This window comes from Coturnix japonica, chromosome 13 (genome assembly GCF_054131305.1).
Source record: "Coturnix japonica strain WE chromosome 13, WE-NBRP24, whole genome shotgun sequence".
In the NCBI taxonomy this organism is placed as follows: domain Eukaryota; kingdom Metazoa; phylum Chordata; class Aves; order Galliformes; family Phasianidae; genus Coturnix; species Coturnix japonica.
The window spans coordinates 14692034-14915348 of record NC_140675.1 but is presented as its reverse complement, the minus strand read 5'-3'; the positions used below and the strand labels follow the sequence as shown (position 1 = coordinate 14915348).

Here is a 223315-nt window from a genome sequence, read left to right as displayed (position 1 = left end):
TTTAGGGAAGTGAGTCAGCTTAATCAGGAGACAAACTGTGGCCTTCGTGCACGTTCCTTTCGCAAAGCCTCTTCACCTTTGTGCCCTGCAGCCTTCCCACTTCAGCACTGCCTGCCACCACAGAGAGCATTTCCGAGGATTCAATCTACACAGAAGTACAATTTATCCTCATATTTTCAATTAGAAAAAAATATTACCATATTCATCAGCACTTCAGTTGGCTGCACCACATGTGTTCATCACCATGTACAAATACGGACACTTCACTCTGAGCCTCCTTTCTGGGCTTAGATACCACTGTTCACTGCTGTCAGATTGATGAGTAAACACCCCTGCTGCTGAGCCAGCCTGGAATCTGAAGAGTAGCTGGACACAAATCTTACAAAACATGGTACAAATCAAGGAATGATCCATGAACTTACACAGACTGACCACAAACCAGTACACTTTTAAATAAAACAATTTAGAAATGTCTGATTCCATTTACAACAATGTAGGTATAATATATCTGCTTACTTCTAGAGTAATAAACAGAGCATCAATAATGTAATTTCATCAGACCAAATGACGATAATCTTTATTTCAGGTCTTGACTGAGCAAATATAGAAACATTCCACATTCTGGTGCCACATACACAGGAAATCCCCAGTAAATAAATATTTGAAGGTGTGATGCAATCAGTGCAAATCAGTCACTTCCTCTTAAAGGCCCCTCTGAATCTAAACCATTCTATGACTCCATCTCACCTCCAGGTGCATCAGCACCACCTGTATCACCTCTTGTGCTTCCCAAGCAACATACAGAACCAGAGCAACAAGCACAGGAGCTGTGCTGGACAAGAACTCCAACTTGATGCATCTCCTGCTCACTTTCAGAGAACAATCACAAGCAGAGAAACTTTAGCACTGGCTTTGCCTCCCTGAGAGTGCAGTAGCTCCATTTGTTAGCTGCTAACCCCTTCTGTATCTAGGGGTCTGCCTCATATACCAGCTGCCAGTCCAGCAGCAGACATGAGCATTACAACCCAGTGAATCCACGTCTGAATTGTAGTAGCTGTCACTGTAGGCAAGACTGGAATAACAAAGCATTACATCAATTTGCCTTATGGTTTATTTCCAAAGGATGTTTTGGTTGCCCTGGCAAACATGGCTAGGCAACCTTCATGTAACAGCTGTCCTCCTGGGCATGAGCCTGTAGAAGTTCAACTTTTTTCTCATTCTTCCTGTTGTTTACCCTTAATAGTTCTGACGGTCTTTTTTTAACTGCAGGTGCCAGTCCAGAACTCTCACTGTGAGTGGTGTGAAAATCAGAAAGATGAGGGTTATCCACACAAAGAGCAGCCGACAATTTGTCTGAGACCAAAAGTTCCAGGGGCTCTTCTGCAGTTTTTAATGTTAGCCCAATGCCATCCAGTGATTCCTCAAGTAAGTTAGCTGCTGAGCTACACCTTCTGTTTGCCACCTCTTTATCTTCCTCTGTATTTCCAAACATCCTCAGATCGCCACTAGTGCATGTGACTTTCTCACTAGAGCCTACACCTGGGGCAACGCCAGAATCAAAGTCCCGTACAGTCAAACACTCATCAACCTTCTGGTCAGGCTCATGGGTTACGTTACCTGAAACTGTTTCTTCCAGGCTGTTGTACAAAAGATGAACTAAGGGTTCATACAGTGACTTTGAGATAACCTCACTGCTACTGTCAAAGTGTGCAGCACTACATTTAACTGCAGCATCAAAAGGTTTATAACCAGATGGCTGAGGTCCAGTAGGGCAAGAAAGCACTCTGTCTTCCTTTTGAAGATTTTGATACACTGCTTGTTTATGAATTTCCTCCTCTGGTAGGAAAGCTGAAACTCCATCATCTGCATGTGCCTCTGAAGACTGGGTAAAAGATGGTAACAAGCACATATTTTCAAAGTGCATATTCAAGCTACTGTTAGTCACAGACTGAGACATTAAGGCATCAAAGCTCTTGTACCCAGAGCCACAGGGCTCCACAGATGGAGACGTAAGGGTGTCCACGCTCTTGTATGCAGAGCCACAGGGCTCCACAGATGGAGACATTAAGGCATCAAAGCTCTTGTACCCAGAGCCACAGGGCTCCACAGATGGAGACGTAAGGGTGTCCACGCTCTTGTAGGCAGAGCCACAGGGCTCCACAGATGGAGACATTACAGCATGAAAGCTCTTGTATGCAGAACCACAGGGCTCCACAGAAGGAGATATGAGGGTATCAAAGTTCTTGTATGCAGGGCTGCTTATTCTGTCAAAGGCAGGTTTATTTAGAGATTCCCAAATAAGCACAGATGAGTCATGCTGACTTTCAGAACTGCATGGCAAAAGGCTTTGTTGAAGCTTACAGGGACTATCTCTTGCATCCAGAGAAGCAGAATTTGTGCTGGAGCTCCGATAGCCAGATTCAAAGGATTCTTCTGATTGCACTGACCTCCTGCTGGTTGTACTGCCATTGTACTCATCCTGAAAGGCTTCAGTAAAAGGAGAGACTCCATGAGAAATACCAGGTGACTTCTGACTCTGGACTGCACTTTCTTCTGGATTTTTTTGAGAAGGATTTTCTGGCTCAAGTTTCTGAAAGGTTTCACTTGTAACGATGTCTGGGTCTTTATCACCTTGAATGCTTTTTTCATCTGCCAAGAGCTCCATGAACATGTCAGCTAGTGCATCATTGTGTTCAGTGTGCTCCCTCAGTGTGCTGAGGCTGCACTCACCAGGCTCAAATGCAGTGATCTGGTCGCTGGTTTTTTCCTGGTCCTCAGCATCAATGTCTGTTAAAGGTTCACAGATTTCTACAGACTCTTCAACAAGAACAGTCTCAGGGGTTAAAACTGCATTAATGCCTTTTGGAAACCACTCTCCAGGCTTGCTGCAGCAACTGCAAGATTTCTCAGTGTTTTTGATGTTATCTTTTTCCTTGAAGTTTAGGCTTGACAGACTTTGAGCCAAACAGTTTTTGCAGCTTCTGTTTTTGGAAATAAGACGGACAGAATGTTTAAGCAATAGAAAAATATTTCATGCTGTGAAGCAGAGGTTCTCCCATCACCCCATTTATCTTACTTACATTTGCTTTCCCATCTGACTCTGCTTTGAATCGTAGAAAGGGAACTTCATGTCATCAATATAGCTCAAGACTGAAAACTAATAAAACAGAGAAGGAGAAGTTTTAGGACACACAAAATGTTGGCAGTGTTTCCCACACTTGCCAGACAAGAGCACTTATTCCATATTCTGTTTCTGGTGATCAGGAAAAGGTATATTTTGCAAAGCCCTTACATTACCTTGACATTTTTTACAACCAAATGGCTCTTTGCTGGGTTTGGGATTTGATCCCACCATTCTTTCTTCACTCTGTAAGACAAGAATGAAAACTGTTTGCTTTAACTGGATTTTGGCTTGATCAGTATATACTTCCTGCTGCTGCAGCACAGATTGCTAAGAAGGAGAGAAGAGCAGAAGGAAGTGCTTGTTCTGCACATCTCCAAAAGCTGCTTTTCATAAACATATCTGCACCAACTTGATGTTTCGTATGACTGCTCTAAGCAACCACAGTCACGAGTTCTTCCAGTCGCCCTTAGAGTGACATGTGAAACAGATAAGATTCCACTTTCTTTTTACAATTTTAGTGGCAATATGAAATACACATACTTAGCCTTCATTACTGGAACTCCAGCAAAGAATGGATTCAAAACTAATGGACCCATAACTGCAGCCTATTTTAATGCTGTAATAAGTCCATTCTAGTGAGATTAGTAAAAAACCTCAATTATCTCTTCAGAAGATGACAAAGTGCAGCAGATTGATGTTTAAAAATGTTTGCTCATAGAGTTTGAGATAAAGTTGCAAAGAAAAAATCCTGTCCTACTAAATGTTCAGCTAAGTAACAGCAGTACTGGTATATGTGCAGAGTGCTAGTCTCTAAAACCCAGGAACAGAGTAATACCTACTTGGTAAAACAGAAATAACAAATGACAGCTACTGCCATGATCAGGATGCAAGAAACAGGAACAGCCATGTGCAGAATGTCCTCAAGTGTCACTTGATAATCTGTTAAATAAACAGACATATTTATATACATATGTGCATATATACATAGTGAAGACACCAAATCCAACACCAAAATAACGCTACTTTAGAGGATATAAAATAAAACCTCTGCAGATAAACAGCAGAACATGCACAGCTACCAGTGGCAATGGCATGTGTCGCATCTAAAGGCCAATGCAGACCCTTTCGTTACCTACCATCAGTGATGTAGGAACTGGGATAGCCACATGTATTGTGAAGCTATTTTTTGGCCCTCAGAAACAAACCCATCACATAGTCCCAGGAATAGAACTGTAGTGCAGCTGTGCTTCTTGCCCTCTCTGCTGCTCTTAAATATTTTTAGAGCCTCACCCCTCTCATGGTGGAAGTACTGCTTAATTTTCCACTTAACTAACTCGTGCTCATTTATATCCATTTGCTTAAGTTTAAATGTCTCTCCTTCTACCAGGCCATGATTAGTTATCATACTTACCATAGTGAAATTCAACTCCATCACTCCAGTCACTCCAGTAGGCTGGGTAGTCTGTATAGTTACACCGTATACTCACAATGTAATCATAGCCTCTCTGCAAGGAGCTTGCAGTGATTTCAAAGCTTTTTGCCTGGTAGTTAATTGATGTCACAGTAACCTGAAGGTAAGACAGTAAAAGCTCACTGATTTTGCTATGGGGATTAGGGCTTGTGACACTTATTAGACACCAATTGTGTTGTACATTTCTGTGACTTTTCTTAAATGAGCAAGTGAATGACTGTACACATTATCTGCTACGTGCTGTTGTGCTGAGTTGCCATGGAGGGGTCATATTTGTGACATGCCATCACACACATTATTCCCAGGGCAGAATAAACCCCACTGCAGAGATCAGGAGGGTGCCTGAAACACCTCAAGAGCTCCACAGTGTCACAAACAGCCTCCAGCTTCCAGATGTCAGGTAACAGAAACACTGTATTTTTCAGTCTCTGTCCTGCCTACTGTGAACAGCCGGCCCCTTTGGGGGAGTAGTCAGGAAAGTTTCAGCCCTTTAAGGCCTTGTTTGATCCAACTTGGGAAGAGACCAACAGAAACTGGATGCTCAGGAACACCACGGGACTTGCCCTTGCTGGCCCTTACACCATGATTCATGAAAAAGTTTTAAAGTCCTTCAAGACATTTAGACCTTGAAGCTCCAGAGATAGAAAATGAGACCAGCTATCTCTTACCTCTTCTGGGTGCTGCTTGCTCCAGTATTTTACTTCATAGATGACTGGCTGTCCAAAAAGCATGGATGAAGCAGCATAGTTCTCTTCCCAGCTCAGATTGAAATTACCATTTTCAGCTTTCTCAACGATGAGATTTTTGGGAGCCCTTGGTTTAACTGTATATATATATATATTAAAAAAAAAGTACAATTAAGGAGAACATGACAATGTAAAAGTGCTAAAGTAAAGAAGCAGAGACAAAAAACATTCACCAGAGGCCCAAATGTCAGATTGTCTATGCATTTCAGCCCTTTTCACTAAGCTCTGCAAGGATACAGAGCACAGCTGTGAGATATTCATCAACAAGGACTGAAAATCCATGCTGGCTGAACAAGCTTTGTCCTGTGAAAGAGCAGGGTCATTAACTTTTTATCATCAAATGATAACAGAGACAGGAATGGAAGAATTTCAGTAGGGAGCGCTTAGTGTTCTAGAAACTGGAAGTAGCATCTCCTTCTTCATCCTTGAATTCTACAGCAACAAGTGAAATTCTCCTAAAACGCATACATAAGCCCCCAAACTGTGGATGGCTGGCAGCTGAGATGGTAAAGCTAGCAGAAGAACCATTCTGTTTGCCCCATTTCTTTTACTCTTCCCTTAAGAATCTACTCCAAGGAACCAATTAGGTTTCTAAGCTAAACAGGCTTCTCATTTAAACCAGCATTACAAATTTAACATTCTCACATCTGCTAAGAAAAAGCTCTTCTGGTAGCATTAATGAGGAGTTAGCTAGGATTGCAAAGCCTGAAACTAAATGTTCTGGTGTCAAAATAAACAGTTCCTTACCAACTTGGGCTGGTGTAACACTGGAATTCCACATACTGGTGCCATTGAACTGTAGAGCTAACTTATAGGTGAGACCTGATACAAAATAATCAGGATATATTGTACACGTGCACATGAAACGCTCTTCTCCATTCTCAGGGACACACACTTGTCTGAAAAACAGGCAGAAAGTTATATGAATGTTCACACAGCATGGCAAGTTGCTTCTTGAAGGTGTGGAATCAAGCTAATCAGTGTGTCTAGCCAGTCAAATCTGATGCAGGAAGCTCTGTCTGTGTAGAAATGTTTAGTCCAAACCAACCCAAAAAGAAGCCAGGTCCCTCACAACTCCCAAACCTCCATCCTCCCCACCCACCCCTTGGTGTTGCACTAATGAAAAGCAAAGAACTGATCCAAAGAAGAAAAGTTAACCCTAAAAGCAGCCTTCATCACACCCCACTTCTGAAGGAGTGGACTGATGTCCTACAGTTTTATTGCAGTGTACAAAGCAAGGTTATTCAGAAGTCTGGAGAAATCACATGGAAAGGAACAGGAAAGCTCAGACTGCTCTTCCTCTATAGGAGATGGCAAGAACACCACCTCTGCTGCAGAGGGCAGCAAACAGTCCTTGAACAATGAGTTGCGCTGTACATTACAGCCTGGTGAGTCATGCATGTTTCTCATGAAATGAAGGTTCAGTGCATTGATGAGATCACTACTGTTCCCACAAGCACTACTTGACAAATACCCTGTACCAAGAAAGCAGAGAGGTTTGTAAAGGAGTAGTCCACTGAGCAGAGCATCCTGTTCATTGCACAACACATCTTCCCCCTGGAAGTGAGGTCAGCCCTGACTATATCTTGTCCCAGGCACCCACAGCAAAGGGATGGAATCAAAGCTGGTAATGGCTATAGAATATATAAAGTTCCAATGACAACAAAGAAAAATCTTATTAAACACTCACTCGGGAGGAAAATATTCCTTCCTGTAGTAGAGCAGGAATTCTTTGGAGCAGTTCAGCTGTGTAGGCACCTTCCAGTGGCAGACCAGCTTTTTGGTATAGTCAGTAAAGCAGGCAAATTCCTGCATGTGTTCTGCAGCCATAACTAGGGAGAAGCAGCACATAATGAGATGCAGGAAAATCAGAAGAATAAATTGAATTAAATAGAAACATAAAAAAAAAAATTAAACTCAAAAGGCAAAATGCAGACAAGTAATAGTCAGACCGAGTTCACTGCCTGCACACCTGAACTTGTGCCTTATCTACAATTGTTTTAAGCTTCCTACGCTCATACTGTCTGCCTCCCTTGAGCAGCTCCCCATTGCAGATCAAACTCTTCCCTCCCTCAATTCTCCTATTAAAATTTGGAGTAGCTTTGGTTGGTTTTTAGAATCCTCTTAGTTGGGATTTTTCTTGGAATTTCCTTACTTATGCTGCCAGAAGCTTTCTGTTGGCAATTATACAAGGGTCTTATAAATACCTGGTTTGGTTTCTCTGTAGTAGGTAAACTTGGCCTAGCACATCACTAACTCTCCATTCTCATCTTTTACATTGCAATTTAAGACTAGTTGTCAACAGTTAACATTCTGTGAGGCCCTTCAGCTACCTCAGGGCTTATCTCAGTGGTGCGGTGCCCATTTCAGATTATTCCACCAAAGCAAAAGCTTTTCTTCTCATAAGTACCTAATTTGATTCTATTCCTCCCATAATTCTCCTTTTCTGTGGTTCCTTTATGTCATGTTTTCTGATGCAACTTATCCACACTTTGATACAATACAGTGCCTGCAAATGCAATACATATGACAGTCAGTTCCCCTTTGGGGTGCACCAATACACCTCATACAATAGGATTTACCACTGCACCCCTTTGGTACTTCAGTAAAAACCCAACTCAAAGAAACAATCATTTACCACAGCCAGCGTGTGGTCTCCCACACTCATTTCAAACATGCATTACTTTCATTTGCCTTTCTACACGGCCTCCCATAAAGTTTCACTAACACGGAGTCCTGGATCACTTGAATGAACTCAGGAATGAATTTATCTCAGAAATGTTATATGAAGCTCATTTAGGCAAATGAGAATGTACAACACTGCCAAAGAATCTTTCATATTGTTATTGAAATTCACAGCTGCCTGATATATCAACTGGTATGAGCCTAGAGCTGCTGGCTGCAGCTTGTGGTTTCAGTGTTGTTCAGTGTTTAGAAAGTGTTTTTCAGAAGATAAATATCTTGCCCTTGTAACTAATCTATGAGAGCTATCACTCATATCCTCTCTGCATGGCAGCATCACATTTGCTCCCTCTTGTTCTGAATGGTTCACTGTTCTTCAAAGACAAACAAAACCAAAGGAAAACAAACAAAAAACACCAAAGTGAGACAAAAGCAAAACTAATTCCAACTGCAGAAAGTTGAAGACTCAGCATCTGTGCTAGTACAACAGTAACACTGCTCATTTATTTCAAACAAGAACCACTATTTACCTTGTTGCTGTTTACATTTGGTTGCTCTATGCACTTCTACTGTTTGTGTCTTTCTTCCACTTTAAGACAGATTTCCAAAAGAAATACTAGAATTAATCTTTAAAGGGATTAGAATGTTATCATTAACATATGGAAACATTACATTTATGCTTTCAAAAACACCTGAATTTAAATGAAGCTCTTCCTGCTGCATTAAGCTGATGAGCAGCTTTATTTTGCCTTTCTGGGTCCTCAAGGATTCCCAGCACTCTGGATTAATTCCTGTACTCTCTTCCTGTGACCTCTTCCCTTTCCTCATCTCTGGTACAAAGTTTCTTTTCATATATTTACCCAGGTTGGAAAAGTCCTTGAAGATCATCAAGTCCAACCACAGCCTAACCATAGCACCCGAACTCTAACAACCCTCTGCTAAATCATATCCCTGAACACCACATCCAAATGACTCTTAAACACATCCAGGGGTGGCGATTCAACCAGCTTTTTTCTTATTTATTTATTTTTTAAAAAAAAGAAATTCATCTCTGAGAATTTCCTTTTGCAACCACATTCCGTAAAGAGTTTGTTTTCAGTTCACGCAGATAGAAAAGGGAACCGAAACACCAGATTTCTGTTTTAATACTCAACTGGAATAACGTGATGAAATAACTTAAAACATCCATTAACTGGGGAGGAGGAGATATGTGAATTAAACCTTGATAATGTACAGCAAATCTACCTAGATGAGGTGACATAAAAGATGTACTCTCACAAACCTTCAACCTGCTCAATAATCCAAACTGAAAGATCTTTCCCAGTACTAGGATCATGTCTGAATTCATTGTGTCCTCCAAATCTGTTCAAATTCAGCCAACTCAGCCTTCCATCTCTGCACACTTTGGAGAACACAGACCGACAGATGTCTGCTGATGGCAGATCTGTATGCTCCTGCTTCTTACCCCATAGGTCTCTGCAGGACTGCTGCTGGTGAGCGCACATGGCAAGCAGTGGCAGCTATGAAAACAAACAGGAGACTCCTACGAGATTTCTACAGAGATGTTGCTGGGTCACTGCCACGCATCCTGTTTGCAACACAGCGCTCAGAAAAGATCAGACAATGAGGAAGCAGAGAGCTGATTTCCCAAACCTCAGTTTCTCCTTGCTGCAAATCCCTATTTTTTCTTGCCTATATGGAAAAGGTCAATAAAACAAAAAGATTCAAGCCTTTATTCCAGTACATGGATATTTCTAGCACTTGAGGTTGCAGATTTTATACTATCTTACATTAATAGTGTTAGTGTTGCCTGCTAATTATTCCTAGTCATGAGAAAACTCTGTTAGAAAAATTGAAGCATAATAATTTAAGGACACTGACAGGTGGTACCTTCCACTGTTGCATATGAAAAGAGAAGGATCCACAGGGTATGCAGTGCAGGGAATCTTGGCATCATTTTCACTGAGCTCAGAAGGGCGAGCTGTGCTGAGATTCTGTAACAAGATGACAATATGATAAGCTTACATCAGTCCCAATTAAAGTAAGGGCACAGTATTTCCCTGCTACTTTGCTAAATGTTAGGACTCACAACCCTGCAATGCCCAATCCCCCCAGAAATCTGCTCTGTGAGAAGTGTGGGGGAATAAAGCTAATACAAACGAGCTAAAGGTGCAGAAAGCACAAGGAAAGCCCACTGTGGCATAACCTTTTAAAGTAATTAGCCGAGACAGTATTTAATGACCTTTTGAATGCATGTGGATGCCATATACGTCTAAGAACGCGGAGCCCAAAGCATGTTACCAAAGCTGTACTCCCTCACATAATTCATCTCAAAAACTGGGAGGATTCTGAAGTGCAGCTGCTTTCTGCTTGCTGTCAGCCAGAATAAAACACAGGGAAACGATACCCACAGAATGTTGATGTCTTCAAAATATTTAAGAGTACGAGTATTTGTACAATGAATCACTGCTTTGGTATGCCAGTCAGTGCTGGGATAACCAGCTCATAACCCAACTTGCAGTGCTGTTCAGAAGAGGGACTGTACTTCTATTCCCACACATGTAATTGACTGCTCTTTAATACAAGCTTCTGAAGCTTTCATTCTTACAGGTCCAGAGATAAGAACACTGAGTGAAAACAGAACAACAGAATGGAAACTGTTCTGAGATCTTATCAGCAGCAATTACTGCTCATCCAGTAAAACACGACAAGCTTCAGTAGTATGTTTCCCATAAATACTCAGGAAAGCTATTACTCAAGAACAGATCTTTTCACATTTGGGAACAGAAAATGTGACTGAGTACAGCAATAACATTTGGGAAAGGAACACAAATGGTTTTGCAGCTGCTTAGAAGAAACGAAGAACAGATGACTGCAGCACAAGACATAGTTCTCCTTTTCCTCTTCCTACTGTCCTTTTTGGGAGAGGACATGTTTGCTTTCACGTCCACTGTTAAGTAATAAGAAACCCTTATAACTCTGGCAAAGAATCCTGTATCACATAAGCATTTATGAATCCACAGATGGCAGCAACAAAAGTCCTTCCCTTGTAGGAAAAATGCTCTGGGTGTGTTGATAAAAATGGAACTAATCCACAGCTTTGATGAAACGCTAATGGGAGAGACTGTAAGGCCAACACAAAGGGGGAAAACTCAAAAGTGTTTTCCTGTTCCAGTGCTGTCACTCTAACAGCTTTTCCTTGTATACTCTTCCTTGTTAATATGCAAATTCTCGTGTTCCAGTTTGTGCCCATTGCCCTGTATTCTGCTGCTACACACCACTGAAAGGAGCCTACCCCCACTGACTTGATTCCTGTACTTCAGGCATTTATAAACAGTGATGAGAACCCCTTTCAGCCTTCTCTTCCCTGGGCTGAACAGCCCCAGGTCTCCTATCCCTCACTAGGTACTAGAGATGCTTCCAGGCTCTCATCACCCCCCAGGCCCTCTGCCAGCATCTCTCCAGGTGATCCCTGCCTTTCTTCAAGTGAGGAGCCCAGAACTGGGCACAACACCAGGACAACTTGGAGCAGAACACAGTGCTACCCTTGGAATTTATAAGCTCTAGGGAAGGAGCTGAGAGAGGCAGCAGCAATGAAAACATCACTTGGCCTCTGCGAGGGAAGAGGGAACCAACCTGCTGCTCCTCGTTGGCAAACCGGGAATCCACGCAGGCTGTCATGAGTGGGAGCTCAGCTCACACACGTGTTTTGTTCCTGGAGCCTTTTACACACGCGTCACTCCAACTTGCCCCATGAAACTGAGCATGGCGGAAACTCATCAGGGAACGCAGCCAGGGAAACTCCAGCAGGAAGGGGGGAGTCGGGGCTCAGCTCCCGGAACCGCTCGCCCTGCTCCACCGATTCTGCTATCTGCTTTCGAGCCTATCTCAAAGTGGCCTTAAGCTCTCTGAATACACACGGATTGGGACTAACTGTTAAAGAATGAAATCCGCCTTTCAGACAAACCTTCCTCATCCCTTCCGAGCAATTCTACTGCGGTAAATGCCCCGAAAGCGGCACACGCGGCCGGAGAACGGCGCTCAGTGACAGCGCTCAGCGCGGGGACCCCCGCAGCCCCGACGGGACCCTGGGCAGCCCCGGTCCGCTCAGCCCGGCCGGAGCAATGTCGGAACTGCCCACGGGACGGAGCTCCGGCAGCGGTTAATGAACAGCACTTACACACAACGCGGACCCACGGGGCTCCTCGGAGCGGCTCCAACTCCGCCGTCACGGGCAGCGCCGACAGCGGAACCGCCGCCCCAGGACGGGTATCGGCGGGTACCGGCACGCAGCGACGGGGACCGGACCGGACCTGCCGCCCTACACGGTCGGAGTCCACCGCGGAGAAATCCTGCCAAACCGAACCCGAAGCGAATCTCGACACCCCACCACCCCACCCTGCTTCCGCCGCCGGGCGGGGCCGGACCCCTCCCCGCCCCTCCGCTCAGCTCCCGCACCGCCCCCGCCCCGCACAGCCCGTCCCGGCCACAAGGGGGCGCCATCACCGCTGAGCGGAGGAGGCCGCGGAGATCGCTGAGCGGATCGATGGCAGGAGGGAGCGGCGAGAGCTGAGCTGATCGTCTTGGAAGGACGAGCAGACACAGGCCTTCCTGCTGCCATTCATCTCCACCTTCCTGCTGCCCTTCGTGTCCGACCTGGAGCCGCTGCACGGAGCACGGAGCAGGCTGTAAGAGCCAGAGGTTGAGGGGTGCGGGGGGGGGCAGCGGCCCAGTAATTAGGGAGTTGAATTGAAATGCTACTTGTGCTCAGAATGTACCTTGTTCATCTGCACGCTGTGTTAATTGCAGTTGATGTTTTGCAGCATCTGAAGCCTGGAGGAACATGGCAACGGCAGCTCAGATGTCTGATGCCCATCGAAGGTTCTTGCAGGTCCTGATGTCACACGGGATCATGGAGGGAGCGGAGGCGAGGAAATTACACAGGCACTGCTGTGAGATCAGCAAAGGTGGGTCATTATTCTGGAAAGAAACGTGGAGAGACGTGAGATTCTTTAGGTTATGTATGTTTAAAACATGGACATTAGTTACTCAGTGAAGCAGACCCCAGTACTCTGCTGCTTTTCCATAATAACATCAAGTTATGAGCTGCTGCTTAATGCCCAAAGTCGAGTTTTGGATGTAAACTTGGGAGAATGGTGCTGTTCCTGTGCCTGAATTGTGTCTTTGCTAAAACTTATACTATTTCATTTGCTTATGAAGTCGGACACACAATATTAAGTATGACTACAAAGCTAAGATGTTCTGTGGTAAGTTGGCTGGGTGTGCCAACTTACCACTAGTTTATGAATCAGAAAACAAAGAAACAAGGAATTTGTTGTTGATAAGAAATCAGTTACATTAATTGCACTTAATGGGCCTGTTTGAACTCTGTGTTTCTTTCTTATTTTCAGTCTACTATGCACAAGATAAACTGGATGATTTTGTCAGTACCATCAACAACCAGCTACAGCCTTTGTTCATGCAGATCCGGAAAGGAATGTCTGAAGTTGATGGGAAAACTCATTATGCCTTGGTAAGTATGTGAGGTGCTGCCATCTGGTGGTTTTAGCTTCTCATAACGAGTAACATGGATGGATACACTGCTGAGATTCTGCCATGTGTCTGATGTAACGTTAACCATTCAATAACGTGTTAATAAAAGCACAACAAAAGGTGGGTGAACTGGGCAAAAAACTGAACTGGAGCTAAGTGTTATCTTTGGATGTTAGTAAAATTGATTTATCTAGGATCTTTCCTTACAATGTAATACAACTCCTGCATTAGAACATAGAACAAAGGGCTACATCTGCCAGCATGAGATGTGCCCTTAGCACATCTTCATTTTTTGGGGGGCTGTTGCACTGTTATGCTGACAACAGCTGTGGAATCTACTTGTAGAGCAGGGAAGTGAGAAGATAAACTGCCAACAGTGTAAGTGTGTGGGAAGGGAACATGGCAGCAAAGCCCATACCAGCATCTGATTTATTTAGCAGGAATAGCCTCTTTCATGGCACTTAAAGAAATGATATTTCTGTTAATTTTAAGATGATGTATCCCTTATTTTGGAGGATCTTTCACTTTTTGTTTTTTTGCTAGGTGAATATGGCAGAAACTGAAATTACTAAAATGGCATCTGACTATGCAGAAAATGAACTCGAATTGTTCAGAAAAACAGTAAGTATGACTGATGTTAGTTAGTAAATAACATCATTTGTGAAGGCACTCTCTTAAAATGAATGGAAATCTGAGATGTGTTTCAAGAATTAGTTGCCTTCTTGCATATCGTAATTGAAATTTTATCCTAAGTGAAATGGGGCAGGGAGGGAAATGGGAATATATACAAGTAATGGTTCTCCTCTTAAAGAGAATTAGCTTTTTTAAATACTGTATTCTAATGTTTTATTTAATAAACTAGAAAGGGAGGTTATTGACTGTTCTGGGACAGCTGCTGCAGTGTCATCTAAACTGATACTATTCAGAATCCACACTGCCGTTATTGAGGTAGCATCTATACAGCCACGTCTGCGCTGCAGAGATGGTGTAATCATGGCACATATTACCACCAGCACATCAAGTCTGCTTTCTGCTCTGTGATAATGTGCAGCAGGAATGTTCCCAATGAGAGAAACTCTGAAAATTGGCAATTTATGCTTATGTTCAGATGCTGAAAAAGCTGTACATTACCATAAGGTGTGTCTATCTAATTGCACAGTCTTTTTAATAACTGAAAATGTCTCTTTCTATAGATGGATTTAATCATTTTATCAGAAAATGGTTTTGCCTCTTCTACGGATATTTTAAACTGTGCTGACCAACTGAAGACAAAGAAAATGAAGAAAAAGGAAGCGGAACAAGTGCTGAAAGTTTTTGTGGATGATAAGTGGCTCTCTGAGGTAACTGCTTTGTCTTTCTAAGTGCTTGTGCTTTAATAGGTTCAGATGTTATTTTCTCGTGGATGTTGTGGCAGAAGCAGAAAAAACCCCCTTGAATGTCAGGTGCTTGCTAAGAGGTGGTGAGAAAAGTCCAAAATGAAGAAAGGAACTAAGATATATTGCTAATCTCAGTTGTTGTTTCCACAGAGAAATGGGGAATATACTCTGCATACCCGCTGCATAATGGAGATGGAACAATACATTCTCAGCACCTACCCAGATATAGCAAAGAAGTGTAATATCTGTCACAGCCTTGCCATCCAGGTAATGCATCTGATTAACTCAGTATCTGCAAATGGGTTTCTTTCATAGTGGAAGCTTGTGACACTTTCCCTCAAGTATTAGGCAGGCAGTGAAAATTCCAACGTTGTAATCTGGTAATATTACGTTTATAATGTAGTATAATGTAAATAACTGTAATCTTCCATATGACACACATTCGACTTTGGTTGTGGGATTTCAGTTCAGGAATTGACCACCGTGGACTTGAGAATGAATGTGTATTTATACATAGTTTCCTAAAGCACTGTGTGATGATAGCTGGTAAGTTTCCAATTTAGTCTTGCATAAGAGATTAGAACCTGTTCTACAACGATTACATCCTCTTGCTCCTTGCCCTTGAATCTTCATCTTCCCAGCTTCCTTCCCTAACATTACTTTTTCCATCCTAATTGCTCTCATTTACTGCAGCCGAATAGCTCAGCATTTGTCTTTCAAGCTAAATTAAATCCACGTAGGAAAATGGCATTTCTTAGCTTCCTGAAGAATAATTCCCGTCGTGCTTTGCCAGCCTTGATTTCTGAGTGTCCTTCAACTGTAACTTGTGAACTGCTGATGGGTATAAACTCATTTATTTGTAGCCTTTTGTGATGGCAGGGCAGATTAGAAAGCTTTGCTAGTAACACTTCTGATTTCAGAGCCAAGCATGCGAAACCTGTGGGACTGGAATGCATTTACCTTGCATTGGAAAGTACTTCAAAACTCAGTCTAACCCACGATGTCCTCATTGTAACGATTTCTGGCCTTATGAGATTCCAGGTACCGATTAACATCTTTTTAGAAGGTGTAATATTTAAGAATGGGTCGTGATATTCAATGGCATCGCCTGAAATTACTGGTAATTGTAGCTGAATATCAGATATTTCTCACTTCAGTCATGTGTTTCTAAGTGAACCATACTCAGGCAACACTGAGCCCTGAAACTGAACAGGTTGTCTTGTGGTTATTAGCAGATCATGTTTATAACAGCATTAACATTTTGGGGGATAAGCAGGAACATTGAAATGTTTGGAAATACTGAGTTTCAAAGAAGAGTGTGAACTTGATTTAGAATTCCTCAATTTGGACGTTCTGAACAGGAACATATAAAGAATTGTAAAAATCTAGAAGTCATACCATATAACTTTTTTGTGTGTCATTAAGTTTGCTGTTTTCCTTTCTTTGTAGATAGGAGCCAGATAAATTCCCAGTCATCATCAAAAAGAGTGAGCAGAAAAGAGCATCAGTCTTCGTAGCTTTAGCTGAAGTTTGTAAAACTTGCTTTTAGTGATATTTATTTTCCCATTCTCTGGCAGAACAGCCAAACTGCACCGTATTCATTAGTAACAGTACTCTATAAATGTATTTATTTTTTCTAAAGTTTCAATAAATTTACAATAAAACCGTCATTGACCTTCCTGTTTTTCTACTCAGTTATGTCCAGACAACTTTCTAGGGGCTGGGTTTGTGTATGCAGTTCTCTGTATTTTGGGTTGGGAGTCTCAGTGCACATTTGTGGACAAAAAGACAAATGTTTTTTGCTCAGTCCTGGAAGCTGACCTATGTGAATGAATAGATACAGATACGTTCAAGAAAAGATGGAATTTTTCCACAGTCAAAACCAGCGACAATTTCAGCTTAATCATTAAGCATTAAAGAAAAAAAATCTAAAATCTCCACATAGGAGACTGGTTTTGTTTTTCTTTTCCAGATTATTGAGCCCTATGGTGACCCAAAAGATGCTCTTTACAAGGAGGTTATATTAGAAACATCCTCAAAAATAAAGTGGTAGCATTTACCCACATTCTTTTACCAAGCTGAAACAAGGAATTTTTATTTACATTTATAGGGAAAAAGCATTCTCATGTTTAAATAGAATTCACTTGTAAAGCATTCCAGATGCTACTTTTCTTGATCTTTAATTGCTGTTATAAAACTAATAAACATTATTCATACTTCAGCATTATGACCACCAGAAACTGACAGAGAAGCTAATATCAAGAGATCGTATATAGTGCCAATATTTAACTGGGATGAACAGAACCTGTCCAGGCATCAGAATACAGGACTGAAATGCAGCCTTTCTAAAGTTGGGAAATTTTGTTAAGTCAGGATCTTCTACATCAACCTATTTAAAAACAAAAACAAACAGTGTTTACTTAAATATGATTAGATGAACTAACATTACTGACACTAACATTTCAGATGATTATTTACCTGACTGGTGTTGTGAAGAAGTTGGCTTTCATGTGGGTACAGATTTTCTGAATCTTGTGGTGAATAAAGACGGATATATTTTCTTCCAAATACCTGTATATGTTACAGTAGATACTTTTAATCAGTTGTGATCCTATGTTATTGGAAAATGACAAGTTCAGTTAACTAGCAACAGTCTAATGTATGGTTAGCATTTTAGTAGTAAAATACACCTGCTTACTTACAGGTAGCTGCAGTACTGCAGGCGCATTAAAGGCTTGTGTAGACTAAGCAGAGTACTGACCTGAGCTAAAAAATTTTGCTGGGGATCTTGATGAAGAGGTGAGACAGTGCCTGCTGGCCCAAACCATGCGTTAATGGTGATGTCATCTTCTTCCCCTTCCCCCAGGCAGCAGTAGTCAGGAATACCGATATCTTCTTTCAATTCTGGGATCTACTCCATAAAGAAATGAACATTAGAAAGGGTACCCACTGACTTGGAAAAGTGCAGTTTGTAGGAAAGAGTAACAGGGCCTGACAAAAAAAACAACAAAACCAAATACCCTTTTTGTCCAGCAATGGAAGCTGAAAAGTAGCTGGGAATCTGCAGGAAATGTCCTCACACTTTCTATTCTAGCAGATTCTGTTGGAAGGAGTTGGGAGGAAGAAAGGAAAGGGGTTTCTCCTAGTTCAGAGACTTCTTTGCTTTAGAAGAAACCGGAGAAACTCGGGGAATGAAAGAACTTCTATACACTAAGCTTGCTTCTTTACCTAATTCTTTTTCCTATCTCATATCTCCCTCCAATCATAGAATCATTAAAGTTGTAAAAGACCTCTGAAATCTCCTCCTGTAACTGTCAACATCAGCACTAAGCCCACTAAAATATGTCCCTAAAACCTGATTCCCTCTGGTTACCTGAAACAACATTGCAGAACATGGTGAACATACCAACATTGAAGTTTGTTTCCTGTTCAAATCTCTCCCCTGACTTATGTATCATTTGGAGAAATGCTGCTTTCCAGGTGGTATCCCTGTAAGCAAATGCTACATTGTACCAAAACAGCCCTAAAATTGAGCATCTTCACCCCCTAAAGCTTTGTTTCCAACTCCTTTCAGCTAAGTGGGAAAACGAAACTTCCCTACACCCTTCCATCACGTAGAAATGACATTCTCAGAGATGATTTGCCATACAAAGGGAGCACTTGACTACAGAAATACTCATGCAGTTTTACCTGATCAAAAAGCTGGTGCTGGGCAAGGTATCCTGCACTGTTCTGAGATTAAAACATAGGGGAAAAAAGAAAAAGCATAGTGACATATAGGGTAAAACTTGGTCATTTATATACAGTGAAGTAGAATTTACTCATAGGTAAGATCCATTTACAGTCTACTATTTCAGTGCACTTGAACTGCTTCAATAGTTGACTAGCATAAGGAGTCCTCTGAAAAGTATTTATTTCCATACCAAAATTGTAAGAGTGTGGGTAGATCCCCACAATTAACTAATCATCTAACTTCAGATACTGCTAGAAATGTAGCAATAATGACACAGATTCACATCAGTTCTATGACAATACCCTGCAGAGCTGCAGTTAGGCCCTGCTGGTACACAGACTTGTTCACCTCTGCTCCCCACAGTCACCTTGATATTCCATTCCAGGCTATACCGCAGACTGATCTGTAATGGCACACGGTCCCTCCTGCTAGGAGGCTTAAACAGAAATAAAGCTCCAGATCCTCAGCTGTGGAACTAAACAGTCATTCGACAGACAGTCACCTTAATTATTAGCTAGTACACATGAAGTGGGGGCCTGCCAATAAATGACCTTGCAAAATGTCAAGCCTTTTAATTCAGTGCTGTGTGTGTAGCGTAACTTCACCCTTAAGATCACCTCCGAGCAGGTTTATGCTAACCAACAACCGGGCTAAAATTCTATACAAGCAGATGCTGCTGGTTTTGGAAATGGGAAAGAAAAAAGGAAGCAACAGACCTCATTCACAATATACTGGTTGATGAAGTCATTGATGGTCATGAGCCTCTGAGACCATTCCTCATCTGTGTACCGGGAACCCAGTTCTACGGGGACTGTGCGGCACCCAGCGACTTGACGGACATAGTCCACGCTGAAACAACAGGAGCTCCATCACATTTCTTGTTAACTGAATAAAAATCTTAGTAATTCTGAATATGAGTAGGACAATCAACCAAAACCAATCTCTGCGAGTAATAAAACTCTACTAACATCAGTTAGTAGAGCACCCATCTATGGATGTGTCTGTGGATGTGAATGCCGCAATACCTGACACAAAACCGATCCTTGCCCTCGTTAGGACGTGGAACAAGCACTTATTCTCACCTCCACTTCTTCATGCACGGCCAGTGATCGATAACCCCCTCCAAAACGACGGGTTTCTGTGGTATCAGATATCGGTCTCGGAATTGCTCCAGCGAGGGGCAGCGCTCGTGTGGCACCGTATCCTCGGGCCGGATCATCGGTGCCGGGGGGGGCTCGATCCGCGCCCTCTGTAACACAACGCCGCGATGGAAGCGCCGTCAGCCCGTCACGGCGGCCATGGAGGAGCCCCGCGGGGCCGGGCGGTACCTTGGCGCTCCGAGGGGCCGCGCTGCGCTGCTCGGTGCGGGGCAGCTGAGCCTGCAGGAGGCGGACCAGGCGGCCGAGGATGTTGTCCTGCACGGAGGCTCCCATCAGCAGCCCCATGTCGCACAGCCGGACGGCGGGAGCCAGCGGGCGGAGAGCGACGATTTCGGCCAGAGCGCCGAAGAGGCAGCCGTACGCGTAGACCTGCCGCCAGGCCTTACTGACATCCCGCCACGGCCCCGCGTTCAGCTTCTCCCACGCGTAATCGCGGATGATGTCGCCCAGCCGCCGCAGCGCCGCCTCACACGGCGGAGCCGCCCCGTAGAGCAGCGAGCGGCCGCGGAGCAGCAGCGGCGGAATACAGCCATCCACCTCCCCGCTCAGCTCCAGGCTCAGCTCCTCCTCGGAGTCGGGCAGCAGCGCCCGCACCTTCACCCACAGCCCGGCACCATCCGCCATGGCCGCACGGCTCCGAGGGGTTGCCGGGCATGCGCCGCACGGCTGGGCCGGGGCGGGGCGGCACAGAGCGGGTTTGGTGCTGGTGTGAGGTGATGGAGGTTCTAGTGATGTAGTCCCAGTCCGTCTTACAGGACAGTTAGTCTGGGGGGCTCACCCCCAATAGCCCCTCAAACAGTCCCAGACTAACAGGACATTAAAGCCACGATGGGCTTTGCCAGCTTTCCCGCAGTTGAAAAAGCAATTGAGTGGATTTCGCGTTTAATGGAGTGATTTTAGGAAGTATTTTCATGAAGATGACATTCCAAGGTAAAACTATGGAAGTTACGTTGAAACATATGGCGTTTTGTGATGCTTTTATGACTGTCTCAGTGTTATATAAATCCTGTATCTTGAGGGATATTAGTTCTGTATACATCTTGTTAAGGTTGCGGTCTAGCTTGCTATGAAGCTGGTATGAACCATTTCAGTGCTGGGACTCCAAGTCATCATCAGGCCATCAGCATCCAACCTGTGCCTGGGCTGTACAGAGTGGAGAGGATTTGTCACAGGCCTTGTATGCAGAGATCACACCAAAAGCAGTGCCTCCTATTTACCTCCATGGAAATGGCAACAAGCACAAAGCACAATGACTCTGTATATGAAAGAGCAGAGTCTCAGCTGCAAAGCACTGTTTTCCAACACAGTCACCACCATTAGCTGTGCATTTTTTTTGCCAGCCATGAGTAAGAGCTGCATGCCATGCTAGGGAGCCCATGGCAGCAGGGTTGCCCCACTGTTGCTGTTGAGGGTGCAAGGGTAGAATTAATCTTAAAAAAGTAGGGATGGAGGTCATATACTAAACATTATATTTGTGTTTTATATTCATGCCTCAGGCCTAGATTTTCTGTTACAAAAGCTAATAGATTTTCATCTGGAATTTAAAGTAGTTAGTCCATTAGTCCATCAGTTTGTGTGCTTTAAGGTAAGTAGATCGTTTCTCCTTCCAGGTCTGGTGGCTGGTGCCTCCCATGAGAATTACTTTCATTTGATGCCTTCTGCATGGCAACAAACAAATAAATAAAGAGAGAAAAGAAAATGAGAGTGTAATGTGCCCTGTGATCCTCTGTTGAGGGTGTAAGCTGATGATTGCCATGACAGTGTTATCGTGGCTGACTTTGATTTTCCATTAGGGACGATGAATGGTTGTCTGTCTGTCTGAAGAACAAAGGGATGAGCACATAAGTCTTTAAAGATTTTTGAAAGCCTTCCCAGCTGTCTCTGCCTGCTCCCGTGGATGGGAGATGATTAATATTGATTAATAATACATCCAGGATTAATCATTACAAGAGAATTGTTTTGTTCAGATAAGCAAAACTCTTCCTACTCGAGAGTGGCAGGCCCATGCGTTCTGATTGTATCTTCGAGTTGAGCATTGCTGTAAAGCAAAAGTGTAATGATGGATATGTCTTTATCAACCTGTTCCCCGCATTGTGTTTTTATCGCTGCCATCTGCTCTGCTGAGAGTGGCAGCTGCCAGGTCTCACAAATAGCATTGCCACGTACTTTCATGTAGAACAACATATTGTTGTAATTTCTCTGATACTGTGGGATGGAATAACTTTCCATGAGTTAAGGTGACATTTTGCTTGGTGCTTTGGAATGCATATCAGTGCGGTGTGTGTGGGACACACAGTGTTCTTTCTGGAGCAGGCTATAAAAGCACACCCAGTTCTACTTTCAGAAATCATTGGAAAATGCTTCTTTTCCCAAAAACGTTATGAAACACCCATCTGGGACATACATGCAAACGAGACATATTCACTCTTGGTATAGCTTACTGTATGTAGCCTTAGTTACCTTTGTTGGGTGGAACTTAGTCAGACTATTTAAGAAATGCAGTTATTTCCCTCTTTGCTTATATCGGTTCAAATCTCCTTTATATTTGCAAACAGGTTCGAACAGCTTCTTCAACATTAAAAGAAACAAAACACTTCGATGGCAGTAAGTTCCCCTGTTGTTACAGTGGGACCCGAGATGGGGATTTCATTTTATTTTAGCTGCTCCTCTGGGCTCTTGAGAGACTGGAAAGAGATGTCTTCAGCATGGGCTTTTTCACAGCCTGATAGATATATCATATCCTGAGATAGGATGGTTATGGTGGACGAGCAAGTGGAATAAATTATTTTCTGTGGATGTCTGTTTCTCTCCTCAGGCTATAGAAGGAAGCTGAATGACTAACTTAGATGACCTCCTTGCTTTTCAGGCAGATAAATGTAGGTGAGGTGAATCACATACTGAATATATGCCAAGGCATCCTCTTGTTCTGTGCATTCACTCGTGCATTAAGTGTCACAAAATATTTGGTGTAGTCCATCTGCACAGAGATGTGTCTGCTGTCTTTTCTTAAAGGTACAGGGATACATCCTCTTTTACATATTTAACTCATTTTTTTGGACCAAAACAACCAGAAAACCAGACCAGAGAAAAGCCTGTTGGCATCTAAGTGAGGCTGTGTACTCCAGAGATACTGGAAAGGTTGGATTTTGCTCCAGTAGAGCATTCCAAGAGCTGGTTATGGCTCTTGGCATCATCCTGATCTTGAGCTTATATCGGATAATCTTTTTATCCCAAGGGTAAGAAAGTCCTTTTTATAAACTACTTTATATATTATGCATGTATACCTTGAGAAGAAGAATATGTATGTAAACACTTTTTTCCTTCCTCCCAAGATTTACTACATCCATTGGAAACTTCTGTTTGATTTATCTCCCAGACTGGGGCTATAAATGCTGCATGAATTTGTTTCTGTACTCTGTTTTAAGTACATTTAGAAGTGTACACAGTTATTTGTGCTCATACACCACATTCTTATTAATGAGCACAGTATAATTATCGGTCGTATTGACTTTTGTTTCTCTGGATGTTTTAAAAAGATATTTAAAAGGCTTTGCTGGAGTTTGCATCTGCTTCAGAAATTAAATTTAGTCTGTGATTTTATTACCCCTTTTATTTAATTTATCTTAACTGTTGCTTTCAAGCTGTGAACCAGCTGTTGACTTTGAGAAAAAAAACCAAACATTGTTCAATCTGAAAGGAGCATTTTCAAGCTTAATGTAATGGCTGTAAGTAATCACTACAGCAATTATATTCTATGCTGTTGTGCGTCACTATAATAATACTGGAGGTTGTGAGAAAATGCAGGAGAGAAACACATCAAGCTCTGACTTTTCAGTGTTGCCTGCGATGCCTGCTGCCTCTCTGCTTTGTATATAGTTTGGTGCCACTTGGCTTTGAATCAGAGCAGAAAAACTGAAGCTCCACTCTATTGTGGTGCTGTGTGTGCCCAGCAGGAAACAGGAGGCTTATTCTTAGCTTTGTTCTCTGTCATTCTTTTCAAGACAAGCAGACTGTAGATGGATGCTTGCTGCAGTGGCAGGAATGCCTGCTGCTCTGCTGCCTCCTCCCGACTAGATCCAAGATGTTGTATGTGACACTGAGGGGAATTTGAGTTTTGGCTCTTCCTGAGCAACACTGTACCCACCTTGCATGGTGTGAGTGGTAGCAAAGCTCCTCGTGGAGCATCCAGAGGGTCTGGCCAGAGCTGGAGTACTTGGCACCTTGCAAAGTCCGGTCACACTGCTATTTGCTTGGAAAATGAGCAGCTACTTGCCAAGGTCAGGAGAAATAATAGAAAAAGTCACAGTTGTGTTTTCACCCATGTGATGGAAAGAGATGCCCTCCATTTGGGAGCCCTCTGGTTGAAGCCAGCTGGGCCTGTTGGGAAACTTTCTGGACCACTGTGCAGAAGATAACAGAAGCAGCATGTGGTCAATGCAGTCACTACCCCTTTGTGTTGTAACAAACCATGAAAGCTCTGTGCAGATTCTTCTGCCCTGGAAATTCTCCCCGTGGTGATTGAAAAGGAAATGTAATACGCATTATCATTGGAGTGGGCTGCATTTCTTAGTGAGTGACCTCACTTTGTTTTCCACACAGCTTGTGTTTGGAAACTGTGGACTGTGGTGATGCTCTTAAAAGGTGGTCTCTCAGATTGCACAATGGTGCAGTGCCTTGCCCTTCTTCTGCTTTTGGCACTGTGTTTTACATGCTAATTCAAATCACCTGCTGGGCTAAACCATCAGTTCCAGTTAACAGCTTTGTGAAGTAATTGGCCAGCAGGGGAAGACCCAGTAGGAAGGCTTTGGCTGAGCAATGTACTAAACCTTGCTGAGCTCACTTTGTAGCGAGATCCTTCTGCAGAAAGATCTTATGACAGCAAGATCTGAGTCAGTGCAGTAACAGTAACAAGCAGGGCAAGTGTGCAGGGGGCTGCAGCCTTGGAACCTAGGACAAAATGGGAGACCAGGCATGCTACTGAAGCAACATCACTGGTAATAACAGTGCTTGGTTGTTGAGGAAGGATGGATGACATATTCGGTAGTTGGTTTTGTGATGGTACTTGCAATGGATGGTAGTCATGGTGATACAATTGGGATGATCCTCCAAGTGCCAGTCCTGATTTGGTACTGGTAACACTGGCTAGAACAACCAGTGCAAGATTACCACATGAGCGTAAGCACACCCAAGTGTATCTGCATGTGTGTAGTACAGATCTGCATGACATCAGCAGCATAATGAACTTTAGAGTAGTTTCCCATTCCTCTGTCTATGTGTGGCACACAGGAAAATGAAAGCACTGAGAGATACTCAAGCATTCTTCAGAGATCGAGTATTTCCTTTCCCAGTAAGTGTGGTAGAAGCTGAGGTGATGACCACGAATTTGGCACAGATAGGGACAGAATTCTGATTGTTGCAACAAGGCCAATATGCCTCATAGATTACATCATATTATTTGATAGTAAAACATATTTCTATAATGCTTTAATGAATTGTAATTCATTGGTAATTACAATATATATAATATTATTACATATCATAAATGTATGAACTAAACATTCAATGAAGCTCATTGCTAGGAGCTTCACACAACGGCATGCCCTGGATAGTTAAAAGCATATCCAGCATCCCAAGGTATTTTTTAATGTAGCAGAATGAAATTCTTTGGGTGCAGCAAATGAAGCCCATAAAGTGTAATGCGCTGTGAAATCACAAAGCTCCACTTTCAACAGATGGAAAAAAAAACCAACTTTAATACAAAAGCAAAAATTGATAGACTCCGTCATAATCCAAATATCAGATCACACTTTAAAAGTGGCCGTTACTGTCTGCAGAGTGTATTTCAGTTGTTACATGCACTTGCTGCTTTGTCACTGCACAGAATTTAAGGTGATGAATACTATATTCTTCTGTCTTCTTCACTCTAAGGAGTCAGACAAAGTCGGTGACAAACGGCTCCCAGGTTACACGTGCTGCTTCTGACTACTGTCTGCTGCACCTGTTCAGCTATTCTGAGCATGGAACCAAACCCCTTTAGCTTTAAGGCTGCTTTTAGGAGTCCCTGTGCTGGGAGATGTTTTGAGCTGCGTGAGTGGACAGAGATGAGCTTCCCATTGCCAGTGGCAGAACTGCAGATTGGAATGCTACAGCCAGGAAGCTTCCCTGTGTGCCCTTAGAGAAAGGAGTATTACCATGAACACAATAAAGAGCTCACCTTCTCCTCACTGTGCTGCATCTGACTTTTCTGATATGCAGGGAGGAGCAGAGGTACCTATTCCAGCTGTCTCAGTGTGGCTTCAGGCAGCATTTCTTGAGAACAACTGGCTGTATACCAAGGATATATGAATGCTAGTATATGGGAAAGGTCCCTGTTAATTAATCATTGTAACCTCACTAGGGAAAACCTGGATACAGCATGGGTCTTGTTCATTTTGGAATGCATGTGATGCACCAAAAATGTAAGGCTTCTGCAGAGAAAGGTGACATGTCTCATAAATCTCTTGGAGGTTTCTGAAGGAGGCAGCAAACCTAGGACAGAAAAATGGATTTATATATCCTGCTTGGATTTCCAAAAAAGAACTCAAGAAGGACCCAGGTCAAAAACTTCTAAGTAAGCAGCTATGGATATAAGAGGACAGGTTCCCAGATGGACATGTAGCTCAAAAAGCATGGGAGTATATGGTCAGTTTTCACAGCAGGGGGAGGTCACCAGCTGAACCCTGTAGGGATCAGTGCTTCTGCTGTTTGACATATCCAGGCACAGTCTGGAGGAAAGGCTGCACAGTGGCTGCGTGTTTGCTGACAATACTCAGCTATTCAAGGCAGTAGAAATAAGAGTCGAGTGCAAAAAGCTGTGGGAATCCATCTGCATAGCGAGTGGCTGATCTGACGTGATTCAGTGTAGATAAACACAAAGTGATGAACAGAAGGAAAAGCAGTGCTAACTTTATGTGTACAGTAATGAGTACAGCAGAGATCGTTAAGTAATGAAGGTGACTTGGGGGTTCTATAATACACTTATTTGCAGCGCTGGCCTAGCACTTAGTAGTAATCCAAAATGTAAATGATGTGTCAGGTCTAAGAGAAGAAGAAGAGCAGGTAACATGGTTATGTCCTAGCATAAATTGCAGGTGTTGCACACCTTGAGTACTCTGCACTGTGCTGATCCTCCTTTTCAGAAAGCAAAGAGCAGAACTAGAAAATGTTAGATGAGTGACAAAGATGATCAAACATCTGCAAGGCTTTCTTTCGGTGAGAGCCTTGCTTGCAAAAGGGACATTTAAGAGAAATATGAATGTATAATATCACATGGGATAGGAAGAATGAGGAAGGAATGATTGTTCAGTGCCTCTGTTTATGAAGGAGCTTGGGTGAAAGGAAGGACACAATAACACGTCAAATTCAAAGCTGAAAGAAAAGGGCAGTATTTTTCCACATTGTACACAGTGCAGCTGTGGAACTCCTTGCTATGAGGTTGTTGTAAAAGCTAAAATAGTGGAGACAAATCCTTCTGTGAGCACTAAATAGCAATGACCCATCTCCCTCTGCCTCAGAAAGCTCCAAAGCTGTAAGTGGGAAGGACCTTACTGTCTTCCTAGCTCCACTCCTTGCTGTGTGCTGGCTGTCCCCCCCAAATCAGGCAGCTCAGGGCTCATCCATGGCCTTGGGCACCTCCAGGAATGGGGCACCCACTGCCCTGGTCTATACCCTTGCATGCTTTGTTTCTCTCTGAAGTGCAAGAATCACCAGGGTAAGTTCAGAGCTTCCTCTTGCTTCACAGCCCTGTTGCTGTCAGGATGGAGCCAGTTTTCCAGCTTTTCCTCAGCAGGAATCTTCCCATTTACATGCCTCAGAAATAATTCCTGTGAATTTAATTAATCACAGTTTACATAGTAATAACCATTGAAATATTTTTTATGGGTAAATAATGTATATCTCCTGCTGTGGAGGGATCTGCTGGTTCCAACACTCAATTATTGCATAATCTACTTCCCATTAAGTGATCACAGAATGAGACTAAAGGAAACCAACAGCAGAAGGAATAATTAGCAGCTACTTTGTGTCCGGGGCAGGACAGGTCTTAATGCTCCTTAGGAGCCCAGGCAGTTCAGGACAGTGTGGTTTTTTGATACTACAGAGGTAGTGTCCAGCTGGCAGCACACTGATGTGCACAGGGACCTGAGCTCACTCGGTACAGGAGGGCTTCAACACAGGCAGGGTCCACATGAGTGAGGCTGCTCAGCCTTTGCTACGTGACCGAGACATCCCTGTATGTCTGGCTGTAAGCTGTACTGTGAGGGGGCTGGAAATGCTAGACTGAAAGGTTTTGTACGTCAGCAACAAAACAGGGCTGGGCATGGACAGGACCTCATGTACCTGGTGCTGGGAGTTATCAGCCCCACGCTGATGCTGCAACAAGACAATTATTTTGCTGAAGTGGTCCAGGAGCCATCTGCTTAGGGCAGACCTGGTGTAAAGCCTTTGGGAAGGTGCAATGCCAGCCTGTTCAGTAGCCACAGACAGTGTCACAACATGCACAGGGAGAACTGCTCCAAAATGAGGTGACTGAGTCCTGGCCCCTCGCTTTGATTGTTCTGAACGCCAGTGTACTTTCCCCAATTTGTTTCCCTTTCCTCCCTTGTCTTTGCTGGTTTTACTTTTATTTAGTGTTGTATTCTATGTTGTAATTACTTCTTTAATCTATAATGTTGCTGCTTGCCTGACTCCCAGAGCTCCTGGCTGCCTTGAGGACCAGCACTGTAAACAAGTCATGGTGTCTCTCAATAGCAAGGCTCTGGCTGAAATAACTCCCTAAATAAATAAAAGGCAAATTAGATATTGGAAAAGAACTTTAAATAACATCTGAATTCCTAGGGAGCTACATCTTACATCTCTGTTAGGGACAAATGGGTTCAACATAAGTAATACTTCCCTGGAATGAAAAATAAAGAAATGCAGCTCACCAGCCTCTACAGGCTAGAACGAGAATAGACTTTGGTGATAAATAAAAGCAAAATGCAAAGATGTCCCTGGGTGGCAGATGGGAGCAAAAGATTTAAACATCATTGGACTATAAGCACTATCTCTGAAATGTGCCTTAGCTTGCCTCCAGATATCAGCTTTGGATATGACAGGTGTAGCTTTTTCTCTTGTGTAATGGGTAGAAGCTTAAAGCCCTTCACTGAGGCAGCATTACTGGGAGCTCTTTGCAGTACGTGGTAGACTGTGACCTTCCCAGATAGAGCTGTGCCTTTCAAACACATACTTGTGCTGAATTCTGAACTGCTTAATGAAATATAAATAGTTGGAATTCTCTAACTGGCTTACTTTCTGGTCTTTCCTCATACTGATGTAATGCTAAAATCTTCCCCTCGTTCCCACTTCACACGACCTATTTATGTTTGCCTTTTGATTGTTACTCTGTTGTGTGTGTTGTTCGATATTCACCCCTTCCCCATATCTACTCCAGGTGTTTATGACTGGACAAGGCCCAGACAAGTGTATTTGGTCCTGGTGTCCTTTCTCTCCTCTGCAGGAGTTGCCCATCCTTTTGGTTCTAACACAACATATTCCTGTCACCGGATGGACAAACTGGCTTGTTCTGTTACTTCCTGAGCAATAAAGTCCTCCATCAAAGTAGGACCCTTCAGTGCCAAGTCTGTGACTGTGGTCAAGCAGCTGAGCTCATAATGACGTGAGTGTGACAGCCTGTGTCATCAGGGAATGTGCGGATATGTGCTGCATGTGTTGCATCAGGGCTTGAAGCACAGACTAATGCTTTTGCTGTTCTCTCATTTGTTCTGCACTTCCCAGTTACTGACAAAGAGCACAGCTACTGCCATCACTGCCCCACTCTTCAACTTTGCTTTTCCTAGGCGTGTGTCCTTCCTGAAGAAAAGCTGATTCTGTTTTCTACAAGCCTGGGTCAAACATCAGAGCATTTGGTGCAGTAGGGAAAGCTCTTCCTCTAGAGGGGCACTGTCTTTACCTTGTGCTACTCAGACCAGTGAACTGAAAACCTCTGCAGGGCTCAGCATCACGAGTGGTTTTGCTCCTCCTCTGCTGAGAGCACTCCTCAGGCCCCATTTCAATGTGCTGTACTGTGCACACTGGAGCAACACAGGGGAAATGATTTCAGGAGCTTGCTAACGAGTAAGCTGGGTAGATGCTCTTAATGCTCTGTCTCGTGTATCTTCAGATAGAGATAACGTTTTTCTTCTTTCTTAAAATGAACTTCTTGATGGGCCTGTTTATGAAAATCAGCCTAAATTCTCTACCCAGCAGGGTTGTGCTGCACACTGGTAATGAATTAATAGCAGCTCCTGAAGAGGGCAGCATGGGTTAGCTGATGCTCCTGTGGAATTATACTTTGTATTCTAGCTGTGTCTAAGGCAGGGCTGGTGAAATGTAGAAGAGCATTGAAGGAATTGGTACTAAAACTCTTGGCTCTGTGAAAAGATGCTTGGACTGTGCAGACGGTGTTATCCCCATTCCTGCTACCATAGGAGAATATGCTGCTCACCAGTAGTTGTGCTTTCTTGCCATGGGCTGCCTGACATGAAAATGAGTGGTGCTGGTGTGACCTGCCTGCAGAACGGTCCCTCTCTGTTGTCCAGCAGAGTGCACAGGCACAGAAGAGAGCATGTAGGAAAGCCCAGCTCTTCACTTCTGCTTAAATCGACTTATGTATCAGGTTGATTTGATGGTTCTAGAGTTAATTGTTGAGCACTGATGTAGTAATCAGCTTCTGTGGGATGTGTACAAAATAACAAAATGAAAAGGCAGAGCACTCAAATCAAGGAGCTTGCACAATGATGAGGTACGAAGTGCTTCTCACTAAAAGGAAGACACTGGGACACCCAAGGAAAAGGATCAGCTTAGTTAACGAGTGATGGGACTTTGGTGCCCGTCTGTCTACAAGTAATGAATGAAAAGCTTTTTTTTCTTCAAGGCAGAAACCAGGATGGCGAAAGCATACACGAGGTCTGGAAGACCATGTGGAAGTGTTTGTGACATTTACATTAATATCAGATGAATAATGAGGATTAATGTTTGTGGGAGCAGTACGAGTGGATATCACAATGATTAGGCTATTATTATAATGAGTTTTCAGGGGACGATAATGACAAATGATTTATACACTATACAGTGATTTCTTTGGTGTATCCAGATGATAAACAACTCTGGCACTTTTCTGCAAGAATTTTTATTCTGGAAGTTGGCCGGTTAGTTAAGTCAAAGATAGAGGCAAGGAAGGGGGACAGCAGTGGGTATGGGACAAGGATGGTGTTTTTTCATTCCTTAACTGGTGGGAGAAAGCTGTTGTGAACCTGGCTGAGAAAAGTGAGGAGAGCTCTGTCTGGAGCTGTGATATAGGGACAGTTTTACAAGCACCAGAATTCTCTCAGGCAGTAAGGTGTGACTGCTGCTTCATCACCAAGCTTTGCTTTCCTGCTGTTCAGGCACCAGCAGCTGTTTTCTATTCTGGTTTTTGGAACAAAAACTTCCATTGGTAAGGACAGTTTCCCACACAGTATGTGTGTACAGTATTTGGCTGCAGGAGGCCACAATCATAGTGTGCAAGGAGCCACTGTTGTGTGTGATAAAGATTGTGCAGAAACAAAGGAGGAGACAGACAGGTAAGAAAAAGCAGCTGCCATTCCCACTCAGCGCATTTTACCCTTTGCCATTTTTTTCCCTGTCCTTCCAAGTACTGAGTGCAGTTGTTGCTATCTATGATGCTTGGTCACTTCTCCACAGATTTTCTCCCACGTCTGTAGGCTGATGAGTGCTGAGGAGTTCTGGTGTTCTTGTGTAAAGCTTATTCTGCCAGGTGACATCAGCTCTTCAGAACTGACGACAGAGAACAGGGAAACCCAGGAGATACTCAGTATCTCGCTGAGAGTGCAAAAATGATGCAGCATTCAAAGCTCTCATTTGTAGATAATGAAACTCTTTTATTGGCTTATTGATAGAGTGACCAGGCCAACAGCTATAGAAATTCTTTTTTTTTCTCCTTTCCTACTGAATGGTATTTGAAGGCTCTTCTTTTTTTGCTTTCCAATCTTCATAATCCTCAATCTCAGATGACAGTGTTGGTTTACTGAGCTCCAGAAAAGATGCTGCATTCAGATTGCAGTCTGGCATTGAGGTATTGTCCTCAGCCCGTGGTATCCCCAGGCGCACCTCCACCCAGGAACTGATGACAGATACAGAAGAACACAGCACAAGGCAATGGGACAGGAGTGACCATGTGCTGGCTGTGCTGGTTTCTGTGAATTCAGAGCAATCTAGAGAAAGAGCTGGTCTGGAAATATGAAACTGGAAACGTATATAACCCTGGGCAGAAATACCTAGGATTAATATCTTATCAGTCTTATACCGGAGAGCTTTATTACAGAATCACAGAATTATCAAGGTTGGAAAAGACCTAGAAAATCATCCAGTCCGACCATTACCAATACTTCCCATTGCCATACATGCCATTCAGATGCACAAATGTATTTTTGTGAGCAATGTCCCCCACTGGTGCTTCTGTTTTATTTTAAATAACCCGAATCATGAAGGGCAGCTGGTAATCCACATTAAAGCAAGACTCTACAGTGCAACATTCCACTTGAATGCTTAAATACCTCAGAGGTTTCTGTGTGGTTTTGTTCAGGTGACTGTCTGATCTTTACATGCAGATCTGAGGGTCTCTTGGCCTGGTCTGGAATGCAAGCCAGACTTGATTAATAATTATCTGTGTTCCAATCTGACTGTTTGATGCTCAAATTCTTCTCTTTTTAAAACGTTGATGACAGTTTTCAAATAGCTTCTTGGTAGTCAAGTGTTGGATTGGAAAAGAACTCCTGGAACAAGGAGAGCTTCTGTGTGAGATGCTTGTTTAGAGTGGGAGCACATCTGCTACGACCACCGAGTTTGTGGGCAGACAACAGTTGGTCTTCTCATGTTTGCAGTTTGATAATGTCCTGTTAGAGAGACTGTCTTGCTTCTTTCCTAGTGCTTCCTGATCTACATTGCTGTATTGCAGCATGAAATGCCTGATTCAGTTCTGGATTAACTTGGGCTTTCCTTCATACTGCAGTACAGATTAACCGTAGATCTCTGCTGGGGAAATCAAGTGGAGCACCCTGGTGGCGGATAACTGGGAACCTTTAGTGTCATCTTGCTGAAGCAAGTTGACACCAGCAGCAGGACAATAAGCTGTGTTCAGAACACACATTTTGTTCTGCGGACAGGTTAAGGAGGAGAGGCTCTGCAGTCATCACAGAGGTCAGGACCCCTTGGGCTGGGCAATAACATGCATCTCCTAAGAGACAGGAGTAGTAAAGGCCATGGTTCTGATTGTAATGGCTGAGTAAGACAGGGAGGGAAAGTGAGACTGTCCTGACAGTGAACAGTGAATGTCCTTGCTACGTGTAATTAGCTTGTAGCTCCGAAGAGCCTCTTCTGTTCCCTGCTCTCATCTGTCCTTGACTCCTGATCCTTGTGTCTGCCCTTGCTGGCCTTCTGCTTTTGTTCTGTTTCTCAGTTAATCATTCTTTGTCTTCTGTCTCTTGATCCTGCCATGTAAAACATTGGCTGTATATAATAAAATCAATGAAATTTCTACTTAGACATTACATGTCCAACCAAACAGTGGAGTCTGAGTAAGGCAAAGACAGCCCATAATTAACCTCTAACGGATGTGCGGAAGGGTTGTCTCACTGCACAAGGGCATGCTCTATCCAGACAAGCTGGCTCCCTGGCTCTTGCCTTGGCTTGCAGGAGCCACTGAATTTTGTTGATCGTCTCTTTGTAAGGAAGTGCACGGCAACAACTTTCGTTTGGTGTCAGCTGGCAGTTTTAAGCCACAATACAGTGCAAGTTTTTTTCCTGGTGTCCTCAAGAAGAGGCTGAGTTTAGCAGCTTAAGCCATGCACTTTTTAGAATCAAACTGATTTTCTCCTACATGCTCTATGCCTCCCAGTGGCGTCCCCACAGTGCCTACAGGCCCATGTGACTTCATAGGCTGAAGTTCTTAATCTGTTTTCTGTCATTATCTTCTAGCAAGTTTTTCTGTAGCTACAGCATTATAGTAAGATAATTGAAGCACTTATTGACTCTTGATACAAAAATGAATCTTTACATGCCAATTTTTTTCTGATACAGAAGCTTTAGGAATTTATTAACCATTAACATCGAATGCAGTCAAAGCGTAACACTTTTTCTACTGTTTAGATGTTCAAATGTATTAAATCTGACTTTCCAGAAGTGGTTGCCGATAGCATAATGAAACAGTTAACTAAATATACAAATGCAGCTTACTTCACTATAATTAGAGATCTATAAAGTACATTTTAGTAAATTGAAAATGTTAATTAAGGCCCGCATGCTTGTACATTTTAAGTTTTGTACCATTACCTGTGGCAATGGAGTGCTGATACAAGGGTTACACATCAGTGTGCTCTTGGAGCAGACAAAGCCATCACACCTGTTTTGCAGGCATTGGTGGGCCAATGTGTGTGTGTGTCGTTCTGTCCTTCCATCATGTGGCTAATGCAGTTCAGGAAAACAGAGGTAATGAAATGATGATATGGAAAAAAAGGAAGGAAACATGGAAACTTTTTTATTCCAGTCTCTAGGAATTAATTCTAACCAGTGAAAAACACAGTCTTTCTGGTTTTGGCTGTAGCACTTCTTTTACAGCACTACAGCCTTTTTGCCAGTTGAATCAGCCTTGTTTCTGTGCCAACCTTGGCGAGTAGGTTTTGAGGGGAAGCGCTCATCTCTAAGTCAAATGAGTGCACAGGGAGACTCAGAACAGAGAAGCTCAGGCAAGACAAATCCAGAGGAGACCAACAGGGAGATGTTTTTATAGTTGCAGTGGCTATCTCTGAGACAAGAGATGGAGGAATGTGATACAGCTCAGCAGTCAATGTCTGCACAGTAGGGCTGTTGTAGGATTCTGGCTTGGGGAGGCAGAATCTACTATTTCTTCTGTAGGCATAACAAAGCACTTCCTAAAATACAGATTTCATATAGTTCCCATGAAAAACACCCACTGCCATTACAGCATGTGTGGAAGACTAATCTATCCCCATCTGTGGTAGGTCAGCTGCACAGTGGGTATCCAGGCTGTCATTGTACCCTGCCTGTGCCCTTTGGAGTAGCAGTGCACATCTATCTGTATGCCACAATTCTGCACAGTGTAAACAAGTTACATGAGAAAGTGTTCACTGAAGCATCTACTTCTCATTGACTTCTACAATCAGAATCCGTCAGTCTACTCTTTGCCTGGATATGTTCATACCTGGAAACGCAGTGTTCTGCACTGTGTGGCACTGGCCTGGCAGACTGTTATGAACTCCTCTGCTCCAAGTGGGTCTCATTCATTTGGGACTCCAACTTTTTCTCTCTTCCTCTTCCACTGGAAAGAAAAAACTGTTTGCCATAAAAGAAATGGTAGTTTTTGTTTTTTTTCTCTTCGCTGATCCACAGTTCATCACAAGCTGCTGCTAATGACCATTTTGGTTTTCTTGTTTCAAAGATGTTCCCCCAAAAGCTGAGGATGCAGCCAATGAGTAAGGAGAATGTATGCACAAGTAGGAAACTTATCAAGGGACTTTCATTTGCTCCCAGTGGTCACGTTCCTGTGCAGTTCGGATAAGTGTGACTGTCTGAATGCAGCTATACCAAGAGAGACACTGACTCACCGTGTCTTGTGGCCCTCAAGAGAAACCTCATCACAATGCCCCAAGTAGCAACCTATCCAGACTTAAGTTTCACAATAGAGCAGTGGAGGATCTTGGGGAACTTCTATGTGTTTTGCTTAGCCAGATCTGAAAGCCAAGGCTTAAGTGAACAGCAGGCTCCTGAATGTCAGTGACACACCGCACAGGTAAAACTATTCAAAGTCCTGGATTCAGCAGTTAGGTGAAGCATGCTATATGGCAGAGTTCAGGGTTAAGCATCATGAGCAGACTGTCAGAATGCAGCAACTGGAGAGCCCAAGGCTCAGTTCCCTATGCACCAAGACCAAAGCAGACATTACATCACCCTCTGTTCTTTGAGCATTTGCAGTCATCATTGCTATTGCCTCACCGAAGGTTACAGAATGCCATCTTACACTGCTTCTGAGGTTTTCCCCTAATGAACAGGAAACCTCCAGCCTTGGGGTGAACTGGTTGCCTCAATTTTCTGTTAGTGGAAGGCTTATAAGGAAGAGATTCATATTTTAAATATGGTGCAATGACATCAATAGTAATAATTATTGCATGCATCAAAGCTTTGGAGATTAGCCACGGATCATGCATCTAAATAGCAAATGGTTATAATAGCTCTAGATGTGGAACATCAAAGTCTGAGGAAACGTTGCTCTGTTATAAAAAATACATCAGAATGATCATCCCACTCCAAGCAAAGTGCAGAACTGTAGATGTGCATGGAACAAATGCAACATATTTCATACTCATTTGGGTGTTTCAAGTAGGGGAAAAATTGATTCCACAGCTCCAATTACCAATCCACAGTAAGTAAAGACTGTATTGAAATTATATGATTTCATACATATTCGTACAGTATTAGGCTTACGTTGACTCCTCCTGGTGGAAATGTGATTGTAATTAGGGCCTAGAAAAGCAAGGAGTGGTATTTGGGGTTTTAATTTTTTATATGTGCCCTGGCAGAGAGAAAAGTGGCTGAGACTGCACAAAATTCTTAGAACTGTGGTGTTTCAAATATCCCTTTGCTGAAATGGGATGGTTTTCTTGTAGATTAAAGCAACTGCACTGCTGTTTTCTTTGTTAGGAGAAAAGTATTCCAAAGCAAGATGTTCACCACTGAGCCTCAAAACGGCTGCTGGAATAAGAAAATGCAAAACAGTCATTTGAACAACAGAACCTCTGAACTCGGCAACTGGAATTCCCAATTACAGACATACTGCTGTTTCTCCTCCCTCAACACAGATGTTTAGCTTGATCACTCCCCCCAAACCCAGTGAGACAAGAGCTGTGAAGGATGCAGAGCTATGCGTACTCCGACAGCTACATCAAAGGCCCAGCCCAGCCTGTGCCTCAGCCACCAGACTGGAGGAAATCAGAGACCCTCATTAAAGTTTCAGAAAAACCTAACTGGTATGAGGACGGCACTCAAAAATGTATTCAGGGGAAAACAAATATTGTTTTAACGCTATTAATAATTAATGGGTTGCCAGCAGAGATCCTCATAGCATTAAGGGAATTGAAAATTAAAGGCACAAAGACGCTACTTTAAGAAAACATCTCGGTAAATAATTAATACAGAACGGGCCTATTGGAATCTGAAGAGCGTAGCTTTTAGTTTATCTTGTCAAACCTATGCTTTCTAATACCGGAGTTCCTTCCAGAATCAGAGCGTGGTCATTTTCATTTCATATGCACAAAAGCTCTGATTGTTTCTGCTGCGCTGCTGAAATCATTTACAGGCTTCTGTATCAGTTGTGTGGAGCTCTTAGCGTCATCCTAAGCTAAGCACCCAAAGATTATGGCTTTGTGAGATCAAGAGGGGGGAAAAGATGGATAATTATTTAGAAAACATAAAAGAACATGTTCCTGTGTCTGTCTCAGGGAAACAACTGTTTGTCAGGGTTGGACTGGATCAGAGGAAGAAGCCCTGCCAACGTGTGCTTAGCAAAACGAGGTATAAATAGCTGTGAGAAGCATCTTGGGATGTGTAGCACTCAGGAGCTGTGGCTGCTTCAGCTTTTGTGTCTCTAGAGAGATGTGTTTGCAATGGTGAGGCCAGTTGTGGGGGCTGCACCAAATAAATAATTCAGTGGCTGGCACTTTCCCCAAGCATTCTTTCTGATAGAGATCTTGAGGACAAAAAATAGAGCAACCCAGCACTCCACAGAGCAGAAGCCCATCAGAATGACTAAAGAAAGGCTGCTCATAAAATGTATTAAAGGAAATAAATACTGAATTTCTGCATTTCCTTCCAAAGCAGCTCCCTACCACCACAGTGTGCAGAGCTGTGAGAGCACCGTTCAGAGACAACTGATGCACATTTCCTGGCATGGAGAGATAACGTAGATTCAAAACAGAACAGTGAGCACTGTGTTAGCTAGCAGAGCTTCTGCTGTCTCTGAAAACCTGTGTTGCTGAAGGGCCTATGAGCTCTTAAAGTCCCAATTTATTCCAGTCTATTTCTATCTTTTAGGCTGTTGTAACGAAGCAGATAGTAAGTCAGGCATAATTGCTGGCAGGCATTCTAATTTAGGGAACTGCACAAGAGCATCCACAGAACTATATTTATCATTTCATTTCTTTAAATAAAGCAAATGTGAATGTGGTTTCTTCATTACAAATGTCTGGGAGTGTCTTACATGCGAAAGGCCCGCTGAGATTGATGGAATTCATAAACGCCCTTTATTTACTACAACAAAGTTAATAATTAAGCAGAAGAGAGAACATCCACAAATGCTGTTATAAAACAATTCTTGCCCTGGTTCCAAGCAAAAATTTACATGTAAATTAGTGATTGACAACACGAAGATGATCCGCTGTAACTATAAAGAGAAGTTCATGTTCTCCATTCTGGATGAAGTAAATACAACCATCTGACATCGCCTCAACACACTCATCTCTCCTCCAACCCCACCTCCATCTTGCTCCTCTGCCTTCCTGCTTAGAGGCTGGCAGGGTCAGCTCCCCCTGCTTCCCACACTGCTCTCTTGTTACTTAAAGATGCTGACTCTGGGAGCTCCATCTCCATCAGGCAAAGCTGAGAGACGGTCTGAGCTGACTGAGCAGAGCAGTGAAACAAGCCAGTTATCTCGATCAGAAGCAAAATCAAGGAGTGATTGGTTGCCTGAACTTACATTCCAATTATCTGTGCTGAGTGGCTTCTGTACATCATTGCCCGTTTTTCTGAGTGTTTTTATTTAAGCTGATAATGGAAAATGAATAAAGCTTTAGTTCTGCTCTGATTTTAACTCTCATATCTGAAGATGAGCTTTTTTGTGTTCAAAACAGTTATGATTAATATTTAATTTGCTGGCATCCAGCAAAGGGATTAGTTTTCCACTAATAGTGCTCAAACTTGTAATTACAAGAACTGTCTTCCCCTGTTTTTATACCTGACGTCCCAACATCACCGTGACCGCAGTCTCATCAAGTTGAGGTTACCATCATCTGAAAGCTCTGTCTTGTGATTCCTGTGCTGTGAACATGGGCCAGTGCACGTTCAGTGTGCTCTGGTGATCCCTCCTGCTGGGGATCGTCTTCCTTGGTTGCAACTGTAGATGAGGCATCTGCCTGAGTTTTGTTGGGCACTGTTGAGAAGGGTGCAGGGAAATGGAAGCAAGTGGCCAATTCATACCCACTCTTTCTAGGACTAAGCTCCTAATACTTCCTTTAAAAATAGGGCTACAACCTGTGACTCAGTTGTCCAAGCGATTAAGCCTTCCTACTTGCAAAATTAGGTCTTCCTGCTTAGAGAGCAGCTACAGCTCAGAATCAAATTCTGCCTTTAGAATTAACCCATCTGTAATGTCCATTAAATCTGGATTCCTCTGACCAGTCATGCAAAGTAACAACTTGTCTTAGTGCCGTATTCATCTTACTCTGTCAGTTTAACCCAGCTCCTAAGCACTCAGTAATAGCAAGACTGTCAGGGGGTTAGTTATTCATTAGTTTTCATTCACTTGAAGAATATATTGTTGCCATAATATGGCACATTGCACTGGGAACAAACTCCCAGTGCAGACAGGGCTTAGGGTCATTTTTCAAACACTGCTGCTAACATGTACCTTGTTTGAAGGGAAAAGGTCTTGTTGGAACTTCATTTTAAACATTACTTTGACAGAGCTTAGTGGGCAGTTTTCATGTCCTCTGATAGCTGGGGAGAAATGGGTGCTGGTGACAGGGATACAAAGTGCTACCCCGTAGGGCTGTGGGGTCAGTGCTTGATTCCGAGCTCTCATTTGTGCACCTAATTCCAATCAGATCAGCCTCATCAAAATCCACTTGCTCAGCAGCTGACTACTATAGTTGTTGGCTACTTGGCCTCCATTCCGTGGCTATCACCAGAAAGCCCAGGCTGAAACAAAGTTAGCAGCGATGAGAACAGTATGAGCATCACCTGTGAACTGAGGATAAATAATAAGGCAAGACAAACACAAGCCACGCAGAGGGTAATTAAAACTACAGTACCAAGGGATGCTTCTAAATGAAAAACATAATCTTCATGGTGAAATTGCAGAATGATGCCTCTCAGCATGTTAATTCTGCCCGAATTAGAGCTGCTTGAAAAGAAGTGGTGCCATCCCCAGCCACGTGTCTGCTCTTCCAGCTGCAAGCTGATCGGTGGCTGCCATTTTGTTGGGCTATTCCTTCATGTTTTGAAGCAGAAGAGAATCAGAATCTTTGTGGAGTTCAGCACCTTTTGTTGGAAGCTTGGAGGGAAAGCACAGAAATCTTCCAGGAGATAGGATCTTTCTTAATGATGTAGGATTACAGTTCGTCTGTTTAATTCAACCCAAGTGACATAATATCTTTCATTTGGACTTATTACTGGCAGAGCAGTTAGTCAGTTGGAAGCAGACCCAGGGCAGGGCATTTTGTCATTATTTTAAATTTTCTCTATCTGACAAAACTGAAGGTCTTGAAAAGACTAGAGCCATTGTAAAGGATAGAGCATCAGAGAATAGGTCACATAGTGTATTAAAGAATGAAAATTGATTCATTCTTTCCTCTGTTGAATAAGCAGCTGTACTTTGGTCCCTGTGATCCATGAAATAAGCTGTCAGGGAAATAGGAAAAGTGTCACATTTGAACTTCACTCATTGATTCTATTCTGATCTGAGGTGCAGAATTAAAATACATTACAGTGGGTGCAGAAGCTGCAGCAGCGGCAGCGGCTGGGCCTGGCTTGCTCCACAGTTGTCTGCATTACTTGCCATTAAATTAATCCGTGCTTTACAATGCCAAGACTCATTTACTTAGGTCACCTGGTTGGAGTCGGCTAATAGAAGGAATTTCACAAAAGCGATGTTGGTTAGTTTTAAATAAACCCAGGGCTACAGAGGAGATGTGGGAGGAGCGGTTCTAACAACAACATCTTTTGGCCCTCCTATCTGGAGAGCCAATTTTCAGGCAATTCAGATATCCTGACAGTGATCAGTGTCTGAAGGTGTAGCAGAGAGTTCTGGAATGTGGGATTACTAGACAGAGCACGTCAGGCCAATTAGTGCCTGCAACTATAATATTCTGCTTAGCTGCAAAATTAAATGAAGGACGTTCACCCCACTGAATAAAAATCAAGCTGAGATTCATTTTTTTTCCTTTAATATAATGTAACACAACTTATTCCTTTATTTGGAAACATCTGTTCCCTCCCTCCCCCCAAACCTCCCCTTACTCCAAATGGCCTCTTTGGGCTGTCCCAGAGTTGTGTATGGAGGGCTGTTTGGCAACTGTTTTTTCTATGTGAAGTCTGCTTCATCCACACGAAGTATCTTTCGCTTCTTTTGTGAGTTCTTACAAGTTTTATTAAATAAAAGATCATTTTTGCTGCCTTTGCTTTATTTGCCTTGAAATTGTGATACATAAAGATGGATTTTTGTAATTAAGGTAGAAATGAGAAATGACCTGGTATATATAATTTAAAATGTTGAAATTATAGACACTATCTAACTTCTGCCTCAAATCACAGGAACAAACTGTTCCCCATTAGCAGCCCTAATTAAATCCATTTTTCTATGAGTCCTTGGCAAATTCCATTTTAGTAAAGCTGTATTAAGCCCTCTTTTATTTCCTCCTGCTTTGCAGAATTCTCTACTTGAGATGAATAATAGACTGAATATGGCATGTGACGGCTCTGTAGATGCTGGAGGTATAACACGAACAAGTACATTGTTCTGAAAAGCTGCCATAAGGGCCCTGTTGCAGATTTGGAAGCGTCCTGACTACGAGACAGGTAGGAGTGCTGCTGTTCTGTCTTGGGGAGCTTACATGTGGCACAACAATTGGAAATGATCATGTACCAACAGGCTGTGGAGAGGTGGAGGAGGTTTGCAGGAGGGGAGGAGAAGGGAAGTACTGAAGCAAGCAGTGTGCACATGCAGATATTGCCCTGCTGAGCTCCCTTCTGCTCTCTATGGCAGTGTTCTGGTGTTGTCTTCTATACTTGTGGAGGAGTGCAAAGGAAACCTTGTTTCTGCACGTAAATCAAAGCCTGCCCTGGGTCACTGGTCCTATGCAGAGACTGCTTTGTTAGGGTGGCTGTCATAGACAGTTGACTCAGGAAGCACTGTACAGAACAGAGGACTGACCTGAAATAGCCTCTCAGTTTGCAGTCCTTGTGTGTGAAGATTAACTGACTCCCCCTAACACGCTGCGGTCCCAGAGCAGCAGGCATGCTCCTATCCTCAAGCGGCTCCATCATTCATTTACTGTAACAATTGGTTTCAGCCTTCGATTTCCTCTGTGGAGCGTATTGGAAAGAGAGAGGCTGAGCTGTGAACATTAATAACAATGAATAATAACAGTACGAGTTCCACAAGCTTTAACAATCAAATGAATCAACAATCAGGAAAGCTTCATTAATAAATACTTGCTAGGGTTGGATGACAAGTGAGCTGGTGCCAGAGGTGTGTGCATCAGTTGAAAGCACTTCTGTGTGATCCAACTCTCTGCCCCCTTGCTTGCCTTATGGGTGACAGGTTCTGCTGCGTGGTCCACCATGGAGGAGCCAGCGGCCAGGAGGAGGAAAGGAGCAGGCAGCCTGGATTGTGTTGCTCTGTTGGTGTCACAGGGAGGTGTGCCAGGGAGGTGGCTGCTGCTTTCTTCCCTTCCTCTGCCTCACCTGCACAAGTCACTCTGAGGTGCAGCATCCCTGCATGGTACAGGAGAGGGCTTGTTATACTGAAAAGGTGATGGAGCAGTCTGTGGGGGCTTACACCTGAGAACACAGGCAGGATGTGGGTAAAAAAAATATATATATATAATATATATATATAATATAGTAATGTTCCACTGTTTTCCTTATGGATGGAGTAGTTCCTTTGCAACTCAGGGTGAAACATTCCCTTTCTGAAGCCACCAGAGTAAGAGCTGTGAAAGACCTCCGAGGTTACCCTGCATTTCCCTAAGTACACAGCATGTATACAGGAGATACAGGAGAGAGCTGTCTGTCTCTCTGCTGCTTTCTTGTTGGCTGGGCTGAAGCTGGGCTGGTTTATAACCCTTTGCAAAGAACAAATTCCTGCACGTAGGGAGCAGCCTTGACCATTAAGCTTTTACTATAGCAACAGTGAAGGGAAATGTAGGCTTTGTTCAGCATGGTTTGAAATCTAGCATAGAGCAATTGTATTTCAGCTAAGGAGGGTTTGAGGGCCAACTACTGGCGTGTTCATTCATTTCAGGAAGAGAGAATGACAACTTCTGTAATAATGATTAAAAGATCTATTCATGTCTTTTCCAGGTTTTCCTTTTACTATAAAACCAAGAAATATGATTTACTCTCTGAAATTTGCAGCAAATATATTGGATTTTTTTATTGTTTGTTTGTTTGTTTTGTGAATCCAAGATCTTGCAGATCCAAGAGTGACTTGAATGTGCAACGTCAGTTATAAGTGACCAATGCAGATAGGAATTATTAAATCCCTTAGCATAGTGTTGCCTTAATGAAGTGTCAAATTCTTCACAGAAGCAAATCCTATTAAAAAGACCCAAGATTGAAAGCAGAGTAGATTCTAAAATGATGGAAAAGGAAAGGAATGAGAGAACACAATATTGATCATTCACACCAGTAATGTCTGTTTCTGTTTAGAAATATGAAAAACAGATTAATGAATTAATAATTCAGTGTCAAAAAGAGGTCCAGAGGGATTAAGTCTATTAAAGTAATGTGGCTGTGACTATAAAAATTGCAGCACCTTCTGGAGGTGAGAAGACTGAGCAGTGGGAAGGGGATGAGAGGCAGTTACAAAACCCCAGCAGAGACAAGGCAGGGAAGGGATGAATCAGATTTTAATTCCATGACAGTGAATGGCCACTGAGGATCTGGGCTCTTGGGGCATTCAGCAGCCATCACTGTGGTAAGGGATAACCAACCAGCTGCATCCTCTGTTAGGTCCATTTTCCATACTGGAACTTTTCCTTCCTTCGGCACAAATCATCTCCCAGGAAATCAGAAAGTGCACTGCAGAAATGATATGATAGAAACTGGTAAAAGGTGTGGAAACAAGCTTCAAGAGCTTTGATGGAATGTGTACTCTGTCTGTCTAACCAGCACTCGTTTTGAATCCGTGTGAGCATCTGTGTGATTGTGCTTCTGAAATGGGGACCAGAAGTATGGAGACACCCATGCTTTTGTTTGAGCCTTTTCTCTTGTTGTCAATTGATTTCAGAAAGTGTCTCGCAGTCTGCAGCTCTTGGGAAAACTATTTCAGTTGTCTGTGAATTCACTTCTAAAGCTTCAGCAATGCTTTTTCCTTTAACGTTTTCAGTGTTCCAAAATGCAACCTGTGAGCTTTGTGAAGAGGGGCGATACTTTCCATCCCTACAGGTGCAGATATAATCTTGTTTGAGAGCATCTGAGCTTATTTATTATTAATCAAGGCACACGCACGTGTAATTCTGACAATGCAAGAGCAACATTCACTGGTGTTATTGCCTGGGGGGATACACCGGGAGGCAGGAAGCGCAGTTGTTGCTCCTTCACCTGGTGCTGATTTAATGCATGACCTTAGAAAAGTTACTTGACCTCCCAATGGGTCATTTTATCAAAAAACAAAATGGGCATAGGGGAAACTGTCCAATTACATGCTTGCTAAACATTTACATTCAAGTGGAAGTACGGTCAAGAGATTCTGAGGGGAAATCTCAAGAATCGTGGTGTTTAAGTCACTGCTATGTGTTTGGCATAAATCTGTTTGGAAAATTCCATTTGAATATATCATATGTGGCATAGAAGCTGAGCACTTGTTTGCTACAAGCATTAACATGCTGAAAGCACAGGAAGTCAATGTATTGTTGTTGTGTGGGGTTCTTGTGCATCTTCCCATGCCATCCATGCCATGAGCTGACAGAACCATCCAGAATGTTCTACTCATGTCTTTTTGTTCATGCACACACACTGTTCTCTAATTGCTGTGGAATATTCTACATAAAGCTCTTTGAAATGTTTCCAGTAAGATCAAATAATTTGTGAAAACACAATTTACTCAAGCAGGGCTTTTGTCTACACAGAACTGATCAAATGTTGCATCTCTTCAACCAGCAGCATTCGACTGGTGAAGGTTTGTATGCCTGGCCTCCTCCTGGCTGTGTGAGTTAATGGCGTTGCTCTTCACACCTTCCTGTGCACGTCCTGCAACATCTTTCTATACGTATGATTAAAAAGCAAAATTAAATTTTGGCTAAATTAATCATGTTAGCAAAATGTTTCTTTAGAACACTCTGGAGAACGTTCTGTCAGCTTGACAGATGAAGGGAATGCCACAAAATGAATTTTGTTGACAAAATAATTTCAGGGTGTTGATAAAATGCAATTTGTCTTTAGTGTGAAAAATACCCGACTGACAAATACTATTGTCCTTAGAAGTGTTTTTCCAGCTGTCAATCAATTATTCCCCTTTTAAGGCAGCCAATGATAGTTCTTCATCTCTGAAACAGCTTTCGTAAAAGATGGCGTAAAGCTCTGAAGGACAAAATAATTAAACTTGGATTTGTTGCTTTCAAATTTAAAACAGCTTTGTTACTTTGATGAACAATGATTGGTTGCCTGCAAACTGGAAACAGGTGGTGAGCGTTTTGATGCAGATTTGACATGCATTGTAGAGAAGAGAGGGTGGGTTTGGAGCTGGGTTTCTTGAAACAGCTGTTTATTGGGAAACTTATTGTTAGACTATTTGAGTGCAGTGCAGGCTCCTACAATACCTTTCCTGCAAATTTCACAAGCTGTTTGAATGCTCTTAAGAATCTAATTTTTTTCCTTTCTCCTACTTTGCATTGTTTGAGAAGGTTTAATGTGTGTTTGGTGTGTTTTCTGCCTGCTAACATGAGGTGCTGGGAAAGGGAGGGAGGTCCAGGCTGGATATAAGGAATAAGCTGTTTGTACTAAGGGTGGTGAGGCACTGGCACAGGGTGCCCAGAGAGGTGGTGCTGGTGCCCCATCTCTGCAAACAAATTTTAGAGGAAGCCTGAACTCAAGGAGATACAACCCTGGCAATGAAACATCCCTGTCTCAACATGAGACTATTTTTTTTTTCCTCTATCAATACTGGCATAACTAATTACATTAAAGCATAAATGACCTTGTTGCAACAGCTAATCTTAGTCAAATGAGTATGCTGCTCCCACAAGTCACTGCAATGACACTTAGCATAATAGCTCCTTAATATGTGGAACATCTGTTCTTCACTTTTGAAATAATCATAGAATCACGGAATGGCTTGTGTTGGAAGGGACCTTAAAGTCCATGCAGTTCCAGCCTCTGCACCTGACCAGACCAGGCTGGGATGTCTGATTACTATTTACTAATTGAATTCCAACAAGACATGCTCTCACCTTCCACCCTGCCTGGCTTTAGCAGGCAGACAGTGGTCTGGCATCCTCCTACTTGGGGTATGGAGAACAGGGAGAGCCAATGAATATCTATTAATCAGCTTTTGGTTCTCATCTGCCTTTTAGATTCTTGGTCTCATGGTATAATCACAACAATACTAAAATGGTATCTTTAAACCAGTCTTTTCTATGGGTACATACATACATAAAAGGTCTGACTGACTGCGCACATATACACCACCAGTGGCTATTACCCAATAAAGCTGTCAGATAGAGAAATACCACAGCAAGTCTTTGAACAACATCTCCTCAGCTTTAAACAGAAAGAGCTCCTCGTGATTCATTTCTCATAAAAAAGTGAAGATGATCAATACAAGCTGAATGAATGAATCAAGATTGTTTCCTATAGACATGGAGAGAAATAGGGTTTGCGACCACAGGCCCTGGTTCTGGGAGATCAGCCACCTGGCTGTGCAAATCACACCGGCAGAGTTGGCAAGAGCCCTCAACTGCTAGCAGCAGTGCTGACTGCATGCAGCAGTTCTTGGACATAAAAGGAGCTGTAAAATACCCAAGTGGCAAATACCGAAAGAGTCAGAGGGCAGTTCAGATGCAGTGGAGTAGGGCATCTTGCTGGAGATCCTTCTGTACCTGAGGCCTTCTGAAGATAAGCTGCTTCTTCCCTTTATTTCTGCCCATAGCTGTTGCATTTGAACAAATCCTCTCTTGTTGCAGCGTAAGACTTTGTTTCTCTTTAGTCACTGCTGTGCTTTCCATCACGACACCCACCAAGGAGAAATGCAGCTTTCCCATGAAGGCTGTAAGAAGTGAATTTCCACCCAAAGGAGGTTCTTAGTGTATGACAAATGCTGTGCAAAAATATGACTCTGGAAGCAGCCAACAAGATGTGCCTTGACCAGTGAAGGTGCCTGGTTCTCCCAGAAGGGTGTCCTGGCAGCAGTCCTCCTTCCTGGGTTGGGAATCCAAAACAACTAAAGTGCAACATGAGATACAGAAACACAGATACGTAAAACTCTTTACTTCCTTTCTTATTGTTTATTAAATATAAATATTTATATTTATATAAATATATTTCATATATATATATGTGGCTTCAGATTCAGCCACATCCATCCACTGTCCTTGAAGCCAGAAGGTGAGCATACCTGTATTGGGTCACCTCCTGCTTCTATGTTAATGGAACAGAGCACAGAGCTGCTGCTCTGAATGGGAAATCATTCTTCTCTGCTGCAGCAGAAATGGGTACATGGTTCTTTCTCCCAGTCTCTGCCAGACATACGCAGAGCTTTGTAAAGAGCAGATGTAGCCAGCCTCCTTGTTGATGCTGAGTGCCTTACACCTGCAGTACTATCTTATTCCAGTAGGATGCTGCTAATAAATGCAGGACCCGAAAGTGCCAGTCAGGACCGAAATAGTAATGAAACTGCATCATAAATGCAGCAAAGCTGCTGTCGTTCCCTGTTAACAGCTCAGTTGCACATTCAATCTCTTAGAGCTCTGAGGAGGCACCACAGATTTCCTCCCCCCACTCCATTCAGAAGAGTCCTGCCTGCTTTGAAAGCCTGCATTTCTCTAGAATATCAAGGGTTTCATTTCTGTGGATGTGTCTGCAAATCCAGGATGCTTTGTGTGTATTTCACAGGACTGTGTCCCTGCAAACAGGCTTCTCTGGTTTTCAAGCTAGACAGGCCCAGTTCATGCTCTGTTCTCTCTCCTTTTATATGTGTATCACTGTTCTATTACAGCAAGGTGCTGCAGAGAGAAGATGAAAAGAAGCTTGGAAGTCTGCTTCTGTGAAAGCATGAATTTATTTTCAAATCTCTTGAATTATTTACCTTGTGTGCCTTTTCTAATGGCAGGTGAATGTGTTTATGACTGGTTCTCTTTCCCAAGGTAGCACTTCGCATGAGGGGAATTAATTACAAGCCGAGCAAACGCAGCTGGCTTTAATTTTCAAGTCAAGCTTCAGCTTTGTTGAAATTTCAGAAAGGAATTAGTGTTTTATAAATTAAACTCTGCTTTGTGGGCTTTCTTTTTTTTATGATGTCTTGGCATTTGAACTGGCAGCAGGAACAGAAACCAAACACATCAGATGAGGGAAACATGTCCTTAAGGGTGTACTCCTCCAGCTATCTGCAGGCAGCTGTGAGAGAAGAGTGCGGCAGCCTATCAGCTGTATGCAGAGCACAACAGACTCCAGCAGCATGCCAACACCTTCGGTAGGAATTGGTTTCAGTGGCAAATTGCTGGTTTGTGGCATGAGCTGCTGCTTTGAAGTGACAGGGTGATTAAACTTGTTGCTCCTTTCCATAAGAGAATGCATGCACTGTGCGCTAGCCAGGAAACCTTGTTCTGTTTCAAAACAGTTCAGATACTGATAGCATCAGAGCTTAGCTGAAAAGGCTGTGCCTGCACTGTCTGTGCAGGTATGCTGCTAACAAAACAGGTGATTCTGTGGTTCTTGGAAAAATCAAATCATCAGCAGCAAACACTGACAAATCAGCCCCCTCTGTTGTGCCATTTGAAGCTATAGCTGGCATTTCTGATTCTCTCTCCAGAAGGCTTGGAATTACATTAACTTTTGTGGTTTGGGAAGCCCCAGAAGTACAGCTCTGGGGCTGGGTAGGTGCAGTGTTTGGAGCAGTCTGGCTGTTCAGAGCGCAGGAGATGCCACATTGCCATTCAGCAGTGTGCCTAAGTGAATGTATTGCTCTAGGCCTGGTTTTGAGGAGCAATGACCACTGAGTGCCCCGTTATTTTTTAGTTAAAGGGAGTGTGAAACAAACACTCACGTCATGTTTCCTGCAGCTCAAGGCCCCTATCTGATGGTGGAAAGCAAAATGAGTTTGTGATTTAAAAGCAGAGAAGGTTAACTCTAAGGAATAATAATGAAAAGTTCAAATGCAGAATAGTTATGTCGCTTTAGTTTGTATAGGTTCTATGTAATTCTAGCTACTTTTCTAGATGATTTAGTATAACTCAATGAGAAAATTGCGTTCAAATCCTTTGAGCTTCTCTGCTGTGACTGAACTGGGATTAGGGGAGATGTAAGAAGGGGTTTTATAGAAATAGCCAGGCTGGCTGCCTGCTGGGGGAAGCGTTTGGTGACTTGTCTGTGTAGCCCCTTTGATGGAACAGAGATGGGTCAATAGCAGACTTGTAAGAAAGGAATAAACAGCTGTATGCTCTTTGGGCCTTGATGCTGCACTGATGGTACTGCAGGGGAGATCGAAGTGCACAGTGGCCTTTGCTTGCTGCTCCATCTCTGGGGTGGGATGTTTGATGGGAGCTACTGGGAAGAAGCAGCTACTTAGATAGCTTCTTGCTTAAAGTAAGAAATAATGTATGTTGTTACTAACTCTATTCTCCCAGGGCTGTTTAGCATCCAATGCCATGGGTGTGAGATTTCCCACTAGGAAGGACTACCAGTGAGAGGTCCTCTCCAAACCCACAGCCATTGCTTCTGGCTCCCTACTTGGCCTTGAAGTGTTTGCTTAGTTCCATAGCTTCTTAGAGCAGTCCCATGGACTCATACACAACCAAGATATACCTCTGTCTGTCTCATACATGGTGCAGAGCATCATAACAGGATTCTGTATGCAGGCAAGGTGCTTTGCCTTGTCCTTCTGTGAGCCCTGCATGGCCAACAGCTAGAAGGCTTTGTGAAGGTGGGACAGTCTCAGCTCCTGATCTTATGGAAAAGAGATTAAAATCACAAAGTAGCTGTGGGTCGGTGCCCATGAAGGGCCTTTGGTGAGAGCTTTTGAGTAGAAAGGACCATTAGGATTCATCTGTCTTTGTGCAAGTGACACTATGTGTTATGCTGCAGCGTTAACTGCTCTGCCAAGTTTGCTTGATGCCCAGTAGCAGATGCAGATGTGGGTTTGGGCACCCAAAGGATGTAGGCTGTTATTCAGTGCTGACATTTCGGATGTGCCTAAGCTGTTTTGATGGAAGAGGCAGATTCTGACAGTTGTACTATTCAATTGTTTCCTTATAGATTTTGAATGCAAATAAATTGGCTTCTTTTAAAAGAACAAACTGCAGAAAAGCTTTATAAGCAGAAGCGAGTGGTCTCTGAAGCATGACAGACAGCTCTATATTCACAGCCAGATAACATGAACTTCAAGGACCAGTGCAGAAAGGGCTGGAATTGAGAAGCAAACTTCTCTTCCCAGAATTAGCTTTGCCTTGAGGCACTTGGGGAAAGAGACACATAGGAGGAAAGGCAGGAGGTTTGAGTGCCAGTGCTCCCTAGAAGGCTGGTTTAGCACCAGCACCATCACAGCAGCTTAGGAGGTTTATCTGCTGCTTTTATAAAGCATGGGCCTGTTGTTCCTCTGTGGGCAGCTTCTGCAGATTGTCAAGGCAGGTTGAAGAATTCCGGATTCTTTTGAGGACTTCCTTTGCAAAAGTCCTGGGATACAGGCAGAAATGGCTGTAAGGAAAATGTCTTTCATCATTCAAGATAAAGAACATTGCAAAGCCTTGGAGACATCACTTCAGTCAAGAATTAAATTGCAAGAGCCATCTGGTGTCAAATAAGTTTCATTTAATAGGTCACTCGCTTAAATAAAGTTTCTGGAGAAATCAATATCGTTTTCTCCTGCAATTGACAGCTCAAGACATTGGAAATGACATTTTTCACATAAGGTTTATTTAATTTTAGTAGGAAGAATCCCTCCCACACGTCTGCTTGGTCTATGCAGCTCTGTTACAAGGTTAACAGTCTGCTGAGGTGGAAACCTGCCTTGTTCTTTCCCAGGGGTATAATGGGAAGTCACTTTAGCGCAGGCTTGCCAATCTCACGTGCAGTGAAGATACCATTGTCACAGGGCTGTATCACGGGCATGTTCACATCTCACTGAAAGAAACATGATGACTCATTGCATTTTCTCTTACAACTGAATTTGGTAGGGCAAAACGCCTCATTTTATATCTTATCAGAACTGGACTTTCTGTAGAGGCAGGTATCTGTGTGCTACGAAGAGCAGAAACTGTGGGTTTCTGTGTCTGGGGCTGGTGCCTTCTAATTTCAGAACCTCTAAAGAAAATAGAATGCATTTTTCAGACTGATAGTATCCCATGGGAAAGTGAGCAGTCTCTGGCAGCTTTGTACACTGTTTCCCAGGAGAACTGTTTGTCAGAAAAGAGAGCTGTTACTGCACCTACTATAGTAAAATAATTGTTTCTGACTGCCTGCTGTTTCCTGCATTTGCTTTTCAGTCTTAAGCAATTTCTGATGTTGTCATATTTGTCTTGTTGTGTGGCATGACTGATGCAATTACAACTGACATTGTCACAGTATTTTGCACAAATGACTTCAGTTGTAGACTTGCAGATGACCCGTGAGATGAGCATCAGGAGACACTGATGCCCTTAACTTCCTCCAGAGGAAAGCGTTGCTGGCTCTCAAAATAACACGCGGCCAATGTCAAGTTTTTCAAGCAAAAGCTTCTCTGCTGTTGTGTGCAAGAAACAGCTTTATTACTCAACTTTCACAGCCTACCTGTGGACTCATCCTGCCAGCACTTTTTGCCACAAGATGCTGTTTGGCACAGATGAGGAGGGTTAGTGTATTGCCTGTGGACATTGGAATTTGCCAGGACTGGGGAATGTGTGAAGTAACAGGAATCCATATGCCTTGGTGCAAGTGCTAGGCAGCCGCTGTGGAAGGCAAAGCAGTGTCATGTTGGGGACTGGCCCAGCAACCAAACCCAGGCTCTGCAGAGGTACAAGTCCTTGCAGAAAAGTCAAGTGGCAGCAGTCCTTGGATATTTATTGCAGGAGGGTGACAGGTTTTTAGGGAGCTTGGAAATGCTCCTCTCTGAAGAGGGATGGTGGTATCCAAGGCAGAATGCTGTGCATGGAGAAGGAAGGCCTTGGATGGTACTTAAGAGTGGTTGTTAGGGACAAAGGAGCATTAAGGACATTGGTGCTCATAGAGTGCAGGGGATATTCACAGACCCGAAACCTGAAGGCTTAGGGATAGGAATTCCTTGCCCTCACTTTTAGTATCTATTTGGAGCAGCTGACCCAGAAGCTGATGTAACTAACCCAGAGCTGATGGCAGTTCCCCACTCCCTGCCAGACGGACAGAATTAGATACTATTTAAAACCACCCAAGCTTTTAATGACCTCTTTCAGACACAAGCTGGCCGACTAACTACACGATTCACTGAAATTCCATCTTACTCAAGGAAATAAAAATAATAGTTTAAACTACTTCAAATATAGCAGTAAATCCCTAACAACATTAACCTTTTCCAAAGCATTAAACTGATCTCTGGTGGATTTTCAATGTTGCTATTAGAAGAAGACACAAGATATACTCTCCTGAAATTCACATTGCCAAAATGCATAAGCCACACTGCTGGGGGGTTTCTTAGCTCCCCAATGGGTGCCTGACTATTTCCTAATCCTATTCTGAGTCATCAAACATCAGCACGTTTTCTGCTATGAAGGCAAAAAGTTGATGCACGAAGTCTCAGATACGAGGAGGGGGTCTATGCTGATAGTAGGCTCAGTGAGGGAGCAGCAGCTGCTACACAGAGTGTGGAAACAGGAGAGCTGCCTGGCTTTTCCTGCTGTGCATCTTTCTTTGAAGAAATCTGAGAGTGTGGTGTTTGATTATCAGAAGGACTTGTCCGGAGATGGCAAAAATGGGTAAGGTTTAGTCTTCCCAGTTCAGCTTGTTGGTTAAATAGGATCAGATCCAATATTTCATCATGGTGAAATGATTCAGGGAAGATGATGGAGACCACTTCACTTTCAGGGATGCTTCAAGTGCCATTAAAAGACATTTAGCTCTAAGAAAGGACAAGCTCGTATTCTACCTAGCATCATTAATGCTTGTGACTTCTGAGAGCAGTAATATTGATTCCTAAGTCTGTGCTAACTATATTACAAACAGACAGCAACTGGTAGGAAGAATTTCCCGACCTGCTGTATCAGGCTCCAAGATGCTAACTGATTTGTACGTTCCCAGGAGCTGTCACCTGGTAATAGTAAAGAATTGTTACCTGCTTTGTCTCAGAACCTTCCTGGCTGCAATTCCCCCTGCAGGAGCAGGGCAGAAAAGCAGTGTTGTACATTTGGGGCTCTCCTCCTGTACTGTAACACCCTCTCTGGTGCCCTCAGGCTTTTACTGTGTTCCCAGTCCCATAATGTGTGAGCAGCCTATGCTGTGGCACTCAGCATGGAAGCAGTGTCTGTGTGGGGCAGTGTCAGGATCTGTGCGTGTTCCTCAGATGAGCTGTGACCAGGAATGGGATAACGGGATGGCTTTTCCCATCAGGGAGAGGCAGTGGGAGGGGCTGGCATCACTCATACAGAAAGAAGGGAGCAAACTGGGCTTAGGTCCTGCCAGTGATCTGGTCCACCCTGCCTTAGTAACTTCAATAGCTCCCCACATTGCTTTTGGAGTAAAGAGCTGATGATTAACAAGCTTGATCCTACATTCATCCCAGTCTCTTCAATATGTTAAATATCTGATTACCTCTAAAGCTAACTGGCTTACAATAGATCCAGCACAACAAAAGCATTCTCAGCTCTGTGAAAGTGGCTATCAAAATTGGTACCATCTGGTTTTGATTGTTAAGGAGTATAATACTCCTTTGTGCTCAGTGAAGACATCACAATTGGAAAGCTATGATACATGGACTACATGCTTCTCATCTTTTCATTGCTACCGAGCTTTCAATAGTGCAAAGTCGATGTTTTATTTGAACGTATTTTTGAGGTTAACTTAAGCCATGGGCCTGGGCTGCAGTTTGCCCTACTGATAGACAGGGATAAGCACAACCAGCACCGGGTGAGAATGAAGATCTGGCTGTAAACAGAGCATTATTGGGAAGTGTTGTTTTCAGAAGTGCAGCTGCTTGTCTCTGACAGATTAAAAAGGGAAGCATCTGCAAAGCACAACGGGGAGAGAATGCTACAGGAGGCATTTCATCAAGAGCCAGAGGTAGTACTCCTGCAGAGACTGTCTGTTTTTGTTCTGCAAAGTGCTGTGATGCTGGGTGCTGGTGTTCAGTGCCCAAGTAGGTGTTTGTATGCACTGAGCTAGGAATGATGTTATTTAAACATGCTTCCCTCTAAGCACCTGTATTCCCTAATTCTCTTGTCACTTATTGAGTCTTAAAAGGGTGACTTCTGAAGTCAGAGGGGATTCATCTTTCTCTGCTTCTGGCAGGAGATGGTGTATATAGGTCATACCTCTGTGCCTTCTCTGCGCTGACCCTGGTCCCTCTCACTTCTTGTTTTTGTTTGTTTGTTTGTTTTCCTTGGGACATTTTAATAATGGGAGGAAGATGAGCAGAGAAAAGCTTCTACCAGGCAGTGTGATCTGTGTGTGCTTTTGCTTCCTGTAGTAAATTCCTCCTGTGTTAACTTCTCCCTTTCCTGAGCAGCCCTTGTGTCAGGCATGGGGTGTCACACTGAGACCTCCCTGCTGCTCAGCAGTGGCAGCAGCTTTGGAGCCCGCAGTGCTGCATCTGCACATGTGCATTTGCTTTGTGCTCTGGCTGTGCTTTGCTCTGCTAGACCACCAACAGAGGGGAGGAATTTACCTGCTACGTGTGATGTGTGAGTGAGTGCTGTTGGACAAATTGTCTGAAAGAAAGTGGAAACAGCACTTACAGTTGGCAGGGAGGACAGCCGCTTAATTTGACTTGATGCTTGTTATTTCCCACGTATTTCTTAAAGAGGCAACTTTTCCTGCTGTGTTGAAGTTAACTATTCCCCACTCAGACTCTGTGCCATGTCCTACCAAGGGCATTACTACAGGTCCACAAACCTGCTCAGGTGCTCCGGGTGTGGAGGTAATAATAGATGATAGTATATTTTCACTGTGATTACAATGGGGAGGGCTGGCAGGATTTGCTGCAGCAAATTCCTTCTACTCCCTAAGGCCAAGTCCAGAGCTCAGCATTTAAAATGCTGCTGCAGAATAAACACATCCTTTAAGCATCAAGAAAGTTGCGTATTTTGTTGTTGGTGGTGGTGGCGGCGGCTTTTCCCCTTCAAGAAATGACATTTTGCAGTAGGTTAAATCTACCACTTTTCCATATTTTCTCAGAGAGAGATTTCGTCTGGCTGGTGTACGTGCTTGCCATGAAAACTATTTATGAGCTCCTGAGTCCCTTGCCTACTCTTCATGATGTAACAATAGCAGATCTAGAGAAATAACTGCGGTTAGGTTTGTAGTCTCACTTCAGATGTACTGCTGAGTTACTGCTTTGTGCCTGAGCCAAAGGTCCATTTATCTCAGGGATAGCCTCCAGGTTATACCTATATGCCATATTACCAATTAAGGCACGCACCCGTAGTTTCAATCCCAGAAGAAATCAGTGTTTCATTTCAGAAATGCCAATTCTTTGCTCTCCCTCCCTTTGCCATTCTTGTAAAGACAAACTTTTTGGACGATGTGGGAAGAAAAGCAGAAGGGTTATGGAGAAGCCTTGTCTACTTCAGCAACCACATCCTGTTCAATTATGAACAATAAATCAGTTCACTGTAGGGCATGGTCATCTAGGTTTAAGTAATCAATATATATTAATGGGATAGGACATATTCTTTGTTGGAATCCCCTCCAAGGAACTGGCCTAGACTCCTGCAGTCCTAGTGGAAGGTGAAAGATGTGACCGTGTCACGGCTGTCTTTGCTGAGTGAATGCTAAACTGCAGCTCAGCTCCTTGCTCAGAGCCAGTTATCTATCCCAGCTCTCCTCTAATTATAATACGTGCTTTATTGCTTGTCAATGTTTTAACCTTTCTGACACGTTATCCCCTAGGGCAACTGAGAAACCTTAATAATATAGCTGATAATTATCCTCTGCATGAATTAAGTTATCGCTGGGGTCCTATATAAATCACATGGAAAAGATGACAGATTTCACTGACTGGTCATCATGGAAATGGGAAGAGGCACATATTGTGACAGCTTAATGGGGAAGGTAATAAAACCAACAATAAAGTCATTTATAATATAAGCAATGATTCTCAGGCCTTTCTATTTGTTTTCATGCTAATAGAAGACGGATGTCAGATTAGGAGCGAGCCTTGAAATGTCTATTAAAAATATTTGGAAAATGTCATTAAATATCAGAAATCCACAGTTCAAGAAGTGTCAGCGTTGGTCTTAATTACCTGCGGAAGTTTCTTGGAAGACAAGTGGGGATAATAGTATTTGCTTTCCTGTTTCCTGGGGGCTGCCAAGAGCATCATTTCTGCAGTGCTGAGAGTTCTGGGCCTTGTGCGGTGCTGGCGTGAGGGAGCTGGGTCAGAGCAGGGGTGGTACAGAGCTCCCTGCAGTGAGGCTGACCCAGCTTTGGCTGGGAAGAGCAGGAGCAACTCTTCCCAGAGCACAACAGGACCAGGCTTCGCTGGCTTTGGATGTTCTCTTCAGCACGGGGATTAATTTGAGAATGTTTCTGGGACGGGTGGTGGCCTGGGAAGGAAGGGATGGGGAAAGGAGAATGAGGGAAGTTTTTTGTGCCCGTGCTTAACATTCTTGGTGTGTTCCCTCACTTGCACTTCTCCCAAGCATGCACTCTGAGGTCTGAGCCCCGCTGCCTGTAATCCAGTGACGCCTCATTGATCAAACCTTGCCACTTGATCCCTTGAGCTGCATGATGTTGTACAAAAGGGGTAAATTGTTCCTTATACTTTAAAACAATCAGAATCTTTTTAGTGCATGTAGTCCCATATAATAAATGCTGAGGCACAGCAGGGATGAGAATAACAAAAGCAGAGGGATAATTAACAGCTGGAATACTGCAAACCCAAGCCCTGGAGGGATGCAGTGCATTTATCACGTTGCTCTCTGGGCTGATGCTACAGCTCAGGGGTGTGAGGTATTGAATTACAGTCTCTAGAAAATATTGTTTGGGGAATGTTGAGGAGAGCTGGTAAATAACGTGCTGGAAGGTGACAGATATGTTTGCAGCTTCATATAGTGCTTTCACAATAAAAAGAGCCATCTGGGGTTTTCCCATCACGGCCCTGCCTGTCAGAACCAGAAGGCAGCAGGCTGTCTGCCAGGCCTGGTGGGAAGGCCAGCCCAGCAGCCCACGACCTTGTTGGGTTCTGATATCTGTTTCCTTCAAATGATTATTTTATTACTGAGTGCAACACTAACAATGACGGATGAATCTCAAGCTTAATGAAGCATCATCTATGATTTAGCTGTTGAAGAAAACAACATATGGAGAGCTCGTTGCACTGCCTTTAGACACAGCCTAACCTGGACACCTCTTCTGGGCTCTCCTGTCTATGGGGAATGCCATGGAGGCTTCTAGCACAGAGCTGCTGTCTGTAGGATTTGGACACAGCAAGCGATCTCCCATGTGCTCCCACCAAGCAAAGCATCACAGCCACACAGAGATGGGAATGGTGCAGGCAGCCAGGATCTGCTTTCTAAGATGCTTTCCTTTCTATCTCCCTTCCCCACAGTGAATCATTCAAAAGAATCTGGTCTAGGAGGACACTTGACTCCTATAATCTGCCACCAAGTAATGGCAGCATCTCTGAGTTGAGTTCTTGGCTTGCTGTGGTGATACCTACATCTCCAACATCCTATGTAACCTCACCACCAGCCCATGACATGATGCACACCTGTGAGTCACACTGAGGTCAATAAGGGTGAATAGCAGATTCCCCCTGGAAGGCTACATTCTTCTGGCACCTTCATCAGAGTTCAAATACCTTTCAGGTAAATGCTTCATGGTTTAAATGAGTGTCTCCCACAGACCCTGTAATGAGTGGTGTCTGTGCACAGGAATGAACAGGAGTTCATGGACAGATTTTCTCTGTGTAATGATGGAAGAGCCAATTTTGATGTGGTCTGCTACTTTTTAAAAACAAAAAAAGCCAACAAACCCAAACAACCATAGGAAACTGAAGGAGAAAGAAATGTCACACACAAGCTCTTTATGTGTGAACATCTACCAACAGCAGGGTGTTTCTCCTACAGGAATTTTTCTGCACATGTCATGAACAGTCCCAGCAGTATTGGAGCAGATGATGCCTACCTGGATGCCTGGTGAGGATGCGTTGGATGATTTCTGCACAAGACAGAGATCCTGACTGTGTGGATGGTCCTGAACAGGGAGCTCTGGGTTGTTTGCTCCTTGCAGGAATCCCAAAGCTCACAACATGTATAAACATCTGAGAGGTCCAGGTTATGGATTTGAGGCCAGAAGAAGACACTGTGATTACTTCGTTGGATGTAGGCTTCATGATAGGTCTTCATGCAGTAAGGTGGAGAACTGTATAGCCAAATAGAAAGATAAGTCCAGTGTTGGAGTGGCCCCTGACTTCCTGGGGATGGACAGAGAGGTACCGTGATTACTGATTTACAGACGTCACAGAATCACTGTCAAAATCTAAAGTAAAGAATTCAGCTCATAAAAAATGCATCAGCCAAGCAAACAGAAGAGTTATAACTTTCCATTCCCCTTTCCTGGAGCCAGGGGGAGCATGTGCTGCTGCAGCACATGGCTGAGGAGCTGACAGTGGCCAAAGAGGAGCATTTAATCGCCCCTAGAGAGGTCCTTTCTGAGTTATTAGTCATAAGTTTCTATTTAATGTACTGATTAGGGCCAAGACTTGTAGACAGACACTGACTGTGCATGTGAATTGACTTAAACATTATTATGTATGACCATTGTCAGCTCCGCTCCCCAGGAAGATTGATACACAGAATAAATCTTCTCAAGCTGTTCCTGAAAAGATTCACGACACTGCAGTGAAAGCGGCTTCCAATGGGAACCTCCGCGTACTGATGTCAGCATATATTTTATTCCCCTTGACTACAAGCCTCCCACTGAAATGAGCTGCATACAATTGCCAGATAATTGGTTCTTTTCCTTGTAGGCTGGTCAAGTTATGTTTCACCCCTGACTCTCCCAAAAGCAGCAGTCACAGCACAGCACACCATGCGTCTCTCATCTAACTGTACTTGCTGGCTTTGCTTTCAACCTGACATGGGCAGATGGGAAGTCTCACGAACAGAGAGCACAGAGCAGATGCTGGGCATGGTTTTAAATCTAGGTTTGCTGCGTGAGTAAGAAGTTGGACTGCAGGACTGCACAAATTTCTAGGGTGCTGGTCTAGGAAAGCAGACTGAGCAACCTGTGCTTGGGGTGGAAGTGACACGTGTAAGGTCAGGCTTCAGGCAGAAGGGAGAGAATAGGTCTATTAAAAAAAATCCTGTTGAATGGAAAAGAATCAGTGCTAGTATTGTGTGCCAGGGTGAGCTTTCCCTTCTCTTCATTCTATCTCAGTCCCGTTGCAGGACAGTGTAGGCAGGACACCCCATGGCTCTTTTTCTTCCCTGCCCACTTCTTTCCATTTTGGCTACGCATTGACACCTGTGGTCATGGAGGGAAGTCCAGCAGCTTGAAGTCAGCGCTGCTGGGCTCAGCCTTGCGCAGGGGCTGGTGCTTCAGGATGGAATAGCATGTGCTGGGATCTCATGAAGGTGCTGATCAAGGGTCTGCCTGTAGGAAGCTGAGGGAGGGGGAGGTATGGGGATGCTCTGTGAGGTCTGACCACTGCATGTGTAGAGCTCTGCATTTCTTGCATATAAAACCTGCAGTAGATTTCTCTCACTGTTGCAGTGGGTTAAGTTCTTTTATTAGATTACAAGTAGCTGAGGATTTTCTTAGAGAGCAAAGGCAAGTAGGAGGCTGGATCTCTGAAATCCTTGTTCATCTTTTCATAATCTCATTAATACTTAGTGCATATTTCCTGCTCTGTTTGATAGAAAGTATAAAAAATGATCACAACTTGCTTTGCTGCAGAGCTTATCATTTATCCATCTAGGAACAGCAGAAAGCCTTACATTGTCCTCACAGTTTACCTTCCAAGTAGTGATACAGAGAGTGAATCACTTGACCTCTGCTGTTCTTTACCTTGACAATCATTTCAATGCAGTCACCTGTATTTTGGCGACTGGAGATATCTGTTGTCATGAACTCAGGGCCAGGCAAGTGGTCCCTACGGGGGATCACTGGAAAACAGACATTTGTGTGTGTGTGTGTCAATAATTGAGAAGCTCATTTTATTCCAGTAAGAATCTTTCAACCACAATCAATTTCACATGCCATCATAAATAATGGAGGTCAGCAGAGCACTGTGAGTGCTTCAGCAAGCTGTGTTGACGATGTTAAAATGCAATAAACAGCAGAGAGATGCAGCTCTGCATGAGTGAGTGTACATTAATACTTGTTTAGGGAGTGTTTGATTGGCAGATGTGGCTCTTCCAGGATTTTTCTGATGGAAAATGCTTCATATTTCTGTAGCTTTGGTAGTTAGAGTGGATTGTCTCATTTCCTGGGCACCTGGGACAACTGTCCTGGGTACCAGGACAACTCAGCTCCCAGGGTTGTGCAGAGGGATAGGCAATGCTGCCGTGCACACTGTGCAGTTGAGGTCTGCTCTCACTTCCCTAAGGTTAATACTTCATATCTGTGCATATCTTTTTTAAGCCTGTGTACTTTAACTAGATCAGTATTCATTCCTTAAGTGATCGAACCTGAAGCAACTCTAAAAGCCACAGCAGTTAGAGAAGCACACAGAATCACAGCTCCAAATTCCGTTCCGGTGCGCTTCATTATGGTCTTTTCTGCCCAGGCATTGCTCACATTCACTTTTAGAAAAGTGGATTTCCTTTCCAGTTTTCTTACGTTTCTCTTCCAGGTGTCAAATCTAATTTGATGTTATTTGAATAACTCATCTGTTATCCCTGTATGAGGGCTTCCGAGCTGTGACCAATTCACCTTTCAAATATTCTCTCTCTGCTGAGCAACTTCAGCCCCTCACTGTGCAGTGAGTTTTGTGGATGTGAAATCATTCTTGCAGCTGTTCTCTGAACTCCTTTCAGTTTTTAACTAACTGGTAGGAGTTTGTGCATCTGTTCCCCAAAGACTTTCTGTACCCTTGGCCCTTTTGGCAGCATGTCTGCCTGCTGTGGAGATGTCTCCCCAGAACATGGCAGGCACTGCAAATGCCATAGAGCTCAGAAGTACCACTGCTGAGGCCTCCTACTTATGCTGCTGGTTTGCAGTGCTTCAGAATATAAAGCACGGAAATAATTAAGTAGATTAATTAGCTAATGTTTGCACAAGACCTGGAAAATTTAAAGCGCTATATAATTGCTAAGTACAGCAGATTAATTAGTTAATGTTTACACAAAGCTTTGTAAATGTAAAAGTGTCGTAGCAGTGCTAAGTGTTATCATTAATTAATTTTTCACTATTTGTGAGATTCATTACAAGCAACAGCAGTGTCAAGTGTTCATGTTCCAGTCTTACTAAGTGCACCCATGCTCACATAGGGATGGCGTGTGGGTGCCACTGCAGTGCTGGGTGGCTTTTTCTGTTCCCCTGTCCTCCACATTAGCTGCTATACCCCTCGTTATCCAAGTTTCTTTTAAAGCCTGGCAGACTTGTGAGCTTGCCACTGCAAAAATGCCTCCAGCAAGAATATGGCAACCTCTGTGTTCTCCTGCTCAACAAAAGAGCAGGGAGATATGAAGCCAACAATATTTATAAGCAGATAGAATCATCTCTCTGTTGTATACATTTATTTGTGTAAATAATGAGAATGCAACTTCCCGTGCTTGTTCAACAAGACGATTCAGTTTGAGTTCTGTCTCCCAGACATATGCTCCTGCACTGTTTGTCGTGTTCTGGGTCAGCAGGCAGAAGGCACTCTTCTCCCTGGGCTTATGAACTTGCTGGAGGGACGTGGTGTTTGTCACTGTCTGCTGGATGCCTTCTCACAGGTACTGCAAACCAGATAATTCTCTGCAGAAGCAATTGGGAGAGCGTATGTTGATCACACAGAATTTGTAATGGAACGTTGTGACAGGCTGGCTAGGAGAAATGGTGAAGGTCAGCCTCAGAGCACAGAGCTGGTGGCTGGGCAGTGGAAGAACCTCAGAGGAGCAGCCCCAGAGCTATTCTATCAGCTGACTGCCATGTGAATGTGGGAACACAGAACCAAGAGGAATTTGTCCTTAAATGAACAAGAAATTTGGAGCCTCCGAGTCTCACCACCCACCCCACTCCATTCCCAGGACACATGTTGTGTGCCAGTCCTCTTATGTCGGACTACAGTTCTCTAATGAGCAGGAAGGACAGGGACCTTGAGTGACCTGCTCCAGGCCTGCAGATGGGACCCTGGACCCTGTCTCTCTGGAAGCTGCATGCTGCCATTCATCTGACTTACTTCCTTCCAGCACTGTGTGCCCAGGCATTGCTGTGCATGTGGCAATGTGCCAACAGCCATTCCTGGCTCTCAGTCAGTGATGTGCTGGGGTGATGAATGGCAGAGGGAACAGTGTTACTTTGCTGAGCTTGTGAAGAACATTTCACACCCAGGCAACACTGAGCAAATCTGTTCTGCTGGGACAGCATCTGACCCCACACATCTTTCCCTCGCAGTCTGTGCCAGTGCCAATGCATGCAGCCTTATGGGAGAAGGCACAAGGGATGCTCTGCATCCTTCAGAGATCTGTGTCCAATGGGGGCTGGCAGCTCTGGGAGCTAAGGCAGGCAGGCAAGCTGCTGAAAATGACATTGCCTGTGACAAATATATTACTGATTTCTTCATCTGTCATAGAGCAGTGCCTCGACCATCTGCTGTCACTTAGCACTTGGAGATGGTTTTCCCAGTGTCTTTCCCCCACTTCTGTTCATCCTTCTTTTTGCACTTTGGTCTTTGCGGAGAGTAGAAGTACATGAAGAGATGGAAGAAAGAAAAGGGGTAGGAAACATGGTCCTTCCCTGAATGGCAGCTAGAACCTCACAGCCAGCATCAGGGTGCTCCTCTCTGCAGCCTGTGCCCTACAGAGCTGTGTTGATGTGCTCAGGGGCTCATAACTGACAGACTGCAGGGGCAGGGAGCTGAGTGGATCTTACTGTGTGTACTAAAGAAAAAAGCTTTTTTTCAGCTGCTCCTTTCTATGCAAGGAGGGCTGCAGTTTGTGGCAGGTGTGGGCAGGAATCCTTGCCACATAATGCTCTGTGCATGTTTATTGACCCTATGATTGCATGGAGCATGACGTTTGCCATCCATTGACACCTTTGTGGAAAAGGCCTTTGAAAAACAGCCAGGAAGGAAAAGCACAGAATATGCCAATTTACCATATTCTTGGGTTATTCCAACAAGTTCTACTTTAGATCCTATGGCAAAAATGTACAAGAGGTATGAAGCAGCTTCACTTCAGCAGGGAAGGGAGAAGAGTGTTGGCGTGGGGAGGACAGGGCAGACAGGCAGTCCAGTTGCATTGAGGATGTTCTTTAATGCCTGATTGCCAGGCAAGTGGGAATGGCTTCAAGGAACATCTTTATTAGGGTACACTACTTAGCGTCAAAGAAATGTCAGGGCTGCTGTATTCTGAGTCCCTGCCCAAGGCACTGAACCTGCCTGTCATTCAGCAGTCCAAGTACCAACCAGAAAACCACTGGCAGAGACCTGGAAAGATTTATTTTTCCACATTTAATTGCCCTTTTTGCTTTGTAAACATAAAGGTTGAAGCTTAAACTCTGACAGCTCCAGTAGCCTTTTTCTTATCTCCTTAAAAAAAATGACATTCAGCTTGTTAGATTTTTCTTTTACTGCAGTCCAAAATCTCACAAAATCTGCACAACTTCTTTTTTTTTTCTGTTTTTTGTGGGGGTTTTTTTGTGTTTTTTTGGTTTTTTGTTTTTTTTTTTAAGATCATTGAAGCATTTCAGTGCTCACTTTGGGAAATACCCTTCAGCTCACAAAAGCTGAAGCCTGAAGAGCCAAGACCTTTCCCCGCAGCAATGCAGGATAAAAATGCTCAGCCAAAAGAGGCAGAACAAGCAATCAGCATTCCGCCTTTTCACCATGAGCAGATTAAAGTATGCTTATCTGCTCCTGTTATTGTTCTAGAAAGAAATGCAAAGGCCAAGGACACAAGAAAAACAAACATTAAAAATCAAAACTGGATGTGCCACAGCAGTCTGAAAACTTCATGAGCCAAGTTCCTTCTCTGCAATGCATCCCCGCACAGAAAGAAAGTCCTTGCAGGGGCCTGGCCCAGCACAGAGCCTTTTATCTGGCTCTTATCCACCATTTGCTGTGGGTTCCTGTGAGATGCTCCTGACCCTGGAGTTAGCTCATGCTGTTAATCTTGCTCTCCCATGTTAACCTGTTACTTCTGCTTTCTCGCAGGCTGTGCTGGGTTGTGCCTAAAAGTAGGTCTTGATTTCTGTGTTAGTGACTTCACGTCATCTTAAAATTCAAGACTGGTGCAGGAGATTCATGATTTTGCTGTCAGAATGTTGTAGGTGTGATCCAGCACTAACTGTTTTATCGTGTGTCTGTGCTGCTGCACTTTGCTGTTTGCTGAAGGTAAGGCCTGATCAGAAACAACTGGAACTTTTTACATACAGAGCAGAAGTGCAGAAAGGAGCCTTGAAGCAGAGACTGAGCAAATTCTGTGATTCTGATTGCAAGTTTGAAAGGACAAATGGGAGAGAGAAGCTCAGGGAGAATCTGTGTCTATCACATCTCCCCACAATCTCCCCACCATCAATAAGAAAACAGCAATGTTTGGAAAAGTCTAATTACCATTTACTCTGCAGAGCTGAGTACAAATAGGGCCAGGCTTTGTGGTGCTTGAAGAATAGGTGTCACAGCCATTACAGTGAATGTGTCTCTGTTAAGTTTTTCATCTTTATCTTCTAGTTCATACAAAATTCTGTGTTGTGTTATTCAGCTGAGGCTTTCAACAAGTTGTTGAGATAGGATGACTGTGCAGCAGAGCAGTTTATTATTCTTCTTTCTACAACATCCTCATCCATGGGCATTTTTGTCTCAAGGCCTCATAGTTTTCTAACTACACATCTTTTTTCTTCTTTCTTCATCTGTGTTGGTGGGCTGATTCCAGAAGTCTCATGTGGTTCTTCCTCTCATGTCTGATACTGATGACTTGCAGTGGTTTCAGGGAATGCAGGAGGATTGTTGCTGCTTCTGAAGATTTACTGTCTGCCTCTGAATATGCTCTGCCCGAGGAAGGGTCTGGTGTCCTTTATCTTTTTTCAAGCTACTGAGTTTTTGGTACATGCAGAATCTTTTGATATTTCTTCATGCAGAGAATTGTGGACTGCTGGTTTGAATTCACAGATAGTGATAGGGTACGTTCCCCCTTGTGACTGTGGATTGGTTGGGAATTCAGACTGGTTGGTGATGGGAACACTGTCTCTCACTGTTGACTAATTTTAAAAGCAGCAGCTCCTTGGGTTCAAATGCAACTGCTGTGTTTATTGCCATCCAGAGCCTTGTTATCCTGGGAGCATCTGCTCACCCACCAGTTGTTAGCAATGTAGACGCTCCAGTCAGACTGAGGAACTGACCCAAGATCAGGTTTCTCTGAGCAAAGATGTAACTTGGTAATGAATTTTTCACTTCTTATCAAGCTAAATGGCAAATAGAAGCACTGAAGCATGACACCAGTTATGGTGTCAGGCACTCCAGCAACTTAACTTCACTGACCATGAGCTGTCAATGTCCTTATTCACAGAACATCTGACACACTTTCCCCTAGTTTAAGCTTTTCTACCCAGTGCATGTTTTAATTGCTTTGTGGTTCAGTTCCCATCTCTGTTGTTGGCTTCTGTTTGGTTCATGCAGATGTATTTGGCTGCTTCCTGGTCTATGCATTTCCCATATCCTTCAACAATAGATATGAATTTAAGCAGAGGAGCACAGGAGCAATTAGAGGATCTTTGTGTAGATGCTCCCCAGTTTTCAGTGGACCACAACTCCCCTCAGTAATTAGCTTTGTTTTGGCTGCCTGCTCTTTTTGTATTTCTTCCTCACCCTGTCAGATACTTCATTTCTCCCTTGCAAGATGCTCAGCTGATAAGCATCTTCACTCTTTGCCAGACAGCATGTGTGCTTGTTAGCTGCCAGCCAGCTGATTATGATTAGGCTGTAGTTTTGATAGTTATTTCCTGTCTCTCAAGCCTGAACAGATGGCACACTCCTCTCAGTGCAAGCTTTGACTTTCATAATACTTCATGGCTTGACCAAATAGCAGTTGTATAGTGTACCTACATGAAGCTTCTCAAGGGGCTCCTTGCAAAGAGAGAGGAGCAACTGTACCCTTTGAGGATCCTCCCAAGTAACTATCTGCATCGGGAGTGCCTCCATTGTCTTGTTCCTTGGATGCTCCAAAATACAGTTTTGTTTCCCATATTGCAAGGCTGTTTTTGATAGATGCTTCCAGAATCCTATTTTGGCTCTGTGTGTTAGAGGACAGTTAGTGTTGTGTCTGATAAGAAACGATATTTTTATATTTTATTTTATAGGATCAAAACATGCGCTCTAAATGTTTGCAAGACAGATGAGCACAAGGCCTTTGTAAGAAACAGACAGGGAGGTCTTTGTTATGAAGGGAAGAATCATTTAATGTTTGATAGCCAAACATGGTGTCTGTCTGTATGGATTTAGCCGAAGGTTGTTTGTGAGCAGAAAGATGTACCTACCCCCGGGTTTAATGGTTTATCCCAAAGAAAAATAACAATAAAGATAATTCTTTTAAAACGGGTTATCTGAGAGTACAGATTGTCAAGCATTATGCTGCTGGATAAATCAAACTGAGTGCTGAGAGTTAATTTGTCTGACCATAAATCGCATTCAATAAGTGTAAGACAAAACTAATAGGCTCTCTTCCATATAAATTTAATCACACTGTAAAATGTGATCAATGCAAATAAAGAGTAGGTTAAGTGTAAAGAATATAGAAAGAAAAAAATGCTTATTTCCATTCTTAGAACACCTGAAAATGGAACAGGTTCCATCTCTGCCCTTCCGTCTCACAGTTCAGCCCTGGTTCAACCCTGGTCTGTTCAGCCCTGTTCGACCCTTAGCAAGCACTGGTGTCTGCAATTTGTCTCTGCTGCTATGTGTTAGAAATACCTTTTCCCTCAGTCTCTGTAGTTGTTTCTGTTGTCTCACAGGTCAAAGCTGTTAGTGGACTGGTAGAAGCCTCCTGTGGATGAAACACACCCAGCCAAATGCAGGCCATATGTCCTTACCTGTGCAGCTCCTCTTGTAGCAAAGGTAGCAGTTGCAGCTCCAAACATGGAGCCCTTCCCAGATCTGAGCCCAGGCCTGGGGTGTACACAGATCACCAGGGCTTCTCCTGTCTGGGTTCTGCTGTGCACCTCTTTGGCCTTCCCTTCCACCAGGGAGCCATGGCATCCTATGTCCTCACCTGTGCAAGCCTCCTCCTATGTGCTCTCCTAACATTCCTGCTCCCAGAACAGCCTCTGTTGCTTATTTCTCCAGAAGAGCTGGGTCTGTGCCCCATCCAGGCCTCCTTAGGGGGCTGAAGCACTGCTGAGCTCCCTGACTCCTTGATCTTCAGCTGAGGATGGGAAGGAGTGCTGTGCCATCTCCTGGGGCTCACCTGGTGTGCAGTCTTCGTGTTGAGCCTTTTCAATACTTGTGCAATTGCCAAGGCAGCCATCTGGTGAGGTGAGAGGAGGCTGCCTGGACAAGAGCTGCAGCTCTGCCACACATCACAACAGAGGTTCAAGGCAAACAGGATGTAAGCAGCCAAACTGAATCCTTTAAAATTAATCTGTTGAAAAACCTGCGGTGAGAGGCTGACAGGGGCAGTAGTTATGGTGATGGCTGAAGTGTGGCTGAGGGCACTGCAGTTGCTGCTCATGCAGAAAGCAGATAAATCCCTCAGATGTACAGGTTGCCAAGAACTGACATCTTTTGTAAACAGCATCTCTCATTTTCGCCCTAGGGATGTCCATTTTGGGCAAGACATGGAGTAAAGCAGAGAGAAGAGATGAGGAGAGAGCGAAAGGAAAGGAGCAGCATAAAAAGCCTGAGAAACTAAAGGAAGCAGCTTCTAGTATGGATGGGTTCCTACTGTGCAAATTGTCAGAGATGGAGTGGGAGAGAAAACCTCCAAAGCTACAGGTAAGGATAAAGAGATGTTGCATCACTTCTCCCAGCCCAGGCTTCTTTGCAGTTTCAGAGGACATGCTTGAGTGGGTAGGAATTGCTGCCAGTCTGCACACAGCCTGCTCTCCTCCTTGGCCTCTGAGCCAGGAGTGTTGGAGCAATCTGCTGGAAGATGGAAGTGATGAATGGCACAGTAAATTCCAGCTGTGCACAGAGGTGGAGGCAGATTTTGTTACTCAGGACCCTTTCTCCTGCCCTGGAGATAGTGTTTATATGGGCAGGATCCTTGGAAAAAGGTCTTGGCTTGCATTTAGCTTCCAGGTACTTGGTGTGGCGTGCTTATGGAGACCTCCAAGATCCCAGGAGAGGTGGGAAAAGTGGGGTGTGGGCATGGAGGTGTCAACAGCCAGGGACTGATTTTCCACAGAGGAATCCCTCTAGGGGTGCAGAGGTGCTCTGTGATGTCACATTCAGCACCCTTAGCTCAGGGCTGGCAGTGCCACTGTTTTTCAGTTGCTGTCCTGAACAGCAGCTGCTGCCCTTGATTTCAAGGAGGAAAACAGTGAGAGACCCTTGCTGCCCCAGGGAACCTGGTGGACCTGCTTCCCCTTATGTCTGTCCTCCCTCCTCCTAAAATTTTGGAATTAAGTTCTAGTATCTCATAAAATATCACGCTCATATCATAACTTCAGTGAGCAGAGAGCCCATGCAGGGGCTGGGATGCATACAAATTGCTGCTCTAAATCTCTGGCTACAATAAGGAAACGTCAGATGGTGGCAGTTTACTTGATAAATACCTAATATAGATTAAATAATTATTTAATGCAGACAAATGGAAATAGAGAGCATCTATGCGCTGTGTTGTAATAAACTACAGCTCGCGATTTGTCGAGCGGTGAGAGCAGCAGCTCCAGCAAAGGGCTCAGGCTGAGCACTGGCTTTGAGAGGGCCCTGCCAGGAGCTAAAAGGTGTTAAGTGGTGGACTGATGAGGGATGAGAACCCTCAGGGAGTACAATTATTGCAATTAACTGATGACCTAGGTGGAGTGATGGAATGTTTTGTCCTGCCACTTTCCCCACACTGACTGTAGGGCTGAGTGTTGGCACTGTGGGATGAGTGCGGCCCAAGCTGGGCATGTTTCTGGGCATGGGGCTGTGCTTCCAGCAGTGCCATCCCAGTGGGGTGAGGAGGGGCTGTGCTGTGCCATTCCTGTTGTTGGTTGGGCAGCTGCATTCCTGCACTGCTGTATCACACCACAGCATCTCTCCTGCACTGCACTAAAGTTTGGTGGCAACCACAGCCCAAAAGGAAGTGCCAAGGAACAGTGTGAGGCAAGTTCCTTTGTCAGCTTAGCAAGGTTCCAGGGCCCAGGGTGTTGCTCTGCCAGCAGGAATGCCTATTTCCTTCTGGAGCTGCTTTGCACCACACTGACAGGAGAATTTTGTGAGTTTTGTGAGTGCAGCTCATGGTCTTTGCCTCCTTTCAGCTCCATGGTTGATGACTGTTGATGGGCTTTTGCTTTGCTTTATATGCTCAGTGGTATTTCAGGAAGCATGCTGGTCTCCTCCATGAGCTCTCCGACAGATTACAAGGACTGCACTTGACTGAGCTCCTGTTGTTCTGCTGTGTCTGCCATACAGAAACAGAGCTGTGGCACGTGCCTTTGCGTGGCAGAGGATAAACACAGCAGCCGAGATGGAAGATAAGTGGCAATAAAACTTACAATGTGGAGCGCCTGCCCTTTAAAATATATTAGGTGGTTTACAAATAAAGCTGTGTATTTTTAGGATCTATGTAGAATTGTTTGGCCTGTAGACCTTGAGGAATCTGACCTTGAAGGGAAAAAGTAAAGCTGTGGCCAGCCTTCAAAATGGCCTGGAAGCAGATGAGGACAAGTATTCTTGCTTATTATTTCAGCAATAGTGGTGTGTAAAAATGCCAAGTGTTTGGTGAGGAATGCAAGCAAGGCTCCTTCCTTTCTTTCCCATCCATCCTGGTGGAGCAGTGAGGAGGGGGCCTGTGCTGCAGCTTACCCTCCTCCAAGTGCAGCTGGTGGAGATGGCTGTGAAGTGACTCTAGGAATCAGTGCTGTAATCTTCTCATTTCGAACCTGCTCTTAGAGAAAACACAGATGATTCTCTGCGTGGAGAATCCCCTGCACGTGCTGGGGCTGGGCTGCTGATTCAGGGAGCCAGAGCCTCCATGTGCTTTGGGCTCTGGCAGAGAAAATGTAAACAAATCTCTGGTTTTATGTCTGACCGAGGAGATGTAAATCAAGTGTGTGCTGAAGCCTTTTAAATGTTTTGACATTTTCCAATCCATCAAGGCCTTTAATTGTATTTTGAGTGAGTTGTTGTATATGTAAATACCCGTTAATGTTGAAATTGTTTATAGCCAAATTGTCTGTTTATGCAAATTGTGTTCTGAGATCATAGAGTTTCTATTGCAGAATAAAAGTCTCTTTTATTTAATGCTGGGAATGTTTCCTGTGGCTGCTCTGGCTTTCACACATGATGTAGCTCTGCTGTGCTGTCAGAGCAGGGCCCAGTGCTCAGCATAGGGATGTGAGGAGAGGAGCAGAACCAACCCCTGGAGCCCACCTCCTGTGGCTATGTCAGTGCTGTGCTTCTGCCTTCCAAAGGGCCTTGGGACACCCAATGGCTGACTCCAGTCCGTCCCAGGGATTTCTCTATCTGGCTTATGTGTTAATTTGAGATTCTGGTGCAGATGGCAACAGGCATTAAAAACTGCTGGGTGAAAAACGGAGAGAAATCAACATGCTGCTCCTGCTTATGCTGTGCCTAAGCGGTAATCGAGATCATCACCTGTAGATAAATCACTTCCTGCCATCCTCCAGAAGAGGAGCAGTTACTGTAGGCTCTGCCTCCAAGTTTTTAATCATGGGGGAGCACATGCAAATTAATGACTCGCTCATGATAAGAATCAATAGCACTGGAGTGTTTGCAGGCTGTGCTGCAGATACGAGATGTGTCTGATACGCAGTGTGGGGAGCAGAGTTCAGGTTGGATGCAGGCATCTGTTAGACTACGTGGATCCTCACGTTGGCTCTGGCTGCCCCCAAGGAGGGCTGTGTGCCCCAAGACCACACTTCTGTTCTGGCTTTTTCAGTCAAACAACACTGTTGATTGTGCTTTTATGTTTGCTTAATGTCAGCATTCCGTGGGGAATACCGTAGAGTAATAGCAAGTCGCACAGCCTGGAGTTCGGCTCCCGTATTATTTCTTCATTAATATTTGTTGTTCATAAATATATATTCACTCCTATTTATCAAAAGAACACCAATTACCAGCCATAAATTCTAACTGTGGGGAATATTTCAGTCCGGTTTTATTAAGGAGTGATTTTTAAGAATGTTGCTGAGGCTTTTAGCCAGTTATGTGCTACTAAATATTTAAATCTGTATCTCTTGCTGCACGCTGAATTACAGCAGGGGGATATTTAATGCTCCCATTTCCCCATCATAAATCTGCAAAAGATTGACTGGAAGAAAAGCGCAGTGCTGAGCAGCCTGTGGGGATGTGGAGTGTTTGCTGGTGTCCAGCCCAATGGGTGCAGTGCTATGGGGGCAGCTGGGGCTGCTGCATAGAGCCATCCATGTGCTGTGCAGAGCAGCTCACAGTGCTGCTGGGCTGCTGTCAGTGATGGGTGCTTGGGGGCCTGTTACACACCAGTGAGATGGTGGGTTTTATTGTTTGACCACGAGGCTGGTTTACGGCATGAAAAGCTTTCAGCACTTAAATAGTACTAATAGGAACCACTCCCTCATGGGCTCTAACGGCCTCCCCCCGTTAAAAGTGTGATTAAGAAATTAATTCATCTGGAAGGGACTGGCATGCAGTGGTAAACACTGAGATCACAATTGGTTTTTGGATTTATTAAGGCTGCGTGGTGAGAGGAAGTGTGGAGCCCAAGGTGCACACAGGCATCCCCTCTCTGCTGCTGGGACATAGGGCTTGGCTCACTGCAGGCCTCACATTGTGCTGGTCGGTCCTGAGTGGTCTGAGGAAACTGGAAATGCAGGAGGAGGAGGAATGTAAGGTCTGCTCTTGGTGGAGGGGAACACCCAGAAGTGTTCTCACGTCACTGCTGCTGGGCACTGCCAGCACAGCCCTGCAGCCCTTTATGCAGCCACTGTGGAGCGCAGCAAGCCCAGAGCAGAACTCAGAACTGCTCAGCACAATGCATGTTGCAATTAAATTCTGACAGACATAGTCACAGCTTTGATGTCTATCAACTTCTGCTGGCAGGTGATTCTAAAGAGCTGTTATTTGCTTCTAAGATTTCCCTTTATCAGACTGTTAGGGAGCGAGCAGAGTGGGCAGTGCCAGTGATCCTTAGCCCTCCCGGTTTCCCCTTCTTCTTCTCTCTCATTCTTTTGCTCTCCTGCTTTGAGCCCTGGTGGTTCAGGGTCTGTGATGGTCCTTGAGAGCCAACCTGCCTATAGCAGCATCCCGCATCCCTCTCTGCCACTTGCGTCTCCAGCCTCTGCAGCAGGTCCCATGCAGTGGGGTTGCAGACACTAATAACAATGAGTGCAGGACAATTCTGCATGCTGCTGTGGGAGTTGCATGCTGACAGCAAGTTTTTCAGGCAAGGGAAAGTGTCTTATGGTTTCATCTCCTTCAAAATCCCAGAAGCAGAACAAAAGGGAAACAGCTGTGTGAGTGTCTTCCTGGCTGCATACAGGCGGTGCCAGCTGGGCTGCAGTGGTGTCTGCAGTAGGGGCTGCCTGGGAGAAGGGGCTCTTTGCTCTCTGCAAGCTGCATAGTGTCTTCTGGGCCCCTTCTGACCACCCCCCATCCAGGCAGAACAATCTGGGGCAGGAGGGAGCAGCCTCCAAACTGGAGCTGCTGGAGACAACAGAGGGCAGGGTGGCTGCTCTGTGCTTTGAGGGATCGCTGTTCCGAGTGCAGGCAGGAGCACACGCTGTGCTTGCGTACAGGCACGGGGAATATTCATATTGTGATTTATCCCTTTCTTTTTCTCCATTGATTTTAATTAAGTTCACTCTCTCCTGCCAAGCCTGGGGAATACAAGCAAAAATTAAAAATACTGAAAGTTCGTTTGCTTTGCACTGGAGTTTTCCCATCCTTTCAGAGAAGGAAAGGGGGCCTGCACTACCACAATGCATTTTCCTGTGCTCTGCTGGTCCCCAAATAATAAACATAAAATTAAAATCCTGTTAGGAGAATCACAAAAGCTATTATAGCTCAGCAGCTGATATTGACTCTGATCAAATCTTTTGTGTGATTTCACGGCTTTCTGGGCTGCTCACCATGCACACTCTGATCATGTTAGCTCTGGCTTGGTGTGTTTTTTTCTCTCCCCTGCTGAAGCAAAGCAAAAAGAATGGCAAGAAATAACAATATCTAATTCTGTGATATAAGTTTGTGTCACACTTCTATTCTTGCAAAAGATACTTGGATAGGCAATACCAGAAATGAGATGACTGTACTCCAGATCTGCATCTCCTCCTGTGTACATAGTCAGACACTGCACAGCTATGAACAGAGGAAGCAAAAGCATGGGGTTTTCTTGCATGTATCTCTTAACCATGGTAGATGAGCAGAAGCAGACCCCCACAGCAACCTGGTTTCAATTAGAAACTGGCTAAAAGTCCCACATTCTGTGCGTATCCGTCATCATCCTATTTTTTAACAGACTCATTTCTCATATCAGATAGGGTGAGAAGCAAATAAAGATACCTCTTACTCAACTCTAATGTTAATTAATATGGTTATCAAATTGGCTATGAAAAATTAGGAAACCTCAGCACAAATTCTGGAGGGTTATAAAATGGGACAATTTAATGTTTGCCGATCTGTGCTTTCCTCCAGTCCCAGGCAGTCAGTCATGGTGACTTGGTTTCTGAGAGATGTCTGGAAATACTCTCTGCAATCTCTTTACAGAGTTTAATGACCTCGGGTCAGTTGGTGTTTGAAATATTTCAACTACTAGGGAATAAAAATGGAAAGTCTGTTACAGTTACCCTCCAGGAGGTCATATCCATCCACCTTTGGCCATAGGTCTGAAGTTCTGTACAGCCATCACTGGCTGCAGCACTGCCCCAAACAAGGCTCAGCTGCCTCTGTCACACAACAAGGTTCTGCCCTGGGAAGCAACTGCTGGGGGCCACTTTCATGGCCCAGTGACCAGGCTGGAAGCAGCCTTTCCTCTGCAGAGCCAAAGGGCTGGACTGGAGGGGTGTGCACAGGAGCTGCGCTGCTGCAGGGAAGGCAGGAGGGCTCAGAGTCTCTCAGATGAGTGTTTGCTAAATGCAAATGCATGTGTGAAATGCAGATAAGTGTGTATTAAAAGCACCTCAGCCCTCTCAGCAGTGTGAGTGCCTGGAGCCTGTTTGTTTAGCAGCTGTGGTTTCAGTCGCTAACTGTTGAGCTCTGTTAATCCCAGTGGTGGCTGTTGTGAATACAGTTTGCCCCCCTAACCAGAGGTGATGGAACGTAAAGCTGCCAGGAAAGGAAACATGCATGGAGGTTTGCTGATTTTGATCCTTCCTTTGGTGACGATCTGCTGGGGGAATTGGCTTTGTGGCCTTCACACTGTCTGCCTGCTGCATTTCATGTTTGGAGTTGGCTGTAAGACAGGACATCAAAACCAGGGCTGAGCACAGACAGCCCAGCTCCTGCTGGAGGGTGTTGCTCTCATCGGTTGTGGGGCTGTTGCTGGGATCACATCTTCAGGGAGCGGGGATGGAGCCAGTCTCATGGAGAGAAGCCTTTGGGCTGTGACATCCCACCAAACCCATGCACTGGCAGCTTCGCTGCCCGACCCTCCCTGGCTGCGGGGCCCAACAGTGGCACCCACAGCTCAGAAGTGGTGCAGTGAGCACAGCCTTCCGTGGGGCAGACTGTTATTTATGTTTTCAGATATTGCTAACTCACAGATAATTAATGTCAGAAAGCTGCCATGGTGCCTTTGCTAATAGCTCAGCAAAAGGAGACACATTGGTCAATTAGCAGCTATGTGATCTGACAGTACCAGGAAAGGGCAGATCAAGCTGCCAGCCCCCTTGGCTAATATCATTAAGTTTAGAGAGTTGTCAAAGCTACACGTAGTGTATTGGTTGGGAACTGTCAGAGGAAGGGAAGGACCCAGCAGACAAAGCCCAGCACTCACTTCTACATGTTTTCAGGCTGGGCACTGCCTGGTCCAGGTGTTGCGATGTACAGGAATGTGCAGGCTGCCATCCTGTTATCCTGATGTGGAGATGGGGTGCAGCTGCAGTGCCTGACTGCCCCTTCCTGGGAACTGAGCTGTGTTACCCCAGAGAAGCCCATGTTATAGCTTCTGCAATATTGGGAAAGTATTAAATTAGAAAGAGACCTCTGAGCAAAGGGGAAGTAATATCTGCATATGTGAAGGTCTCCAGCTGTCAGTGCAGCAATATTAGAGGATTTGTGCAGTTTAACTCCAGTCTTTCTTCCCAGGGCTGACACCATGAAAGGAGGTACCATGATTCACTTGGAAATAAATACGTGGAGGATATGAGCAGATCTGTTGTTTCCCATCCCTAGAGGGGCCTCCAGCTACCTGAACTGCTGCTTGCTGCAGTGGATTTTTCTCTAGTGCAGTACCTGGCAGCTCAGGGTGCAGCAGTGCTGTTTGCAGTGCTGCTGTCTCTCATGGGTGCTCAAGGCCTTCCCAGTACCCAAAAATGGGGTTAGAACAGCAGGGGAGATTGCCCCAAGTGCCAGAAGAAAGGAGGAGCACCAGCCTGCTATTTCCCTAAAGGCCATAGGAGAAGCTTGGGGTGCCTATGTGGGTGCAGAGAGCAGGTATATCAAATAGGGGATATATGTTACTTCATGTTTGCATATGGATACCAGCATGTGGACAGACTCAATCCAGAAGCAGTATATGTACCAGACTAGAGGGTCTGGCACGTCTGCAGACAAGGGGCTAATCCTTCTGCAAACATTAGCAGAGGTTTCCCTTGCCCATAAGGAACCTCAGAGCCACCTGAACACCTCATCTTTTGTGCTGGAGGATTGCTCCATGCTGCTGCAGGGAACTTTTTGTTCCCTGTTAGACTCTAGACTGAGAGTAGAGGATGCTACGGGGCTTGTTAGACAGCTTTTTGCCCCTGCAGACAGCTCTGTCCTTTGTCAGAGCTGTGTGCACTTTTGTGGCTGGGGCACTTTTTTCTACCATTGTCTGAGGGATGTTCCTGTCGGTGTCTGGGATTACTTTTGCTTTCCCATAGCAGAAGACTCTGATTACAGTTTGTCCTCTTTGGGAAATGGATGCTTTAATATGCAGTCTTGTCAGTCGAGGGCTAAATTTTATTCCTAGAATAACATTTAATTAAGCATGCTGGCTTGCTGTCTGTGATGCACTGGTGAGCTGCACAGATGCACTTACCTTCATCAGCTCTTTTAAAATCAGCTGGAACCGAGGTTAAAGTAAACTGTAAAATTTATGGGCTGTTCCCTCCCTTTTTAATTAGCGCCGTAAGTGTGTGACAAGAGGCCTCAGGCCAGGGGAAGAAGCCATTTACTTGTTTACTGGTACTTGTTTTGCTCTGCAGCCTTGTCCAGCAGTATCCCCCCTAGATGGAGCTCTGCAAAAACATTTGGAGGCAGGAAAGCAGAAGCCTCCTGTTGCCCTGCATTCATTCACCTGCCCCAGCCATCCCATAAACCTGGGGTTTACATTTTGCTGCCCAGTACCCAGTGAACATGAGTGGGGGAAACAGTCAGAACCCCCTTGCCCTCTCTGTGAGTACCCTCCAGCACACCTTTCTGGTATTAGAGTTTATGCTGCAGGGACAATAGCATCAGAAGAAAAACTGCTATTTGCTGTAGACTGGTGCTGCCTTTGTGCCTGAGCAGTCTTCGCCTCGCTGTGCATCTCTTGCCATCACAGCTCTGCTGGCTCCTGGCCTTCCCCTGTGGGCTCTGTACAGTCCCTGCAGCCAGTACTGCCAGCCAATGGATCATTGATCACTAAATAGATGGAAACTGAGCTACAGTGCAAAATCTGGCATTTTTCAGGTTGTAGACCAGAGGGGACAGCTCTGCTAATCCAAGCTGACCTGCCAGAGACCTGCCACAATAGGAGGGGCAAGAGAAATTGATTGTCCAGGAGGGTCTGAGGCAGAAAGAGCTGGAAGGGAAAATGCAACTGGCTCTTTAGGCACATTCTGGGAGTTTAAGAGCCCAGCAGTTGCAAGAAGATGTCAATTCTGATGGTTCTGTTATCCACCAGAAAGTTGTGGACTGTAAGTAGCAGAAATGTGTAAATGAGTGGGAAAAAAAATCTGTTTGTATCACTGTAGGGAATGGTGAGAAGAGAGATGGAGGCTGAGCTTCAGCACAGGTGATAGAGAGAGGAAGAATGCAGGAGAGAAGCTGTGTAAAACAGGTGTGGAGGGCCAGGGCTGAGGCACTGCATTTGTACACTGTAGAGGAAAGTACGTGCTGCATTAACATGGCCATCCCTGCTTGTGCAGGAGGTTGGTATTACAGAAGGCCTGGGCAATTTTCAAACAATTTGGCATTAATGTGTGCAAGGAAGCTGGAGTAGCTGAGAACACAGCTGGAAGAAAGGAGTGGTGCTGTGGGAAGGGTTGGTGAACCTTAGGTGCTTCCCAGGTCTCCCAGTCCCTGGCAAGGAGGAGCAGTGTGAGGACAGAGCATCAGGGGAAGTGCCTGGTGCTTATGCTTAGCTGGGAAGGAAAATAAATGAGTTTTTCCTCTCTCTTTTGCTACCTCTTGGGAGAATTTGGGTAACCATGCTTGAACCTACCAGCCTGAATCTTTGGCAGGCAGAGCTGCATGGAGCTTCATTGGTATTTGCACCACACGAGGGCTGGCACAAGCAACTTCTATGTTCATCAGTGCTGTGCTGCATCACGGCCACAGGAAGCTGGCATGTTGTTCCATCTCAGCCCTGGCTGCTGCCAGCACTATTACCCCTTTGGTTTTACAAGCACTAAATTTACTCGCAAGTATGAAAAACACACAGTCATACAATCAGCTAGCTGAGCATTCCCCAAAGAAAATCTGATGCTGCTGCTCCTCGGAAGAAGTGCCAGTGATGGAGGGTTTATCTCTTGAATATTTGACCAAGTCTCACACAGGGTGCAGATTCCTCCTCCCTCACTATGAGCTCCCAGCTTTTTGGGTGAGCCTGTGCTCCTTGCCTGCTGTGCCCTGCCCTAAAAGGGTGAGTGGCTTTGCTTGTCCCTGTGCTTTTTCCACTTTGAATGCACTTTGAATGCACTCTGGATGCAGGCATATCTGATCCCCAGCTCTGGGCTCCCTCTGCTGAAAAGGAAAACGTTTTTCTTCTGACCTCATAAAAAAGTCTCATTTCTTTGGCATGGCACAATACCAAACCCTTCCCCGTAACCACACTGCTCCTACATTTTTCTCAGCCTGCTTCCAAGCCCCTTGGACATGTCCCATTCCTATCTATCCCAGGAGCACAACAGGAACTGGCTCATCACTCCCTTTGCGCTCATCACCCAGGCAGCACCCCATGCACAAAATGGTGATGTCCTGACAGCTCTGGCCAAGGCACTGCTCCTGTCAGCAGCACAGGGAATGGAGCTCAGCCAGTAGGAAGACTGTGGTCCCGCCTCACTCAGCCATTGAAAGTTCAGCCCATAGTGAATCAGCCACCAAACAACAGCTCAGGGTGAGGTGGGTGCATCGTGGGAGCACTTGGATGGAAGCTGATGCTGCCTGAGCAAGCAGTGAGCACCGGCACAGCCAGGAGCCTGGGCTGGCTGTGAACAAGAGCCCAGAGCCCTGTAACAGCTTTCCCAGCACTCCCTGGTGGACAGTGCTGATTTTGATAGGCACATAACACAGTTTGAGGCTTATTATATTCCTAGATAGAGCAAAGCTTTGAAAGATCCCTTGAACCAAATCCAAACTTCAGACCAATCAGCTCCTGTCAGCCTTCCTGCTGCTCACCATCCATGGCAGGGATGGGGGAACAGGACTTGCAGGTTCAGCTCTTGGGCTTCTTGGATCACCTTGGTGGCTGCACCAGGAGCGTTCTGCAGAGGCAGTTCTCTTGGCAGACTTATGATCTTTTCTGCCTCCTCTGGGAAGACAGCAAGACTGAATAAATCTCCAGGCCAGCAAAAATCCAGGGTATTCTCCCAGTTACTGGGCTTTTATTAATTTACAAGTGCATTATTGAATTCCTTCCTTCTTGCAAACAGCTTTCACTTAGATGGGAACTCCTTTAATACGTTTAGTTGTATGTGGTAGGAAAACCCAGCAGAATTCAGCAGGGCAGTCACCTGCCAAGATCTTCCTTAACCCCATTCTCTCTCAGTTCTTTTTGTTCCTGGATATTGGAAAAGTTAATTTGGCATCTTTCCCTTTTCCACCTCAGCAGCATCACCAGCGTGCTTTAAACACATGCTGGCAGCTCCATTAAAAGGAACCAGTTGCCCCCAGAAACTGAGCAAACCCGTACATTGCTGCAACAGTTTCCACTGCTTCCGTTTTTCAGTCCATGCTTTGGTGACGGCTGACCTGTTCAGTAACAAGAACTAAATGGGACTAAATGCAGAAGAGCAGGGTGGCAGATGGTGTATGTGGGCTGTCAGGATTAGAGCTCTGCCCATATATGTGCACCTCTGCCTTGAGGATGGGTGGAACGCCACGAGATGAGCATTCCTCTTGGAGGTGGGCAGCACACACAGCAGTGTCTGCGGTGAGAGCTTTGTTTAATTCGGAGATGGCAGAAGCTTCACAGCCCACATTCCCAAACCCAGCTTTGGTGGGACCCCTCGTGGTGCACAGCAGTGCAGTGTGCTGTGTGCCCTACTGGAAAACCTGTGTACGATGAATAACAGAAGGGGCATAGCAATGACTAAAGAATTCCTCACTGTTGGTGAAACGTGCCTAGTTTTACAGGAAAAAAAAACCCACAAATATAGAGAACTGGAAATAAATGGCATTATTAGCAAAAAGGGAGTCCCTAATTAACCAGATATAGCCCATTACTGTAGCCTTCAATTCATTTAATTGCATAATTACGTAATAATACTGGTGATGTGCTATTCGGTATATCTGGTATTGTCTTCCTAATAATTAGCTCAATAATTGTCAGTTTGACAGGGTAATTAACAATGTTTAAAGATGTTGTGTCAGCCTTTTCTCCTTTGCTGAGCTCAGTCGGATGTCTCTGGAAGATGATTTTCTACCTGACTCGACCGCAGTTTCATTTTTGATTTATAATAATGTGTTATGGGAACGACCAGACTCATGGATTGCTTCCATGTTCCTGCTAGGCTGACTTCTAAAAGCAGGAGAAAAATGAATCCGTACTTTCATTTACTTTTAGGGCTTCTACTGTCCCATCCCCAAACTCATGATCTCTGTGATGCGATTTTCCTCTGAGCAGTTGTATGGAGGGAGCTTTGCGAAACCTGACATTTGTAGCCCTAAATCTTGCTTCTGTTTGCTGTGTAAAACCTTTCATCCCACATGCATCTTTTATGAATGGATTGAGAGAAGCAAGGAAGCAAACACGGAGCCGTGAGCATCGCCAGGCGCAGAGCAGTGCTGCTGGGCATGCAGTGGCAGCGCTCTCCCTTTGCATCGTGGTGCTTGCAGTGCCGTGTGATGGACAACACCTGGATGCAGTGCCACGAACCGCACGGTCCAAACTGATGGATTTCACTTTTCAGTGGGATAAAACCCAATATTCATTACTGAGAAGTGATAGATAAATCTCTCCTCGCACCCAGGAACTTTGCCAGCTGAGTTTTGGCTGGATGGGAGTCTATTTATGAACGCTTTCAAGGATTTTTGAAAACATTCTGCTTTGAATCATTAAACAAACAAAGTGATCTGGTCTCCTGGAATAAGCAGCAGTCACATGAACGTAAAGTCTGAACGTCCTTCTTGGCAAGACAATTTCCAGCACTTCTCCTCCTCTTTCTCTCTCTCTTATTTTTTTTACTCTTGTATCTATATTTGTTTTCTCTTGCTTTCATGTCTGTTCTCAGGCTCTGCTCCTTACTGCTCACTTTACCAGCTCCACCAGGCGCAGCGCTCACCGGTGTGCTTGCAGCTTGCACCTTACAGGCTCTCCTCCCTGCAGCCCTTCCCCTCTTAGGCAGAAGCGTCTCTGTGCCCAGATGGCCCCATTCCACCGCTCTCCAGCCATTAGTTTGCATTCAGTATTCATAATTGCTTCGCTAGTGGAGAAACTTTACAATCTGTTGCAGGCCATTATATGCAAAACCATGCCCAAATAATTGATCCCTTGCCATCCAAATTGCAGAAGTGCTCGAGCGTTTTGTAATCTTACAGAAAAGGTTTGTATTCAGAGTGTTTGGAATGTATATTAAAATAGAATTGACACGGAGATAACAAGGCTCTGTTTTGCAGCGCTCTGTCATTAGGTGCTCACACACCCAGACCTGTGCAGCAGGGCAGCATCCTGCTGGGAGTGTGATCTCTTCCTGATGCAATATCTGAAGCTGAAGTAATGCAATTTGGTCCTGAGATGTTCCACATTTGCCAGCCACTGTTGCAGCATACTCACCTATTCCTGGCGGGGCAGTGGAATTCCCAGTGCTTGTGCTGGAGAAGAACACCTTGATGGTGACGGAGGCTGAGGTGCTGCAAATCTACCTGCCCTCAGCTCATGCGGCAACAAACAGCGGTTTTGTGATCCTTTCCCATGGCCACAGCCACCACCAAACATTTGTTGCACCAAGAAGTGAAATTTCCTCTGCTTTTGTGCCACTCAGCGCTGCCCAAATCGCTCCCTCTGGAGCTGTGCAGAGAGCCATGGCACCTTGCAATGCTCAAAGCACAGCAGTGATGGGCACTGGGAGCAAAGCCAGTCAGTGAGGGCCAGCGTTGCACCCTGGCCCTGCAGTTCTGACACGCTGATGCCTGTTTTCAAAACACTTTGTTTAGAATGTGATTCATTTTGAACGAATGCTCAGACACAAAGGCAGGAAATGCGACATAAAGGTTTCCAAACAGAGAACCAGCGAGATCTCCTGTCAGATGATGGATCTCCCCTTAAGTCATAGGAGGAAAGGCTCCTACAAGGAGCGATAAATTCATACATTTCTCTAGTCACCAGAGCTATTTCCCACAAAAGAATTTATTACATGGCATACATTTCCCTGCTCACAATAATGAGATCTGGGCTCCAACATGTGACATTTATGACTGGCATTATGAACAAAAAAAGAGAAAAGACGCAGTCATTGAGAAATATATGTGGGGCAATTCTCCAGTTCATATATTTGGTGTATTCACACTCCTGCACAGCAAAGGCAGGGCTTGGTTTTAACCAAGCAGCCAGCAGTATTTCTGCTAATGCTTTTCAGGGCACTCTCTGGTTCTGTTGGAGGTGCTGCCACAAGCCCACAGCTTGACACGGTAGGAAAAGCCTGCTGAGCTCTGCGCTCCAGAGCTCCCCATGCATCTCCCTGACATCACATGGCAAGGACGTTTGGAGCTGCTCTGCTGCCTAATGGAGTAGTTTGGATGTTACAGCCTAAAATTAAAGAGCTCATTAATTACTATGCTGAAAGCCGGGCTCTCTTTGAGCCTGTTCTTTATCATGATTAATGAGGCAGCACAATCTCTTTCCCCCTTCATGTAATCTGTCCTGCCAAAGTGGGATCCACAGTCCTGTCTCCTGCTGGTCCTCTTCCCCCCACTTGGCAGTAAGAGCATGAGTAGAATTTGGAGCTGAGTGTTGCCCCACACTCCATGATTCTCACACCTCCAGACCTTGGAGTGTGCCTTGCTTCTGCCAATGCATTTGTCAAAAGGCATTTGCTTCCTGATGGGAAACAGCACCCACCCAGCAGGGCTTCAGAGCTCAGATACGCTCCAGCTCCTGTGCCTGGCTAGGCTGGAGCAGGTCTCAGTCTGCCAGTGCCAACCCATTTTCTTATCCCCGTCTCATTTGTAAATCATGTGTAGCTCATTTGCCTGTGGGAACTGGTGCTTACCACCCATGTACGTATCCAACCAGTGGTGCAGGAGAGTTGTACCCCCCTCACTTCTCCGGGTAACTCTCCTGTGCTCAGTGCTGGCACAGCTTGGGAGCATGGAGTATAGCTGCAGCCTGCCATAGATCTGAAATTCTCCACCTGCCGTCACGTTTCTGATCCTCAGCTTTCTGTTTTGCTGATAAAGAGGCGGCAGGAGGACAGGTATGCCCATCTACAGGATGGTCACTTACTGCCTGGGAGCTTCCAGTTAGATTTGCCTGCAGAAAGAAAGCAAGACATTACCACACGGCAGGGCTCGCTATGCAGCTTAAACACGGGTTAGTGTTTTTTCAATAAAATAGGTGAAAACAATATTGGTGGCAGCAGCATGCAAAGCACAGCGCAGCTGCAGGAGCCCAGGCTGGATTATGCAGATGTGTATTGGAGAAACCAACCTACCTTTGTGTTCCATAATAAAACTTTACACTTGCTCAGTGAGTTCTAATTAACTCTCTCTGCCCCTCCTGCCTGTGGGAGGCATTCAAACCCTCTGTGTGGTGCTGGCAGGCTCCTGGCTTTTCACAGCCCACAGCAATTGCATCAAATGCTTTCAGAGCTGCAGGTGAAAAACATCAGCCATGCAGCCAGTGTCTGCCATGCACCCCGTGCTGGGCAGTGCCTGCTCGCTGCTGGGCTGCCTCCACTGCAGGTGCTCCTGAGAGGAGCATGAGGACAGCATTCCCATTTGGGGAACTGTGCCGGGGAATTGCCTTTGTGAATGTGATGCCCATCACTGTGTGAGAAGGGTTATGTAGGGAAACCCCTGTTTGTAGGAGAAATTTGGCTCATTCAGGCTCCTGAAATAAGGGCATAACACAGCCTGTGACACCTGGTGGGCTGCTGCAGGGTGGGAGAGTTTGGGCTGGAGCCAGGCCCTTCCCTGGGGAAGGCAGATCAGGAGATGGGCACTGGGTGACCCTGAGCATGCAAAGCAGGGCTCTGTGCTCCACAGGGCATGGCACTTGGATTGTGCACTCTGCCTCCCTGTGCAGCTGAGTGCTGGTGATGGAGAACACCAAGACCCTCTTCTGCTCCTCTGGAGGATGTAGCTGCCCATGTTTGGGCTGAGAAGGGGCGATAAGAGGCTGTCTGAGCACAGGGTTACCCTGATGTTCCATGCCACATTGTTCATCCCCTCCACTCTGTGCAAAAGCTGTGACCCTTCTTAATGTCGTGCACACAGAGGGGCCCTCCCAGTTAGTCCCGTGGGCACAGTGAATGTCACCCGTACATGCAGTTGTCAAATGTGAGCTGCGTTAATCTGTTAAGTGCATTTATTTTGCTCATAGGTACCTCAGTGATGTCAGGGAAAAAATAAAAAGAGGAATTATATAGAAAAGTTGTTTGCAGGATAAAAACATCACACAGTACAAGATTTATAAAACACTGTGATGGAATCTGGTGCAATGAAGCCTCTCCAAGAGCACTTTGAATAGCAGAGGTAATACCTCCCAGGGGAGCACCACCTGCTCCTCTCGCATCTCAGAAGGGACACGTGCTTGTGTGCTAATCCTCTGATGACAGGGCTGTCCATAATTGATACTTCATGTGTAGCTTTCATACAGAGCTAGAAGTCTTCTTGGGAACCTTCACATTAGCAGAATGATTCAATAATTGATACTGCGTGTTTTCTAAGATTCTAAAAGATTCACAGTGTGTGTTGTCTGGGGAGGAGCCCAATTAAAGCTGCAATCCCACCAGCCCACCTCCTCTTTGTTTCTCCACCTCCCAAATCCAAAAGGCGGGCAGGTACGGAGGGAACACACGTCATTTGCATTGCAGAAAGAATGTACTTAATGGCAACACTTTATTTGCATTTTTACTGAGCAAAATGGAAGCGGAGATAGGAACAAGGTAAACGTCCCCTCTGAAGTCTAATGACACCTTTGTACTTTGATGTGTGTGCCAGGTAACCTAAGCTGCAGCACAAGCTGGTTTTCTGCATTGTGCCACTGGGCAGGCTGTGCCCTGAACCTGGGATGGGATCCCTGATGTCAGCGTTGCTTCTCTGTTTCAGAGAGAGGGCTGCTGGCACCTTACAGCACTGCACACACCTAAGGGAGCCCAGAGATCAGCTGGCAGCAAGCAAAGTGCTTGATATTGACGGTGCATTTGGCCATTCCTTGTTTGTGTGCTTCTAATTCCAGTATCAACTGCCCAGCAAGTGAGTTTACTGTGATTTACCCTTCATTTCTGCCTTGTGGTGGGCATGCTCTCCCCTTAGTGCAGGTGCCACTGCAGCAGAAGGAAGGATCCCATGTGTGGCCCCCATATCCCAACACCTCCCTGGGGTCATGGACTAAGATACATGGTTTTGCCATGATGTCAGGGACATGGCTGCACCAGGCAGGGAGAAGTGATGGCTCAATGGTGGCCCAGAGCCCATGGGGCAGCAGCGCCCACAGCCCAGGCAGGAGAGTGGGGCTGTGGTTGGCACTGTGGGGCTGGGGGCTGGCATAGTGGAGATGGCACTGTGGGGCTGGGGGCTGGCATTGTGAGGCTGGCACTGTGGGGCTGCTACAGCTGCAGGACTCCAAGAAGGGGGAAACCCTGAGCACTGTTACTATAGTTACTGCAGGGCCAAGGGTAACAGGCAGAGATGTTTAAAAATTGATTGTTCTAGCAACAGCTCATCCATGTTTGGCAACATCAGGTGCATGATGTCAGCTTGCTGAGTGGGGCTCTGCAGCCCCCAAAAATCCCACGTCCAGGCAGTTCCTGGTGTCCAGGATCTGGCTGCAGCCATCGTGCTTGAGAAGAAGTGCAGCTCAATGGCTGCAGGGAGAGGGGCTGTGTGCTGAGATGTCCCGGTGCTGCAGCAGCCATGGGGGACTCAGCAGCACAGGGGATGCTGAAAAGAACTTAAGAATTGTTTTTAGGGCTGGAAAAGCATGGCTAAATGGACAGCAAATGTTGGGTTTGTTTTGTGTAGAGAAAATGGCTGCCACAGTGTCAGGACATTGTGTTGAAAGTGTTTTTATTCCTTGTAAATTAGCCCAAGGGCTTGTCCTCCTCCTGTACTTCCTGCAGAGCTCCGGGCTGGCTTTATTCACAGCACCAAGCACCACGCACCACCGTTGCTAGGAGTCAAAGAAAAGCAGGAGTATTTGTGGTTTTACTTTTTCCAGACACCGAAACAGAAAGCTGACCACGTAGGCTGCACTCTGCGTAGATTCCAAGTGGAAACAAGTGGGATTCACAGGGTGGATTCAGAGCCAACTTCCTTTTTGTCATGGGGCAGTGCTGGTGCTTTGGTCTGGGATGAAAAATGTTATCATTTCTTTAGTCTCTTTCTCTCTGTGGCTGTTCACCCATCCCACTCCGAGGGCAGCATTCCCAAAGCAAAGCAGCATCAGCCAAAAAAAAGCCTTGCTGCCATCTGGACAGCCAGGCTCTGAGTAACCTCAGGAGGTACCACACCAAAGGAGAGCTCTATCAGAAGTGCAGAGGCAAAAGCAGAGATGAGCTTTGACCCAGCAAACCCTGCCAGCACTGAGGCAGGGGCAGCACACATCCATGCGAGCACACCTGGGCTGGCCCCAAGTCAGCTCCAGCTGCCTCCTGCCACCCCGCAGGATTTGTGCCATGCTGGTGATGCTATTATTGTTGTTTCCTAATTATTAACCTCACTGCCCCCATTTCCCCTCATCAAGGACACCACATGGCTGCTGCCCTAAGATGAGAGGCATTCTTTTGTTCTTTTTTTCTTCCCTTTCCCCTGTAGGAAGAGATAAAGGGAGAGCTGGTGGTCAGCCAGTGTGTATGGAGGGGAGTGAGCCTGAGAAGATTATCCTGTGAGAGCCAGAGTGGGTCCTGCACAGCGATGGGCCAGCACTGCCCGTGTCAGACTGTAAGTCATGCAGAGCCCTGAAGAAACATTTTGATCATTTGCATTTCATGTGTAAGGAGGTTAATTACAATGATGGTGAAGACACTCATTGGCATGATAATTTGATTAGAAGGGAACTTTAGTTGCTAAATAGATCTAGCTGGGGGCTATCTCTCTCTCTCTCTCTCTCTGGAGCAGCAGTTTTTTATCCCAAAGGCTGCGGTACCCTGTGGAGGAGGGACCGGGGAGAGCTTTGGTATGATTTCATGCACTAGTTGGAATATCTTTATCTGAGTCACTGTCTGTGCTTATAAGTCCCTGACTGTGAGCAGGGGTGATAAGATCTTGAGGCGTCTGTGCAGTAAGGAATTAAGAAAAAATGCATTAACAAAGTTATTTAATTGCTATGCAGCACTGCCAGGAGCTGGAGTAATAAACAAGAAGATTCAGAACTGCTCATTTCTGAGAGCTGATCTGAACTATTTCTTGTTACTGAGACCTGCTGGGAAGGTCTGTACATCTGGAAAGTTAACACTGTAAAAGCTGTAACCAGCAAAGTGCCAGGCTGCATCTTCTCTGTGAAGCGTTGTGGCAAAGGGGATGGTGCATCAGTCCAAGTTAAAGCAGCATTTCTGCTGCTGGCAGCTCAGAAGTGATCTCAGGTACGCAGAGATGGATGTCCTACTCTGCAAAGCTGGAGGTGGGGTGGTGGTGGATGCTTGCTATGGAAAACAGAATGTGTGATGGGAGAATGGCATGGGCTGGGTGTTCCTTGCTGCCAGAATTAAGATGGCCATGGAGGATGATTCCCTGATTCCAGAGTTGCATCTGTTGCAGAAGTGCTGCATTAACTCCCATGTTGAAAGAATGGGATTGGTCACAGAACGAAACCTTTGTGGCAGCTTACATGCAAGACATTGTGACTTAACCTTGTTTATTATGTGTGAGCATAATAAAACCCAGTTCATAACTATGGACACGCAGTTGGTGCTTTAAAAGGGCTAATTTCACAAAGTTGGAAGTAATTGAGGCTTGTCACTTGGAAACAAGGATTTCAGGAGAAAGATGTAAATGAATGAAAGAAAACAGCCAAGAACAGTGAATGTAAATGAAAAGCCGAGGTTTATGGACTGTTGATAAAGGGTGGAGGAAGCTTCCCTGGGATGTGGTGGCCCTGCTGAGGAGGAAGGGATGCTGTCAGCCAGGCCAAGCCCCTTCACAGATGCAGCGTTAAAACCAGGTAGAAGTCAGAGGTTATCTCCTACTGATGTGGCTGGAACAATACGCCCAGCTCTGCCTATGTGAGAGTGGAAGCTGGTATGTAATAAGAGTCAAGAAGAGCTGTGAGATGATTACAGAGAATGAAATTATGCCATAAGGTGAGAGCCTGCAGGAGGGAAGTTTTTTTCCACCCTATCAAAGGCAGGCTGAGGAAGCAACTTCAGTCCGTGAGTACTTGTGCAGGGAATGGAGCCCTGATAGCAGACTGCTTTGTTGTCTGGCAGACAAAGGTCTAACTAGATGCAGCCGAGGACAGACAAGTACAGATTAGAAATAAGCTACACAGAAGAAACAGAGTTTAATTAAGTGCTGAAGCGATGCATCTAGGATCTCTTCCTCACTAGAAATGCTGCAGAAAAAGATCAAATGTTTTCTTTTTTTAGGAAGATTCATGGTTGTTCAAACTTGAATAAATCTAGGGCAGTCTGATGTCCTGTGCCTGGCACAAGGTCAGGCTGGGTGATCGTCTGGTCCCTGCTGGCCTCATTACCTGCACATGTATATGCAGACAGGATACAGATGGGCCTCAGAAATAGGTTTGGCAAGGTGTGAGTACAGGGGGTGCTCAGACATGCAGCTGGAGTGGAGCTGTATCACAACGAAGTGGCTGCAGCAGAGAGCAGCTCTGGTCCCCGTGGTGCCCTTATGAGGGTAAGGAGTGCTGAGGGAGGCAGGAGGAAGGAAGGACAGGGCACTGTCCCAGCCAAGTGTGAGGGTCTTTATCTAGTGCACGAGGGGCTGTGCCTTCACAGCCTCCCTGGGGAGCTGCAGAGCCGCTGTGACCAATGCTGTGTAAGGGGCAACCTCTCCTGGCTGCATGCTTGCTCAGCAAGAACATGTCTTTAAGAGCTCCTCTCTGAGAGGTCTCTAACTTGGCTTCTGACAGCATTCCTTGTTGATCTTATTTTTCCTCTGGCAACTGCTTTTCAAGGGGGGGGAGGGTGGATGGAACAAGAAGTGCCAACACTGAGCTCCAGACCTGCGTAGGTGAATCATTGTTTCGTTTACCTCTGAGTGCCCATCAGGAGTTTCCCCATCTGTTTCCATGGCTGAGTACTGGTGCATTTCACTTTGCATTTAAGTATTGTTATCTGTATTTGTCATGCCTATAGCAGTCTCCCCCAGATTTTAGTAGCTGTCAGTTTAAGTTATGGCTGCCTAGAATGGATTATATAGAGACTTATTTGCATGGAAGAAATATTTGAATACATCAACATGTCTTGAATGCGTAAGATTTAAGACACGTGAGAATGCCTGTTTAATGTATGGGAATAAGGAGGAATGAAAGCAAGCAGTGTTATTGCCACATAGCTTTTCCAGTAACTTTCAGTGAAGCTGAGCCTCAGGGACTTCTGAAGTTTCAGCATGTGCTCTTGCTGCATGCTACACCTTGTCTTTCCCAGGACTGCTGCAGCTCCGAGCATCCTGATCTACTCTTACCTGGGCAGCTTCCAGCAGAGGAGAAAGGCAGTGGCTTGCTGGAATACAGTAGGAAGCACTGTTCAGGTTCATGGTGCTGGGATGGCCGGAGCAGAGGCTCTCTTGCTAACAGCTGTGCTTCACCAGCAGTTTCTCACTGCTCAGCACTGTGCTTGCTTCTCAAAAGCCCTAAAGGCTTTTACTCTGTTCTGACAGTCTCTCATGCATCAGTAAGACCATGAAGGGCACAGACTGTTTCAGCATTGGCCTCACTGTGTGGGAAGCAGCACTTTCCCGCTCCTATGACCCCTCTGCTCACTGTGATCACATCTACTAAGTAAATCATCTCCCCAACCTTGCCTTGATCTGGGATTTCCCAGTCTCAGCACCACCAGCTGAGCTCTCTGAAGGAGAGCCGCTGTGTTTGGCTCTTAGCAGGTGCATGCCCAGCTCACACTGCCCAGGGAGCAGCCCAGCACCTTCCCCTCGCTGCTGCCAGGGCCACTTGCTGACATTCTTTTGATGGTCATCTTATGCTCCTTTGCCAACATTTGAGTACTCTGCCTTTCACTAGTGTTTGTCTGCACTTGCCTTGGTTGGCAAAAACCTTTGAGACAGCACAGTATGAGCCTGTGGCACTGTTCACTGAACCTGCTCACCCTCCGTGTACATCTCCTCCTGCTTTGGCAGGTGTGAGGCTTACAGAGCAGATAACAATTTTGCCACTACTTAAAGCCTTGCATACTTGTTTGCATGTTTTCCCTCCAGTGTACATAAATGCACTGACATCTGGGTCAGTCAGTGCTGTCCTTCTGTTCCAGCTACTGCACAGCATCTGCTTACTGTCTTACTGCTTAACAAGAAACTCTTCTCCTTTTGTTTCATATGCAGTTTTTTGTCCGGCAGCAGCTTTTGTGCTTGTAACTCTGGAAATGTTTGGCATCTGATTCACTTCTGCCTGCTCCGTTCTCTCTCTCCCAGGTTTCCCAGTGATTACATTTATGATATGTTTAACTTTTGAACCCTACAAATAGAGTCACTCTGAAGATATATCAACCCTTGAGCAATGGCACAGGACAGAGAATAGCTCTTTCTGACTGCTTCTATCTGTAAAAGAACAGTTTACAAGTGCACAAGGCTGTCTGCTTGTGGAGCCCTTCCATGGGACTGGATCTGATCCTTCAGAAAGATTTCCCTTCCCTGCAGGTCTGGCCTTGCACATCACCCTGCTGCTCACCTGGAGCTGAGCAGAGCAGCTTGTAGAGTGCAGAGCTCATTCTGCAGGCTGTACCCAGTGATGTCTGGAGGGTTTTGGCTTGTATTGTCATTAGGACTTGTATGAGAGGGGAAAATAAATGTGATTGTAACTGGGAGGTGAAATCTAACAGCTTCTTTTGGCTATTATTATACATGCCAGAAAAGTAATGATTAAAGGGACTGCACTGTGAGGTAAAGAGATGCCATCCTGGAACCAGATGACTGGGTGATACAATTAAGATAAAGAAATCACATATTGTTGGAAACAGGGAAGCAGAAGTGATGAAATGTGTGATTGGGAAGTGCAGGAACAAGATGAAATTAAAGAAAAATCACAATAAGGAGCAGAAAATGAGCAGGACTTGGAACAAGTGATGCAGTTCTCGAGAAGATAAGAAGAGCAGAAATAAATTGAGAGCAAACACCCATGGAGCAGGAGAGACATACAAAAAAATGTTTCCAAACTCTATTAAAAATGGGTTGCTGCACAAAAATGAGAGCATTACAATCTAAAATAAATGGCAATATTAAGCCGTCAGCATCTATGGGCATGTGCTTTAGGAAGGACTGGGCAGATGCTCACAAGCTGAGCTGTGCTGGGGTGAGGTATTGTGTAGAGACTCAAAGCTGTGTAATTACTGCATGTCTTGAGAATGGAGTGCTAAAGATTGGGCAACAGAAATACCATAATGACTAACCCTGCAGATAAGGGCTTGATGACCACAGGGCAAAGCCAAATGCTCCTCAGATGTAGCAGATCCCTAATAAAAGCTTTCTGCAAAGAACTATTGATGAGGGTAGACACGGTCAGGGCTCTGAGAGCCAGGTTGGTACAGCAGAGTGACATGAGGTGTGTGTGCACAGAATGAGGGAGAGGCTCAGGATAGGTGCAATGAGGCACTGCCCAGCTCTACTGGAGAAGCTGGTGGCTGCTGATGGAGCAATGCTGCATGCCCATACCTGTGGGTGCCATCAGTCTCTGCTTTTAATGAAGATAGGTGATGGTGCATGGTGCAGGTGCCAGCAAAGGACTGAACTTTGCCACACAATGCTCAAGAACAGCTAAAGGGACTGAATACTTAGAGATACCAGGGGCAGAAGGACAGTGGAGTGAATGCTCTCCTTTGGCAAACTGCTTGCCTGGCTCCCACCCTGGGGCTCCCTTCTGGTGCTCCTGGGTGGCAGTACCAGTGGCCCAGGTTTGCTGGTGGCTCATCTGCTGCTGCAGTCCACAGGACTCTCCTGTGTGCTGGGTCTGGAGCTCTTTGGACTGGAGTCAGGGCTGCATTCAGAAATAGATGCAAAACATCCTTGGCGTAATTTCCTGCTGGCAAGATATGTGCACATATGTATGCTCAGTTTCAGGAAATGCCAGTACAAGAAGAAGAAAAAAAAAAAAACAAGGCCCAGTGATTGCTATTTTTATATCCTAGGGAGGCTCCTGGACTTGCTGGTGACAGGGCTGCATAAGCAGGTTGGTAGCACTAAAATGTGTGAAAAGAATTCTGTCCTTGTGTTGCGTACAAGATGTCTGTGCTGAGCTGTGGCTCTGAAACCTGTCACTGCCAATGAGGAAATTGGCTGTCTCCAGAAGGCAGGAGGAAGCTGCTCCTGCTAACAGCTTCCAGCAGGCAGATAAGCCCAGAAATATGTTCACTTTCCAAGAGCAGGCATGTTCCTGGGGGCAGAGCATCGACCACCTGCGGCACTGAGCTGTTCTGGCTCTGGGTGCTGGGGCTCAGGGCAGACCTGGGGCAGAGTGCATTTAGCCTGGGTGGTCTGGAGGCCTGGCAGATTGGGTCCCTTCCTGTGTCTGTACCGTGCTCAGAAGCTGTGTGCTGCATGGCATTCATAAAGCACTGTGCTTTGGGATTTGCCTCGTGGCCCTGTGAGGGAGGTCAGCACATTGTGCAGCTTCAGATTAGTGAAGGGCTGACAGCATGCTTCCCAGGATGGTGATGTGAGGTGGAGCCTCGTATTTCCCCTCCTTACATATCACCCATACCTAGAGATACTCTGGGTACAGAGCAATATTTACATAATTAAATCCGAAATCTTGTTGGTGTGGTTGTTGAGTTGCAAGGGAATAAATCTGATGTTCTCCTTTTGTGCTTTGAGGATGCCATCTATACTTGAAAAAGTCACAGTGATGCTGAATGAGGCAACATAAACACCAGGACGAGGGCTTTGACTTTGGAGTTTCTGAGCTTGGGGGAGAAGTTGTGAGAGCAGTTAAGTCCACCAAAGTCAAGTGTGCCCAGAAAGTGGTGACTCCACATGACTTTGTGCTGCCAGTGCCTCAGGTTCAAATCATTAACATTAGGGAGCTGCTGCAAAGTATCAGAGTGCATATATTTTTTGGTAGTGTCTGAACTAAGGAAACTTCTGTAGATTACAAGGCTGCAGCCTTCACCCAGGCTGAGATCAGACCAGGAAGCAATGGCTCCTGTAAGGTTCTCTGCTCTGCCCACTTCTGCAGGTACCTCTGGAGCCCTGAAGGAGCCACAGTGACCTTGGCATGCTGAGAAGGGAGCCTTTCCCCTCCCTGAAATTCACCATGCACACACTCTCAGATCTGCTTCTTTTAGTGCATCAGCTTCACTGCCTGTACACACAGGAGCTACCACCCATTAGCATTCATCTTTATATGTACAGGGGGCAAAGATGGAGACTGTGTCCCCCAGTCTCCAGAGGTTCTGGGTATGTTATGGATTTGTTATGCATCCCCATGTTTCAGCCTCTTCTGTCCTTCTATCCCTGTAGGATGAGGCAGAGTTGCTCCCAGCTGCCTGCTGTCATGTACTCCAGGCACTGGATATGGCTGGTGCTTGGGAGATGGATGCCATGAGGAAGGTTTGTGCCTGAGCATTAAGGCTTTTGTTTCTTGGATTCTGTGTGGGAGGCACTGTGAGCGTCCAGGTGGAGTGCTGCCTGAGGGAATGATGAAGGCTGCTTCCAACTCCCCCTGCACAGAGTTGTGTTTCCTAGAGCTGAGTGCTGGGGCAGAAGAGTCAGATGGGTCGGAGTGCCCCTGGGCAACTATCCCATAGGTGCCAAGGGCATGTGGAGATGTCATGAGTCCTCCCAGCCTCTTTCCAGTGGTCATTTCCTTTTTTTTTCCTGTCCTTTCTGTGCCTTCCTTCAGGTTTTTGTGGCTGCTGTGCTCTGAAGTAAGCACAGAGGTTTCCCTTCTCAGAATAAAGGTATTGAATGGAATTGAATTCCTGCTGGGCTAATTTCTGTGCAGTAAAAATAGCTGTAATATATGTCTACTGCCATTGTTGTAAGGGGAGGCATGAGTTCGTGGTGGCAGAAAAAAAGGAACATGGTAAATCTGGGGCTCATCTCAGTCCTACAGCTGCATGGGGCAAATGCCCTGGGGGACTGTGGGCTTTGGGACCCTGATCACATTTAGGGATAGAGCCCTCCACAGCGCAGTTTGGTTTGACGTGGTCAGGATTGTGGCCATATTTCAGAGGTACCAAGAGGTACCAAGCCATGGCAAACAGTGAGGACGTGGATGGGGAACCTGGGCAGTGAGGAGGCTGCTGGTTGTTACTGGACTATTGCTGCATGAAGCTGTCTTCCGTGCCTCTGTTCAGTCACACAGTTCCACATGGCACTTGGCCACATGGCAGCTAAATAAAGCTGCTGTGGTGTGAGGATGCCTGTTCTGCAGAGGGAGCTCTGGGCTGAGCCCAGGGGCTGCTGTGGGGGAAGTGCAGGAGCAGACATTGAGGAAGGAGCTGCAGATACCTGCACAGCACTTCTGGTACCCAAAGCTCAAATGAAGGTCTCCTGGAGAAGTTTGTGCTTCAGATGACTTTAAAGCTTTTTATGCAATATCCTCATGCTTTTTGTAGGTACTGGTATAATTATTTCATTATGCTTTCCTGTGAAGTGTGAAAACTATCTTTACCAATCCTCTTAAATTAGTTAAATATAATATTCGGTGAGACAGGAGATAGAGAAATGTTAATTGAAACTGGAGAGGTGTTTATAGGGTGATACAGTGTGGCCAACTGTGACTAAAATTAATGTTCAGGGTGCTTGATAGTGATTCATATTCCAGAGTTTATTAAATATTTCCAACAGCAGCCAAAGCCACATGGAACAGTCCGCTACATTTGTGAGTATCATCTTTGCTGATACATGGCACTCTCTAGGAGTGGGTCAGCCAAAATAATTTTTAATTGGGTCAGATTTTCCCTGAGCTGCTGTGAGGACACTTCTGAGTGCTTGCTGTATTAGCAGCCTCGCAGGCCTGTCACATCCTTCAGACACTGAGACAGGACCAAATTGTTTACAAACAGCCCCCTCCATGAGTGGGATTCCATGGGGTCATTATATATGAATGAAGCAGAGTTCTTCCTCAGAATAGAAGAGCTTGGTTTTAATGCTGCAGGGAAGCGTGGGATTGATTCCTCCTTGGCCCCACTGCAATGACTTGGCCTGTCCCGCTACCAGTGGAACCCCCACTTTATGTCATACTGGAGGGCAAGTCCTGCTTTGTCCCTGGCTGTTCCTGCTCTGTTATGCGCTCCTCTTTTGAAGGAGGACCTACAGACATTGCAGGGCATGACTGTAGAACATGTCACTGTAGGGGATGCTCTCCTCCCAACAGGTTGTGGAGGTCTGTGTGTGGGCAGGCAGGTCGCCTCACCCATGCAGATGTCTGATTCTCTTAATTGACGGATTTCCCTTCCTTTACACGCAGGTCTTTGGCTTCACACATCTATCTCTGAATAGCAGAAATGTAGACTGTCCTCCTGACATTTAGTCTCCACACAGCTCACACTAGCCTAGGGACATCATCTCTCTAATTCACTGCTGCGGCCATTCAGCTACACATGCTGCATGGAAAGGAAGAGGAAATGCAACTTAGCAGCTGATGAGTGACAATGATACATCACAGGCGATGGGCTCAGCATTTCTGCAAACCTTCTGCTTGCCTAAGGCACCAGAAAACATTTTAAACTATTGAATACTGCAGCCAATAAGCGGCTGCAGTAATTTATTGATGTTCCCAGCTTGCCTTATTCCTTTCATCTATCTTTATGCCTGCCCTGGAAGGCTGAAATAACTAATGTTGCTATTTTTAATGAAGTTAGGTGAGCTGTTCACCTTTCACTTGCAGGACCCGAGGTCTTTTTTTTTTTTTTAGGGTCCTGACAGCAACAAAAGTCAAGAAGTGACCTTCCTTTGCTTCTCCCTTGTGCGTGGTGTGGGTGTGTCTTTGTATGCAGCGCTTTGGTGTGGGTGGACTGACCATCATTCTGTGCAGCTGGTGCAGTAGCTGCTTGTCAGTGGCTGCTCTAAGTTTCTTTATGCGTGGTACTAAAGTTTCCTCTCTGTCCTTGGAGTAAGCCTGGCTGCTCCTGGGATGCCAGCTGTCTGTGGGAGCTGCACTTTTTCACACTGAGATATTGGAGAAGTTCAGGCTCTGTGTGTCTCTTCCTCTTTAGGATAAGGCTTTGGGGCTCAGATTTCATTGCCTTTTCAGTTAGGTCCACGCAGACTTGTATTTCTGGCAAACACCGTTTCACACAGCTACTGAAAACCAATTGAAATGATTCTGCATAATCCCATTGGCAGTTCGTTAAACTGATCAACGCATCTCATCGCCATGGAGAGCCAGCTTCCATTGGAGGAGAGCGTACTGAAGAAGAAATCAATTTCCCATATAGCACCATCACAGCTGACACTAAACAAACTCATGTTAGATCGATGCCCTTCGGTGAACTTGTAACTGGCAGGAGCTGCCAGGGCATGAAAGCTCATTGCTGTTTGTTATTTTCCCATCTTTGAAACAGAATGCTGTTATGCCATTTAGAGTGCTCAAGCCGTCTGCTCTTTGTTATTGCTCTGGTGTTTGCATCTCTGATTTTTTGGACTGTACTATTCATGTGATGGTTCATTTGCTTAAAAGCGATGGAATGGTTTATTCTTTTTGTCGTTCTGGTAGATCAGGAGATCCACAGTGGAGTGAGGAGCAGCACAAGGCTGGTGCACCAACAAGGCCCGTGCTTCCAAATGGACAGACACAGATTGAACATTTTCTTCCAGGGGAATGGCAATGCCATTCTGAAAATAGACACAATGGGGATATTATTTCTTTCCCCCATGAAGCATTTAAGTTACATATAATCTATTTTTCTACTAACGTTATGGCAGTAAATGCTTCTAAAATAAATTATCAGATCTCAAATTCCGAAGTGCTTGCTGCTAGAATACGTGCAAATTAGCTGACATTCGTCCTCAGAAATTAGTAATTAATTCTGGTGTATTAATTCGATAACATGCAGACACTAATGCAAGTTAATACCTGGTCCCAGTGGCGTCAGGGAGAAGACATCTCTGCTGGTCTCTAACGGAGGGATTAGGGAACCTCCCCCAGATTTCTAGTAGAGACAACTAACTAGAGACAACTTCAGACACTCTTTGAGGCATTCAGTGCTGTGGTGTACGGTTTTCACTCACCATATTGTCTTCAGAGTTCTTTGTGTTAATGCATTAATTGTGGAGGAGAGGAATCTGTCTGTTACAGCGTGTGTTTGGGCACATGAAACACGCTTGTCCTGTCTTTACAGTTGATCGTGGCCTTTTCACACAAGGAAGCAGTCATGATATTTTTTTTTAGTCTGTAAGAGGATAAATGTCCTATAGAATACAGAGAAAACTCACCTGGTAAATTAATTTTCAAGCTTTCACGACAGTACAAACATCAGTTCTGGATTTGCAGCCTTGCTTCTTTTCTTTTAGAAAGACCTTGTCATTCCATAGGTTGAGACCTGGATGAATCTGTTTTGTCTGGAAAAGTGTTTCAGTACTGGAATGAAATGTCATTTCCTCACTGGAAGATAAATCAATAGAGCAGCTGGCTTGTTACTTTTTTGCTATTGTTACTACCCCATGCAGGAAAGGCGGTTGAAGCTGGCAACATCTAGATGCATCTCTAGATGGGGCCTCAGAGTGGCAGAGGGTGATAATTCCCTCTCTGTCCTTCTGCCACCCCTCTGTTGATGCAGCCCAGGATACTGTTGGCCTTAAAGGCTGCAAGTAAGTCGTGGATTTAGTTGTTGCTGTTGAGCTGTGTTTACACCAAAACATCAGCATTGTCATTCTTATTTCCCTTAAGTCCATAATGTGGCACCATACCAGCGACTATTGAAGATAATTAACTCTGTCTCAGACAGGAAAAGGACAACGGTTTGACTATTTCATGTAAGAGGATGGGAGATGTTTAAACTACTTCCATGAGAAGTCTCTGAGTCTGAGCGCTGCCTTATGAATCAAGGTCAGCTGGCATAAGCTGTGCAAATGTTCCAAGCCTCTGGAGCTTAGGAAGGAATTTAGGAGGCTTTGAAGTGCTCTTGATCTTCAGAAGGACATCTGCAGCTAATGGTCTGCACTAGCACGCCAAGAGCTGTAAGGTTACATTGTGACTGTCTTGAGCCTTCTCTGTCCCAGTAGGTTTCCAGGGCCCTTTAATGCAAGTTCAGAGAAAAGCCGGTTGTAAAAAATGCACTCTCAACCTAACAGCTGATAATCTAGTGCTGGTTAAGTCAGGTGTAAAATGTCATACTGGGGTTTTAACTGTGGTGCTTAAATGCATGATAAAGTACAGCACACAGAATTAGTGGGATTCCAATGGAAAGTTAAGTAAGCAGAGACCCGCTGCTCTTTGCTGTACAACTAAATGTTCATTTTCTAACTGCATCCAAATAGACAAGTATCTGTTTATTAGCCATGCAAAACAGCACAATAGTTTGCCAGACTGTCTTCATTCCAACTGTAATAAGGAAAAAAAAAAAAGCACTTTGCTGTGAACCTGGATCAATCCTGAATTTTCAGGAACTGCTTTTTCATCTGTCTCCCTTCTCTCATTAGCTGATGGTGCCAAGATGTTCTTTGCTAATGAATGGCTGCACAGTTCTGTGAGGCCTTCAGATGAAAACAGACATAGAAGCCCAGCATAGGGCACAGTCACCTCTCAAAGCAAACTGTGTGATGCAAGTCAAGGCTTAAAGGCTTTGCTCTGCTGGATGCAGTTCACATCTGGGGCTGTGATCATCTCCTGGGGGTGGAGGAAAGATTCTGCCTGACAGTCCTGAAAGTAACAGGTCAAGTGCCTAACAAAGTGACACTGAGGCCTTGGACGTGGTGTCTGGGACAGAGGCTTGTCTGTGAGTCATACGCCCCTTTGTCCTTCTGTCACTGGGTCAGAAGAGGAAGTCTCTGATCAGACCCAGAACTCAAATCTGTTTGCTGTGCTCCTCTCTCTCCTGATCTGAACTGTCCCCATTTATGTAACACCTTTGTGTTGAAAAGTGTTGCAGCCTGCTCAGCATATACTTAGAAGCCTGTTTTGAAGGTGTGAAGGGACAAGGCATGGTTTTTGGTCAGAGAAATAGGCTTCGTGGCCACCTGGTGTGTCCACAGCCTTAAGCGCTGCTTTTCCTACACACAAGGTCTTCTCTGCTGTTCATGTCATATATTGGTCTTCTGCATCCTAGGCAGCTGAGGGCATCTTGCAGCCTATCTTGCCTCTGTTGGACCAGAAGTGATCTGATCTTCAAAACCACAAAGGGCAGCACTGCTCCCTCTGTCAGGATGCGTTGCAATGGATGTGTCTTTCAACCTCTCAAACTCCGAAGTGTTGTTTTATTAACTAACAAGGGCATTAGAAATGCACAGAGTATCGAGGGCTGAGTGTCGAGGTCTGTGACAGCAAGACAAATTGGACAACTAATGGGTTATGTGAGTGGCAAGTTTTGGTGACAGGCTGACAGTGTGGCACAGCAGAGTCAGAGCAAACTGATGACACGGTGGCTCCTGAAAGGTCACATTGTCAGTGTCTCCATCAGCGGGGAGAGCTGCTGTTCATTGCTGCCAAATGGGAAGTGACAGAGGACTGTGGTGCCTCGGGTGTTAATGATGGGCTCTCATATGCTCTGAGCACTTGTAAGTAACAACGTTTCTTAGTGACATTTCCAAACAGCTGTTCCTTACTTGGAGCGGTGCTGTGCCACTATCCTGGTGTCCCATGGGGAGGTGGTTCTGCTGTGTTCACCTCCAGCACCTGTGGCTGGGCTCCAGCACCCATCATTTTGGGGTGATGGGGACTGGTAGTAGGTGCTGTGTCCTCACATCTGGTCTTTGGCTGCCACGTTCTACAGAGTGGCATATGAGAGGCAGAGGGTGTCGTGCTGTGTTGGCAGTGCTGAGGGAAGCCAGCGAGGCTGTTTGGACAGAGAGAATAGTGGTGTATGAAGTGTGGGATGCTGCAGGCCAGGCTTGGATCATGGTCTTCATTTGTAAGAAAAAGCAAAGCAGAGTCAGTGTGTTGGTGGATTGTAAATGAGGGCAGCAACACTTCAGTCACCCCTCAGAAACAGTGCAACTACAGAGGGAATAGCTTCCTGCTGGCTCCATGTCTCTTAACTGCACAGCCAGACCTGTAATTGGACTGTTTGCTTTGAGTCACCAATTCTAACACAATCATCTGATACCCTCTGGTAAGTGCTCATTTCCATCCCACCTTGCTTGCTCATCTCACTGCAAACTGACCTTTTCTGCAGGAGGATGGGTGGAGAAAGAATCTTCACAGTGCTTGTATTTCCCCATACATGGAAAGCAGGGACCTGGCTTTCTTGGTGTGTGCATGTTGTAAGGGAGGACAATCATTGCCCAAGCCAAGTAAGTCAGGTGTGGAAGCTGGACTGAACACACTGGGAATCATCTTGCTGGGTGCAACAGGTTAGAACTCCCTAGACTCCTAATTTTTGTTTCTTTTATGCCAAATGGTCACTGGAGAGTTAATGTAATTTTGGTTTTAATTACATTGCTGGAGGGCACTCTTACCCAAGGGAGAAGACATAATTACCAAGACATTTTATTAAGATATTATTTAATTTTATTGATGTGTCACAAGCAAAGGCGCAGGAATGTTCAAATCAATATATACTTACATCAATGTTTAATCTACTTTCAGCATTTTTGCCTGCTCTATTTATGCAGTTTCTAGTTGATAGATTAACTTACTAGGAATATGTGGAAAATTAATGAATTTCCAGCAATATCACACCCTGTATATTTGTTTCAGTGCAAAACCAGGACAAGAAGAGACTTTATCTTCTTTAGTCTGAGATTTTCAGCCCCTTTTCCTTCCAGATCACCAAAGGTGTGCTCCATTTTTCCTTGTTAGAACAGGTATTCATATCTTCCAGATAAGCAGCCCCTGTGTGGAGAGCAGACTGGAGCCAGAGTGGGTGTCATCTCCTAGGGAGGAAAAAAACCAACCAAACAGCCTGGGAATGTATAGAATAGGACAGCTGAAGTTGGAAGGGATCTGCAGGGATAGAGCCCAGCTCCTGGCTCAACACAGCTGTGCAGTACAGGTGTTGCCCAGGGCCTGGCCTATGAGATTCTGTATTGCTACCTCCAAAATAGAGCTGGCAGGGACACAAATCCATGCAGACAGGCAGTGATGGATAAATGGGACAGCACTCAGATGGAAAATGGGGCTCCTGGACCACTTTCAGTGCCAGGGCCTGACACTGAATCGTAATTGTTCTGCTCTCGATGCCGAGGCTGATGCAGCACAAGGTTACTTAGCACTGCTCTGCTCACTGCTGTTTACATCCAGTTGGCTTGTGGGTGAGAAATCTGACATGCTCTGATCCAACCAGCTGTTGAATTACTATGACTCCAAATGCCACGTGACCGGTGGAAGGACTGATGTAGAGAAGCAAATTTCGAGGTGCTTTTTATCGTACATGCACAGCGCTGCAGCACAGTTCTTCTGTTGTCTTCATCCATCAGCTGCCCCAAGTATATACATTATCCACTGGCTCAGCTGCTGCTGCTTCCTGCATGGGAGATCTCACTCCCTGCTGCTCTCCTTGTTGCACAGATGACACTTGCAGTGACAGACTTGGTTTCTGCTTCCCCCTGTGTGCGTGGGTGGGCACTGCTGGGTAGATCTTCATGAATGCTTCCCATGTACTGCCTCATATGGTCAGTTTTGGGGGATTCTGGCTGTGTCCCTTCCCTTGTTTCCCTGCTGAATTGAGCTGTCTTTTTTCCTTTTTTTTTCCTAGGCAGTAGCTGCCATCTGCACCAGGAGGTTAATTTGTTCTTCTTCCCCATAAGTGCATTTATCACATGGAAGTGGCTGTTGTGAAAAATATTGATCAAACACCGGCTGTTCCCTGGCTGGACTGCAACGGAGTGTTACAGTTACTCAATTGCTTGGCATTTTGCTTTGTTTGCAGACAGCTATGGAAAGTGGTGTGCCCGTGCGTATGTGTGTGCATGCGTGTGGCAGTGGGAGGAGCAGGCAGTGGCTGCTGAGGGCTGCTTGCATCCCCAGTGCTGCTGGCAGTGATTCTGCTGGTGCTGGTGGCATGGCTGATCCCTTAGCATGCAGCAGGGCTCTTCATGTCCAAACTCCTCACCCTGCAGTGACTGTGTCTGCAGAGGCCCAGAGCATGGTGGTAAAAAGGGGAGGAGGTGTGTGATTCTGGTATTGGGGAACAGAGAGTCTGGGGTATTTCTGGTTCTGAATCTAGCAATCTGAGTCCTGAGTATTTCCAAAGGCACTTGAATCTGTGATCTGGCCAGCAGGAGGTCTCTGGTTTGCTCTGCTTTAGACCTGAAACTTGGCCTTCTGTGTCATCCCTAGGCCATCTCTCTGAGCTCTGTCCCTTCCCAGCGCAGCACAGCTGATTGCTACCAGTCTGTGCACAGGAGCACACTTGTCTCTCTATTAAAGAAAAATACAATAACAACTCCTTGTGGCAGCTGCACAAATATATGCTGTTTTGACAGCACCTTATTTCTGCACAGTGCTCCGGAAGGTTTGCGTGAACATTTCTTGCAGGCAGCTTCACGGTGGGAGAGCCTTGGCACAATGAAAACATATGAGTCACCCATTTAAAAATCATCGTGTGTTTAGCACCAGGACCTGTCTGTGCTCTTGGCTGTCTGTCAGCCACTCGTCTCACCAGGGTGTTTCTCAGGTGTTTATCTACTGGGGGAATGCTGGCCCAAGTGTGGCAAAGCAGGGACAGATGAGGGACCACAGCTGCTCTCTGGGTTGCAGATGGAGGGAGCCCTGTGCTGCACAGCAGATGTTGAGGCCAAAAAAGGAGCATGGGAAGAGCAGCTTCCCAGCATGTGCCCTGGACACTGCATACAGCTGCAGAGCACAACTGTCTCTGTGGAGCAGTCAGCCCTTGTGGCAGCGCTCTGTGCTGTCTTCTTGTTTTTAATGGGCAAAGGAGTCCTCATTTAGTGAGTGAAAGAGAGCAGCCCTTTGAGGAAGGGAGAGCTGCTTGGTTTCAGATGTACCCTATTAGCAAGCAACAGAGAATTAATAAACTGTGTGCTTGTGGCAGACAGTGCCCTGTTAAAGCCGGGGACTTGGCTGATGTTTGTCTTCTCCATCCATCAGATCCTAGGAAAGCACTGTACCTCTGCCATGCCACCACAGTCACGTTCTCCTACAATCACAGTACATGCATCGTGTTTCCTGATGGCGTTTTCACTGTGGAAATACTTGAGCTTTGAGGATGGTGCATCCATGTGCAGAAGCAAGTGGGAGTGCTGGTGCAGCACTGCAGTGACCCGCAGCTCCCTGCATGCCAGCTGGGAGCAGCACTGCTGACCGCAGGCAGCCCTGCCCTGCTGTTTTTCTGTGCAATCGAGCGTACCGTCCAATGCGGATTCACAGGAAGAGCTGTACTCTGCCAGTATATTAAAATTTAATTAGGCAGTAAATGCTTCTTTATTCCAAGCCCTGAGGCTGAAGAAAGCCAGAATGACTTTTGGTTTCTTAATGGGACAAGTGTCCCCTCCAATAGGCTGTAAATGGTTTTAGTGACATTGGGCAAAAGCCTGCCCTATGTTTTACAGTTGTGTAATTGCTGGAATGCCCGTTTCCATTCTGTGTGGGCTCTGAACGCACCAGGTCTGCGTGCACAAGGGGAAACAACAGCTTGTTCCTAGGAGTGCCAGCCTTCCTGGTGTTCTCACTGATCACTTGGGATAGTCATATTTGCCATTAATTTCATCATTATTTATTCACTTTTCACACCGTGGCAGAAGCTCATGGCTTCAGCAGAAAGATTTTCTATCCTGGCTGCTGTATACTCTACTCAAATTAAATACTGTCCCTCCCTTGGAAAGCTTGAAGTGTAAAATAAATTATGATGCAGAGTAACAGAGTTCTGTGGGATGGAGGGCATCGTTCTGCTGGAGTCACTGCTGAATGTGCCCCGTGCTGCAGCCTGAGTGTACAGCACCTGCTTCCTGCCCTTCTCTCTGAGAGCTGAGCTCTGCTGTTGAGTCCTCCCTATCTGAAGTTGTTTGTAAATTCTGAGTATTGATTCTGAACGTTCAGCTCCTCCTTGTAATTCACAGAAATGGCTTATCCTGGACTCCTGAGGCCATGCAGGTTGCTGCTGAGATCTCGTTCCTTGCATCTGTTCCTAAGACTTCAAAAAGTGTCTCGCCCAGCTTCTGCTATCAGCGTTTGAGATACTTGTCACTTTAAGAAATGGCTTCGTTATTTTAAAATGAGGTTTTTGAGAAAAGCTGTTGTTATTTATAGATTTCTATCTGCTATCAAAGCACTTATCACTGTCACATCCCAGAGCCTCCTAGCAAATGCCATGTTGATGGCCACTTTGGAAACGTGGCGAGACAGGGAGGCAATCACTGCACCTTGCTGCTGGCTGCAGCTGCTGGGCTGCACATCACCGTGCCTTGCTTTTACTGCCTGTGAGAAAGGCATGCAGCCAGCAGGTGTAACAGTGCAACAGTTAGCCTTGGGGTGAATTCCCCCTGGGGCAGCAAATGCAGGGAGCATCAGCTGCAGGGATGTTTGGGACTGCTGTTATGATCTGGCCTAGGATGCAGCATGATGTGCTGCAGGTAGCCGTGCTGGCAGCCTGGGTGCCGTGTCCATGCCTGGTGCATGGAGCTGGCTCTGTTCACCAGTGAGATAGCAAGGTCGTGGAGCAGCCCAGGGGCTGAGCTTAGTCCAGTCAGGGTGTAGTTTGGTGCTACTTCAGTAGCTGGTTTTCATCCAGAAGCAATTGATTCTCCTCATGAAACAGCCTGTTAGTCACTCGCAGCGCCGTCTGCCTCTATGAAATTAACTGCCATGAAAGCAACCTGGGGTGGGTTTGCTGCTGTGGTGCTGCTCTGGGTTCTGCAGAGGAGATCCCATTTCTGCATTGCAAAATGAAGTCTGGCTGGGAAATCCTTTGTGATGGAGCATCTCAGCCCTGTGCTGAGTGTTAACATATAATAAGGGGAAATAAGCATCTCCTGGCTATTATTTTCCATTTGCATGGTCAACTGGAACAGAAAGCGGTTTGGAGTAAGGTCTGATATGCGTATATTGATTTTCTTTATAGATTAGAGTGGTTCAAGCAGTTATAAGGTTAATTTCAGATGATTAACTTCGCCATATTGTAATATTTGATTTAGATTGGCTTTCAAACACTTTCCACTTATTGATTTTCAATACTGTACTGTTAGTGCCACAGCCAAATGTCATTTAAATGGAAGGCTGGCAGAGCAGAAAGTATTCACAACAGAGCAGGAATTGCTGCTGTGTGCCCACCTGCCCTCGTCCCAGCAGGCACCATCCTGTGGGCACCACGGCATCTCTCCTATGACAGGGCTTTGTTTGTGACACTAAAACTCCTTGCTAAAAATCAACCATGACATTGTTGGATATGGGGACATCTATAGTCTTTCAGCCCCTCATGTTCAGCAAAGAGACTTTTGGATGGGAATCTTAGCAATGGGATGCTGGAAGATTCAAATCTTATGGGTTGCTTGATAGCATCACAACCTCACATAGTCATGTCCTTCTCCAGGCTGCTGCCATCTGGTTTCACTTCCAGCTGTTCTGGATGGTGCTTCTCATCCTGCCATCATGTAAAGGAAAAGCTCTGATTCTTCTTTGTGCCCTTTATATTCCTTGAGACCAGATTGTAAAAATAATAGAAAACTGGTATTTAAGCTGTTGGAAGCAGGAGTTGTATTTTGTTGATTTTTATTTATTTTTTTGTTATTGTTCTGAGCTAAAATGCACAAAGGAGGGAAAATAAAAATCACCAAAAATATGCTGCCTCTTACCTTCTTCACATTTCAGCATGGGTAATATGTGCACATCTCAGAACAGATTACATTAATGTTTCTGAACACTGATGAGTCCAAAACCACTTGGAGCTGTACACGGCAGCTCAGAGGGAGTGGGAGTGACGGAGACGCTGGAAGTCAGAACACAGATAGGAGCTGTTTGCTTTTCTCACAGCTCTTGTCTCCTCCTATCTCTCATACTTTTATTTTTCAGGGGCTATTTTCTTCCTTGTGTTTCGGTGATGCACTGAATACAGATGAGGCACAATGTACACAGAGCTATTAGACTGATGCGTGCTCATTTTTGTGTGTGTCTTTGGAAGGGGGGCGGGGGGGAGAGAAGTAGAAAACAGTTCAGGTTCACCTGGAATACCTAGAAAATAAGCTCGGCGCTTGACCAGGGATAGTCCCTAAACATGTTGGGATCTCTGGTCTACTCCTGGGGGACCCTCACTGGGAAATACCAGTACAGGGGTTGTAGCATCTGCAGTATAAATTGCAATCAGCAATTTCCTCAGAAATCCGCAGAGCAGCAGTGTTACCTTCAGCTCTTTTCCAGAATTCTTCCATATGTACTTTTTGACAAAAGGAGATCACGCAAAGGTCAAAGCTATTACAAATCTTTTCAGTGAGCAGCGCTGCTGATCTCCAAACACTCGTGGCTCTCCAGGGAAAGTTTAAACTTACATTCTTCACCTCTATTTGTTCCAGTCTGGTCTGGCACCCACCAAAAGAAACGAGCGTGGAAAACAACTTTCTGAAGCACCTGGGTCTGCCAAAGCAGAGCCGATGAAATGGCTGCTGTGTTGTATTAGGTGGATATTAGGAAGAATTTCTTCCAGAAGGAGCAGTCAGGCATTGGAACTGCTGCCCAGGGAGGTGGTGGGGTCACAATTCCTGAAGGTATTTATGCCCATGGATGTGGTTCAGTGGGCAGTATTGGTGGCAGGTGGGCAGTTGGACTAAATGATCTTGGAGGCCTCCTTCAACTTCAGTGGTTCTGTGATTCTATTCTGTGTTTGTATGCATCGAACCCAGAGAGGTAAACATCTGTTCATGTAATGCATGTGACTGGGAAAGCACGGGGTGTGCCAGGTGCAAAGTGTTTGAAAATACAAAAGAACATTTGTTGAGTGTATTCTAATGTATCCTCTGAGCCTGTATTAATCTTCAAAATCATGTGCCTTAGCCAACCTTGCAGTGGCTGCTGCACACACGTAGCAAGGTCTTGCTGCTTGCTGTCTTCACCTGCCTTCACCTCATGTGGTGGGAACTTTGGGAGCTCCCTCCAGGCGCTGCTCATATGAATGATGTAAATACTGCTGTCAGCTTTGTGCTCTGCTGAACTTTCCTCCTACCTGCTGTCCCACTCGTTGGCTTGTGTGTTAGATGAAAGCAGCTCCTGTGCAGGCTGGGTTTGCTCCTCACTAACAGCCTTTGTCCTGCGCACACCTGATTCCTACTTGCTCTTTTGCTGCCTCCTCCTTGCTGGCTGGGGTGGTGGGGAGGGATGCTGTGACCCATGTCCAATAATGTCACCCTCATCCTGAGATGTTTCTGAGAGATGATTTGAGAACGCCATTGCCTGCAGCCTCTCTGTCTGAGCCAATTAAACAGAGAAATTAAACAACGTCTGAGTCAATTAAAAAGAGAAATTAAACAATGTGACAAACAGGAAACAACGGAGACAAAGCTCACTGCTGAAGCATCTCCACAAAGGACACTGCGTACGTGGCCGGCAGCCCATGTCCAGGCAGGGCTGTGCCTTCACACAGGTGCTTGCATCATCCCCTGCAGTGCAGGGATGGCCTCATGGAGGGTTGGGGTGTGATAAGCTCATGAGGATGTTCAACACCTTTGGAAAAGAAAAGCCCACGATGGTCTGCCCATGGATGGCTGCCATGGCTTCTCTCTCTGCCTGTACTGCAAGGAATTGGACCTTCCTTATTATTATTTTTTCCTCCTGTCGATTGAGTGGCTTTTCTGGAGCTGTTAAGAGAAGTAAACTAAACCAGACTACAGCTTTGCTATATCTAATTGGTGCTTTCTGCTGTAAGCGAAGTTATCTACTAATCGTTTTGATCTCTGCTCAGTTCTTTGATCTAACTGTTGTTCTCAGGTGCAATACAGTGATGGCACAAACAATTAACAGCAGGTTTACAACCGTTCAGCTGTAGCATTGCCTAGTTCATTTCTGGAGTTTTAGTGGTGAGGTTCCGGGCTTTGCTGTTAATTCTGGCAGGCAGCAGTGATAGAAAATCCCATTCCCAGGCTTTTAGTGTGCCCCAGGGATGAGCCCCAGCTCCCTGCAGGGCCCCACGTGGCTGCGATCGGCACTTCCCAGAGCTGTTTGATTATTTATCGGTAAGTGGTGTATGAAGCACACAATGCAGCTTATAGAAAGGGAGGAGAGAACAGGAGAGCACTTAGGGGAATAACCCAAAGGCCTTTGCTAGCATTAACTATTCTGTATTCTTCAGGTTGGAAGGGAATTAATTAAACCTCCTGCTGCAGGGTCTTGATCAGTCCCAGCTGCAGTGTGGGAAGAGATTGTGCACAGGGGCAGGATATCCTCCACAGTGCTTCTCTTCTTTGAAACGCCTGGCAGGAAAGTAAAGCAGATGCATCACAAATGTGATTTGTTTGTGTTGTTCCTCTCTCTCATCTGTTTCCTGCACCAAAGAGATAATGTTGCTCTTCCAGCCCGGCAGCAGGGTGGCTGGGATGACCTTGTACTTTGGGTGAGGATCCATACACTACCTGCAGGTGGAGGAGGTTGCATTGTAGGACAGGGCAGGAGAGCCCACCTGAGTTTGCTCAGCAGGTGGCTGGGGGCCTGTTTGGAGCACGCTGCAGCCCTCTGGGGCTGGGCATGCTCTTGGCAGAGCCAGTTCTGCTACTGCTTTCATGCTCTGACAGAACTTGTTCAGCTTCAATAGCACGAGCTCTGAGAGCTGTCAAATGGCTTTGCCAGGAGAGCCAGTGGACAAAAGAGTCTCATCTGTATATTTTGCCTCCCTTAGAACAAGGCAAATATTTCAGTATCTGTTGAAGAGTATTTGCATTTTTATGGATAAATTCAAGAAAAAAGACACCACGCAATCCCAATTTGCATCCCTTATTTCCATAGAAACTACAGGAGCCTTGATTGCTTTCATGTGCTTTTGATGAAAATTGAGTGGGGTATCTTTATACTGCCATAAGGTGGGAAGAAAAATTGGCATTCACAATAATATCTAATGGTTCAAAGGATACTTTTGCAAAACAACTTGCTGTGATTTATTAAATAACTTGGTGTTTTTCAAATAATTGGAAGGAAGAAAAAGAAAAAAAAGAGGCACCAGAAAACTTTCTGGAAAACTTGTTGCAAGCTTTTGCTAAACCACCAAGATTAACATCTGCTTGCGTGGAACAAGGATTGTTTACCAGTACATGACTGCTGTTGTGAAATTGAGGTCATGCAGCTCCCAATCAAAGTTCAGACGCTAGCGGGGAGCAATAAAGAATTTAGATACCGTAATCTATACAAGTGTTATTAAACTGTGGGAAAAAATAAAGTGGTTACTGGTGAGGGATTGGTGGCTGTGCTGGGAGGACAGGGCCACGCGTGCTCGGGAGCAAGGGCTGCTTGCAGGCAGCTTGAGCCCATCACCGTGTCCTGCCTAGGAACCCTATGGACGTGCTTTGGTGCCTGATCTCATTAATGGGTGAGAGAGAGGCTTCTTCACAGTTTCTGTCTCCTGGAGCAGGTTGGATTTGCTGTGCCTGTACGGCTCATCCTGACACGAGGCCATTTATATTTGATGGTGTTTGGATGAATTATGCACATAGCCACTAAGAGAAATTTAATGATGGGTTTCGTCTTCTTTTTTATAGATTTCAGCCTTTGAATTAAGCACCAGTTCACTTTCGGTGCTACAGGGGATAAAGAGAATATTCCAGTCCCTGCATCCATCACAGCTGCTCTGCCAAGCAAAGTTAACAAGTAAACAGTAATCGCCCACAATTATTGCCCATTACATGCTCTCTTCACCTGAGATCACACAACAAAGTGTGAGTGTGGAGCCACGGGAGGAGCTGGGTGGCAAGGAGCTGTCAAGATGAAATAACAGCAAAAAGACCTGTCAAATGCTGCCTCTGTGAAAGACCTAAATCCTCTCCTGATGGCCCCTTGGTGCAGTGTACAAGAGCTACTTCTGTGTAATTATAAATTGTCTGCAGGGCTTATCTGAGAGGTTCAGGGTTGACATTACAATAATAGGGTGGGTGAGCTTTATTTAAGGGATAATGTTCCTGGCAGTGGTGTATACATGGCAATAAACGAGTGTGGTGAATGATTAACAGCAGCAGGAATCCTGCATGGTCCCTACTGCAAGGCCAGGGGAGAAGAGCCAGGCAGGTCCTTGTGTGCAGGGTGGTCCAATGGGTTCCCATGCATGGCACAGTGCTCACATGTGAATTGGGATTGCATGTGTCACTCAGGGCTCTGTGCTAGGGGAGCTGTGATGGGTGTATGCAGGAGGTGCATGTGGGGTTGGGCCATATCCAGAGAGGAGAGAGGCAGGATTTGTGTCCATTCACTCTGAACATTGCCAGTGCAGTGTCTCCATGAAAGCTGTCTGCCCAGGCTCCTTTTTATGAGAGCAGAGACAGAGGGAAGGGCAATTTGGTGGTGTGGTATACCTGACCTACTTTATATGCTTACCTTAAGGTGAACTGAACTGTTCTCAGAATTGCATTTTCTCTCTGTCTTCTATATAAAGAAGAAAGTAAGCTCAGATGTGGACCTTTAAGCCAGGAAGGGTTGATCCCGCTGGAAATACCTTGCTTCCTTCAGCCAGCGTGGCTTTTTTAGCATGCTTCTCTCATTCTGCTGTATCTTAAGAACGAATTTGCTACATCGTTTTCATAGAAGTGTTAGTTAAAAAGAGAGAAAGCAGCAAGCAAGCTTTGCACCTGAACCATGGCTGACCTCCTGCCAGGCAAAGCTGCTCCCCTGCTCCCATCCTGTATATGGCAGTAATGCTGGGGTTGGAGGGGCTGCTGTGTGTCCTGCTGCTTGCATGGAAGCTCTGCACGGCAGTTGTGCCTGTGATTGTGACAGCAGTGGGATGGGGCTGGCCACCAGCCCTCTGTTTGAGAGCCCCACAGCTTGCATGCTGCGCATTGGAGCCAAACCTTAAGTCTGGCACTTTGTTTTAGGGGAAAAAAATGGACCATGGATGCACAGTGTCTGGCTCAGTAGTGTCCAAAGCAGACATGGGAGGCAGCTGTGATGTTATTGCAGCGGAATGTCGTAGGAGGGCAGCTCTGCTCAGGGCAGCAGCCCTGCTCTCTTCATGTCGGGTTGCAGCAAATCACAGGGATGCATTACTCTACCAAGGGGAGAGCACATCCCTGCTCCTGAGTGCGGGCAGAGCCCGGCGGGATGGGTTTCCTGCAGAGGAGGTGGACTCTCCAACTGCCCCCAGTGATGGGAAAGCAGTAAAAAGGCGACGTGAGCTCTGATCCCATTACCAGTCAAAGAGACTGACTGAGACTGGGGGAGCCACCAGGCTGGTCCCACTCGGGAGAGTTAGTGGTGATATTAACTGGAGGAAATTCTACAGAGTAAGTATTAGCCTTGTATTACGGAGAATTTTTAAGTGCTTCATTAATTTACAATTCTACTTTTTATTAAATTAATTTGCATTTTAATGAAAAAAATAAGTGGATCTAGCTCTCTTCTTGGAGCAGCAATAACACGCAGCCTGTATGTGAATGGATGTGCTTGACCAGAGGGCAGGGCAGCTCTGCACTCCCAGGTCCTTGGTGTTTCTGCCCTAATTAAGCACATCCCTGGGCACGTGGACTTTCTCGTGCTACATGTGCCAACCCAGGGGCACCCCTGGTCCTTGGAAGGTCCCTTCAGTCTTGTCTGGAGGCAGATGGAGGTTTTCAGGAGAGTAGTGCCCAGCATGGACCCTGACTGCCTGCAGCCAGGCAGAACCATGTGAGCAGTGCACCAGGCGCTGTAGGGACCTGAGGCTTCTGGTGCTGGGCTCCATGGTAATAGAGGTGAGCAGGGACATGCCTGCCAGGTGCCAGGTTCCTGGGGCTTGGACTGCTCAGGAAAACCTGTTATTTTGGGTGCAGCAGTCTTGCTGTTCTTGTTGCAGCCCTCGTACATCCTCACTACCAATTGTTTTTCCTCTTTTCTTTCTCCAAGGAATCAAGGCTGAATTGAAAAATACATCAGGACTGTTCTCTCCTCCTCTGGGCACGTTGGCCAAATTGAAGAATTTATCTGAAGGTTAAAAAACCAGGTTCTCCTTGTCAAGCACCCATTGCAAGGCACACCTGCTGCCCTCATTAGCCATGGCCCCGGTGAATGCCCTCAGACCTCTCTGCATCCCTTCCTGATTGGGGATCATTGCCCCCTGGGGATATGGACATCACACCCCCTTTAGCTGGTGGTGATCAGCTCTGGCTGAGGCAGCACGTGCTGCTTGTAAAGTGTGCATCAGAGATCAGCCTGGAATTGCTGGTGTCAAGCAGCTCAGCTGTATTTAAAGTAGGACAGTGCTGGAGTTTTTCTCTGCAAGGTTGGTTGTTGGTTTTTTTTTTCTTGAGAGTTTCCAACGCAGTTACAGCCAGTCAAAGTGAAAAATCCACCAACCTCCTGCCCTCTGCCCCCAGCCTTCAAATCAATAAGGAACATCTCTGGTACCTCCACTGACTCTTAAACTCTTTACTGACATGACAGCATTTCCTCCAAGGCCCTTCTGCACTGCTTCAGAGAGTAATAATTTAATGATTCTATTCTTCAGGGCTTTTCTAATATAAGTTGACTGAAAACGAGATGCTCTCCACCAAACCGTCTTTGCTTCCAACCTCTTTTATCATCAGATTTGCTGTTAATCTCACAGGCAGCAATCCCACAAGTTCTTTTTCCTTCTTAGACAGATTAATTTAATGAGCTTTCTTTTTTTTTTTTTTCCTTTTCCAATAGCGTCCACTTGTCTGCTAAGAGAGCTTTGACTCTATTACCTCATGGCTCACACGCTGGGATGATTTCAACAGGTGTAAGCCACAAATATTAATCTATTTCTGACCTGTGCACCTGGTGGATGACGATATGCTTCCAGATTCCAGGAGCGAGCAAACTGGTTCCTTGCAACTTAGCAGGGGAACACCAGGGGCATCGTGTTGGTTGGGTTTGTTGGTTTTTTTTGTTTTGGTTATTTTTTCTTTTTTTTAGAAAATAAAATTGAGCAATAAACAGAAATGAGATGTTTAAACATTCAAAGTAATTGATACCAGGAAAAAAAAAATATGATGGGATGAAATCTATTCCTGCAATAAAGTGTCCATTAGTTGGGCCATCAGCATAACCCTAATCTAAAGTTACGAGTATCCATTACAGATATAATCAAATACAATTTTCTATATCCCATGAATCAAACGCACCATATGTATTAAGAGCCTAGTTTGTCTTTTTGTTCCTGCCTTCTCCTGGAACAGTATATATCTGATTTCTTGTGTTATATTGCTCTGATGTCTGCTAAGGGCACCATGCCCTAGAAATTCACATTAAATAACTGAGAGCGAGCACTAGAAATGAAAAAAGTGAAATACTATCTAGACAGCTGGAAGTAAAAATATGAAAAGTGTTGCACTTACAGAAGGAAAAAAGGCCTATTTTTATGACTTGAATAGACAGTTTGGTATAAAGAGAAATTTCTCACCCAAGATCAGACATACAGCTGAGCTGCAGCAGGCAGCCTGAAACGTTGTAATCCACGATATGCCAGGATACAGCAGAGATCCTGGCTTCAAAGAGCAGCCTGGGATGTGGTATGGATGTATGGCATGCAAAGCACTGAGGTTCCATGCCAGCTGGGTCTGCAGTCTGTGGGCAGGTGTTGCTGAAGGACCTCTTTAGCCTGGGGTCTGAGTCCCAGCTTGTCCTTTTTCTCCCTTTGATTTGCATGGTTTGGCCTCACTCCCCACTGGCCACATTGCCCTTCTCTAGCAGCCTGTTCCCTTGGCCTTTGCCTCTGCTCAGTGCTGGACTGAGATGCTGGGGCGCATGACAAATCCCATCTTGTCCATCTCGGACACAGCCAAATGTGCACTGCTTTGTTGCACTGTGGGACATCTTTGTTTCCCAGGGCTTTGCTTTGCCCTGGACTTCCCTTCCAGTGAAAGCAGTGGGCAGAGGAGGTGTGATCAGGGAAGTCTGTTGGGAACTGCCTTCATTTGTAAAGTCTCAGACCCCTACTCTGGCAGCTTGCAGCATCTCTGAGTGTGATTTTACACAAATGCCTGCACGTGAGCTATGAGTGAGCCCCACTGCGGGGCTTTGGGGTGGGCAGCAGTCAGTGAGAGCGATCTGTCCTCCCCACTGCAATTCTCCAGCTGCTTTCTAACCCCATCCGGGAGCATAAAAAAAATAAAGAGTTCTTCTGCCTCCCCAGCCTTATCCCATCAATCTGTCTCTGACACTGTTCCTCTCCATAGGTACCTGCTGTAGGAAAGTGTGCTTTAATTGATTTGTCACACAGGACTTCTGCACAATCTCCTCCAGTGTTACATATGAATTTCCACTGCTGATCTGCATTATTCAGCTCTACAAAACACTTTGGGCAGCAGCCAGCGGGGCAGGCACTCTCCAGAAGAGCAGTCTGACACCATGTTCCCTTTCAGCAGGGCTGGCCATGCCCAGGGGAGCAGAGTGCGATCTATGACACGATTCCTTGAGTGAAATGGGAGCAGCGATGGATCTTACATGGTGACACAGAGATCAGCTTTCAAGGCATGCTGTGGGCTTACTGCAGGAGCAGAAGGTTGTAAGAGGATAATATTCTGCTGGTAATTAGGAGGAAAGGTAGCGGCCCTGTAATCAACCTGAATCAATGACTGGGAGTTGTGAAAGTCCCACTGCACTCACTGCAAGGGAAGGAAGGACAGCACCTGCTGAGGGCACTGGGTGGGAGAAGGGGCCCGTGCTGTGGCTGAGGGGGTGATGCCAGCAGCCAAGATGAGAAATGCTGAGGCAAGAAAGAAGAAGATCTGGTTCTGGGTTCCTTTCCCTGAGAGCTGGGGATCAGTCAGATAATGAGGCAGTGAGTTCTGAGGGCAAAGGAAGAGCTCAAGACGTGGTTAGCTGCTCATTAGTGGCTAGAGACTCGTTGGCTGTCAGTGCAGTTGTGAGCTCTTTGCTCTGGCCGTGCTTCAGCGTGTCCCTGGGAGGAGGGCTTTGCACAGCGGCTCCCAGCAGCACAGCTCTCGCACAGGCACACAGCGGCTCCAACACTGCTGTGCTAAAGGCTTGAGAAATTAATTTTGCCTGTCAGAGATTCAGATGTAAGTGCGTGAACTGAGGTTCAGCAAGGTATGCTGACCCACCTGGCTGCACTCCAGCTCCAAGAACGCTGCTCACAACAGGGAAGGGAAGACCAACAAGTACCTGCCTGTGTAAGCTGTTATTATCTTCCACATAAAACATGCCCTTAATTAATAGCTAGGATGAACCTAAGCCACTATCTCTGTTATCAATTTGTGGATGTGGTTGGATTGTCTGTCTCCCAGGACAGTAATATCCCTTCATCTTATTGCAAATTGCTCGCAGCATCCTTCTATTACACCGGCTTAATGCTTGAAAAATAGAGATTTAATACTCCGCCATATCACACTAAGTGAGGTCAAAGCAATTCATATTCACGATCCCACAGAGCTCCGTGATAGTGTTTCCTGTGAGAAATAATGGATGTAGAGGAAACAAACCTGAGAGGTGTTGCCCTCTGCTTGGTGCTGCCCTGCAGTAACAGGTGCTGCACCCACCACCCCAGGGGGTGTCTAGGAGGGCAGCAGGCAGCCAGGCTGCTCCTATAGGACTCCAGGATGGTTGATGACCCTGCCATGAGGCTCTGCCAGCCAGCCAGCACTCCTCTGTCTGCTTGGGAGCCCAGCAGCTCCCACACCACAGTGTTGCATTCTGCAGTGTTTTCCTAGACCAGAATGGCAGCAACATGTGTATCTGGTGTTTGTGATGTGATGGCAGCACACTGTGTGCGTTTCCTGGGTTCTAGCTGTTCCCCAGGATTTGCTGTTTTAATAAGCAGTGTGTAAGTAAGTTACTTTCAAGTTTTCTAGGAACTGCAAGTTGTCATGTTGCCTCCTGAGCAGAAAGCCCAGGAGTAGCACATCATGTATTTACGTGTTTACTCGTGTCCTGAAATGTATGCATTTTCCTTCCCAGCAAGAAAAGATTTATCTTCAGGGATGATGTGTATATTGCCAGGACACATTCCTTCTGCATTTGCTTTTATGTTTGTGCCAGGATATGGACTTCACCTGCAACTCATGAGGAAATATCTAAGCACATAAAATAAATGAGAGGTTTAGGTTCAGAGGGATTAATGTGCAGAAAATAAACATGGGTTAGGAGAAATAACCCTTTGCCTTGCACAAAAACAATATAGCAGACATAATTCTCCCAGTGTGAGCTGGATAGGCCTGGAGCTACCCCCTTCCCTAAACTGCGAGAAATATTGGGCTGATAAACAGCTGCATGCCATGGTTATGAGGAGCTATGGAGGCTCAGGTACAGGAGAGAGCCTTCAGGGGCTACAGAGAAGCTGGGGTTTCCTGTGCTGGGAGCTGTGTGCAGGCAGCAGCAGTCATATCAACATGACTATGGACTGCACCTTTGCAGGAAACATTTCTGGTCAGGGGACTGTCAGGAATGTGTGGTGTCTTCCACGGCCCTGTGACATGCTGATGAGCTCTGATGGATGGCTAATTGCTCAGGGTAGGCTGACATAATGGAGCCGTTCTGAGAGCATCTCAGCTGTGGAGGTCAACTGTGACGCAGAAGGCATAATTTTTCCATGTGTTCCTTGCATCCCGCAGCTCCTGCCATAATGGACTAGCAAATTACTACAGTATTTAAAAGGTAGCAATTTATAACGTTTTGATAACTGCATGCTGCTCAGGCTGTATTACCTGTGTCTGTAGAGAGAGTGAATGAGACAGCTGCCCTCTTAAAACACAGTTGCATGCATGTAGATACACAAATGTGCTCTGCCATCCCTGTGCATTCCCTTCAGAGCAGATGAGAGATTCATTGGGCAGCATCCTGGAATAAACCTCTACCCCTGTGGCATAGGCCATCTATCTCTCATTCTTGCTCCATTCAATCCATTTCTGATTTGGGGAACCTGGTAAGGTTCCAGTGCCCATTTTCACATCCCAGCTCAACTCCCTGAAGTCCATGTGGGCATTACTCACATGGGCACTTTTGGCAGCAATCGTGTAGTTCCCAAGAGGTGTCGGGATAGTTGCTCTCATAGGGAAACAGCAATCTTGACAAAGTATCTGGGCTCATTAACCAGCACCCAAGGCCAGGCTGAAACAAGTGCTGAGCAGCCTGATGGAGCTGTGGATGTCCCTGTTCATTGCAGGGGAGCTGGACTAGATGATCTTCAAGGATCCCTTCCATCTCAAATGATTCAATGATAACAATCTTATTTACAAAAGCCAACAGGCAAAGTTTTAAGATCTCTTCTTGCCTCTTATTGGGAGCTCACATTGGGGCTCCATCCCATGTGCCCTGCTGTGCTGTCTGTGAACTGACTGCAAGTGCACTGTGACCACCATGCACCCATCTAGGTGTCTCATGCGCTGTGTTTTACATGTGCTTCCCCTTCACTGCTGCTATTCAGCACTGATGTCTCCTTTGCTGTGTGGGAGGCATCACCCTTCATTTCTTGTTGAGAAGAGTCTGAAGATTGAGGTTGAGTGCCTGAAGAATTTGCATGGAAACATTCATCCCTCTCAAGTAAATAAAATCTCACCCCCAGGTCATGGCAGCAGGTCAGCTCTTCCTGCACAAATTGGGCCCTGTGCAATTTCCATTACTGAAGCTGTTGCCTTCAGCAGAATTGCCAGGTGCTGTACCCTAGGAGGAAGGGAAGCAGCAGGATCAGAGCACGCTGATGTGGCATCCAGGCAACTGGAAAATTGCCCCATCACACAGCAGTAATTAGGAGAGCACAGGAAAGTGCATATGCAGCCACAGAAAGGCTGCATGCAGTGCCTGCAGTGGGTGATGGAAAGGACTCCTTTGGAGACTCCAGGCAGCACAAAGAGCACCGTTAACTCTGTGCAGAGCCATAGGGAGGTAAGGGGCATGGGAGTGAAGTCCCAGGAAGCAAAGAAAATTGGCTGATAGCCCTGGACTTGGAGGACATCTTCTGGAGATGCTGATGCTGCAAAATGTGCGAGCCTTGAGCAGCTCATCGTTTCCAAGAGCAGATGTGTTCCTGCTAGGTGTGCTTAGCTACATGCGTGCAGGCAAAGCCACATGTCTGTGCTTGAGCAGACAATTCATGATAAATGTGTGTGAGTGCACGTGCTTGATAGCAAAGTGTTCCTGCATTAGTACTGCAACAACACGTTTTATTAACTGCTTTCCCTCTGGAGTGATGCAATTTTGCTCTATGCAGTAGAGATGGGTCCAATTAATCGGATGGATAAAAGTGGTTAATGCACCTTGGAGAAACGTAATTTAATTGAAATGATTATTACATGCAGCTCCTATGTAAAGAGTGTGAGAATCAGCACTAATGACTCTGTTATGAGCATGACTTTTAATTGCTGTATGGTTCTGTGATTTAAGTCTTTCTCTGGATGTGCTTTTGTTTCCCAGCGATTTCAGCAGAGATGCTGACTGCAATGACACACTGGGGATGAGCAAGGCACGTTCCAGTGAGTTTGGGCTGTCAGTCCTGTTTGTGCTGGTTCTCAGATGGAGCTAGAATTGCTGATTTGCCTTTGAAATCTGCAGAGATTGGCTCTGCACTGTGCCAGGGACTCCTCAGAAGCAGCACCTTAACTGTGGCATGAGCCCACACCTTGCTCCTTGCTGCCTGCTGACTCCTCAACTGCCCTTTTGCCAGAAGTTTGCTTTCCAGCAGTTATTCCCATTGGGGCAAAAGCTGTTCTCTGCTGCACTGTGTGCCTTGCAGGTTGGCAGTGCCTTTCTCACCATGTGTCTGTCAAATGTAATCCATAAGACAGTCCTCTTTTCCTCCCTGTGTGCAAACTTCACTAAGAGGCAGCACAGCAGTTGGGCTGAGTTGCACCTGCATAAGAGGTAGTTCTCTGCTCTTCCCATATAGGTCATGGTTGCCATGAGATTAAATCTGGTGGAGCTGTTGGTAATAGCCAAGCTTCTGCCCATCCCCCTGCCACAGGACAAACTGTGTACGGGATTGTTCTCCTGTGGAGCTAATGAAGAACATCTGGATGAGAGAGAAAATGAAGCCTGTCCAACCTGCAAAGAACATTGCGAACCAAGAAAGGGGGACTGCCTCTCCCCCAGGGCTGTGGAGTGCGCTCAGTTTGCAGTGGTGCCTTTTACAGCCCCTTTGGATTCTGCTGCATCACATGATCGGTGCTTACACAGATGGAAAAAATATGTTTTTTGAAGGCATTCTAAATGTCTGTGAGTAGATGTGATATCAGGCTGTCAAAGGCACAAGTGTATCTGTGCATTGTTTTCCTGTTTTTCCGGGCTCCCGGACAAGTGCCACTACAACCACCAATTTTCCTGTCTTTTTTTTCCCTTTGCTTTTACAAGATTCTCAATATAAACCCCTTCCTTCTCAGTGGGAACAGACTGCACTGCTGGGCATAGAATTAAAACACTTGGTTTGAGATCCATCTGGGTGAAATAGGGAATATTTTTCAGTTGGATGTGAATCCAGCCTGTGCCAACTGAGCTCCCTGCATTCCCACTCCCTGCTCCTCCTTGGGGCCATGGTTGTGGCCCCCGACCCTGGGGAAGTACAGCAGCACTCAGGATCTGTAGTGCAGGGTGAGACTAAACCAATGCTGGCTGTGTAACCCTGTGTGCCCACCTGCAGCCTGACGAAAGCGTTGGTGGCATCTGCGTGGCATTGGTGCAAACTCTTCCATGGGTGAGTTGTACCCAGTCCGTGGGGGTCAGTGCTTGCTGCCCTGCCTGTGAATTCTGGAGCCCACTGGGGCTGGCACCACTCCCCAGAAGGCAGCAGGGCAGCAGAGGTGTGAGGCAGCAGGAGAGAATGAGGTGCCTCGGCTGACATGGCCATCCACTGGGATGCAGGTGCATTGGCAGAGCTGTTGGGAATCCCGTGTGTTGCCTGGCTGCTTCTGTCTAATGCTTTTATGCCCCTCTAAGAACACTGAATTTGTTTGCAAATCTGCAAGGAAACAAAAGATGCTCCTTTAAAGTAAAAATGCCATTCACGAGTTCTGTACTACTTATTCTGCTTGAACCTACTTTAAAAAAAGTGACCTTCAAGCATTTTGTTCACTCACTCTGATGTTAGATACAGTTCTCTCCAGTAAATCTCATTTCAGCTGTTGCTTTAAATTAAGCAAATTCTGCACCTCCAGGGCTGCCAACAGCAGCCACACCTTCCAGAGATTTCCTCAACTAATGTTCCTCTATAACTGACTTCAATTTGTTAATGGTTTGTAATGGAGATGTGGTCTGTGTAAACATGATCTCTGCAAGCAGGTAATGCTTTTCCTACTGAACACAAGGGCTCTGCAAGAAGTGCTTCCTGTACTGTTTCTTAGAGATGGAGTTGTACAGTGCTGAAAATACATGGGACATAGCTCATCTGGATCCTGTATCTACAAAGGGGCAAACAGGAAATATGTTGTGCCAGTACTGATGTAGTGCTATGGCATTTGGTCTGAAGCACTAAACTTGGAAAGACACACAGGAGAGAATCCCACCTTGGACAAAACCAAACCAGAAACATGGGTTTTGTGTAAGAAGAGATTGGGGAAGCTCTGGCTGAAGAGGGCTGCAGTCCATAGTTGGGGTTCCTGTGAGCTCACAGAGGTTCTCTCAGATCTCCAGATTATCGCTGTTATTATTGCTCCTGTCCATTCCTCTGGCAGCACAACAGCAATGAGAAGCTTATCAGCTCTGACTGTAAGGTGCTCGGAGCAGCCTTCCCTCACCAGGTTCCCAGCTGCTGACATTATCCTCTTTGCTAGGCTGATGTAATTATGCCCACATCTGTTGATAAAAGCGTGGTGATGATCAATGTCCAAAGACCTAGAGGTTAACTGGAACTGAGATGCAGGGACATTCGGTTGTCACCTTGCCTGGAGCAGCAGGACACTGGGAGAAGAACCTGCTGCTCCTGGGGAAGGATGGGGCAGGAGGGGCTCCCCTGGTACCTGTGTGCTGGGGCCCTCCTGCTGGCTGCCAACAGCTGGGGAGGGCCCTCCAACAGTGCTGGAACAAAGTGGGCTGCATCAGCCATGCCCAGGGCTATGGAGACTGAAGGGGAAGCAGCCTGAGGATGATGGAGGCAGAAACCTTCCCACCATCTAGCAGGTAAAAACAAGTAACAGGCTGTGGCCTGAGGAGAAGACTGCACCTGCAGGGGAAGTTCTGCTCTTACATGTCAGATTTGTGCATTGCAGATGGTTTAGTGTAGGGAAAAAGGAAAGGACAGAGCGGAGCTGCGAGGCAGTGTATCTGAAGCAGTCTCTGCCTTTGTATTCGTGCCACCTCTCGCGCCGCTCTCGGTCTGGCACGCTCTAACTCTGCTCAGGGAGCAGCGCAAAGCAGCCAGAGAAGATGCTGCCTGTAAATAACAAGCCCAGGGTGTGCTGCGTAGATTGAAGCACAAAAGGAAGAAGGCAGTGTGGGCTCACCGTGTGCACTGACAGTCTCCACTCCGCACCTTGAATTTCATAAGCCATATTTTTCTTACCAGCACTGCTGTACAACAAAGGCAGAGTGAGCAGGTTCCTTGGGATCACAGGCAGCCCTCAAAACAGCATCTTTGCCATGCATAATCAAAACCCAGCTCTTGTTATTTATTCACCACAAAGAAAAAGAAACTCCGGAACCACTGTGAGGAGGAGGAAAGTGTGCGTGTGCCTGCGTGTGTGTGGTGATATGTGCTTTGGAGCTGGGAGCCATCCACAATGGTTGTCCCTACTCTGCTGAGAAGGACCCCTGTATGCCCCCCATGTGAGTGCAGTGCCCCCAGTGCTGTTAGGGAGCCTTGCAGCTCCGGGAGCTCTGCCTGCCTCTCCCCTGCACAGCTCCGGCTGCAGCCTGAGGAGCTGATGATTTATTTATGTGCATTTGCAATGTGCACAGCAGCTGCCTGCCCTAAGCCAAGGCACCCTGCCCGCGGTACCCAGGAGCATAGCCGGGTTCTGCCTTGTGATGTGCAGAGTGGGGGTGCTGTGCCCTGGCCATGCCCTTGCCCCAGTGCTGCCCGTGGACTGGGTTCTGCTGCCTGTTCCAATGTGTTGTGCTCTGGGCTGCTTGGCAGTGCTGCCAATGATGTCCTCTGTTCCTTTATTGCAGATTTTGCTCTTGTCTTAGTTCAGCCTGGAACTAGCATCAGTGCTTACAGCCTTACAGGGCAAAGGCAATGCAGCACCTGCTGGAGGCTGAACTCCAGCACAGCAGGTCTGGTCCCCCATCTTACCCTCTAACCACGCTGCCCAACATTTGTCTATGATGGAATCGCTCCTGAGGTCTCCTTCAGTGGAGGAGAAAGTGTTAGGCTCCCATCTTGCTGAGGGCAGGAGGCCCAGCCTTAGGTGGCACATGTCTGCCAGCTGACCTCACACCTCCCAGAGCAACCAAGGACAAAAGGTTCCCAGCTGGTTCCAGCAGCTGCTGGCTGAGAGCATCCATCACCTCTCAGGACCATACGCAAACACTGGTGGAGGGGAATGAGGCTGCCATAGCTGCAGGGAGGAAAGGAAGGCAGCAGTCAGGGCAGTGCAGGTTTACAGATGGACATGAGCAATGGTGCCTCCAGCTCTGCCTGCAGTTTTCCTCCTGCAGTCCCTCTCAGCACAGAATCTTTCTAGAATCCATGTCAGCAGCCCATGCATGGAAGCTGTAAGCCCCAGGCTGACAAGAGGAAAGCATTTGCTCTGCAGCTTGGAGGCAGCACCTGTACAGCCCCTCCAGCCCTTGCAGCAGAGGCGAAGGGTAGGAGTGGGGCTGCTCCATGTGTGATCCCAGTGGATGCAATCAGCAACAGGAGTGCTTTCCAGACCCCATGCTGAGCTGTATTCAAAATACATTTGTACGAACATCAATTTTTAATGCAATTTATGCCAAATGTTGTTGCAAAAAGCAGCCGTTAACATGACATTAATTCAATCACTGGAAATACAGTACGTGCTGCTAAATGAAAACATGTTATTAGTCAATTAAATTAACTGGATGTAACCCTTCCAAATGCAATGTGTTATGGTTTCTACATGGTTAATTACGTCGTACAGATTACATGGCAATAAGGGTTAGTGCTGGACACACACATACCATTAATGTGCAGAAAAAGAACACTGTAGCAATTCACAGTTGAGCTCTGTGGAATTATATGAAATATAAATATCTTGCAAGCTTGAAAGAAAGAGGCAGAATCATGCTGGTGTTACAGTGGTAACGGGGCAATTTCTAAAGGCATCAGGAAAGTCTTTGCTGTGAGATCACAGCTGCTGGCGGCTGCTTTCATAATGAGTTTTAATCTGCTTTAAAAAGACCATTTTAATTTTGAGCAGAAATTCTCCCGGTCGTGGTGAAGTCCCTCTCTGCAGGAATCTCTCAGTGCCCACACAAGTGATGACTGCTGCCTCCCCCTGTGTTTGTGTTTTGGGATGAATTCGTGCCCACTTGCAAGGAATGGTGCCAGACGTTGGTGCCAGGAGCGGGCACTGAGCCTGGCAGAGTGTGGTGCTGCAGGCACTGCATGCCCACGGCACAGCACGGGCAGCACTGCCAGCACTGGTGGGATGGCAGCACCGTATGGCTCTGCCATGGGCTGCTTCCAGAAGGGCCCCAGTGTGCAGGTCCTGGAAAAGAGGGGCTCCTTCTCAGGAAGGAGTCATCCGTATCTGTTTATGTATCTCTGCTGTCAGGGAATGGGCTCTGAATTTCTCAACCAAGACTGGAATAAGTGTCTTACCTCTTCCCTGCCCAGATACTCTCCTGCTACTTTCTTCCTGTCCCTTCTTCTGCCAGCCCAGATCACAGCACTCACTTTGCTCATGCTGTCCTGCTTCCTCCTGTGGCCTCCCCAGGAGGTTCTTTTACACAGCAGTTCTTCTCCCAGGCTGGGAAATGTGGACAGTCACTGCTGAGGCCATTGTCACCAAGGGGGACTGGGACATGGCTGGTGGCCACCCCCCAACTTGAGGACCCTCAGGGCCCTGCACTGCAGCAGCACTCAATGCTCAGCCTACAAATGGGCTCCAGAACAACTTGTGGAGCTCTGCAGGTGTGGGTGAGGAGGAAAAAGGAGTGGTAGTAAGGGGATAAGTGAAACAGGACGTGCAACATGTGGCTATGGCTGTAATGCAACAGGCGTGCAGTGCTGCACAGGGACGATGGAGCAACCCTTGCTGCACACATCTCTGGGTACCGCTGTGGAGATGGAGCTGTTAAACAAAACTGGGGAGGCACAGAGCATAGCAGAGTGGATGGTGGGATGCTTTGATGCTGCAGGATGTGGAGCCTGAGCAGTGCCTGTCCCAGAACAGCCCATGCCAAGAGACTGGTTCTTGTGCTTGGTGGGGTGCTGTGCCCCTGGGGTAGGTGATGCTGAGCTGTGCACCTCATGCTGGCCCCCCACCGCCTTGCACTCCATGGGGCAGCGGATATGCTGCAGTGCTGGAAGTCTGCTGGTGAGAGTCTAGGGGTAAGATTTAATTTGCTGTAACCACGGGGCATGGCTGGGGAGCGGGCAGAGGCAGTGGAGGATGGCTTATTGGTTTCAGCGGGAGCACAGAACGATGTGAGCAACCTCAGTGCTTCGCCGTCCAGATACACACCATCGCACTGTTGACTTAGCGGCAGCCGCTGACAGAGAGGAGTGATAAAGCTCTTGGAGATATTCCTGTCTCATCCATCTCGTGTAAATCAGAGGAAGGCTGCAGACATCAGAGCAGACAAAATGCAAAAGCAATAAAAACCTCCCAACTCTCATTGAAGGCAGAAGCCGGTCTGACATGACCACTGGCAACAGAAAGGTTTCACACGAGCGGGGAGTTGCTTACTTGAGGAATTGTTGATTATTTAGTGGCTGCTTAGGGGGCTGGCAAAAAAATCAAAGCTCCTGCTGTTTGCTGGCTGATGAAAGGACGGCGTGCTGCCCCGCTGCAGCCCTTGTTTACCACCAGCTCTACCTGCTCCGAGGAGCTGGAGCGATTTCTGACTGCTGCTCAGAAATAAAAGGAGCCCAAGAATCAATCATTTGTTTACATTGTATAACTTGTTGAAAATCAATTGGCTCCACATGTTGCAGATCTGATTGCATTTTGTTAGTGGTCACACAGAATGGTTTTCCCGTGACATGCCTATATTTGCGGTTTCTTCAATGCATCAATTGTACCCAGCTTTTAGGATAATTGAGAATGAGCAACAATCCCCTTTATAAATATTAACTCCGATATGCTTGGGAAGCTCCGTCTCTCTTGGATGAATTTTTAACTAGCTTTTTAATCTATCACCTCTTGTTAGAAAAGCAGTAGCAATTCTTGGTGCCTGTTTTTGTACCTCTAGCACTGCTGCCCCTAGCAGTCCTGTGCTTAGCTTTGGGCACGCTCAGGGCTTGTGCTGAGCTGCTGCGTGGGGCTATCCTGGGCATCCCAACATTCCCTTTGGATTTTGCAGTGTTATTTTGTACCACTTTGGGCACTGCCGTGCATTTTCTTTGCTCTTGAATCTGTTGTTCAAGCTTCTCTTTGGGGGACCAAGGAGTGAGCAGTGCTCTGACTGCTGCCTGTGTCAGCTGTACAGCTGTGCCCAGGGCTGGATGTGGCAACAGGCAATTTCCAAGCATGCAGCCTGGCAGTCCCCACTCCACGTGCTTCATGCTTCCCTTTTCTCCTTGCTCTGCTTCTTCTGCAGAGCAGCACGGCCCTTTTGCAACCTCACATGTTTGTATTTCATATCTGACTTCTGCAGACAGCTGCACTCTGTTGCTCTGTGTTTGGCCATCTCCCTGCACACCAAACATCATCCCAGAGCTGGAGAAGCACTGCTGGCCCCTTCCTGCCCACCCCTGCCCTGGGAAACCTCCTGCAGCACCAAGCCAGGCCCTGGGGACAGGGCTGCTGCAGGGCAGTGGCTGTGAAGGGGTCAAGGCTACTGGGTTTGGGTAGAGTGGGCTGGCAGTGGTGGGCTGTGTGTGTACCCACCTGATTCTGGTTGGCTCTGCAGAACAGAAGGTCAGGGTCCAATAGCTCCTGCCCGTCTCAATTAAACTGTTTCCTTTGGCTCTCAATCAGAGTTTGCCTTCTTTAATATCATCTGAAAGTCTGTCAAACTGTGTATTTTCTTGCGAAACCTCTATACAGAAAAAGACAAAAGGAGAAAGGGATGCTGTTAAAATGAAAGCCCTACTTTACATTTCAAATACTTTGACAGGGTTTTCTCTTCTCTTTTTCTTGGATCTTTAATAAAAGCTTTTAAGAGATACTCTTTTAAAATGGTGATTGCTTCCCAAGGGATGTGTCTGTGAGGGCGTGGGGAAGGCACCGCAGCCAGAGGCTGCACCAGCCACTGCTCCATGCTATGCTCAGCTTTCTGGGCTGGTGCTCACCTGTTCCAGCCGAGCAGCTCCGTGTACCCATGGGGGAGGCTGGGGGAACTGCTGGTCCAACCGAGGCACCGCGGCTGCAAGCATTTGCCTAATAGGCGCTAGGAAATGCATCCTGGGAGCTGCGGCTCTTTCCTGAGCGGCAGCTGTTTCTCTCCAGTAACTATGTAAATCCCAGCGCATTCCCAAGTGCACAGTGTTGCTGCCAGGCTTCAGAGGCTGCACGCTGCTGTGGGGGCTGCAAGACCCCTGAGGTCAGCTGTTGTGCTGCAGTGTGAGCAGCATCATGTGGAATAGCTGTTCTCGGGCATTTACCTGTGGAACAGGGTGGTACACTTTATTATCCAAACTGCACCACGCGATGAATACTATTAAAGTGTTCTGCCAGTCAGTAAAATTGCAGCTTACTCTAAACAGAGTGTGGAAGAGCCAGCAGCACTTTAACATTCCTGTGGGCTGTGCTGGGAGGTGTGTGTCCACCCAGTGCACACTGACCTGCACTGCTCTGCTCCAGCTGTGCTCCCTGCAACCTCACGTGAATGTGAACAGCTGGTTGGGGTTGGTGGGTGCCATGCAGAGGTGCCAGTGCTCAGCCCCACACTGTGTCCTATGGCAATACATACACCCCCATGGGCTGCCTATGCCATGCTGGGTATAGGCAGGGCAGGGAACTTCCTCTGGATCGAGCTTCCAGGTAAGTGTTTTCCATCTGCTGGGGTCAGAAGGTAGAGAAGGGTGTGTGAACTGCACCTTGTGTGCTGCCTGGGCCAACCTGATCCATATTTCAGCATGTGGGAGGGCAGGTTATTTCCTGGCTGCTTGGCATGGCTGCAAAATTTCATGGAAGAGCTAAAACAAACAGACTATAGATTGTCACATTCTGTTAGTGCTGCAAGGAGAAGGGTTGTCACGCTGACAGAGAAGACATGGGAGAAGCCTGAAAGCAACACAAACACTGATGTCGATCTCCATTGAATATGCTCTGCTGCAAGTGGACGTCAAAGCGAGAACTGGAACACCTCTGCTAGCTGCCAAACATAGTGCTGAAGTCTGGAGCACTAACCAAAGCTGATGGAAGTGTATTTATTTAAATTGTCAAGATGAATTAACTTTTAAAGCCACAATGAAAAAGTCTTAAAACTCTGTGCCGCAAATCAGGGGCATGAATATTCAGGCACATGCACTCATTGAATTAGTTTGTTGCAAACATATTTGGAGGCAGCTGTTCATTTAATAATCAGGGATAATCACAGAAAGAGACGACCGGTTACTCCATCTAAATTGCATGGTTAAAATTATAATTTTATAACTATATCTCAGCAATTAGATTTAATAGCTATGAAAATCTACCAAAACCCAGTTAAGGAAAAGCTGTTATTCTTTTAGTGAGGAAAAGCCAAGGTTGGATTCGAGCTGCTGCTACATGCAAGTGGCATCAGCTTCCCCAGTGTCTCCTTCCCTTCCTGCACAGACACAAAGTTCTGCGCCAAAGAGTCTGATGCTAAAACTCATTCAGGCAAGGGTTAATTTGTTTGGCACTTCCTGTCTTCATTACAATATTTGTCCCAAGAACAGATTAATTCCTCTCATTCTTTCTGCCTTTCCAGCCTTTTGTCACAGGAATGCATTTCACAGGACTGTAATGTTTGATACTTGCTCTGAGTTATAGCTGTGCCGTATGCTGTAAAAGTTTGACTCTCTCGGTATTGTACATTTTGATTCTGCCCCTGCAGGCTATAAACAACCCAAATTACCTCTTTCTTTAGCTTCCAAGAGGACTAATCCCCTGTCTAGTGCTTTATCAGTCAGTTGAGAAAGAGTGAGACCAACCTGCCAATCCAAACAGAATATATTGAAGAAATCATATTACCGCAATACAGAACCTCGCCGTAATTCACCTAACAGCTCAGCCAGTGAAAGCCTAATGCTGTGTCCACCTCTTTTACTGTAATGAGATCAGCAGCAGATTAAACACCCATCCACCCATCCTTTGCCCAGCCATCCAACCACCCATCCATCTACCCAGTCATCCATCCATCCGTCCATCCATCCAACCATCCATCCTTTACACACTGTCCAACTTGGACACCTGTTGACACTGTGAGCTACTGCTGCTGGGACCCCTTTTGCCATTTTGCTGATGGGGACTGTGCTGCAGGAGTGACCCAGCTTGGGGATGGGGACAGGGACAGCCCGGCCTGGGGATGCAGCTGTCATAGGAAAGGGAAGTAGAACTGTCCAATTCCACTCTGGAAATGAGTGCTCCAGCCAGCAGTAAGCAGCTCACCAGCTCGACTGTAACACAGGCAGCCCAGACCAGCATGGGTTGCTTCAAGGTTTAACGCTATATTAGAAAATGAGAGATTAGAGCATGTTCAAGAGGAGAGAGAAATTTATTGTTGCCCTGGCCCTGCAGCAAAGCAGAGCTCAAATAACCCAGGTGCAGGGAGGACTATAAATCCCCCAATGGCAATCACGCTGCGAAAAGGACGGTGACAGCAACAGCAAAAATTGGCCGGTTAATATTTCTCTCATCTGAGTGAGAAAATAGCAACATTTAAAATGAAAACTCTGCTGAATTATGCAAGGAGAGAAAAAGTGAACACTGTGGGCCCTTCTCAGAATGCTGGTCTGGTGCTGTGCTGCAGGATCACAGCTCTGCTCTGCATGCTGGGCTCTCTAGGTTACCATCACATCTCCCTTTCCTCTATGGGACCCCCCTGGCACTTCTGGGCTGTTCCAGGCACATAGAGGGTTTGTGTCCAGCAGGACCTCCTGCCTCATGCTGGGTGAGGGTCCTCAGCAGACAGTCGCAGGAACCATAGGGAGAACATAACACAAGGGAACATTTCAGCTCGACGGACCCCATAAATTTCCAGCATTTATTTTTGTTTTCTGCTCCAGATGAAGGAAGCAGAAGAAATCAATTCTCCTTCATGGCTGACCATGAGCTGCCGTGGGCAGTGTAGGCAGCATCTGCCTGCAGCACCACGGATGGGGTGCAGATCAGCACGACATCCTCGGCCACTTTAGTCTGACAGATCTGCCTTTTAAAACCATATTTCCTCAGGCAGAAAATAGAAACAGTGAGGATGTGCTGGGGGAGAGATCTGGATCCTTGTGGTCTGACACCTGCGGGAACTCGCTGTTAACCTCTGGAGCATGGCTGGCACCAGAGATGGCACATGCTGCTCCCCCAGCCCCTGCCTGCAGCACAATTTAAGAGCCTTCACATCTGTGTCATTAGCCCATTAATCCCACACCTTGCTCCAGCTTCCCACCACAGTGAGGATTTATGGGTCTCACAGACCAATTTCCTTATCCCAGGAGGAAAATCAGCATCTTGTTACGGGTAAAATGACAATAAATGAAATGGCCGTTAATTTATGATCTTGCCACACAGTGGCACTCAAACAGATTCCTATTAATGGCTTGTTATTATCACCATCCCATACAGGGCTAATAACAGTTCATGGAAAAAAATACATCTAAACCTAGAGCCAGCGCTGGCTGCAGGGCTGTGTGGGGTATGGCTGCATCCGCAGGGCTGCCCCACACCCTATCAACTGGATCCTGGCCCTGCTGGGGCTTCCTGCCTTTCCAGGGGAAGAAATGCCTCGGAACTGCTCATGAAGCTGCCCCTCTCTGTGTGATTTATAATTCAGAACCTTCTTTTTGCAAAGGTGAAGAGAAAAGCGAAGTTGCACCACCTGCGTCTTCCCCAGGGGCAAATGGAGTCAGAAATTCACTTACAAAGACACGTGTGGGGCTGGTGAGGAAACCCCATGCCCCTCTTCTTGTGCTTCCCTTTGCGCTGTAGACAATCCCAGGGGTCTGCTGCCTGCTAACCAAGAGCTCCATTGGGCAGCAGTTTGATTTTCAATGCGATTCACTCCCTCTTATGGTAAATACAACTGTAGGATGATGCTGGCAGACCAGTGCAATTTCTGCCCAGCAAAAGGATGAAGCACCAGGCTGCTGCCAGCGCCGTCCCTGGGAGCCCACCTTCTGTATATGCAGTGATGGTGCTGTAGATTCAGGTGCTCACAGTAGAGCTGGCAGTTGTGCTCCTGCAGGCACAGAGCTGAGAGCTGCTCTGACAGAGATCCAGGATGCCATGCAGGATGGAGTGGAACAGCAGCTGCTGCCAGCTGGGAGAGCTGCCAGGGAGCAATGCAGCAGCTGATTCTGCTGTCTGCTTGCAGCTCAACAAGCCCAAGAACATTGCCTTGACATTAAACAACTTCTCAAAAACTTCAGCGAAGCAAGTAGAACTGTAAAACCCAAACAGAAGCCAACTTTCTGTGTGATCAAAGAGATCAACTTGGACCAAAATGGGGAACAGTTTCCTCAATGAACTGTGCTTTTCAAGAATATTAAGTTGCTTCAGGTGGACACTCCCAACTTCTGCTTTGAATCATGTGCTTTTTAAAGCCTGACACAAGCAGGGCTCGTTGCAGGGCCCTGGCACAGGCAAGGACCAGTGCAGGATCCTGACATGGGCATGGATCAGTGCAGGGCCCCAACACAGGCAGGGCTCAGTGCATGCCCCAGGGCTTTGTGTTGTACTCTGGCTGCCAGTGCCCAAACACAGCACTTCTGCTCTCTCTGTGCAATGCTCAGCTCTCAGTTTGCTAAACAGATCTTTTCATGACGAGGGAACATGCTGGGCTTCATAAACACACTTCTGCAGCAATAGAACAGCATAAATAACTGCTCCAGTATATTTCCCGCTGCCACTTTTATTTACATTTTAAGTGACCTGTTATTACTGACCCCTCTGCCATAACCGCCTAATTGAGAGGAGGCCGCAGAGTAAGCAGGGCCGATGTGAAAGTGCATTATGCTAAATAATTCATAACAAGCACCGTGGTTGTTTCAGTGATATATGTAAATAGGAGAACCTTATTTTTTAACTTACAGCCTGTGTTGGTTTATGAATTTTAAAAGGAGAAAATCTTCATTCTCTAGTTCGGAGCTGAAGAGAGTTTCATTCTCCCCAAAGTCGCATCCCCAGAGCTGAGTCTTGACTGTGAGACAGGAGAGATGTGCTCACAGAGCTCATTCCATGCCAGCACATTTTACATCTATTTGTCCCTGTGTTTTATCTGAGACTCAATGATGGTCCCCGTGGGTGCCACCAGCAGTGCTGAGGATGGACAATGGTACTGGGGTGGGAACACAGCACCGATGTGGTAGGGCATCACAGTGCATCCTTCCCCCACACTTCTGTCTCCTGACATCAGTGCCTGTGCTGGACAGGACTGAGGGCTGACCACATGCAAGTGAAGGGATCCCCACCTTTGCACCCTCGCTTGTCATATTTCCCTGCTCTGCATGGAAAGGTTTTTTGCCCTCCTTTGAGGAGCTGCAGTGTCCCCATACTTGGAGCAATCTGGCTGCTCCGTGCAGTTCCTTTGCATGCCTCTGTAGGACAGTGCAGGTGATGAGGGCAGAGATGCAGAGGTGACACACACCACTGTTGAAGCAGCCTCAATACAGGCAACTGTAATGTGATGGAGGCTGTGGAACCCCCCTCCACTGCCTGCTCTGCTCACCGCTGTGTCTAACAAGGAAAGCACAGAGCAAGGCAGGGTATTTTGCCATTTATAGACAAGTCACCCTGCCTGCCAGCGCAGCTGACAGCTAATTGCCTACAAAATGTGAAAGTCAGAGCAGGCTGCAGCCTGGACAGAAGCAATGAGAAGTTTCCTGCTTGCTCCCCAGCAGCCCTGGTGTGGGGAAGTGCTATGTGCACTTCGGGCACCACAGAGCCCTGGTTCATGCAGAGCACACCTGGGCTGTATGGTGGTGCTTGTGCAGCACTGAGACCTCCCACTTCTTACAGCTCACATGAGTAAAGTACTTCCTCCTGTTACCCTTTTATTCCAGCTTTTAATTCAACATCAGGTTTTCTCTTCCTTTATTATGAGTGTGGGATAAGAGGAGCTCCTGAATTGTCTACTGAAGACCATTCATTAGTTTTTTCATTCTTTTTACCTTGTTTTCTTGTCTGTCCTTATTTGAGATTTTTTTTTCCCCCAGCCCCTTTCTTGTCCCTTTCTAGTTCTCATCTATTCCTACAATACCCTCTAGAGATAGGGTAATCACTCCAAGAAAATTGACTTACATTCAATGGCAAAAAAAAGCTTCATTAAAACCCAGTTAAGGTTCCCAAAGGTACCTTCTGTTTCTCAAAAATATTCAGCAGAACTTGCGCTTTCAACAAGATGAACTGAAGAGTTACAGTGCTGCCCAGGTGGGGCTGAAGCTGTCTGTGGGATCCTCTGCGCTGCTGTGCTCACCTTGAGGGGATGCCCTGCAGCCCTGCTCACAGCTGTGCCTGTTCTTAGGGAGCAGCAGTGCAGAGCTGCTTGTCTGCAGCATGCAGAGCTCAATGTCTGCAGCCTGGGGCAGCACAGAGCTGCTGCATGGGGCACAGGCAGGGTGAGCTGGGAAAGGGATTTCCCCCTGCTTCAGCAGTCCTCAATGCTCCAACTGAAAGTTGTCCTGGGGTTCAACACCACACACATCTCCGTGCAGCCCTCCCTGCGCGCGTGGTAAGACTTGCCATAAAATAACATGGAGAGTCAGTCTTTTTTTTTTCCTCCTACAGCAGAGGAGTAATTACCACTTTGTAAAGCTTTTAATTTTTTTTTAACGTTGAGTATAAATACTACTGCTCAGGAGTTGAGAGGCAGGGATTTTAAATCTAATCCACATTTAACAAGGCTATTAAAGAAAATGTTGAAGCTGCCAGAATTTAACTGATTACAATATTTCATAAATCTTAAACCCCCCCCCTCCGACCCCTCACAAAAAATATGTCTTAAAGAAAAAAAAAAGAAGGGAAAAGCAGCACAGAGCCAATATCGCATGGCTTTTATATATGCACTACTGAGAATGCTTTAAAGGGAAATGGAAACCCAAAAGATGCAATAATCCTGCCAAAAAAAGCCCACAAATGTATTATAAAAATGTTTAAAGCTCCATTTGAGTTTTTCTAATTAACTCGATAATGACACCAGCGTCCCCTCTCTATCAGTCTCCTGGAAGATCCGATGTGTCTTGATTGTGAGAGCAGCAGGAAAGCGAGATTTCCCTTCCCTGGAGCCTGAGAGCTCTTTGAATCTTCTATTGGCAGCTCTCGGGGTGTCCCCGTGGCTCCCAGCTGCTGCATGCAAGGAGAGCAGTGCCTGGGGAAGGGGAGGGATGCGGTGGGAGCCTGAGAGGCATTTGGGAATGGCATCCCAGTGAATTAGCAGGGGCATATTGCATTGGAGATTGCATTTCTCGTCGGCTGACTCAGAGAAATGGCCCTGGGCTGCGGTGTATATTCTCTAGGAGATATTAACTGTAGAAAATCAGAGGTCAAGGTAGAGCCATATAATTTCATGGTTGAGGACTCCGGGCTGCAGCAGAAACCTCAGTGCCATAGGGGAGCGCTGCTAACAGCACTGAGTGCTCAGGAGCTGAGGCATGGCCCTGGGCACCCGCTGTGGCCTGTATGGGGTGGGGGGCAGAGCTGACCCTGCCCCCAAAATCCTATTTCAGAAGTGCCCTGGGATCTCAGTTCTCCACATCTGGGCACAGACATGCACTGCCTGCTGCTCCTGGGCAGGATGGGATCATTCCAAAATGGGGCTGAATATTTATTTCAAATGCCTATGAAATGGACCGGAGTTCGCAAACTGGATTCCAGGGCTTCTGCTGGTGCTTGCTCTTTGAATTATCTGAGCTGGGCTTTGCTTTTCAACAGCAGTTGTCTTTAGCTTTTCAGCTGTGTTCCATAGCTCTCACTCGTCCTCTGCAACTCACGCACCCCATTGCAGCCCGGAAGGAGAAGAGATGAGGTGTTCCTGTGGGTGATCCCCAAAGCAGTGTGCTTGGATTTTCTATCCTATCCATCTCACTGTGCTCCAGAAGCATTGCCTTGGTGGGGGCTGCGCACTGACAGGTGCTTCAGCTGCTGCAGTCCATTCAGTGCAGGCTGTTGTGGAGAGCAATATTTCAGTGGCATGTGCTACGGAGCCAAACAATTGGTAGGGTTCAGTTACATCAATGTAATTGCTTTAATCAGCCAAACTTGTAATCTCATTGAGGGAGTGGGGGTTGTTCGACAAGCTTATTTTCTATTGCTCCATGTGAACTGGACTTATCCCACCTGTTAAATCTTTATAGCTTTCCCCTGAGTTTTCCCATTATTTTTCCTTGGCTGCAGTTACTCCCTGGTAGTTTATAAAACATCTCTGTAACTTCCCCTGAGGGCAGCTCTTCCGTTCATCCTTTCTAAATATCAAGCTCCTTATTTGTCTCCTTACAGTTTATCAGGGCAGCGTAATGTCACCTTAACTCCAAACCTGAATGGAAACAAACAGAGCAGTTGGGCACATTTTCCATTTGCTTCGTCTGAGAATTCATGGACACGATTTTTTCAGGCATTGGATATTGTAAGAATCACCACCACTGGTGTTATGACAACCTCAGCAAATACCTGATGGGAAGCACTTATCTGTGTGTGATAAATGGGCATAACGGTTCTGAAACAGAACAAAAGTATCTGCTGAATGTGTGGAATGGATGCATACGAGTCAGGCATGTGCATAGGGTTGCTGGGCTTCACAGCCTCAGTGCACGGTCTGCAAGGCAGCAGCAGTCGTTGTGTCCCTCAGCTGTTGACACAGCCTGCCTGCAGGAAGTGATGGCTGCGCTTGTAACAGATACGGAGCATGTCAGATGTGTGGTCACAGCACTGCCTTATGTCTTCAGTGACAAGTGCTCAGGCACATCTTCGCGCTGTACACATGTCTGTCTGATGCTTACATCTGTCAGGCATGAACTCATTAGCCAGGTGTGCTCTGCAGATCGGATCTCCAGAGCCAACCTGTGCTGTCTGCAGGTGTTCAGGCAGCAGTGATGCTGCCCCATGGGGTTGTGCTACCGCTGAGCACCCAGCAGCTGCCTGCTGTTGCCTCCTGGTGGGGTTCTACTTCTGCTTTCCTCTCCAGCTCAGCACGATTTGATTTGCTCTGCCACATCTCTCAGCAATGTTAACCTGCATTATTCAAACAGAGGTTCCGATAAGGGGTTATGGATGAGGGGTGAAGCTGGCCCTAATGGGGCTCTCCTGGCTCTGTGCCTTCTTCTATGAAGAGCAGCTGTGTGTGATGAGCAGGTTGGCTGGTTCCATGCTGGAAAGGCTCCACTGATCCCAATACCACACATGGGTATAGCTAAGATGGCTCTGGAGGCCCCTTTGCAGCATTTCTGCTGTCACATGGAAAGTGCCCTCAAAGGGAGCCTGGAAAAGGTAATCTGTGTCTGTAGTGTGTGCTGTTGTAGCCACACAGACAGCACAGGGTTAGTGCTGAAAGCAGCACAGTGCTATTTGTGGGCAGCTGCTCTCCCCAGTCTGAGCAGTGTGAAGCAGCTCTGGTAGCACGTGGCTGACATGACAACCATTGAGGTATTCACCTAATGCAGCAATTCCACAGCTTCAGTGGAATTCATCAAATGTGCCTGGACAGATTCCCTGAATCATTGCAGCAGGATGTCCAGCCCCCACCCAGCCCTGCAGTGTGGGCGTCACCTCTACAATAATTGTATTTCTGAAGTGTGTCTCTGCTGCTCAGGGCCCAATACAGACGGGCTCAGAAGGGAGACTTGAGGAGGAGACATGGGAGGCCAGGCAGTCCTCCAGCCTGCCTGTACCCAAAGACATGGATGTTTGCTGCCCTGGGTTCATTAGCAGCACTGCACGTCCCTGGGTGGCATTCAGGAGAGAGGCTTCCAACTGCAATTGCGTCTGTTAAGGTTGCTTCATGTATCATACAGAGGCATATAGAGCATCTTCTCTGAAAAGCAAGAGATTGGAAGAGTTGGGCTGCTTTATTGGCTCATTCACTTACCAGCACATGAGGCTCCTTCCTCGCTGTTTGTGCTCAGAATGGATTTTTATTGCTTAATTCTCTGTAAGTGAAGTGCTAGCAAATTGTAGAATCCTATTGCTTAACATGTAGCATTAAGTATTGAACGAGCAAAAGAATCAATTACAGGTTTGGTCACTGATTAGCTTGACTTTTTATGGAATTTAATGTCAAATCTCATTGTAATTCTGCTCTTTAATTTGGAAAATACAGCACATGTAGGAGGGAGAGCAGATCTGCTCCGGTGCTCCTCCTGCAGTGTGCAGTGGGATGGATGCTCAGCACCTGTTTCTACGTGGCCCCTCAGAGCTCTGTGCTGTGCTGTAGGACAGTCTCCCATCCCAGGGGAGCTGCACCCCAGCTGCACCCCATGGCCTCTGGGTGCCCCTCCTTGGTTCTGCCTTTGCTGACGGACAAATGCAATTGGATTTCCAAACCACAGCAGCTCTGATTAGATTCACTCTCCTTTTCCTCTAGCCAGAAACCCCTTTAATTCCTTTTCTTTCGATTGTGCAGGGACCCTTCTGTCCTCCTCAGACCCTCTGGCAGAATATCTTTGCTGTGCAGAGGCTGTGCGTGTGCCACTGCAATAAACTGGAGACGGCTCCAGCACAAACAATGCGAGAGCTGCAGCTTTTCCCTTCCAGCACTGAGATTTTGGAGGCACCTTCTCATCTGGCAGAGCTTCTCCCCTTGCAGGAGGAGATCTGCTCGCATACTAATTCACACCATACCCAAGCGATCCCTCTGCATCCTGAATGAGGATGGCTTGGGAAATTAAAGTTTGTAGGAAATGCATCAAAAATCTTATGTCCTCAAGCAAGACATCTGTTTCTCCACCTTCTGAAGGGGAGGTAACACTGACTGGTGGTCAATAGAGAAGGGAGGGATGGCTTTGCCAAAGGTGGGGGGGGGTGTCAGCTCAGTGCTGGCATCCCTGGGAGCGCAGTGATGGGGATGGGGGTGGTGAGTGGCTGCACTGCACAGCGCTGCGCTCAGCACAGTCCTGCTGAGAGGCAAGTAGTAAATAACAATAATGATTATGAAAGCACTGTGCATGTGCCCCTAGGGCTCTGCCAAGAAACTTTTACACTGAAAGCCAACTGGAACATTTTCCCCCTTGCCTAATTCACAAAATATGCCCATAAAAACAATAATTTATCGGTACAAGGGCAATTCCCTGGGCACTGAAGGCAAGACTTATAGTTCCTGACTGCATCCTGTCCTAGCAGTGCAGCTCTGTGGAATTCCCTGGAATTTTGCAATAATGATGAGGCTTTTGACATTTGCATATACAAGAATCATTAAATACAGTGATATTTACTGCCTGGGATTAAACCGTGGGGTAGGTCTGTGCCACCCCCACCTGTGTCCTTCAACTTGCTCATGTGCTCCCTGGGCTTGGCTCACCCCCAAGTTTGCAGTGCTGCTTCCTTTCTTCAGGCTTGACTTTCACATCATGGCTTTTCAATGTGCTTAAATCAGTGCGGTGTTTAAAATTCAGCTATGTTTGTCGGAATTCAATTACCCCTGAAGATTACACAAAGATTATCAAAGTTGTAAACAGCAGAATATGCTCAGAGATCAATGAAGCGCAACAAAGACCGTATTTAACAGGAGAAATAAAAGTAAGGGCACGCTGGCAAACTCTGACAGCGGAGCGTAATGTCGCATCATCACGCTGAAGGTTGGGAAGTAATTGAAATCTATGTTATAGCACAATATATCCCTGCATAGAAATGCAGTCATAGAGCACAGTTTCAGCTCTAATATCCAAGCAATTTGTTTGGTTTGAGGGTATACAGGGTCTGGGTGGCTCTGGTAGATGCTGGTGTGACCTAAAACCTCGTCACAAATGAACTCCCTCCGCTGTGACTTGCAGGGTACATCTGCTTCCTTGACCACCCCATTCCTGTATCCTGAGGGCACACCTGGATAACTTAAAGGTTGCTAATGCAATTTGCACGTGCAAAACAATCACGTGAGGCAAATAAAAGGGAATTTACAGCTTCTGTGGTGGTTCCCTGACCTGTGGAAGCTTCATTTAATGATCGGGAGGAAAAATACTGAATATGTATGTACTTTCTGGGAAAATCTTTAAGTATGTAACATAAGTAATGGATACAAGCTGAAGATCTGTGTTAGATATGTGCCTTAGTTGGAACGATCCCTGTGCATCCAGCACCGTAATGACAAAAGCCTGCTTCTTGGTACCACGTTGGTCTTAAGGAGTTCCATTCGGTTTGTCTGGTGTCAGCAACACTCTGCTATGGGCACAGTGTGTGGGCACGGCACTGCCCTGCTGAGGGCAGAGAGCTGAGCAGTGCGGCAGGACAAGAGACCGACTGCCACCTCCTCCTCCCAGGAGCTGCTCCAATGAAAGATATCTATGTACCACGGGGCTGTGGGCATTGCCCTGGAGCTCCTTCCACAGGCTCTCATAGTGCCTGCAGAGCCCTCCTCCACCCTCTGCACCTCCATCATATTTGTGGCTTTCCCATTGTCATTCCGCACGCAACGAGCCAGCTGATTTTTCTTCCCTTTAATATATTGCCGCTATAATACCAAGTCTAGCAGAACAATGAACTCCAGAGGATGGAGATGCCTTCCTCCTGTTTTGCAAACTAAACATAATTTTTATTTGCACTCGGATTTGTGGCTCCTGTGGGCGGTGCGGGGTGGGAGGGACGGCGGGCATAGAGCTGGGGCTGAGCGCTGCGCCCTGCCCCGCAGCCCCACAGCATTGAGATGCAGCGGAGGACTCCTCCCTTTGTCAGACACCACCAGGGTTTCGGAAGAAACCCTTCAACCCAGATTAATTACTGTTATCTGTACCCGCTGGGGTCCGGTCCACCTGCCTGCCTCTCGTCTGCCGCAGCGGAACACACTGAAATTCTCATTCCCTTTCTGCTTTTCTTTTCTCTCTCTTTTCTCTCTCTCCTTTTTTCTTTTCCTATTTACTTCTGCTTTAATCTGCATATTATCATCAGTGCAAAGACCTCTGAAATAACATCTGACAAATGATGCCTATTAAAAAAAAACTCCGCACTGTCCTCTTTCACCGCCTTCCAATTTGGACTAGCACTATAACTATGCATCAATAGACAAGCAATATTATGTTAAGAACATGATAAAATACCAGCAGCTTCATAATGGCAGCAGCCAAATGGTAATTTCTGCTTCAGAAATTGGTCATTTATTTTGCTGGTCTGTTCTTACGTTCAAATTAGATGAAGTTTAATATACTGTAAAATTGAATGTATTCTATCCTCTTCAACAAATATGGCATGTATGAAATGATTTATGGGTCCTACAAACCTTAAAATGTTAAATAATCTCCTTTTTCCTTGTGCCTTAAGTCAGCGGTGCCAAATAGTTTAAGTACAGAGGAGCAAAACTTTATTAGCTCCCATCCTGATCATCACTTTATTTTGCTGCATTTACAGAGGCAGGAACAGTATTTAACATATTAGACCGAGTTTTAGAAGCAGCCATATTAATTGGTACATTAATTTTACCCCATTAACTGTAATTGGTAGGAAAGCAATTCTTCCCGGGTGAATGTTGTAATTTGTGTTCTAAATCTTTAATGAAGTCACGGTGGCACTGCAGATGCTCGGTGAGGCAGTTCTGGACCTAGCCCTCAGGCACTGCCAGCACTGTGTGATCCTGACTGCACCCCTGTGTGGGGCAGAGCCAGGAGCTCCATGCAGGCAGGGGCTGCTGCAGGACGGCATCCCTTTGGCTGCTGCTGGTTGGTCACAGCGGTGCCTGGAGCTGGTACCAGCACAGGGTTGCATGGTGCTCTGCCAGGCACGGGGAAGCTCAGCCATGGGGTAGAAACACTTTGCCCTGCCTGACTTGGTAGCACATTCACCCCTCACCTAAGGTTTGACCCCAGATCCCAGGGAAATAATTCTCGGGGTGTCTGCTGTGGGGCACAGTGATGGAGAATGTGGGGACAGCCGAGGGGGAGGAGGGAGGCTGTCCTGCTGTATAGTAACCAAGCGACTTATCTCCTTGCCCTCAGCTCCTTTCTTCCCTGATCAGCCCCTTGTCCTTAAGTGTAAGCTCAGAGCAGCGCAGGCTCCTGCAGTCGCCTGGAGCTGCAGCTCTGCGCATCAGGATAATGGAGAAGCATTTTATTCTGTTTATTTGCTCTATATAATTTTTCCTGCTCTCTCTGACCCTTCTGGGAAGCGTTCCACCCTTCAGTCTCTCTGCTGGGTGCCAGAATTGTTGAGCTGAGGCTATATTTGCATTTCATATTCTAGTTAAACCAACATCATCAAGGTCAGAGATGATGTTGAATTGGAATAGTCTAGAAGGCAGCAATCCTCCTCTATGGCACTCGCAGGTTTCCAGGAGCAGCACAGAGCCCAGAAGCTGCCTGGAGGGTGCAGTGCCTCTGCCATGGCTGCTGTGTGCCATGCACATGTGCATCCAACGCTGCGCTCTGTGGTGCAAAGCAGCATCTCTTTCACACTGCATCCCCATTCACTTTCTCAAGGTCTGCTCCTAACCAGACACTGGCCCAGAAATAGATTGGCAGAGAAAAAGAAAGGCTGAGAAAATCCCCAAAAACACAAGGAACCCACTTGCTCCCAGAAGACAATTGGAACTTAAACCCCATCACAGAACACAGCCTCGATGCAGAGAAGGTGTCTGTACAGAGCTAAGAGCCACAGCCCGGTGCTTTTTGCATCTGTGCACATGCCTTTCCTTTCATTAAGGAACGTTTCAGACAGAAAAGCAGCTGGATATCTGATGTGAAAGGACAATCCTGCTCAAGACTGAGAGCTGTTTGGAATAAACGCCAGACGCTGTGTGATGGAGACATTGCACAGAGACTTAATGCTGGTCACATCTCTCTTCTCTGCCAGTAAGTCAAGGATGTGTCTTTGCTATTGTATTTGGTGACTCATCTTTCAAATAATCATCTCTGGGAGAATTTTGTGCCAAGATGAAAAAATGCCAGGATCTCAGCAGCGAGCGCGTGCCTTTCTCTGCACACAGCCCAGGATGGAGCTGTGGGAGGATCTGCTCCTCCTCTCACAGAGCCCAGCTGGGGGTCACGGAGCTGGCACAGCCCTAATGTGGGGCAGCCCCACTTTGGGTATGGGATGGGAGCAGACAGATACAGATCCTGGAGGAAAACTGCTGCCTCTCTCTGACCCCACTCACTACAGTTTGACCTGAGAGTGGGGTGAGGTGACCCCTGCAGAGCCTGTGTGTGTAGGGAGCTGCTGGGATTGTGTGTGCCCACCTGGAGCCTGAGCACACAGCACCTGGAGGCTTCCCTCAGCCCAATGTATGCAGATGGGCTGAGGAAGTGCAGTGCAGGATGCTAATTAATTCAACAGGCTCACTGTTCCATAACATCAAACCTACACAAGGAGGATATGCTGGAATTAGCTTCCCCTGGAAAATATTTTCTTGCTGCTTAACAAAAAGTTACTCGAACTTATTAAACACTGAACAAGGCTGTGAATATGAATGATGCTGTAGGTACTGTGTGGGCTGAATGCAAGCAGCTGACCCCATAGACAGCAGCACTCCTCTGTGGCAGCAGATATGTGCTGGGTGATGTGAAACATGCCAACATTTGTTTGTAACCTGTGAGAAACCTGTGGTGTAAATAGCACCTGGCACTGGACTGTGAGCACCAGCTCTGCCCGCTGCCTCCCAGCTCTGTGCCTTCTTCCTCCAGCTCCATCACAGTTGGCCTGTGAGCCGGTGCTGCTATTACCCACAGCTCTGTCTGCACCCAATGCTTGCCAAGAGAATCCAGAGGGGCCTGCAAATATCATCTGAGAGCCCCACTGATGACTGATGGAGCTGCAGGTGCTTTCCAGATCAGAAAACTGCAAAGCCCCACAGCAGGAATGTTTGCTGTCACCTGGGCTGAGAAGGGGGGTGGGAGAGGGCTTCAAAAAACAGGAAGAAAAGGGATCTAACAGAAAGGATTTGATGGATGCAATCAGGGCAGGAACTGAAGGATCTAAGAACTGCGTTCAAGCAGAGGAGGGAAGGGAGCAGGCAGTGTGCCGGGTCCTAAGGCATCCTCTGCACAAGCACCTATGATTAGATCTCCAGAAGCCCCGTGCTCCTGCAGAGCTCACAGGGACACCACAAGCACAGGGCTGTGAGTCCATCATTTGGCCTGGCTCTGTGCTTATGTATTCAAAATGGAGGGGAAAAAATCTCATCTGAAAGTAGGAATTATTTTGATGGGACCTCACTGGTTTGGGAGCTCTGCTGCTGCAAACAGAGCAAGAGAGTGGGATGTGCCAGTGGCATTGCCTTGCTGTGTGAAAAGACATTTTTCCTAACAGAATCATAGCATCTTAGGTTTGAGGGACCTTAAAGATCATCTAGTTCCAAGCCAACCGCCAGCCCAGGGCCCTCCATGGCCTTGAACACCTCTAGAGATGGGTACCCAGGGCAGCAGTGCCAAGGCCTCACCACCCAAAGAATGGGGGATATATAGAATGAGGATAAAACTCACATTTCTCTGAGTTTTAGAATATCTGTAGTGTGTATCTCTGAGAACTTGGCCTTGTTGGTGTTTTTTTTTTCCTTTTCTGCGAGTAATTCTCATATTGTAAATCCACCAAACCTACTTTGCCACGTAAGTTGTCATGCCTTGGAGGAAGACACCAGACTTATGAGTTTGTTATTAAGCCTTGCTATAAGGAAATGTTAGTCGCACCATTTCTCTGCCTTACTCTGTAGGGATGTCCTCCAACCAAATGGATGAACAGAGTGTTTGTTTGTTGCTATATCTTCACTTCAGCTATCTAGAAACTGCAAAGCCCTCCTCAGCAGGACCTGCTCTTTGTGAACTCGGACAGATTGTGCGATCTGGAGAGTGGCCAAACTGCAGCCCAGATCGAGCCCTTTCACAGAGTCACTAATGAACTGCCTTTTCAGACTGCTGGCATGCCAAGGGGCGGCTGTTGTGCTGGTGTTTAGCCTTAAACAGCCACTGTAGTCGACTCAGGGGGTGCTGAGAGCTTTTGAGCCGAAGCAGACTTCTAAGCAGTGAACCACGAGCATCACCTGTGCCATTGGGAGCATCTCCTAGTGAGGGTGAGGCACCCGCAGGGCCATCCAGCTGCTCTGGAAGCACTGCCCTGTGTGTGTGGCTGTGCAGCCCCCAATCCCACCTGGTGCTGCTGTGCCTCCATCAGCACCGGGATGCAGCTCCGGCCGCTCGATGGCACCTGGTGCTGCATTACCGTGCATCTCTGCACCGCGGCCCCGCGGCTCTCCAGACAGGCTGTGAAAGATGCTTACCCCATTAATGGGGGTATATTTATAACTGTTTATCTCTGTCAGTTGGGTGGAAAATTGCCAGATGTGTCATTTGCCTTCATTACACAGACATCTCTCTTGTTATCTGGATCAGTGCTTTTGAGCAGTGTGTCACCACCGGAGAAAAGCTCATTTCTTCTGCGTGATGTTGATGTTTGCAGGATCTGCCTCAGAGCAGCATGGAGAGCAACATCCACAGAGACAAGTCCCTGCACAGGACAAATCTCTATCCCTGCCACTCTGGCTATTAATCTTGTGGAAGGAGAGACAAGGAGCAGAGCTGAGTGCTTCCTTCTCCGTAGCCCTACACGGCAGCACAGTGCTCCTGTCCTGACTGCAGACACTCTTGAAGAGGCAGCAGAGCCCCGCAGACGTCTCCTCTAAAGCAGAACTAAGGAGAAATGTAAAGAATGGATTTAACAGAAAGAAATTGTCTCTGAGTATAATGTTTTTCCTTGTTTCCCATGAAAAAGTGAGATTTCTTTACGGACAAATAGTCAAGAACAGAGTCCATTACACTACGCAGTTTTTGCCTTGAAACATAAATAGCTGCATATCATATAAGTGTTTGTTATGAGGAAATGTGTATGCGAGAGAAAGTTAGACATTAGCCCATTATTTCATGTGGAAAGCTATTGCTAAAGGGAGAGGATTACTTACCATATTTATTTGGTTCTTCAACTTCTCATCCATCTCTCTGCACATAGAAACTTCAGCTGCAAAATGTGGTGTTGGATACCCCTGGTTCCATTCCATCCCCACCCCAGGCCCAGTGTGTGGGCACTGGCTGTGGAATTCCAAGTCCCAGCAGGCAGCAGCAGCATCTCAGTGTTTGCTATAGCTGTGCTGAGTTCCAGTGTCTGGGGAAAAGCCTTCTGATCCAGCAGCTCTATCCCTACCCTAAATGCACAAGAGAACTGCTCAGATCTATGTGCCCATTAGTCCTCATGTTGCACCTAAACCTTCCAAAATATCCCTGGTGGTGGTACAGAGCTGCAACGAAGTGATCATCAAAGTATTTCTTCTGAGTTCAAGTCTTCTACCTGATGGTGGCAGAAAGCACTGTGCCAAACAGGGGGACTGAGAGCATCGCTTTGCTTTGCTGAGCCCAGGGGTCGCACCTTTTGGCACTGGGCACAGTGGTGCTGTTGTGCCAGGTCAGGGGGCAGGGATATGGGCTGAAAGGAGCAGTTCTGTTGTGCTGGCAGCTAGAGTAGGTCATCACGGATCTGCAACTTGGACATCAAAATGATCCTTGAGTTGCTCTCTTCCTGGGCTTGATGTTAGAGAGCAGCTCTTTGTTCCAGCATGTGAAAGCCAAAGGTTGGAGCCCTTTCCCAATGCTCTCTTTTCCTCTGCTTGCTGATGTAGGTGCAGAAGCCTCAGTACTGCACACAGGATAGAGGGAAGCAGTAAGTAACAGGGTCTTATATCATCATCTTGTATGCTACCTCATTCAAAGGGCTCTGTTTGAAACCTGGCACTAACATGTACAGAACATGTTGCATTTTTGCCAGTACCTCTTCAATCTGGTTTGTGAGACGTCCTGGAGGAGGTGACCTTGGACAGCAGGCAGAGCAGCAGAGCTGCATAATAAGAGCATCTCTGCACCAGTGGCAGCCTGTTGGGTACAGGGCAGTTAATAAATAATGAGGATGTCAAAGAGAACAGCAGGGAATGGGAACAGGTAGCAGCTCTGCAGCCAGCTCTCTGACAGCCGCCTGGCAACGTCCAATTACAGGGCAGTGCGCTCAGCCTGGATTGGGGCTATGGGATCCTGCAGCAAGTGAGACTTAGCAGAGCTGCATGGCATTTAGCAGAGCTGCATGGGTTCACCTGGAGCCTGTCCCCATGGGAAGAGAAAGCTGCAGCTCTGAGACACAGCAGTGGTCATACAGGGGTTCTCCCTCGGAATGCGTGCACCCACAGCCCAGGTGTTGTGCATCTGAGCACCCTTCAGGTGTGATTGATTTTTTGATGACTCTTTAAACATCTGGTGAGATGGGACTGCTTTCCAAACAGCAAAACCTGCACCAAAATGGTCTTGATTTGAATAATAAGCATTCCGCTGTTGTTTGGTAAATACACCCAGTGTTAATGGTGCCTAATGGTGCCTGTAATTGGTGTCTAAAGTTATTTAAAAGTAAATTTACTAGAAAATAATTAGCAATTTTATAGTTCACTACTTCCTAATTTTGTTGATAAAAGTTTTCTAGTGGTTTTATCAGATGACATAAGAAGGCCGTGGGTTTTTTTTCCAAGCGAGCAGGAAATTGTGCACACAAAATAGGATTAAAAAAATTTCCCCCTAATTTCTTTGCCTGGCAGCCAGCCCTCTCCCTGCTTTCATTACAAACTGCTTTATCCTCCATCAGTGGTGACAGAAACCTCCCAGGTGCTGCCAAGGCATCCATGTCCTGTGACCTTGGCGATGCCTCCTGAGCTGGAAGAGCAGCGAGTGTGCAGGGAGGGCAGCCCCCAGTGCAGGGCCATGCACAGGAACACCCCCTGCCCACAGGGACACCCCACTGCAGGGCTGCAAGAGGGGCTTTCTGCTGCCTGCCTGCTCAGCACTGGGGGGTCTGCACCCGCAGGTGCCATGCAGTGCTGGGGCCTGGCTTGCTGTGGGGTTCACAGTTGGGGTCCCTCCAGGCTCAGTGTGTGTCTGAGGAGAAACAGAGCACAGAAATGCAGCTGCTACACCGTTTTATTGTTTAGTGCTGCGGGTTCCAGTGTGTGATTGGAGATGTTCATACTGTGCAGTACAGAGGGACACGGACAGACAGAGACGTGTTTGGGAGGCAGTGATAGCACAGTGGCTGGGGCTCAGAAAAGACCAGCAACGCTCCGTTTTCAGTCTCTGCACCACGCAGCCCTCCAGAACAATGAATCACCCGTCTGTGTATAAAATTAAATATAATTTATGCTTTGCTAATTGAAATCAAATACAAAATTCAATTTCCTGTGTATTGTAATGCTGACATTTGAATAGGTTTTTTAAAAAGGTATTATTAACCTGACTCTCTCTTTTGGCAGGCCGCTCTCTGGCCAAATAACTCCTCTGTCAAAGCTCCGCATTGGCGATGCAACTGCATGCAATCAGGGTGCAGTGCAGCCATGTCTTAGCCAGCAGAGCACAGCCCCACAGCCCGACCCCTCAGTGCCACGAGTGCTCCCAGCCATGGGCTCAAGCTCATGGCTGGTATAAAAACTAAAACTCTGCAAATATGGCAAAAAATGTGGACCAGGAGGGTGGCAGGATGCACGTATGGGTCTCCTGGAGAGTCCAGGTGTTAACATGGAGGGGATGTGTGATGCAGTGCCCCAGCCCTCGTCCTCCTGCTCAGTACTCACACCATGTGGCACTGGGGCAGCCTGCGCTCAGGAGAAGGGATGACATTTTAATAGCATGTGACACACCATGAAGTTATTCCTATTACATACTTCCAGTTACCACGCAATAATTTGGGGGATGGGGGGGCGGGTCTGAGGATCAGTAAAAAAACTTATGCCAGGGCAGGAGCTGCTTTGAAACCTAATCCAGACTGATAGGAGCCAATGTGACTTCAGCAGGGAGCTGCTCAGTACCCTCCAGCACAGAGCTGTGCCATGCCCCTACAGCACGAACCACAGTGCAGATTTTCAGAATGAATCCATCTCTTTCTTCTCCCAGTCCAAGGCACCAGCGCTGCTCTAATGTAATGAACCACATGACAGACCATGAAACCCAGAGCAGGTTCATCTTTTTTGCTTATGAAACACTGATTTCATTTGGTTAGTTGGATCAGTGGGGTTTTTCTTCCCACCTTAATCAGAACTGAGTCCTGGTCCTCCCAAAGCCACCTCACACTGCATCTCTGCTGCTCGTACCAGGAGCTGTGCAGCAGCCGCAGTCCTACAGGAGGACAGGAGCAACACTTGAGTTAGAAATCACCCATACAAGGGGAGCATTTCCACAGCAATAGCTCTGCACTTTTCTTTTGCTCTCTCTCTTCCCGTTTTTCTCTTGATAATGGTCAGGAAAGCAGCAGCTGCTTCAAAGTGCTGCTGCCTTGCTCTCCACCGGTCCCAGCATGCAGCTTGCAATGCACTGCTGAGGATTCAGTTAAGATAAGGGTTTGTTCCATAGCTTCTACCAGGATTTGCAAATTTGGCTGAGCATATGACTCGGTCAATTCCACTAGAACACACACATATGTTTGTGGAGCAGTGCTCACCCTGGGAATTAATTGCTATTTTGTAATGGATTTAAAGTAAAGAGAAAGGCTGCTTCAGGACTTTGCACAGCCCGTTGGCAGCAGCCAGCAGCAGGAGCAGGTCCATGAGGTGCACGTGAGCCACAGTCCCAGGGACATGGTAGGAGAGCTGTCCCCATGGCCAGGATCCCATGGAGAGTGCCCGGTCCCCAGGCAGTGCCCAGGACCTGCCTTGGGGATGTGGGGGAAGGCTCCGATTCTGGTCTCACTGAGCAGCCCTATAAATTAGAGAGGTTCTCTCCCCATACATCAGAATGGTTCTCTTCCATCAGTGGAGCTGCAATCACCAGTGAGAGAAGAATCGCGCCCAGGATTTGTGGCACTTGGTAAGTACAAGTTTTAGTGCAACAAGTAACTGGAACATCTGGTGCAAATTATGTTTCTGTACAGAGTTCCTTTGCAGCATAACTGGCTTTATTCCTTCCACATACAAATGCCAAGGTGCTTGTGAATGCACGGCCTGAATTCACCAGATCTCATGCTGCTGCGTGAGCAAAACTTTAAGCCAAGGCAGGGGAAATCAGACCTCTTGGTTTGTGGTGCTGCTGGGTTCTGCACGCCGCCTCCTGTTGTTGCCTGCATGGCACAGGGACACACCAGCAGCAGAACGTGGACACAAGGTGCCCGTCACCCACAGCTGCACTCCCACCACCTTCTCCTCCTGCCCTTTCCCTGATCCCTCAGGAGGATACGGCCCAGGCCAAACACCCTGGAGGTGACACATCACCAAGGTTTCAGAGCTGGACATACTGTTCACCTCCAGCTGAAGCCCCAACCATGCAAGTGTTGTGCTTACAAGCCCAAGCCTTCAGCCCTGCATGAGTTCTGGGTCTCTAAGGATGATTCACATCTTAAAAGGAAAGAGCTCTCTTCCTGATTTCTTGGTTCTACTTCTCACTTTCTTCCCGCTCCCACTCGAAATCTTGGCCTGTCATTTGGTAAAACATGACATTGAATGGTTTGTAAAACTTCCGCAGTCTGTGGATGACGTCAGGGTCTATTTTGGGGTGAGTCCGACCCTTGGACTTGCCCAAGCACCGGGGAGCACTGCTGTCCTCCGGCTTCTTTAGACAGGGGAACCCCTTGGTTTTATTAAAATAAAAGTGTTTCTCTGTCACAATCCTCTTGAGGCCTAAGAAGTCCTGGACCTTGGCCATCTCCCCGGCTGGGTCTGTGATGAGCCTCTCACCACTAACAAAGAGGATCTGGGAGAGGGGGAAATATTGCAGCCAGTTCTCCAGGTGCAGAGCGTAGATCCCAATGCGGATGGCGCTCCAGGAAGCGTCAATCAGCCCCAGGGTCCGGTTCTTGAAGGCCAACACCTCAAAGGTGGGGATCTCTGGCTTCTTGGAGAGCGTCTGCGTGTAGTCCGAGATGGCGCGGGTGACGGGGTTGCGCACCACCACGATCAGCTTGGTGTCCTTGGCCATGGAGTGGATGCGCCTGGGGGCTTCGTTGGTCACAAAGTAGCTGGGGGTCTTTTCCATGGTGATCTGGCCTTCCAGCGTTTTGGGCATCACATCCCTGAGCAGAAGCAGAGGGAGGGTGTTAGTAACTGAGGGTGGACACCGGCAGCTCCTCCTGACCCACACGTGATGATGGGGTAACCACCCATCCCAAGGGTCTGGGGACCAAAGCACTTCTGGTTTTGTCTTCCCTTGGACCCCTGGTATGGTGGGCACCCTAAGTGTTAAATTAGCCTCAGTAACACATTATACAGTCAATTCGCCATAGGCATGTGTAGACAAAAGTTAATTGACAATAAACCTGTACAATACCTGTCTGTTCAGCAAGCCATCTGCTTCCATTTGCTCAATTAAGTCTATTCACTTCAGAGCCTTGTACCGGAGTGGTGCAGTTAGGATTACACAAGACCTTTTTGTTATGATGACATGCTTTTAAATGTCTCAGCTAATAAAACTTAATACAGAATAAGATCCCCTGCTTCTAGTACAATAATTAAATTTATTTACTATCTTGTGTGTGAGAAAGAATGACTTTTCTTTTATCTCTAATTCACATGCTCTGTCAATAATTAATTGCTGCTGGGTTTTGAGCTTCCTGTGCAAGCACTTTTATTAGCCAAAAGGAATTTGCCTACCGGATAAATTAGCATGTAGCAAGACTTTCCTGGATAGCATATTACCATACTGTAAAATGAAACTGCAGCAAGATAGCAGTTATATCTAAGAAAACAAAGAGGTAAATGCTTGTCCCATTTGCCCCCATTGCAAGGCAGAAGACGTGAAGCAATGTCCCTGCGATAGTGCTGCAGCTCCTTCCCAGCCCTGGCAGCTGTCAGTCTCAGTGCGCAAGCATTCAATACCATGGCACGTGTGCTTAAAGGTTTTACAAGCACAAGTATTGATTGCTTTTTAAGTGTGCTCCAACAATATTTTTATCTCAAGCTTTTGAAATACTTGTGCATATGCACACCCACGTGACGTGCAGTTTGTTTAACATGGTGTTTGCTAATTTGTCCTGAGCACATGCTGCCTTGTGGGGATGCTGGGCATGGGCTGCAGTGGGGTGGGAGGATACAGCAGGATGGGGGGACGCAGCAGGGTGAGGGGATGCATTCTGATCTTGTGACCCACCAGATCCTGCAGCACTGAGCAGGTGTGAGGCAGCAGCACAGAAGGAGGAGCTCAGGGCCTTGCAGGATAATCCCTTGCGTTCTCACTATTTTTAGTTCAAACATATGCTGAGGAAACAATGTGAATGGCTGGGACTGGTTCTGTGAGAGCACCTTGGGCACCGGTGACCGCAGCGATGCTGACGTCAAGCAGCAGAGCACTCGGAAGCAGTCAGTACATGGAATTACACAGCTGAGGGCTCTGCTTTCTGCCAGAGGAGGCCCAGCCACATTTGTCTGTAACTGTGTCTCATGACTGTGCCTGCTGAATGCAAGCAGCTGCCATGTGCCTCATCCCATCCCACCCTGTCCCTGCAGCTACAGTGACCACAGCAGTGCAATGATGCATCTCAAGATGTTTTCCTTTACGAAAAGCCAGAAGGGATTAAGAGGAATCCAGCAGCAGGACTATGGAGATGCTGCAGAACCTGAGGGTGGCACTCCTGGAAGGATCCAGCACCCGGACCTAATGTCCCTGCAGGAAAGGAGCATGGCTCTGGTGTGATGCTACTTCCAGTCTGCAGCCCTCAGGACAGCACTTGCCACTGGCAGCCATGTCAGCAATGCCTGGCAGCAGTTTGCAGCCCAGGAAGATAACACTGCTCCAACAGACCAATGCACTTCCAGAAGAGCCCACACCTGCAGGAGGGGCAGCAGCCAAATGGTGCAGGAGCGAATGGTTGGAGCTGAGCTGAGATTTGGGAGCAGCCCCAGGAACCAGGAAGGGAGCAAGAGGAAGAACTGGAACCAGTGACTGCCTAGGGTGTTCTCACAACAGATTTCTATTGAACCATTAATTACCAAAATGATGTGTTGCTCTTCTGTTCCTTCCTCAACAAGATAGTTATTTTATCATCATGTACAGCTAGCAATCTCTCTGTGTTTCCTTTTTAACTGATTCTAACACAAGTTAACCACAGCTCACTGCTTCTGGCTGTTCTATGTGCAGTGAAAATTAACTACAGCTGATCTGAGGGCAAATGGGGGACCGCAGCCAGGCAGTGGCTGGGAAGTGTCCTTCCTGGGTCCCCTGGCTTTGGTACTAGTCAGTAACAGGAGCAGCAGTGTGCAGAAGTCCTTCCATGGTGCAAATAGACTGCCAGACAGGTAGAGAACAACATTATCCCACAGTGTTCCATTAACTCAAGACCCGTGCAGCAGCACTGCACACTTGTTTATGCTTTCTCAGACAGGATAAGCTGTTTTCCTATGCAATTGTCTGAGCATACGGAGGGGTCTGCACAGACAGACTTGGCTGCTGTAGGCTCCTCTGAGTCAGACATGCTGGCAGCAAGCAGCAGGCTGTCAAATGTCAAAATGTGGCGATTATGAGATGTTAAAAGCTCTGCTGGCCTGCAAGAGATGGATGCTCAGACAATAGTGCTCGAGGGGCCCACTGCCATTGCCTGGAGTGACCCTGCTGTGGCAGGGGCAGAGCCCTCCCTGCCCACCCCAATCTGCTCTGAAGCATGGAGCTGCAAAGCCATGGGGAGCTCCCAGCACTGCTTCACATCACTCATGGCCACTTGGCATCTCCACTGCAACACAAATCAGTCCGGCCACAACCACTAAATGATTGTTTCAGAGTAATACATCTTTGTATCTGGGCTCCTATCTGACATGATGCTGTTCTGTAAATGTCTGTGGATGCTAAAACTGAAAGCTCCAAGAAGCAAGGGCTGGCTGGGCCCTGCACCCTGTGCTGATGCTGTGCAGCCAGACAGCAGGGGCTGCTGACAGCAGCTGCATTGCATTTGCTCCAACACCACGAGCACTCTGCTGCCACTGCTACATTTGCCTGGTCAGTGGGGTCCAGCATTAGATTTGTTTGCTTCATATTACGGACTGTGGTTGTTATTTGTGGGTTCTTAGATGACAGTGCTTTACAACAGACGAAAATTAATCTGAATTCAGAGGAAGCACTGCTGCTCTCCTGCACCCACGCCGTCATTCTGGAGCATCCTCTCCCTGCGGTGCTGGGTATTTGCCAGCAGAGGATCTCCCCCTCTCCCACACCCCCTGGGCAATGCGACACAGCAGCAAAGCCCCTTCTTGTGCAGTTTTGTAAACAAGGATTTTGCTCCCCTCTGCTCTGGGGCAAGGAGGGAGCCTTAATGTTCTACTTATTTGGCTCTTACTTTAAATTGCAGTTTCAATAAACTGTTGCAACAACAATAACAACAAAAAGCCTCTAAGCTTTCACTCCACAGTGAGGATGCTCCAGACAACACACTGGCAGGAAGTTACAGGGCAACCACCCCACAGACCTGCTGCTCCCACTCCTCCCAGAGACCCTCTGGCTGCTGCGTGTCAATGGGCACAAAGTGCATCTGCTGCCCCATCCCTGGTGGTTGGTGGCAAAGGGCAGCTGTAAGCCCTCCTTGGAAAAGCCTGCTGCAGTAATTGTTCTTAACTGCTGCCTTCAGAAAGCTCTTTATTTTCAAAGGATACATTTTTATAAATTTGTGAATTTGCATGTTGCCAAAATCCCCTTGTGGTTTATTTAAATCCAGATTATCTTGTTTATTCCTTCAGTCACAGCTGTCATTTATCTCTGTGTAGGCAGCTTGTGCACGATGTTGCAGGTTTCCTGCAATCCCACTCAAAAGGAGTCTTTGTTAACGGCATTTTCATGTTCCCAACAAGAGGGAAAAAAAGGCTCACGGCAGCTCCCAGGGCTCAGAGGACCACAGAGAAGGACACAGACCTGCACGATGCTGTTCTGAAGCAGGCAATGGCCAGGGGCTGCCACGGGGACACCTGTGCATGGAGCTCATCTCCGCAGCTCCTCTGCGCGGAGCCAACATCTGCTTTTGTCTTTCAAAAGACAAACATGAAGTCATTTTCCATTTTATTATTAACACATTCTGGTATAATTGCTTGAGCTGTCAACTGTGACCTGCCAGTAATTCAGCAGGCGTGGGACTTTCAAGGGGAGAACGGCATTGCAACCGAGGGCTGCAGTGCGCATTAAAAGCAGAACCTATTTGCTGTAAGCCCCCGAGTCAAATCTCTTGTTGAATTCGTTCAAACATAAATTTACAGCTGAATTTACATAGGTTTAATGTTTTATAATCTTTTTGGTCTGTGAATCTATATTCAAGACTGAGTGCATTAGCTTAGAAATATTGTGCTTAACACTGAAAATAATTTTAATCTCTCCAAAGTCCAATCCTCTGCACATCACTAAACCTCAGAATCCAATCCCTTCTAATAAGGGACACAAAACTTGCATCTGTCGCTGCCTAATAGATTCATGCTGCTCTAATTCAAATGGCTCGCACATGTGTTTTAATAAAAAACATCCAACAAATTGCGAGGCGCTTTCAGAAAAGCAAATGCCAGCACAGAGGGAAACAAAACATCCCTGGGAGATGCTCTGTGTCAGCTGCACGGCCTGGGAGCCATTGCAACCCCAGTGTTGGAGAATGGGGAGACCCCAGCCCTGCACCAGCAGCTCTGCTCCCACAGATGTAATGCCCAGAAATAAGGAGTTCCTGGGAGTGCTTTTTGCAGCAGAAGAGCAGCTTTCCTTTGTCCTAGAGTTCATCAAGTCATTTGGCTCTTGTGCAAAGTGTTCTTATGAGGGACAGTTGGAAAGAGCCCAAGTGTGCAAGCCTGAGGATGATCTCTTCGTGCCATTCACTTCCACACTGAGCCTCCCCCCAGCTCCTCATGGACTGTGTGTGCTGGAGGCACCCAGGGCATGGCAGCACCCCCAGCACCGCTCCCACCATCCGTGTGTGCCCACCGAGCCCCCTCCTGCACCACGGCAGCGGAGCGATAGAGAACGGTCTCTGGTTGCTATAACAACGGAGGTGCTAACATCGTGTTGACTAACTGCAAGCAGATCTGATCAGAGAATGGAAGTATCGAGCTGCTATGGTAACCGAAATGCCAAATCTGAAATGGTGTCAATAGCAAAGTTATCAAAGAGGAACCAAACAGAAACAATGGGGTCAGGGCCTGAGCATGGCACCAGGGCACTGCACAGAGACAATGGGCATCACGTGAGCTGCCCTTGTGGCCATGCCCACATAGACACTGCTGGCCCATCCCTGCATCCCTCAGTGGCAGAGGCCAATGACACTGGAGTGTGGACTACTTCTAATGTCATGGTTCATTGGCCAGCACAGTCCAGAGCCCAACTGATGCAAGGAAACCAATTCTGTGTCTCCACAAAACGCAAAATCTTTAACGGCTCATTGGCATGTGCTGGTGTTGGCCTGGATAAGGAGTGACTCCTGAGAGCCATCTATTGATTCTGTCAAGGATTCAGAGGTTTATAGGCATCGCTCGGGATCTCTATAGTGCTTGTACCACCTTAATGGCTCTCACCACCTACAGAACTGAAAGCATCCCCACACACACTGGGAAGCAGCTGAACCCACTCCAGGAGACAGACAGTGCCTGGCTCCTCCTGGGGAGGACTGTGGGAAAGGGATGTGAACCTCACCCAGGGATGCTCCTCTCCTCCTACCACCGAGCACCAAAATCAGTGGGCAGCTGGCTGAGAGCAGGCAAAAATATAAATACACTCTGATTTCACCAGGACCATCTGGCTCATGCATGATAGGCGGGTAAGGACGCTATAATCGTGGAGCAGAGAACTAAGCTGATCCATTAAAGTCTTTTAAGCAGAAGCGACTATGGAACCCATATTAATCCAGTGATGCTTTATGAGCAGACATCACAAGGTTAGATCCATTCAGTTGCAATTAAAAATAACCTCCTGTGTTCAGGCTGGCTTGGATAGCTATTACTGCCTCGTGTTCCTCAAAGACTCTTATGTATATAGATGGTTGTTGCGAGCACAATGTAATCTGAAATTATGATCTTAATGCTAAATCTTGCTTTCTTCTGTTCTTTCCTCAAGTGGATCTCCTTGGGGACATGGCTGTTGCCTTGTTCTGAAATCCCTCGACCATCTGACAGCGCAGCTCACACAGAAATCACAGTTTCAGATGAGCTTTGCCACAATTTCAGTGCGTTCCTAATGGAGAGTGCCCCCAGCTGCAGACCTCCTCACCAAAAGCGATGGCAAATGCCTGGAGGTCTGCTGTCCCCATGAGCTGCCTGCCTTATAAACACTTGCCAACACTCTGCAAGCTGCTGGCAGATGCCTCACAGAACCACGGCCCTCAGCATCACTCAGCTTCGCCTGTGCAAAGCAATCTCAGTTCTCCAGGTGAAGATGCACATTTAGCACAACATTGTTTTATCAAGGATGAATTCGACCTGATCTCTCCAATTTTCATGTCTGACTTACTGTTGGTCATTGCTCAGTCATGAAGCAGGTAGTGAAGAAGCCTAGAAACACATATTGCAAACCCCACTGCAGTCATAACTGTTTTGACTCTCACTGCTGTTCCCTACAGAAATGTAGCAATGCGATTCACGGGGAATATGTCAGCATTGTCTATCAGATTTAATTACTGTATTAATCACAGCCATAGCAAAGAAGCTGCAGCATGAATGCCCCCTCTTGTACGTGCCACTGCTGGAAGAGTGGAGGTGCTGCCTCTGCTGGCGGTGGATTTCCAAGTCAAGTTTACCTCCTGCACTGGGTCTGACTCTGTGCTTTCCCTGTTAGATATGGGCCTCTCTTCAGTGCAAGTCCCTTCCATGCCACCTCATCTGTTTTACATCATCACATGAGGAAGAAAGACGACCTGGATGTTGATGATGTTCTCCCCACAGTGGAGAAGGAAATCAGGGCAGCAGGGCAGCAGCACAGAGCAGTGTCACCAGCACTGCAACAACAGCACTCCACAGTAGGGCTGACAGAGAAGGATCAGGCCTTTGTGTGGCAAAACCCGTGGGAGAACAGTAACTATGGAATGAACAAACTGATACAAAGCAGCTTTGGGCTGCCAGCACCGTTGGCTTGCTCACTGTCCAGTATGGGAGTCCTATGGGGATGGGGGTGCTCCTGCTCCTCCTCACTGCTGTCCCTTCATCTGCTTAAAAGTGACACTTCCAAACTGCTTCAAATACTGATGCAACAAAACTGGGTAGATGAGATCGTTCCTGTTTACCAGAGATGGGCCATTCCTGAGAAGGAAGATCATGAAAGTAGAACATTAAGCTGTATTAATATAGATCTATACACCGTGAGGAATTTCATCTTCTGGAAAAATTTACTTCTAACAGGAAAAAAAAAAAGATCCTGAAAATAATGGCTGCTTAAGTGCAAGCACTGCTGCTATATCATGCTAAAAGCTTTTCAGGAAAAAAAAACCAACCAAACAGTAAATAAATTCCACTTTTCAGATGTATCTGGATGTTATCCTACCACAGTGCCAGAGTAATAGGAGAGCCATCAACAACTAAAAGGATGGAATTGTTATGGAAGGACAACAAGAGCAGCAATATCTGCAGAAGAGGCTGAATAACAGCAGTGATTGTACACACCCTGTGCCAAGCTCTGAGCATTGATGAGCCACGTGGAAAAAAGGGCTCCCACTCCACAGACACAGAAAGGTTTGACACAAAACAGCTGCTAAACGCTGTCACAGGAGCACCGGGCTGTACTGAGGCAGGGCAGGAGCATCTAGCACTGAGAGATTGTGGGTTTGATTTCTAGTTTAGGAGAGATGGATCAGCGCAGGCCCAGCAGTACTGAATGCCCTGGCCATGTGGATGGCAGGACAGGCTCCTGCATTACAGTGACCAAGGTAACAGCAGATGTGGAGGAGGCAGAGCCAGTTCCAAACCCTTCCATTTAAACACCGGGTGGCCAGACCTCCCCTCTTGCATTAACCTCTCACTTGTTCCAAAACAAACAACTTTCCACTTGTAACAGTGAACAGTGAGCTGCATGCAGGCACAATGCATCCAGCTTCTGCAGCCAGCCTACCCTGTGCTGGTCAGGAGACAGGTGAGCCCCACAGTGACTGAGTCCTCCCATAGCACGCCCATGGATCTGGGATTGCACTGCTCCCACCTGGGCGCTGCTCTTCTGACCCATGAGAGAGCAATGCCAGCTGGGCTGCTGCCGAGTGCACAGCCATGATGCACTCGTGTCGATTATTTTGGAGTTTCAGTTCATTTATTATGTATGCACAAATGATAATACACTGGCATCTGAATGTCTTTTAGGCATACAATATCCTTATTATTCAAAATGTTTTTCCCTCCATAATTGAACGGTTTACCTTATTATTACTTTATGTTAATGACCCGGCATTTCCATTTTTCTATAGGATGCTTAATTGTAAGCAAAGTGCAATCAGAATCAGAGATGCCATCTGTAATTGACAGCACCATAATAACAGCCAGCATCACAGGAACAAAGTACCAAAATAAATGGAAGCAGGGAGAAAGCCGCTTCCAAAAATACTCATGGAGCTGTTCTTGGCCAGGACAGAAAGCCCCGTCCACACAGTATCTTCTCCCCAAGCAGTGACAGTTTGGGCATTAACGCAGATAGAGTGCTATTTATATCAGTTTGTACATTTAATCAGTTTTTTTGCAGTTTTCAGCGAGATGTGAACTATATCCCTGTCCAAGGCATTTGGTTCAAATCAGCCGAGACAGAGAATAATCAAGATTTATGATTCTCATTCTGACTCGGATCACACAGTCAGTGCGAATGGTGCAGCAGAGCTTCCTCCCCTCACTGAGCGACGTCCCCGCACTGTCCTCACAGCAGCGATGTAACGTCCATCTCGGGACTGTCAGAATGCTGCTGCAGCTCTGATATGGGAGGCTCTGGGTTTCCTTCCTCTGCAGATGTGCACAGACCTTTCTAAGCAAAGGTTGCTGGAGGGGCAGTGCTGCCAGGTTAGGGCTTGTTTGGCTGAAATCAATAAAATCGTACTTTGCAAAATAAAAGCGGTTTCATCTTGTTCTGCCTCTCAGCACAGCTCCAAGCAATGAGCAGATTGAATTGTCTGTGGTGCACCTGACCTCCTTCCCCAAAACCAGCTCAGCTGGGAGAGCAGCTCTGCGGGCTCTGCTTACACTGCTGCTGCCCATAAATCTGCCTGTCCCGCTGTGAGGTGTGTGGGGTGCTCAGCACAGACAGACCCTGAGAAGGGCTCGGGATGCAGCTGCTAGGGCTGCTGGCATTGCCCCCATTTCCAGGGGCTTATAGCACTGCCCCAGGAAGCTGGAGCTTGGGCAGCAGCATGGATCTGTGCTCCAAACCTTATGGATAAAGGCCATCTGCTGTTGATGGTTCATGAAAACAGAGCACTGTAACCCCAGCACTGTAACTTGGCTGCAGACGTGGATTCACCTGATGCACGGGGTGACAGCAGCTCTGTCTTGATTGTGGCAGGCAGTGAGTTTGGAAGGGGAGCACGGCTCATCTCAGCTCCTGTGGGCTTTGGGAGGGAGGCAGAGAAATAGTCCGGAAGGGAAAATAAATGCTGTTTACTTGCAACACTGAAGTCTCCATGTAGTGACTCTGTCAGTGCAGGTGCACGTCAACATTTTGGCTTCTTCAGGGTTTGCTCAGCCATTTCTTCCCATACGCACAGCTCAGGCTTAGCCAGGATTCCGCCTTGAGTTCACACATGCAGTATAACATTCAAGTAGGTGGAAAAACAGACTGATTCCACTCCAGTCAATAGAGTAAACAGCGCCTGGTTTGGATAAACAGAATTACCAGTGCTGAAGAGCCCTGGGCAGCACTGCATACTCTGATTAGTATAAATGCTAAACACAAACCAATTAACACTAAGTCTGCTTATCTCGTGTCACTTAGTACTAAAATAAAGCCTAACACTAAATACACATATTGATTTAGCCATTAAATCTCACATCACTCAAAATAACTCATCAAATTATTGAGGGGAAAAAAAGGACATCACCTTAATTTTCAGAAGCTGCTGTATTATGAACAGTGACTTAATTGTTCCACCCAGCACCAGGAAGTTACTGCTGATATAGTACTGAATGAACCGAGGGGAACCAGGGGCAGAGGTGCCAAGAGCACATCTCTGTGCTGACTTTGCTGTGGAAGCACTTGGCACAGCAGCTTGGCGCTATGCTGGCTGGCTGCAGGTCCAGGAGGCGCACAATCAGATGTAGCATTGCTCCTCTGGTGTCAGACACAAACCACGCACATTCATCAGCTCCTCTAAGAAGGAGTTCAGGACTCACCGCGTGGTCCCAGCAAATGGCACAGACTGCTGGTGACCCCTCAGGTTTGGCCAGGTGTCCCTCAGCAGAGGAGGTTAATGGGATGTGAGAGGCCACAGCTGCCACAGAACCAAGCGAGGAGGACAGGTGAGGGACAGCAGCATTAATCAGCCGGGAGCAACGCAACAAATGGTTATCTCAAGCTGTTTGGAGACGTGGATTAAAAATAAATCTCCCTGAGTTTAATATTCCTCCAGTCAGCTCCTTTTTGTAGGTGGAATCTATTAAAAATTATCTTTCTGCTAAAATGATAAAGTATTTTTGACATTTAACAGCTTGCTTCAAGCAAAATAAGTGCAATAAATACACGGGATGGCTAATTGGCTCCGGCACACCCAGCACTCAGCACAGGAATACAGTGCCAGCCCTGAGAGCCCCTCCACACATCCATGTGGCTGCTCCAGCCCATCCTATTAGCAGAGCACAGCCGGGAAGGTCCTGGAGCAGAAACACACATCGACGCCTTAGGGCAGCAGCAGCAGTGAGGGAGGCGAGCGCTGCAATTTTGTCTTGTTGCACTCTGTACTTTGAGGTACTTAGTTTGCTGTAAGATGGAGAAAGAACTGCTTGGCTATGTAGTCTTCTCAATAAAAATTAATGCTTTAACAAGAAGCCAAATAGCTACAGCTAATGTACTTCTGAATGAGATCTAAATTTTATTCATAAGCATCAGTGTCAGGATGAAAATAACAGTTTTATGGACACTGTGAGCATAAACAGCTCTGCTGATTCAAAAACAGAAACTGCACTTCTGAATGAATCAACTCATTCATTTGGAACAAAAGCATCGTTTTAAATACATGCCTCAAATGAAAGAGAAAACCAGAGACAATATTCTTCTCGCGAGCTCGCTTCCAAGAAACACACTGCTGAGAAGGGAGCCCAGCTCCTGGCAATGGGATGGCAGTGGGGAATGTGCTGGGAGAAGAGCAGAGCAATGGGCTGTGATTACTTTGGATAGATTCACACCATGTTTAGGTGTTTACACAGACTCCTGAGTATCACTTGTTGAAACATCAGAGAGAATTAGAGGAAAAATAAACATGTGGTCATTGTGGACATCATTCCTTGTTGTGTGAGAGGATGTACAGAGCCTCCAGATGTGTGCTCAGACATGGATGTGCTGCAAAGACATCTGCATGCAAGGCTGTATCCATGCAGTTATTGTAAGGGATGAAGCAACAGCAAAAAACCTCTCTGTCTCCAGAGGAAAATAATACAAAAGAGATGACCCTATTTCTTGCCAATGTTACCAGACACTGCTGTACCCAGCCTACATGCCCTCCCTCCATCAATGCTGTTGTGTCTGTCCCTGTGCAGCACCGCACTGTGCTGCTCAGCCCTCCCTGCTGCAGTGGCTCCATGCTGCAGCCGTGTCCCACTGTGCTCCGACCCATGCTGGGCCCGTGACACTCTGCAGGAAGGGCTCTTGAGAAGCACAGGCAGATTTTGATGGGAATATTGATAGCATACCAATATGCGTTGCTAGACCAACAAAGCAGTCACAAATGCTTCAAAGGCGCAAGTTAAAAATAGGGATGGGATTGGAAAATGTGGAGAGTGGTGTAGCTAACAACTCACTGATAAAAGATTTTTAGAGAAATGCCTCTTGGAGAATGTGCTCATTACAGACAGGAAAGTCAGAAAGATGTCAGAAAACAGTGGCATAAAGAAAGCTTTGCAGACATGTCTGACAGGATGAGGAGATGACAGCATTCTGGACTGGTGGCAGCAGCTCAGCCAGCTGCAGTGCCGACCTGAAGCCAAAACAGGGTTGAAAAACACGTTGCCCTACTGAGGGAAATGGAAGTATATGACCTGAGACACTCCGGGCTGCATCTGGAATGGCCTGCACAGAGCAGAGGCTAAAGAGGACACGGCTCAGGCAGGCACTTCCTTTCAGCTGGGAAAATGTCTTCAACCCGGTTATTTCTTATGAGGAGACGACGTCAGATGTGCAGCCTGGGGGTCTGCAGTCTGCTCTCTGGGTTATTTAATGATGTTTTGGGGCTCTTTAAAGACAAGCTGAATTCTTTGCTCCTGTTCTGGGAAAACGAGTCAGGGAGTAATTGATCTTTTCCTAACAACCCCAAGCAGCGGGAGGCTGCCAGTAACAAGGCCTCTGGGTGCTACACCAAGCGGCTGTGCATCATACAGCCCTGCTGCATCCTCACCCCAATGAGTCCCAGCTCAGGCCTTACCCCACTGGGGTTTCCCATGCGGCAGCTGGTGATGTGTCCCAGGGACACTCCTTGCACTCAGACCCAGAACTTCTGGCATTTGCAGTGAGCTCAGGGCTGTTCTTGGGCATCTCATTCTATGCCACAGCCCCACCACTGCTGCATTTCCTGTAACTGGGGTAATATATCTGTGGCCACAAATGAAAGATCAATATTTATTTAACACACGCACTACCCTTTGGAGACCTTTAATTGTAAATTAATCATCATTAACTGACAGTAATTGAACATGATGAAAGCCACCATCAGGGCTCTCCTTGCAGCAGAGGCCCCGGGGCAGCCGTGCAGTAGAAGGGCATGGGAATGTGGGGTTGGTAGATGGGGCTTTGCAGGCTGCCAGCACACTGTGATAAGAAGAAAATCATCCTGGGAATACGCAGGATGCCCCTTACTGCAATGCGACCCTACAGCCTTTGGTGGGACACACTGGTGCTATAACCACAAGTCCCACATCCCACAGGGAAAGGCAGAGCCCTTCTGTGCTGTCCCCAGTACTGAGCTGATGCAGTGGCATCGGCTGCTTCACCAGGGGAATCTGTGCCAAAACTGCAGAGATCTGAACAGAAAGAGACATTTGGAGAGAAGGGGCTGGGTGAATTGGGTGCAGGTTTTCCTGCAGCTCTGGGCGCAGGGAGAGAGTGGCCTGGGGAGGTGGGGGACATGCAGGTCACTAGCAGAAGCGTTCTGGGGACTGACACCCTTTAGAGGAACTTGCCCATTAGAAAACTTCTAATACATTCACAGGATCTCAGTCCAAGGGGTTTTAGAGCTGCTCTACCCTGTATTTCTGTTGTAACAGTGATTAAGCAATAAAATGTAACTGAGTCCATGGTGGGGAGCACAGGAGCACGCAGCTGATCTCCAGTACCAGCAGGCTGTGCAGAGCGAGCTGGCAAGAAGAAATGCAAATTCTCATTCTATAAGGACAACAGAGGCACGAATGCTGACTTTATTAAAATGCAGAATTATTTCAGGTCCCTTTGTTTAGCTCAGAGCCCAGAGGTAATTTATGCACAAGGATGGAGCAGTGAGGGCTGTGCTCAGCTGCCTGGTGCTGCCAGCATTCCTTGGCTCACGCTCTAGGTCTGAAGGCTTTCCAGAGCTGGAAGGAAGGCTAGGGAGTGCACAGCCTCCTTGCTTGTTGTTGTTGAAGAAGTTTTCTGATCCCCACAACTCCTACATAAGGCTCCTGGGGACTGGGCCATGAACACAGAGGCTAATTGAGTGCTCACACATCAAGAGGCTGCTCTGCTCCTGCTGCTGTTCTGCTGTGGCTCTGTGCCTGAGACCCCTGCCTGGCTCAAAACAGCAGCCTGATGGCACCAGGGCATTGCTGGATGGTAGATAATATCTCTGGAGATGCATGGGGAGCAGACGGGCAGGGGACAGCCATCCTCTGCCCCCTCAATGCTGTGGTGGGATGGGGCTGTGTCCCCCAAACATTTCACAGCTGGCACCCGGCTCAGGTGCCTTCACATCCTGGGATTCACAGCTCCTGAGTGCCTGATGGGTTTGGAGACTGGGACCCGACAACACGAAGCACTGTGAGCTCCTGTCAGAACTGGGGGCTGTGTGCTCCTGCGCTGCTTTGGCCTCTGCACTGAAGAAAAGCAGCAGGGTCTGGCAGCAATCTCCATACCTGGCACAGAGAAGACAATTAGTTTCTTACCATGAAACAACAACTTGGAGGGCTGTGGCCAAACAGTCCACACACCAAGGTCAGACTCCTGCAGGGCTCCAAGAAAAGCCCATACAGACACCAGACCCTGGGACACTGCAGGACACCAGGAGCCCTTCCAGCAGCAGATTTAGTGGAGGTGAGGCTCAGGCATCAGACACGTCCTGCACTGCACACAGCCTGAACCAATTGCTAAAGCAAACACAGGCTCCTGGGATTTGTTGACAAGGAGGTTTATTGAGGTGAAGTCTTTGCATCGGGTTATGTGTTCTTGTTTACGAGGAGCTTAAACTATGTCCAAGATCACGCTAGATGAAATCCTTGACTTCCACTGCCATCCAGGAAGTCTCATCTAGGCCGATTTGCATTTCCATCTGCATACTAATGCCACGCTTATAATCAGCAAGAAAACATCCCCAGCTCATTGGTCCAAATGTAAATGTCTGCAATGGAAAGTAAACACGGGAAAAAGCCTCCTGCCATTGTGATGCTCGGAACAAAAGCTCACCCGTGCAGGCACTTACAGGATTTGCCGCATCCTGACTGACAGAACATTAGGGGCTCTGCCACGTAATCCTGAGATCCGTACATTTGGCATTAGGATGCACACTGTCAGGGCTGTGTTTTGAGAATATTACAGTGTGCTTGACACAAAGCCCGGCTTTGCTGAGCCAGGTTTATGATCTGATCAAAGCTAATACAGCCAGGTGTGACAGGAAGGCAGAGGGTCTGCTATAAACAAGGGATGGGAGCAGGTGAATAAATCTGGGACTGCTGCTTCCATGCATGGGAGCTGTAGGTTTGAGCTGGAGGATAAGAGCTGTGCTCTGTGTGACTCCAGGGTGTAAATCACAGCCAATCACTGCTTGCATTGATCACCAGCCATCACTGCCTCTGGTAACAGATGCAGCTTTGGGACAGTCAGTAGGAGAACTGAGGGTGCTATAAAGGTGTGAAAGGGGGAGGGTGAAAACCAGCCACCCCCTGAAGTGAGGCTATTCTTCATTATGTAGGCTGAACACAGTTCAGATGAACCCGCCTTTACCTTTCAAATCCTTCTCCCCATCACAGCACTGTGGCAGAGCCCTTCCATACAGCCATGGGAGGGAAGGCTTCCACTGCTGTTGCCTGCCGGGGCCCATGGGCACCTCAGGCTGCACCACAGCACCCAGTGCCCATCCACAGCACAAACAGAGCACGTCCCACCTGCTGCACCAGGACCACTAGGATCCCAGCCTCAGCTTCACTTCGTTAAACCCCATCCCTCTCCGTTTCTCTGCTTTTTGATCTCTTCACCACACATGCTACCAATTACGACGCAAAATAATCATGTTAATTTCCATCTCCGTTAGCAAACAGCCAATAAAATTTCCTGCACTTGCCAAGAGGAGGAGGGACCCAGCACTGCTGAGATCAAGTGCATCTCTGTGCCTTGGAGAGGGCTCAATGCACGGCGCCAAGGGAGCACAATGGGAAGGAGAGGGAGCTGCCCCAAAGCTGCATGGAAGGAAACAACCACAACCCCAGCAGAAAATCAGTTCTTTTCTGTGAGCAGCTTAATTCAAGTCCATAAAGCACCATGGCCACACCACCACCACCATCCCTGCCTGATGCAGACCCCATGACCCAGCACTGCTCTGGTGCAGGGGACCCTCCTGACTCCGTGCTCACCTGGTGCTGGATGCCATACACAGAGTTCCCAGGGTTGAGCCTGGTAGCTGCACTGCATTCCCACAAGTCACAAAAAACCACAGAGGAAACATCACCCTGATATACCTCAAAGTTTCCTGAAAGTTTCCAGCAAATTGGGGTTATAATAAAACACGGCTGGGGTCAGCTTGTGCTGTGCCAGAGGCAGACATTGAGTCCAGCCACAACGCGTGGCATTACAAGGAAATTAATCACTCTTGCTAAGCTCCTTTCCTACCACTGTATTACAGCCATGAAGCCCTAATTGTGCTTGTTAGAGTGTCTTTCTCGCATTTGGTCCAGGCCGGTGCTATTTCAGATAAGACAGAGTCTGAATCAATTCTGTCTGGCAGGTGATGCACTTCATGTCAGCCCATTCCTGGGGCCTCGGGGCGCTGCTGAATGTTTGAAGTGCCCAACTTCTGTGCAGAGAACACAGAGGGAGAGTGCTCCTGCTCAACACCGAGGGCATTTTAGCACATGAATTACCCACATGTCACTGGTAATTCAAGGACAGGGCTGCCTCCAGCCCCATGGTGGCTCTGCACCTGCCCTGCTGCCATCACTTATCTGCACCGTGCTCCCCATGTGGCTCCTGCTGGGAATTAGCCAGGTGCCAAGGGAAGTTGTCCTCATTACCAGGGAAAGTAAGCCCTGACTGTGTCCACCTTTTCATTGGGACCATCAGATCTGCCTTTGGAAGATGCAGTGCTTTCCTGTGAGTCTACACGTTCCTGCGTGTTAGCTAGCGTGCAATCAGAAATGCTGTGCTCAGCTTTCTGAGTCTCAGTATCTCTGCCTGAGGCAACTATCACCTCTCTAGGGGGGTTACACTGTAGCTGTAAGCCCAGGAAAAGGCTGTGCCTGGATTCTGGGACAGGTGTGGGAATACCAAAAAGGTTTTACATCAGCTTCTGACCACAACACGTGCAGAGAGACACGCTGCCCCAAGGGAGCAGCAAACTGCTCCGATACAGGGATTAGGCTTTAGAATCCTCATCGGGAAGAAATGTTTGCAGATCTGTGTGCCTCCATCTCTGATAAGAGCACACAGCCCGACATGTGCTAACAGGTACACACAGCCGGTGCAGTGTGCCCAGCCCCTCTCCATGCCCAGCCCACAGATGTGTCACCTCCCTCTGCCCCACAGCACTGCTCAGTGCCAGGCGTGCCCTCCTTGCAGCCCTGGCAGCCTACAGGTATCAATCCTCAGTGCATCACAAGGAAAAGCACAGTTCTGCTAGGCAAGAGCTCCATGGCAGCCTGCCGTTTTGACACAGATGCTGTAACACAGCACCACTTGTGCTCCTGATGTTCAGGCTGTCAGCAGCTCCCACATACACCCTGCTGCAGGGCTCTTCTTGGACCAGAGCAGCCCCAGCACACACACAAGGAGCCACGCTCCACACCACTGCTGTGCCTGGCCCAGTGCTGCTGTGTGCCTTCAGCTCCCAGCAGAGCTCCACGTTTGCTGCCTGCTCCCAGGAGAGCAGCAGAGAGGAGCTCAAGGGGCTTTCACCCTGCACGGCGAAGGGAAACAGCAACTTTTTAAAAGTCAATTAGCTCTCTGTCAATTAGCTTACACTGGAGTAGGTAATTACCTTATCACTTACGGTACTCCCACACTCAGACAAGGCAAACATTGCTCCTCTAGTTGCACCACAAATTACTGCCTGGCACTTAACACCCGGCCTCGCCTCTGCACTCCCTCTGGGTTTGATGCCCTGGTGGGCTGACAAACTGAGCACAGAAACCATCCTGAGTTCAGGAGCTCCATCTCCAGAGGCTCACGGCTCCTGCAGTGGGTTCTCCTTGCAGCGTGTGCTGCGGAGCAATGCATCGCAGGCATCGCAGGACAGAAAATCTCCATTAAAAATCTCCATAAAAAGTAAAACAAAATAAAGAGGTTTCACTGTAATCCTATTAATGCATCTTCACACAGGTTGGTATCTCCTGAAGAACACTTCCCATTAAGGAAATCAATTTAGTATTCGACTTTCTTCCTGTGGTGCATATTGAAGTGGGATTTGACAATGATGGAAAACAGATTTGTGTTAAATACTGCCAATAATGTCTCATAGCTCAAGGTTACAGCTTCTTGTGAGCGACAGACGCTCGTAATCCAACACGTTGGAAATACTGCACTCCACTATCAATTATCTGGAGTTATTAGGTTTTAAAATAAACTGCACATCCGGACTCCAGGCCATGTGTTTGTTTTACGTTTCCCTGCAGTCGCTTTGCTCCTCTGCAGCTCTCCTGGGGTTGCCCCATGCCATGCCTGTGGGCACCCTGCACTGCTCCCAGCGTGGCTCAGCCTTCATGCTCCAGGCCACCAATTTCAGACCTGAATGGAGCTGGAGACATCAGATTTACAGCACACAGGTGATTTATTCAGTCCCTTCTGTTTGGCTGAACACAAATTACAGGGTTTGGATTTACCTGGTTAGTTGGGAATTTCAAACAACTGTTTTTTCTTCCTCCGGTTTCTCAGAAGCCCAGAGCAAAACAGTTTGCTTTGTGTCCTAAATCCCAGCTTTGATGCTTGACAAAAGCTTCCTTTTCCCCGATAAACAGAAATGAAGCTAAACGTTAGTGGGTCCGTTTCTTTTGTCACTTAGGAAGGCAGCATTGTGGGGGAGTTAGAGGACCTTTCTGAGCATCCTTTTACTTTGAGGCTCACAAAGCATCAGCTGAAGGAGCATCTGCCCCATGAACTCCCAGTGCCAGGGAGATGCCTGGAGGGAACAGCTGTGGAGCAGCATTGCCCTGTGATCAGCAGGATGGAAGCAGCCTGGCCTGGCCAAGAGGTGATCACCACCAGGAGCACATCCGAACCCTTTGCAGAACACAAAGGCATTTATCAGCCCTACAAAAGCCAGGGTAACAGTGAACATTCTTAACTTCTATCAGCATTTTATTAAGCAATTACAGATCTACAGACATTTCTCTCCTATAAAGTGCTGCTGCATCAATGGCAACAGCCTGCAAATATTCTAGAGGCATAAACAGAGTAATTAATCAGGGTGCTGTAATGGCACGAAATTAACATATGGAAAACACAGACTGAATATTGGAGAAAGTTTGTTGGCAGCAGCCCATGTTAATCAGAGTATTGCAATCCAGGGAAAGGGGGAAACTCAGTGCACAGTGCAGGTCAGAGAGCCCAGCGGGATGCTTATGGGATTGACAACTCGAGATCAGGCTTCTGTCTCCTCGTATCAGTCACTGAGTGGTTTCTGACGGTGATTCAGTGCTCTGAGTTAAGGCTTGTTCACTCACAGCACAGCAGTAATGTTCTCACTGTGAATTTGCTTCCTGGGCACGTGGTTCCTGCATGCCTGTCTGTGCCTTCCTGGGCAAGGGGCAATTGTGCTGGGGCTGTGCTGGGGTTGCACTGAGTCTCATGGAAAGTGGGATGGGAGCGATGATTCTGGTAAAACCACACGTCTGACCAGAGCTTGCTGCACACACCATGCACTCAGTGCATTTTTCCAGGTGACAGCATGTGCCTGTTGTCATCCCCAGCCTCCTTAAACTGAGGTGCGGTGCAGGCACAACCGGAGCTCCCTGTACCTGGGTGTGCCCTGCAACCATGCAGATTGACAAAGCTCTTCACAGATATTAACCCAAAGGCTTGGAACTTATCTAGCTACTGCCAGCTGCTTCCTTCACTCATCCAGAAGGCTGTGCCCTGCCTATCCTCATGCTGAAAGCAGAGAATGCATTGTCTGATTTTACAGTAAATGCCAAGAACTCGGTGTAGTAACAAGTGTCACTAACACATCTTGGAGTGCGACTCATGCAGCTGCAGTACATGGCAAGGTTACCTCTGCCTGCCACCGCCGGGGAGGCAGCCGTGTGTAGGACACGTCTCCTCGAACGCTGACAGATCATTTGCTCTGAGCGTCCTGTTGCAAACAGATGTCTCTGTGCACCAGAGCAGCCACCCGAATGCGAAAGCAGTTTGTTCCCGGCGCTCCATAAAGATGTTATATTTGTTCCCAGAAGTTAATCTTTAAAGATTTTTACAGCGATCAATAACCGGCGGATGTATGCAGAGCAGCCTGGAGCTGCATGCTGGAGCACCCGTCCGGGCACAGCGGGGATGGTGGCCTCACACTGGGCACTGTGGATGCTCCCTGGGGAAGGAGGTGCCCACGGTGCCATGTGGGCTCCCTGCCCTTGGGGCTGCTGGACACGAGATGTGTATTGTTCCTGTGAGCGATTCAGGAATACGCCCCAGGTCACAGCAAAGCTCCCCCCCCAACACCCTCTGAGAGTTATTTCCATATTCATAAGCCTTATCACTCTCCTCAAGCTGCCTTGCAATGCAAGCAATAGAGAAAAAGCAGCACCAAACAAAGACAGATTTGGAAGCCATTGGGGAATCAGTAAAGCAGTTCCTCAAAGACTCTCGTTCTGCACCTGTCCTGCCTGGTTTAAGCCTCTGCTCCAGCACTGCAGGTCCCAGGGCAATGACGCAGTCCCAGCACGGCTGGCACAGACCTGGCAATGACACTCAGCACATAGTGGTGACATCAGGACAGGTCCTTGCCCAGGTGAGTGGTGGGCATTGACAGAGAGGAACTGAGGCTCCTCTTTGAGGAGCTCGTGCTGTGAGGAAAGTGAAACATAACATACACTTAGCAAAGAAAGTGAATTTATAGCCAGCACTGCATAACGAGCGGGTGTTTCCACCAGCAGCTCAAGTCAGCAGGATCTGCAGAGGCACTGCTGCTTTGCCAAGGCAGATATCGGGGCTGGGGATGCAGGGGACAGCAGAGAGGGGGAGGCTGCATCACCCGGCCCTGCTCCTGGGTGCTGTAGCTTTATCAGCCCGAGCCTGGCAGCACAGCAATGCCCACAGCCAAAGGGTTCACCCCGGCATGCTGCAGTCAGCACATCGAAGCTCCCTCACAACTTATCTGAACTCTTCCCAGATGGCTTTTATCTTTAGACTACTGTGCAGCAATACAAAAAAGACGACAATAATTTAAGATCCTCTTTGACTGCAGGCTAATACCAATTTGCTCCATTTGCCAGGGATGGTACTTTCCCTTCTTAACAGAGCATTTGTGATTTTTTCAGCGTTTGCAGATAATCTCTTTCTCCTGATAAAAACAGCCATGAACTTTCCTCCCTCTGCCCCTCTGAAGTGACCATCAAGGATCCAGCAGAATGCTCAAGGAGATGGGGAGGGCTCAGGGCAGGGGAGGGGCTGGACCTGGCCTCACTACTCCTTTCTTTCCACAAGCCATAGCAGAGAAGTGAGGACAAATACAAAGCAAAGGAACATGGATTTCTGCACTGGAAAGGTGCTGCATACCCCAAAGCCTGTAGCAGCGCTCAGCATGCCACAGCCCACAGAGATCCCACTGCAGCCCATGTCTCTGCCTTCCTTCTGGATGGTCCCTGAGCCCTCCAGCTCTTGGCAGCAGTAGCTCTCGGTCTCAGTTTTCACACTCTTTCAATGGCTAGATTTCCAGCCTGGCTCTCTGCAACTGCGGCTGTAGCCTGGAAGGTCTCCATAGGCAACGCTCCTGGCTGGGTATGTGCTGGGAGCAGGTGGCCTCCAGATCCGTGGGACTGCCTGGCTGGATGTCAGCTCCTTCTCCATCTATTTCTGATGCTGCTCAGAGCTGTCTGGAAGGAAGCGCTGGTTACAGACCAACAAGGAGCGGTTTTCATCTCCTGAAGAGATTTTGAAACATCAAAAGCTCTTCCCACACTGATGAAAGAGCAACATCCTGGAAAACGTTATGAGCTCTCAATGCATTGTTTGAGATCTATAGAAATGCAACCATGACAGATTTCAGCCCTATTGGTGTTTAGTGGTGGGTTGTTTTGTGGTGGTTTGGTTTTTTTCTTTCATATTCTAGATCTGAAATAAATAAACCTTTACATTCTGACTGTCATTTTCATACCTCTTAACCAGAGCAGCTGAAGGAAAGTGTTCTGTCAACAACGAAACTTTTCCCCAAAACACATTAAAATCCAAACATTCATCAAAATCAGCTCTAGTTTGCAAACTGCTCAGGCTTTGACTTAGCAACTGACTTTTTCTTGCAGCTAAAGAATGGACGAGGAACATTCCTGGGCATCTCTGCTGAAGATTCTGGGAGAGCAAGGGGCTGGCAAGCATCTCTGATCCTCAGCCAAGTTCTCCAGCACCGGATTAGAAGCATCCTTCTTCCTCTCGCTGGAGCACAGACAAAAACTGTGTGTTCTTGTAAAAGCCTCCAGCCATTAGGAAGACAAAATGGTAAGATGTTCAACAGAGCGTGGCCTCCTGGCTCTGTGTCCCCGGGATACACCATGGCAGCATGTGCACTGCTGACCCTCATTGCTCTCTGCCACCCCCAGGATGGCAGCACTGCTGTGACCATCAGCAGGCGGGTGCCACTGTGGGAATCTGGGGGGGCACCATCCTCAGGCACCAATAGTTTTCCATGTGAGCAACACAACAAAAGCCTCTTCCTCCACATGAGAAGTGGCATCTGGTTTTTCTAGGATTCGCTTATCTTACTGCAGGTGCCTCCATCCTGCAGATGACAAATCGCCTCCTGTACGGGCTGCACGGCGTCTCTGGTTGAGATTTCACCCAGAACCACATCCCCAAGAGTTATTATCAGTTTCATTAGATTAATGATTGCAGAACCACTGACAGCATAGCAGATGAGGCATTTACTTCTGCATTCGCGTACAGTAGCAACCAGTTGCATGGTTTTGCTTAAATCAGGACAAGAGACTGACTGGAGACTGACATGGCGAGGCGTGATTTCTTGCTGGCTTTAGCAGCAAGGAGGCAGATTTATGATGCTTAAAAATTACAGACTGGTCTGGGAAATGGACAGAAATCTTCTTGGTCTGTGCATAACAACACACACAGCTTTAACCCCTCAGGTACTGCGAGCATCTTCTCTGGCTTCTCAGAATTAGGCATGTGGTAGAACCCCCCTAACATAATGGGGTGAGGAAAGCAAATTAGAAAACATCCTCTCACTGCCTGGTCTGTCATCTGTGCTGTTAATAGTCATGAGTAGACCACATGGCGGGCATGCTGAGCTAAAAGGAAGCTAAGAGATTGTTTGTGCCATTAATACATCTCATGATAAATGATGTGTAAAGTTTTACCGCAAGGTCTTAAGGAGGCTGTGAGCAGGAAACACCCAGCAGAGGGAATGCCAGTTTGGGGAAGTGAACCGAGGGCCAGTGGGAGGGATAGGAGAAAGGCTGGGAGCAGCCTGAACCCAGAGAAGTGAGGGGTGGGGAGTGTGCCCCCTCCTCCAGGGCTGTGTGGTGCTCCAATGCCAGGCAGGGAGCACGGAGGGCGGTGGGGGGGAAGGGAAGGGGGGTTGCTGGAGTGGCTCACATGCTGCCAAGGTGAAGATTCCCAGAGCTGAGAATGAATGCTCTTGCTGTCTCATAAACCCCGTACAAACACGAAGAGAACTGAGCAAATGACAAAATGGAGATGAATTTTGGGGAGTGGAAAGATTGAATAACGAAACAAGGCATCAAAATACGCGGTTTATGCACGGAAAAGATATAGCTTGACAAGGACTAATACTTCATGTGAAGCAAATAGCTCACTGGTAACAGATATGCACATTTTAAAAAGTGGTATTAGGACAAAAGTCCTGGCTTCTGCTCCTCACCAGATCCCCAGCGAGCACAGCTTCCACCTGCACTCAGCACTGCATCTCTGCACAGTCCTCCTTCCTTCCATCCTCCATCCCTTCTTGCAGAAGGGCACTGCCCAGCTCTGAGCCCAGGCAGTGCAGCACAGAGCAGTGCATGCAGTGTGGGCAGAGTTGACTCCACTCCAGAAGAAAACAGCTCACCAAAGGACTTGCAGGATCCACAGACTATGACAGCACACCCCAGCCACCAGCGTGCCCAAGTCGCGGCTCCTGTCACTCTCACCTTCATGTCTATAAAGGACTTTGCCACAAGGCAGAGGATGCATTTTAGAAAGTGTGCTTAGCAGGCTCCCAGCGTGCGCTCCGTGCCAGACCATCTGTCTGTGCTCCCCATCTCTCCTTGCCACAGCCAGAGATTTGCACAATCAAACACATTTCACTGTCACTGGAATCTTCCTACCTGCAATGAAGGCTGTAAGCCTTATCTGCATTTAGGAATTGAGCTAAGCCAGCAGATCCCTGCATATTTGCTCTTTGAAACCATGCTCTGGCAGCGGGGCTACTTTAAAGGAAAGCCCTACATCTCCAGCCTGCAGATAAAGCTTTGCGCCATACAAGACATTTCGATATTTTATGCTAGAATTTGGCATTGCACCAGAAGAGCTCTGAGTTATCTTAAGCTTCATAAATGCAGAGATAGATAAAAGCATTAATGGGGAAAGTGTTCCTAAGTCAAGGGTTAGAGGCGCACAGCAAAAAAGGTTCTTATGGGGTACTCTCCCACCAGCTTTGGCGGGATAAGTGCATGCTTATACTCCCAGCCTTGGGGTGGTGCACTCACCAACATTAAGCTGAGGAGCTTATAGAAACCCTACCCAAAGCAGGTCACCCTGGCTCCTAAGTATGTAAAAGCATCGAAGAGTAGAAATGCATTTTAGACTACAGTGATTAATTAGGATGATGGATAGGGACACAAATCTGGTTACATTGCTTCCTTTGCTCAAACGCAAAAGCTGCTCTGAGCGGAAGGATCCAAGATGTTCAGAACACAGTACTGCTCGGGATGCTGGCAGCTTGCATAGCAGTGGGGGCTGCAGGACATGGGCTGAGTACAGAGAGAAGGGACCATCCCAGCAGGGTTGTGTCCCCATGGGCATGATTAGACTGATGCTAGCAAACTGGATCTGCCTTTGTGCTCTCCCCACTACCCCCCCACCCCCTCCCTGGTTGCCCATTTCTGCGGGAGCTGCATGGTTGGAGCTGAACAGCTAAAATAGGCGGTCTGGAAATAATCTTGGAGAAGTGAGGCAGCTGCTCAAAGGCTTGTTCCAGCCTGGAGCTGAATCTCGCTCAGGGAAAGTGCTGCAGCAAAGGAGACCCCGCGTCTGATCAGGGAGCTCCGTCGAGAGCTCGAGTGTTTAACCAGCAATAGCAAAGGAACCTGGAAACAGAAAACAGGAAAGAGCAAACGGCTTTAAACAGTGGAAATGTTCGGCTGTGGAGGAGGAGGAGGACTGGAGAGGGAGGATTAGCCGTTTATAAATACAAGCGGCACCGAGTTAAAAGGCTAATTAGAATAGCAAAAAAGAAATACAGCAGCACATTTCAGAGACTATTTCAACTAACAAAGAGTTTCTCAAATCTGTTTGCAAGAGTGAATATGAGAGAGAAAATTGAATCCCTGTGAAATGATTTCAAGAACTGGAGGAGGAAAAATGTAATGGCAGCTCTCAGAATGCCCGTCAGGAGCCTGATGTCTTCATCTGCTGTGAGGGAAGAGCGCAAGGCGACGGCCCCCAGCCCTCATGTGCTGCGAGGAATGAGATCTGATAGCAAAGGGTCGGTTTAAGAAGAGACAAGGCACACAGGGGGCACACAGGGGGCACACAGGGGGCAGAGTGGTGGAACACAAGGGGCTGAGCATCCTTTCTCAAACATGTGGAAGTGGAGTGAACAGCCTCATTGCTGAGGGTTCAGCTGGAAGTGCACAAATGCTCATGCAGCCCCTGCACTCCACATGTCCCCAGGCATCCCTTGGTGTGCACAGTGCACCCCAACTGCCCCTAGCTCACTGGGCAGGGCCTGCCCTGTGCTGCAGACAGAGCTGTGTACCTGCAGCCAGGGGCAGTGTTGTCCCGGGACAGGGATGAGCCAGGACTCACATCCTCATCATGGACTCCTAATGGTGCAGAATCCAGGACAACACAGTTCCTCAGAGCCTGATGCACTTGGAAAGGAGGGACTGGCACCCCCAGAGCTCACATGGAGGTAAACAGATGAGGACAAACGGGATGGCTTATACTCTGCATCTGGTCGTGATATCACTGATGGCTGCTATGACCAAGCCACAGGTCATGATGACATCAGGCCTTAATGGAACAGAAGGGTGACAGCCAGGGATGATTCAGGAGCCGGAGCAGGGCAGGTGGTGGTGAGGAGCAGACATGACCCACATGTGTCTCATCTCTGCCAGACAACACAAGGCGGCCATGCACAGTGAGAGGCTGGGGAGCGGGTGGGCTGGCTGGGAGCTCTCTCTGATATTAAACTAATTGCATTGCCTAGCAAATCATAACAGCAGCTCCAGTACTCTGCTCTTCTCCAAGGATGTGGAGTGGTGTTATGAGCATTAATTGACTCAGACTCACACCACGCGCCAGCTAAGCAGGCACAGCACGGTCCTGAGGAGAGGCAGCATCAACTCTAGACCCGAAACAGCAGTGCAGGGACAGCACCTGACCCCAAGGACCTCACTGGCAGAAGAGCAGCTCCCTTGTGGGGTGCAATGGAGCCAAGGAGCTCCAGGACTTTCCTCTAATTACCCATCCCAGTTCTTCATATGCTCGTATCCATAATTCATGATGACCTCCTGTAACAAACATAAGGCAAAACCATGAGGAGCAGTTTTGCTGATAGGTAGCCACCAGCCACAACCCCATACTGCTCCCATTGCCTCTGCACTCCTCTCCTGGTGTACCCACCTGGGGCTGCCAGCAGCCCCATGTTGGGCAGCCCCAGAGCAACAAGCATCCTGGGCACAAGCAGCCCTGTGGAACAAGGAGCCAGCACACAGGTCCTGGTTCTCCCCACACTAAGACACACAGACTGCATCCAGCAATGTTCCCTCTCTCTTGGAGGACCTGTGCTGGCCACTCTGCAAGAATCATTCTTAAGAATGGCTCCTTGGTGTGGGCAGCAGGACAATGGCAGTGGAGGACGGTGCTCAGAAACAGAGAGCTACTCTCCACGGGCTGGCAATGAGTACAGCCTTCTGCACCACTGCACCACACTGTCCCCTCTGCCCTGACTGGCTGAGGCTGCCCTGTCCCCAGGGATTCCTCCCTCCCCAGCAGCCAGCAATAAAAGCCCTGTGCCAGGTCCTGAGCTGGTCCCTGTCTTAATCCTCGAGCTGAGGATGTTTGGAGATTACGAGGCTCCAACACCACACGCTTACCCTGTCCTGCTCTCCTCAGGAGCATCGGCCCACAGCTGCTGTCACAAAGCAGGATCCTGGGCTTGGGGATTCCACCCCACGATGACAGTCAGCACAGCCCCATGCTCTGCGCACTGCTCTGGGCACTGCTGTCACTCCAGCAGGGGAGGATTTTGTTCAGAGATGGCTGCAGTGAATGTCAGCTTTAATAGCACACTTCACCTTAGCTGGACGAAGAACCTCTTTGCCCTGTGGCAAAGCCAATGCAGCGAGCTGCAGCCACTCACCAGGTCAAACCTGGCCATTTGCAATTCGCACTACCTTAGCATGGGGAAGAAACAGTTATTTCCCCTAATTACATGTTAAATGCCAAATAAATGCCCTATCTTGTATGGTAATTGCAATGTCACTGAGTGATTAATGCCTGCTCTACAAGCTGAGAATCCACACCTTAGCCAACTGCAGTGACCCAGCTCCATCGTATTACAACTGTCACAGCCACTCATGGGCTCTGCTGAACTAACAAAGGGGCAATCTGTGTTTGCCAGAAAACTTTTGCAGGAGGACAGAAGTTTATGAGAAAAGCGCATTCTGCACCAGCACCAGGAGCTGCAGCTCTGCTCAATCCATGAACCACCCCCTGGGAGGGAAAATGGTGCTGGGTTGTGCTGTGTGGCTGCACTGAATGACAAACTTGGCCACAGGCACATCAGGCCCTGGGAGTATCTGGCAGGAGCTCAGGGCAGCCCAAAGCAAAGCATAGGACCTCTCAGCTCCTTTTGCACCCTTGGGGTATCCCAGTGTGGATGCTCCCCACAGCTGCTCCTTCCGCAGCCATGACAGCACTGATCAATAGGAGGCTGAACACTAACACTGATTGTCCAGACAACCTCACATTCCTGAGCCCCCACCCTGAAGATCTCCACAACTTCCCATTACGACTGGTAAACAAAGGATGCTGCACTGTGAGCACACGGGGTCAGGCTCCCTGCATCACAACGTGCAGCCCAGGCAAGCTGCTGCCCGCTCCCTTCAAGCTGGTTCTGTGCACATATGAAGATCTCAAGCGGTGGCACCTGCTAATTACATTGTAGAAAATAACAAAAGGAAATTCTAGAGAAAAGCTCAGCGTTTCGCCTTCCTCCCCACATCTACGCTGTGGTGGGTTTTTTTCTGCTTTTTATTATTATTATTTTATTTATTTATTTTTTTAAAGAAATAAGCTTTTAAGCATTAAAAAACTCCCTGGTGCTGCTGGTACAAATGCAGCGTAACCTTGAATTATACGTACCAGAGCTGGCTTTCATTATTTATTAGCAAGATCAATTAGAATATTCTGTTTGCAGAAGAATATAATCCAATATGTACTTCAAGCACTAACAGCTAAATATATGCTTATTTAAAAATCAATCTAAAAGTCAAGGTTTCCTTTGTAAATCCTTACTGCCGATTAAAAAGAAAAAGCTTTGAGTGTTACCACCTGCTGGATACCGTCGTCTCAAGGAGACAGTTATACATTTTAAAACATCTCCAATGGGAATTGATTGTAAGAGGCAAACAATTGCAGAAATCCCAGTGGGGTGGGCACAGGGCTGCTGGGATGGAGCCCAATGCCTGGCACAGAGCTCCCAGCAGAGGTTCATTTTTCATTGACTCGCCCCAGGTTGATACAGAGCCAAGACAACAGCCTGGAAGCCCAGACCTGCACACCGCAGTGTCCTCTCCTCTATCCCTGAGGAGCAGGTCTCTAAGATTAATTGTCATGTATTATTTATTGACCTCGGCTGTGACCTTGGTCTGGAGTTGCTTCCTCAGTGCCATGCAGTGCATGGGGCTGCAGGGATCCAGTGCCTGGTGCTCCCCTCCAGCACTGCCTTCACCTCAGCTCCCAATCCACCCCCCCTCCAGTTGGGAGCAGCAAGCTGCCTGGTTCTCCTTCTTCCTTAAGCTCTTTCTTTCTTGTCTTTCATTTCTAAATCTTATCTCCAGGTAAAGAGGGTATTTGATGGGATCAAAAGGTGACCTTTAACAAGGTTAGCAGAGCCTCAAATAATACCCTGTGAGTTCACGCACACTCGAGCATTAAAGAGAACGGTCCTCTGATCTCTGGTTCCTCAGTGGAAAAGTTGTTTCACAAAGATTTCTGCCAAAAGTCCATGCAGAGCACTGAGAAAACTTTCTTTAAAAAAAAAAAAAAAACACAAAAAAACAACACTGAGCATTGGGCACAGATCGTCCTCTGGCTTCTGAGAAACGATCATTAAAACTTCAGAGGTGTTTCTCTCCCTGTTAGCAGCTCCCACGCTCCCTCCAGTTTCCAGGGTCTTGGCTGCTGAACACAGAATCATGCAATCATTCAGGTTGGAAAGATCATCCAGTCCAACCATCCACCTACTACCAGTATTGCCCCCTCACTCAGGTCCCTAAGTCCCATACCTGCCCTCAAACACCTCCAGGCACGGTGACTCCACCACCCCCCTGTGCCAGTGCTTGACCACTCTTCCAGAGACAAAATTCTTCCTAATATCCAACCTGTTGCAACATCCAACATTTCATATCCTTCATTCATCTGATCACAGCCTGACAACCTTTGAAAGGTGAATCCCCCACTACTAAGCATACGGATGGGGGTTCCTGTTCCCACTACCAGCCTCATCCCGTGTGTCCATCCCATGGGACTGCCCAGACCAGCCCCACTGACCAGCAGCAAAGGGGTTAAAAGGCCTCACTGCTCCTTTTAGATCTGGGCTGCACTTGTTTGCAGGCTGAATTTCCCAGAAGTCATGGCTTTTTACTAGCGGATCTGCTGTAGAACCATGTTGTTATAGATTGCAAGTTCCTTAAAGGTCAGATAACACAATACAATTGAATCATATTAGTGAGTATACCGACTTGGTATTTTACAAAGAAAACCCATAAAGCTGATTGTTTGCTGCAGAGAAACATAGGTTGTATAATAAAGTCAGTGTAATTGTCTCCAGAAACAAACAATCAGTTTAGGAGAAAAAAACTCGCTGTAATTGTGGGCCGTCGCACAGCTGCTGTCAGATCAGTGCATGGGAGAATATCGAGTGCAGATATTGCCAGTATATATTTTACAATTTAGGTTACAGTACCTAAATGCATTGCAGAAGACCTAGTAGGGAAATAAACAATTTCCAAGTGTATTGTTGAGAGACAAATATTCAATACTTCGTTTAATGTATGGTTTGCAGTTAGCGGTTAATCTAAGACAATGCAGAGCGAGCCATGTTTCACACTGCTATTAAGGAAATGCAGAATTGATTGCGAGAATGATTGAAGACTTCTAAAGAGCACAATTCCCAGGTCGGTGATGACCCCTCCTTTTTTTTTCTTTCTAATTTGTCTGTAATCTACTCAGACAAATCCTTTTATCACGTTTACTTCCTTTCCAAGTTACAACCCGTGTGATTAATTACTTAACTTTGCAGTCCTGCTTACCCCGCTGGACTCTCTAATTTTTCTTCCTTTTAAAAGAGTTTCCCACCCCAAATAGACATATTTCCTTTCTGAGCTCCCGTACTCTGTTCCATTCAGACTTGCCGTTAACGACCCATCGCATCAGCCTGCAGCAGAGCTCCCCCAGCTGCCAGCAGACTTTGGTTCCCCTTTACACCAGAGGTGTGGGCACAACACCCAGCTCCCCCCACCCCATCAGAACATCCCCATGGGGAGATAGGAATCCTGTGGAGGGTACAGCACCCACTTCCCTCAGCGCCACCCAACTCGCGACTCACACACGGGTCTGGAAATTCTCATTTGGTTCTAGATTTAATCTCATAATGAAAAAGGAATTGGAACCAGTGCCACTGTTTCAAACTATCTGAGTCACTGAAAGAGGAACACACAAAGCCCCATGGCTTTTCATCCACCCCCAATAGCAGCATGTGCTGTTAACAGTGTGATGGCAGTGGAGCACCCAGCCTGCGCTGACCTCCCTTCCTGTAGCCCACCATTGTGTCCCAGCCAACACACGTGAGAAAGCAATTAGATTTAAATCTAGTTTCCTCTTTCTACATTGCCTTTCTCTTCTCTCTACTTAGATGCTCCTCAGTGTTGTAGCTAATATGATTTGTGTTTAGCACAGTGTGAAACAAGGATGATTTATGGGTCTGTTAACACCGTGCAGCTACCTGACGCCATCGCAGACCCTGAAAGGGCACTCCAAGAGCAGATTGCTAAAAGAATTCTGGCACTCTGTATAATTATTTATAAACCCAGCCCACATAATTACCGCTATTCCGACACTCACAACAGTTGTGTGCTTTCCTTATGCCGTGTTCTGCATTTTGGGGAGAAAATGCCACTAGTATCCTGGCCCCAGCCCCAGCATAGTGCGCACCCAGCCACCACGGAGCGACAGTTCAATAAACTGGGATGCTGGCTTTAAATTGATGTTTCAGCTCAGATTAACTTGTGCCTTAGCTAAAATAAACGTGGGTACAGCCTCTGCATTTCATTACTAACAGCCAAGGCAAAAGGGTCTGCGTGCTTAAGAACTGAGCAGAAACAGCTCTTCCAACATTTCCAACAGACCAGCACACCCAAAGCTACTTGGGCAATTCGGATACCAAAGTCATCTTGAAGATCTCTGGGACTGGTCCAATTTTACCCGTAGCTTTGAGACTGACTCCGTCAGTGAGGATCCCGCGCCTCACACAAGCAAATGCCCTTCATTAATTCTTAATGCTGCCCCAAGTGCATCCAGCGTCCTCACTTGGCAGCCCTCCCCCCGCAGAGGGGCAGGCGGTGAGTACGGCCCCCTCCTTTCCTCCAACATATAACAAGAAGCCAAATGAAATAATGAAACAAACTCATTTTAATGCCACAGAGGGAATTGTTTTATTGCTAAAGCAGCAAATAGAACTAATTGAATCTGCTGGAGAAAAAAAAAGAAAATGGAGAGAAGGAAAGGAAAGGATAGGTCCAGTGCACAGACAGAAAGGGCGAATTGGGGTCTGAATATTCATGGGCCTGGAAACTGCAAATCCTTGAATGCAAAATATCTTCATAACTGATAATAGTGCCACAGGCGATGCATGCACAGCGCTCGGAGAGAGAAAGTCTGGAATGTTTGCATTTACAATTTTTACTTTTTTTCTGAATTAATATTATAGAAGAATTTCGCTGGTTCATTAAACTGCTTTGCACCTCCCTGGTAAAACAGCAGGATGATGGCGAGCATTGCAAGCTGGGACCAGTGCTCATCCTTGGCCAACATGCAACTGGGCCAGAGCCAGCACCCATGCACCCCACCTGTGAAAGACAAAACTGTTCTTCTTTTCTGTCTCAAAGCTTGCTTCGTGAGGCCTTTCTGGTGATAAGACTTTAATTGACAACTGCTAATTATCTAAGGGGGGGGGGAGGTCTCACCGTGCCACAGTACCTCTGCTTATGAAGGTAAGCAGAAGCAGGACAAGCAGACATTTTCAGGGGTGAGGCTTGAAGTAGCGGACCATCACAAAAGGCAATAATGCTTGTGCATGGCAATGAAGGCACCACTCCCTGCTGGCTTATCTGTTGGCCCAGGTATGTCACACTAAACTGGGAGAAAAGAAGAAGAAAAACCCACAGGAATAGAGGATAAAAGACCCTCACTAAACTAAACTAGGGACTTTGGAAACAAACTCCCAAAGACACCCTTGATGGAGAATTCCCTGAGGGGAAAACCTCATTGGAAGAACCCCACATCCAAACACTGTGTCTCCACACTGTGTCCCAGCCCCACATTCCTACACCACATCCCAGCCTCACATCCCCACACCACGTCCCAGCCCCATGTCCCCATCCCACTGCCCAGGGACAAACAGGCTGATTGCTAAGCCTGCCCCAAATGCTTTCTTCCCAAGCCATTCCCTTTTCACAGGCAGCAGCTAAACCTGCCACAAGCTTTTAAACTCACTGTTTTCAGCGAACCTTAATTTTTAGTGAACCTTAATTTTCAGCGGCGACATATATATAAATGTAAGGGTTTTGCATTTTAATTAAGGCAGCATTCGTGTTCTTCATTACAACACTAAGTCAGGCAGCAAGAAACACCAAGGATATAAATCCTGTTAATGAAGAAGGAACTATGCAGTCTGAGCTGTACGTTTAAGCACAGGGGCACCAACGTGCAAAATGACTGCTACACAACGTGCTGGAGAAGGGCTGGGTTAGAAATGCAATTTGTGTTCATTTATAGGACATCACTGCAATTGCAGGACACAAATCTGCACTCCAAATAAACCTGTTCAGATCTTAGTTGCCCAGACCATGGCAGAGACATGGATGACATCCTGCAGAGATGACCACGTCCTGGGTTTTGGAATAATACATGGGAATGGGGTAATAATAAAGCACCTTGGAGTACCTTTGCCAGCAGTGGCTCAAGCAGAACAGCCTGCAATGATCTAATAACACATTTCCCCTACTGCCATTCCAGCCTCAAGAAATCCAGGATAGTTGGAGCCTTAAATCTATGCCAGTCATCCTTTGTCACTAATTGTTCAGTTGTTTGCATTACACACTTTACATACCGAGTAGACTGCAATTTCATGGTGGACTAGACTGCAGAAATGCCTCTTTTAATCTCTTTAATTCTGAAGTAGTACCAAACTTTAATATTTTCTAATGGAGCATTCGTTTACTCACATCGAACAATATCACCACAATTTAGGAGCAATAAAAGTCAAGCTACCACCAGTACGATAAGCTCGCTGCTTTATTTCCAAAGTTCAATCAGTTAACCTAGGAGAGCAATAGCTTTCCTACAATGAGTAACGATGCAGAATAATATTTAGATAGAGATAAACCCTTTTTGCATAGGAAATTGCATTACGATTTGCTGGGTCTCAGAAATGTTCAGCTAAATGTGTTAGTTTACCAATGAAGTTATTGCCTCAGGCATTTTTCCACCGTGCTTTGATTGCTGGGGGGGGGTTTCTTGAGGATTTGGAGCTGAGTAAGGAACCGTTATTGTTCTTGATGTAGGCATGTGCAGCACACCCAGCAGAGCTCCCTCCTCCCATGTTGATCCGCACACAGCAGCCACCAAGGAGCAGCAAAGAGGAAGAGCAGCCCAAAAGCAGGTGAAAGAAAGAGTTAGACCCAGATCCTCAGTCAGGATGGTGCAGAGAGGGTGCTCTTTTTGGGAGATGGCCCAAAACGCTGCCTGAAGATTTCTATGCCCCCTCAGTTTAGTGCCTGCTCACTACCCAGAGCCCCCAGGCCCATAGCCCAGTGCAGCCTGTTGGCCCCTCTGGCCCCCACACCGTGTTGGGAGCTGATGATCTGGGATTTGTGCACTCCAAATGAATAGCTGAGAAATGAGCTGGGAGTTGTGAGTGCTGACAGTGCAGGCAAGCAGCAGCAGAATCAATGCTCATGCTCCCAGGGGGAAGGACCAAGGAGGAGGAACCAAAGGCCAATTAAAGACCTCCAGCAGCAACGACTTCAGGATCCATGGTCTGTCATCGGCCCCTCATGAGTCAGCACTTTGGATGGAAAAGGCTTGGTATATCTTTAAACAAGTGGAACTGGAGCTGAGAAATTCTTCATTAATGCCTTGTTCAAGCCGTGCAGCCCTGTACTCACTAGCAGGCCTCCCCCGTGCCACTTCCCTTACCCAGGAGCTCCCATATCTGGGGGGAAGCTGGCCAGAGGAGCCCTGTCCCTGCTTGGAGCCCCTTCCCCCAGCTTACACATATGTTTTTGTCTTTTCCTTGACGGGGTGATCTCAGCTTGTGCTGTCAGCTGCTGAATCCGAATGCGAATTTAACACATGCTCCTGACTCTGACGTTAGCTCTCCATGAGCGTGCTCGCTTGCTCAGCTTAATTATATGAACGTCCATCAAGAACAAATACAGAAAGGGCAGAGCTGAGGCTAAAATAAAGTTATTTGCAGATGTGGATGAACACTAATAGAAAGTATATTATATTACTGCACCCATCTCAATGCAAGATGAAAGGATATATTCTCTAAAACAAAGGAGAGATACAAATTCAGGCTACCAGAGCTACTCATAACCAAAATGATTGCCTGCTAATAAAGGAAGGGGAAAAACCTACTCCAGTCTGGCTCTGAAGGGAATGGAAATCAGATTTTTGCCCAAAATGTGACACAGAGATCACTATAATACAAAATAAAGTCTGGCAGATGGAGTTATTTTTATCTGAAATCAGTGCTGTTCAGCAGGTTGGTGGCTCCGACTGACGTCCCTTCACTATTTCCTCTGACCTCAGCTGCCCTTCCTCAGCTTCTCCATGGTCAGACAGTCTCTGGGATACCTGGGAGGACCCCACGGTACTTAGCTGGGAAATCAATTGTGAATTTTGCATCCACCCTCAGCGTTTGGCCTGTTTATATTGCCAAATAAATTCTTTAAAGAAGTACTGTACTTCACAGGAGAGCTTGTCAAGGTAAATACCTTCATTTACATAAAATGTGACTAGCAATTGAAATGTTAAAGCCATAAAGAGCAAGTTTATGATCCATCCTTGATGCTTGGATGTATAATATGACAAGGGGGAAAATAGTGCGCCTTGCAACATTTACTAAATTGGTGTGTTGACTCTGGGGATGGAAATGGGAGATCTGAAAATACTGGTAGTTTTTCCATAAATAGGAATCCTTCCCACAGCCTTCAGACACATGGCTTTTGAGTACTCTTGCTCAGTGTGGAAGCAGCAGCTACCCAAACAAGCAAAACAATCAACCAGTCAACCACTCAACCCATCACCCAACCAACCACCTAACCAACCACACAACGACCTAACAACCCAACCAACGACCATACCAGACACCCATCCACTCACCCAACTGGCCACCCAACCAACAAACATACAGTGGCTGCACCAGCTCCATATGGCCACGCAGGCAGCAGAGCCCCAGCCTCTTGCATTGGGGTCCCCAGTTCTTCTCTGTGTCTGAGATGACTCTTTTGTTTAGGGTTTTATCTAATGTTTTTAAAAGGGATTGGAAGCCAATTTAAACCACTTCAAATCCTAACTAACACATATATATTTTTTAAAGTGAATAGAAGGATAAAATGGACTGCTGCCTACTCACATACCGCAGTGAAATTATAATACCCACATTTAATGCTCTGGAAAGTTTGATGGTATATGTTCTTTACCTGAACTCAGCACTAACATTTCAGCCATTCATTCAAACTCTTACCCTGTTCAATTCATTGAAACCACTTCAAGCAAAAATCATTTGAAAGAAATTACCTCTGTGTATTACACCATGAGCAGTGAGAAATGTCCCACATGAGCCTCTCCAGCCCCAAAAGCAATAAAATTTCTGCTGAAGTGCATGATATAATAACTCAGGGAAAAGAAGTCCCCATGACAACAAGAGGTAAGAGAAATCCATGAAAAGCAAAGGACTCCAACCTCTCTCAATACGAGGTGTCACCAATTTGTACTGGAATTTTTACTTTGAAAATCAAAAGGCTTTGTCCACAACTTTCTCTGAGAACCTGTTGCTCCTTTGCAGCCAGTTGGTGCTTCTAACAGAGCAGAACAAGCCTCAGTAAATCAAAAAAACGAGCTGAGGTCAGACTCATCATTTAAACCCAGGAATACAACCGACTGACTCTTTGCCTTTCTCTTTTCCAAGGCGGCTGTATTTCCCAAGGCCTATTTTTGGATTTTCTGTAGTGTCTACATGCTTGAGTGATACTGCATTCACGCACAGAGCGAAGCTCACAAACTTTGACACTACAAATAACACTTAAACCATTAGAAGCAAAGCAGTGTAGCATTTACTTAAGTGGATTATCGAGCAAAATCCTACAGAAAGTATGTGCTTGAAGATATAGTGTAACAGTGAGATTATTGCAGGCTCCCTGTGTGCTCCAAAAGCCACCGAGCCCTACTGTTGCCCTGCCCAGCAGCAGGATGCTGTGGCCACACAGGGCTCTGCAGGCTGGGCTCCTGCAGCAATCCCCTGCCCGTGTGTTGTCCTCACACTCATCTCACACTCTTTGCAAGAACGAGCAAAGCACAGCGTGAAGAGGCATGGGGTGCTGAAAGCTGCTGCCATTCCCATGGCTACAGTCAAGTAGCCTGTGGTTAACCATCATCAGGTGATAAAACACTGCAAAGAGGCCTGATTCATTCCTGCATCCCAACCCTTCATCTGAAAGGGAGTGAAAAGGCTGAGAGAAAACTGCTGGCCAAGGATGCTTGGGGGTTCCCCTGGCTTTGCAAACAGGGAAGGGGTAACACGGTGGTTCTGGCACATGGCAGCTCTGGGTATGAAAGAAATTCCACACCTGATGCTGCAGTGGCCTCTTCTCAACCTCCAGAAGGGCAAATACAGGGACAGACTTGGGCCAGCTTGGTCCTGTGCTTACAGTCACCAGTCTGCGAGCCAGCTACAGCAACCATGTACTTTACATTACTGCAGCTGGATGCAGGCACTGACAGAAGGTCAGTGGTGCATGAGAGTGCTTGTATTGCATGGAAGACTTGGTCTAAGAAAATTGGTGCAAAGGTAGGACCTGACACATACCTAAAGGTTTGAGAAAGGTGATGAGAACAAGCTGTTGGAAGAACAGCATTACATGGAAATGCTCCTGCAGCCTTCAAACCAGATAAATCCCAATATATTGGATCCACAGAGGTGGGAGGGCAGCTGAGTCACTGCATTTCAGCAAAAGCCAACTCACAGCAGGTCCAAGAAAAAAATCAATAGCTTTTCCCCAAGTTACCAGAAGTGCAGAGGGCACAGTCCACCAGGAAGGCGTTTTACAGAGAAATACTGCAGTTACCAGGCAGCGGTGCCTGTTGTTAGCAAAAAAAACCCATCTGTCCTTCCACTGTAGGTGTTCCTATAGTGCCCATCAGCGCAGAGCTGACGGAGGTGGTTTGGTTTTCTGAATAGCCCGTGCTCCCGGTCGTGGTACACATTATTTGTACCAAGGCAGTGGCTCATACAGTAACACATGCAGGTCTGACCATTATGGAGAACACTCAAAGAAAAGGAAAAAAAAGACAAACCAGACAGGCCGTGAAAATAGCATTAGACATGCAAACCGTTTCATTGCTTGTCATGGTGAGTGCTCCCTGCAGCGGCTGCAGCAGGACCACTGTGTGCATAACGTTATGCCCATGTAATTGCTTGGCACGTGGGGGCCTGGGGCAGAGCACCAGCAGCGTGGTCTGATTGCAGAGACATTGCCACAGCTCCTGCTGCCACAGCTGGCCTGTTGGCCAACAACAGGCATGTGTACACAGAGCTTAACTCCAGGACTGAGGTTTTGGAATTATCTTCAAGCTATTGAACTTCAGATCTCCATTCAATGCTCTCCTTGCATTATGGAGATCGTATTTTTGTTAAAACAACACATTTGCTTTCAAAATACATTTACATGTCCTCAATTTTCTGCTAAAACACCAGATGTCAAAACAGCCTTCAAAGCATGAATGGACAGAAGGGAACCACTTCCCCTTCCCAAGCCTGCAGGCAGCTGCCCATAGCACTAGGCTGTCCTGTTTGTCCCAGAGAGAGGCTGAGATGATGGAAGTGCTCAAACCTACAGCTTTGGTCACTCTCATGATCAGAGCATCCCAACTGAGTGATCTCTGTTCAGGTTCCTCCTCCTTACCCAGGTGCTGAGCCCCAGCCCTGTCCCCAGACTCCCCAGACCTGGTGTGAAGCTGCTCCAACTGCTGCAGGGCAGCATCTGTACTGTGCCTGCCTGACTGCAAGTCAGCAGTGATTCCAATAGAGAACAACAGCACATCCTGTGATTGAGAAAGGAATGCAAAATGAGAAAGAGTCACCAGCGGCATCCAAAGGAAAGGTAAACACCTGTTCCTTGCCAGAACAACTTGTTCCATGGTAAGACAGAGCACTGGTAAAAGGGTCCATTACCCAAGGTAATGCTGCTGCTGGGTATCACGGCCCCAGAACTGAAGATGGTCAAGTTAACACATGCACCACATATAAGCAATGCCACACTGCCAACAAAACAAAAGGCTAAAACTCACTTCCTATTAGCCCTCTAACTCAATGTTTTATAGCAGTGGAGTTACATCCAACACTGAGGAAAAAGAAAAAATCCCTAGGAAATTATCAAGAGAAGCTAATGCACATCATGGTGCATTGGGTGCAGCTCAAGGAGAGCTCCATCACCTCACCCACCCTTCAGGCAGCCAGGCACACATTACAGGCACAGAGCAACCCTGGCAGCATAGACCAGAGCGGCCTGACACCCAGCTCACACCAGTGCACATGGAGAAGAACCTGCCCCTCCACAAGGCTTGGCTGGGCGGTGTGAGATGTGCTCAGCAGTCAACGACAAAGCAAGGAACTCAAGCTGCTATTTCTTTATTTCACTGCAGAAGAAAAAAAATCAACTTGACCACATTAAAAACTAACAGCTTAAAAGGAAGTGTTATGTGCAAGATGTAAACAAGTGATAAAAGTCACTGTAAAGAGATGCTGCTATAAACACTTCAGTGGTTGCTTTTTTTTTTTTTTTTTTTTTTTTCTTTAATAAAATGAAAACAGAAATATCTACTGACAGGAAAACTCAGCTACTCGGGCAGGGAGCAGCCAGTTCATCTCAGTTCATCTCAGCCCAGGGCAGGATGTGATCCCTATAGGTGCACATGATGCTGTCACCCACCGCATGCTGTGAGACCCACTGCCCTGCTCCTACACGGCTGCAAAGCTCATAGAAAGGAGAAGGATGGTGCTTGGGATGGGCAGGTGGAAGATGCTTTATGTTAAACCATCGGGGCAAGCACTCATGGCCACAGTGATAATTAAACAGTGATGTAATTTATTTACCCCACGACCAGATAATCCATCCTCCATCTTACTTTGCCCAGGACCTCACAAATCAGCCCCTACCCAATCTTTTCATCTCACACCTCCTGCCAGCGCAGCATATCACCAGCACCAGGAACCAGCTGGGCTGGCCACAGAGCTACCACAGGGATGAAAACATTCACAGCACTTCCTGCAAATGAAAACCCGTGTGTGCTGTTTGCTCCAGGAGAGTAGTTCCATCCCCTTTCCTGTGCAGTGTGATTTTTGAGATGAAAAAGCAGCTTGTCATATCCTGTGCTTGATCTTCCTTACCCGTTTTGAATAAAACTGAACCCATTTATTTCTATGCCGCTCTCCAGCCCCTTCCAGCACATTTGCTGAACTTATTTATCGAGGCAAAGCTTTCCTCCCGAGTTGGTACAGCATTCCGAAAAGAGATAAATATGGTTTTACAGCACTGATCTCCACTTTATTGGAGTCCCCCAAGAAAATCCTTCTGCATTTTGACAAAGCCAAGTGGATGCCACACCAAATGGGTGCTGCAAAGACTCTGCTTGCACGATATCCACGTGAAGTTGCCTAGAGTTCCCCAGATTTACATGCTGCTATCATAGAAACAGTGAGTGTTATTCCAATAAAGAGTGCCCGGTTGAAGCATGTAGTAACCAACTTGCTGTGCTTGTTTTTCCTTAATTCTCAGAGCAAGAACATGTGCAATGAAAACGCAGAACCCATCTGCTTAGCCACTGTTTCTTGGAACATAACAAGTATGGGTTTCTTTGTAACCATGAGCTAAAGAAACACAGTACCTTGCAAGCTATGCTAACACACTGCATGCTTTCTGGTTTGAGATCAAAGAGAGAAAAAGGAAGGAAGGTAGAAACCAAGGGGAGAAAACACCACTAACAACCCCTGAGCCAGCACAACTCGTTGCTCTGCTACACCTTCCGAGGCACTCAGCCTTTCCTCACTGCAGTTCGGGATTTTCTGATCATCAGAACTCTTAGAATAAGAGTCTCTTAAAGTGTTACGTGATGCCGAACACTCACGTTTTGAGATTTCTAATTAAATCTTGCAACGAAAAAAAAAAGCCTTTAAAAACTTTCGGACGTGAAACTTGTTGAATTAAGAGTAAATCTTAATTGTGGGGTGAACCCTCTGCAGCTGGTGTGACAGAAGCATCCTTCTCTACTTGAAAACCCACAGCATCACCTGCAACAACGAGCTCCCTTCCTTCTTTCAGCAGTTGTTAATTTCTGACCCATTCGGGCACTGTGCAGCTGAAGCGCCGTGCTTTGCCCAGCGCCCAGCAGCAGCAGCCGGGGTCGGTCCCGCACCCCATCGATTTATCGCGTTATACCACCGCGGCTGCAGGGGAGGCCCCCGGCCGCACAACCGCCCCGCCGGGACCTCTGAACCCACCCAGACCCCCCCGGCGCGGCTCGGCGCGCTCACCTGTACCACTGCAGCCCCTTCTCGTAATTGCGGTCGAAGAAGTGGGGCTCGGTGCCCACAGCCCTCACGTCGGGGTGAGCTCGGATGGCTTCCAGCAGCGCCCGCGTCCCGCCCTTCTTCACCCCGATGATGAGCGCCTGCGGCAGCCGCTTCTCGCCGTAGTCCGGCGTGGTGCCTCGGCTCCCGGCGCGGTTCAGCTCCTCGTCCGTGGTGCTCGACTCCTGCGGGTCCCTCTCGAAGGCTCCGTTCTGCGCCGCGATCACCTCCCCGGGGGCCAGCGGCGTCCGCGTCCAGGCGCCCGCGTCCCGGCTGCCGTTGGAGGCCCGCGGCGGAGCGACGGAGGCGGTGGGGGCAGCGGCGCTGCCGGGCGGGCCGGGAGGGGAGCGAGGAGCCGCCGTGCCCGGGAGCGCGGCCGGGGAGCGAGGGGCGCCGGGGGCCGCCGTGACGGGGAGAGCGGCCGGGGAGCGCAGGGCGGCCGGGCCCGCGCCCCCCATCAGGCTGTAGCACAGGTAGGTGAGGCAGAGCGAGAGGCTGCACATGCAGAGCAGCTTCCGCGCCGGGGGCACCTTAGAGCCGCGCCCGCCCGGCACCCCCGGCTGCGCGGGGGGGGCCATGGCTGCTCCCCGCTCCTCGCCCAGGGCAGCGGGCGCACATGGTGTCAGCCGCCTCCCGGCCGCCCCGGCCGCATGGGGCGCCGCCGCCCCCCCGCCCCGCCGCCGCCGCCGGGGGGGAGCCCCGCATGGCACGCTCGGCGCCGGCCCCCGCCGGGCACCGGGGCGCGCCTGGGCTCAGCGCCGCCGGCTCCGCACTGTTGCCTCCCGAGTTCCTGCCGCGAAACTTTGTGCCGGGTGGGAGGCGGGAGCGCGCTCCCGGTGCGGGGAGGGCCCGCCCCCGCCCCCGGCCGCGGTGCAGAGCGCGGGGAGCGCGCCGGGCTCCGCCGAACGCCGCGCCGGCAGCACCGGGTGCAACGGGGACAGCGCCGGCGAGGAGCGCACCGCGGGCAGCGCTCGGCAGCGCCCGCCCCGGCCGGGGCCGCCCCTGGGGTCCGCGGCCCCGCGCTCCGCCCGCCCCGTTTGTCCCCCCACCCCTCCTTCGTTCACGCCTGCGGGAACCCGCTGCCCTCTGCACCCCCTGCTCTGTTCCTCAGCAGAAATCACCCCGCGGCAGCTCCTTCACCGGTTATCCGTACTTCCTCCCCTTTGGGTGCCCCAAAATGCATCCTGTATTGTCAGACTCCCCAGTGCCCACAGTTCACTGCTCCTGTCCAACTCTCCCAGCTCTCAGCCGATGAGCGCACCAAAGAGGTCCCACGGGAATCTCTGCTCGTGCTGCAGCATGAAGAGGGGTCAGAGACCCCCAGCTTTGTTCCTCTACAGGTTGGGAGTGGAGCGGGCAGATTCCATCAGTGGAGTTTGAGAGATGGGCTGCAGCACATGAGCAAGAGTTGGTGGCAGCTGTTGTGCTGGTGGAGCAGATCTGACGGCCCTTCTCTATGTATTGGATTTGGATTGTGGGAACCAAGAGCTGAGGTTGGCTGCACCTCACACTGCACAGGGAGCAGTGCCCTGGAACAGGCTGTGGCCAAAAAGCCTCCCATGGCAACTCTCTGGAGCAGCCACCTTCTCCTTTTGGCTTCACAATCCAACACTTCCCACCTCCAGCTCTTAGCTTTGGCTTCAGCATAGATTTTGTGCTTCAGTGTCCCTCAGCTCCTCCTGCCCTTCATTCTCATGTCTCCTGACTATCTCTCCCAAAGATATCACTCTGTGTCACTGGGGGCACATCACCATGCTCTCCATGCCTCCACAGCTGTACAGATCTGCTCTTGCTGTGATGCACAGTGGCTGAGAAGCTCAGTCCTTTGCCAGAGCCCTCACAGGTGAATGAGCACTACCTGACCTCCTGTCCCCAAGCTCCAGCTGGGACTGGGTGCTGCACATCGCTAGCAGAGCCAGCGCCTGAACTGAGTGACATACACTACAGAGGAGCTTCACATTGACTCACCCCCAGGGTCATTGCCAGCTGCTGAGAATATGCTGGAGAAGCAGAGAGCACGTGCCCAGCCCCGTGTGGCCACAGCACTAGGAGCTTCATTCTGCCATGCCTATATCCTGCAGGAAGCTCCAGGCCGGCACCGAATCTCACTGTTACTTTGTGATGCTCAACTGGAAGCACCTCTGAGCAAATGCCATTGGAATCTCAGCTGAGCTGGATCTCACAGCAAAAGCAACAATTGAAAAAATAATATTGATTGCCAATATTAACCAGATACTGAGCTCTGAGAAAAATTACTCATCAAATAAGATGAAGAGCACAGACTTTCCCCATAATGAACAAAAGCTCAATGCTGCTCTCAGCTGGACATGTGTTCTCTCTGTGCAGCTCCAGTTCCGATAGAGATTATTTCTTTATAATATATTTTTTATGGTACACATGAGACCTCTGAAATGCTGCGCCTCGTGTCCTGTAAATCATTTCCTGTAACTAGCGGATTCCTTTTCAACTGCATTACAGTAACGTGAATGTTGAAGGACTAACCTGAACTGACAGAAGCAAAGTCGTGCATCCCTCAGCTTATTTCCCACCCTGGCACTGGGAGCAGGAGCAGCTGGGGGACACATCTATGTGCTGGGTTGCCCCAGGGCTCTGTGGGGTGGCACAGCCCCTGCCATGGGAATCCTGAGCCCTCAGAAAGGTCTCTGCATGGCTGGACCTGACTCTATCAGACTTGGTCCTGAAACCAGATCCCCAAGTTTGGGTCACTGGGGAGAGGAGCAGATGGCGCTGAACTGGGATGGGAAGCGCTGAGCAGCATGGGTTCACTCTGCACTCTGGTGAGCTCATATGTATGTCCTTAGCCTAAATGTCACATCTGTGCTATATATGTGGGTCTGCCTTGCAAGAGATGAATCCTCCTCATGCACAGAGATACTTTCATTCTAACCTGGAGAATCCACTGAGCATCTACTGAAGTCAGTAGGGCTGCTCTCTAATTTCACAGTGCCATGCCAATGCCAATAGCCCCACAGGTTCAGGGCTCTGCTTTATTACTACAGGTCTGTATGAAGAACACAGCGAGCAATGTTGGCTGAAAGTCAACAACATTCAGTTCAACGAATGCCCCTCTCTCACTTTGCAAGATGGTGTTTCCCTCCCTCCCCCTCCACGTAGAAAAAAAAAAATAAAATAGTTTGGGGTTTTCAGTTCCAAAAATAGAAGATAAACCTCAAAATAGGCACCATTCATTGAAGTGACAGTGCTTTGGTCTTCCTTGTACCAAGCGCACATCTAAACCACAGTGCTTAGTGAAATGCCCTGCTCTGACATTCCTGTGCCTCTTCTCCTGTGATGTGCTGTGCAGAAGACTAATAGGATTTGCAGGCAAATCATACATAACAGAAAGAATATTTCTTCTTGGGCACCAGCTTCCAGCCAGAGGAAATTTTACAACCAGAATGTAAAGCCCTCTAAAACAAGTGGGTTAGCCTTCAGTACCTGCTGCCTGGGCTCGGGCTCTTTTTATTCATCATAAAATGTGTATTTTTCCAGTATGGATGTCAAACGCATCCATGAGCAGATCCGAGTGTTATCCAAGCGGCTGCTGCTGTTTGGTGAGTGGATGCAGCGGGAGCCGATGGAGTGTAACACTTTATTTGACAGTTCTGCTTTTAAAGACTCGTGTATTTACACTGCATACTCACACACTTAGATTCACATTAATTAGCAACAGAAACATTCCCAAAGCCTTCAGGAAGTGCCCAGCCCAGCAAGGTGCCATCAGCCCCATGCAGGAATTGCCAGATCAAACTGGAGTCTGTCAGATTCACCCTCACTGCCATGGCATGAATTGAGCCCCATTGCTTTGGAGAAGGGTAGAGGAACATCATACTGTTCAGCCACTGAGAAGCTGCTGCTCACTGTGGTCCCTCCTATCTCCCACTACTCAGTCCAGCTTGGGGCTGCCTGTCTGTCCCAGCACAGGAGCAGGAGAACACTGAGAAGGAAGAAGATGACCCTCGATAGCAGGCAGTGCTGGCACAGAAAGAAATAGTTATAGGTATCAGTTGGCTCCAACGCATTTGGCTTGAAATTGAATTGTTCCTAACTGGAAGAAATGTTGTTCTGGAACAGATTCCTGAGAGGAGCACAGGGGGCAAGACATGCAATTAGTTTTAAGGTTTGGCTCAAAATGGACTTGATAGCATAGCTGGCAGCAATGGGAGGGAATGGGACGTGATGGCCCACACTGGCCCTCCCAGTTCCATTTTTCTGGTGTGGTACACAGTGAGAAGACCTGTGACTGGAAAGAGGTCTTCAGCCTATTGGATAAAGAAGGCTCCTTGACAGCGAGCTGGAATTGGAGTGAAATGAATGGAATGAGTGAAATGAAAAGTGTACATTTTTAATAGGGACAGTAATTTAATAACTTGTGAAGGGTTATGGCTGTTACCCATCTTTGAAAGCTTTACAGGCTTTACAGCTGGGGAACTCTTACAGGGAATGGTTGTACTGGGCCAAGCTGCAAAGTGAGGCAGGATTCCAACAGAAGCCTCTGCCCTGTGAATCTCTGCATGCTGCTATCCCAATTACTGCTCTTACAGATTGTCGTCTTTATTTCCTAGTGTTTACAAACACTTATTAAATATAATCATTCCTGGAAATATACATTTTTTTTTCAGAAAACTTCAAAATTCCCATAATTCTTCTTCATTATTTACTTGTCAGCAGAAGCAGCGAAACACCTTGAAATGAGGGAGATTAATTCATTCGGTGCTCTGCCTCCTTCAGGGAATGAATGAAGTCTGTAAATATATGCTGAATAGAAAATAAACAGTAAAAATGCAATGTCATTTAAACTCTCATCCAAGAAGGCACTCAAGATGTTTTTCAGTGGCGTTCCACAATGTCAAAGCGTTTCCCCATTCATGGAGGCAGCCTCAGGTTTAAAATGAGTGTTTGTTCTGATGGCTTTTAGCAGTGGCTCCTGTGAATCTGAGGAGCCTACATCCGTCTTTGTTGCCTAAAATTAACAAAAGGTGGAGGACGAGCATCTCCAGGCAAGCCAAATCCCCAGTTTTACTGGTGCCTCGTTACAGTTGCTATAAAAGAGAGAACACTTTGGATCTCTCAGGCTTGGAAGCGTGTATGTGCAATGAATACGTTGTGGTCTATGATTTATACAGCAAATAGTTCTGCAAACACTGTAGCCAGAGGGAAAGCCGTTTTGTTGGGGAGGTGGATGCTGGAAGGAGGTAACAGACAAGGTTGGACAAGGGGCATTCATAGAACCAGCTTGATGGCCCCCAGGGCCCCACCAGCCCCCTGAAGGCTCCTGGCTCTGCCCATCATTCAGGGATGCACCCTGGCCATGGCTCAGGGCTGAAGGCCCCACATCACCCTGTGGCTCTCACTGAGCAGCGCAGGAGCTGTCTGCAGCTTGTTTAGGAAGGTCATTGGGGGACCATCCCATCTGGCATGTACTTACTCAGAGTAAGTGGGTGAGTGGCATTATCTGCACACCATCAGGAGATAATCTCCTGTTCTAATCCTGGCTCTTGCAGAATTAGGGCAGGGTTTGTACAGGAAGCCCTTTGCTGATCACATCACGGGATGACACAGCAAAGCCATGCTGAAGTTACCTGTATTCAGTTTATGCTGTGGGCATACACTGTGCTTTCTGAAATACCCCTCACCTGTGGAGCCTTTTCCTACTGCACAGCAATGTGATTTGGCTGCTGAGGTGTGTTTTGGGCTGCAGCCTCTCACTGCCTCATCCCTTTGATGCACTACAGCTATCATGCATGCCCATGGCCAGAGATGTCTTTCCAAAGCAGGATGCCATTGAATCATCACTGTCTTCCTGGCTCAGTCCCGGGTGCTTTGGCTCACAGTGCTCTGAGGTTCTCATTGTAAGGCTGTGGCACCATAGATATCAGGCAGGCAGGAAGGGGAGGTGAGCATCTCCCCCAGAGCCCTGTCCCAGGGCTATGCCTACTGAGGTGCCACTGAGCAAATGTACCATCCCCTCATCCTCCTCATCCCCTCCCTGTGGAAGAACTTCTGGTGCCAGCAGTGCTGCCAGCTCAAACCTTTTTTCAGTTAGAGCTGGGAAGGCTGTATCTCAGTAGTAAAACAAGAAGCTCTGCTTCTTCTCCACTTCTTTAAAAATCATAATTTATTCATCCCTAATGAGCTGCAGACCAAAACAGAGCAGAGGGCACTGAGTGCCAGAGGAGACATAGAGCAGAGCAGAGCTCATTTCAGGTCACTGGCTTGGGGCACCTTCAATCAGGGCTCACATCCTTGGTACTTGCACAGCTCAGAGTAGCCCGTAGGAGCCAGAGTGGCTCCCACCCACATGCACTGCCCAGTATCCATATGAGGCTTACACAGCTGCAGCGTGGCTCTGAAGAAAGAGGCCCCAGAGGGACCCGTGGATTTGAGCATTGTGAGAGCCATAAGCATGTACATGCTCAGTGACCGCTATGGAGCTGCTGCATGGTGTGCTCACAGCTGCCTGAGGCTATTTAAAAGATTTCTGCTTCAAAGCAGTGCTGCTCCCTACCAGGCTTTTCACTCCTCCCTTTTTCCAGCACTTCTGATGCTGCTTTGCCCTGCACAAGGCTCAGCCCCTGGCAGCTGTGCTCATGCAGTGAGGGAGAGCCTTGTGCCCTGCAGCACAGTTCCCACTGCCCCTCATTTTGTGGTGCTGGGAGCTGCTAGGAGCCCAGCTGAGGACAATGACACAGCTGCTGGGTGCAAAGTTGCTCCTGCAGAATGAGAGCTGGGTGCTGCAGGGCCTCATGCACGAGGCTTCCCCGAGCAGCCCATGATCCACTACTCTTCATCAGCAGGAGTGATGCCCAGTGGGAATCCCTAAATCATCTCAGTTCTTCCTCACACGTTCCTTCCCCTGCGTGGTTCCTCCTCTTCTCACTTGCCACTCAGTCAAACCCTGCCAATTTCAGTAATTTAATCTTTGCTCATTAGATGGATCCTCCACCTCCTTCATCATTTCTGTAGCTCTTCCGTGAGCTGCCTAATTTATCACTCTCTGCCTGGTAACGAGGTACCCAGAGTGTTCTGCTAAGATTTATTCTTCAGAAACACCCATGCCACCTCTCGCATGGGCTCTGGCTGCTCAGGGACTCTTCTTTTATAGGATTTTGAATGATCTTTCTTGGGCTTGAAATAGCATCAATAAATGATTAGGACTCTTGGTTTATTGGGTTTTGCTACCACGTTTGCCTTCCTTTGGTCAGGTATGTTTCATAGTCTAAAAGAAGAAACTTGTACTGAGGTATCCCCAACCCAGCGTGGCAAATAATGCCTAATTGCAAGTGGGGACCTGAGCTGTGCTTCAAGCTTAGTCTGACCAACCTGACAGCAGCCTCTGAGTGAGGCAGCTGCTAACATTGCTGGGATGGCATTTACCGAAGTCTGAAGTCACTTCTCTCTCAGAAAGCTTTTCCTCTCTCATTAGAAACATCATTGTGATACAGTGTTTCACAAACCCGTCTGTTGTTCCATCATTATCCAGCCACCAGCTTGCTGCCAACATGGGCTCAGAACCCCAGGGAGGAACTGATGGAGAGATCAGGGCTGGGGGCAGACCAGCAGGCCCACATCACTGTGACCCTTCTAGCAAGGATTTCCCACCCTGCCCTCCTCCCACCATCCCACAGGTCACAGGAATGGCCCCATTGATCACCCTGGTGCTCATCTTCCCATGACCATCTCCTGCTCCATTCCCACATTTCTGGCTTTGCAGCTTTCTGACACAGCTGAGCAATGCGGGAAGTCCTGGCTGGGCTCCATTTTTCTTCTGTGATGTGAGCAGTGACAGCTCATAAACTTGAAAAAGTATCTGAAACGTATTGGGAAAGGGGAAGCAAAAAAGACCCCACAACATGAATGAGAGGGGATAGGGTTCAGTGTCAAGCATTTCATGAGCCAGAAATCCACCAGGCAGCAAACCGAAAGCAAAGGGACCGCCTCACTGCCCACTTAAACCAACTTCACATTAATCTGTGCTGGGTTTCTAAAGACTTGGGCATAAAGGTCAGACAGTCCTTGCCAGCCCATAAGCCTCTCTCACAGAAAAGAATTAACTATGGCCCTCGTTATGGAAAACAGTCAAAATAACACAGTGATACTACCTCCAAGAGAAAATAGATAGCGCAAGTTATTCCATCTCCCCTTCCAGTGCTATCAGTTTAGAAAAGCCAGGCTATTTACAGAGAGCATTTTGCTTCCAGTACTTTTCGAAGTAAGTGAATTTTGTATTAAGTTTAAATGCAGGATAAATCAGTGAAATAGGAAGATCTTTACACTCCAATAAGATGCTATTACTCATAAGCATATTGCACTGTAGCTTTTGGACTAAAACTATCAGTGCATGACAGGACACCAAGGGCATGCAGCACCTGGGATCCATGAGAATTAGCAAAGCACCTTCTGTATGACGAGGTGATCTGGGATGTTGATTGATGATGGTGGTGCAGTGCTGAGATAATACCACCAGGTCCAGGGATCCCAGGTGCCCAAGACAGCAGTGCGAACTCTAAAGCCCCTTCCAGGGAAAAGCTGTATTTCTTCAGATCTCATAGCAGAAGCAGGAACACAGAATTAAGAGCTGTGTTGTTAAGGACACTGTGTCCACTGTTACTCTTGTTGGTCACATCCATCATATTGGCACAGAACCATGGGATGGTTCTCAGCTCCTTCCCAGGAACACCTGGTACTGAGGTCCTTCTGATGAGTTTGTGGTGTGGGTCAGATTGGGGTGTACAGCATGGCTGAATGCACAGCTGGGGGGAAGAGCAGCATGGAGCGACTGCAGAGGATGGCAGAGCATCACCACAGGATGCTCAAGGAAGAGATTTTTCTTTCTTACATCTTCATGCACATTGGTGCTTCAGGGGCAAAGAACAGAACCATTGGCAGTGCAGGATGGAGCAGGAGCAGGCAGCAAGGGGGCTCTGCAGCTGTTCAGTGAGACCACTGCCCACCATATGGGTCTGTCTGAGGAAGGGGATGAAGCAGAAACTGAGGTGAAGACATTCCTGTGCCTTGGATATTGCTTCCTTCTTGTTGTGTAACCACGCTGTATCAAGGCCACGTGCTCATCTCCTGTTGCCTCTGGTGCTGCCTTTGCCAGTGGTTCCCAGGTGCTTCCCAGAGGGGGGAACCTCCCTTCAGGCTGCACCTGGCTCCCATGTTTCCAGCTCTGCAAGCAGAGGCATCAGAGATCTTCGGTAGCCGCGGCGCAGCCATGTGCTGGATGCAGAGCGGCACAGGGGATCTCTCCCTGCTCCCTTGACATCTCTCACCCTACTCCTCACAAGCTGCTTGGATTTTGTGTCAAGAGGGTGATTCTGCAAATTAAATCTGTTCTTGTCTCCTCTCCGTTGGCATGGCAACCCAGGAGGATAGACGGCACAGCCTTGCTGCAGCTCTTGTGGCTCTCGTCCCATCTGCATGCAGCCTGGCGTGGTTGGCTGCTCAGCCCGGCTCCTCTGCTCCTGCTGCTCCCAACCATGGCTTGAAATCCCCACACCAGGGACCCAAGACAGTGCAGGGCACAGCTCTGTGCAGCTGCTTGCGCCCAGTCCTGAGGGCCAAACCTAACCCAGGGCAATGCTGTGCCAATCCAACTCATCCCCAGGAGCCCCACGAAGATCTATAGCAGCAGCTGCACATCAGCAGCCAGCTCTCACCCTCAGACCCCCCACCTCTGGCAGGGCTCTTGTTTTCCCTGCTGCTTTGATAAACGAATTTAAGCATTTTCCAGCTCAGCAACTAGAGCCTTTGCTAGTCTTGCATTTGTGTTTGATTAATGAGATAGCCAGTAATTTAAACATCTCTTGAGGTCTCTGTCTTTCCTAAGTAATTCCGAAGTTATTGCTGTTTACATAGAAGAAAATCATATTGCCTCGCAGAGAGCATTACTGAGGTGATAAGAGTGGAAATTGATCCTCAAGGAGAAGAGGCAATGGCACTTCCAAGGAGCTCAGTGTTTCCCTGGGGGAACTGCCACCTGCTGTGGGCCTGGGACTCCCATCCCAAAATGCTCTCCTGCACTTCCAGCACCCCAGGAATGCATTTCCCATCCTCCTGCTGCTCTGTGCACAGCACCAATGAGCTCACCCTTCCTGCAGTGATAGCTTCCTGGCTTTGGGTTCCTCCATGCTGGGGCTGGGAGGATTCATTCTATGAGCAGACGGGTTGTCAGAACCCTCTGAGATAAATCCATTTGCAAAATTATCATGTTAAAAGGTTTTAATTATTAGGGACATGTTAGGAAGACAGCTGGGATTTGCCTTCTGCTGTTCCCACCAGGTCTGCTCAGTCCTGGTTTTCTCACATCCCAGCACAAGTGTGGAACCATCCTGTGGATCAGAGCCACCAGGCTGCTGTCAGAGCAAAGCTTGGTCAGGGAGGAGAGTGCAGACAATAATAACGTGGGGGATACTTTTACAAAATCAGGGCGTGCTCCTGAGCGGCAGATGTGGGATTAGTACTTACAACGAGACACGCAGACTTCTGTGTAACCTTGAAGCTGCTTTGCTTGAAAGGATGCTATGCTGCAGCCAGGAGCCTCACACAGACCCTGAGCCTGGTTGCTGCTGAACCTGGGGCCAGCTCAGAGCCTGTGTCTGGCTGGCAGATCTGCATCCCATCCCACTGCTGTCCAGCCCTGCTGCCGTCCATTCCAGCCCTGCCTTATGCTGCCAGATCCACTCTGAGCACATCGTGGGCACATTCCTGCCTGCATGGAGACCAGCAGTGCATGCACCAGTGCTCAGCCATGGTGGAAGGATGGGTGGTCATGGCAGGAACAGGCAGCTGGTGCCCCGCGGGCATGGCTGAGCATGGCTGGTCACCCTCCCACCCATGGCAGGGCTTGGAGCTGATCTCACCCCAGCTCCTGCTTGAGTGGACGTGAGGCCAAACTTTGGCAGCAATGCGGGGTTTTAGTACCTGCTTGTTCTCCAGAAGAGCTGTTCTCAGGTGCTCTCTCGTGGCCCTGTATGAAATAATTTCAATTTAATGAGCTCAGTTAGCTGCAGATTAATCGAAAACAATTTAGCACAAGTTCCTTCTTCATTATAAAAACATTCCGGTCTGTCTTCTCATTTCTCAAACTGTCTCTCTGTGGTCATCTCTTTTCTTCTCCCCACTCACTTCACGCTGCTTATACAAATTACCTTCTCTTCATGCGCAGGCCTGTAGACCAAGAGCCTCAGACCCTTCCAAACTGCAGCACCTCCTCTCTGTGCAGCATGGCCCATGGGGATGCCCACAGCTCCTGCGTGGCACCAGGCACAGCAGCACCTCCTCCTGCATTGAGGTCACAGCAGCAGTAAGGGGCAGTCTCCAGCAGAGAGATGCGAGCAGCCCCCACCCCCTCCTCACAGCCCCTGCAGGTGGGCATTGGGGGTGCAAGATTCCCACAGCCCCTTCAGTTCTGTCCATCCTCACCCAGCAGACTCAGAGCTTTTTCTGTCTCGCTCTGCTCACTGCTAGATTTTGTCCTCACAAAGCCCAGCTGTGGAGCTTTAAAGTCTTCCAGTGCATTTGATGTGCCCACTGCAAGAACATCTGTGCAATCCCACTGCAAACCAAGCTGTGCAGAGACACCCTTGTTCATAGATTGTCATCCAGGCTCTGGAACTGCAGATCCTTTCAGCTGCCAGCCATGCTGCTGTGCTCAGGAGCTGCTGCAGCAATGCACTGACAGCTTTGCAGCCTGCAAGTGATTTTGGATGATCCACACTTTCTCCAGTTGTGGGCTGCTGCCCCATAGGAAAAATTCCCAGCATGTTCCCTTGCAGCTCTGGGAATCCCTATGACAGCATAGTTATGTCTCAGGCATGAAGGAAATATTAATTATCTTTGTTGTCTCCCTAGAAATTACCCAATGCATCATGCAAACAATTATGAGCTCTCCAGCAACAGGAGAGGGCCAGGATCCATGATTCAGGGTGGGCATCTCAGCTGGCTCCGTGCTTTGATTTGGAGCAGCCCCACATCCATCCCCTCCACCTGCTGTCCTGTGGGGTGGGCTCAAGCACTGTTGCATCCCCTGCTCCTGTCACTGCCCTGTCCCCATCGCTGACTCTTCCTGCTCCAGGGCTGACCCCAGCTTTGCTGTCTGTGGTGTGACAACATATGCAGGTTACTGACGGCCACCGCAGCCCATCAGGCACTGAGCGATTCCCCAAACCCCAGGCAAAGTGCAATTCATCTCGTAGCCTTATCGCCTTGCGGTGTTCGAACCTGATTTACTGTTATTGGCAGCCAGCAACCTTTGCCATTTATATTCAATGCCAAGCTTCAATTTACAGGATACTTTCTGCTTCAACTCACCCCAGCCTCTATCTCCACCTCACACATTAATGCAGGATATGCATGGAATTCATCTTGGAATTTATTTTAAAAACGTCAGCCACAGTGGCTTTAATACATCCCTTCATCAAAACAGCACAAAGCCCAATTTAAATGAAAATGAGGAAATTATGGCCTGTTATGGGAGCCCACTCCCAGTTCAGTTCCTTGGATCTGGGATCTCCCCAGTTGGCACTGCAGTGATGCACATCAGCAGGCAGTCCCAGAATACCTTTAATAGCTATAAAATATGAACCTGCAAGGAAGACTTCTCCCAGGGGAAGAGCAGTTCCCAGCACAGTACCAATGGAGATCCCGCTCCCCACCTGCTTTTAGTTTAGATCAAGGCCAAGGAGCAGCAGCTGGGCACACAGAGGAAAGCAATAACTGCTAATTAGTATAAAAGAAAGAGCGCAGCAATGCTCCCTTTGGCTCTGTTTCTCTGTTTGGGTGGCAGAGGAAAGAAGGGTTGTGCTGTGCCAGGCCTTCCTTGTAGCACCCCATTCAGTTTGGGATGTTGCGTCTGCTGTTGGAGCATGCTGGGTCTGTTTGGGGTTGTCTGTTAGAACTGCAGCTCAGTTCTTGTGGCTATAAATATTTCCAAGTACATATTTGCTCTCATAGAGTTTCCACCATTAATAGGAGGTGCAGCCAAACCTGTGCTAAAATCTTTGGTGTGAGCAACAGCAATTTTGGGGAAGAGAAAAGCTGTAACAGGAGCACATGATAGGCAGCTCTGCCCTTGGTTTTATTGGGTTTCAGGCAGAGCTCCCCTCAGCATGGCAGAACCATCCCCTTGTCCAGGCTGTGGGGAAGGGGTGGGAGCTGACTGCAGCCTGGTGCACTGAGCAGCGCCTGTGCCTGCAGCAGCCTTCTCTGGGAGAGAGGAGAGAATGGGCTGAGAGCTCAAAAAGAAATCTAAATAACATGATGGTGAGCAGCATATAATCCCCCTGCAGAATAAGCACAGCTAAAAAGCTGCGAGTGAGAATGAGCATAAGCAGAAAATGAGCAATTGTTCGGCAGGCTCTGCTGCCCTGGGGCCCTTCCAAAAACTCTCGTGGGATGCAGAGTGCCCTGCAGCAAAGTGATGGGTGGGAGCTCAGCGTGGGATGGAGCGTGCTGCTGTGGGAGGGCTCTGTGCACAGTCACAAGCAAACAGCAAACACTGCTGCAGGAAAGTGCTGTTTCCCACACTTTGTAGCAATTAATATTCTTTTGGAGAGCTAACCACTGCTCCTCTGAGGAAGGGACAAAGGAAATATCATTGACAAATTTTTCAGCCTCATTACAATATTCAGTACATCAAATGTGCCCAGTGTACCAGAAAATACAGATGTTGCGGCTGTCATTTGGGATAACCTGATTATCCTTTATTTCTAGCTTTGTTCAAAATAAATTAGCTGTGGTAGTCTGTTCAGAGAGATAATTGGAGTCAGGGTAAACTCCAGAGTGTGAGGAACCTCTGAGCACTGTGCTGAATGCAGGCACAACCAGGCTGCAGCCCTGGCCCTGTGCAAGTACACACGGGAAGTGGCCAACTCAGTGAGATTGCAAGGGCCAGATGGCAGCAGTCAGATTCTCCCCCTGTGCCAGGCACCCACTGCATGCTGTGGCTGTGCCCACAGCCCCAGCCCTCCCTGCCCACTTTGGGCCGAGCCTGGACATCACTCACCCCACTGCTGCCGGGAGCTGCAGCAGCTCCGTGCTTAATGAAATTCCCGTTCATAACATTTGCTGTCCTACAAATCAATATCAAAGACATACGGAGCCTTTATGAGGCAGTGGGGCACAGTGCAATGGGGCACAGAGCAGCAGGGCACAGCCACCCATGGCAGCTGCGGAGCAAAGCTGGGTGCACACAGGGCCATCAATATTCTGAGTGCGGGCAGGGCTGGCGGGGCTCTGCCTGCAGCCATGTGGGAGCTCACACCAGGAGCTTTATCATTCAGTGTCTGTGTAAAACACTTTCCAGAGTCCAAATTCTGCTATGGAAAACCTATTTATCACGCTGCCCTCCCATTCTGCTGATGCACAGAGCAGAAGTTGCCAGCGCGCTCTGACAGCAACTGAAGGCAATATGATAGATATGTGGCTAATAATCAATCAATACTTTTGTTTAGGCCTCTGTCTATCAGTCTGGCATTGTGTGAACTAATTAGATGATAAAATGTGATGAATGTGTATTAAAGTCAGCTTCCTCCTGTTAGCACTCCGGGGACCCTTTCCATTTTCTCGCTGACCTTTTAGATCTCAGCTTTATTGTATGTGAACGCAATTAAATCAATTTGTCAGATATTTGCATTGCTCCTGCTAGTTCAGAATTCAATTAGTCAGTGTCACTTTACCGTCCTTGCGAGCCTCTGCAGAGTCTTGTGTTGAAAGAAAATAAAACATCATGTTATCCCAAACCCAACCATGCCAGGATGTAGCTCCTATGGGTGCCCCCGGGCTGCCCCATCTCAGCAGTGAGTGCCACAACACACATGGGGCTGCGACTGAGCTCCCTTTTACCCACTGTGCTGCACTGAGCAGGGATGCTGTGCGGCAGCGGTGCTCACACAGGGAGAACCAGACTGCAACAGCCACGCTAGAAGGATTTTAAACAATATTCAAATGAGTGCCAACCTTGGCAATTATTTTTCTTCCCGCTGTTACGAAGTGATGGCTCCTTTATCCATATTTTATCAGCCAGCGAGGAACTCTGATCGTTAAGATTCTGTTGCTTGCTTAGATCCAGGAGAGCACATCCTGAAAGTCTGTTTGAAATTAGCATACAGCAATACGTCTGCTGCGCCAAGGCTCCATTCCTCACCTTCCACACCTGAATTTAGTTACTCCTTCATGGCACAACAGCTGCTCAGTGCTCTGTTAGCAGCAGAGCTCCCTGGGGCTGTCCCTGGATGCTGGTGGGTGGTGGTGGGCATGGGGGAATAAAGCCTTGGGGCTGGGGAAGCACAGGGAAAAGATGCACGAGGAGCTGGGCTGTGCATCAGGAGTGCAAATTGGGGCAGTGGAATTGGATGTAAAAATGCTGCTGCCGGCACTAAAGTTTACAGCTGCTCTGCAGAGCAACAGCCCTCCTGCTTGGGGCGGTAAAATAAAGTTAACAGCGAATCCATTAAATGCGTTTATCGTGTGGGTTTGTGGTGGGGGTGCAGGAGTCCTGTAGTTGTGGGTGGTGGCTCTGGGTGGGGGTCAGGTCAGGGCTGTCAGTCCTCACATGGGAACATCCCTCCTGCTCTGATCCTGGGACCTCTCCTGGTGCTGCCAGTGAGCACCTATTGCTGGGGGTTCCCACACTGGGGGGTGCCAGAGGGAGGGCACAAGGGTCTGTGTGGGCACAGGGGCTCTGCTCTGCCCCTCACAGCATGTTGAGAGGAGACCAACACCTCCTGGGTCCCAGTGTTTGGATACAGAAGTTTTGCTTGCACAGGCTCACCTTCCTCCTACGAATATCTGAACCGTGGTAGGTATAATTAACAGATGGAACCAGCTAATTATGTCTTTTGCATGTGAGCAGAAGATGCAACTGTTAATTGCTATTTGCACATTTATTATTCCAAGCGCCGGGACTGCTGGCATTTACAGTGACATGTGCCCTGTTTAGAAACAAACAAGCGATGCTCCTGTCTGTGCTGTGGTACAATTCAAGGCCTAATAAATAGAAACTGCTACGGTGCCCTGTTGCTTTGGCAGTGGGTGCATGGATGGGTGCTGGTGGCAATATCAGCCCCAGGTCCTGCAGCACAGCTGGGCACAGCCACAGCCTGGCAGCAGATCCAGGTCCGGCTGAGAAAGCTGCTGCAGTGCCTCTGCCTCTACCTCTGGAATATGAATAACAAAAGTAACAATTATGTTTTCAGAGGTAATGATGAAGGCTCTAGTCTTGAATAAGCATTTGTTTGAGATCAGTGCTCAGAGAGTACCTCAGCTCCAGGGTCAGTTATGTAAATTCTGGGCATGAATAGCGGAGGAAATTCCACCTTTTCTATTAAAGAGTTCAGATGGATTTCAATGACCAAAGTTACATCAGGGGCTCTGAGCTAACATTCTCCAGGTGAAGGCTTTCCTTTTGATTGGAGGAGTAGCTTCCTAAGATGCTGCTGTTCCCTGATGAAGCAGGATGTATTGCTGCAGCCTCTGCCCTCTGTTAGTGAAGGAGGGAGAGCGTGCTGCCTCAGACATGAGGGGACCTGCAGCAGTGTCACAGAGGCAGCACAGAGCTGGACCCACCACCCAAGGGATCTGCTGGCCCCGCAGAAAGGCTGAGCTACAGGCTCTGCAGGGATGGCCCATGCCCAGGGAGCACTGCTGTCCCAACACAGGGCTTGGAGCTTCCAACGCAGCAGCGCCCTTATGCTCACACTGCCCCTCTCTGCCCGCTTCTGCCACCTCCTGTTTCTCTGTGGCTGTGGTGCTCTGTGACTGCAGAGAGAAAGCAAATGGCTCCATCAGAGCATGACCCATGGAAGGAAGCATCCATTGACCCTGGGGTCCTTCAGCTGATGCAGAAAAAGCTCTTTGCAGGTGCACACATTTCTGGGCTCATTAGTAGGAGAAACAAACTGAATACGCCTCTGTATAATAGACTGCAAATAAGTGTGCGGTACTGCCAAAAGCAAACAGGGCCATTCCCTAACCCCAGAACACCTCCCTGGCATGGCTTAACAAAACAAACCCAAAGCTTTGTGCCATGGAAAAGGCCAAAGGCATCCAGGCCTGTGGGCGCTTCTCTGCAGAGCAGCACTGAGATCTTGCTGCCAGCAGCTGATGCCTTGGGGTGCCTCTTTGGGGTCAGCCCTGCACACAACGGGGTGCAGAGGAAGCACAATGTCAGATCCAAGTGCTGCCTGTGGAATAGGAACTGCAGATGACCACCATCTGCCTTCTCTTTCCTTTGGCGTAATGAGCTGTGGCACTGATATTGGGTTCTTGTGCTGATAATTCAAATATCTGAGGAAGGTCATAGGACGAGCTGCACAGTTGCCCATCCCTCATCAGCACTGTTGCTCTCTGGCAGAGATACTCAGAGGGGTGCTTGCTCAGGAGCCCCTCCTTGCAGACTACCTGTGAGCATGCAGCTGGCTGAGCACTGAGTGCTCCTGCACAGTGCAATCTGCAAGCAATGTGCTCCAGAATGGAGCTGGGGAAAAATAACACTGTGCCACAATTGCAGTTAGAGTTTAATAGAACCCGCAGAACGTTAACAATGAGCAGATGTGTGTGAGCATTGTCCTCAGCAGACCGGCGTTTGGAAGCCCCCCGGGATACAACAGCAGCCTGGATGGTAGAACAGAGGAGGAGATGTGGGTATAAACAGATTTCTGCTGGGGACAGACAGGGGTTAGGAGCTGGGCAGCTGTGGGTACCTCTGAGCAAATTAGCTGTGATCTGATAGCAGCTTTGCTGTTGGAGGAAGGACTCTCCCTGCAGTCCCCAGGGGTGCACACACACTGTGCTCAGGTGCAGCTCTGCACTGCTTGCAAGTGGGCAGCTGTGGGCACTGGGCATAGGGGGCACAGCCAGAGCTGCTCTGGGTGGGGGGGCTGGGGCCATGCCCTGGCCCTGCTGACCCCTCTGCACAAGATGCCAACCTGCAAATGGGTGCTGAGCCCCCTGGGGCAGGGCAGGTGAGGCATCAGGCAGTTGTAGTGCTGTTCTGTTTTGGGAAGAGGCTGAGAATGAGGGAGCAAGTGAAATATTTATAAGCACGTAAGAGATTCTTACATTATACACAAGCCAACAGGCCACACAGCCTCCGAGCAAATCTCTTGAGCGTGACTCTTTGAAGTGAACTCTGCGGAGACGGTGTGTATACAGCTAATAGTTAATACATGCTTCCCAGCAAATGAATGCCACGCTCTGCCTCTGCATTGTACATATTTGTCCTTGGTGCTCACAGCGCCGTGCCTCCCCAGCTGCACCTTCCAAGCAGCACACACAGAGCTGCGTCCCTACACCCTGCCCCACACAGGCTGCCCAATTGTACCCAGCTGCTGAGGACATCCAACAAATGCATCCTATGGAGGACAGCAGTGTTTGCCATTAAGCAGACAGCTGGGTGCGCTGGGCGCCGATGTGCAGCGCGTTTGATGCAATGGTTCAGCATGATCTGAATGGAGGTTGGGGAACACAAGCATCAAAAGCAATCTCTTCAACCTTAGCTCGACAGTGAAATTATGGATTAAAAATGTGAGAAAGTTAGAAAAGGCAACATTTCAGTTGGTAATGCCCATGTTAACTCGGATCCAATTGGATTTAACTTGCCCATTTTGCATAATGTATCCTGATACGCACTTTGTCATGGAACTCAAAATAGGAAATATTAATGCACGCTGTATGATGAATTCGGTGTTCCTGTCACAAATTTTACATACTTTTGACTGATGAATTTTTGAGTACAGTTCAAGAGTTGTAACACTGTTCTTTGTTTTCAGAGCACAAAAAGGAAGAGCCAACATGCAAAAGAAGGGAAGAGAAAGAACCAAACAAAAGGCTTTAGTGTAAACACTGCCTTCAGAGGTGCAATTTAAATGTCCATTTGGGGCAGCCAGACCCGGAGCTGGGTTACTGATCGGATGTGGGATGTCTGAAGATGTTATTGCAAAGGGAAGCTCTACACTCAGCATCATTGGAGCATTTTCCTATTGCTGACCCCACACAGCCCCTGTGCCTGCAGCACACTGCCCCTTGCTCTGCCCAGTCCCACTGTGATAACAAACACTTTTCAGAGGTCAGGTCTGCATTTCCCTTGCAGGGCTTGCTCCTGTTTATCCCTCCCTGTGCCACTCTCAGCAGCTCTTTACAACACCGTGAAGAATTACAATTCTGCACCACGAAGGCAGGAAACAGAGCTATTAATTTCCTCGCGAGTCTGCAGGGCGCTGGCAGAATGGATGCTGCCTTAAGTAAATTTTACCCATTTCAGAACAGGCGACGAGATGCATTGAATGGGCTGGGGGTCCTCATTCCTCTGCTGCACTGTGCCCTTGTGGGGCCAGAGAGGGCCACAGCTGTGGGGCTGAACTGTGCTGGGAGCTGTGGGCAGACCTGCATGACACTGCCATCAGCCTGGAACAGACATGGGGAGGGGTGGGAGGCAGGACGGGCAGGATTGTCTCAACACCCCAATTCTTGTAATCGAAGCAATTGTGAATCATTCGAAATGCCAAAATCTTGACAGGATAACAAGTTAAATCCGAGAGTGTGAATTCAATTACGTCTCCGGGTGCTGCAGTGCGTGCAGCCACTGGCAGGCAGGAGGGGAGTGGAGCTGTGGGCTGGGGGGGGTCACAGGGCTGCTCCCAGGGTGGGCTATGGAGCAGCATAACTGGCTGCTGGCCCCACAAGGCCCTGGTCCTCAGGGGGGCAGACAGGTGGAGGTGCTGGGTGGGGGCCTAGTGGGGACCTGGGGCAACAGCCCCTCAGGGCAGCAGTGCTCATCACCAGCCCCCTGCAAGCAGGCAGCCCCCAGCACTGCAGCCCCCTAACTCCCATATTGCTGCTCTGCACCGACCACAGCTTTGCGTGCGCAGGGTTATTAGGGCTGTTTGGCAGGAGGAGAGGATGTGCGGGGCATCTGTCATTCAGTCAGTCGTGCTGGCAGGAAATATGTTCACAACTTTCCCTCTCCTCCAGCGCTGCCCCTTGCAGCTTGTGCACTGGAGGCTTATCCATAATTGCCTTGGATGTCTGGCTGGAACAATGGAAAGCATGCCATTAAAATGGGGATGGATTGGCTGTCAGAGTTCACAGGAGGGACACCTAATGAACAGGGCCTGGCCATTAATCTCCCCGAGAAGCCCTGGCTGGAGGGAGCCTCCAGGATGGTAGAAACCATGGCTCCAGAGCCTGTTAAATCAGGGGGTGGTTGGTGTGACAGCCACCACAGAGTGGGGACAGAGGTGAGTGAGGGCAGCCCAGGGGTGCGAGGTGGTGGGGCTGACACTGTCCCACAACCATGGGCACTGGGGCTGCCTGGGGTGCAGTGTCCAACCCCACATTGTGGGCATTGCCCACTGACCAACCCCAGGTGCCAGCACTGCTCTGGGATGTGGCTGCACAGCACTGGTCTGAAGGGGTTCCCCATTGCCTGCCTCCTGCTGGCTGGATGGATTTGCATGAATTTTCCACCTGAAAGCCTCCTGCCCCACTTCTCAGTATGTGCAGCATCCCACAGGCCTTGGTACCAGAGGATGCTGCAAGGTTTAAAATAGAGATGGCTTTGTGAGATGATGGATTTCAGTGTCTCTCTGCTTCAGCTTATTGAGCAGGGTGAATTGTTGTGGACATCTCTTTCCTCTCCTCATCTCTATTCATCCAAGTGTCTCCAGAGTGTTAGGCAGCCAGAGGAGCACAGAAACAGGGTGGCAAAACGTGGCTACTCCAGGGAAAGAGGAAGTTGCTGTCTTTCCCTTCTAGCTGAGCATGCACACATCTATATAGGCCCTGCAGCCACCAGCTCCCTGCCTGCCCCAGCTCTGCTGTGGGGATGTGGGGCAGCACCCAGCCAGCTCTGGTTCAGCTGCTCCCCACAGCACAGCCATGCAGGGCTGTCTGCCGAACGAGTCAATACAAATCTATCAGTGTTTGTGCCCTCTCGATAACTCTATTACATCCTCAAGGACAGATCTAAAACACCCAAACTGGGTCTGGAACAGGTATTTTGCTGCCAGAATCGCAGGCTCTCAGGAGACTGTAAATCACACAGCATTAATACTGTCACTGGCAATGAAAATCTGTGCATCTGTCTGCGAATGGTGGCCTTCAAATTGTGCTTAATAAGCACCCAGGATTCTGTGCTGCAGTAAGAGCAGGAGAGAAGGACCCCATGCAGGATGGGGACACAGTGACTTGAAATGTGTGGGGGCTATCTGTGCCACCCCCAGGGGGCTGGGCAGGGTGCAGGGAGCTGACACAGCACCCAATGCTACTTGAGGCCCTGAGCTGCAGTCCTGGGGGTACCTGAGCAAGGGCTGCTTAAGAGCAAAGAGCCCCATTCCATATCACCTACACACCATGATCTGCCCCACCAAAATGAAGGCACTGAGCATGGCAGAGCATCCCTGAGGTGTCAGGAATCAGCAGAGCACACGAGGACAGGGAAGGAGGAGGATGAAGGCACAGAGTCTGTAGGGAGCCAGAGAGATGTTCACCCACTTCCCCAGCCTCTGTGGGAGGGCAGGACCAAGTGATGCAGCACTGAGGCATTGAGCTGCTCAGGAGGGAGGTATTTTGGGTGCTGGAGAGGCTGAGACAGAGGGAGCCCATGCTGCAGGCAGGGCTGTTTACTCTCCACCAGATATTACACCAAGTGCTGTGAGATTGATCAAAACATGGGGACTGCTGGTTGAGGAAGCCCTGGGGATGCAGGGATGGGATGGAGCACTTAGAAACCTAGCAGGGGGACTGCAGGGCTGCCTGGATTGGTGGAGCATTCCCTGTAGTGGATGAGAGCAGCTGCCTGTGGCCATGCAGTGAGCGCTGCACTCAGTGACAGCAAACACAGCAGCCCTTGGCCGCCAGCAGGATGTGGTCAGGCTGGTGCTTTCTGCATTCATTGGATGTGCAAGAAGATATTAGAGCAGCTGCTCCAGAGCCAGCTCAGTAGGGACCCAAAGGTCAGAAGGCATTCTGCCTCTTGTAAACAAATAACAAGATATTACCATGTTTGAGCACACTGAGAAATGCTGCTGAGAGTGAGAACATCAGGCTGGATTAGTGCTGCTGCACAGAGCTGGCACGGCACCACTCACCATCATGGGATGGGTCAGCACACGTGTGGGGTGTTAAACACAGAGCACAGTGGGTTGGCACTGCAGTGCCCCTCAGCCCAACCTCAGTGTGGGTCTGTTTCTCAGCCCTTAGAACCTGGTCCCTCTGTCTGTCTGCCTGCTGGAGGTCCGTTCCAGCATTCATATGGAAAAGATCTGTTCCTTTGAGTCATTTTTCATTAGTTGCAATACTACTGAGCAAAGCGGGGCTGGTTTGGTAAATTAAAATGGGTTGCAGTTCAATACAGAATACTTCATTTGCAGCCAAGTTAAATAAGAGAATTGACATAAATATAATGCAATTACTTTTGCTACTTTCATAATGCCTTTATGAGGCAGATAACCATCCACAAGAATACATTATCCCATGGTATCTCCGCATCTCTTCTAGACTTAACTCTTTTGAGCAGCATCAGAAGAATGGATACATTTAATTAAGTATCTTATTCTAGAAGTCAATTTTATGATGATCAGGAAGCAGTGCCTTTAGTTTTCATCCACAGATGGGGCTTTCTTTTTGTCTCTGGGCTGTTGTAAATGTAAGGACCTGATGTGAAGGGAATCACTGAGCACATGTGCCAAGGTGCAGGGTGCCATGAAACCAGCAGTGCTGGTGAGTACTGGGGAGTTGGGGCTGGGACACACTGGGAACACTGGGGCAGCACAGGAGTTGGCTCTTTGCTCTCTGGCTTGTTATGCTTACTGCAGCTCTCTTACCTTTCTGCTGCCTTTACAATTAATTCTGGAGTGCTCTGGTGCAGTTATTACCTGCTGAGCCCGGCCCACCTCCACCATCTTCCTTCATTAGCAGTGACTTCTAATCAGCACAGAATTAATTGCAGATTTGCTGGGAAAAGGCTGAGTTTGACAAAGTGCATTTCTAAGGGGCCATAATGTTTGTGTTGCTCTCAGCAAATGTTGCAGGTGGGGTCAGGACAGACAGTGAAGGGTTGGGGAGGAGATGGAGCTGCAGAGAGCCAGGTTGGGAGCAGAGGGGCTCCTCTGCCTGAAGCTGCTGTGGCTGCTGGGGATGGGGGAGGTGCTGGGTCAGCCCCATAGCTCCATGCCCCCCACAGCTGCTCTTGGGCCCCCACAGGGCTGAGGTACAGCTGGGGTGCTTGAGAGCACAGCCCCACTGTGTGCACCAATGGGGCCACACTCCAGGCACAGGGCTCAGCCTGACCCTGCCCCATCGGGGGCTGTGATGTGTGGTTAAAGCCCCGCTCACACCATTCTATCTTACTGCAGTCAGGAAATATGAAGCATAGAACAAAATCCTTGAAAGTGGACTGAGACTCCTGAAATGTGTTCGGTGCTGGAGCAGATGGGCTCCGTGTTTCCAATGGCAGGTGCCTCTGCAGGCACACTTCCTACAGTCACTCTTACATCAGCAGCTATTTTAGACTCACAGTGCCACTTCCCTGCGAGTGGCCAGCAAAAATATCCTCCTGGAAACCACACAATCCTTCCCTCTGTATCTGGAGCATGCTGCTGTGTTGGGTGAAAAGTGCCTCTGGCTCTCTGGTGCTGAGATGCAAAGGCAGAGCCCAGGTTTGGCTGCATGGACCCTTTGGGCAGATGGGCTCAGAACCCAAGATGATGCTGTGACGCTTTGCAAGGGGAAGATGAGGAGGTGCCATCTGTGATGCCAGGGCACTCTGTGCTGCTTTCTTGGCAGCACCCAGGGACCAGCACTCGCTGCCTGCAGGTTCCCTCCATGGCATATTGGTGCCACTGCTTTCATTTCAAGGCTGAGCATATATAGAATATAGAATATTAGTTTTTATGTCAAAATCAAAGAACACTTGCTGGAGAATTGATTCTACCCCTGGTTGGTGCCATAGTATTGCTCCTCAGTGAGCGATAATTCACCACTTTGGCAGCACAGGGCTGGGCTTCAGGATGGTTTTCAGCATGAGGAACAGCCACAGAGGGGAGGATGAAAAGTCCCTCTAACATTCCTCCAGCAGATCCATGCTCCATTTCTCATGGTGTGAAAACAACCACGCAATTGATCGGCTCTCAAGTCCAACTCTGTGAGCTGCAGAAAGTTGCTGGTGCCAAAGTCACTTCAATTCCCCCACGTGTCCCAGAGGCACCGTTAGTTCTTACCAAGTTGAGATCCATGCAGCTGAGTCCCCTCTCCTGTGTGCCCACGTGCCTGCAAATCACCGGGGCCTGGAGTGCTCATGTAATGCAATTGGTGAGGAATGGATCCCTGCCCTGCAACAGGGCAGCTCTCCTGCATTTGGTTATGCAAGAACAGATGAAGAATCCCAATCTTCCCCTTAGTTATTCCTTCCCTACTTTCTCCCTGATTGCTCAGTACAAAAGCTTTGAGCCATCTTTAAACCAAATTGCTTCACAAATGACAAATAACATGAAAATAGGTTTCATAACCAGGAATAATGAAAGAAATCATTCACTCTGATATCAGGAGATGGTCTGTGTTAAAGGAGCCCTTCAGCCTGAATAGCAGAAAAGCACACTGCAATTTTCATGTACTTACTTGTATAAAACATGTGACTCCATGGATGCTGCAGCTGTCATTTTGCGCCGGTCTTTGCACTTTGATTCTGAATTGCATAGGTTATCTTGACACTTGCTGATAAATTCTAAATCACCTCTTTCGCTGTATGTGAGAAGGGGCACCAAGAGCCGACCTGAATACAAATGTTAAAGATACCTTTAAGCCCTCGGCAGAGAGCTGGCACTGCCCTGGGGATGATGCTCAGTGATGTGTCCCCATTGATACCCACAGGGCATTCCATTCCCTGTGCGTGCACTGGAGCACAGCCCCTTGCAGAGGATCTGCAGAGAGATGGCAGCAGGCTGTAGAGGATCCTCACCAAGGACCATCTATAGTGTACACATGGCACAGCCTGCCCATATCACTGTGCTCAGCTCCCTGTGGTGTGGCTGCAGGAAGGGGCCCAGCACTGCCCTCCCACCCCTGTACACCCTGCTCCTCATGGACCAGCGCAATAAGCACTATGCCATTAAGCAAAATAATTTGACTGAAAACTATTAATTTTCTGAGGCTTTTATGTTGGCAGCTATGGAGATAATGGCTAAAAATAGGTGCGCCCATCCCACCTGGCAATTAAAACATCAGGAGTCTGAATCCGTTGTGTTTTAGTGTGCCGGGTACCCTGTAGCCCTGCTGCTTTCTGAGATCCCTTATGCAGTTTTCCCTCCAGGTTCATCTGGAGCTGCTGCAGCACCACAGCTTCCTCCCCCTTTATTCCTCAGCTCTGGGTGTGGAGAGGACTTTGCCCCAAAGATGTTCAAGCGTGAGGAAAATCTCCGGTACAAACAGATTAATTAATCTAATCAGACGCATCTCTCTGGAGGAATTGGATTAGTGGCTTTTGGATAAGGATTGTATTAAGCTGATAAGATAAGTTACGAATGCAATGAGATGCTGATTTATTGCAAAGAGCCAACTTGAAGACTCTCACCGCAGGTTCCTGCTCTCATCCTTTGGGGCTGCAGGCTGCTGCAAAGAAAACAAAGCAGCAACGTGTTCCCAAGTTTCCTTTTACAGAGGAGAAACTACAGAGTCATGGCATGGCTGGAGACACCCAAGCACCCACATCCACACAGCCCACACCCTGCACTATCAAGGTGACTGCTGCTCCATGCTGAGCACGAGTTCCATGAGGGCAAAGGCTGATGCACCAATAAGGACAGCCAAGATTTGATTCTGTTTTTACTTCCTTGCCAGAACATGAGCACATTTAGGGGGAGATTTTCTCCGAAGATAAAAAGTTCTGCTCCTCTCCCAGCTCACACTTTGAGTGCCAGAAGAGGCTTCTCTTCTCTCGCCTCGTGTGAATGCAAACCACCATCTGTTTCCTCTTGTACGGAAGTGTTGGTGTGTATGGAGTTACCGGGTGCTTCACTGTCTGTCTTCACTGGGAGACAGCAAAGTCCCCGAGGCGCTTTATCAGGACAACACCTCCTCACTGCATTCCATTAAGTGACTGTCTTTGGGACACCAGGCATCCATCCCCCTTTTAATCATGGGTGAAGACTTCCCCAGTGCACCAGGTTGGAACTTCCAAGCGCAGCCCACTCCTGCAGGATCCATTGCCATGTAAACACTATGCCAGGGCCACTGCTCTGCCCTGTAGCAGTTCAGGGCCCTGGGGATGGACGGCACCTTCCCCAGGTCATGCAATCATAGAGTGGTCCTCATCCCACCATCAGGGGATGCTGTGGCATAAGGAGCTGAGTGTCATGGGACCAAAGTGTGATCCTGGCCATATGGGGAGGAGACCCGAGGAAGAATGAGTGCACAGAGGGAACAGGTCACCTCATGGTGGTGCTGAACATTGGATAGTCCAGGGAAGTCCTGGGCAGTGTGGTGTGATGACCCATTGGCAGGATCAGTGCCCAAGCAGGAGCCTGGCTCCACCCGGTGCTCAGTGAGCTGTGCCACAACAGCTTTGTTGGGAGATGTTTAACCCACCTCCGGATTTCCCTACAAAGCTGTTGCTTTTCTTGCTGCAGCTCCCTCGGTGTTACTTAAGGAGCCTGAGTCAATGTCTCTACACAACTACATTTGTCCTTCCCTTGGCTGCGTGCTGCCAGCACAGCAAAAATACGGCTGAGACACACACAGCAGCAGCTGCCCAGGGAAGCACCATCGGTCATAGTTACAGGGTGCTTAACCAGGCGGAATGGGGCGGCAGGTGCGGGCTGCGTGCTGCACAAACCCATCCATTAGCAGTTAGGATAGGGATGCTGGTGGGCTGCCTGCAGCCATGCCCACACCTCTGGGTGCCTGCAGAGAGCTATGGGGGTCATCCTGCTGAGCACAGTGTGGCTTGACCATACCCACATCATAGCCTTCCATTGAAAGGTTCTCCCAGTTTGCCCTGCAGGAAATGCAGCACATCCTGCTCTTCTTTGAACCCCCACAGACCCTTCTGGCACCATCCCCTGTGCCACGTGCAGCCAGGAAGACCCAGGCACCATGAGGAGTGGGGAAGCTCTGCTGCCTGCAGGGGTTCCTGTTGCTGGGGGGGGGCTCTGCAAGGCACACAACACACAGCAGCTCACACTGAGAGCTTCGCTGCTGCCTTCCCCCAGAGAGGAGGATGAAAAGTTCACAGAGTGAATTTCTCAGCTGGAAGAAAGGCAGAAACAAACACAACTTGAACTGTCACAGCGGGTAGATCGTCGCCTGCTGCTCGGGAATCAAACAGGAGAGCAGACAAGTGGCTGATCCTAAACACAGGCAGCCCCAACAACAGCCAACAGCAGCACACAGAGTGATGAGGGAGCCTCTGCCTTGGTGTAACACCCCAGGCACAACCAGGGGAGCTTCCTCCGAGCACACAAAGCAAGCAAAGCAATTTCCCTTCTCTACCAACCAGTGGGGCTCCCACTCAGGAATAGCCCTTGGGGGTGGGGGGCATTGGAGCACTCTGCCTACAGCCCCAATGCCCTCTTTGAAAGCTGCAGCTGCTGCTATCTGTACAGGGGAGAGAGGCACCTGTATTGCTGGGGCTGAGAGCCTCCATCTGCCTCCAGAGGGATTTTAAGAAGCACCTTCAACGCAGCCATAAAATGCTGCACAAAATTAAGGAGCACCTAAGCCCAGAGCAGAGAGTTGCTTTTCTTTCTGTACCTTCGGGCAGAGGATTTAAAAGGAGATGTAATTGCAACCTGGCTTTGCTCTGTGGGAGTATATTGCACCCATATACCCAGGCAGCATGATAGCAGCTAAGACTCCACCACACTCAATCACAGAGGGAACAGGCCAAGTGCAGGGCCACACCAAGAGCAGCAGCCCCTGGGTTTCTGTAGGTGAGACAGTAACTGAACTAGATCTGATGACCTCCAGTGCAGCCCATCACTGAGCAGGGTTCAACAGAAGGCATCTCACTGCTGTATTTCTTTTCCCTTTCCTAGGAAAACGTCTACATGGTTTGAAATAGCTTCATGAGAAGGACATCGTGGTGATTTCATGAGTGTTTTGTTTGGTTTATGGGATTAGGTTGTAACCTGCTCTGGAGAATCTGCCTGAGGTGGGTTGGACTGGGGGAGCTCCAGATGTTCCCCTGTGGCTCTGGGATTCTGTGGGGGTGCCAGTGCAGCTGTTTTGTTTTGGGGTTGGGGGCTGATGAGCAGCAGCATTAGGAGCTCCATGCAACCACGTGTGTGGAGGAGAAGCATGATCTGGCCCATTTACTCTGTGCTGGTGAGACCCCACCTGGAGTGCTGCATTCAGATGTGGAGTCCTCAGTACAGGAGAGACATGGACCTTTGGGATCACCTACAGAAGAGGGCCACAAAAATGATCCAAGGGATGGAACACCTCCATGAGAGAGCTGGGACTGTGCAGCCTGGAGAAGAGAAAGCTCTGAGGAGACCGGAGAGTGGCTTTTCAATACCTAAAGGAAGGCTATAAGAGAAAAGGGGACAGACTCTTTAGGAGTGTCTTTCCTTTACTCAGCCTTTATCTCCAAGTGCCGTAGGCGGGCGCGCAGCGCTCTCTGCTGTTCGCAGTGGTCCCGCAGTATGGGGCCGTGCACGGACTGGGGGCTGACGGGCTCTGAATGGGGCTGAATGCCCTCCAGCCCCCGACTCATGCACAGCCCCACAGGCTCTGCCCCTTCCCTTGAGCTCCGGTGGGTTCGGGGGGTCCCGAGCTGGACTCCGGGGCCTGGCAGTTCCTTGTAGGGGCCGCCAGGGGGCGCTGTCAGCCCGCAATGCGGGGCGCTCCGGGGTCTCGGAGCCCCGTACGGTGCGTGGGTACAGGGGGAGAGAAATGATTTCCTCCGGGTAAACAATTAAAAGCCTCCAGTTAATCACATTTAACGGAAAAAAAGAACAATTGAAGATTTCTGAAGGGTTCGGTGACAAAGACTTATTTTACAGTCAGTAACTATTTAGATCAGGCTAAGCCCATAACTCACTCTAAAACATTTGGTCCATCCACTACAGGGTTAAGGCATCCATTGGCCAAACAGTCGATGCAGCAGTGCAGGAGGAGCTGTCTACACCCCACACCCTGCCTAGACCTGGCCCCAGGCCCCCATCCACCACCCAATGGTCACCAGCAGCTCTGGGCACTGCTCATAGTCCTGTTGGCTGCTCTCAGTGCTTTTGGGACTCTTCCAACCAGTCCCTCCGTCCCCTTCTTGGACTGTTTGCCTTCAGCACAGCAGCAAAGTGGTGGAGTTTGAGCAGCAACATTTCAGTGCCTGATCAGAAAAGGACATGGGCAGCCCCACAACCAAGAGTTGGCTCCCCGGGGCCATGCACTGGAGTGTTGAGAACTTCCAGCCTTTGTTAATGCTTTGATTGGAAACCTTTGAGCTCACAGTGTGCAAAGAGCCAGCGCAGGGTCGTGTTGGAGTCACACTGTGCCCAGCCCAGAGCTCAGGGTGTGCTGCCCTCTCCCCTGGGTGCTGGGGCTGGAGAACCAGATGTCCCTGTGAAACCAGAGTGTTTTCAACTGGACGAATTGGGGGGAAAACAACAATCTTTTTGAAGAACGTCTCCATGTCACTTCAGATCTGAGAGATACTTAGGAAATGTTTTTCCTGCTGGAGCCCTGCAGGGCACAGGATGGCATCTGTGTGACCTCCGTCCTTCCCGAAGGCAGGAGGGAGGCTGTGGTAGTGCTGCTCTCTGTGTTAAATGTGGACTCGTGCCCTGAAACTTCAACAGCGGAAGCAAAACAGCAGCACTGAATACACTGAAAAAAGGAAAATCAGTGGGAGAAGCATGTAACGAAGAGAGAGTGGTACCAGAGCTGGGCAGTGTAATTCTGCGTGGCCACCACTGAGAGCAACCAAACTCCTCCTGGGGGTGCCCCATGCTGTGCCCCAGCCATGCGGGCTCTTCCTGGGGGAGCTCCGGGTCCTCCCTGTGGGCTCCTCGAGTCCCAGTGCTGTCATTCTGAGCACAGACCCTCAACTCGTGCCTTCTCTGAAAGCACCAAGGAGCAACAAACAGCACGGCCTGTAGGATCTAACAGGGAGGGCCATTTGGGAACCTGATTTAGACATACACAATTTTCTGAAGTCACCTGGAGGAGGCTTTGGGTGAAATATTTCAGGGCTATCGATTTCTATTTCCATCTACCAACCCCCTTTATTCTTCTCTGTTACCACCAAAGCCACTGATGCCTGACAGCCACCTGGGCTTCCCTCTGTTGTAATTCCATCCCCCCAAGTGGATTTCCACGAGGACATGCTGAGTTCCTGCAGGAGCACGAGGTGCTACTCTTGGAATTGCTCCCGCACACCGAGTACTGCTCTTTGAACACCAGGGAGCAGTGGGATCTCACAGGGACGGCTCTCTCTGCCCTGCCCAGGCTCCCACATCCTCCCCCATGCAGGCAGCAGGCGCCCAGCTCCCACTCCTTGTCACCTTTGATTCTCCACTAACTTTTTTTAGTACATCGGCTGCTGAAAGCCTCTCTTTTTCCCTCTCTCTCCCCCTGGCTGGTGGATTTTTAATGGGACCCCTGTGTATGAGAGGAAAGGAGAGAGGGAGGAAATCGTTATTTAGCCCAAGTCTGGCTCTGTGACTGGCACTTTCATTAAGGGAAATTGATTAACTGCACTGATTGTGCTTGTTGCTCTTCCCGGCTGCTGCCGGCTCCGAGAGCGGTGGAGACTCGGCTGCACCGAATGTGGCTGCGTGCGAGGCTGGGATAATTGGGTCATGTTCTGCAGGCAGAGTGCTGACATTTCCGTCATTCACAGAGACCTGGGGAACAAACAAACTGCAGCTACAGACAGAAAGGAGCTCCTCTGAAGTGCAGGGAGTGCATGGGGGGAGGCACCAAGGAGAGAGCTGTGCTCCGCTGGACATACAGGGTGCACCAAGGTTCTCCATCCTGGTCCCTCTGCGCTGCTGGGATTCAGATGCAGCCAGGAGGAGCTGTTTACAGCGAGCAGCCTTCTCACCTTCAAAGCCACTTCTGTGATTTGGTTATTCAGCCTCTCTGAAGGTTGGCACCGCCTGAGCCCTGAGTGCCCGTTTCTATGTGATAAATACAGCATCTGCACCCTGCTGCTGCTGATAAAAGGGCGTTGGTGACCTTTCTGAATGAAATCTTACAGCACGTGGAATACATGTAGAAAAGGTCATAAGCAGAAATGTGTGTTTTGTGGTGGAGCCAAATGTCAGTTCCAATCCATCTGAAGACACCTGGCCCACACACCCCCTTGTCCCCAGGAGCTGCAGAGGCTGCACCACCTGCACTGCCAGGGCTGAGGGGAATGAAGGTGTTTGCACTGGCACTGTGCTGTGGGACTGCTGCTGGATGACCAAAGAACTGTAGGGATTAGAATCTGGATACCATCGAGCCTGACCCTGCTAAAGCAGTTCCTGCAGCAGGTCACAAAAGGAGGCATCCAGGTGGGTCTTGAACATCTCCAGAAGAGAATCCACCACCTCTCTGGGCTGCCTGTTCCAGTTCTCCATCACTCTGACAGTGAATAAGTCCCTCCTTGTGTTAGCAAATTCATGTGTTCCAGTTTGTGCCCATTGCCCTGTGTTCTGTTGCTGCACACCACTGAAAAGAGTTCACTCCCACTGACTTGAATCCTGCGCTTCAGACATTTACAAATGGGGATGAGATCCCCTCCCAGCCTTCTTTTCTCCAGACTGAACAGCCCCAGGTCTCCCAGCCCTTGCTGGTCCAGGAGATGCTCCAGGTCCCCAGTTATCTTTGGTGCCCCCCGCTGGACTCACTCCAGCAGTTCCCTGTCTTTCCTGAACTGGTGAGCCCAGAACTGGACACAGTACCCCAGATGTGGCCTCAGTGGGGCAGAGAAGATGGGGAGGATCACCTCCTTCAGCCTGCTGGCCTTATTCTTTTTAATGCACCCTAGGATACCACTGGCCTTCTTGTCCACTGGGACACACTACTGGCTCACGGACAACCTGTTATATACCAAGACACCAAGGTCCTTCTCCATAGAGCTTC

The 223315-nt window shown here is 47.5% G+C and overlaps 4 protein-coding genes and 2 long non-coding RNA genes across 22 annotated transcripts; 2 read left to right on the top strand and 4 right to left on the bottom strand.

Annotated features, from left to right (window-relative positions):
* Positions 1-547: 547 nt before the first annotated feature.
* On the bottom strand, positions 548-12943 carry IL4R (interleukin 4 receptor). 14 transcript variants are annotated; one of them, XM_085514716.1, is made up of 11 exons: positions 12802-12943; positions 9914-10017; positions 9489-9543; positions 7032-7173; positions 6089-6240; positions 5264-5418; positions 4536-4692; positions 3964-4063; positions 3298-3367; positions 3081-3157; positions 548-2981 (listed from the first exon to the last, which is right to left on the bottom strand). In XM_085514716.1, the coding sequence occupies exons 2-11, from the start codon at positions 9926-9928 to the stop codon at positions 1151-1153; spliced, it is 2754 nt and encodes a 917-aa protein (XP_085370842.1). In that variant the 5' UTR covers positions 9929-10017; positions 12802-12943; the 3' UTR covers positions 548-1150. The 14 variants fall into 14 exon arrangements, with proteins under 14 accessions (XP_085370842.1, XP_032303463.1, XP_032303460.1 ...); XM_032447572.2 differs by lacking the exon at positions 9489-9543 and adding an exon at positions 8554-8612; XM_032447569.2 differs by lacking the exon at positions 9489-9543 and adding an exon at positions 12204-12688 and having other exon boundaries at positions 9905-10017; positions 12802-12941.
* NSMCE1 (NSE1 component of SMC5/6 complex) lies at positions 12617-16622 on the top strand. The gene is made up of 8 exons (XM_032447576.2): positions 12617-12711; positions 12847-12990; positions 13435-13556; positions 14120-14197; positions 14770-14916; positions 15103-15219; positions 15873-15993; positions 16402-16622. The coding sequence occupies exons 2-8, from the start codon at positions 12867-12869 to the stop codon at positions 16467-16469; spliced, it is 777 nt and encodes a 258-aa protein (XP_032303467.1). The 5' UTR covers positions 12617-12711; positions 12847-12866; the 3' UTR covers positions 16470-16622.
* On the bottom strand, positions 16550-20483 carry KDM8 (lysine demethylase 8). Of its 4 annotated transcripts, none has more exons than XR_014934088.1 (7): positions 20014-20483; positions 19768-19934; positions 19402-19534; positions 18643-18679; positions 17714-17863; positions 17431-17523; positions 16550-17341 (listed from the first exon to the last, which is right to left on the bottom strand). XR_014934088.1 is itself a non-coding variant. In XM_085514722.1 (7 exons), the coding sequence occupies exons 1-7, from the start codon at positions 20467-20469 to the stop codon at positions 17177-17179; spliced, it is 1254 nt and encodes a 417-aa protein (XP_085370848.1). In that variant the 5' UTR covers positions 20470-20483; the 3' UTR covers positions 16550-17176. The 4 variants fall into 4 exon arrangements, 3 of the variants coding, with proteins under 3 accessions (XP_085370848.1, XP_085370847.1, XP_015732374.1); XM_085514722.1 differs by having other exon boundaries at positions 18643-18684; positions 19768-19920; positions 19952-20483; XM_015876888.3 differs by having other exon boundaries at positions 17021-17341; positions 18643-18684.
* Positions 20484-20510: 27 nt separating this feature from the next.
* On the top strand, positions 20511-158945 carry LOC107320718 (uncharacterized). Its single transcript, XR_014934089.1, has 4 exons — positions 20511-20775; positions 41637-41784; positions 68199-68377; positions 155986-158945. It is a non-coding gene; the product is annotated as an uncharacterized LOC107320718 (long non-coding RNA).
* LOC116654094 (uncharacterized) lies at positions 123457-127075 on the bottom strand. The gene is made up of 3 exons (XR_004309002.2): positions 126979-127075; positions 126575-126725; positions 123457-125305 (listed from the first exon to the last, which is right to left on the bottom strand). It is a non-coding gene; the product is annotated as an uncharacterized LOC116654094 (long non-coding RNA).
* Positions 146908-192176, bottom strand: HS3ST4 (heparan sulfate-glucosamine 3-sulfotransferase 4). The gene is made up of 2 exons (XM_015877008.3): positions 191192-192176; positions 146908-149998 (listed from the first exon to the last, which is right to left on the bottom strand). Exons 1-2 carry the CDS (start codon positions 191803-191805, stop codon positions 149362-149364), a joined length of 1251 nt encoding a protein of 416 aa, XP_015732494.2. The 5' UTR covers positions 191806-192176; the 3' UTR covers positions 146908-149361.
* Between the last annotated feature and the right edge of the window lie 31139 nt (positions 192177-223315).

Excerpts from the sequence above, each read along its gene's own strand:
- IL4R (XM_032447568.2), bottom strand. Across the intron at positions 3,368-3,963 it reads TGTTATTTCTGTTTTACCAA|AGTGAAGAAAGAATGGTGGG; the intron begins GTAGGTATTACT and ends CTTGTCTTACAG. Across the intron at positions 3,158-3,297 it reads TGGTTGTAAAAAATGTCAAG|TTTTCAGTCTTGAGCTATAT; the intron begins GTAATGTAAGGG and ends CTGTTTTATTAG.
- NSMCE1 (XM_032447576.2), top strand. The coding sequence starts at position 12,867 with ATGGCAACGGCAGCTCAGATGTCTGATGCCCATCGAAGGTTCTTGCAG. Across the intron at positions 14,198-14,769 it reads TCGAATTGTTCAGAAAAACA|ATGGATTTAATCATTTTATC; the intron begins GTAAGTATGACT and ends CTCTTTCTATAG. Across the intron at positions 14,917-15,102 it reads ATGATAAGTGGCTCTCTGAG|AGAAATGGGGAATATACTCT; the intron begins GTAACTGCTTTG and ends TTGTTTCCACAG.
- KDM8 (XM_085514722.1), bottom strand. The coding sequence starts at position 20,469 with ATGGCGGATGGTGCCGGGCTGTGGGTGAAGGTGCGGGCGCTGCTGCCC. Across the intron at positions 19,921-19,951 it reads GGGCTGACGGCGCTTCCATC|GCCCCCCCCGGCACCGATGA; the intron begins GCGGCGTTGTGT and ends GGCGCGGATCGA. Across the intron at positions 17,864-18,642 it reads AGCACCAGCTTTTTGATCAG|ATCCCAGAATTGAAAGAAGA; the intron begins GTAAAACTGCAT and ends TTTATGGAGTAG.
- HS3ST4 (XM_015877008.3), bottom strand. The coding sequence starts at position 191,805 with ATGGCCCCCCCCGCGCAGCCGGGGGTGCCGGGCGGGCGCGGCTCTAAG. Across the intron at positions 149,999-191,191 it reads AAGGGGCTGCAGTGGTACAG|GGATGTGATGCCCAAAACGC; the intron begins GTGAGCGCGCCG and ends GCTTCTGCTCAG.